This window comes from Canis aureus, chromosome 3, assembly GCF_053574225.1.
Source record: "Canis aureus isolate CA01 chromosome 3, VMU_Caureus_v.1.0, whole genome shotgun sequence".
Classification (NCBI taxonomy): domain Eukaryota; kingdom Metazoa; phylum Chordata; class Mammalia; order Carnivora; family Canidae; genus Canis; species Canis aureus.
The window spans coordinates 58,262,501-58,497,112 of record NC_135613.1 but is presented as its reverse complement, the minus strand read 5'-3'; the positions used below and the strand labels follow the sequence as shown (position 1 = coordinate 58,497,112).

The 234,612-nt window shown below is 57.1% G+C and overlaps 8 protein-coding genes and 2 long non-coding RNA genes across 26 annotated transcripts; 6 read left to right on the top strand and 4 right to left on the bottom strand.

The window, feature by feature from the left end:
* Positions 1 to 7,488: 7,488 nt before the first annotated feature.
* On the top strand, positions 7,489 to 29,847 carry SLC13A5 (solute carrier family 13 member 5). 2 transcript variants are annotated; one of them, XM_077893156.1, is made up of 13 exons: positions 7,489 to 7,639; positions 8,082 to 8,187; positions 13,199 to 13,327; positions 13,508 to 13,644; positions 15,238 to 15,374; positions 15,939 to 16,107; positions 17,095 to 17,217; positions 18,130 to 18,345; positions 18,959 to 19,059; positions 20,061 to 20,179; positions 22,534 to 22,695; positions 24,966 to 25,103; positions 25,833 to 29,847. In XM_077893156.1, the coding sequence occupies exons 2-13, from the start codon at positions 8,086 to 8,088 to the stop codon at positions 25,962 to 25,964; spliced, it is 1,665 nt and encodes a 554-aa protein (XP_077749282.1). In that variant the 5' UTR covers positions 7,489 to 7,639; positions 8,082 to 8,085; the 3' UTR covers positions 25,965 to 29,847. The 2 variants fall into 2 exon arrangements, with proteins under 2 accessions (XP_077749282.1, XP_077749281.1); XM_077893155.1 differs by having other exon boundaries at positions 15,187 to 15,374.
* A 16,501-nt stretch (positions 29,848 to 46,348) lies between these two features.
* MED31 (mediator complex subunit 31) lies at positions 46,349 to 53,376 on the top strand. Its single transcript, XM_077893158.1, has 4 exons — positions 46,349 to 46,508; positions 47,222 to 47,299; positions 47,587 to 47,683; positions 52,940 to 53,376. Exons 1-4 carry the CDS (start codon positions 46,481 to 46,483, stop codon positions 53,130 to 53,132), a joined length of 396 nt encoding a protein of 131 aa, XP_077749284.1. The 5' UTR covers positions 46,349 to 46,480; the 3' UTR covers positions 53,133 to 53,376.
* A 1,060-nt stretch (positions 53,377 to 54,436) lies between these two features.
* Positions 54,437 to 56,524, bottom strand: TXNDC17 (thioredoxin domain containing 17). Its single transcript, XM_077893157.1, has 4 exons — positions 56,273 to 56,524; positions 55,833 to 55,914; positions 55,216 to 55,291; positions 54,437 to 54,616 (listed from the first exon to the last, which is right to left on the bottom strand). The coding sequence occupies exons 1-4, from the start codon at positions 56,415 to 56,417 to the stop codon at positions 54,548 to 54,550; spliced, it is 372 nt and encodes a 123-aa protein (XP_077749283.1). The 5' UTR covers positions 56,418 to 56,524; the 3' UTR covers positions 54,437 to 54,547.
* Positions 56,525 to 56,751: 227 nt separating this feature from the next.
* Positions 56,752 to 101,728, top strand: KIAA0753 (KIAA0753 ortholog). 6 transcript variants are annotated; one of them, XM_077893151.1, is made up of 18 exons: positions 56,752 to 57,026; positions 61,471 to 61,633; positions 65,962 to 66,568; positions 69,080 to 69,186; positions 69,845 to 69,907; positions 70,285 to 70,500; positions 71,969 to 72,179; positions 80,505 to 80,728; positions 83,095 to 83,261; positions 84,616 to 84,735; positions 85,581 to 85,670; positions 88,058 to 88,136; positions 88,972 to 89,055; positions 92,246 to 92,356; positions 93,172 to 93,253; positions 96,758 to 96,878; positions 97,175 to 97,399; positions 100,617 to 101,728. In XM_077893151.1, exons 2-18 carry the CDS (start codon positions 61,541 to 61,543, stop codon positions 100,732 to 100,734), a joined length of 2,718 nt encoding a protein of 905 aa, XP_077749277.1. In that variant the 5' UTR covers positions 56,752 to 57,026; positions 61,471 to 61,540; the 3' UTR covers positions 100,735 to 101,728. The 6 variants fall into 6 exon arrangements, with proteins under 6 accessions (XP_077749277.1, XP_077749275.1, XP_077749278.1 ...); XM_077893149.1 differs by having other exon boundaries at positions 56,752 to 57,030; XM_077893150.1 differs by lacking the exon at positions 56,752 to 57,026 and adding an exon at positions 60,418 to 60,951.
* Positions 57,229 to 60,227, top strand: LOC144304585 (uncharacterized). Its single transcript, XM_077883094.1, has one exon. The coding sequence runs from the start codon at positions 57,229 to 57,231 to the stop codon at positions 60,160 to 60,162; it is 2,934 nt and encodes a 977-aa protein (XP_077739220.1). The 3' UTR covers positions 60,163 to 60,227.
* Positions 63,523 to 66,643, bottom strand: LOC144311114 (uncharacterized). Its single transcript, XR_013376671.1, has 3 exons — positions 65,553 to 66,643; positions 63,968 to 64,811; positions 63,523 to 63,727 (listed from the first exon to the last, which is right to left on the bottom strand). It is a non-coding gene; the product is annotated as an uncharacterized LOC144311114 (long non-coding RNA).
* A 10,037-nt stretch (positions 101,729 to 111,765) lies between the features above and the next one.
* On the top strand, positions 111,766 to 172,724 carry PITPNM3 (PITPNM family member 3). 8 transcript variants are annotated; one of them, XM_077893136.1, is made up of 21 exons: positions 111,766 to 111,896; positions 125,441 to 125,536; positions 131,720 to 131,827; positions 142,161 to 142,208; positions 151,025 to 151,101; positions 151,458 to 151,693; positions 153,672 to 153,861; positions 154,151 to 154,258; positions 154,336 to 154,458; positions 154,782 to 154,963; positions 157,083 to 157,255; positions 158,178 to 158,348; positions 159,524 to 159,718; positions 160,079 to 160,227; positions 161,048 to 161,164; positions 162,771 to 162,887; positions 163,067 to 163,215; positions 163,466 to 163,630; positions 165,999 to 166,182; positions 167,730 to 167,858; positions 168,949 to 172,724. In XM_077893136.1, the coding sequence occupies exons 1-21, from the start codon at positions 111,875 to 111,877 to the stop codon at positions 169,249 to 169,251; spliced, it is 3,042 nt and encodes a 1,013-aa protein (XP_077749262.1). In that variant the 5' UTR covers positions 111,766 to 111,874; the 3' UTR covers positions 169,252 to 172,724. The 8 variants fall into 8 exon arrangements, with proteins under 8 accessions (XP_077749262.1, XP_077749264.1, XP_077749260.1 ...); XM_077893134.1 differs by lacking the exon at positions 111,766 to 111,896 and adding an exon at positions 124,636 to 124,832; XM_077893135.1 differs by lacking the exon at positions 111,766 to 111,896 and adding an exon at positions 124,638 to 124,832 and having other exon boundaries at positions 163,481 to 163,630.
* On the bottom strand, positions 123,643 to 124,472 carry LOC144311109 (uncharacterized). Its single transcript, XR_013376670.1, has 2 exons — positions 124,362 to 124,472; positions 123,643 to 123,850 (listed from the first exon to the last, which is right to left on the bottom strand). It is a non-coding gene; the product is annotated as an uncharacterized LOC144311109 (long non-coding RNA).
* On the bottom strand, positions 171,995 to 177,201 carry PIMREG (PICALM interacting mitotic regulator). Of its 4 annotated transcripts, XM_077893147.1 has the most exons (6): positions 177,125 to 177,201; positions 176,492 to 176,808; positions 174,692 to 174,981; positions 174,198 to 174,293; positions 173,856 to 173,903; positions 171,995 to 173,744 (listed from the first exon to the last, which is right to left on the bottom strand). In XM_077893147.1, the coding sequence occupies exons 2-5, from the start codon at positions 176,771 to 176,773 to the stop codon at positions 173,870 to 173,872; spliced, it is 702 nt and encodes a 233-aa protein (XP_077749273.1). In that variant the 5' UTR covers positions 176,774 to 176,808; positions 177,125 to 177,201; the 3' UTR covers positions 171,995 to 173,744; positions 173,856 to 173,869. The 4 variants fall into 4 exon arrangements, with proteins under 4 accessions (XP_077749273.1, XP_077749271.1, XP_077749270.1 ...); XM_077893145.1 differs by lacking the exon at positions 177,125 to 177,201 and having other exon boundaries at positions 171,995 to 173,768; positions 176,492 to 177,020; XM_077893144.1 differs by lacking the exon at positions 177,125 to 177,201 and having other exon boundaries at positions 176,492 to 177,019.
* A 1,657-nt stretch (positions 177,202 to 178,858) lies between these two features.
* On the top strand, positions 178,859 to 187,383 carry AIPL1 (AIP like 1 HSP90 co-chaperone). Its single transcript, XM_077893142.1, has 6 exons — positions 178,859 to 180,697; positions 181,245 to 181,424; positions 184,709 to 184,897; positions 185,549 to 185,725; positions 185,882 to 186,023; positions 186,606 to 187,383. The coding sequence occupies exons 1-6, from the start codon at positions 180,602 to 180,604 to the stop codon at positions 186,806 to 186,808; spliced, it is 987 nt and encodes a 328-aa protein (XP_077749268.1). The 5' UTR covers positions 178,859 to 180,601; the 3' UTR covers positions 186,809 to 187,383.
* Positions 187,384 to 234,612: the final 47,229 nt, after the last annotated feature.

The following is a 234,612-nucleotide window of genomic DNA, read 5'->3' as shown; positions in this document are numbered from 1 at the left end:
CGGCCTCCAGGACCCATGAGGTAGCTCACTGTCACCCTGTCAGCCTAGTTGTGGTGGTGGTGGGGCTGCACTGGTGTAGGATCGGGAGCAGCAGGGGCAGCTTGGGTGGCGAGTGTAGATGACAGGGCCTGGTGCTGCGTTCCCTGGACACAGGCATGTAGTGTCTGTGTGGGAGGTGGGGACTCGCGGTGACGGGAGAGATGGATCTGCAGACACGGGGGCAGTAAGCACACACGGGACCCCCACAGAGAGGGGCAGGTGTCAGGGCCGAGGTCACAGAGGTCACCACTTGGCGTCCCTCCATCCCGTGCAGAGGCCTCACTGGGGATCCTGAGCACCTGGGAAGAAAGAGAGAGAGTGAGAAACAGCAAGCCCTGTGTGGCATCCTCAGCAATGAAATGCAAGGTGTGATAAAAAACACTCACACTTGGGGCACCTGGGGGGTTCAGCAGGTGAGCATGTGCCTTCGGCTCAGGGCGTGATCCCAGGGTCCTGGGATTGCATCGGGCTCCCCGCAGGGAGCCTGCTTCTCCCTCTGCCTGTGTCTCTGCCTCTCTCTGTGTGTCTCTCATGAATCAATAAATACAATCTTTTTTTTTTAATAAATAAAATCTTTCAAAAAAGAGAAATTCCACATTTTCCTGGTGAAAGGCTCTCCCCGCCCCCCGCCCTCCCACCATGTTCCCCGTTGCCAGGCAGCCGTATCTGAGCCAGAGGAAGGAGAAGTTGAAGGAAAAGAATTGCGGGCCGTTCAGCAAGAAGGGAATGGGAAATTATAGCAAAGGGGCACTGTGATCCCTGCAGCCTGGCAGCCAAGGCAGCATCACTATTCCCGGACACAGGACTTTGGACGCAGCACGAGCGTGGAGGACAGATCAGAGTTCACATTTGAACACAGGCGTTGGTGGTGTACACAGCGCAGAAGATAAGCACTGCTGGTCTTGGCTCAGACACACAGCAGGGCTTCTCGGCCCAGTAGGCCCCACGCCCCGACCCAGCCACCCTGGGGTGGGACTTCAGGGCACCAGTGAGATGGTGGCCATCCCAACCTTGTCAGAAATACCACTCCCTTCACCTCCCCCGGAGCCTGGCTCCTGTTTCCCCGTGTACGTGCGCCTGCGGCCCCTTTGGGAAACATCATAAGCATGTATTTTGCCACATTTAAGATATGGGAATGAGGGCAAAGGATGACGTGACTCCGGGACCCAGTGACATCATACCCACCCCTGCCACCTTCCCACCCGTTAATTTTTTCAAAGATTTTATTTATTTATTCATGAGAGACATATATATATATATATATATATATATATTTTTTTTTTTTTTTTTTAAACGTCCCCTTGCGTGTATGGGGAAGAGAAGGTGCTTTTCTAGGGCAGCGGGCTCTTGACTTCCTGGCTCCTATAGTCCCCAAGATATTCTTGGAAAAATCACGTTTCTCTTCCCACATTGTTAACACCCAGATCTTTTTTGTTTTTTTAAGATTTTATTTATTTATTAATGAGAGAGACAGAGAGAGAGAAAGAGAGAGAGAGAAAGAGAGACAGGCCAAGGGAGAAGCAGGCTCCATGCAGGGTGCCTGATGTGGGACTTGATCCCGAAACTCCGGGGTCACGCCCTGAGCCGAAGGCAGATGCTCACCCGCTGAGCCACCCGGACTGCCCAGCACCCAGATCTAAAACTTCTCTATCATAAGCGTCAATGTCGGCTTGAGTCACATGAATTTGCCACATTTGTCTGTTGGAGCCAAATGGTTGAATATTAGTGACTTCATAAGACTTAAGCTCAGTGTCACAAAGGATGTTGCATCTGGTTTATTGTAAATATCATTTAAAAATAAAAGTGCTGCCTCATTTCCACGTTTCCAGATATACCCAGTGAGCTCCAAATATAGTGATTTAATATTTGCTATGATCCAGTTTAAAAATGCTCCAATAAGGGGCACCTAGGGGGCTCAGAGGTTGAGTATCTGCTTTCCACTCAGGGCATGACCCCGGGGTCCTGGGATCGAGTCCCACATCGAGGAGCCTGGGTCTCCCCTGCTTGAGCTCACTGTCTCTCTCATCCTCAAATAAATAAAATCTTAAAAAATAAAAAACTAAGTGTAATCCCCTGGGCTTGATAGTCTTTGTGCCATGTGCACTATTCACACTGCCGCCCTGCCCTGGACCCGGGGTTCATTTCCCACCCCCCAACTTCAGGCTTTGCTGGGCCTGTCTCTGGCACTCGGCCCTTGGGGGTCAGCGGTGTGAGGCTGGTTCCTGCGGAGGTGAAGCCCCCTGGGTTGTGCCCTGTGGCCCAGAGCAGCATGTCCCCGGTGGTGTGTAAGTCCTCAGCCCAGCCTCAGGGTGGGGGGGAGCGTGTGGGGCAGACCCCCAGCCAGGCGCACCGTGGTGAGGCCACACACCGCCTGCGGTATGTGGCGCTGGAATTAATATTTGTCGTTGCAGGACTGACCTATGGGGAGGGGACCACACTGTATTTTAAGCGGCCACGCCCTGTGGGGCTGACCGGGCTTTTTAGCAACCAAAGCCCAAAGCACGCTCACAAACAAAGCAGTGTCCCTGAGGGACCACGTGGAAACAAGGGACACCCATTCTGTGACCCGGCGTGGGAGACGCCCTCCCAGGAGGAAGGTCACGATCCATGCCCGTTGTGTGCAAGCAGGCTCAAGAGGAAATACCCAAAGCCTAAGAAACGCCGCTCCTAGCTCCTTTCCCATCTCACCAGCAGCGCTGGTTCTTTGCTGTAGTGTCAGCCATGCGGCAGGAACGGGGACAGAGTGGATGTGTTCATCCCTAAAGTGTGTTTTTTGTTCACCGCAATTTTTAAAGGATTTTTAAAATGTTGAAAGAGCCTGATTCGTAAGGAGGACTTGCAAAAATAGTCCAGAGGCTTCCCCAACACTGTCCCCCAGACGGGTGCTGCTGAATGTCCTGGGAGCAGGTGTCGCCCTCACGGAGCTCAACGGGCACTGGCTGGCTCGTTCAGCGCCATCGACTTGTGTCTGGCGACCCTGACGCCAGCGTCCGAGGCTGCCGTGACTCTGGGAAACACACGTCTCCGTTCCCTCTTCGGTTCCTGCAAAGTTGTTTTGACTTTATTAGTGTCACCTCCCAATGTTCCTTTGTGGATTCTCATGATTTACAGTCACCAGGTCAGCCTCGGAAGGTTCTCGGTGACACACGTATGTTTTGGTTATTGATTGTTCCTCTGGGCTGCGAATACCACCCCTTCCCTCCTCTGCCTGTTGGATCTATCACTTGTTCTGGTTTCACACGACCCGCCTGGACTCCCATAGGGTAGGGGAAGCCCTGGCACCAAGGATGGCCTGGTGCTGCCCTGAGATCGCAGCTGTGCTCAGACTTTTCCGCGTGATTTCATAGTGTTTTCTCCAATGGCTTCACGTCAAATTCCCACAGCTCCCTTTCCTTTTGTGTGAGACTCATTGATATTGTAAGATGTTGCTAATTGTACCCAATGATGTCAGTGCAGCCACTGTGCTGTATGCGTCCGACACTGAGATCGCCTAGTTTCAAAAATTTTAAACTTTATTTGATCCATTTGGATTCGGGACAGAGTGGCTGCCATTGGGCCTCCGAGGAAACCCCCTTGTGGTCCCACAGGAGCCATGAGGGTTTGTTTCCTGCTGTAGAATCCGTTTCCCACCCCGGTTGTAAACAGCGTAGACACTGATGGATAGAGTGAGCAAGCTCTGGAGATCTGTATCTGGCTTGGAAGTCCCGTGTATTACATTTCAGGCCACAGGGTACTGATATTGTAAACTCCGAAGTGAGCAGGAGAGGCTTGATGAACAGAGCTTCCCGTCTCCTTGGGGTAGAAATCTGTGGTTTGAGATAGATGCCACATGCATACCACCACCATACAGAGTGCATTAGATGCTACACTTTTTTAAAAAAGATTTTATTTATTTATTAATGAGAGACACACAGAGAGGCAGAGACACAGGCAGAGGGAGAAGCAGGATCCCTGTGGGGAGCCCGATGCGGGACTCAATCCCGGTCACGACCTCACCCGCTGAGCCCCCCAGGTACCTCCACACGCTACATTTCTGACGTGTCGTCTGTACACCTTACGAGGCATCCATGTTGTTTAAAAGTCAGGACATAGAGTCCACACATCTCTTGCTCAGTTTCTTTTTTTTTTTTTAGTTTTTATTTATTTATTTATGATAGTCACACAGAGAGATAGAGAGAGGCAGAGACACAGGCAGAGGGAGAAGCAGGCTCCATGCACCGGGAGCCCGACGTGGGATCCGATCCCGGGTCTCCAGGATCACGCCCTGGGCCAAAGGCAGGCGCCAAACCGCTGCGCCACCCAGGGATCCCTCTTGCTCAGTTTCTAATTGACTGATAAGGGATTAAACAGTGTAAGTCGAGAGTGTCGGAAATAATCAATTTCTGGCCTATTTATATCTAAATAAATTAAATAAATGCCAATTCTGTGTATTTAACAGCTGCCCTTCTACAAAAATGTCAGCTCACAAAGTACATCAGGAACTAAATACAGGTTATTTTCATGGTCCAGCGCTGCGCTCGGTTCAGTAAGGTAAGTTGGTGCCGCCGGCAGACTCGCCGGCCGTGTACACACTGGGCCGCGATGCCAAGGGCCAGCGAGTCATTCAGGCCAGTCTTCGCCGTCCAGGTCGGAGTCCGAGAGGCGAGGCTGTTCAGGATCCTCGTCCGCCCCCGTGGAGAGTGAAGGGGCAGCTCCACTGCGGCATCAGCTTCCCCAGGAATCCAGCTCCGGCGGTGATGGGGGCTTTCCCTGGGAGCAGGAGGTGCCGACAGCGGAGGGCGGGGGGGAGGCGCCGGGAACCTGGTGGTGGCCCGGGGGGCACGCAGCGATGCCACCGAAGACAGAGCTGGGCTTGCACCAGAGCGGGGCCTTCCACTTAGGGGGGCTGGAGGGTTGCTCATGCCGAAGCTGTCGGGAGAGCATCTGTAGCAGATTCCGGCTGTTTGCTGGGGCCTCGGCTTGTGTGGCTGAGTCAAGGTGCCAGCGCCTCTTCCTGGAGGACACCCCAGCCAGCGGGCCCGACCCAGACTTCACTCTACCCCCACGGCCTGCACTCTATCCCCCAGCCTCGTCCGCCAGGGCCTCTCCAGCCCTACCTGAGTGGCCTCGTGGCTCAGTGTGTTTTATTTTAGTCATCCTAGCAGGTGTGCAAATAACGGCCACTTTGACAAAATTTGCTAATCAGTGACATCTGCCTCTTCCGCCCTGAGTAGAGTACAGCGGTATCTGCCAAGGAGGCAGATTTTTTTTTTTTAAATTAGTTTCTTTTTAAATTTAAATTCAGTTTGCCAACATATACTATAACACCCAGGGTTTATCTCATAAGGAGGCAGATTTAGTTGAAAAAAAATGAACTTGGCATCAGCGGTGTACCCACTATGAATATTTCTTTTTTTTTAATTTTTTATTCACGAGACACCCAGAAAGGCAGAAACACAGGCAGAGGGAGACGATTCCTAAGAGCATTTCAGGCTACGTACGGAGTGACACTAGTCTGCACGCATTTTCCAGAGCTCACTGTGATGACCCTGTGAAAACGTTGAGCTTGCTTCACATTCTTATTAACATTCTCACTCTTCCTCATAAAAAATTTAACAGGTGTACTTTCAGAAGCTGACTGCTTTGCAAACTGCTTTTGCTCAACAGATGGTTTTGTGAATCAACAACTTTGCTCAAGAGGTAGCGCAGAGGACCCAGTAGGGCACCCGTTTTGCTGTGGTTGTGCCTGGGTTTTGTGGGATTGAAAAACTGTTCCTATAGTTGTATAGTTTCTGGAGTCTGCCTTTATGAGAAATTGCATTGGTGGCCTTAGTGTACCTAACAGAATTCTCACCTCTAGTCTCATCAACATCCCCATTTCAGTTTATTAGAAATTCGCCCATAGGTTGGTGAATTTTCAAAAACTTAAATTGCATACGATACTAATTAACTATGGTCCATAATTCTGTAATGCAACTTTCATCCCCATGTGAATAATTTAATAGAATTTCAATCTTAAAACTGAGGTAGTAGAAGTCTACCTATTGGTATAAAAATTTTTTGATTAGGTGTGTTTCATCAATTTCATCTCAGTTCCAATTTGCAGTTGTTTTTTTCTGATCAGAATTATGACAAAATAGTCCAAGATGATTTTAATTATAATTAAGAACAATTCCAAAATAATTTTAATTTTGTGTATATCAGTAGCATATTTTATTTTAGTAACAACATGTTTTTAGGTAGGGAACTATTTATTGAAGAACTGAACATAAATTCAAGAAATATAATCTAAGGTTTGATTTTGTATTTTGAGGAACATGATTCAAAAGAAAAAAAAACAAGAAAAAAATACAGAACACATTCTGATGACTGATACTACAAGCAGCCACATCCCAATACAATGTTTGACACCTAATATAATTAATTTTTTGATAAGTTATCAATAAAAGATATAAATTGATACGCTTTTTTCATTACTTTATTTGTTACCATGCAATGTAAGAGGCCAAAAGTACATTACATTCTTTGTAAATGAAAATTTGATAAAAAATATAGAATGTTCTTTTGGTATATATGTTTGCATTCAAAAATCAAACCTTTAGGGGCACCTGGGTGGCTCAGCTGGTGAAGTGTCTGCCTTTGGCTCAGGTCACGATCACAGGGTCTGCATCGGGCTCCCTGCTCAGGGAGGAGTCTGCTTCTCCATCTCCCTCTGCCCCCCCTGCCCTGCTTGTGCTCTCTCTCTGTCTCTCAAACAAATAAATAAAATATTTAAAAATTGAAACTTTATGTTTAGTTTTGGGGAATAACTAAATAAAACTCATGAATAAACAATAAATTTCATTAGTTAGATATTATCATCAAACTGTTCTTATGTATTAACCATATTTTGGGAAGGAAACCTCTCTCCACTGCTAAAAACTACTAGGGTTTAGGCTCTGAGTGGACCAGGCACGGAGGGGGCTACGGCTAGATGAGTCAGGCAGACAGTAGGTAAGAACCACACCAATACATATACGGCTACTGTTGTGCTGAGGGGGGGGAGGGACACGGTGCAGTGGGGAGGAAGGGGCCAGGGGACCTCCTGGGGTCACAGGGAAAGTCATTCAGTTGTTTGGGTCCCCGCAGCACATTCAGGCTGGGAGAGCTGTGGCTCTAGCAGCAGGGCCACCTGGAGACAGGCCGGTCACCACTAAGGGGCAGGCTGGGGTTCACTTACGGCTGGGCAGACTCTCCAAGGGACAGACCCGGCTGAGAACAAGTGCCCAGTACCTGCATGCGACACACCCGGCGCAGCCTGGGGCAGGTCCCTTCCTCTCTGGACGCCCGTTTCCCTCTGCAGGGCGGCCACGGAGCCCAAAGGCGCTTGGGCGGCCCGAGGACCTTGGGCTTGCCCTCCCTCTGCGATGGCTGGAGAGCGCGCGGGGCGCGCGGGGCGGGGGAGGGCGCGCGGGGCGGGGGAGGGCGCGCGGGGCGCGCGGGGCGGTTGTTGGGGGGATGCTGGGCCCAGAGCAGCGCCGGGTGACCGACTGGGTGACCGGCAGGAGTAGGGCCTGCGGCGCGGAGGACGCGGGCGCCGTCATCGTCTCTGCCGGACACCCTCCGGGACACGGGAGCGGAGGTAGGGGCGGGAGACACGGCGGGAAGAGAGGGAGAGGCCGGGATTCGTTCTGAGGGACCCAGGGGCCGGCGGAGGGGTCCCGAATGGCCACCGCTGAGCCCAGAGGGCGGCAGGTGCGGACGCGGACGGGGGCGCACGCCAGTGGAGCCCCGCTGACCCGCAGCCCCCGGCGCGCCTCGGTCTAGGTGGAGACTCTGGGAGGTGCCAGGGCCCAGGGCGCGCCCCGAGCGCCTCCCGCAGGCGGATGCCCGGTGGCGGGTGGAGTTGGGGGCAGGCGCGCCCCCCTGACCCCGGGGGTGGCCCCGCCCCGTGGCCGCGGGGAGGCCTCGGCGCGGGGGGCGGAGTTGGCACGGTCCCCCAATCCGCGATGGCTGCGGCCCCGTCTTAAGCCCGCGGAGCTGCGGGCCCCCCTCACTCGCCTGTCCCGCTGGCCTCCCTCCAGCGCTATGGCCTCGGCGCTCAGCTATGTCTCCAAGTTCAAGTCCTTCGTGATCTTGTTCATCACCCCGCTACTGCTGCTGCCACTCGTCATTCTGATGCCCGCCAAGGTCAGTAGGAGCTCCGCGGACCCCGCGCGCCCTATGCCAGCAGCGGCCCCGGCCCCGGCGCGCAGAGGTGGAGCGCTGAGCTGGGCGCACACCGGGAGGTTGGCTGCCAGACGGGAGGTGCCGGCACAGACTTTGGAGGGGCGCGGAGACCCGGGGGTGCACCCCACTGGGGCACACAGATCCCAGGGCACAGGACCCGGAAGGTGGCATCGATCTTGGCCACGCAGCTGTTCGCAGGCTCAGCCCCATCTCAGAATCTCCCGGAAGTGAAGCATCGCATCCCTGACCATCACCCCCAATGTCGCCTGGTGCCCATGGGGAGCCTGGGCACCTGGCTTTCCCTCTGTCTCTCCCTTTAGCAAATGGAGACTTGGCAGCCATGGGTAGCTTCCCAGGCCAGCCGGGGTCCCAAACGGAAAGATCTCCCCCTGAGTGGATCTGGAGTGCTGTCTTTCCACCCCCACCCTGCCCCCCTCGGGTCTGGTTCCCTATCCAGGATCTGCTTCTTCCCTGCTCCAAAGCCTTGGAGGCCACAGCCCAGCCCAGAGCCTCTCCGGCTGAAAGGAGGTCGGAGTTGGCTGCTGGGCCGAGGTCGGCAGCGGCTGGGTAGGAGGCGGACGAGTTCCCAGGCTCACGCCTTGGGTGGCACGACCCAGGGCTGCAGGGGAAGCCGCATCCGTCGCCTGCGCCCAGCGCTCCCAGGAGGGAGGGAGGCCCGGGATGAATGGCCTTGGCCGCCGGGCGGGGGTGGGCCAGGAGCCCTGGCCGGGGCTGGCTGCGCTGGGCTTCCTGGCTGTGCTGGCTGGTGGAAGCTCCGTTGGCAGAGGCCCGAGCCCTTTGAAGCCTTTTGTGGCTGCTGGCTGCTCCGGCCTCCTTCCCTCTTTCAGCGCCTTCTCTCTGCGCCCGGACAGGAAACCTCCGCTGCCACCCCCACCTCCCACCCCCGGCCAGGTTTGGGGAACAGAGGAGCTCTTCAGGGGATGCTCTGTGGGTAGTCCTGAGGCGGGGTGGTGGGGGGGTGGAGGGTGTCGAGGGCCCACCTGCATGAGGACTGCACTCCCACCACTCACACGTCCCCGTGGATTTAGCCACGACCTTGTCCTTTCTCCACCTTGGTGTGCTCATCTGTACAATGGGTTTGGTTCTGACACTTTTGACTCTGGGTGCCATAAGTCCTAGGGTGGGGGAAGGAGGACCCTTGGGCGGGCTGAGCATGACCCTGGTGGGGCCGAGGACAGCACCTGCCCCCTTGCCCCGTACCGGGGCTGCCCCTTATTTCCATAGACACAGAGGGAGTGAGGTTCCCTGGAGTAATAGTGTCGGCTCCGGCTCCACGGACCTTCTGGCTCACAGAGACCATGACCTAGAGCCCATTCCCGCCCCGACACATGCACACCCATGCACACATGCATGCAGGAGGATCCGTGCTGGGACCCTCAACTCAGGCTGTGTCTGCCGCTCCGCCGCATGCCCTGGGAGTGAAGGTCAGACCAGGCAGGCCTGGCAGGTCAGGCCACCCTCTGGGAGGATCAGTGATTGGGCGCTGGAGCCCCGTGGTCTTATGTTGGGGTCGCCCCTCCCGAGCTCCCTGCCCCCACAGCTGTGCCGCTGTGTAAGGGAACCCGGGGCTACCAGCAGCGTGGGGGGAACCCGGGGTACCCGCGGCATGAGGCAGAGCCTCTGGGAAGCCAGTAGGTACCTGGCAGTGTGGGCGACGGGCTGAGTGGGGCGCAGCAGCTCCTGCGTGGCCATCCTCCACAGCTATGGGGGCCTCCTCCCTGGCTTTCCTCCCATTCCACCTGGTCCCCTCCTGGATTCAGTCCTTTCTCTGGGTCCTTTCTTCAAAAGATGGCTCTTTAACAGACCAAGATGGCTCATGGTATCGTTGGTTTTATTAAAACTACTTGATAGTTCTTATTTCCCTGAAGCAGGAAGGAGAAACGAGAAAGCCCTCAAATACCGTGCTCGGACCCCCACACGGCTGCGCTCCGCTGCCTGCATTTTCCCATTACGCGCTGTGTCCTGGACACCCTTGCCTGTGAATAATTAGATAAATAGAGAGCCATGGGTTGTATTCGGTTGTGCCTTTAACATATAGTTGTTGAGTCATCGCGGGTGCTGGGGGTTGAGTGCTGGGTGCTGCCCTGTCCACCCACTGCCCGCCTGTCTCTGCATTAAGCGCCCTTCCAGACATACTCCTAGCTGGTTACGTTTGGTGCCTCCAGGGACCATGGTGCCAAGCACTTCCAGTGCCCAGGATGTTAACTCTTGAGGGAGCAGGGCAAGGGAGGACTGGGGCTGCGCGTGGGGCGAGTATTTTGTGGGTGACGTTGTTGGGAATAGCAACAGCACGATGATGATAAAGAGGATTTGTGGACAGTGTTGCTGGGTTTTTTAAAAAAATTATTTATTGGAGACAGAGAGAGAGAGAGAGGAAGGGGCAGATGGAGAAGGAGACGCAGATGCCCTGCGGAGCAGGGAGCCTGACGTGGACTCGACCCCAGGATCCTGGGATCATGACCCAAGCTGAAGGCAGACGTTTAACCCACTGAGCCACCCAGGTGCCCCTGTTGTTAAATTCTCTGTAAGCCCCCCCCCCTTATTGGCTGTCCCTGGAGGGGATCATTTCTACTTCCCTCCGCCCCCAGCACCAAGGTCCAGGGGCACCTGGGATGCTGAAGATGCAATGGCAGGCAGTGGACATGGGTCAGGTCTGTCTGGTGCCAAAGCCGGGGCTGGTAGCTGCACTGCTGTCCTGCCCAGAGGCCATGGGTCCCACGGGTATGGACACTTGCAGGCCCTGAGCCCCGTGACCTTGGAAAGCCTGGGGGTACTCTGTACGGTTGCAACCAGAGAGGGTTCTCCAGGCGTCCAGTAGGGCAGAGGCCCCATAGGCTGCGCCCTACCCAGTTCCCGCCTGCCCCCCCGCCCCCATGCAGAACCATTGGGGCCAAAATGTCAGGTTTGGACAGTAGGGAGCCGCCCCGGGGTGCCCCTGGGAGGCCCAAGGGAGGTTTCTGCTTTATGACTGATAACAAGTACCGACGAAGAACTTCCAGGGCTTTGTGCAGTGTTCCGTGCACACAGTAGGTGCCCTTCTGAGTGATGGGAGAGTGAGGGGTGCAGGTGCATTGGCTTTCAGGCAAACATCTTGGTACTGCTGGCCCATCCCCCTCATGCACACGTGAGCAGTGTCTGCTGAGCGTCCGGCCCGTGCCAGGACTCCCAGGTTGCTCACTGTTTGGGTGTGTGCTGGGGTAGGGTCAGATGGGGGCAACCCAAGGCGGGAGCTGCCAGGGGCACAGGTGGGTGGAGGGGCGCAGGGCTGGGCTTTGGGGAGCTGGGCGTCCAGTGAAGAGAAGAGCCCAGGCTCTGCCACAGCTGGTGGGGTGCGGGGGCTCGGGGTGCCTGTTGGCAGGGAGGGGACAGCACAGGCCTGCAGGACCCGCTCCTCCCAGAGGTTTCCCGAAGCCATACTGAGGCCTCTTGGCTTTGTCCTCAAGGCGGCAGACACAGGGAAATGCCCCCAACAGATTTGTAGGTGGGAAGACGGAGCCCCGTGGTGCTGGACGGGGAGATCAGACTGGGAGGGTCCGGGTGGAAGGTGGACGGGGAGGCCAGATTGGGAAGGTCCAGGTGGGAGGGTGGAAGGGAGGTCAGGTTGGGAGGGTCCAGGTAGAGGGTGGACGGGGTGGAGATGCACAGGGATGGTGCTGGGGAGTGAGAGGAAGGAGCTGCCGGTATTGGTGGCAGATTTGTGGCGGGGCTGGGAGCCAGGAGAGGCCGGACAGGCAGGTGCTAGTGCTGCCTTTGAAAACGCTGGGGACGCACAGAACAGCCCAGGGAGGTGGCCAACATTACCCACACCTCCAGAGGTTCCCAACTCAGGACGAAGACCTTGCATCAGGAACCCAAAGCCCGCCAAGCTAGGAAGCGTCCAGGCATGGGCTTGCACAGGAACCAGGTCGGCCTCCTGGCAAAGCCAAGGTCCCGGGGCTCCTGGTGAAAGGGTGCAGGAGGTGGTTCACCGAGATTAAACACAGGGAACGAAGGTCCAGGCCTGAGTGAATGGAGATGTAAATGAGAACACTGAGTGCCATCTTCCCGGTCCGCCCGTCCTCCCTGTCCCCTCTGTCCCCTCCATCATCGTCATCATCATCGTTGCCGTAAAACCGCTGCTGATGCTCGGGAGCAGCACTTTCTGAATGAGCAGGTTTGCGGCTGCACGTCTGGGAGTGGGATTCCAGGCCGTGTCTGAGCGGCTCAGAGTAGTGAGTGGAGCAGGTGGGTTGACCCAGGGCAGACACAGCACATCCCCCCAGGAGGCCGCGGCAGTGGGGAACCTGTCTATGGAATCAGTGGAGCACATGCTGCTCTAAGAGTGACCCACGTGGGACTAAGAACGGCACAAGTCCTCCTGGATGCCACGGGGGCTGTGTCCCTGTCAACTCACCGCATGTTAACGTATCTAGGCAGAAAATGCACGCAGCATGCATGCCCTGGGGCGCCTCCCAGACACTCAGGTCATCCTGCAGTGATGCGTCTGCACGAAGGCTATTTGACAGTCAAGCGTCTCCTGTGACTGCTGGAGTCCTGACCCAGGTGGAGGTCAACAAATGGAAGGGCGGGGTGGGTGCTCTTTGCCTGGAGAGCGTGCCGCTGCCCAGCACCATGAGGCCAGCGCACCGCGCAGAGAGCCCGGGGAAAGATCCACACTCAGGATGCCCAGGTGGCTCCTGCTGCATGCAAACCGCTTTGGCGCCACCGGAGGGCGGAAGAACCGCCAAGGGGAGCCTTCAACGTGGGGGCTTCTGTGTTCAAGTCCTCCCGGTCCCCGTGCACACTCTCCTCTCCTCAGGGCTGCACTGGAAGTCGAGGGTCCCTAGTGGGCAGGTCCTGGGCCGCAATGCTGTGCTGACAGGGGCGGGGAGGCGACGGCGCTCCCTCCAACGCTGCGGCCCCTGTGGTGGACACGCCGCCAGCACGCGAGGTCTCAGGGCTGGCTCCTCAGTTTGTCAGGTGCGCCTACGTCATCATCCTCATGGCCATTTACTGGTGCACAGAAGTCATCCCTCTGGCAGTCACCTCCCTCCTGCCCGCCGTGCTCTTCCCGCTCCTGAAGATCCTGGACTCCAAGCAGGTGAGCATCCCCCGCCCCAGCCCCTCTCAGAGCCACCTAGGCCCCAGGGGGGAGACACAGACCACCTGCCTGACCGTCCGTCTCTGCGCTGAGGGGCCCCCATGGGCGACATGTGGTCTTCTCACCTATCCTGTGGTGGGGTGGCCGAGGTGGGCCTGACAGGCCCCATGCTGTCCCCAGGTATGTGTCCAGTACATGAAGGACACCAACATGCTGTTCCTGGGTGGCCTCATCATGGCCGCGGCCGTGGAGCATTGGAATCTGCACAAGAGGATAGCGCTGCGCACGCTCCTCTGGGTGGGAGCCAAGCCTGCACAGTGAGCGCTGTCCTATGTCTCTGTCTCTGTCTCTCTCTCCGTGGGGCCCCAGGGACACAGGCAAGGGCGGGAGACCCCTGGGTGAGCAGTGGTGGGTTCTCTCTGAACGCTGGGGAGGTGGGGCAGTGAAGACTGCCCCCACCGGCTCCTTCAGAAGATAGGTTCCCCAGGAAACAGGGTGGACGGAGGCTGGATCAAGCCCTGCCTGACACCCCTGGGGGTTTTGTGGGGACAGCACAGGGAGTGGCCCAACAAGCCAGCTCAGGGGACACAGGGAGGTCACCCCTCCAAAGCTGCATACCTACGCCCCCACACCCCCATCCCGCTCAAAGGAGCCGCGGCCTCGTCTTCCCCCACGTGGCTCAGCCCGGCCCTGACGTGAGCAAACGCCCTGGTGTGCTGAGCACCCGCGTGCCTGGGTGCTGAGCAAGATGGGGCCGGATGACGTGCTGACGGCTCACAGGCCTGAACCTCTCCCCCCACTGGGTTCTCGGGCTGCTCCTCTCTGGGGGGTACAGCGAGCTCGCTCAGCGATGGGCCCTGCGCACCTGGACCCCCGTGGACCCCAGATGAAGGGCTCGTGAGTCCTCCTGTGTCGGGGCCCAGATGCTTCACAGGGTCGAGGGCAGAGCCACTGTGCGTCCTGGGACCTCAAGGCCTCAGCAACGTCCTGCCGGGGTCCTGGGAGGGTCTCCGTCCTCTCTGCCACCAGGTCGGCCTCCTTCTGGGGTGTGAGTCCAGGGAGGTCACACACACTCCTCCACTCCCTGTGCCCCAGCTCCTCCTGGGACCCTGCCTGTGGCCGTCCATGGCACTGCCCATCTGGGGCCGGGGGTCTTTACCTGTGCCTTGCGGAGCCCAAATGCGTGTGTCACTCAGTCCTGCGGACCCTGGCTGAGTCCTGGTCTCTGTTCTGACAGGTCCCTGCAGGCCACCCACCCAGGCAGCAGGCTGGCCCCCAGTTCAGCCCTGGGCTCCCCTGCCCCGGGCTGACCAGTGACCCTGAGTGGGTCCCACAAGCACCTTGTGCTCCTGGCCCTGAGCCATGGAGAAGAGTCAGACCCTGCCCCTACCGGGGACACAGCTCCTCTGGATCCAGCCGGGGACAAGTGTCCATCCCAGGGAGGATGGACGGTGGAGGGTGGACGGTGGAGGGTAGACAGTTCAGGGGATGCTCCGCCCTAGCTACCAGGGGCTGGGAGGGAGGCCGTTGGACAGGGAGTAGGTCGGGCGGGTGACAGAGGTGGGCCCTGGGGCCGACTGCCCAGCCCTGGACGGCACTGGGGCCAGCTGTCCCCACCGGGCCGGCACCTTTGGGTTGCTATGTGGTCCTGCCTGGTGGGAGCCCCTGATGGCCATGACTGTGTGGCATCAGGAACATTTGGAGGGGAGAGGCACAGGGGCAGCCCTGCATGGCTTCCCTCCATGCCGTCCGGGCAGAACGGGCCCCGGTGCCTGGCATCCCCGCAGGGCCACAGAGTCCACCCCCACTGTTGCTCCCTGCGGGACTCTCTGGCCTCCCTGCCCACCCCTCCTCTGCAGGCTGATGCTGGGCTTCATGGGCGTCACGGCCTTTCTCTCCATGTGGATCAGCAACACGGCCACCACGGCCATGATGGTGCCCATCGTGGAGGCCATTCTGCAGCAGATGCAGGCCACCAGCCCAGCCACAGAGGCCGGCCTGGGGGCCCTGGAGCTGTCGGACAAGAACAAGGCTGGAGAGCTGCCAGGTGAGCCCAGGGGCCGGGCGACCACGAGCCCCCCTCCTCTCTGCAGCCCGAAGCTCTGTGCCTGGAGCCTCCTGAAAACAGGCGTTCAGATAAATGCTCAGAAAGCGCTGTTTCTGTAAGTTGTAGGAACATGACTGTTGCAGAGAAGTTAGATCCTGCAGTAGAGCTTGCGGCGAGGTCCCACGCTCGAGTCCCAGGGTCCTGCCAGCCACAGAAATCGGTGCCTGAGCACCAGATTCCCCACTTGGACCTGCTGGGTGTGCCTCCCGCCGTCCACGCCGCTCCCATTTGGGGGGCCAGCGGCTCTCCGCTTCCGCGGGTGGTGGGGTGGTGTCCCCACCTTGGCTCCCCGACGAGGCCCTGAGCTCAGGGACGGCAGAGAGCAGTCCCTGGGCCGGGTTCCTGCCACAGAGCTGCCGTGGACAGACAGACGGGGACCGTGCAGCCCAGGGGAGCAGTGGTGGGCTGGCCCGTCCCCCAGCAGGGCAGGGCAGGGCAGGGCAGGGTCGGGAGCTGCGGCTGGCGGCCCGCCCCAGCTCAGCCCATGACGTGCCGCCCCCACAGGGAGCCAAGTGACCTTTGAAGGCCCCTCTGAGGTGCAGCAGGCCGACTGCGACAGGAGGCGCATATGCAAGGCCATGACTCTGTGCGTGTGCTACGCGGCCAGCATCGGGGGCACTGCCACGCTGACTGGGACGGGACCCAACATGGTGCTTCTGGGCCAGATGCACGAGTGAGTGGTGGGTGAGCCTTCTGGGGATGGGAGGGGCCCCCGGGGGAAGGGGGCCTGCAGCAAAGCAGCTGTCCAGGACCCCGCAGGGGTGGGAGCTGCTGTGCACGGACCTGGACACTTCTGCCATGGGGCACGTCCAGCCCTTCTTCCCTGGCTCTCGCTCAGACTGGGACCCTATACCCATCACAGAGCTCAGGTCGTGGGAAAGCCTGTGGGGCTGGACGCTGGTCCCGGGTCACTGCTTGCAGAAAACAAACGTCCCTACAGCTGGCTCACTGCCCTTGGTAACGGTAGTGCCCCGTGGTGGCCGCTTACTCTCGGTGGACCCTGGCCGGAGCCTCGGGGTGGTCTGCACCCTCCTGCCGGGACCACACAGAGTCACAGGCCTTGGGCGGCGGCTGGGATCATGGGGAGCCACCCCGCCATGGGGCAGCCCTTGCAGAGTCCCTGGTTGAAGGTGGAGGAGCCGGGGCACAGCGGGTGGGGCAGCTGGGGGTGGGCAGGAGCCCAGTCCGCAGACACTTGAGGCCCAACATGCTGGCGGTTTTGATCTTGAGAGGACTCTCCATAATGATAGCCTGCGGTTTTCCCTGACGCTGGCTGGGGCGGTGTGGGGACGGATGTGCCCACATCCACACCCAGGGCTGGGCTGGGCTGTAGCACGAGAGCTGCTCGACCAGCACCAGTGGGGGTCCCCGTCCACCCTGGGGACCTCCACAGGGTCTCTTTCCTGTGACCCCCCAGGTCCCTGGGGTGCGGGCTCTGAAGTGTCTAGGCACCCAGCTCCCGTGTGTAGGAAGGCGTGTTCCTCTGGAGGGAGGGGCCTTGACTTTTGCAAGGCCCTTGGTGGGGTCTGGACCCCTAGGCAGGGTGATTGGCCGCCCCCCAGGCTCGTGGTGTGTGTGTGGGGAGGTCTCTGGGCCGGGCTGCCACTGGGCATCCCCTAGGGGCCGGGCCGGGGAGTCGGACCAGCATCTCCCTCTCTAGGCTATTTCCTGCCAGCAAGGACGTGGTGAACTTTGCCTCATGGTTCAGCTTTGCCTTCCCCAACATGGTGGCAATGCTGCTGCTGGCGTGGCTATGGCTTCAGTGTGTCTACATGAGGTCCAGGTGAGCACTGCCACTGCGCCGCTACCACCCGTCACCCCCGCAGGAGAGCCTCTAGCCCGCCCACTGCTGCCCTTCCCACAGGGGAGTAGGTGTGGGCCAGTGGGTCAGAGCAGCTCAGAGGAAGCCCTGTGCACACATCTCTGCAGGACAGACTTCCACATGGCTGCTGTGCCCGTTGGTCCCCTCAGATCTCCAGCCTCCTGACCTCATATGAACCTAATTACTCTCAAAGGTCCCACTCCTCATGCCAGCACTTGGGGGGGTTAGGGCATCAGCGGGTGGATGTGGGGGACACAGTCCTATCTTGGGGGGCCCAAGGTGCAGCCAGGGGTCAGGGGCACCAGGTGTGGCCTCTGCTCAGGTGGGCGGCTTCCCTGAAGCCCTGAGGCCCCTGAGCTCCCTGCAGAGCGAGCAGGGGGCGCTGGGCTGGCCCCAAGGTCACAGGGGTCTCACTGTCAGGACCCCCAGCCGTGGCCGCCCAGCCCATGGCTGCTCAGCCCATGGCCATGTTCAGGGCTGCTGTTCACTGACGCTGCCCATCAGGTGCTCCAGCTCAGGGGCCCAGCCAACCCAATGTGGAGCATGGGGGGGGTGGGGGTAGCCTGGAACAGTGGGGGTGGCCAGGTGTCCTCCGACCCAGATCCTGCCTGCTATGTCCGGGGCCCCAGTAGGTGCTGCCCCTAGGTCTTGTGGATGCCCTCACCGGGGCCAGGGAGGTCATCCTCACTTGGGTCCCTTGTCTGGGCGGTCGTGGAAGCAACGTCAGGGTGGAAAGTACCCTCCTGAGTTCATGGGTGGCCTTGGAGGCCATGTCCGGCCATGGGATCCAGGACCAATGGGACGTCGCTGCTGGCTCACACCTGGCTTTGCTGACCAGCCTGCCCCATTGGCCTCTCACTTGGCCCCCCCTAGTTTTAGGAAGTTCTGGGGCTGCGGGCTGCAGAGCAGGAACCACGAGAAGGTAGCCTATGAGGTGCTGCGGGAGGAGTACCGGAAGCTGGGGTCCTTCTCCTTCGCCGAGGCCAACGTCCTGCTCTGCTTCCTCCTGATGGTCGGCCTGTGGTTCTCCCGGGACCCTGGCTTCATGCCCGGCTGGGTGTCCCTGGCCTGGGAGGACGGCAAGACCAAGTAAGTCGGGGGTGCATCTGTGCTGCCTGAGTCCTGCAGCTCTTTGTCATCTCCCTGTCCCCACAATAAGCCCGTGGACATGTCCCTGCTGGGCAGGCAGGGTGGCTGGGTGGGGATCGGGAGTCAGGAGCTAAGCTGGGAGCCCTGGCTTCCAAACCTCCGTGCTGCCGTCCATCCCCTCCGAAGGCAGACGCCGGGACCCACAGCCTGTGCAGAGACCCGCGGAGAGGCCGCTTCTCGGCAGGTCGGCCACTCTGTGGTCAGAGGGAACGAGGCCCCTCGCCAGGCAGGCGATGCAGGGGTGGGAGGTACCACCCGTTATACCTGTTGCCTTTGATGCACTGCGGGGGTTAGGACCCTGGGGAAGCAGGACCCTGGACAGTCTGATGAGAAGAGGTCAGGACATGCCTATGGAGCCACACAGACCTACGGGGAGGCTGGCGGGTCAGGGTCACCCCGCTGGGGGCAGAGCTGGGCCAGTGAGTGGCTGTCCTGGTGTTGGCTCTCGAGATCCCAGTCCTTGCGCTCTGCCCCACCTGCGGACACAGAGCAGGTGTGTAGACTGGTGGCCCCCAAGCCCAGCTGGGCACGTCCTGCGTGCTGTCCCCTGTAGGTACGCAACTGACGCCACCGTGGCTGCCTTTGTGGCCACCCTACTGTTCATCATGCCTTCCCAGAGGCCCCAGTTCAACTTCCGCAGCCAGACGGAGGAGGGTAAGGTTGGGGGCTGGCCCGGCGCATGTCAGGATGGGACCCCAAGGGAGAGAGCCCCCAGCCTGGGTGGAGAAGCCTGGCTAGGCTGTCAGGTCGGGGCAGGGGTGTCCCTCAGTCCTGGCCTGGGGACTATCTAGAGCCAACCCTCCTCTCCTGTGCTCTGCACACATTGGGAAACTTACCAGTCCTACAACAAGCACAGCAATGCCATCAGTATTTGGTGTCTCTCTTCCCGTTTTTATTTTTTTTAAAAGACTTTATTTATTTATTCATGAGAGACACACAGAGAGAGGCAGAGACACAGGCAGAGGGAGAAGCAGGCTCCATGCAGGGAGCCCGATGTGGGACTCAATCCCGGGACTCCAGCATCACACCCTGGGCCGAAGGCAGGCACTAAACTACTGAGCCACCCAGGGAGCCCCTGTCTTCCTGTCTTTGCAAGGATGCATGTGCGTGTGTGTGTGCATGTGCATGCGTGTGTGACTGACACCCACAGAGCTCAGATTCCTTGTGGGTTTTTGTGTTTTTAGGCTGTGTACCTGTCAAAGACACAGCCTCCAACTCTTATTTTCTCATAAGAGCCTCTTGTCGCATTGACTGGCTGTGCTGTTCTCTTATGGAACATTCTGGCTCTTTTGGATTTTTCATGTTTATAAACGCGTGTTTTCATGAGCACGCTTCTCTGAGAGTGTTTCTTTAGGGTGAGTTTCCAGGAGCAGGGCTGTTGTGTGAGTGTATATGTCTCGACGACTCTCAGATGTGATGTGTTGCCAGATTGCTTCTCAAAGAGATGCTGCTGATGTCTCTGCTACTGGGAGCATGTGTGGGTTGTACCACGTCTTCACCGCAGTGGGGGCAGTGATTGCTTTGAGTTTTGGCTGATTTATGGACGTGAGAGGGGCGCCTGTCGTCCTCACGGCTTTCGTTCCCCCTGATTAGATCTCTCTTGCGTCCTGGTACTGCCCTGGGTTGTGCATGTGCATTCTATGGTTTCTTCTCAGAACGTAAAGCTCCGTTTTATCCTCCTGCACTGCTGACCTGGAAGGTGACCCAGGAGAAGGTGCCCTGGGGCATTGTGCTGCTGCTGGGAGGCGGCTTCGCACTGGCCAAAGGATGTGAGGTAAGACCCCCTCCCCACCGCCTGCTGCAGGCTGCCGGGCCCCTTTTACAGTAGAGGGCATCACAGAGCTGCTTCGTGCCACGCCCCCCTGCCCCCCCCCCGCTCCCCCCGCCCCCCCCCCCCCCCCCCCCGCCCCGGGCCTGTGTGTTGTGGCTCTGTGTCTGTCTGCTCCAGATAGCTGCCGGTGTCCTGAGGGCAGGGACTCTTGTCACCAAGGAGGAGATGGACGGGTGGATGGACCTGGAATGTAGAAAGTGCTCCTTGAGTGGTTGCAGCAAAGAGTGAATAAGAGACCAAGAGGCTAAGTTAGCCCAGAGATGCAGAGGACGCTGTGAGGTCTCCTCTTGGGTTTGGCGGCAATGATCCCTGCTTTGATTTGTTCTGGGAGGTCTCTTTCTCTACTAGATCTTGTTCTTCTATTTGCTGGACTCTTTGTTGATACAGTTGACATTTAACATTTTTTTCTCTATCTAAAAATATATTTCTAGAGAAAAATATTTCTCTAGGTATATGGCAGCGCAGGAGGAGAGGAACAGCTTTGGGGAGAAAACACCCAAAAATGTAACCTTCTTACTCCTGCCCCCCCTTCCTCAATAGCAAAGAAATGAGGCAGAGAGAGGGATGAGCCCACTGGTGCTACGATCCTCCATCCATCCATCTGTCCATCCATCTGTCCATCTACCCATCCTTTCATCCATCCATCCATCCATCTGTCCATCTATCCATCCATCCATCCATCCATCCATCCATCCATCCATCCATCCATTGATCCATCCATTGATCCATCCTTCCATCCATCCACCCATTGATCCATCCATCTGTCCATCCATCCATCCATCCATTGATCCATCCATCCATTGATCCATCCATCTGTCCATCCATCCTTCCATCCACCATCCATCCATCCATTGATCCATCTGTCCATCTACCCATCCTTTCATCCGTCCATCCATCTATCCATCCATCCACCATCCATCCATCCTTCCATCCATCTGTCCATCTACCCATCCTTTCATCCATCCATCCATCCATCCATCCATCCATCGATTCATCCATCTGTCCATCTACCCATCCTTTCATCCATCCATCCATCCATCCATCCATCCATCCATCCATTGATCCATCCATCTGTCCATTGATCCATCCATCCATCCATCCATCCATCCATCCATCCATCCGTCTACCCATCCATCTGACTTTCCATCATCCATCATCCATCCACCCATCATTCTGTCTGTTGATCCATCCATCCATCCATCCATCCATCCATCCATCTGTCCATCCATTCATCATTCCATCCTTTTGGTCCCTCATTCCATCCACCCATCCATCTATCCATCCATTTTTTCATCCCTTCATCCCTCCATCCAGGAGTAGAATGTCATAGACAGACTTGGTCTATCTTGTTTCTGCTGTTCCTTCTGCATCTAGAATGGAGCCTGATGTATCACAGGGACATGAATATCTTTTGGATGAACAAATCCATCCATCTGGCCACCTCTCCATTCAGTCATTCATCCATCATCTCTCATTCTTTCATTCATGAAATGTTCCTATGTTAGATCAGGCCTGGGAGTTACAGAAGAGGTTGAGAATGTTCCTGCACTTGAGGCCTTTGCAGACTGGAGAGGGGGTCATATCTGGAAGAGTGTCAGCAAGAAGTGACTTCCTTGTGATGGAATAATCGTGCAGTGTCAGGCTCAGGAGCAGAAGATGAAGCTGGTGTGGCTCGAAGAAGCCACTTCACTGAGAGTCAAGATGGGGGCATGGACTTTATTCCAGGGGCAACCACTGGAGGGTTGAGGCCAGATCTGCACTTGGGGAAACACCCTGATGTGTGGAGTAGAGATCCGGGTGGCAGGGGAGGGCTGAGAGAGTCCTGGGGTGCTCTGTACCTTCATCTAACTGAGTCTTAGCATGAGGCTCCGCGAGCCACGCTCTCCTTCCTCAGACTCCCTCTTCCTCTGAATCCTCCATTTCTGGCTCAGATCCCTCTCCTGAGCATCAAGAGCTTCAGGGGGCTGAGAGGAGATGGCGGCAAGGCTCTTGGGGTGCCTCGGTGGCTGAGTGGGCATACAGGCACACAGGGTGACACCCAGGTCCCAGGTTGGAAGGCAAATGGATGGGGAGCCCCAGGAAGCAGGTTCTGGGCCAAAATTCTGTCACTAGACCATCCAGGCTGGAAACAGATCAAGGAGACAGCAGGGTAAGGATGGAGCTTGAGTCTGGGATGTGGCAGAGAGAGGGTCATGGGTACAGGAGGGGCTGAGTTCCCTGGAGAAGGACCAGGGCCGTCTCCCGCCCCGGAGATGCAGGCCCGCCACCCTTGGTGACTGCCCTCCTGTGCTTCCCAGGCCTCGGGGCTATCAGAATGGATGGGGAAGCAGATGGAGCCCTTGCACTCTGTGCCCCCCGCAGCCATCACCCTGATCCTGTCCCTGCTCGTCGCTGCGTTCACCGAGTGCACAAGCAACGTGGCCACCACCACCTTGTTCCTGCCCATCTTTGCCTCCATGGTAAGTGACCTGCCGGTGAGATAATCCCTAGCCATCAGGTCACAGGAAGCGGTCAACCTGTGACCCTATCCCATGGTCCCCTGGAGGGACCATGAGTTGGGGGCCAGAGCCTGACCACTCTTCTGAGGTCCTTCTTTGTACCCCGCTTGCTCCCCAAGGTCCAGGCAAGAACCGGGCACTTAGCATTCACTTTTAAAGGTGGCTGATTATTTCTCGAGCCAAGCAGACGGGATTCGCAGTGAGGAGGGGTGGGCCAGCACCGTGGGGGTGATAGAGGGCCTGGAGTGCATGGGGTGCAAGGCACGATGGCCGGAGCCCACCCGGAGGTGTACTGGGGAGCCAGGTCTCCAGGGTGGTGAGAGGCGGAGATGTCCAGGGGATGGAGCCGCCCAGGGCTCCGGGTGGTGGTGGTGGAGTGGTTGGCACTGGGGGCCAGGCTGGCATGTATCTGAGGTGGAACAGAGCCGAAAGCGGCTTTAGCAGAGGAGCAGCTGTGACCTTTCCTTGCACTTGCTTCCATCACTCGCTGTGGGGTGTTCCGACCTCGGTGGGGGGGTGCAGCCAGAGCTCTGGGCGGGGGGTCAGAGGACCTGAGTGTGAGCTGTGGGGTCCTCGAACATGTCGCCTCGGTTCTCACTTGTCCTCAGGGTCCAGTGAGGGACAAGGGGCCGTGGAAATCCCCATGAGCGACAGCACGGGCCTGGGAGGGAGCCCGACGCACAGTGGTCTTGGCTCAGGGTTCAAGTTGCCAGATTTCTGTGCAGCTGCCCCACGTTCATGCATGTGGACGTAAAACCTTCTGTTCTCGGTGAAGGTAAAAGCATTGGCTCCCTCCGTCCTAAGCAGCCCCCGCCCACCCCACCCCCCAGAGCCACACAGATGGGGCTTCACCTGAGGCTGTGGCCAGGCCCTTTGAAAGCAGACTTTTCTAGAAGTAGACCTCACAGTTACTGCCCCGGCCCCCCTGGAGCCCCTGCCCCAGCGTCCGCCTGCGGGAGGGGACGGGAGCCAGCTGCCTGGCTGGGTCACAGAGGTACACAGGGCATGCTCACTGGGCACACCCCGGACCAGGGCAAATGGGGTGGGCAGGAAGCAGACGGAGACCCTGCCCGGGCCTCTCCACTGCTGCCAGACGGCGTGCATTTGGGAGCAGCCTTTCCAGAGGGTGGTCATAACCTGGAGCCGCTCATGCTCGCCCACCCGGACTCAGCAGTTTCATGTCTGGGGATGTACCTCAGGAAGCTGGTCGGCGGTGCTCACAGGCATATATTATAGGATTGGTGGTTGTGGACTTGCATTCACAGCTGCGGGTGTGGGCGGGAGGGGACACAGTCATACGCTGCAGTAGTATCAAGGGTTGGGGGCAACACAGGTTTTTTAAAAAATATTTTATTTATTTATTCACGAGAGACACAGAGAGAGGCAGAGACACAGGCAGAGGGAAAGGCAGGCTCCCTGTGGGGAGCCCGATGCAGGACTCGATCCCAGGACCCCAGGGTCATGCCCTAAACCAAAGGCAGATGCTTAACCACTGAGCCCCCCAGGTGTCCACATGTTCTTTATCAACAGTGTCATTCTGTGGTCCTGCTCTGCACCTGAGTGTCATTCTCCTTGAAGTGTCTGTTGTGCTAGCACATAGGACACCGCTGTTTGTACACGCGTGTCTCACCTGACCGCCTGCCTCCGTAGTGGTTGCTACACTGAGGAATCTGTCCCCGGGGGTCTTGCTGCTGTAATGTCACACGGGCATCTGTCCTCACATGTGCAAATCCGCACGGCGGGCTGTTGATTCCGACAGAGACGGGAGCGCATTGCGAATCACATCGTTCGCTCACTGAATGAATGCGTCGTGCATGTCTGGTCCGCACCTGGCGCTGCTGGGTGTGGCTGGAGGGTAGAAAGGTTAGGCACCGCATTCCCCAGGGCGTGGATGCACCCATACAGGCAGGGGTAAGTGGGCTCTGGAGGCCTGTGGCAGGGCGGGCAGGCGTGAACACATGGTGGCTGTGGGAACAGGTCCGGTGTGGTCCCAGCACAGCGTGGTCTGTGGCACATGGCTAGCAGCTGAGTGAACAGGGCATTCGGAAGTGCCTCCCCAGGGAGGTGGCTCTGAGGTTCAGCCCTGGGAGGCTGGCATGGTTATTGTTCAGACCCAGAGCGGAGAGTCCAGGGGCCTGTGGGGCAAAGGCATGGGGCCGGGATGCACGCAGGGCACAGGGGAGTGTCTGCCTGTGGTGCCTGTGACCTCGCAGCCCTGTGTGTCTCCCCAGTCACGGTCCATCGGCCTCAACCCGCTGTACGTTATGCTGCCCTGCACTCTGAGCGCATCCTTTGCCTTCATGCTGCCCGTGGCCACCCCACCCAACGCCATTGTCTTCACCTACGGACACCTCAAGGTTTCTGACATGGTAAATGCAGCCCCTCCGCCTGCGCTGGGGCTGGATGGCCGTTTACTACAGACGTGGGATGTTGGGTCCCGTGCTCTCGATGGGCATCTATGCACAGCTTCACTTCTCTGTTGATGCTGTCTCAAGATCTGCAGATGGTGGCGTCTCCCAGAGCTGAGAGGCGGGCTCTGGAGGCTGTCACCTTGGGGAGCCCTTGATGAGCCCCCAGGAAGGCATGAGGGCAGGGGGCCCCTGGGGGCTGGGATGGGTGTTGCAAACTAACGAGGACCCATGAGACGGGTCCAGGGCAGGTAATGGCGGAGACGCAGGAGCAGGGATAGGGACAGGGGCCCTGCTGGGAGCAAGGGATGTCTTAGAACAGATGCAGACAGAGGAAGACCCACCCCCTCCTGCTGTGGCTCCATCACCTGTCACCACCAGTCACCACCTGTCACCGGAGGGGGAGGGGGAGGGAGGAGGGGGGCATGTTTGGGGATCCCAGGGGCTCTGGGGGTTGTCTCACCCCACCTCCTGTGGGCTGTTAGCGGTGCTCATGGGGGCTCAGGGGACCCACCTGTGCTGCCCATTTCCCAGGGGCGCTGGTGGCACCTGCTCTGCCTGGGGGTAGGGTGAACACGAAGCCAGCCAGGCCCAGGACGGGCTCCCTTCCCTGAGGGCAGCGGCTCCCCATCCCATTCCGACAGCCCGGCTGCCCAGGGGGTCCTGACGCTGACCCTGGTTCTTCCCCAGATGAAGACAGGACTCATCATGAACGTAATCGGAGTCTTCTGTGCCTTTCTGGCCATCAACACCTGGGGACGGGTCATATTTGACCTGGACCGTTTCCCTGCCTGGGCCAACGTGACGAATATCGAGACCTAGGGAAGAGCCCTGTGACCGCCGAGTATAGCGCCCCCGCCCTCCAAGGAGCCCCACACCTTCCCGCACACCTTGCAGCAGAGTCTTGGGGTCCACTCCCCAGAGTGGCCCAGTGATGCCCACACCCCCACGGAGACTGAACCCAATGGGCCGCCTCCTCCTGCAGGCCCATGCCCAGCATGGGGAGTGGGGGATGGGCGGCGGCCGGGCGGAAGAGCAGGGAGCCCCTTGGGATGCTGGGGGGATGTCTGCTTTTCCCCAGGGTTGGGAGGGGGGCTCCTGCCAGCCCCAAGCTGGGCTCTGCTGTCCACCCACCGAGGCCCACAGTCGTCGGTGGAGTGGGGGTTGGATCCCAGCTCAGGAAGCAAGAGAACAGCGGCCACCCAGAGCCTGTGCCTCCCCCAGCTCTCTGTGGCCCCATCCCATCTCTCTCATTACTTGACAGGGGACACCCCCCCCAAGGGGCAGGCTGTCTGGTCCCAGGCAGCTTCCCACTGCTGGGGTCCGAGCCTCCTGGAGCCGCAGGGAGCACAGTGCTACCCTCGAAGGCTGACACTGGGGCTGCTGACTTCTGGATGCTGCGGCCCACAGCTCCACGCCGGCTGACATGCTCTGTTGTGAGGGACGACATGTACCCCTCCACTGTCGGGGCCATCGGGTGGTGGGTCCCCCTGCCTGGGGCCCTCCAGCGCCCTTACTTCCCCCAAGTGGCTGGGCTGGGGTCACATTCCTTGTGTGGGCAGTGATGGCTGCTCTGGGGCCCCCCAGCGGCAGGTGCAGAGTGGACACAGCTGTGCATGGCAGAGCCAGAGCGGGGCCGCCAGAGCTGGTCGTGCTGGGGCTCGGGCTCCCCTCATTGCCAGGCTTTGGCAGCCATGCCTGGCCGTAACATGGCTTCGCCGAGAACGAGCCGCGCTCGGCGGCCCCCGGGCAGTGTGGCTGCGGGGACGCCCGCCCCTGCCTACCAATGCCTTACCTGTCCTCCTGGGGCTGCTCTGAAGGCCACGCAGGAGCAGGAACACATCAGGTTCATTGGTGGCACTTGTCAGGGCCGGAGGACATCGGGGCTCAAGGAAAGGCCCCCCGAGGACTAGGGTGGGATGGTTCCCCTGGCCCATGGGACACGCTGGGCCTGGCTCTCTGCCGTGCAGCAGGCAGTGGCAGGTGCCTGAGCGAACACGTGCTCAGGGCCCACCTCCTATCCATGCTGCTCCCCCTGGTCCTCACAGCAGCCCCATGATGTGGGCTCATGCTCTGAGGACACAGAGGCCCCAACAGGCTGAGCTGTTACAGGATCGTTGTTGCCCTCACACCCATGGGTTTTGGTCGCGGCCATCTGGGAGTGAAAACGTGGGGAGGGGAGGGGAGTGGGCAGCAGGGCAGGCATCCTGGGTGATGACACGAGGCCCCTGGGGATGGAGGGAACCTGAGCACGTGTCCCCCTCGGCATTCAGGGTTTTAGAAGCTCCTTTGAGGAGCTGTCTGGGGCCGTCCAAGAGTGGGCCCCGTGGATCAGCCACTGAGTGTGCTCGTTGGGCCCCTGATCACACTCCTATGTCCCCAGCGGGGGCCTCTCCGTGTGCAGATGGCCTCTGGGCCAACCTCTGGACACTGACCCCTCCATTCCTAACACTGACCCTCACATCACAGCTCGTTGTTTAGCTTCAGGGACGTCTTGGCAAAGTTGCTCCCGCAGAGGCCATGAGATGGGATGCTGCTGTGGTGTCGTCTGCACCGTCCAGTTCCCTGTGTCCTCGGGGGGACCCTGGCCCTGGTGACCCGTGTGTCCTTTTAACACCTAACCAAGTCATGTGTCCAGACTTGTACATTAAGTGAGTGGCTGTGACAACTCCAAGTAGACTTTCCACCCTCGCACCCGCTGCTCCTTGTGTACCCACCAAGGGCCTTGTGCACAGGCTGGTGAGGGGCCATGATCCCACCTACCCCAAGGCCTGTGTGCTCAGGGAGGAGCCCCTGCAGATGTGGGCTCGGGGACTGTGGGCATCTGGCCCTCCCCTCGGAGGAGCCGGCCCGCTCCCGCTGTGGTTGTCTGTCAGTGCCCGAGGACCCGTGCTGCCTGCCTCTCTGGGGCGGGGACGCCAGCTAACCCCGAGTGGCCCACAGCGGGTGTGCAGGGAACAGGACTGAACCATCACTGTGGTCGTGAGTGAGGTCATCATGGCCACCATCCAGGGTGCTGGCAGAGGGTGGGGGGGTCCGGAGAGCAGACTGCCAGCCCAAGGACTCGGACCACAGGCTCTTTCCAAACAGCTTCTCCTAAAGCCACTGCTGCTCTGACCGTTATGGCAGATGGGGGCGGTGTGTGGCTGCAGGTGATGGCGGTGCGAGCGTCTGGGTGTTCACGGTCAGCGGGACAGGGAGTCTGAGGTCCGCAGGGTCCTGAGGGCACTGAGCTCGAGCTGTGTGCACATGCAGATCTACACCAGAGGCAGCCGGAAGGGTTCCCTCCTTTCAGGACAGCAAACGCCTTCTCTGGAGGCCAACTGTCTGCCCTGTGTGTGTATCTGGCCAGTACTTTGTCCTTAGCCACTGGCTGGCTGGTGGTGCGCAAGAGGTGATCCCAGCACTATTGCCACGGGCCCATCAGGATGCATCTCCTGGGCTCGGCGAGTTGGCCTGTCTGTTGAAACCAGGAAACATTCTACCCCCAAACCTAGAGAAATGTGGGGGTGCTGCTGGGTGGGCAATGTGCAAGGCACGGGCTCCTGGCGGGGCCTCAGCTTCTATCAGGAAGGGTCCCCAGGCTGGCCTGGTGTGGAGTCAGTTCCCTGGCCTCTATCTGGGCTCAGTTGTTTGCCGGAAGCCCTCCCACACCTTCTCCCCCGTTGATGTTGTGCCTCTAATGTCTTGGAAGGAGGTTGTGCCCAAGACCCCGTTCTCTCCTCTGAGCACCTGGCTCAGGTGGCTGAGGTCAGCTAGGGTCGTGATCCTGTGACCAGGACTACTCTCCAAGCTGCGCTGCCAGTGATAGAGGAACCCCACCAGGGTCACAAGTGATGCCAGAAATCCTCATCCTCGGCCCTGGAACTGGGTGTCTCGCTGACGCTCTGAGCCCAGACCCTCCTTAGGGGAGGATCCAGGTTCTTGCTTCCCTGGCCAGCCTGCCCAGATGGCCACGTCCACCCCGGAGACACAGGCTGCCCCCGGCTGCCTGCCACCCGCCAGCGCTGATGGCCCAGGGCAGACGAACATCGGGACTCAGCTTCTGAGACATGGCGAGTTTTTATATTTAAAAAGTGAACACTGTTAACCCAGCATGAGAAATTCCATGGGCACAAAGCCACTTCAAGAGGCCCCCAGCGGTTCCAGAATGGGATTTGCTGGCAGCATCTTTCTTGTCCTTCCAGAAACAGCCCGTCTGCACGAGCTTCTCCTGTAGACATGCATCCTCTCCATCACACAGGGGCTGCGTCCTGCACGAAGCACCCATCCATGTTTCCGCCCCTCCCCTTAATTTATTTGGAGAATGTTCCATTTCAGGACATGTGAATTTTGACTCTTTTCTCATCCAATAGCCTGTTTTATTTTTAAATTGAGGTAACGTGAAAATCCAGCCAACTGCGCGGGTTGTGAGCACACTGTTCCATGCATCGCTCACAACTGTGTGCAGCTTGTGAGCGACACCCACCCCCGCCTGTCCCCCATCCCCATCTCCTCCTCCCTCCCTGTGCTCCCCCCCCCTCTGGCCACCACTGTTCCCCTAAACCTCTGCATCTGCTGAACAAAATGCTTGTGATGTTTGTTCCTTCGCAATTGTTGCTAAGCGGCTCCTAGGGCACGGCCGCGGTCTGGCCGCTCCCCCTGGGTGGCCTTGAGGGGTGTTCCGGTCTGGGGCTGGCCTGAATAAAGCTGTGTTCTCTCTGCAGGAATGTGTTCGTGAGCTCGTGCTTGCGTTTCTCCGGGTGAGGGCACCCCCAGGGTTAGAGGCCCCAGGTAGTTTGAAAGCTACATCGTATTCCAGGGAGAGCGCAACCCGGCAAAGACACAAGCCCTGGGGACGGGCAGCCGGTCAGTGCTGGCCACGCCAGGCTTCTGCTAACACTGCAGTGACTGAGTCGATGAGTCTCCCTGAACCCGTGTGAGGAGAGTGCTTTCCAGAATGGCAGGCTGGATGGTGGGGTGTGTGCATTTAAACCTGGGGCAGGAGCACCTGGGGAGTCAGCAGCATCTGCCTTCGTCTTAGGGCGTGACCCTGGGGTCCCGGGGTCAACTCCTGCATTGGGCTCCCCACAGGGAGCCTGCTTCTTCCTCTGCCTGTGTCTCTGCCTCTCTCTCTGTGTCCCATGAATAAATAAAATCTTAAAAAATAATAATAATTAAAAAATAAGCCTGGGTCAGATACTGACCCTCCGCTACCCAAGGGAGTGGTGCCACCATTTATTATCAAAAACTGCACACAATGCCTTATTCTTGCACATCTTAGCAACATTGTGTACCATCAAACTTCTCAATCTTAACTTGAAAAATACTAAGTAGTTGAAAAATATTATCTCATGATTTTCATTCCATTTATTTAAATTACGTGGAACAAGAAGCATCAAAAAAATTTTTTTCAGATATTTATAATTTGTTTGTGTCTCTTTTTGGTGAACTCCGTTTTCTCCATTTTTCCTCCCCCAGAGGTCTTTTCTTACTCATTTGTAAGAACTCTTTATATATTAAGGAAACTAGTCAGTGAGCAGAGGACTAGTGAGAGTGTCTATTAAGATCTGGTGAAGATGGTTACTCTCTGTTTATTGTTTATAACCTACCCTCCCCCCTGGCAATTCTCACAAACTTTTCATAAGAATTTCTGAATCAGCTTCTCCAGTTCCAAAAACAACGTGGTCAGCATGCACCTCTCGGGCCATCTCTCCTACGCCTCTCCCTCCCTCTGTAGGGTTTCCTGGCCTCTGCGCTGGGGGTGTCTGGGGCCAGGATCATTCTTTCTGTGGGGAGCTGTACTGTGCGCTGTGGGATGTCCAGCAGCGTCTTGACCTCTATTCACCAGATGCCAAGAGCAGCCTCCATCCGCACCCCCTGGCTGCGATGATGAATACTCATTGCCAAGTGTCCGGGAACCATGGACTCAGCCTGACCTGGCAGCACGGGACAACTTGCTGCTCCCAGCGCCTATGGGGGGTGCTGTCCCACCTCTACCAGCCCCAAGCTGCCCTAACCAGCCTCGAGATGCTGTAACCGGCCCGAGCTCCCCTAACCAACCCTGGGCTCCCCTAACCTGCCCCAAGCTCCCCTAATCAGCCCTGAGCTCCCTGTACCAGCCCTGAGCTCTCCTAACTCGCCCTGAGCTCCCCTAACTTGCCTCGTGCTCCCCTAACCCACCCCGTGCTCTCCTAACCCACTCCGTTCTCTCCCAACCGGCCCCGAGCTCCCCTAACCCACCTGGAGCTCCCCTAACCTGCCCCAAGCTTCCCTAACCCACCCTGAGCTCCCCTAACTTGCCCTGTGCTCCTCTAACCCACTTCGTGCTCTCCTAACCCACCCTGTTCTCCCCTAACCGGCCCCTAGCTCCCCTAACCCACCTGGAGCTCCCTAACCTGCCTCGTGCTCCCCTAACCCACCCGGTGCTCTCCTAACCTACCCTGTTCTTCCCTAACTGGCCCCAAGCTCCCCTAACCCACCCGGAGCTCCCCTAACCTGCCCCAAGCTCCCCTAACTTGCTCTGTGCTCCCCTAACCTGTCCCGTGCTCCTCTAACTGGCCCTGAGCTCTCCTAACTTTCCCTGTGCTCCCTTAACCTGCCCTGAATTCCCCTAACTTGCCCCGTGCTCCCCTAACCCACCCCGAGCTTCCCTAACCACTCTTCCTTTCTCCCTGTGGCTCTGTCCACCATCCAGCTAGGACATAATTTACTCCCGACATCCTTCCTCTGTCTCTCCCCCGCCTTCAAGAGTGGAAGGTCTTACTCCCACGTCCTCTGCACCTAGAGCACACCTGGTACATACATAGTATAGGCTGACTCTTTGGGTTTTTCCCATTTAATAGTTTTGTCTTTAAATTGGATAAATGAGGGATCCCTGGGTGGCGCAGCGGTTTAGCGCCTGCCTTTGGCCCAGGGCGCAATCCTGGAGACCCGGGATCGAATCCCACGTCGGGCTCCCAGTGCATGGAGCCTGCTTCTCCCTCTGCCTGTATCTCTGCCTCTCTCTCTCTCTCTCTCTCTCTCTCTCTGTGTGTGTGTGTGACTATCATAAATAAATTTAAAAAAAATAAATTGGATAAATGAGGCTCACCTGCATGGCTCAGTGGATGAGTATCTGCCCTCAGCTCAGGTCATGATCCCGGGGTCCTAAGATCGAGTCCTGTGCCGGGCTCCCTGCTCAGCAGGGAGCCTGCCTCTCCCTGCCCCTCTGTGCTCTCTTGCTCTCAAATAAATTAAATCTTTAGACATTTGGATAAATGAATAGATCAGAGCAGGCTCATAGATTAGGTTAGATGAGAAATGACTACTGATTCATTCTGCACGAAAAGATGGTATTTTCCCTCATATTAAAGTGTCCTCTTCTGCCCTCCTGCAAAGTGGGCAGTCCATTGTAAATAAGAAATACTGAATGATTTTTATAGTAAATGTCTTGTCCAGCCTGTTTTTTTTTTTTTTAATTTCCCCTAAAATTTCCCCTATTCCCTATTTCCCCTTCCCCTTGGGAAGCTTGGGAAGCACTGTCTGCTCATGGGCTGTGGGGCCAGGCCTCAGTGATGTCCCGAGCCCTGACCCTGGACCTGGCGTCATGTGTCTGGGAGCTCTAGCTGTGTCTCTCCCCAGCTCTCCCTCAAGTCTGGGGGGGTGGGGGCACGTGTGTCCACCGTCCTCCCTGAGGGCCTCCAGCCGACGGCCATGCTCAGGCCCCCATGTGGCTTCTCCAGAGACCTGGGGCTCATCTCTGAGCTCCCTGGGGGGCAGGTGACAGACCGGAGAGTGATCTTTGCTTTCTTGGTCAGTTCCCGAGCCTAATGGCAGGGGCTTGTGCCAGGGACAGACTGTCGGGGGTCAGGGTATTACAGGAGGGCAGGGCCCTGCCTCCCATCTCTCTGTTTTCCCCACACCTTCTGGACAGGCCTGTCCCCCACCTGATCTGCAGGGTGGGAGTGGGGGGAGGCCGGGCACGGCCACTGCAGAGCTCTGGCTCTCCTTCCATCATCGCTGCCTCTGCTGGGGCCTCCTGTTCGGCTGCTCCTGGGAGGATGCCTGTCAGGGCCACATGGGCCCCGGGTCCACCCGAGGTCACCCTGAGTGTGCACGAGGTGGCCTCCAGATGGGTCTGAAGCTGTTACCTGGCACCACTCCGGGCAAAGAGAAGGCCCACAGAAGCACAAAGCTCCAGAAATATTACATAAAACAAGCTGATACTTGGTGGGGGTGGGGTGGGGGGGTGGGGAGCTGCAGGGGGGCTGCTGGGCAGAGGCCCTGACCATGGGCACACCGAGTGCCCGCCAGCGTACTGTCCAGCCGGGCTTTACCCAGGCCCTCCCTCCAGGGCCCCAGCAGCCTGGACAGAGCCCAAGCTGGGAGGCCGGCTTCCAAAGGCGGGGGGCTCCTGCCCACGGTGGGCTCTGCGGTGTCCGTGGTTGGCCACTTGACATTTATAGCTCCAGTGCTTCTCAGCTTACTGTCCCTGCGGTGGGGTCTGGCTCTTGGGACAGCACCGCTGCGGTGAGCCTGCTGCTGGCCCCAGCCCAAGCCTGAGCTGGGAGGGAGGCCTGGTTCCTGCCGCTGGTTGCCCGGGGCCCTTTCCAGAACCTGGCTGGCTGCTGGAAAGCTGCCGGGATGCTGAGGGGCCCCTGGGACCCCTGGCCCAACAGGATCTCCCCCTGGCCTGTGTGGCACTCTGGGCCAAGGCATGCTAGTACAGGGGTGAAGGAGCAGGAAGACCAAAGAAGGGCTTGGGGCAGGGCTGGATGGCCAGGGGAAGGGGTCTCTGTTGGGGGCAGGGGTCTCCGTTGGGGGCAGGGGACTCGAGGAGCACACAGGAAGCCCCCGTGTGTGTGCCACTCCCCACTTGCAGGGTGGCCTACACAGCCCTTCGGGCAGCCAGGACACTCTCCCTGCTGCCTAGTGTGACCCTCTCTCACAAGAGGGAGGGCTTCTCCGTCCAGGGGTCTGAGCTAGGAGGGACTGAGGAGGTGGGCCGGGTGTCCCCAAACGCTGCAGCCCCAGTGCAGCCAACCCGGAAGGGATGCTGACTCCAAAGGCCCACACTTCACTGTGCCATGTGGATTGGGGGTGTCTGAGGAGGGAAGGGGTGGGTCCTGCTGCCCCACAGAGACCCGGGAGGGGCCGGGCCTGGCTCCTGGCACCCATTGTCCACTCTGCTCTGCTATGACTCAGGGAAGGGGCCACCGTGTCACAGACCAACTCCCTGCCCTCCTGTCCCCCCACCCCCTCCCCCAAACCCAAGGCCTGACTCTGGCCTGCTCTCTGTGACCTCTGGGATTGGAAGATCACGTTGTGGAGGGAGGGAGGGAGGGAATGAAGGAGGGAGGGAGAGAGGGTCAGGCACGAGACAGGCCTCGGGTGTCTGGAACTCACACCCTACAATCCAGGGAAACCCCAAAGAGCAATCAGGGCAGAGGATGGGGGCAGGTGAGCCCTGATTATGGGGTGGGGTGTGGAGGGGGCTGTGGGAGGGCAGGGCCCGTCTTGGGGAGGTGAGGACAGCTACCTAAAAATGGAGCTGATTTTCATATAAATAGAACACCTTTTGGGCGTGTTTCTTTTTTAAAGTCAGGATTTATTTCAGTGCCCCCATCCTAGCAAATACCCCGTGATGGGCCAGCCCACGGTGGTTTCAGCCTGATGACATGGATAGCTTCTTCCTGGGCTGCCCTCAAGGATAAGCCGGTTCTGTCCCACAGTGAGGGCTCAATGCTTGGTGCAGGCTGAGAGATGGGTCACGGGGGTGGGCTCCAGTCAGTCCTCCAGAGCGCATGAACCCGAGGAGACAACCTGTGGCAGCTTGTGTGGACTGGCTCCTTCACTCAGGGTGTGTGAACCCACAAAGCTTCCGCCACTGATTTGAAGCAGTTATGAAGGATGAATAATTTTGCAGGTTCTCCTTCCTTCTTTCTGTTTTTTTTTTTTAAGATTTTATTTATTTATTCATGAGAGACACAGAGAGAGGCAAAGACACAGATAGAGGGAGAAGCAGGCTCCCTGCGGGGAGCCCGATGTGGAACTCGATCCCAGGACCCGGGGATGACACCCTGAGCCGGAGGCTCAACCACTGAGCCCCTTGGATGTCCCTTCTTTCTTTTTTTTCTTTAACACACAGTAAGCACTTGCTAAGAGAAGAAGAGATAGACACTGATCCTGCCCGTAGAATTCCTCCAGCAGAGTCAGGAGCATGTGCAAGAGGAGACTGGCCAAAGGTGGGGCGGGGGGCATCCAGGCCACAGGGGGCTGGTCCTGGGGCTTGGCTGAGGGAGGGGAGCTGTGTACGGCTGGACAGGTGTGCAGAGGAGCAGGTACTGGTGTCAGGCTCAGGCCCAAGTGCTGGTGAGGAGGCCCAGCTATGGGACCCCCGAGTGGCAGCCGGGGGTGGGGGTGGGGAGGGCGGGGAGGGCTGGTGGTTTCAGGCCAGCTGCCTGTGGGGTGGGGGTGGGGAAGGCTGGGGCAACCTACAGGAAGCCTGGGGGCCTGTCTGGGCTGCGAGGATTATGTCTGAAGTGGGAATCACAATAACACAAGTTCCCACCGGGCGGGGTGATGTGACTGAGTCGGGTATGCACACCAAGGGCCAGTCCTTTCGTGTCTGGCAAGGCTACGGGTCGCAGGACGGTGTGGGGGGCCTTGGGGAGGAAGCAGCAGTGCAGCTGCAGGTTGGCCAGCAGAGGCCCAATCTCTTGTTCGTTCCCTCGGGCAGGGGAGTATCCGTGGGGCTGACAAGTGCTCTCCCCTAGTGGGTCTGGGGACAGAGAGGGACCTAGGGGCCGTGTGTGTTAACTTGGCCCCTTTAGCCCAGCTTGTCTGTTGACGATGGTCCCTAGAGGCCAGCACTTGACCTGACTCCAGGACCCCGCTCAGGGCCAGAGGTAGTGCAGCACTCGGGAACCTTCTGGAAGGCAAAGGCTGAGATCACCCCGACCAAGGGCAGCTCGCCTGCTCCACAGACAGGGCTCCCATCAGCTGTCCAGGCTCCTGGCTCGGGCCCCAGGCTGAAGCCCATTGGCTCCTAGGAGCCAGTGGTCTCCACCGAAGCCGGTGCTGACTTGGCTTCGAACGGGCTGCCTGGGAGGAGCTCCAGCAAGCCTGGCCCTGCGAAAAGGCCCGTTACCTGCCAGAGCTTGGCGTTCAAAATAGAATCTTGAGGAGCAGCAAACCCTTTAATTCAATGTGTCCCAACAGTGGGTCGGTGTGGGGATAACTATGATCCAGCCAGGCCCGGGCTATAATCACGGAGTCAGAATGAAAAATTATAGGCATTGTGTGGGCTTGTTTTAAATATAACGTAATCCATACTGCCCTCCCTCTTATTTGCTGGATTTGAAGTGGACTCCTTGGCAGTTGGCACAGATTTTGCCTGACGTGTAGCACATAAAAATGGCCCTTGCGCAGTGAAAGGGGCGTGGCAGGAGGCCTCCCCAGCCCCACGATGGTCCCTCCTGCCTGAGGCTCACGGCCCGTGGCCACCTGCATGGTCAGTGCAGGCACAGGCTCGGACCCCATGCTCCCACGGCTACCAAGCCATGTATGAGCCCCGGCAGGTCACAGGTGTGTGGGTGGTCACCAGGAGGAGGCCGCACGTCCCAGGGCCACCCCGATGTGCCCCTTGCCCTCAGCTGACCCTGTACGAGGAAGCCGAGGACAGACAGCGTTTCACACCCAACCAAGGTTCCCCGACGTTCTGTGCCTCGGCGCTGCTGTGCGTGGTGAGGCCGTATGTCGGTCCTGCCTTTCTGGAAAGCCAAATAATACATATCCCTCCGGTGGGAACCTAACCTAAGGGAGGGATCACATCGTGGACAAAAGTTGGTACTTAAAATATGTTGACTTTGGTGTGTTCTTCTACTCTTGGGAGGCAGTGAGATTTCGCAGTGTGTCCCACGGAGCCATTTCACACAGTCACTGAAGGTGTTAACGAAGGAAAATGCTCGCTAGAGAGTGGACACGGCGGACACAGAGCCGTGTGAGCCGCAGGCTTGAGAGGAGAACATAGAAGAGGGGCACGTGAGGACAGGTCACAGTGATGATAGCTGTTGCACTTATAGGATCCCATCTCATTTCTGGAGTCTCCCACAGTTTCCAAATATCTCATATTGAGCATGACTTTAACCTCCAAAGAGCTGAGCATGGAGAGTGTTAAATATGATGAGAGGGTGGGCCTTGCTGTCTGGGCTCCCGTCTGGGTTAGCGGCCATCCGCAGGGTCTGCAAGGTGACCACAGGGATTTGCTGACCGGAGGGCTCTGCCGAAGGCATCTGGGAAGGTGAGCTTTCTGAAATCTTTCCATGAGCCCCGGCATGGGCATGGCTGCCAGCCCTGCTCTGGCCCAGCCACCCCATGAGGACCCATGACCCCCTGCCCAGCTGGGGCCAAGTGGGCTCTCTGTGGGCAAGGAGCTCATCAGAGCAGGAAGACAGGCTAATAGCCCCTCTGCTGTCCCCATGTCTGGGCTCTGGGGACCCCATTCATGGGCCCTGTTAGATCACACACCCCCAGCTGCTGGACACTGTCGGGTGAGGGTGGGGAGCCGCAGAGCCTTGCTGGCAGGGGTCACGGAGGGACAGCCTGGTCTCTCCCAGCCGGTTCTCAGGAGGTCAACCCAGCTAAGGCCACCTGCAGAGATGAGATGGGGAGGGAGGCCGTAGAGGCCAGTGGCCAGCGTCCAGGTCTAGCGGGCAGCTGGTCAGGGCTTGTGCAGGACTTCCATGAACCAGCCACGTGCCTGCCCCATTAGCCACTGCGGGAAGACGGGACTCAGGAACTGAAAGGCTGGACAGATGGACGCAGTGCTTGTGAGATGGAAGATGCCTCTGCCAGGGGACACGGGGGGGGGCTAATTCAGCTCAGGTCTTAACCCCAGGGTCCTGGGATGGAGTTCCACATCGGGCTCCCCGCAGGGAGCCTGCTTCTCCCTCTGCCTGCGTCTCTGCCTCTCTCTCTTGTCTCATGAATAAATAAGTAAAATTGTTAAAAAAAAAAAAAAAAGGCAGCCCCTGCCAAGAGTGGGTGACAGCATGTAGGCTGGCAGTGGACGTGCTAACTCATCCTGGCTGTAACAGGGAACTACTTGGGCGAGCCTCCCACTGTGCCATTTTGCACCTCCCCAATTAGCACACGCTGAGGAAATTAGAACATTTCAGAGGCGTGGTAAAACCCTTCGACACCCCACCAGGAGGGAGCTCTGTCAATCAGCTCCGCCTTTTAGGGAAGAAACAGGGCAACACGGCTCTGGCTCCAGAGCTCCTAAAATGTTCATGCCACCCTTAGGCGGTCATTGCACCTCTGGGGACCTGGTGGATGGAAGTCACTAGCACAACAGAGATGCCACAGGTTTGTCTGTAAAAGACAACTCATGCTGTGTGATCCCTTATGTCCAAGGCACTGTGGCGTGGCTGCCGTGGAGACTTAAAAACAGGGACTCTGAGAACGACAGTATGTGCAAACAGGCAGAAAATGAAACCACCTACATAAGAAAATTAATAAGTACGCACAACAGCTGCCTGAATGTGTGGACGGCTCCACCCGTGCTGGCGAACCGTGGCCCTGACGCCCTGCTGGGCACACAGACGTTCCTGTCTCCCCCGGCATCTGCCCTGCCGCTCCCTGTCTGCGGTGCCCCGACCCTGAAGCCTGAGCCACAGACCTCAGCCTGGTGGGGACGCGGTCCTGGCCGAGCCTGCCCACCTGGCCAGCCTGGGTGAGGCCTGCTGACTCATGCTACAGTCACACCTCAAGCAGCGGAGCCAGAACAGATAGGGCGGAGCTGGGAGTCGGGCTGAAAAGAGGGATGCAGTGATCGTGAAGGCCCCGGAGAGGCTGGCTGTGTGCGAGCGCAGCAATCCGTGCAAGCCCGCTGATGCCTGCCCTCCCTGGCGGAGTGTCATGGGGCTGGGGGCTGGTCAGGTATTGCAGGCTAGACTGCCCCTCCCAATCCGAGTCCCCATCTCATGGCCCTGGCTTCCCCAGTTCCTGGTGACCAACTGTCATGGAAGCCAGTGCTGCATGGGGACTCGGTAGGTGCTGGAGAGCCGGGCAGGGAGGAGAGAGCATGCGGCATGTGAATGAACACGTGGCCTCAAACAGTTCTGTCTTTATTCAGGGTCTGTCTATTCTTCCCAAGAGTGCACGTCCTGGTGCTGGGGAGATGCTGCACCCCTGCATGCCCTACTGCACAGGGCCAAGACGCTGGGTGACTGCGCCTGTGTCCAGACAAACTGGACCTTGTTCATGGTCCCTGTGGGCTCACTGGACACAAAAGGGCTTTATGATGATCCCTGCCCTTCATGAGCTTTTGGTCTCACGGGAGACACGGCAGCCGACAATGAAGCATCGTCTGAGGGCGGTCACACAGGTGTCATCAGAGGTGGCAGTGGGGCATGGGAACACCCAGGAGGTGGGCTGGGGGTCAAGTGAGGCCGGCGCCAGACACGGAGCGGGGCCCTGGGGACAGGCTGCAGGTCACCTGGTAGAAGGCGCATCGGGGCCCCAGGGTCCACGGAGGCCTCCCTACCCCTATCCCCAGGGAGCAGCAGACACTTATGGGGACATGGCACAGAGGTTGCTGCCCTCCACAATGCCAGACCCTGCGGTTTCACTGAGCCCCGTGCCCCTGTGTCCTTCCCTGGAGGAACCATGGGTCACCAGAGGGTGCATGGCGGCCAGGAGTGAGTGCAGTGCCCGGCGGGACCTGATGGCAGAAAGCTGCAGGCCAGGCTAGATATCCTGCAGAAGGCAAGAGGAGGGGGAACAAGAGCGTGAACTGCTTTAGAAACACAGCCTGGGGGTTCCTGGGGGGCTCAGAGGTGGAGCATCTGCCTTTGGCTCAGGGATGACCCCAGAGTCTGGGGATCGAGTTCTGCATCGGGCGCCCTGCAGGGAGCCTACTTCTCCCTCTGCCTGTGTCTCTGCCTCTCTGTCTGTCATGAATAAATGAATAAAATCTTTAAGGAAAGAAGAAAAGAAACAGCCCAAGCGGGGAGGGTACCTCTGCACCAGGGCAGCTGCTGGGCTGGCCAGATGCAGGGATGGGCGCACTTGCATGAGGTGCTCAATGTGGGGAGGAAGTCAGGTGACAGGGATGCAGCAGGACCAGCAGGTGGAGGAGTGTAGGAAACAGACCCGAGGTGATGGTGGGAAGTCGAGGGGCAGGGGGACCAGTTCTGTTGGAAAGAAGTCGTGGATCTAGGCTACCAAGGACAGGAAGTCCTGGCGCTCGGGAGGGTCCAGGTGGAGGGTGGTCAAGCCAGGCGGCAGTGAGGGCCAGCGGTAGAGCGTGCAAATGAGGAAGGAGTTCTGGGGACCTGAAGTCTGGGGTAGAGGAGGGACAGGACACAGAGACCAGAGGAGGGATATCTGTGGGGGCGCATGGCCCTCAGGGTCAGATGCTATGCACAGGTCAGGGAGGGTGGGCTGTAGGCCTGGCAGGGGGCAGCAGGGAGAGCTCTGGGAGGAGCAGCCAGGCCCTTGGGTCGGGCAGCTCTGCAGCAAGCGCACGCAGCTCTGGCTTAGGGTGGGGCAGGTGCGAACCGGACAGATGGACAGACGGGACATCTTTATGGATCTGAGGGAAGGAGCAGGAGGAGAGGGACCAGGCCCCACACACTTGTCGTCTCCTCGCCCTCAAGCCTTGGGCCCTCCTGGCCAGCAGGACTCTCTTCCCCAGGGCTGGTCCAGCCTCACATCCGTCAGTCCTTCTGTCTGTCAGTCCGTGATCCGCGAGGAGGAGCTCACGGCCGGCACAAGGTAGGCAGCCTAGCCCATCGCGGACGGCCCAGCAGTGTGGGGATTTCAGTGGAGCCGTCTTCTGTTTATCTGTAGATTTTTTTTTTAAGATTTTATTATTTATTTATTTATTTATTTAACTTTTTAAAAAGATTTTATTTATTTATTCATGATAGACAGAGAGAGAGAGGCAGAGGGAGAAGCAGGCTCCATGCCGGGAGCCCGATGCGGGACTCTATCCTGGAACTCCAGGATCGCGCCCTGGACCAAAGGCAGGCACCAAACCGCTGAGCCACCCAGGGATCCCCTAAAGATTTTATTTAAAGAAATAAAATGTATTTGCTTCCCCGGGGAAGTCACCTCACCTCTCAGCACCGTGTCCTGACCTCCCTGGTTCGTGGTAGGGGCGGGCAGTGCTATGACCGTGGACGGGGGAGGGAGTGCTCGGCGCATGTCCAGTCCCATTGGGATACACGTGGCTCCTTCTGGGAGAGAATGGGGAGCAGGGTCGTTCCCCCCACCCAATCGTGCGGGCATGACGTGAAAAGATGCTCTGATTTTCCAAGATGAATATGGCGGCAGTGGCGGTGGCAGTGGCGAGGGCCCCAACCTACATCTGGGGACCTCGGCCCGAGTGCAACTAGACCAGGGTGTCTTGGGTCCCGAGACAAGAGTCCAGCGTGGGGTGGACAGCTGGGAGTGGCTGTGCCTCACTGCAGGGGGACTGGTGCCTTGGAGGTCGTGGGGTCCCCGGGGAGGAGTCGCTCAAAGGCAGTTGGCCAGGATCACGGGCAGGCCTGGCCAGCCCAGGCTTCCCCAGCTGAGGATGGGCCTCACCGCTGCGCAGGGATCCACTGACCTCTGCTGTCCACTGCCCGTCATGGCACTTCCCCAGGGCACCGCAGCGGGAGGGGGCAGACCGCAGACGCCCACTTCCTCCACAGTGACTCCCCCTCAGAACATATTTGACACTGTGACAGCTCATGAAGTTTTGCGTGCACACTCAGGTCCATTCCACATTTCTCTGTGTTTATTCCGTTAGTAAGAAAAAGGCTGGTTTACAATCCACAGCATGCATGTCACAGTCCCAAGATTTTCTTCTGATGTTCAGAAAACACTCACTGAGTGTGCTTTCTTGTTTAAATCAATTCACCAGAATGTGTTTATTTTTATTTTATTCATTTATTTATTTTTAAAGATTTTATTTATTCATGAGAGACACACAGAGAGAGAGGCAGAGACACAGGCAGAGGGAAAAGCAGGCTCCCAGTGGGGAGCCCGATGTGGGACTAGATGCCAGGACCCCGGATCGCTCAACCGCTGAGCCCCTCAGGCATCCCAACAATGGGCCAGCTTAGCAAGAAGACACCGTGAGGCTTCTGTCCCTAAGAACACCTTTGAAACCATAATGAGACATTTCCCGAGTCCCGGGAATGTTATTCCTGTCTTTCTTTCTTTTCTGTTTTTTATTCTTGTCCATGGTGTTCCCCATAAGTGAAACGTAGGGACCCCGTTGCTCACCTTGACTTGGTGACCAAGAGTTCTGGAGGTTCTGGGAGGCCATGAGCAGCGGTTGCAAGAACCTCTGCTCCTTGCCAAACGGTGTTTGGCTGCCTCAGACTGCAGTTTTTCCATCTGTGCCATGAAGATCAACTGTGATGGGATATTTGAGGGCGGGGGGAGAGACAGAGACTCTCCAGCAGGGTCCATGCCCAGCGTCTAGCTGGTGGTGCAGGGCTCCACCTCACAACCCTGAGACCACCACCCAAGCTGGAGTCAAGACGCAGATGCCTAACTGACCAAGCTACCCAGGCGCCTCCCTCCTCTTCCCCTCAAAAGTGACATCTTTGTCCAGGCTACCGTGCGTGGAAGCCCCTAGAAGCTGGATCAAGTGTCCGGAGCAGGTACTTGTTGGGCTGCCCTGGGATGGCAGGGGCAGCAGCAGCAGAGTGCTAGGAATCTGGGGCATGTACGTGATGGCCAGAGCTGGATCCTCGGTGGTTCTTCCCATGGCTTGCAGGATCGGAGGTGCTCTTCCACTTCTAGTACTTTCAGCACACATGCTGAATTTTGAAAGCTGTTCTCTGCTTGCACATAAATAGATGGATCATGAGGATGACAAGTGCTGACCTTAGCGCCACACTAACCGGGTTGGCAAGCACTGAAGGCAAGTCCTGGCTCTTCGCAGGCTCGGGGGTTCTGAGGGATGAGTCCATGGAGCCATTAATTGAGTCGCTGGCAGGGGCCACTCTGCACTTTGCTTTCTGGAGGCCATGATGGGCTTGGCCTTGGACACCACATCACAGGTACAGAAGCCCCCGGGCTCCTTTGGAGCTTCCAAAGCACCTGCACAGGCTGCTGCAGGTACATCACAAGTCACGGCAGAGAGAAACTTCCCTAACACGCAGGGTCACGTGAGCGGAGGCTGTGGAATCTGACATGCAACACAGTATAGGTGACAAATATCTCGTGACACCCTTTTCCTTCCTGACGCTTGTCTTTTTTTTTTTTTTGGATACTTTCTTGCTCTGTGTGGATTTCAGCTTTGAAACAGATAAATGAACTTGGAAGGGACAAACCTACACAAAACCATTCATATGGAATATGTGTAACAAAACAGAAGGAAGGTGCCAGAAGCCTCTATCCTTTCAAGAGAATCGGTCAAAAAAAAAAGGGGGGGGGGGTGGATCCCTGGGTGGCGCAGCGGTTTGGTGCCTGCCTTTGGCCCAGGGCGTGATCCTGGAGACCCGGGATCGAATCCCACGTCAGGCTCCCAGTGCATGGAGCCTGATTCTCCCTCTGCCTGTGTCTCTGCCCCTCTCTCTCTCTCTGTGTGACTATCATTAATAAATAAAAATTAAAAAAAAAAAAAGAGAGAGAGAGAGAATCGATGGTCTAGCAAGCCAGCTTTTGGCTTTTCCACAGTGACCTTCCAGCCAGTCTTCCAGAGCCTACTAGAAAGGGGGAGAGAAGCAGTGAATGCAGAAAGGTCTGGAAGGGTATTACTATCAGCACCAGGCTGATATTAATGAATTAATGAAATAATTAACCTCAGCACCAGGCTGCTGACACTAATTATCCCCATGGGATTGCAATGGAAAGGAATGATGACAAATTAATAAATTTCCCTTTACATATTTTTCAATAATTTCATGTTACATTGAATGCATATCACCTTTGTGATGAAAGCATTAAGTAGAAACCCTGTCAGAGAAAACCAACTATTTCGTTCATCAAAAAAACAAACACAATTAAGAGAAGGTCTGTATGTAATGCACGTGGTCTGTCATGTTAAAACAATGAGTAAGCTCACCAAAGCCTAATGATTAGTTTATAGCACAAGTTTTCTGAGTCAGAAGACTTAACAGTGGCCTTTGGGGTTTTATAACACCCCTTGGCCTGAGACGCTATTCCACTGGCAGCCCAGGGCACTGCCTGGTCACTAAATGAAGTTGCGTGAGGGGTGCATGGGTGAAGTTGCATGGGTGGCTCAGTAGTTGAGCATCTGCGTCTGGCTCAGGGTGTGACCTTGGGGTCCTGGGATCGAGTCCCACATCGGGCTCCCCACAGGGAGCCTGCTTCTCCCTGCCTCTCTCTGTGTGTCTTTCAGGAATAAATAAATATAAAATCTTAAAAAAATAAAAGTTGCATGAGCAATGACTTAGCACTGTGTCTGGCTGTAGCAGGTGCTCCCCCTGGCAACGAGGTCCTGCAGAATCAAGGTCACTAACACCCTAAGCTAGGGACCACCTGTCTTTCCTCAGGGACAAATATCACAGAAGTCATTGGCAGCAGGGAGGTAAGGTCTCCTTGAAACCAACATCTCCTTCTTGAGAGTCCCTGTCTTGACCTTTGACAGAGGTCACTACCTCTAATTCTCTCCCTCAGCAAATCCTGCTACAAAGTGGGGTGCTTTCCCCTCACAGCTGGAGGACTATGCTCTAGTTCCTCTACAGCTGCTAGAATCTTCACAATTTTCAACCTTGGTACTGCTGATATTTGGGGCTGAGTGATCCTTTGTTGTCGGGGGTGGGGTGGGAGGGAGACCTTCACATTGTAGGAGGTTTAGGGCATCCCTGGGCTCCACTACATTAGGCACCAGGAGTCACCACCACCCCTCAATTTGCCACAAAAATGCCTCCAGAGAGAGCCAGATGTCTCCCTGGGGGGCACAATCACCCCTGGTCAAGAGCCCCGATCCTACATCCTCCACACAGAAGCCAAGATATTTCTAAAAATGGGATTGCATCACGCAACTCCCCTGCTGAAAACACTGCGGTGTCTTCCCATTGACCTTAGAATAAAACCCAAGCCCCTTTCTATGGCTTCCAAGACCCTTTGTGAACTTGCTGCTGCTTCTTTCGCTAACGTCCTCTCTCCTGTACCACGCTTGTCCCTCGCATAGCTCCAACAACGCTGGTCTTCTTTCTGTTCCAGAACATTCCAAGATTGCTCCCGTCCAGCCCTTGCGTTGCTGTCCCAGACCCCTGCACGGCTCACTGTCCACCCACACAAGCCTCAGATCCAAGTCCCCTAACCAAGGCCTTCCCTGACACTTCTGAGTGAGGAACCCCTCCCATTACCTGTTTCCTTCAGTTACTCATTGCGATAGAAAATGGTCTTTTCATCATTTGCCGTGTGCCCCTTCACCAGTGTGAGCTCCTGAGAGCCTGGGTCCTGCCTACCTTGTCCAAGTGCCCACAGAGGAGAGGCTCCATAAATAGTACTGCCCTCCCCGCCCTCTGCGAGACCCGGGCCGGGTTCCCTTCCGAGATCACGCCTCATGGTAGATGTTGACTTTTATCTAGTCTGACCTGTATGGAAATGTGTGTGACTGGGGGTGCCCGTACAGGGCACAGGGCTTAGCATAAACAAAATACCTGCTTGGTTTGAAACACAAAGGCCAACTGGTTAATTAATGGAGGTCTGTTTCTTGCCCCTCGGTTTCCGGCCGCGGTGTGATCCTCCCAGTGGTCACGGTTTGGGTTTGCTCCCTGTCCCCGAAGTCTGGATCGTGAGGGTGGTTGGAACAACAGCCTCCCTATCCATCAGCCCATCAGGCTGACGGAGCGTCGCGGGCCTGCGGACCTCCAGTGCTGGCTTGCTGCAAGGGGGCTCCCGGGGTCAACGGTGCGGCCACCCGGCCGACGCGCGGCGGAGGGGGCTGGCCCAGTTCCGACCCCGCACCTGCCGCACCTGCCGCACCTGCCGCACCTGCCGCACCTGCCGCACCTGCCGCACCTGCCGCACCTGCGCTCGGGTCAAGGGGGGGGGGGTCCCTGTGGGTTGGAACGGCCGCTGGGCGTTCTCCCGGCTGAGGACTGCCCCCGCGGGAGACCCCACCGAGCGGATGTAGGCGCTCCCGGAGGCGCTCGGGACCCCCGCGGCTACGTCACTGGGCGAGCAGAGAGGCGGGGACAGGACCCCTCCCGCGCTCGGAGCGCCCCAGCTCCGCCCCTCGCCCCTTGCGAGTCTGCGCGAGGCCGGTGGGCGGGGCCTGAGAGGACCGCCCCGCCCCGCATCCCACACTGCCCCGCGACAGGAAGTGGGGCCGCAGCTTCCGGGACCTCCGGGAAGCTGCTCGTCGTGCTGGTGACGTCTCGGCGCTTTTGCTGGCGATGGCCGCGGCCGTCGCTATGGAGACAGGTAGGTAGCGGCCGGAGCCCTGGCAAACACAGCTACAGCCGGCTGGCCTCCTCCTCCAGCTTCCCCCGGGACTCCTGTGTGGCGTGACTTCGGCGGGGCTCCTGTCCGCGGCTACCTCCTCCTCGCTTGCCGCGCAGACGCCGACCACCCCTCAGCCTCAACCCCTCCCGGGCCCCGACCCCGCGGCCTCCCGACCCATCCCAGGCCCTGGCCCTCCCAGCCTCCGGGCTCTGACACCCCCCTCCCCCGGGCCTCCCAAATCCTGCCGCCCCGAACCAGTCCCCACTCCCCGCCAGGCCCTAGCGGGAGCACACTCGCCCCCTCCTCTTGCTTAGCTTGCAGCCCTCCGCCACTGGTCACCCTGGAGGTCCTGGGGAGTGGCTGCCAGAGGGTGAACATCCTGCCCAGGGGGCGCCCGCTTCCTTGGACTTCTCCTTAAGGAGTTACTGGTCTCATTAATCAGGGCCCTGCTCTCTAGACTTGGGAGGAAACGGCCCTCTCTTCCCACATCCAGCTTAGGACAATCATCCCTGCCTTATGCCTTCAGAGATACTCTCAGCAATACTCAGAACACTCCACTGCTGTTTTCTTTCTACAAACCAGCACTTTAGATAGTCACCTTTATTTTGTTTTTTATTTATTTTATTTTATTTTATTTTATTTATTTTTTAGTCACCTTTATTTTGGATGATTTTTGCTCACTTCCCTCCTAGATGATGCCGGGAATCGACTTCGGTTTCAGTTGGAGCTGGAATTTGTGCAGTGCCTAGCCAACCCCAATTATCTTAACTGTAAGTCCTTGAGCTCTTACTGACTTGAGTAGCTGTTAGTGATCTCTGGCAGAAGAACTGCAGTTCCTAATGATACCTATTTTTATATGTTCTCAATCCAGTGGAATTAACTGCTACGCTTATACTGGTGTGTGTGAGAACAAATTGGGACTTATGTTCAGCATTTAGTGTGTGTTGGTGGTGGGGAAGTTATATAAGTAGATGCTTTATGTGAGGGGTCACAAATCAGTAGTCCGAGGATTGGTTTGCTCTACAGATTTTTTTGTTTGTTTGTTTATGCCTTTCAGTTCTTGCCCAAAGAGGTTACTTCAAAGACAAAGCTTTTGTTAATTATCTTAAGTACTTGCTTTACTGGAAAGAACCAGAATATGCCAAGTATCTAAAGTAAGTTTAATTTTTATAGTCCTAAATATGTGTATAGTTATTACATTAAAAATACTGATATTTGACAGATTTTCTCGTTTCCCATTGGAAAAAAGTATATTTTGAATCTCTCCACTTCTTTCAGTTGCCTCCACCTTAATACAGAGCCACCCCCTCTCCAGCTTGGATTATTGCGGTGTCCACCCCCCTGCTTCTCCCTGCTTGTGCTCTTACCTTCCTTCTGTGTCCTCCCTCCCCCAAGCCAAACCAAGCAAAACAGTTTTCCACAGGGAAGCCAACTTGATCTTTCAAAAATGTAAATTATGACGTGGTATTTTCTTGCTTAAAACCTCCCAGTGGTTTCCCATTGCATGTGAAACAAAATCCTCTCTCTTTTCTCAGGTCTCTCTTTATCTGTCTACCACTCACCCCATCTCACTGAATTTCTGACCCTAATGAACCCACAGTCTGTAGATGCAGTGGTATTGCCTGAGGCTGAAGATTAAAGAACATCAGGTACTGGAAGGTTTTCTGGAGGAGGTGACCTTACCTGACTCTTAATACAGGCATTCCTTGGATACTGTTGATGTGGTTCCAGGCCACTGCAATGCGGTGAATATTGCAATAAAGTGACCCAAGTTTTTGGGTTCTCTAGTGCGTATAAGGGTTATGTTAACACTATAGCATTAAGTCAAGAAAGAGGTACATACCTTAATTTAAAAATATTGTTAAAAAACACTGTCATCTGAGGTTTTATGGAGTCTGATCACAGATCACCCTAACAAATACAATGATAAAGAGAAGTTTGAAATGTGAGAATTATCAAATAATGACAGACATAAAGTGAGCAAATGTAGTTGGAAAAATGGTACCCATAGACTTGCTTGCTGATGGGTTGCCACACGCCTTTAATTTTTAAACAAAAAGTCCAAAAAACAAACCCAAACCAGTGTGTCTATAGCTGCTGTGCCTCCTCTGTGCCAAGCATCACACTTGTTTCAACCTTGAACCCATCCCTCTTCTTTGTCTTCACTAGGTAGTCAGAAAGCAATAGTTGAACTTCTTGTCTTTCTTTTAAACAAACACGTTTGATAGGAAAATGATTCAGACTTGTACTTTATCCAAGTCACTTTTTATTTTTTTTATTTTTATTTTTTTTCCAAGTCACTTTTTTGATCTGTGTCAACTGATTCACAAAACCCACATCCTTCTCCCTGCAGGACCCTGTACACCCTGACTGCTCCTTTATGAACAGCCACTTATTCATTGAATAATCCGGAGAAAAGCTTTTTCATTAGCTGTTGTGTGCATGTGTAGACTTGGAGACTCCATTTGGACCTGGAGACACAGGCAAGGTCTAGTTCAGGGCTGGCCGTCTACACTCTGCATGGGTCCAGTGAGCACCTGTTCTCCATTTAGGGACAGTTGCACCATTAGCTGGGTGCTGGAAAGTTTTTCCTTATTTTGGGATATAATAGATCTCTGTGTAGCTTCAACCCATTTTTCCAGTTTTGTTCCTGAATTAACCCTGAACCAGTCTGTGCCCTCTGGAGGCACCTGCCTGGAGGCTCACATTTGGGAAGGGTCACAAGTTGACCCCTATGGGCGTTCAGTCGGCACAGGGTTTGTTTGTTTCATAGTCACCAACATTTGAAGATCGTCAGGTCTCCTACAATGATCCACATTCTGGAGGAGCTGATAGCTGCAGGTCCTTGTGCTTCCAGGTCGGTTCCTAGCTGAGATGAGCTGCCTCGCAGGCCTGCACCACCTGACCTGCTTCAGCAGGAGCCAGCACCTGCACCAATGGTGGGCTCCTCACATCCGTGCTTCTCACCACCTTCAGCCACTTCTCAGCGCCCTCCTTTGGCTATTTGGCAGTTGTGCCTTTCACTGCACAGCCAAGATCTAAACACGGGCCTTTAGATGTGGTTAGGGTACGCTGCAGCAGATACATTTCTTCACGTGGGCATGACCCTGGAGTTGATGTTACTGTGCTTGGGCGGGGGGAGAGGGGAGGATACCTTTGCTGGCTTGCTGGGAACTCCTTGTCCCCTCGGGCCCTTCACTTTCAGTTCTTCTTTTTCTTTGTCGGTGCTATTAGCCGAGTTCTCCATTTATGTCTTACTTTTTAAAAATCTAAGTGTAGAACTTCCTTTTTGTATCTTTTATTTTCTCTTATTGGTTAATGCTGTAATTGTAGCTCATAAAAATACCTATTTTCATACTGTTATTTAATGTACTCTGAGCATTGTTTTTTGCAGGTTTGAGATATGATCACTGCTTGTTTAAATTCCATTTATTGACTAAATGCCACTTGACACCATTCTCTTGGTTGTCACATTAGTTTATTTTCCAGATGAGGAAGCTAAACCTGAGAGAGGTTGGGGACCTTCTATGAGGTCCCCCATCTGGTGAGTGGCAGAGGTGGTCTTCAAACCCAGGTCTCTCTCTCTTTCCTTTCTTTATTTCTTTCTTTCTTCTTTCTTTCTTTCTTTCTTTTCTTTCTTTTTCGTTCTTTTTTTTTTTTTTTTTTTTTTTGAGAGAGAGAGGAGTGGGGGAGGGATGAGCAGAGGGAGAGGGGGAATCTGAAGCAGACTCTATGCCCAGTGCAGAGCCCAACAGGGGCTCAATCCCCCGACCCTGAGGTCGCAACTTGAGCTGAAATCCAGTCAGATGCTTCACCGACTGAGCCCGCCAGGCACCCTTCAAACCTGGATCTTCTTAACTACCAATGCTTGCATGGAAAGGGAAGAGCCAGGTTAGGTGTGAGCAGGGGCATTTCAGGCGTAGCTGCCAACAGCTACAAGCAATTGTACCTTTGGAGTGTAGACAGTGTACTTTTTTAGAAGGACCCCATACCTCACTGGTGTGGTCCTCAGAGCAGCAACATTGTTGTCACTTGGGAGCCTGTTTAGAAATGCAGAGCTTAGGCCCCACCCCGACCTACCTGGTCAGTCAGAATCTGCACTTAAGGGGATCCCTGGGTGGCTCAGCGGTTTGGCGCCTGCCTTCAGCCCAGGGCCTGATCCTGGACACCCGGGATCGAGTTCCACATCCTGCCCCCTGCATGGAGCTTGCTTCTCCCTCTGCCTGTGTCTCTGCCTCTCTCTCTCTTTCTCTGTCTCATGAATAAATAAATACAATCTTTAAAAAAAGAAATCTGCACTTAAGAAATGATTCATATGCTCATTAAAATTTGAGAATCCTTAGTAATATACTGTTTTCACACTTCAGCCATTTGTATACTGCTTGCACAGTTACGCCTCTGTGTGTTCTCTGTAGAAGTTATCTTGGGCAGCCCTGGTGGCTTAGTGGTTTAGTGCCGCCTTTGGCCCAGGGCATGATCCTGGAGACCCGGGATCAAGTCCCATGTCAGGCTCCCTGCATGGAGCTTGCTTCTCCCTCTGCCTGTGTCTCTGCCTTTCTTTCTCTCTGTGTCTCTCATGAATAAATAAATAAAATCTTTAAAAAAAAAGTTTTCTTAATGGACTCACTTAGATTTTGTATCTTTTCTATTTGAAATAATGTCACGTACGAAATAGCTGGAAAAAAATAGTAAAGAGAATTCCTGTATATTCTTCACCCAGATATTGTAAATGTTAACATCTTCCTGAGAACATTGATGTTAATATATTCTGTAGTCTGCAGACCATTCTGATTTTTTTTTTAAGATTTTATTTATTTATTCATGAAAGAGAGAGGCAGAGACACAGGCAGAGGGAGAAGCAGGTTCCATGCAGGGAGCCTGATGTGGGACTCGATGTGTCCCCCCATTCTGATTTTGTCGGCTGTCTCATTAATGTGCTGTGTCTGAGGCAGTACCCGGTCTAGGCTTCTAGGTGACATTTTGTCTCTGGGTCTTCTTAGTCTTAACCTGAGTTTCCTGGTACTATTTCCCTTATACCTGTGACCCCAAAGTGATACTGTAAGCTTCTTGGTATATCCCACCAGGGTTCCTAGGAAGTCAACCTGACCTACTACTTGTGATGTTAATTTTGATCCCTTGGTTGAGGTGGTGGCTGCCAGGTTTCTCCATGTCAAGTTACTAGTTTTCCTTTGTTTTTAGTAAGTATCTTGTGAGGAAATTTTTTGAGACTATGTAAACACTTTGTTTCACGTCATCCTTCTACCCCCTAATTTTGGCTCTATGGAACAATTTTTACTGCTCTATGGAACGATTTTTACTGTGATTTTCTATAATTTTTTCTACTTTTTTTGTTGTAGTTTAGGCATAAGGAAGGAACATTCTCTTATTCCCTGTTTATTTAAAAGTTATATCCGTGTGGACTCTTGGATTCTATTTATCTCTTGGATTGTAATCATGTGTTTTCTTGGTGCAGATTTGGCCTGTAGGAGCCCCTTCAGGTTGGCTCCTGAGTACCTGGGACATATGCCCTTAGTGTTTGGAGTACTTGGCTTTCTGGTACTACATAAATGTCCCCAGCTCATCTTATGCCTTAGCCCTGGAATCAGCCATTTCCCCCATTGAACGCTGGAAGATGCTGTTGGAAATGTATGATCTGGGCGCTGAGTGTGCTTGTTGGTACCACAGGGTCCTTGTTTCTAGGCCATCTTTGGAAGGTGTGTGTGTGTGTGTGTGTGTGTGTGTGTATTATTGTGTCTACTTCTAATCTTGAAAAGCGATCATGCTGATGTTTTCAACTGCTGCTCCATAACATAGGTCCATCCTAGCCTCCCGCCTTTCCCTGTAACTCCTTTTCTCATAGTCGGAAACTTGGCTTTTGTTATCTATGGTTTATTATTCACTTACTTGGCTGCTCAGGTTTAGAGTGTATGTGAAGTAATTCCAGAATTGTTCTATCCTCATGGGACTCTAGAACACAATGTTCGTACATAGTTCTTTGTGAAATGGACTCACTTTTGAATAAAAGTTGTCTTTATCACTATTGATGGAAAACCAGTAGTTATCAATTAAACAGATAATTACTAAAATAGAGTGTTCATCTTCCTCACCTTGGATGCCATTAGAATAGAGTAGCTTGGTTTGCCCTCAAAGCTTGATTCTGCCTACCAGTTATTGTGTGGTCTTGGGCAGATTGTTGAATCTTTCTGAACTTGTTTTTTTACTTTTTGAAAATTTTGCATCTTGCTGGCTCTTGCTGCCTGGCTTCTCTGCATTAGCAGGGAAAGAGAAGTGACCTGAGTCAATGTTCTAGAAACGGCTGGTTCCAAGATCACTTTGAGTGAGTGACTGGACTGCAGCTTGGTGCTGTTGACCAGATCACGTGGATGACTAACTTATGCCCTTAAATCCAGGTACCCTCAGTGTCTGCACATGTTAGAGCTGCTTCAGTATGAACACTTCCGCAAGGAGCTGGTGAATGCTCAGTGCGCCAAGTTCATTGACGAGCAGCAGATTCTGCATTGGCAGCACTACTCGCGGAAGCGGATGCGCCTTCAGCAAGCCCTGGCAGAGCAGCAGCAGCAGAATCACGCGGCGGGAAAATGAAACCCTGGGGCCACCCCGGTCCTGACGTGTACATGCTGCTTTTGTACCATGAACACACAGACTCTCTAGCTGCCTTGGTGGGGGTAGCACCTAGAAGCTTTAGTGTACTGTTTCATCCAAATAACTTTCTCTTGTTAATAGATTACTTCTGTCAACCAGCGTTGTTCTACTTTGGTTTCCTTGTGAATTTGTAAGTTACTAGTACCTAACCAACTGAATAAAAACAAACGTTAGGTGATTTAAACCAGCCCAAGGATGCAGTGAGGGATGGGTTAAGGTGGGGGGGGGGCACCAAACGTCCCGAATTCTGAGCCGAGCTCTGTTCCCCACATACAGTGGGGCCTGGGCAAGTCCACTGCCTCTGACCTTCCTGTCTCCTTGTCTACAGAATAAGAGGAACAGAGTCAGTGATTTCCTTAAATGAGAGCAGGATCTGCAGGAAGGAGTTACTGCTGTGCAAGAGGGCTTCAAGAAACAGTTGTTGGCAGTCACTGACCTACTGATGGTGGGGAGATAGATCAGTGGCTAACTTCTAATTGGACTCTTGACTTTGGACTAGAATAAGGATGAGAAGCCTCAAATATGTGCGATCATCCAACCGCTAACATTTATGTGGCATGTGCTTCATTTGTTCACGGTTCACCTGCAGAACCAGGCTTGTCTGCGGTTACACAGCTCAGAACTGCTCATCAGTGTCACTGATGCATGAATTGGGGCTCTTGCCACCATGAGGTTAAATAACAGTCTCCAAGCTCTCTCTGCCACCCACCTCATCCAGCATAGTAAAAGCAAAGTGCCTGCAGTGAGTAGAGGCTGGATTAAGTGTGCTCTGCTCTCCACTGGTTAGGTTCAGTTCTACTTTCTAGAGCCAAAGAAGATGCTTTAGGAGTAACAGTTCTTTATAAATTTGTAGCATTTATGGTAAAAGATGCTAACTCCTTTTGAGATTTGGAATTTGTTTTCTGTACTGGTAGAGACTTTTAGACATTTCTGTCACCTCCATAATCCATTCCCTTGTGCTATTACTGTCACCCTTGAAGACTTGACTTACCTACATCTTAAAGATTCCCATATATTACAAGCAAATTGAGAGTTTATGAGCATTTTAATAACACTTAAAAAAGATTTTATTTGACAGAGAGAACACAAGCAGGGGGAAGGGCAGAGGGAGAAGCAGACTCCAGGCTGAGCAGGGAGCCCGATGTGGAGCATCCAGGACCCTGAGATCATGACCTGAGCTGAAGGCAGACGCTCAACCAACTGAGCCACCCAGACGTCCCTTAATGGCACTTTTTAGACATAAATCACTTTTTTACATCATTTATTTATTGCTAACATAAATTCAAAGCAAGTATGCAATTGCCTTTATACTAGAGCAAATCAGGAAATCAAGACACAATTGCTATCATCAAATCTTAATCTTCAGAGAACAACATCTCCACGAGATTGGCCTGAAGACACTCAGATTCCACCAGTTTTTGAGGCTGTAAGAGAAGAACAGTCTAATCTTACCTGACAGCTACAAAACTGGGAGGGAATGTGGCAGGGAATGTGGTGTTCCACCTGGAGTGACACAAATCTCACAGCAGAGAACTTATCGCCTTTCAAAAACTATCAACTAGTTGTAACAAGTCTTATGAAATAGTTAAGTTACTTGGCTCTGCATACTAAGACAAGAGACAGCAAGCCCAGTGCCATTCCCTCCCCTCAGCTCTTTAATTTAGAATGCCAGGGCCTTGGCTAAACTTTCAATGAGGATTCTGGGTGAAATGGGAAACAAGTACTGTGCTAGTGTAAGAAATGAGGTGTTAACCACCATTCTGAGCAGTGAGTGGCACTTAGAGAATTTTAAAATGGAGTGCCTTTTACAAAGCATGAAGATCTAACGTTTAGATATTTGCATTATTAATAGTCTATTGGAATTAGCCCCAGGGATGGACAGCCAGTCTGTGTATTTTTAATGCACTCTGAACACCAATGTGATATTTGGGATGAAACGCCAAGATCTTTTCAAATTTGAATCCAGAACAAAGAGTTCTGATGTGAATTGTAGCCCCAGCATGATGAAAACAAAGACACTTACTGTTCCATATTTAAGTAGTGTAGGCACTGCTGTTACTTTCAGGTTTTTTCTGAAGTCATTATTTGGATCTTTCCAACTGTTTTGAAAAGAAAAAGTGATCATGGTTTCTTGTAGGTTACTTAATATTTGATATATTCCCACATTTAGTCTTTTAGTAATCACTGTTTTTGTTGTAAACATCAAACCTTGAGGGTTATGACTTTGGGACTATGCAGTTTTTTTTTTTCCTTTTTTTAAAGATTTATTCATGAGAAACAGAGAGGCAGAGACAGGCAGAGGGAGAAGCGGGCTCCTCGCAGGAGCCCAAGGATCACGACCCCAGCAGAAGGCAGACGCTCAACTGCTGAGCCACCCAGGTGTCCTCACGTCTTTTAAAGCGTGACTATGATCTAAAATAAACGTAGACTGCTAAGTTCTGAACTAATACTAAGCCAAATTCATTGACATCACCTGTAACATAAGCAGCTAAATGCCCAAAATTTGTAGATTCACTTCTAATGGCACGACTTTTCCCCACTCCTGAGGACGGAGAACCTGAGTCTCGAGGCCCCTCCCGCCTAAGTCTGCAAAGGTCCAGAGCCATGTCTGGGAAGTAAAGGGAAGGCACACACACTTACTAAGGTCTCTCTCCCACTTGGCAGTAAATGAACACACATCCTTCACTAATATGCTTCAGCCCCTCTCGCACGACAGGCTCAGCTTGAAAAAACAAAAAAGGTATAAATAATTACATATGAGCTGTGGAAGGTCGCACAGAGAAATGACATCTGGGTGAGTAGGCAGGCTTGCACCTGCCCTGAGAGCAGCAGTACCCGAGCCCCGAGCGTCCTGAGCGCCCTGGAGAGGCAGGATGGCTGATTCACAGGCATGGAGTGCCGGGGGGGGGGGGGCGGGGGGGGAGAGGGGGCGACCAGCAGGGCTATAGGGACCCGAGGAGCTGGATGGGCTGAAGCCGGGGGGTTGGGGGGCACAGCAGGGCTAGGGGCCGGGGTGCTGGACGGGCTGGAGCGGGGGGAGCAGGAGGACTAGCCACGGGCGCCCCCGCCCCCCGCCTCACCCTGCACGCAGTCGGGGCACCAGCTCCTGCCCCCGGCGTCTTTGGAGCCGGTGAAGTAGGCGAAGATGGTCTTGCCGTGGTGCTGCTCCACCGCCCGGCTGAACTCCTCGAAGCCCGACACGCTCACCTCCTCGCAGCCCGCCATCTGGACAGCGCGCCGCGCTGGGCTGGCCGGGACCCCGAGAGGCTGGGGCTCCGGGCGGGACAGCCTGCCGGGCGGGGCGCGGCTGCTTCCGGCGGGGTCGGCAGCAGGGGCGGGGGGGCCGGCAGCAGGGGCGGGGCTGGCAGCAGGGGCGGGGGGGCCGGCAGCAGGGGCGGGGCTGGCAGCAGGGGCGGGGCTGGCAGCAGGGGCGGGGGGGCCGGCAGCAGGGGCGGGGCTGGCAGCAGGGGCGGGGGGGCCGACGGGGGCGGGGCCGACGGCAGGGGCGGTCCGCGGCGCTACGGAGGCCTCAGGCGGCCATACGGCGTCGGTGTTGCCCCTGTGCGCCCGTCTCTCCGCGCCCCCGGCGCCGGCCCTCCGCTGATAGCCGAGTCTCTGCCCCAGCCGCCCCGGCCCCGGCCCCGGCCCCGGCCCCGGCCCCATGAGCGGTGGCTGCCCGGCCCGCCGCCACGCCGCCCGGGGACCCCTGGCTGGCTCGAGAGCCCTAACGGCTCCCAGGCCGCCCCGCGCCCGTTGCTATGGCGACCGGGCGAGCGGCCGGAAGCTCGGCCTAGCCGGCTCCCAGGCGGCCTCCCGGTAGCCGCCGCGCCGCAGGCAGGTGGGCTCGGGCCGGGACTGGGGGGTTCCGGGAGGTCGCGCCGGGAGCCGCGCCCCGGGCGCTGGGGACGCCGAGCCGCCCGAGCACCGCGCTCCTGCGGCGTGTGGGGGTCCCCGGGGCGGGGTCGGGGCGGCGGCGGCGGGCTGCGTGCGCGCGTGCGGCCGGGAAGGCGGTGGGGGAGCGCGCGGGCCTGCGGCCATGAGCGGGGCGGCCGGCCGCTGCGTGGGGCCCAGCCGGCCGGGGCGGGGGCGCGGGCAGCCGTGGGGGAGGCGGTGCCCCGCGGGGACGCCGCGAGGCCGGGGAGCGGGCCGTCGAGCCCGGGGCGCCGCGTGGGAGGCGCGCTGCGTGAGCGCGGACGGGCCCCCCGGCTTCGGGCAGCCGCCGGGGACGGGGGCCGCGGCGGGGGCCGGGGGGCCGGAGGCGGCGGGGAGCCCTGGCGCCGCAGCCCCCGTAGCGAGGGCCCCGGGGGTCGTGTGGGTGGACGGCGCGGTTGGGGAGCCCCAGGTGGTGGGGCCGGTGGGGTCGGTGTGGGTGACCGGGGCCGGGCGGGAGGCGGAGAGGGAGGGGGCGGCGGGCCCGAGCCCCCGGGGCTGCGAGAGGAAGGGGCGGCCGGGCTCCGCGGGCCACGAGAGCATCCTGGAACTGTGGCTAAAGGTGCAGGCCGTGCGGGCGGCCTCGGGGTGCGGGGCGGGCAGCAGGGTGCAGCTCCACCCGGTGCCGGTGGAGGGCCCGCTCGAAAGGGGCATCCCGGGCCGGGCTTCCTGGGTGGAGACAAGCCGCGCTGGCCTCACGGGGCCCTGGGTGAAGGGGCAGGACGGGGTGGCCCCCCGGGCACCAGGACTGTCCGCCGCCCCTGGGCCAGGGGCTGGCTGGTGCGGGCAGCAGCAGGCAGTGGGGCTGCACCCCGGGGGTGTGCCCACCACCCTGGCCACCAGTTGTGGGCTTGTCCCCCACATGCTGGGGAGGGGGCAGGCTGTGGGGGTGCCCCGGGCCCCGGGGTGGCCTGAGGCCATGCAGAGAGAGGTGGGCTGTCCATGGGACAGGGGGCAGTCGGTGCTGGTGCCCAGGGCGTTAGCTGGAGAGGCAGTCTGCGGTGACACCCCAGGCCTGTGGGGAAGTGGACAGGCTGCAAGGGTGCCCCATGCCGTGGGGGCACCCAGAGGCTTGGAAGGGGAAGCCACCCCTGCGGGTGCTCTGGACATGTGGCGGAGGATGCAGGCTGCGGAAGAGATGGGCTCCGGGGTTGTTCCCGGCATATGGGGCACTGGACAACCAGTTGGGGTGCCTTGTGCTACGGCGGAGGAAACCAGATGTGGGGGTGACCCAGGATTCAGGGACAGAGAACAGACTGTGTGGGTAGAGACAGGCTCTGGAGGTGATCCAGGGCCCTGGGCAGCCATGCATGCAGCAGAGATGTGTGGTCATGCCACACAGGAGGTGGGCTCTGGGGGCGCTCCGGGCCCATGGGGGGTAGGGCCGGGAATGGGGAAGGACACCGGCTGTGGGAGCGTGCCAGGTCTGTGGGGGGCTGAGCAGCCGGTGGGGGTGTCCCAGGCTGTGCTGCTGCCAGGAGCTCTGGGGGAACAGGCAGGCTACGGGGGCACCGCAGGCCCGTGGGAGAGGCAGCAGGCCCTGGGGGTGCCTCCGGCTGACGCGGTGCCCGGGGTCCCCCAGGGGGACACAGGCAACGGGAACGTGGGCCTGTGGGAAAGGAGGCAGGCTGTGGGGGAGCAGGACGCCCTGGCCACGGCTTTGGAGGTACCCGGGGCTGAGGATCAGGAGGCTGGCTGTGGCGACATGTCCTGTCTGTGCAGGAGGAGACAGGTTGTGGGCTCGTCTGGCCCCCAGGGGATGCCCGAGGCCGCAGTTTTGCCCAAGCACAGGTGTGCCTTGGCTGGGGTACCTGCAGCGGTAGGTGTGCCTGGGCCTGGCAGGGGGCCTGCCGCCGTGTGGGTGTCTGGCCCTGCGTGTCGGGAAGACAGCTCCAGTGAGGTCTGGAACCTGTGGTCAAGGGTTCATGACGCCACGGGACCCGTGGCCCCCGGGGGACTGTGGTCTGTGGGTGAGGATGCTGGTTCTGCAGCTTTCCCCAGGCCATGGGGAAGGAGGCAGGCTCTTGGGGTTCCTGCAGCGCCAGGACTGGTTGGGGAGGAGACAGGCTCCGGGGATGTCCCGAGATCCTGGGCAAGGAGGCCGAGCACCAGGGCTCCTGGGGCTGCTGAGCCGCCTGCGGCTGCCGGGGAACCTGATCTTCTAGGGGTGGAGGCCGGCTCCGGGGCATTCTCAGGCCTGCCTGAGCGGAGGCTGACTGCGGGGGTGTCCGCAGCAGGCGGGGTGCCCGTGGCCCCCAGGACACTGAGGCCTGCCTGGGAGGAGTGCACTTCCACAGGTGTTGCAGGCCTGTGGGGGCAGAGGGAGGCAGTGCCAGGACACACAGACACCTGGGCTCCCACAGGGCAGGGGGTGCCCAGCACCATCAGGATGCCAGGGCCCAGGGGGGACAGGCTGGGCCCAGGGGTTCCCTCAGGCTTATTAGGGAGACACGCTGCTGAGGTGCCTGTGATGCTGGCCGATGCTGGCTCTAGGGACGCCTCAGGGGCGTGGGGACAGAGAGGGGTGACGGAGGTGGCTGCTACTGTGGGGGCTGCAGGACCCGTGGACGGAACGGTCAGCGCCGAAGGCCTGTGGAGGAGAGCCAGCGGGTCAGCCACTGAGGCTGCGCAGGTGCCCGTGTCTCTGGGGGTGCTCGCGGCTGTAGGGGTTCCCACAATGGGGCGTGTGCCTGCCGCCGTGTGGGTGACAGGGTGTGTGGAGGAAGAAGGGGCCTCGGGGGAAGAGGCTGGGGCCCCGAGTCTGGAGCCGCCTGGGGAGAGCCAGGCAGCGGGGGTGTCTCCAGCCCGCAGCTATAGAACTGGGTCGTGGAACAGTGGGAGGCCTGACCGGGGAGAGCCGGAGCTGGAGAGTGTGGGTACCGGGTCAGGGCCTGGGACCATACCGAGGGTGGCCCCGGGTTTGAGGCTGGAGGGAGGCCGTGGCCGATTGAGGGATCACCCGCAGCAGGGTGGTGGTGGGGCCTCTGGAAGAGAGCCGTGTGGGGGAGGACAGGTTGAGGGAGGCCTCCCAGTAGTGTAGGGAACAGGTGGGGGGGCCTGGGCTCTGGGGGAGGGGGCTTTGGGGGGAGGTGTGGCCTGGCTCATGGACGAGGGCACAGGCTACAGGGGCATCCCTGGGATGGGAGAGGTGTTTCACAGAGATGTCCTGGGACTGTCAGTCACAAACGGGGAGGTGTCCTGGCGCCCAGGGGAGGGGACAGGCTGCAAAGAGGGGTGTCTCCCACATTTGTACAGGGGGCCGCGTGGGGGTGGGTGTCCCTGAACCATGTGCACGTGTGTATGTGTGGTGTCACTCGAGGTCTCCTGAGGCGGGGTCACCGGGCGTGTCCTAGTAGATAGTTGGTTATGAGGCCTTGGGCTCCAGGGGACGACCTGCAGATGCCCTGGCCCACTCCATGCCCTCTCTGCGCTGCCGTCTCCGCTCACGGTCACCCTGTCGCCTGGCCTGCCCGCCTTCCCGGCATCAGGGCCCGAGGCGAAGGGAGTCTTGAACGGCCGTCCTCATGTTCCAGCATGTGTTTCTGTCTCGAAGCAAATCCAGTCTGCAAACCTTGGGTTTATTCAAGCTGAAGTGAGGCATTTATCTCTAAGATCTGGCTGTTCCCCGTTGACTTACTGTAGGATTGTTTGACAGAACAAATACTCCCGTACATTTAAAACTAATCAGTTTGTGGAAAACCAGCTGAATTCAACAAGTGTTGAGTTAAAGCGTCTGCCATGCTCAAAATATCAGAGGAGAGCAAGACAGGCCCTTACCGCCCACGAGCCTTGTCTAGCCGGGACGATGGCACTTATCCCCGTTACCTGGGTAGGTGACCAGGTGAGGCGAGAAAGTGACCTGCATGTGCTGACTGCACGGGTGACTTGGTGTCTGGGGGGGCCCTGGTGTGAGCATAGAAGGCCCGCCGTCCCTCAGCCCGTGGTGCGCGGGGCCTCTAGCTAGTTAGTGGCTCCCCCACCCTGCGGGCCTAGGCGAGTGGGCATGCTGAGCCCGCAGGCTGGAACCTGGGCTACCCGCTCCACCTGGCAGTTAGGGCTCGTGACCTCCATTAGGGCTTGTGGACTCGGACCCCTGCCCTCCCGGGGCCCTTGAGATCTGGGAATTGGAGCCACCCAACATGGGGTCGTTAGACTGGCATGCCCCAGTTCTCAGAAAGGAGGATTTCTAAAGCGAGGGCGCTTCTGTAGGTGGAGGACGCTGCCCTGGACCTGTCCTGGGGCCCTCGCTGCTTGGCAGGAGGCTGCCGCACGCGCTCGCCACTCTGTCCCCATCTCTCCCCCCCGCACTGGAACGTGTTGTCTTGACGGCCACTTTCTCTCATTTCAGGCGATGACTGTGGGAGAGCAGTGCTGGCCGCCAGCGAGGCTCCCAGCAGCGGCCCCTGCGCCCTGACGGGATGGGCCCGGGCAGGCCGGCCTCAGCCTGTGCCCACCTGGTGCCCAGCATCCAGGTGGACGGGAGCACTGAGCCCCACATGCGTCAGACCCAGGTACTTCTGTTTGTGTCTTTGCATTTTTCTCATGAGATGTCTTGAACAAAAGCTGGAACAAGAGAACAGTGAACACCTATGAAACTAGCTTTGAGTGGTAGCAGTTGTCAGCGGTCTGTCCCACTTTCCTCTCAGGTGTTTGCAGGACCACATCCTGATCTCTGGGGTCGACGTTTCAAAGCCCTCGGTGCTTTACCGTAGTCCCGAGAGTAAACTCTGCTACATAACCATTTCTATACCTAGCGAAAAGGACAAAATTAGTTCCCTGATATTACCCGGAGGCCAGTTTTCCTTTGGTGGCGCCCTGTTGCTGCCCAAGTGTGTTTTTCCCCAGCACCGAATTTATGACAATGTCAGTACATCAGTGTTGAGTTCCATGTGAACTCCAAGATCCTGCCACGAGCTCCCGGTGTTTGCTTCACTGTGTGTCTGACCCTGAGCCCAACGTCGGGGGCAGACACGAGCCCCCTGCCCACCTCACATGCACGTCTCCTGTTAGATTCTGGTCTTGGAGCTCATTCTTAGGCTATTTCAGGATGTACACATGTGGTCGTGTTTGCTGAGTTTATACACACGTATGCACACGTGTCACTCATTCCTATATCAGGGCAGAGGTCTTGTCTGTTGCTCTAGAAAGTTCTCCCATGCCTCTTCCTACCTTTCAGAGGCCAGCGTCATCGTGGTTTCCCCGCCATGCATTGATTTTGTGTGTTCCCAGCGCTCCTGTGGGTGCTACCACACCCAGCTGCTCTCCTGGGTCAGGCCTCGTTCGGTGGGCGTAACGTGCTACCGCTCTGCCCGTGCTGATCTCTGGCGAGGGGCACTGTCCTCTGGTGGAGCCGGGATGGCTGGTGTGTTCTTGGTCGCTGTGATGCAGCTGCCCAGAGGCCCTGGTACACCTTTGGGTAATCGTGAAGTGGAGTCGCTGGGTCATGGGTGGGTGTGTGTTCAGGCTTCAGCGAGCCTGTGGGTGTTTTTCCTGGGGCCCTGCAGATGGTGAGCCAGCATAGCACTTGTTCGCTGCTCTGCCAGCCTGGGGTCTTTGCTCTTTTTCTTTCTTTTTTTTTTTTTTTTAAAGATTTTATTCATGAGAGACAGAGAGAGGCAGAGACATAGGCAGAGGGAGAAGCAGGCTCTATGCAGGGAGCCCGATGCGGGACTCGATCCCAGGACCCCGGGGTCATGCCCTGAGCCAAAGGCAGACACTCAACCACTGAGCTCCCCAGGCGTTCCTAGAAATAATTTTTGACATGGTTCGAGATGGACATGAAAGCACAGCAGCGTTGCCCCGAGCTCCTGGGTGCGCGTCTCTCCCCTGTGTGTCTCCATGTGCGCTCACATGCACACCCCTGCACATGCACATGCACGGTCTAACCGGGAAGCTGTAACTTGCAGGCGTGATGCCTCTGTGCTGCTGAGCACACGGTATCTTGTACCAGAAGCACTTCTGTGACATGACCCTAACGACGGGAGCCGGCGAGTCCCTGTTGAGGTGGCACCGCCATGGCTGTGCGGGCCTCACTCAGATGTCCTGGGGTGTACCAACATGTCCTATACGGGAAAGGGATCCCAGGTCACCTCGAGGCGAGCTGTGTGTTTGTTTCGTTCAATTGGAGACTCTGACATTCTTGAAACATACGGGCGAGTATTTCACGGGTTCTGTCAGTCTGGGCTTCCTGAGGTGTCTCACGTACCCCTGACAAGAAAACTGCGCGGAGCAATGCTGAGCCCTTCTTGTGCGTCAGGAGGTGCCCGCTGCGGCCCTTGTTCCACTCTCAGCGGGACAGCCCTCCCCCCCCACCCACAGACTCCCCTGCACACTTGCTGACGCTTCTCCCCTTCTGGCTGCAAGTGTCCGTCCTCCTGACCCTGTTACCGTGCTGACCAACTGATGGACTAGATGAGCGTTCGTGGATAATGGATTTAACATTTATTAGAGAGAGAGAGAGAGAGAAAACACGACAGGGGGAGGCAGAGGGAGAAGCAGGCCCCCTGCTGAGCTGGGAGCCCCATGCCAGACTGGATCCCAGGACCCTGAGGTCATGACCTGAGATGAAGGCAGACGCTTCACCGATGGAGCTCCTCCAGGCATCCCTTCATTTGTGGATAATTTTTGCCTGAATCAGTTTTCTGTTCTGCTGGGGCACCGCTGGCCCCCTACCCCCACCCCCGACACACCCCAGCCCCCACACCCCTGCCCCTCTGCACACCCCCATGCACCCCCATTCCCTGCATCCCCCCACCCCCACATACCCACCTCCCACATGCCCCCCCGCACCCCACATGCCCTTGCCCCCGTCCCCCCATCCCTTGCACCACCCCCCACACACACACCTAGTCTTGCCGTCTCTGGTGTCCTTGGTTTCTTTTGCATGAGTGATGAGATGCCACGAGTGATGAGATGCCGTGTGCTCTCCCAGGAGAAATCCCTCCCTCTTTCCAAGGCCGGTACCTCACACATTCTGTCTGCACTTGGGCTTCTCCTCACAGGGGTTTGTTCCAGAAACCCCCACAGGTCACAGAGGTGCCCATGGAGGTCTACCTTGTGGAGGGCTCCTGGGGGCATGCAGCTTGGCTGCTCAGCCGCTCCCACGGGGCCTGCAGGTTCCTTCTGGAGCATGAGGACCCTGGGGATGCCCCGGGATGTGCTGCCTGTAGCCCCCACCCCAGCCTCACCAGCAGCGTGGCCATGCCTGTACTTGATGCCGGCCTGGTGCTGGGCAGGGCGTATGTAATTTGTATGTTTACAAGATTGACCAATGTTCCATATGTTAAAGGGCCACATTTCTATCTTTTTTGTAAACAGTCTACTTATGTATTTTCCCATTTTCTATTGAGTTTTGGTCTCTTTTCATGTTGATTTTAAACATTTCTTTATATAGAGAGCTGTTTGTATTTACAAATTTTTTTCCAAATTTCTTTGGCTTTGTTTATGGTGTTTCTAATCATGAAAAAAAAAAAAAAACCCACCACAGGCCTGTTGTTTTTAAAATTTGTGTTTTAGGGGTACCTGGGTGGCTTACTTAGGCATCTGCCTTCGGCTCAGATCATGATCTCTGGGTCCTGGAATGGAGTCGCGCACCGGGCTCCCTGCTCAGCACAGAGTTTGCTCCGCCCCTGCTCCTCTCCCCCTGCTTGTATGTGCACATGTATGCTCTCTCTCTTTCTCTCTCTCTTTCTGTCTGAAATTAAAAAAAAAAAAAAAATTCATATTTTAATGGAGCAAAATTTATCACTCTCTAGTTTCATTGCAAATGGATTTTGAGTTGGAGTTAGCCTTTCTATAGCTGGGCTGAAGAGGGATCTTCCCGTACATGATTTTTCCACTGCTTATATCACCCCCTCAGGTATTTTGGTTATTTTTACTTTTGGAGGATAAACCTTTTCCCAGTAAAGCTGGGAGTCTCGTCCTGCCTATAAGTCTGTGCCCTTCAGATGGCATTGCTTCCAGTGAGGTTTTTGACTTCTTTGTTTCTGAAATACCTTCCTGAAGTTTTACCACAGTGTCTCATTTTAAACTGACCCTTTGTCCTATGACCTAGAGCACCTCTGTCCTGAGGGTAGGAGGCTGTCCTGGGGGTTAGGGCAGGTGACCATTGGCTGGCTGTGGGGCCTACAGGTGTAAACTCCTTTGTTCCCTTGCCGTAGTCATCCCACAACAGGTACTTCATCTTAAAGAAAGACTCTAAAGAGAAAAACGCTGAAGACTTGAAGGTATTAATTGAAGTAATATTTCTATTAGTGGAAAACTGGAACCATCTAAATGTTTAACGAGGTTATCGCCAGGCTCAGCATGAAAAGGCTATTGGTGGGATTTTGGGAAATGCCACTGTGAAAATGATAGACTCTGAAACATGCTTCTGTTCCCTGAGAAAAAACAAACCAAACCTCCTATCTTTCATGATTGAAACTGACGAACCTGAGGCCCGAATGGGAAAGTGATGGACTGCGGGCACAGGGCGCAGGGTGTGGTGCCGCCGGCAGGTGCACAGCCTGGTCGCCGGCGGGTCCTGTGTGGTGGGGCTGGGGGCAGCATCGGCAGAGCTTCTGGCAGGCTGCGCTGTCCCTGCCACCGCCCGACGGCGTGAGCCAGTGCAGTTGGTAATGGGGATGAGGTGCCCACAGGTTACTGCAGGCAGGAGGGTGGGATGGGGCCTGGTGATGTGAGGGGAGCCGGGGCATGTGACTGGCTGCCTCCGTCCGTGTGAATCAGGAGCAAGTGTTAGCCCTGACGGTGGGGCAGCAGGGTTGGGAGCTTGGCCGTAGGCATCTGCCATTGTGCAGCGTGTTCTCGTTCTAACGTGCTCTTTTGTTTTTTTAATTTAAAGAACCAGCTGCAGTTTAATCGGAGTGTTCCCACGCATCCCAGCAACTTGGCAGTCCGCTATTCTTGCCCACATGCGATCAGAATTGAAAAACTGAGGCACTCGTACACCGAGTCGCACCATCATCAGGATCTGGGTTTTAGGGACGGTCCTGATGTCAGCGGCTCTGCTTCCTTCTCCATCATCTCAGAGGAGAGGCTCAGCTTTGCCGTCCACCTGGCCAAGAGAGATGTGAAGCGCAGGCACTTTGAGGAGCATGTGAAGCAGCACCATCTCAGCAGGGAGCCACAGGTCTCCCAGGCATGGGGACCCCACAAGCACAGCATGCCTGAGCATAGGACGCAGAGGAAGGAGTTGAGTAGCCGGGAGACGTGTCTGTGCAGCTGCCAGCCATCCCCGGTGGGAGCTTCATGCTCAGGCGCTAAGGTGTACCTGCACACGCCTCGTCCCACACTGTCCTGGCCAGCCGAGCTGCACTCGCCCCCCACCTGTGACCCAGGGCTGGAGCCACACACCAGGACAGGCAGCCACCATGGCCTGCTGGAGGTCCAGCGACTCCAGAAGGAACTGAACACCTGTATCCAGAAAATGGAAGAAGTAGCTCAGAGAGGTGAGACACACTGGATTCCTTACTTGGAAGAGCTGCCTGGGGAGTGGCATAGTTCCAGCACATTCCTTTGGGACCCCGCCCACTCCAGTCCCATGCGCACTATAATGGGGTGAGCTCACAATCCACGAGGCAGGAGGACTTTGACTCTGCCTGGAGTCTGTCTTCCTGAGGAGCCAGCCCCGCCCTGGCCCCCGAGTCGGCAGAGGCACCTGACATAGTCGCGTCCTATAGGTTGGGGCGCTGGTTGGTGAGGCCTGGTGGCCAGGTACCTGCTATCTGAACCTCTGGTCTTGTAGGTCCTGATGGCATATTATTCTGTAATGTTTCCTGTTTTATTTAGTTCTTCTGGCAAAATTATTTTTAATTTGCTCCAAAAAGAGCATAACATGTGCATGTTCAGGTAATGCCAGTAACGTGGTGGCGTTTGCCTGGAGCTGGGGGCATAGGGGGACGTCTGACCCCCAGGCACAGAGGAGGTGCTTGGTCATCCCATATGGGCCCCCATGGGTGCTCTGGAGGCCCTGTACTGCTCTGAGAGTAGAGAACCCACCTTGTGGGGAGTCTGGGGCTAGACCAGCAGGTGGGGGGACAGAGGAGCCCAGCTTCCCGATTGGGGAGTGGGGGAGCCATGGCTGGGATGACACGGGGTCCGTCATGTGCCTCTGCACTTGGGGTATGTGGGGCAAAGTGTTTGTGGCACCCTACAGAGCTAGCCGTGGTTGGATGACGTAGAACAGAAGCAGGTTGGTGAGGCTGTGGTGGCCCGGGAAACAGGACTTGTCCTGAGCTTCCAAGCAGCCAGCGGAAGGGGGACCTGCGATGGGGGTGGAATTCACCATGTGTATGACAAAGCTGTACGTATGGAAGGCCCCTCTACGTGGCTGCCCTGACGAGTGTGCTGTGTGGCACCATGGGCGTCACAGTGAGGGCACGGCTGCTCGAGATGGTCGCTGTGTGTCCCCGGCGCCCCTGATGAAGCCTTGCTGTCAGGAGCTGTGCCCCGAGGATGGGTCCTGATGCAGGGTATAGGGAGCTCGCGGTTAGGTGCCCTATCATTTATTTTATTCTTTAAGATTTTGTGTATTTATCTTAGCAAGCAGGTGTGCACCTGCGGAGGAGGGGGTGGGGTGGAGGGAGTGCAACAGACCCCCTCCCGAGTTCGGAGCTCCCTCCCACGGCCCTGAGATCAGGACCCGAGCTGAAATCAGGAGTCAGACACTTAGAATGACCTACCCCAGTGCCCCTTGTGTATTTATTTTTTAGTTTAAAATTTCGTTTTGTCAGAAATCCATACTTCTAACCTATAGCAGAAATGTTGCAAACCCACCGCCATAGCACCGGGCACTTTGCTGCGGCCCCTCTGCGGATGTGCCCCCTGCGCTCTCAGGTGCTGCTCTGTAGATGGCTCGTCGCAGAACCACCAGCAGGGTCCTTAGTGGAACCCTGCCCGAGCCAGCATCCCACATGACCCACGTGTGTGGCGCCACGTGTGTGTCAATGCTGTGCAGCCCCAGCGAGACAGAAGCTGTGTGGTTTGTGGGCGCCCATGAGGGGGTGTGTGTAGACACAACTCAGATTTCAGAGTTTTGCTTTTCTCAAAATTCTTTTCATCATTTGGCCTCTAAATGAGTAAATATTAAATATTTGAATCATGAAATATACTTGCATTAACAAAACATGGCTTTTGTCTGACTTGCATTCTGGGGTTTATGTAGGAGCTTGTTTTGGATAAAGGTATTTGAAAACCACTCCCCCAGGAATGGATGCCCGCGCGCCCCTCAGACTCTCCCAGAAACAATTTCTTTGCGTGTTTTGAAAACGTGGAGCACCCATGTATACACGCGTGTGCTTCCTGGCAGACATAGGAAGGCTTTGCACACTCAAGCAGTCTTAATGTATAAGAAAGAATTACTTTTTTGGATTCAAGATAAGAAAGTATCAAAGAAACCTCTCAGAATATAAAATAGGCCAGTAAAAGGTTTTTGAAAAAATAGAGAGCATTACAGGTTTTGGCTCAATATAAAGAATTTTAGGGGCATCTGGATGGCTTTGTCGGTGAAGCATCTGCCTGTGTCTCAGGTCATGATCTTGGGGCCATGGGGTGGAGTCCCTTGTCGGGCTCCCTGCTCTGCGGAGCATCTGCTTCTCCCTCTGTGGCTCCCCCCGCTCATGCTCGCTCTCTCTATCAAATAAATAAATAAAACCTTTGAGATATATGGATTTTAGTGGTAAGGTGCTTCTCGGTGGTGTGGGCCGACTGCTGGGGACTGGTTCTGGGACTCCACCCATGGTGGGAGCATAGCCTGAGGTTCTTGCATCTCTTCCGTCCGTGAGCCACACATGGGCCTGTTCCTTCCTTGTTTCGTGGCTCGTGGAAGTTTTTTTTTTGTGGGAGCCCCAATTTTTTTTTAAATAAAACTAGAGCTCTTCCACTGTGTTATGTCTTGCAATGACTGATTTTTTCATGTGATTATGTGGCACCTAATCCACTTTTGGGGAAACACTTTTCAGATAGAACGGAAGAAGCTTTGGATCCAGATGAGGAGCGGCGCGTCCGCATCAGGAGGCAGGAGCAAGCTGTGCGCTCTGCCCGGATGCTGTATGTGCTGCAGCAGCAGGTACGGGGGTGGGGACCAAGGGCGGGGGCGGGGCAGCGGTATGGGTGGGGACGGCACAGAACCTCAGTGTCCCCTGTCTCAGCCTCGCGACCCACTGTGTCCTATGTGTCTTGTGTTCATGAGGCTGCATTTCCCGAACACGAGCACAGGTGGTTCTTTTCTTCCTGTCATCTGCCTTTGTGGTGTTTGTGACCCATTTCATGGCTGACTCGCATTCTTTAGTTGCAGAGATGCTTGTAAATGTGCATTTGAACTGCGATGCCTCCTCCTGAGTTGGCCTCTGACTCCCTTCCCGTCACCTGAGTCACATGTCGACTTTGTTGCTTGAACTGAAAACTCAACATTTTTGTCTCAAAGAAGGTGCCTGCGTTAGCTGTAGCTCTGTGTTCTCGTAGGGGGTGTTTCCATCCTCGCTCCACATTGTGGCTGTGGAGGGGGTTCTGGAACATGCCCTCGCGTGCCTGGGGAGCGTTGTGCTCTGTCACCACCTTGACCCTGAAGTTGGGGACTGTTTTGGGTGCATGAGGGGACAGCCTGATCTCTTTTCAGGTGACTTGACTTAAATAGTGTTGTGCTTGGACAAGACATGCTGTGTCCTTTCCTATGGAGAAGATAGTGGACGGGCTGAAGTCTCCACTTTTTCCTCTTTACCACACAGGTGAAGGAGATCCAGGAGGAGTTGGATAAGTTGAGCCCACAGAAGATCAGACACACCAAGAAGGTAGGACGCGGTTCAGTTTGTCATAAGCTGCCCTTGCGGTGTTTGTGGGACATGTGCACGGGTTCTCTGCTCCACCATGTGCTCAGGGCACATGGATGTGTGTCCCTGGTGCATGTGCACGGTGAACGTCCTTAATGGGGGGGGTCGCCCTCCAGGGAACGGTAGATTCTGCTGCTGCTGCTGGTGTGAGAAGTGGGCGGGAGGGAGGGAAGGACCATTTGTCACCAGAAAGCTGTTACGCACTCGCATTCCCTCATCGTGAGGCGGTTTCATGGTGGAGCACTGTCCAGGAAGAAGACAGGCTGCGAGTGCCCGTGGGGGGCTCATGTGCAGAAGTTCTGACTGTGGAATGACCCCCCCCGCCCCGTTCTTTCCAGTCGTGGGCGATGTCACGGCTGGCCGCTGCCCACCGAGGAGCTATCCGGGCCTTACAGGTGCTGGTCACCCAGCTTACCGACCGTGGGGAGCACCCTGTCCCTGCGCGGTGCAGGGAGCTGGGAAGCCTCATCCGCCAGCTCTCACTCTGCTCCGCCAGGCTGGACACAGACCCCTCTGTGCCCGACGTGGTTGTGGACATCTTGCGGCAAATTGAGGTACGAACTGGACACCAGGTTTCATTAAACGTGCCTTGTTTCCAAGCAGAGAAGTGATGTTTGCTGTCTGGTTTCGCTGGGATCTGTGAGGAAGACAGGACAGCGTGGCTGCCTGGTGAAGCGAGCTCCATGGAGGATGGAGGAAGTGCTCTGTTTTTCACTTGCTGCTTTTGTAGTCTAGTCTGTAACGCTGCACGTCAAGTGGTGTGAGAACGGGCGGCTTGGGAATGGAATGGGTGTTGACCCCTGGCCGGGTCCGCAGGAGTGGTGCTGGCCAGGACACTCCACTCCCTGGCCGTGCCCGTGAGGGTTCACAGGAAGGCAGCAGCACCCTCTGCGGGTAGCGCCTTGATGGGCGCGCGCTCCAGGTGGAGTTTTGGGAAGAGGTGCTTGGAGACTTAGGACAGCTTGTAGCTTTGTGCTGTGGGCCGGCAGGTACTGGCCTGGACCAGACGGCAGGAGCAGGATGCCCCACTCTGCCCTTCTGCCACCCTGCGGTGCCATCACATTGTCCTCCTGCTCTCCCATTGCCCCCTCCCCAGAGTTGGCTCCCTCCACCCATCCACAGGGACTCCGGAGGACAGTACGCTGGGGGATACCTCAGGGTGACTGTACCGTTAAGCAGCCTTGGTGGCCCCCACGGCCCCTCCACCTTGAGTATCGCCGGCCTGATGGGTGTGGTTTGCGGGGGCACCGGGCATGGGAAACTCACCACAGGAGAGCTGTGGGGGTGCACACCTTCCGACAGCGTGGCTGGTCATGCAGTGCTTTTTAAACTTTTTTGTCAGACACGTTTTGGGCATGGGGATCTGTTCAGAGGATGCGTCTTCGCCGTCCTGGGGAGGCCCCGGGGGCTTCCGGTCCCTTCCCAGATCTGAGCAGGAGCACCGGAATGTGACACTTCTTCACGTGTCTGTCTGCCCCACTTTGGAAAACACTCAGTAACCCTGGACGCTCCTTGAGTCCTGCTGACGAGCTTCCTGTCCCACAGCTTGATGTCCTTCCGCTGCACTGCCACCCCGAGAGCCCCTCGGGCCGCGTTCAGTCGTCTTCAGCAAGTGTGGAGCGGCTGCAGGCCAGGCCCTCAGTGCGCGGATGAGTGAGGGGCCATGCAGGGAGGAAGTGACCACAGCCCTAGAGATGTTTGCTACATGTGAACCTTGTGCTTGAGCTTATGAGATTTTTTTACTGATAGTTAAGATGCTTGTGAAGCCTATGGGATCAGGTTCCGAAGACCGTGTGAGTTATAACATGCGGTGGATTTGGATGCCTGTGAAGTACTTCTGCTCTTCATCTCCGTGCCCCTGGCTTCAGTGAGCGGGCTGCAGGACAAAGTGTGCAGGATTCCGTTCAGTGGGTAGATGCCCTAAATAAGGGTTTCAGGCTGAATGACACGCCGCTGGCTGTTGGATGACGCAGCTGTGTGACCACATATTCACGTGGGGCCTGGTTTCTGGGTTTCGTGCAGGCTCTGGAATCCCTCCTGGAAAAGAAGGTGTTGCCAAAGAAGGTAAAGACATGTTCAGCGGACCTGCGGCGCAAGTTTCCTGTGGGCAGCCATGGGGCCTCGGAGAGACGGCACAGCCCTTCGCCACAGAGCCAGAGGAGGCCCCTTGTGGCGAAGGAGACACTTCCACAGGAAGCCACGGGGTCTTCGGGCACCAGGAAGCTCTCCACTGGTAGGTACCCGGATGGTCCGAGGCAGGAGCTGGGTTCTCACATTCGCTGCACTGAGGGGGCAGGGCCTAAGCCCAGCCCATAGCAGGTGCACTGGAGCCCAGAGAAGCCAGTGGCAACCAAAATGTGTCCTGGGGTGGGTGGGTGGAGGGTCCCCTACAGAGGAGGGCGGGTGATGTCAGGTTCTTTCTTCCCCCGTCATGGTGTTGAGGTCACCCAGGAGAGATTTCCTCAAGGGCTGGTGGTTAGAACTCTGCCTCTGAAGGCTCTGTATGTAGATGTCAGTGCCAGGTGCACATGCAGACACACGGGAGCACACACAGGGGCACACAGAGATAAATGGGCATGTGTGTTTCCCTGACATGGGGAGTAGGTAATCTCTTGTTCCCCCAGAACTGGAGGGTTGGCCGCTGGACGTTTAAATAGTCCCCCGCTCCCGTGCCCCCTGTCTTCTCCCCATACCCTCATGGGTGTTTGGGCTCCCCCTGTACTCTGGACCTCTTCCACATCTGCGTTTATTGCAGGTATTTCATCATTTGCTCCAGAAACCACGGGCAGATCCCTATGGTTTCCTCTTAACGTTGTACTTGAGTGTATAGAGGTTTTTTACTGAGAGTTAAGACACTTGTGAAGCCTGTGGGATCAGGTTCTGTTTCAGGAGGTTGCTGTTCTTTTTGTTCTTCTTTTTCAAACTTCTGCTGATGGCGATTGCTGATCTTCAGAGGAATTTAGAAGGAGTTTCTCAGGTTCCGGGTCAGGTGCGATGGGGGTGAGCCAGGCCTCCTGAGTTCACAGGCTGGACAGGGGAGGGTGGGGGGACCGCACTGTGCCCACCGCGGTCCCGTGCTGTTTCCCACTGCAGGTGAAGGGACAGCACTCGGCGTAGAATTCCTGACTCTCAGATACTAGGTCTGAGACCCCCGGTCTGGTTCTGCTCCATGTTTCTCATGTCATGGTTTTCATTGCGGCCTGAAGAGGATCTTCTCTTTATCGCGTGTGGCAGTGGGTTAGAGCTCCTTCCAGTGTAGCCATGGTCCTGGCCCAGATCCCAGGTGGTGCCCACAGTCCTTCCCTTGGTTCTGAGACTGGGGTGTGCTGCTACGTTGCTGAGATCTTACATTTAATTGGCAGTATTTTAAAATCTCCTGGTTTTTTTTTTTTTTTAATTTTTTTTTATTTATTTATGATAGTCACAGAGAGAGAGAGAGAGAGGCAGAGACACAGGCAGAGGGAGAAGCAGGCTCCATGCACTGGGAGCCTGATGTGGGATTCGATCCCGGGTCTCCAGGATCACGCCCTGGGCCAAAGGCAGGCGCCAAACCGCTGCGCCACCCAGGGATCCCTAAAATCTCCTGTTGGTGCATAAATAAAGATAGGTCTTGGTGTTTTGGATTTGATGAAATAATGAGATTTTGTTTGTTCTTGTGTTTTTCCAGATAGATGAGATCACCCACAAATAATTTCTGCTTCCTCTCTTTGCAGTTCTGTACCTTTTCTTTTTTCTTTCTTCTTTACTGATGTGGTTCAGAGTAACACTGGCCGACAGCTGTGGTGAGGGCATCACTCCCACCAAATGTAATAGATCCGTTTATATGCAACACCTGCTCTTGGGAGGGGCATATCTGAGTGCAGAGTCGGAAATGTTCTTGTGTCGTCTCCTAATTTTTTAGATTTTCTTTTCGTCTGCTTTTTCCTTTCTTTTTTGTTAAAGTGATGGAGATATGTGTTGACAGTGACTTGAAATTGTTTTTAAGATTTTAATATTGGACTTCTAATGTGCCAATGGTGTTGGGGTGGATGAATCTAGTAACCTAATGTTCCTTTTTCATTTTTTTTAAAAAGATGTTATTTATTTATTCATGAGAAACACAGAGAGAGAGGCAGAGACACACGCGGAGGGAGAAGCAGGCTCCCTGCAGGGAGCCCGATGCAGGACTCCATCCCTGTGACTCCAGGATCACACCCTGGGCCAAAGGTGACGCTAAACCGCTGAGCCACCTGAGCTGCCCTAACATTCCTTTTTCAGCTGGAGTAGAACATAGAGGTGGAAAGTGTGCACAATGTAAGTTGAGAGCTCAGGCTGTCATCAGAAGATGACATCTGTGAAACCACTACGTAGGTCGAGAGGTAGAGCATTAGAAGCTCCCAGAAATCCCCTCTTCCCATCTCCCTGCCTCACCTCCATCCCCAGATTAATGGTTATTCTGATTGTTTATGCCGTACTTTGGTTTTTGCCAGATTTAAGACTTCACTAAGCTTTATAAAACTAGAATTGCATATGATGTACCGCTTTGGGACTGGCCACTTTCACCTCCTGTTCTGTGGGAGGTGTGTTTGTGGAGCCGTTCATTGCCACATTCCACTGTATGAAACTACACCGGTTCTGGCATCTTCATGAGCGGGTTTTTCCCGCTTTGGGGCGATGGCAGACAAAGCCTCGGTTTTAACCGTGTCTCTGGCCGGCGTGAGTCGGGTCATAGTGGATGCGTTTGTTCAGCTGTAGCAGGTACAGACTTTTCGAAGTGGTCTGACTGGTTAGATGCCGACCAGCAGTGGACGTGAGCCTCCACCACACATCCTTGCTGGCACTTGCCGTTACCAGTCTTAGGGAGTTTGGCTGCCTGCTCAGTGTGTAAACTATCATTCTGGTTAGTTTTTGTTTTTTTTAAGATTCATTTATTTACTTTAGAGAGAGAGAGCGAGAGGAGGCAGGAGGGAGCAGGGGAAGGGTAAGGAATCCAGGAAGACTGCACTGAGCATGGACACAACATGGGGTTGGATCCCGCGACTCTGAGGCCATGACCTGAGCCGGAACCAAGGGTCGGATGCTTACCTGAGGGGCCGCCCAGGTGCCCTGATTGTTGCTCTGGCTTCCTTTCACGTCTGTGCTTGTGTAACGGGGTATTTGCAGGTGTTTATAGGCCAGTACTTGCCACCTTTTGGAAAGTGCTCGCTCCAGTCTCCTGCCCTCTCACCCACCTCTTTCACATTCTCCTCCTTGTCCTTCTTTTTTTCCTTCCTCTCTCTTTTTTTAAAAATTGGTTAGCAGTTCTTCTTTGGGGGGGGTTTTGTGCGTGTGGACCTAGTCAGTGTGTGTGCTGGAAACCGTCAAGTGAGATGGCGCTGGTTAGATGTTGCCGTGGGATCTCCAGGGAAGCAGAGGGGTGGTTTCACCATGCCCCACATTACCATCTTTTCCCGGAAGTGTCCCTGCGTCTCTCCTTATGTCCGGTTTAAGCCTTTCCCAGTGCCAAAGTTAGTAAAACGTGCTCCCGTGTGTTTCCTTGAGGACTTGCATCTGAAATGATAATTATTTCCCCAAACTGACAACGTGTGCTGCTCCCGCCGTACATGGCGTGTCCGCAGTCGGGGTCAGTTTCCAGGCCCAGGTTCTCTGCTGCTAGTCTCTGCTGGGCCGGGGTGCATGCGCCGTCGTTACTCTGACTCTTGACTGGGACGCTTGGCCCCTGGTTCTTCCAGAATGCCTTTGTTGACCTTGACCCTTGGCACGTCCACAGAAATTTTAGGATCAGGATGTGATTCCCACCAGCAGCCCCCAGCCACCCCCGAGACGACAGACGACATGGTGGGTCGCGACGAGGAGCTGACATCTCCAATGCCAGGTGTCGCCGTACGCAGGGGCTGACCATACGTCCTCTTGTAGGTGCAGACTGCATGCATTAATGCTGGTTCCTCTTCCCCTCAGCTCCTTCCTCTGTGGGGCTGTGCTCAGAGCTCTTGCACATGACATCCTCTAAGACATGCGCCACTTGCACAGACATCCGACTGGCTCTAGGCGTCGTCTTGTGCCAGTGGCTCCACTGTGTGCATGGTCGTACCGTCTGTGGGGAACCACGGGTTCGTTTCCAGCTCCTGTTGCTTTTCCTCCTATCGTGCTCTGGTTTGAGTTATGGAATCAGCAGCCGGCTGACATGATGGTGTGCGCATGTCTCCTGGGATTTCTGCATCGTGGGCCTGAGCTTGTGCTGTGAGCTGCCCAGAGCTCTGGCTGTGACCTGTTCCTGGCAGTTTTCTGTGATGCTGTTGCTGGGCACCACGGAGCCAGGTCTGCTGAGCCTGTGTGACGCTTGCCTCGATCTGCATTCCCACCCTGGGCTTCACGCTCCGCTGACCTTCTGGGAGCTTCTGTGAGGAGCTGGCAGTGGGTGTTCTTCCCTCGGCTGAGAGGTTATGTTTCTCCCACTCAGGTTCCTTGGGACTAAGGACGCACCTGAACTTTGAACCTCGTTCATGGGTCTCCTTGGCCAGGGCTTTCTGTGCTGTGCTTTACTATGTGCATCAAGGTCTCATGTCTTGCTGTTTCCTCTGTTGAGTTGAAAGTTAGTAATCAGGCCCGGTCTGTCCCTGCCACCGATGCTGAGGCGCCACCTCTGCCGTGGAGGTCACAACCCCGTGTGCTGGCTGTGGTTCCCCGTTGCCCTCACAGTGGGCAGTAGAGCTGGGACAGTGTCTTCCCCTTGCCTGGAGTTAGCCTCCTGTCCCTTGGGGCACCTGCCGTGTCCCTGATCCAGTGATCGGGGGCAGCGCATCAGGAGGAAGAGGCCTCCTAGTGGCAGGCCACGGTGTCTTCGATTCTGGGTGTTGAGGGCTCACGGTCCTTGGGGGCACAGCCTGCGCACTGGACTGTGGACTGCCCAGGGGAGCAGCCACACGACTGCACTGTGACCGCAGCCGAGGATGTTCTATGTCTGAGTGGCACTGCGTCATCATGGGGTGTGGATCCTCGTCCTTGTCCCACAGCAGGCTCAAGTGTCAGTGGTGCTCTGGATAGTCACCAAGTGCTGTAAAAATGCGGGTGTGTTTGGTTCCTGAGGACAGTCAGACGACAAGGGGACGTTGGATTGTGTCAGGCACCTTGTAGCTGAGGAAACCGATCTCTGGTGGCCACTTGAGGATGAGTTCTGTCACTTTTCAAATCCTAAAGCTGTTATATCGTGGAAGTAAGCAGGCTGGCATCCGTGGCAGGTGTTTCTGTTGGTCGTTGCAGCCTCCCTGATGGTGGAGGACCCAAGGTCAAGATGCGTCCACCCAGTGGTTCTGTCTCTCGGTTTGGCCTGCCCGTCGTGGGTTCCATGGGCACCGTGGGAGGGCATGGGTGCAAGTGTGGATGCTGGCCCGAGACAGGACCGTGCTGCTCAGCCTTGTCTTGGCTCCTGTGGACCGAGGAGCGGGCGAAGCCACTTTGCAAGTTCAGCGTGTTTGTCATTTGGCATTTGGCTGGGGGGGGGGGGGGGCTCTTACCTTTATTTGTTTGGTTAATGTTTCCCGTGTCCTCGCAGCCCGGGTGCAGGATCCCCCCTCCACATCTGTGCCGCGGCTCTTGCGACCTGGTCCCCCACGTGCATGTCCTGCGGTCTCCTCCCCCTGGCTGCCCTCTCCACGTGGGATATTTGTGTGACCCAACTTGATCTCGTGGCTGACGTAATTGTTGGCTGGTGCGGTTCTTCAGCAGCTTCTGGAATGTTCTTGCGGTGTGTCTGTACAGCTGGTCAGGGAAGGGTGGTGGCACTGTCCCACTATCAGCCAGGCCCTCAGGCTGTGCGGCCCCATCTCCTGCGTTGGCAGCTGGTTCCTGCAAACCCAAAACAGGCTTCAGGACCTGCAGGTCAGGTGTGGGGTCTGCTCGCGGTGTGTTAACCGGTCCTGGCCCGCAGTCATGTTCCTTCTGCCCATGTTAGGTTTCCGGCTGTGCAGCTGCCTCTGGCCCAGAGAGGTACTGGGTTGGAGGTCCAGGCCCTGATGCTGGCAGGAGTCTGATGCAGTTTTCCTCATAGCATGAAATATTTAGAACATACAAAAAAAGAATGAAAATTACAGATACTTGTGTACTCTCCAGGCTTAAGAGATTTTAACTTTTTTGCTTTATTTGCTTTAGTGTTTTTTTTTTTTAATTTTTATTTATTTTTTAAAGATTTTATTTATTTATTCATGAGAGACACACAGAGAGAGGCAGAGACACAGGCCCAGGGATAAGCAGGCTCCATGCAGGGAGCCTGATGTGGGACTTGATGCCTGGACTCCAGGATCACGCCCTGGGCTGAAGGCAGACACCCAGCCACTGAGCCCCCCAGGGATCCCTGTGTTTTGTTTTTAGACGTAAAATAGAACAGGTGCAATTTGGCTCTTCTTTTTTTTGTTGTTTTTAAGTAAACTCTACGCCCATGTGGGACTCGAACTCACGACCCGGGATCCAGCGTGGCTCCCCTGAGCCGGCTGGGCACCCCCCAACCCTTTCATGTTTCCTGTCCCCTCCCTCCCTCCCCTAAGGTCCTCCTGTGTTGATTATCAGGTGGGCCTGCCTGCCGGTGCCGCTGGGTATCCATCTGTAGATGCGCTGTTGTTTGCTGCCATCTGGACCTGGCACCCGCATCGTCCTTCTGCAGTCAGCTCCTCAGGCTCGTCCGTGCTGATGCGTGAGCTCTGACTCAGGAGATTCACGGCTGCATAGTTTCCCTGTGGGAGCACCGGGGCTGTCAGCGTGTGCTTATGGGCATGAGTTTGGCTGTGTAAACACCGACAGGATGGGAGCCTTTCTAGGCCAAGCATGGGCCCAGAGGTGAGGCTGCAGTGTGGACAAGCCTCAGGCTTCATTAGAGCTCCCGAGTTGCCCTGCATTGTGGGCTGGTTCACGCCTGCAGCCCCCGGTGTTTCCCCAGTGCTCCCCTCAATGCTACCCCAGTGTTCCCGTCGGTGCTCCCCTGGTGCTCCCTCAGTGCTCTCTGGGCACCGTTGTCCATCCTCGCCCCTGTCATCCCTGGGATCGCCTTGGGATCGTCATGTTAAGCCTCTCCCCCAGTCTCAGATGTGAAACGGTACTTTGTTGTTTCAGTTTGGATTTTTCTGATAACTGGGGACCATCTCATGTTTTTATTGACACTTCAGATTTTTCTCTCTGAATTGTCTATTTGTATTCTTTGCCTGATTTTCTGTTAGATTATTGATTTTTCTTACAGATTTCTAGATGTTTTTACTATCTCCTGGATATTAACCGCATGTCTGTTGCATGCATCACAGACCCCTACTTCAGACTGGCCTTTCTGTTGAGTTTACCACACCTTCTTGTCCGGAGGAAGTTGCAGCTGCTGTAGTTAATTCAGGTGTATTGGGGATGTTCTTAAGAATGGCTCCTGCACCCCAACATCTTCATCCTATCTCCTGTACTTTTTTCTGAAACCTTTAAAGTTTTCCTGTCACATTTATGTCTTCATTTAATTTAAACATGAGCAGTCCTGAGCGTAGGGCGAGGCCCGTGTTTGTTTTGTCCCCATGGACGCTGGGCACTCTGCGTTGTGCTGTGTGCCATGCCCTGCACTTCACCAGGCATGGGGACCTCTGGGGGTCCATCCCCATGCACCCCTGCCTGGTTGTGCTTCTCCGGAACCATCTGGGCTGTCATGGGATTGTAGTCTTATGAAGAACATTGGGACCAGCCTATTTTGATCCACAAAAACATCTGCTTAGATTTTAATTGAATTTGAATTTGAAAGGATAGGCTACTTGGGAGAGGACTGACAACTTCACCGTGTTCTTTCCATTCATGAAAACAACTTACTCAGATCTTCCTTCATGTCCTTTAAAATGCCTTTGAACATTTTCTGTGAGTCTTATACATCTTTTCTTAGATTTGTTTCTAAGTGTCTTATAGTTTTTGTTGCCAATGCTAACAGGATAAATTTCTCTTATATTTTCTCTTATTTTTGATACATGAGAATGATACTAACTTTCGTATATTTTTCTTTTATCCAGAAACCCTCTTCCTCATTTAACTTATGTGTAGATTGCCTGGGATTTTCTATGTAGAAAATATCGTCTCATCTTCAAATACAGATGTTTTATTTCTTTTCCTGTTGCAAGATGAACAACATCACAGATGGAGCTCAGGGTGCATTCTGTATCAGATTGGGGGCCAGTGCAAGTTATGAGAAGTGACACTTAAAATGCTTACATCGTAGGAAAAACACATCTGGTAGCCAGGTGGGGTGACCAGGGACAACAAAGGGGTCGGTCAGGAGATGCTGATACTATAGTCGCGGGTCTGCCCTGGGAGCTAGCAGGACAGCAGGAGGGGCAGGCAGGGCTGGGCCGAGGGGCCAGGAAGGAGCACGCTTGGGCAGTGAGCCCCAGTGTTAGCCACAGCCCCTGGGTTTCTGTGTGTGGGTCCATGTGAGAGTCACAGAGCAATCAATGACTCTGGCAGCAGCGCGCCTCGGTGTTTATGGGCTGGGCGGGATGTCTGCAGGCTAGAAATCCTTGTCACCCACTTGAGTAGCATTTCCCTCTGTTTGTCTTTCTGAAATGTCCTACAGAGAAGTGTCTCCCTGGGGCAGTGCCCGCAATGACCCAGAGCTCAGAGGATGCGATGGATGCGGAGATCCTTCTGGAAGAAGCGCTGCCTGCTCCAGACCCCAGTGCCAGCCTCTTGGCAGAGCCACTGGTCCTGGCGAGGGCCAGAGCAGCGGTAGTGAGGCCCGTGGCCGGGAGCACAGCGCTCAGAAAGAAGGAGGCCCAGGTGTCGGTGAGGCTGCCACAGGTATGAGGCGGCCCCCTCCATGGCCATGTCCATGCTCAGTGGCTGCTTGGTGGTGGCTCCGGGTAGTTTTTGCTTTTTTAACAAAAAATAACAGTTTCTAATGCTGCTCCCAGACCGGGCATTCTCTCTTGTCCTGATTTGCTGAGACCCAAATTGATACCAAGGTCATGACTGGGCAGGTTATTTGAAAATTCAGTTTCTTCTTCTGCTTTGGAAGATGTGAACTGGGAGGACAGAGATTCGCTTCCCACTGAAGGTAGGTCCTGACACATCACCAAGCGACCACGTGGCACAAAGGCAGCCTGAGGTCAGCACCTGCTGTGTGGAGCCAGCTGGCTTGAAGCTACCTCAGGTCTTAAGCATAGCTAAGTGGTGAACAGGCCGGAGGACGCCTCCTGAGCTAAAGCCCTGATGTAGTTACTGCCACCGGACAGGCCGTGTGTGGGCTTCCCCAGCCACACGAGTCTCGGCAGGTGGCCCTGGGGGTGGTGCTGGACCCTTGTCACCAGGGACTGATGGGTCCTGCTTGGATCAGGTCTGTTTCCGTCCTGGACAGCTCCTTGGGGGTGCCATCGGCAGTGAAGACCGGCCCTTCCCAGTGTCGTGGGTGCACTTGGCCAGATAGCCCCATGCTTCTCCTCCATGAGATCACAGAGTATTCTAGAAACACAGGAAGAAACTAGCTCCTCTTCTGCAGATGAGAATGTCATGAAATTTATCTTTTTTCTTTGCTTAGGAAAAAACATACATATGTATAAAATACATATATGTAAAACATATATATATAAAACATACAGTTACATGTATACATGTATATATAATTTTTTATACATATATGTATGTATATACATACATAAAGATGGCAAATGCAGGGTGTCCAGCTTCAGTCCTCACCCCACACCGCCCCTGGCCCAGGAGGGAATATGGTGTGTACATTCAGTGTGAGTGCGCTCTGTGTATGGGCATGCTCCTTGTATGAGGTGCACTGTGTGAGTGCACTCTGAGTAAGGTATGTGAGTGCATTCTGTGTGTGAGTGCACTCATAGGTGAGGTGTGCTCCGTGTGTGAGGTGCATTCTGTGTGTGAGTACACTCTGTGTATGAGGTGTGTTCTGTGTGTGAGGTGTGTTCCATGTATGAGTGTGCCCCTTGTGTGAGGTGCTTTCTGTGTGTGAGTAGGTGCGTTCCGTGTGTGAGGTGTTTTCCATGTGTGAGTGTGCTCCTTGTGTGAGCTGTTTTCCATGTGTGAGTACACTCTGTATGAGGTACGTTCCGTGTGTGAGTGCACTCCATGTGTGAGGTGCATTCTGTGTGTGAGGTGTGTTCCATGTATGAATGTGCTCCTTGGGTGAGTGCACTCCTTGTGTGAGCTACGTACCGTGCATGAGTGCACTCTGGGTGAGTGTACTCTGCGTGTGAGGTACAATCCATGTGTGAGTGTGCTCCTTGTGTGAGGCGCACTCTGTGTGTGAGATGCATTCCATGTGCAAGTGCACTCTGTGAAGTGCATTCCGTATGGAGTGTGCTCCTTGTGTGAAGTGCTTTCCGTGTGTGAGTACACTCTGTGAGGTACATTCCATGTGTGCCTGCACTCCATGTGTGAGGTGCATTCCATGTGTGAGTATACTCTGTGAGGTGCGTTCCGTGTGTGTGCATTCCCATGTGTGAGATACATTCCATGTGTGAGTGTGCTCCTTTTTTTTTTTTTGTTTTTTGTTTTTTGTTTTTTGTTTGTTTTTTTGTTTTGTTTTGTTTTTTTGAGTGTGCTCCTTGTGTAAGGTGCGTTCTGTGTGTGAGATGTGTTCTGTGTGGAGTGTGCTCCTTGTGTGAGTGTGTGCCTCGTGTGAGGTGCTTTCCATGTGTGAGTACACTCTGTGTGAGGTGCGTTCCGTGTGTGAGTGCAATTGCAATCCATGTGTGAATGTGCTCCTTGTGTGTGTTCCTTGTGTGAGGCGCGTTCCGTGTGTGAGTGCACTCCATGTGTGAGATGTGTTCCGTGTGAGGTGTGTTCCATGTGTGAGTGCACTCCGTGTGTGAGGTGTGTTCTGTGAGTGTGCCCCTTGTGTGAATGCATTCCTTGTGCGAGGTGCATTCTGTGTGTGAGTGCGTTCCTTGTGTGAGTGCGTTCCGTGTATGAGGTGTGCTCTGTGTGTGAGGTGCGTTCTGTGGGTGAGGTGTTCTCTGTGTGAGGTGTGCTACGTGTGTGAGTGTGCTCCATATGTGACTGTGCTCCATGTGAGGAACGCCTGCCCCCAGGTTTCTGCCTCAGTGATTTCCACACAGGGTTCTGGTACAGCGTGGGGACCCCAAAGCTTCTGTCCACCGGAGGTTAAAACGGGCTCCTTTGAGTCCGTTTCTGTCTCTCAGGGCCCCCACAGAGCCGAGAGAAGTAGACCCCCTGCATCCCAGAGCAGAAGCCGCTTGCAACGCACGACGGTGTCATCCAGACTGAAAGTGAGCCAGCAGCCCATGAGGGAGCACAGAGCCCCGTGGGTGCCTCCGAATCCCACATCCCCACCGGCGTCTCCTAAGTGGTAGGTGCTGGTGCTTGTGCTCTGCGGGGCCGAAGCCACCTGGCCGCCCATCACTTAGAGCTGACAAAGCAGCAGCCTTAGTGTCCTTGAGGAGAGAAGCTATTTGAGTGAGAAATAAGTGAGAGGAGCTTGTCTAGGAGCCTGTTGGTTCCCTTTTCCTTCTCGACCCCTGTGGACGCCCCTGTGTCCACACAATAGATTCTAGTGCCTTCCTCATAGCTGAGTGTCCAGGAGCTGGTGTGGGGCCTCCGCCCTCACGGATCGTCGTAGGCGTGAGCAGATCTTGGCTGAACAGATGAGGATTTAAAAATAATCTTGATTTCAAGACAAGGTTTAGAATCACAGACCCCTGTGGGTCTCATGCTGTGGGGTCAGTGAGAATGGTGGCGATGTCATTGTGTGTCTCCATGGTCGCCACATGGCAGTGATGACGCCCTATTCCACAGAGGTAGGGCAGGCAGGTCCTCGGCAGCAGCGGCCAGTAGGTGGAACTGGATGAGATAAAGAGGCGTCTTTACCATGGGTCAGGAGCTGTGGAAAGCGCAGGGGAAGGGCAGGGGGAGGCGCCAGGGAGACAGTGGGGCCCTTGGGCCGCCTTTCCTGAGGCCGGCAAGGTGGCGAGGAGCAGCCAGGCCGGGTGGGCACCTCTGAGACTCAGTGGACACGCTTGCCCATCCACGCTCACTTTATGGTTGAAGAAGCAGCGTCTAGAGGATATAATGCCTCATGTACGCAGCACAGCTGGATCTCAAGTCTGTGTCCTGCCGTGCGTTGTGTTCATTGGTTCTAAATTGTTTCTTTTTTTTTTTTTTTTAAGATTTTATTTATTTATTCATGGAGACACAGAGAGAGAGAGAGGCAGAGACACAGGCAGAGGGAGAAGCAGGCTCCATGCAGGGAGCCCGATGTGGGACTCGATCCCGGGTCTCCAGGATCATACCCGGGACTGCAGGTGGTGCTAAACCGCTGCGCCACCGGGGCTGCCCAAATTCTATGTTTCTATGGGTGTGTTTGTGTGGATTCAGGCAGACGCTCATTAAAACCTCAGTCGGTGAACATGTATGCCGCCCACCCAGGAGCCCATGCCTGTGGCTGGCGTGCGCGGGGAGGGCAGCGGTGATGGTGCCTGGATGGCCTCCAGGGCATCCAAGGGGAGAGAACTTAGCGACACAGGTGTCTATTACAGCAGGCCTGCTGCTCCCTGTCCGCTGACCTAGTGGTGGTGCGTGTGGGGCGGGAGACCGTGTCCCCAGGCACCGGGCTGGGCTCTGTCCAGGCCCTGCCAAGGACCGCCAGCTGCGCAGGCGCCGGGGGTGGCACGCGAGGTCCCAGTGGCGCTTCCCGCGTTTTGCAGTGCTGCCTGGCTGAAGGTGAAGCCGAGCCCCAGAGGTGCCACACGGGAACCGTCGGTCCCGCAAGCCAAGGCTCAGGTGCAGAGTCCGTCGAGGGGCGCTGTTGTGCAGGAAGCTGCAAGGTTTGTGCTGCTGGTTTTCCGGGGCCCCAGGGAGCCAGCTCTGGGGGGCTCCATGCTCTTGCTTGGGGATACAGCTCTTTATGTCAACCATCAACCCCCAGGCTCTGCTCTCAGGGGCGCGGCGCGGACAGTGAACTCCTGCACTTCTTGCTTCCTTCACTGTATCCCGTGGGCGCCTGTTGTCCGCCAGCTGCTTGTCTGTTGCGGCCATGAGCTCCATGGAGACTTCTAGAAATGGGGCAAAAAGACTCCTGGCCCCTGTGACCTATGGTCATATAAGGGGTGTTTATGACTGTGATGTGAGGCAGAGCCGAAGGGTGAAAAATGGGGGTGGGAGGGGGCGGGAAGGGGACAGAGAGATTTGTGGGCCTGGGAACAGGCTCCCATTGGGGGGTGGGGAGAACGTTCTGGAGGGAGCAGTGCCGACGGGCTCTGTGCTTGTGTGGCCGACGTGTTTGTATTGCGGGAAAGTGAAAACGAGTGTCCGCCGTTAGGTATTTGGACTTGGAGTTAGCTTTTCCCTTCTGACCTCACGTGATGGAGCCATGCCTGGGCCCTGAGCTGAAGATACAGCAGCAGTGTTTTTTGCGGTCAGGCCAGGAGTTGTAAGGACAGCATGGCTCGCTTTCCTGAAGATGTTTGTGGTCGTTTTGGCGCCATCCCGGGGTGTGTGCATGTCAGCGTGTGCACGGGGCCTCACGTGGGGAGCTCCCCCGTTAGCTGTGTCTCCATGGAGTGCCCACTGGTCCCACAGCAGTGTCCCGGGAGCCCTCACCCTGGCCAGCCTGGGGGGCTGCGGCCTGCCAGGCAAGGTGCATTGGTCTGACTCGGTTTCCCTCCGCCAGACTCGCTTGGCTTGATGCCGAAGCTTGTAAGACATTGAAGGAGCTGGAGGAGCTAAAGGCGGAGGGCTCAGACCAGACGCAGCAGCAGAGGTGAGTCCCCGCAGCCAGGGAGGAGGAGGCATCCTCCTGTGGAGCACACATTGGTGGAGGCAGGGTCGCTGAGAGGTCGGCGTGCGCTGCCACTGCCCACCCCCTGCCAAGCTCCCGGTGGCGGAGGTGGATACAGTCAGGTGGGGAGCACGAGGCAGGTTATGGCTCCTTTGTGGACTTGAATGCAGACCTGATGCCCAGTGGGTGCCAAAGCATGAGATTTCAGCACGCTGGTGCCATCACAGGCCGTCCTCTCACTCCCATCATAACGCCCTGCAGCCGGGAGGCCAGGGCAGTCCTCCGTACAGTGTGTGCTCTGTTAGCGTCATTCCCTGCCATGACCCAGCAGCTTCCCTGTGTGGTTGCCGTGTCAAGCTGCACGATGTCTGGGACACCTGGGGGTGCGGTCAGCTGAGTACCCGACTCTTGGTTTTGGCTCAGGTCGTGCTCTCAGGGTCCCGGGGTTGAGGTCATGTCAGGTCTGTGCTCAGCAGGGTGTCTGCCAGAGTCTCCCTCTGCCCTCCTCACCCCCTCCCTGCTTGCCTGCTCTAAAAAAATAAATTTTAAATAAACAGAACAGCTGCACGATCATGGAGCTTCACAGTTGGGAGGTTGGTGGTATTTGCAATGGGACGGTCCCCAGTGAGGCTGTCTGTTGCCTTAGAGGGGGCCCTGGGACCCCTCCCCACTGCCCTTCGTCCAGATAGCAGGATGGTCGCCCGGGTGTCCTGCCGTCCCCGTGGGTGGTCATACGTGATAAATGCAGGTGCACAGCCCAGGATACCACGCAGGGAACAGGTGTCACCGACTGTCTCCCCACCTCCCCACCCCGGTGGGAACCCGGTTTCTTCTCCCCCAGGGTGACCCACCATCCTGATCCACAGATGTGTCCCCTGCGGATGGGTCCCTGACACTTTGCTGTGCATGCTGGAAACCCAAGAAGCAAGCACAGAGCAGGAACAGGTGGTGCTTTCACTGTGACGGGAGGAGCCCGCGCTCCCCTGGGACCGGTGTGTCCATGCAGGAGGAAACAGCAGGTCAGGGGCGAGTCCTTGTGTTCGGAGGGCGTGTGGACGAGCCGGGTCCCGTGGACCTGTGGGGAGAGTGCGGGGCCTCACCCTGTTTGTTTCCCGACCGTGCTGACACTGGTGGCATCCCTAACATTAGACACTGCTGAGACTGGCGGAGCCTCGTGGTTCGAGTTTGCACTTCCTTGCCATTGACCAGGGATGCGAGCCTTCCTGGTGGCTCATTGTGAAGCGTCTGTCTAGGTCCTTTGCCCGTGTATTATTTTTATTGTTTTAATTACTGATTTCTGAGGCTGTTTGGTGTGGGCAGCTGGCAGGCAGACGTGGAGCAGCGTGGCTCACCTGTGCACTTCCTTGTGGTGGCTTCTGAAGGAGGAGCTTCGAGTTTTGAGTAGGATCCGTATGTTGATGTTTTCCTGTGCAGTTGATTTTGTTCTGTGACTGGTCTCAGAAGGTTTTGCCACGCTGGGGCCCCCAGACATTGTGTGCTCTTCTGAGTGTAGTGGCCATAGTCGTAGCCCAATGAGTTCCTGGCTGTCACACCAGGGGCTGCCTGGCCTCGCGGCCTGTGGAGGTGTGCTGTCCGGGCGCCACTGTGAGTCCTTCCCTTTGTGTGGGTCAGGACATCTAGAGCAGGTGGTCTGGTGCCTGGGGTGTGAGCAGCTGGCTGCTAGTGTCCCGGGAGTGCCCGTCACGCCTGCAGGTCTCCCATTTCCAGGACTCGTGCCACCCCCTGGTCAGAGGGCTCTGGGGAGGAGTGGCCAGACCTCTGTCCAGTCAGAGGGGCCTAGGATGCAGCGTCTTCCATGTGCAGGCGCCTTGGCCCAGAGTCCTGGTCCAGCAGCCCTGGGCCCATTGGCGTCCATGGGGCATGTGCGTGGGTTCTCCATTTCCCCTGTTACTGGCCTTGAGTTCGGCTTTGTCAGCTGGCTGCGGTGGGTTACATGTTGTCCTGTCATCCAGCACTTTCCCCTTCGTCTCTGGGTGTGTGTCCAACTGCATCATGTGGACTTTGGGGAGGGAATAGATAAGTGAGATGTGTCCCATCTTTCGCCTTTAGTTGTTTAAATGTAGCTATTATTCCTTTGAAGCGTACAGAGAGCCTGATGCAGCTGTTGGAACATCCAGAAGCGTCCCCAGTGGGTCGGGACTGGTGGTGGCACAGCACCTGGGCTCTTGTTGGAAAGGCTGCAACCTCTGCTCTCTCACAGGCCCAGGGGCTCGCTTGGCCCTTGGGATCAGGGAAGCTCCATACTTTGGTCATCGTTCAATTTCCCTCCGGCTGGAGTCGTACCTGAATATACAAAATGGCATATTTTCTTGCTTTTGATTTTAATCCTTGGTTTTATTTCTACATAGTGTCTCTGCCGCCCAGTTAGCAGAAAAGGTGGAGGTGGCAGTTCTGGAGCGTCTGCAGCCTCTCCTGCTCAAGGCCCAGGTAATGCACTTGCTTCCCTTTGGACGTTCTCAAAACGGTTGGCGTCCGTTGCTGAGAGGCCACCTGGCCCTCCCCTGCGCACTGTGGCCGGGTCCTCCAGTGCACACAAGACACAGACACGGGGCAGAGAGGAAGCTCCACTTTTGAGAAAAGGGAGATTTTAGTTTAGGGAATGAGTTCAGGTTCTGATTTCCATCCTCAATGAAGTAGATGTGGTGGTGGTGGTGTTCGCCTGGTCCTGGCCCACACCCTACAGTTTGCAACAATGGGCACACTTTTCTGCGGGCGGCGCTGGTGCACACGCGGTCCCTCCTGGAGGAGGAAGTAACAGATGCAGGCACCGTCCACCGTGGGCCGGAAGCTAGCAGCCTGTCCGGACCCTGTGGGTCCACCGGTTATGGGAGTTGTCTGGTCTGTGTGAACAGACGAGCTGAGGGCCCATCACGTGTACATGGCATGTGGTGTCCTGGTCTCTGAACAGGCCACCGGAGACAGGTATGCTCCGTGTACGGTATGTGCTGCCGTCACTAGAGGCCTGGGAGGCTTGGGCGTGGAGAAGATGGGGGCTCCCGGCCACCCACTGGGGTGGCCTCCTTGCTCGGCACACAGGTGTAGGCTCTTTGGGTGGAGACACAGCTGCCCCGACCGAGTTCCTGAGGGGAGGGAAGGAAAGGACAGACACCAGGACAAACGTGCACCTCTGCACATGGCCCTGAACAGAAGATTCCTGCAGATCCTGACGTGGCCCAAGCTGGGAGCAGCTCCACGCAGCAGTTCCCTAGTCCTGACACGGGCTGTAGGTCCTCATGATGCACAGACATGCTTGTCTCAACAGAGAGTCAACTCCTCCCTGGAGGCAGATGCTAACCCGAGGGACCAGCCACCCACAGACACGGCAACGGCACAGCCTGTGCAGGAGGTGCGTGTGGGTGTCCAGAGGACGTCTGGGGGCCGGGGGGTTCTGCCTGGGTGGTGGGAGCTGACGGTTCCTCTGTGGCTGGTGGAGTCTTTGCACCCACGTCAGGAGCCGCTCACCAAAGCATCTGGACCCCGGGGCTCTGTTCGGGCCTCTCCTCTCCCGAGGACAGACTGTGGCCACGGTGCTCAGGGCCTCCGTGGCCTGGTTTCCTCCTCACCCGGGGCCTCATGTCGGCGTTCGGTAGGCATGTGCCCAGCTGGGTAACAAGTGGGATCTGGCTTGGCACAGAGAATGCCAGGATTGGAGAGGACTCGTACTGGGCTCGTGTGGGACTGAACTTTCCCGTTCGTGGAGCTCAGGTTGTGGGGCGGGGGCCACAGGCAGTGCCCGGGACCTGCTGGGGTCCGGAAACAGTTGCGGCCGCCCGTGTAGAGCAGACACGGGCAAAGCAGGTCTGTGGGCTTGGGGCAGTGGAGCAAAGCTGCCCATGGGCTTGGAGTGGGGGTGGGGGTGGGTCTGGGGAGCACGTCTGCCGGGCCGAGGCCTCACTGTCCCAGCACACCATGGCAGAGTTGGGTCAGAAGGCTCCTGTGCTGGAACCCAGAGCCTACCATCCGCACGCAGCCGGTCTCAGCAATCCCGTCCTGGCCGTGTCCCCGTGCTGTCACTGTGTTTGAGAGTTACCAGCCTCACTCCTGAGAATTACTCTGTGAGCATACATGGGTGTGAGGAGACCCCGCTGCCAGCAGCTCGCGTCCCGGTTACATTGGCCCATGGCTGAGGTCCCAGGTGGCACTTGACAGCATGTTCATAAATAACTGAATAAACGGAGGGAGACCCTAGGTGTTGACTTGTGTGCCTTGCTCACAGTGTCCCAGGACTTGTCTCCAGGAGGTTGGGGGCATTTGGTCTCCTCGTGAACCACAGTTCTCTGTGGCCTCACCATCTCTGATGCCCAGAGGGAGCTTGGGGAGGTTTGGGGATGACGTGTTGCTCTGGCCATGCATAGACCCCTGCAGTGTGTCTTTCCAAAATGCAGGAGTGTTTTTTTTTTTTTTTAAGCTTTTATTTATTCATGAGAGACACAGAGAGAGGCAGAGACACAGGCAGAGGGAGAAGCAGGCTCCCTGCGCAGAGCCGGATGTGGGACTCAATTCCAGGACCCTGGGGTCATGCCCTGAGCCAAAGGCAGGCACTCAACCACTGAGCCACCAGGGATCCTCACATGCATGTTTTTAAGATTAAAAGTGACGTGCACATGGCTAAAAATTCAAATAGCTCAGCTAAGTGTGATGTGACCAGCTAACCCATACTACCAAGAGCAGCTACATGGTGTGGGACCTTGCTTCTTAGTTCATACGGCTGTGATGCCGTCAGCGTGGGCTTGCTTCCTCTCTGCGATGGCGCTGGGGTCCTTGACATTCTATTCCTGGCCGATGGGAAATCTTAAACATGAACATAAGTCTTCATTCACTAGACCCGTGTGCCTGGGTTTGCATTCTCTAGATTTTTCTGTAATTTTATTCTGATTTTTCAGCTGATTTTTTTTCATTAAAGATTTTATTTATTTATTCATGATAGACATAGTGAGAGAGGCAGAGACACAGGCAGAGGGAGAAGCAGGCTCCATGGTGGGAACCAGACATGGGACTAGATCCCAGGTCTCCAGGATCATGCCCTGGACCAAAGGCAGCACTAAACTGCTGAGCCACTTGGGCTGCTCTGGAGATTTCTTTTAAGAAGGATCAGCTATTCTTTTTGAAGTGAATTTTGACACTTTGTGTCTTGGGGGAATTTATACATTTCATTTTTTAAAAAGATTTTATTTATTCATAGAGAGAGGCAGAGACACAGGCAGAGGGAGCAGCAGGCTCCATGCCGGGAGCCTGACGCGGGACTCGATCCCAGGACTCCAGGATTACGCCCTGGGCCTAAGGCAGGTGCTAAACCACTGAGCCACCCAAGGATCCCCTTTCAGCTGATTTTTATTTAGAGTTGTTCATTTCTTTATATTTTTAGTGGCCATTTTTATTTTTTTCTGTGATAGGATAGAAGGTTTTTTTTAAGTTGCCATGGCAGGAGCTGTTCACGGCTGTCTCCACACGCATGGGCTCATGCAGCCCTTTCAGCTCTGAGGCAGGACTGTTCCCATCCCACAGTGGGGTGAGCACATGGCACAGTGGGCAGAGCCGGGATTCCGCGCCTTGCACGTGCCCCGTTCTAGAGCCTGATGCCCTCACTGCCCAGCAGGTGTTCTCTGAGGGCCTCCCTCAGGCTAGATGGTAGACGTATCTTAGGATCTGAAGAAACGAAGCACATATGGCCATGTCTACAAAGCATAAAGCACATAGTGAGTGTAAGAAATATAAGATCAGGAAACGCTAGTAGAGGCCTCCAGGGTCATGGGTACAGAGAGTGAGGATGGGGAGCCTGGTGGCATCAGGAGCAGATGCTTTACAGAAACCTGGAACACACCTGTCGCTGCAGTGTCACACGCCCGCCAGTGGACTGTCCTGGGCACAGCCCAAGACAGCACCGCCCTACCGCACAGGAGGCCACTGTGCTCTGGGCTTGCTGAGGGGATGGGCGCCAGGCTTCCTGGGGGTCCCTGGGCTACTTGGCCAGCGTCCCTTCAGGTCTTTGACTGCCTTTTCCGCCCCTCACTTCTCTCTGCTCTCTCTGCCCTCTCCCCTCCACCCTTCCGCCCTCTCCTTGCCCCGCCCTCTCTCTCTTCTTCCCCTCCCTCCTCTCCCTCCCCCACCTCGCCCTCTCCCTTCTCTCCCTCCTCCTCCCTGCCCCTCCGTCCCCTCCTTCCCCTCCTTCCCCTCCTTCCCCTCCACCCTCTCCCTCCCCTCCCTCCCTTCTGCCTTCCCCTATCCCCCTCTGCCCTCTCCCTCCCCTCACCTCCCCTCACTCCTCTCCCTCCCTCCTGCCCCCTCCCTCCCCTCCACCCTCTCCCTCCCCTCCCTCCCCTCTGGTCTCTCCTTCTCCCTCCCTTTCCTCCCCCCCTCTCCCTCCCCTCCCTCCCATCCCTCCACCCTCTCCCTCTCCTCCCTCCCCTCCCTCCACCTTTTCCCTCTCCTCCTTCCCCCCCTTCTACCCTCTCCCTCTCCTCTCTTCCCTCCTTCCACTCTCTCCATCCCCTCCCACCCCTCCCTCCCCTGCCTCCTCTCCCTCACTTGCTTTGTAGGCTGCTGTCCTGGACCCACTGAGGGACCATTTGGAAGCCTCAGCTCTCGTTGGGGGCGGCAGGGACAGCCTGTACCTGGAGACCCTGATGCTGCGGATGGAGGAAATAGAGGTGAGGTCTGGGGCCGCCCCCAACACTTCTGCTGCCCAGGTCTGGAGAGTCATGCGGTCCTGGGCCACAGCACAGCCTGACTGCAGCCATGTGGGGCCTGGGGACAGTCACTTATCCTCCCCAATGGTCAGGTGTCCTTGAGGCTAAGGTGAGGAGGTATCCGTGGAACCCAAGGGTGGCCGTTCTCCCTTGACGTCTTTGGTAGGTGATGACTGGAGCCAGGACCATCAACATCCCTCCTGGCGTGGGGTCCCAGCAGGTCCCAGACCCTCTTACCTTCTTGGGTTCCCACGATTCACAAGGCTTTTATCATACGTTTAGACCTCAGATCTGCCGCGGCGCGGCCCTGGATTGTTCAACGCAGGGACATGAGACACAGCGAGGGGATGGGGTGTGGCCGGGGTCCCAGAGCTGGGGTTGCTGTGAAGGAGACACATCGGGAAGACAGTCTTCTGTTGGTGTTTGAAAGAGACGTGTGGTTTGCTGTGGTGCTGCCACGGGGTCCCCTCTCAGGGCAGCCGTCGGGGCCTGCAGCATCTGGCGTGAAACACACGGCTCACGTGGGACGTGGTCAGTACTTGGCACATGGCACAGTCCTCTTGTCAGCAAGTTCTGGGGGATGGTGCTGTTCTCCGTTACACGCGTTACAGCAGTTGCTTCACTGGTTTTAGACTTTGCCTCGTGAGCTCCCATCCTGGCCTGGCAGCTGCCCATCTAGCTTGGGTCTCATGTGTGGAGCTGCTGTGTCCTGAGCAGTTACAGTTTGTAATGAAACTGATCTTTTCTCATAAATTAAACTTTTTTTTTTTTTTAAGAACTACCAGGAGACCGTTCGCCAAAGATACAATAAAATCGTATATGCTGACCCTCATCATTGGATGCAGGAAGGAAAAACGGGTGAGTGTCCCCCACGTGGGTCCCCTCACCTCAAACACAGGAAAGCTGCAAACCTTTGGCCATGGACACACGTGGATCCACTCGGCCTCTGTCCACCTGCCAGTCACGCTGTTTGGATGCCTGCCTTGGTTGCAGGTTCTGTGTGTGGGACCCTGGGCACAGCAACAGGTATCAGAAACGTGTTACGTTTCTTTATGGCTTTTTTTTTTTTTTTTTGAGATAAAATTTACATGTGATAAAAAGCACGAATATTAATTGTGTTGTTAGATGGGTTTTGGCAAATGGGTCCGCTTTGCAGCTCCTGTCATCAGTCAGATGTCACCTCAGAAAAGTCCCTGCGCTCGTCCCCCATCGGGGGCCCCACCAGCCCGGCTCCATTGTGCGGCTTGCGGGCTAGGACGGCACACGCACTATGTCGCACGGCCTTGTCCCTCACTGGTGGGAGCACCCTTTCCTGCGTCCCGCGGGCTGCAAGCATGAGGCGAGCCTCCACAGGCCAACACGGAGGGGCTGGCAGGGCCGGACGCCCACCTTCCCTGGCTCGTGGCCCCGTCCCTCCAGACACTGCTTCCTTGTCACCCATCCCTCCCCGCTGTGGCGGTCAGGACCCTGGCCTTTCTAACAGAAGGACACTTGGGCCCACCTGATAGTTCAGGATGCTCTCCCCATCCCAGCGTCCCCAACATCAAGTCCCCATTGCTGTAGGGGATGCTCGCAGTGTCCAGGACCATTGGCAGGCATGTTGGGGGCCGCTGCCCTGTTGCCACGCTCGGGTCAGCGCTTACCGCGGGCTTCTCCTGGCAGGCACGCCCTGTTCATCATCTGCCTATGATCTATGCTCGGTTACGTCTGGCTTGGACTGTTGGGGGTACGTGTGCTGTGAACACAGTCGCATATAGTCGTGTGTGGACGTCGGCTTCTGTTTCTTTTGGATAAACACCGGAGCAGGCTTGCCAGGTTGCAGCATGGGGGTGTAACTTGGTCATGGACTGCTGGGCCTCCCTGCGGAGTGGCATTGCCCACTGAGGCCGGTGGTCAGTGATTGCAGCCGTGGCGATGGGCGTGGACCATGTCCCCTCAGTTTTAATTTCATTTTATTGATGAATAAGGACGTTTAGGGTGTTTCCTGTGATTATTAGCCAGTGTTGTGTGTCTTCACAAGGCATCCAGATACTTTGTATATTTTTAAAAATTGGGTTGTTTTTTGTGCATTACATACGTTGTTCTAATACCAGCTTTTCTGGGATGGGATTCAGGTTGTGTAGGATTTACCCATTGGGAGCGCAGCTCCGTCTGTTGTGTGCTTGCAGAGTGTGCAGACCTCACCCCGTCCGACTCCAGCATGCGTCCCCCCGGAAGGAAGCCCTGTGCGTGCGGCCGCCTTGCCTTGGCAGCCATGAGTCTCCTGGCAAACATCTGCCAACATCTTGCCCGGTTTTCTCAGATGTGTTTTGTTGGAAGCAGACATTTTTAATATCGAAAAGTCTTATGTCAATTTTTTCTTAGATTCCCGTGTTTGACCTAAGAAACTGTTGCATGCCACCAGGTTGAGAAGGGGGTCTGTTGTTTTCTTGGAGGAACTTTGAGGTCTGGTTCTTGTGTGTGGGTTCATGGTCTGTTCCCAACAATGGTTTGCCTGTGACCTGAGGTAGAGATGAAGGTTCATTTTTCTGTTTTCTTCCTAAAAGAAGGCCCTTTGTTCTTGCCCCGTTTGTTGAAAAGACGTGCGCGTTTCTCCTTGTTTCATGAGGGGCAGATGCAAGCCTGTGAAGCTCCAGCAGGAGGCCCGTTTCTGGGGCTGGATGGTTGCTCATCAGCGGCCACTCTGTGGATGTGGGGAGGTGCTGGAGGTGTGCACAGAGCAGGTGCGCAAGCATCGGGGGTGGGAGGCTGCAGTGCTGCCCAGGTCCAGGCGGGGGTTGGGGGTGTCGGGATGCACCCACCACACTGCACTTTCACAGGAGGGTGAGCCAGGTGAACACAGAGCTCATCTGGGCCTGTTGTGTTTTCTGTGATTCCCAAGCCCCTGGTCTCTCTGCGGCTCATGCAGCCAGCTATGGAGCAGCTCTGGGAGGCAGGTCAGATGGCCCCACCTATGGGGGCTCCCCCATCCCCCTCTGGAGCTGGGCCCCCCTCCCTCTTTTCCTCCCTCCCCGCCAGCTCCCACCCACCTGTCATGACCACCGTATGTCAGAGTCGCTGCTGGAGGGTCTCCTGTCCCCCTAAGCTGCAGGTTCCTGAGCCAGTGTGTACCCTCCTCCGTTGCGTGTCCTACGACGCGTAGCATGGGCTTCCTGGCCTGGGAATCCGTGGCTTCCAGCATCTGTTGGTGTGGGAGCCAGGTGCTGGGGTGGGTCACTCTGAGAGCCGTTTGGCCCCTGGCCACAGAGTGGGCAGCCTCATGCAGAAGCCCATCTTACCCAGGACTCCCAGTGGGCATCCCCTTTTCCAGGCCAGTTTAGAGGTCTAGTGGCTGCTGATGACTGTGTGGAGGCCAGCGCACCCTGGGGAGGCGTCCTGCAGACCCCGAGAGCTGATGCTCCCACCTTGGAAGTCCTAGTGGGCATCCTGTTGCCCTTGCTCTGGGTATGAGCTCATTGGCATCACAAAACCTCACAGAGGGTGATTTTTTTTTATTTGTGCGGCATTCCATCTGTACCTTCCTCTCCTTGGGTGAAAAACTGAAAACTTCTCAGTAGTATTTTTACAGAAATGGACGCAGGCAGCATCTCTACCGTGTAGGAAATCATGGTTGTATCGCTGGGGCAGGCCCGCGGTGCCACTTACCTCAGGGAAGGACATGCTTCCTTCTACGCTTGGAACACATTTAACGTGATGAGTAACCCGAAGCCCAGAAGAGCTGCTGAGCTGCGAGGTCTAGTCAGTCAGTGCTGACTGTGCTTGTGCAGGTTCCCAGCAAGGCTGAGAGATGAGCAGGATCAGCTCATTAGTGTTGAGATGTGAGCGCTTTTCCTTCCCCAGTCACAAGACCATTTAAAGGTCAAACGCTCGAGACTCCCCAGCAGGTGGCTGGTCCTCACTGAGCCAGAGCCCAGGGCTTTGCACACACTGGTTCGCAGCACGTCCTTAGGGCTCACTGGTCGTCTCACTGCTTTCTTATGGTGACTTTAAATTTGTCTTTTCTTGGGACACCTGGGTGGCTCAGTGGTTGAGCATCTGCCTTCAGCCCCGGGCATGATCCTGGGGTCCTGGGATCGAGTCCTGCGTCGGGCTCCCCGCAGGGAGCCTGCTTCTCCCTCTGCCTGTGTCTCTGCCTCTCTGTGTGTCTCTCAGGAATAAATAAATAAAATCTTAAAATAAATAATAATGATAAAATAAATTTGCCTTTGCTTTGAAAACCAGAGCGTTTTTGCACTGCTGGCTGCCCCGTCAGGCTTGAGAGATGATGGTGCGGCCTCCTGAGGGGCCTGGGCACTAGGACGGTGCTGGGAAGCTTGCCGGCCTCTCTGTATGTGCGGTCACTGTTTGCCTCTCCTCTTCTAGAGCAAACACTCGCAGCAGTAAGTGAAAGGCCTCTCTCTCCTCATCCAATCAGGATCACCAAGACCGCCGCTCGCAAAAACCCAGACGTGAACATCGTGCTGGAAAGGCCCCAGACTGGCAAGTAAGTGGGCTAGGGTGGCTGTGTGTGCTGGCTGGCCCGTGGTGTTGGCACACGCGGGGCCCCGATCCCCCAGCCGGGCCTCGCCACGCTCTTGGGCAGGTGCCAGCGCCACCTGGCTTGTCTTTCCAGGGCAGTGTTACAGGGCTTCTGCCTCCAGCACTGCCTACAGGATGGGGACCCCTTTGCGGTTGGGCGGTCAAGGTGGGTGGGGGCCTTGGGTTTGTTCAGGTGGAAGGAAGACAGGCCTTGCGATCTGGGATCCCAACATCTCTGTGCCCATTTCTTCTTTGTGTCAGTTCCTTGGATGAAAGCATGGGGCCCGACAAGGGGTCTGACAAGAGAGGGGTTCCCCTGCTGCCCCTTCCAGAGGAGTATCCGCGGAAGGAAGGCCAGGCCGCCCTGCGGGTGCCCCCGGGCCTGCGGCACAGCATCGGTGACTACTGCAGCCGCTTCGAACAGTACCTCCGCCTGGTTGGGCATGAGGCCGTGGGCACCTTTAACCCCTGGCTGCTGGCTGAGAGGTCAGTATTGTGTCTCAGCCGCACCTGAGAGCCAGGTGCCCAGTGCTCACCTACGGAAGGCTGCCGGGGAGACTGGGCTGTGTCTGGGCCCATCTGCAGGCTTTGTCTGCCAGCTGCCACTTTGGGCAGGGGAGCTAGAGGGACAGGTGTGTGATCCTGCGTGAGGAGTGCTGGGCGGCCTGCTGTCAGGTCTGGGACAGGATATACGACACCATAGGGTACAGCGGGCAGGTGGGAGGTGGCCACCTGGGTCCTTTCACTCCTGGATGAGGCCCTTCCTGTGCATACATGGTGCTGTGACAGACACGTGTACATCCAGTCCTTTACCTGCGCCAGATGCAAATCCTGTGGGGGGCGGCACCTGACACTGGAGCTGCAAACCACAGCCCCTCCCCAGCTCCCGGCCCCCCCCCCCCCCCACCCCCACCCCTAATGGTGACCAGCCCCTCCACAGCTCAGGCCAGGGGCAGGATGGAGGATGGGATCACCTCTTTCAGTGGCTGATTCTTTTAAATGCTTCTGCCTCTTCCACGCGGCCTCCTGTACACCGACCCCCACAGCCCGACAGGCCCCCTAGTCCGTCTCTGGCTTCTGCCCCCAGTTTTCTCTGAGACCCTCTCTCCTTCCACCCAGATCAACTGGTGGCTTGCATTCTGGGTGTCCCTTCACCACCACCTACACATCTGGAAACCCCCCCCCCCCCCCCCCCACCAAGGGCCTCCACCTGGGGCTTCTCTCTGGTTTGCAGTGCACACCTTGCTCTGTGTGGGGAAGACGCTCCCAACACGTCAGGTTCTCATGCTCCTTCCGTGATCCACACATCCATGTGGCTTCCTTCTTTCGCAGGAGAGGGCAGGTGGAGGCCTCATTCCCTGGCCTTCACCTGGGTCCCCCCCAACTCCCCTGCCATCCACTGCCTGCATTCCCTGTGCCTGGGGGGCCTCAGGTTTCTCCTCCCTTGGAGCTGCTAGTCTGTTTGGATCCCACCTCCCGACCCCCCTTCCTTCTGAGTCTGGGTCATTTTTCATTGGGTCCTGTCCCCTCGTGGCTGAGGCACATCTGTTTCCTTCTGTGGTGGGATCGTGTGTGGTCCCTCGGCTGACCCTGAGCCTTCCTCTTGTGGAGTGTCTGGGGCCCAATCTGGTTGAGCCGCACATGTATTTTCTAGAAGGGGAAGGGGACGGGGAAACCCGACGGGCTCCTTGTGGTCACTTGCACACCATCCCCAAACTGACCGGTTGTGGGTCACCTGGCATGTTGGAAAATCCAGAAAAGGCTGAGGAAGACGGTTCTCTGAGGGTCCTTCGCGTGATTCTGCCATCCTGCAGACGTAGGAAGCACTCAGCCCATGAGGAGCACACAGCGTATGGGCACCTGGTCCCTCCAGTGACAGTTCCCACATATCACAGCTGCGGGTTTTCCCTCCCCGCCTCTCATTCCTTGTGTGCATGTGCTGTAGGTCGGGGCTGCAAGGACTGGATCTTGGAAGAGCAGACAGGGAGCGGCATCATCCCAGAGCCGTGGGCATGAGAGGGCAGTGGGTGTCTCAGTGCCTCCTTCCCCCCAGGAGAAGCGCTGCTCCTATTGGAGAGCAGCAGACGTTGTGCACGGGCAGAGGTGGGAGCGCTGGCGGCCCAGGCAGTGACATGTTTGTGGGAGCAGACTCGCCAGGCGTCTGGGACACTTGTGATCAGAAAGGGCAGGCGGAAGCTGCATGTTTATCTGTCCACCCTGAATCCCCACCTCGGTCGTGTCCCCAGTGGCTACGTAAAGCATGAAGCCATAGGTGACAGCAGGCAGATGAGCAGTACAGGGTGGAAGGCAGCATGCAGCCAGACGGGGGCGGAAGGCCCGGCAGACGGGAGAGCCAGTGCCAGCCAGGGTGCCGCCGGGGCCGTGGAGACCGGGGATGAGGGGGCCAGACACCCACACTTGAGCACAGCCGATGGGCCAGGCCGGGTGCCACAGCAGGTGGACCCAGAGAAGCAGGGAAAGCCCCAAACCAACTTGGAGTCAAGGACACAGTCACCCCAGGAACTGAGCCCGGGATACAGCAAGAAAGGGGGAAGTTCTTAGAAATTAGAGGCATGATGGCCACAGTAGCTCACTGGGGAGCTTAGCGTGAGAAGCCAAGTCTCCCATTAGGAGAGGAATGGACCCGAAAACAATAGGGTGTGTGTGCGGGGAGCTGATATGCATGTAGGGCTGGGAGTGCGTGGGGCTGGTGTGTGCAGAGCTGGTGTGCATGCGGGGCTGGGTGTGTGTGCGGGGAGCTAGGTGTGCGGGGCTGGGTGTCCACAGAGCTGGTGTGTGTGTGTGCATGAGGACACCCACTGCCTTGAGGCAGGAGCAACATAAGCAGCTGCTCCCAGGGGCTCTGGGCTCATCGGGGGACGTGCTGACAATGTCTGTGGTCAGGCTGAGGTCAGTGCTCACGGGAATGCAGGGCGGCCGCTAACGCAAGAGCGGAGAGTCAGGGTCCAGGTTGCGGCACAAAGATCATCACAGAACCTCACGACACCCGGAGGTGGGAGAAAAAGGCAGAAGATACCCCACATTTTCGTAGGAGGAGCTGAGATGTAGCAGAGTCGCATTACCTGGAAGAGACCATGCATGTCAGCGGGACGGGGGGTGGGCAGCTCAGCGGCGGCACCAGACGTCCAGGTGGGGCTGTGTCCGTCTGTGGGAGTCACACGTCCCTTTGACCCATGCGAACGGACCCCTCGCCCTCCGCAGACCAGTGTGGATGGGGCCCTAAGTTGGACCAAGTGGAAATGTGCACCTCCTGGTATTTCCCATAAATAAAGTGATCTCGGGGAAAGGGCGGCAGCCGGTGGTGGGAGCAGCATGGACCCTGAGTGCGCCCTCGGTAGAGGCATAACCGCGGCTGCGCAGTAGCTTCCACTGTGTGGGCGTCTCCGGCCGGGGGCTGCCAGCTGTGCACCTGCTGTGCGGGAACTCGGTCCTGCTGCAGAGCGGACGCCACGCAGACACTGGCGGACGTGAGCGCACGTCGGTCAGTGGGCAGCCTTGGGTTCCTGACTGTCGTGGTCCTTCTCGTGACGTGCCTGAGGGGAGCATTGCGGGCAGGGGTGGGCTGTGGGGCCCAGGCACTGCCTTCTGCTCTGGGAAGCGGGGCCTCTCGCCTCCCCGCCGCCCCCTGGGTGAGTCCCACTCCGCGGCCCCTCCACTTGCAGCCCTGCCATTTGTCTTCCAGCTTCTCCGAGGAGCTGGTGGACGAGGCGCTTGGGGCCGTGGCCGCGGAGCTGGAAGATGCCTGCGAGGACTATGCGGAGGCTGTGTTCACCTCGGAGTTCCTGGAGCCCGCGACCTGAAGGTGCCCCCTCGGGGCTGGGGTCTTGCCCGTGGCTGTGCCTCTGCATCTCCTTGTCGTGGTGACGGCTCTGGTGGTTGATGATGGAGGCAAGGTGCTTCCTGGGGCCCAGGAATCGTGAACGATGACAATATAATATTTTCTCAATGTGTGATTTTCCTACTGAAGTAACTGTGTTCGTCCCGCTGCTGAGTTTGGGGACATGAGCGTTTGGACAGGTGCCGGCAGGTGTCCTTCCCTGGGGCCACCAATCCCTGGAGGCAGCCAATCCCTGGGGCTGCCAAAGACTCCTGTGGTTTGGGCCCGCAGCTCACGTGCAGACGGAGCCTGGTGCCCCCTGCTTGGTCACGGCCCTCAGCCTGCTTCTGCCCCACAGATGAACTATGACGTCCAGACTATGGGGTCATAGCTCTGTCAGGGTCCTCGAGAGGGTCCTAGGCTCCGTCCCTGCATCCCGGGCTGGTGCTGCCTATGTGTGTGACCCATGGAGGAGCCGGGGCAGGAGGAAAGGCCTGGCAGATGCGGGGAAGCCCTGGTCCTGGAGAGGAAGACACGTGGGGCCACGGTAGCTGGGTCCTCACGCCCCCGCCCAGTGATGCTTTTCCAGGAAAGCCTCTGATTTTCCAGAAAAAGAAAAGGAATGTGCATAGAAATAAGGCCACTTCCTGGAAGTTTCCTTCCATCGGCAGCCTGAGGTGTGTATGTGCCATGAATGGCAGGTGGCATGAGGCTCCCCCAGGGGCAGGGGGAATCCTTGTGGTGCCTGCGGTGTGGATGCATGTTTGGGTGACCACGTGAGCTGCTGGGTCACACCGACTCCTGCAGAACCGGGCTGCATGTGATACAGGGGGTCAGCAAGGCTCTGGGGTCAGAGGTCTTCACCAGGAGGGGACGTGGGCACAGGGGTCGGCGGGCAGTGGCTCCAGGAGCTCCAAGTGGCTTGTGGGGCAGTTTGTAGTGTGCGGGTTCTTTAAATAAACTCAGGATTTTACATCTGTGCGTGTCTGCCTGAAATCATTCCGCCTCCCTTCTCCCCAAACACAGGACTGTGACTTAGACGCCCCGCCGACACCTGGAGGGCGCACCAGGGCCTCTGCTGCCTGTCCACCCCTTCCCCCCGCCGGAGAAACGTGTTCATGGAGCCTTCCCTGGACGGGACGCTCATGGCACTGCATTCCTGCTTCCAGGGGAGACAGGGCCCGGCCATCTGACCCTGACGCACCTGCTCCTGTGTGGAGCTCTGCTCCGGGGCACCCTCCTGCCTCATGGGCCGCAGGCAGTGACCCCACGCTCCTTACCCCCCGCCCTGCTGGGAGGGCTCCACAGGCCCAGGGCTCCAGGTTTCCCTGCTCCAGGTTTCCCTTGAAGGGAAGGGCCGTGGCCGTGCTGCCCACCCCACAGCCAGGGTCCCCTGGGCCCGGGCTGACGACCCAGCGGGTCCCTGAGACGCCTGTTCTGAGGCTGGAGGCCAAGGCTGGGTGAGGGGCCGCCCTCTACCCGCCTCCCCTGCTGTACACCTCTGTGTCCATCCTGCCTGGTATGCTGGGTGGGGTGGGGTGGGGTGGGATAGAGAGCCGAGATTCCCCCCGGGACATTGGTCACCGGAGGATGAAGGAGAGAACCCACGCCAGCATCTCCGTGGATGTTGGCTGTTAGCTTTGCCCCAGGAGCCTCCCCGTCCTCCACCCTCCTCTGGGCCTTCCTGCCCATGACCCCAGCTTCCCCCTGCCTCACTGTCGAGCCCAGCATGTGGTCCCCACACACCTTCATCACTCGTGGCCCCGGACAGTCTCCCGGGAGCTGCCAGGACTTTGCAGTCCGGGCCACATCCTGAGGCAGGGGCCGCAGAGCCAGTAGGGGTAAGCCTGGGGTTGTACAGACTCTGGGACGGGGCGTGCCCCCTGCGGCCTGTGCTTCGGTCCCGTGAATGCCTGTCAGGTAGACAAGCTGGGGTGGCTGACAGATCATGGGGGACATAATTTGCAGCATGGCGTCCAGCCTGAAGTGTTCACGGTGCCCCTGCTCTCCTGTGACTTCAGCGGCCCCAGCCCTGCCCTGGCCTCCACCTCACCTCCTAGGGGCATCCTTCCAAGCAGCAGGGGCCCCCACCTGGTGACACACTACACACCCAGCGCCCTGGCCCCACAGTCCCTGGGGGCCCCTCCCTGGCCTGTAACAGGTCCATCCTGACCTCACCCCAGGTCACGTGCTCCCCGCAGCCACGCCGACAGACCAGGCAGGGATGGGAGGGCAGCTTCGCTTCGAGGGCAGCCAGGGCACCTGCCCGGGGGCGCCTCCAGAGCCACTTGTCTTCCGAGGCTGGGCAGCCTGTGCTCCGCTTGTGGAAGGTTGGCTGCCTGCCATGGAGACGCAGGGACAGCGGAGGCCATTCCCTCCTCCAGGGGCCTGAGCACGGAGGCGAGAGAATGAGAGAATGGGAGCTGCGGTTGGGGCCGAGGGGCTGACTCCTCTTTCCTGAGCCAGGGCTGTGTTGGTGGTGGTCTTCATGGGGGAGGTGGCATTTAAAAGGGGTCTTGAAAGATGGGCAGGGCTGCGGCAAGGGCAGAGGGACCTGAAGGCAGAGGGGACGGCCCGGAGGGAAGGCCACAGGTGGAACATGATATGGTTAGGTGCAGGCGACAGGGCGGGATGGCCCCCCAGTCCCACAGGTGGCCCCAGGCATGCAGCTCCCCGGCTGTGTCCACCCTCCCTGGGAAGCAGGATCCACCCCAGTCTGGGTCCCGGCCTTTCCTCCGTGTCTACACGGGGGAGCCCCGGCCACGCGCCCAGCCGTGTCTGGTCCAGCCTCACAAAACCCAGCCTGGGACAGGTGTGTGAGGATCTGGACGCTGCCCCCAACAACGAAATGGGGCACAGGGGGACCCGTGAGGCCCGTGGGAGGCCGGCAAATCCTGGGGCCAAGCCTGCAGGAGGCTGAGGGCCCACGGGCAGCCTCTCGGTGGCTGGATCCATCCATGGTGGCCTCCTCACATGTCTGCTCCTGGTGACAGATTTTGCATCTGCTCAGTGTGATGGGGACCTGCAGGACATCCTGGTGCTTTGCTGCTGACATTTACTCCGGGATCACGAGAGAATCCCAGCGGCAGGCCCACAGGGAACAGTGCAGTCCTCCCCGTGAATGTGGGCCCCACCATCTTGGCATCTGGAGGGAGGTGGAGGGGTGCCAACGCGGCAGGAGGCGTCTGGGGGATACCGTGAGCCCTCCCAGCGTCCTCATGAACTCAGTGGTTCTCGCCTCAGGCGAGATCCCGGCCCCCACCCCGGCCCTGACCCGGGGCCTGTTCCCAGCTGCACAAGTGGCTTAACCAGTGGTCAGGGTCTTGATGTTTGGAAGGGTCGTCTCTGAAAGTCTGGTAAAAGCTATAGAAAACATGCAGACACATGTACATGCATACAGGCATGTGCACACTTGTGTACATATACACACATGTGCACCACCTGCATGTACAGACCTATGCACACATACAGAACACACTGTACACATATGCACATGCACACTACCAATGTGTACACAGTGCACATGTGCTCATATATACACACAATCATGTACACCCATGCACACAAACATGACATCCACGGTGCACTGTTATGTGCACACATACATGTGCACAGTGCACAGACAAAACAATGCAAACATTTACACGGGCATGAGCACATGTATGCACACGTACACACATGTAACACACAGCTGCACTTTCGGGGGCTCACGGAAGGCCCCCTCCCAAGTGCTCCGCAGCGTGCCCGTGTGCTCAGCAGGGCCCCGCTGGAGGTGTGTTCTGACCACACTCTGGGTGGACGGAGGAGGGTCCATTGCCCCCCGTCCTGCAGAGCCAGGGTGGGCCAGCAGCGCTGAGCCCGAGGTCCCATGTCTGGTGTCCCCAGATTTGCAGTAACCTCGGGGGAGGCAGAGACCTGCCCAGGCTGGTGGCATTGGAGGCCCAGCGGCTTTCACCAAGTTTTACTTCCTGCAGGTCAAAGCGGAGTTTGAGTGCCAATGATCACAGGTGTCGTTATTCCCCAGGTGTGAATGCTCAAGACGCTAGAGACCACGCGGGCCACAGCAGCCCCTGCAGGGCAGCGGTGCTTGGGGGCTGCAGGGGTGCCACCAACCCAGGACCTGGCGCGTGGAGGGGCGGCAGGCACTGGTGACCCTGGCTCCCCTGACACAGCCACTGGAGGCTCCGGGCGCCAGTAACTCTGGCCTCAGGACCAAGCGCTGGGGATGGCGAGTTCCCGAGCATCTGATCTGGGTTCACGGTGCAGCCTCCCCTCAGAAGCCTGTGCACCCTCACCTTAGAGTGGAGTTGGGGTGAGGCCGGATGTGCCCAGGGTCTCCGGCATGGCCAGCCTGGCCTAAGGAGCAGCGCAGAGATGCGGCCCCTCAGCCCAGCGGGTGACTGTGGTGGAGGCTGCGCAGTGTTGGGCTTGGGCGGCTGGGTTCCTGCTGGCTTCCCAGGGCGTCCACGCAGTCCCCTGGGGTCTCCCAGGCCCTGGCACACTCCACTTTTGCTTGAGACCCCGGGTGTGTGCGTATTGCCACAGGATGTGCCGCACCATGTGCACACTGTCTATGCTGAGAGCTGCGGGTCGGTGGACACTCGCTGCTGCCCCTGGCAGTGGGGGCAGGACCACAGGACAGGGATGGGGTGGAAGGACTCCTACTAGACAGCGATCACCCCTCCTCGGGGCACCAGGAGCCCCATCTGACCCCCAGAACTGGGGGCCCCCCGCATCCCCACCTGCGCAGCAAAGTGCCGGCTGGCAGGGGGAGCTGGCCTCAAGTGGGAGGCTCTGGTGGGGGGGGTGGTCCCTCCTCGCCTGCCTCACAGGCAGAGACGATGTCAGCATCTTGGGGTTCCCTCCCGGGACCCCAGATCTGAAAATGTAGTGCAGTGTGTGCCCTTCCCAGCTCCTGGCCACTGCACCCCTTCCTTCTGTGAGCACAGGTGGTCTTCAGCCTTTGGAAGCAGGTTTACACCCAAAGGGGATTTGTGCTCCATCTGCGAATCCCCCTCAGCCCTCCCAGCCCAGAGGGTTTCCGTGACCCTCCGTGCTCCTTCCATGGCTCATCTCGTTGGCACCTGCTCAGGGAGGTGTCTCCTGCCAGGGACATGGCTGCGCTGCCCACATCCCCGAGGTGCTTGGCACTCTGCGAGAAATCCAGTATAACCTTAATAGGTGGATTCAACTCAGTTCCAAACACTTGTAAAATTCAGCATCTTGGTCATTAGTCCGCAGCCCTACAGCAGTGGCCGGAGGCCTCCCAGGCCAGGCCGCTGTGCCCTTGTGGGCAGGGTGTGGGCCTGGGGTGGGGGCAGCAGGAGGGCGGCCAGGTGAGGGTGGGCCGGGAACGGGGGACCGGGGAGGGGGGTACTGGGTGGGGAGGGCAGGGAGTGGGGGACCGGGGAGAGGTGGTACAGGGGGTGGGGGGGTAGGGAGGGAGGGAGAGGGGGAGTGGGGGGTTTGGGTTCCGGGGGTCCTGGCAGGCGGTCCTCCAAGGCTGCACCTGCGCAGATGGGCTGAGCCCCTGCTTACGGCTGCCCTGCTCCATCCCTGGCCCTGTCTCCCCGCTGGAGGCAAGGGGATCGTGGGTGGCAGTGGCTGCGGTTGGACGCCCAGTCCAGCTTCTGTGTCCTTGTCTGTGACATGGGAGCATCTGATGGGCTGCTGTCCGCAGTCACTGAAGTACCGAACACCCGCTGGAGCATGGTGAGTCTTGGGGGGCACCGGGTACTGCAGTTCCAGGGGGAGGGACAGCGGACAGGAGGCAGAGCTCCTGGCCTGATAGGGGCCCCAGTTCCCGGCAAAGCCTGGGGACAGGGGGTGGACACCATGGCCCTTCGTGTGGGTCCCCACCCCCAGGCCCGTTTTGGCATATCATCCGCTGCCAGCGCCCCGTGCCACAGGCTCTCCTGGTAGCCGCTGCACCCAGGGTGGACTGTGCCTCATGGCTGCTGCAGAACCCCGCCCCCCTCTCCCCCCCCCAAACCCCGTTCCCTTTCCCCTGCCCCCGACCTGCAGACGTGGAGCTGAACTGTGTACCACAGTCGTGCCGAGGGACCCCAGGGGGCGGAGGACAGTTCCAGGCCGTGGGCCCCGGCAGGAAGTCAGGTTTTTGCATGGGCCAGTCGTACCACGTGTCCGAGAGCAGTTTGCAATGCCATGTTTAGGGAAAGCGTGTCCCTGTCAGCCCCGCCATGCCCATGCTGTGTGTGCCCGGAGTCTCCCGGCTGGGGGCACAGGCACACACAGCGAGGTCCACAGGCAAGAAGCCGTCAGGTCCACGCGGCCCCTGAGGGCTACAAGAACGAGACGCCGTGTTCTTACACTGAAATGCTCCGCAGGAGGAAGTGAAGAGGCCAAATCTACTGCTGTCGGCGTGGACGCAGCTCAGAACCACAGCAATGCTTTCCGTGCTGCCAGCAGCTGCGTGGAGTCTATGCACACTCACCCAGGACAGGGAGGCTGCACCCGTCCTGCTCTGTGCCATCATGTGCCCCGCAGAGGTGAGGCTCCTGCAGAGGAAGGGACCCGAGGCCGGCACACCAGGGCCAGTGCAGGCGTGGAGCGGGGACGCAGACACCCGTGCATGTGGTGGGACTTGGTCTCCTGTCCTGTTGCGCAGCTGCAGGTGTGATCGGGAACTGCTGGGGTCCTTGTCACTCATGCCCACGTGTGGTTGTGTGTCCTGGAATCTGCGCCAACCATGCGAGAGTGTGGGGCCGGGATATAGTGGAGGCTCAGCTGACGGGTGAGCGGACAGTGAGTCCTCCTGCTGTACGTGGTGTGAGTGTGAGGTGCACACAGTGGCCTTGCTGGGGCCCCACACTCAGTAGCCCTGATGGCAAGTGCAGCTCGCCATAGTGGGAGGCGGCGGGGGGAGAGGAGAGGGACCTACTGGGCCACACAGCACAGTACAGCGGCTCCATCCCATTGTGCCGTCCCTGGAAACCCAGCCCACAGCCCCACAGGCGTCCTGTGCTCAGCAACGCAAAGCAGACCGGGGAGCACCGTGCCCCTCCATGACCTTGGCAGGCAAGTTCTGCGAGACGTCACCCCCACGTCCTCAGACAACACCGAGGATGCGTTTGCACGGCTGTCTAGATGCTGCATCCGTGCTCGGAGGCACCCAGCAGGAATGCGGAGCATTCAGTGTGGCCTGCGGGGCAGGGCTGCTCCAGCGGGGGGGTCCTCACACCAGGTCTGAGGCTCGCACGAGGGGGCACTAGCTCATCTTCAGGGATCTTCTTGCCTCTTCTGGAGATCGCAAGTGAGCACACAGGCCACCCGGCACCTCCTTTACTGACTCTGCCGTGCAGGGCTGCACTGGTCCAGCTCCAGGGGTGGAAGGTAGATGCAAAGGCCAGATAGGCCACAGCTGCCAGCCAGGGAAGGGCGCGGGGACCCTGGGTCTCCTGTGGCGGGGCAGGAGTTGGGGCAGCTCCACGTCAGGGAGGAGCCTCTGAGGCTGAGTCTGTGAACTGAGTGGCCCCAACGGCAACAGACAACACCCGGAACTTCCTGGTGTGGGAGCTGGGGAACAGGGGCCAGGGAGGTGCCTCCAGAGGTTCGGGTAGGGCCAGAGGTGAGGCCAATGAGGCCGCAGGCCCTGCCCCAGGCCCTCCCTTAATGTGAACCAGCAGCAGGCAGGGATGAGCAGCCGTGCCAGGCCTGGTGGGCACCGCAGGACCTTCCCCGCCAGCCAGCGTGTCCAGAAAGGAAATGAGTGTAGCCGGGCGTGAGTGCCTTTCTGTGGGGCTGTGTGGGCTCCTGGTGACGGTCACTTACCTTTCCAAGTGCCTGGACACCAGCTGTCCTGACCCAGTCCAGGCCAGCCCCTGCCTCCTGGTGCCCAGGGCTCTGTGATGGGTCCATTCTGTACACACGTCCTTGGGCCCGGGAGCTGCCCCAGCGGGGACACCGGACACAGAGCAGGGCGCCCAGGAAGTGTCCTCCCTCAGACAGCCCAGGGCGGTGCCTCTAAATGGTTGGTTAGTTCTTCTTCAGGTAAGAATGACCTCTGTGATGCAGAAAGTTCCCCGCCCACCCCGTTAATCTGAGGGTGTTTGGTCCCGTGTCTGCTCTGCCTGGAGGCAGGGCCAGAACTTCCTTGGCAGCTGGTGATGCACCCGCCGTGCACCTTCCTTGAGCAGGATGTGTTTGTGTGTGTTTGCATGTGCATGTGCACACATGCATATGCACACAAGCATGTACATATCTGCACACCACACACAGGCCCATACACACACATATGCGTGTGCTGCACGTGCATATATACACACCAACACATACATTCATATACATCCCACACATACATGCACATCCATACAAACCCACACACCACACATGCATATATACACCCACATATACATGCACACATGCCCATATACACATGAACACACATGCATATACACCCATACACATCTTACACATGCACACACATCTATACACATCTACATGTACATGCCTCTAGACACATGTACACATGCATATGCATGCACACATACACACCTATACACATCTACACACAAGCATACATTCACATGCACACACCTCCATATACATATACCCACATACATGCACACACATACCCACACACATGCATGTACACGTGTATACAATACATGCACAGCAACACATATACCCACCCATATGCCCAAATACACATCCATATACACACATGCACACACATACATACACATGCACACACATCTGTACACATCCATACATCAGGCATGCATATATACACAGCCACATACATATGTACACACACATGCATATACACACATGCACACACATATATATCTAGACACATTTATACCCACAAATGCCTATTCACACATGCACACACATACCCATATACACATGCATATATGGACATACACCCATATACACATCTACACCCATGCCACACACATGCCTATACACACTTGCATATACCTACAAATCCACAGATACACACACATGTGCCTATGCACACTTATACGTATACATGCACACACATCTATACACATCCACACATCACACATGCATATACACAGTCACATACACATGCACACATATGCATTTAAACCCACAATCCCGTATACACATGTACACATACAGACACACATGTATACATGCATATACACACATGCAGACACATATATGTGCATGCACAATATACACCCACATACATGCATACACTGGCACACACACACACACGAGGAGGTGCCAGGAAGTAGCAGGGCCCCTGCCAAGCTGCAGCCACTGTGAGTCAAAGGGCCCAGGGAGGTGCTCAGGCCCAGGTGTGCCCCACCACAGGCAGGCCTGTTGCTCCCCAGCCATCCCCATGCCCACAGCCCAGGCAGGCAGGCCTCTCACTGCCCCACCTGCAGGGGAAGGTGAGGACAGTCAGGTACCACGTACAGAGCACAGGCTTGCCATCCAAACCTGCATGACCACCAACTGCAGTCTCTCAGCTTCGTTTTCTTCTGCATGAACTGGGGATGGCACAGCACACCGAGGGTACCTTCAGCTTCCAGGAGCCACAGCCGTGGAGCCGCAAGCAAATGCCTGTCCACCCAGTCCCCGTGGCCACACCCATGCCCACTGCACCCAGGTACTGGGGAGCAGCTGCTGGCCAGCTGCGGTTCCCCACCTTGGCACTTCTGAAATTCTCTCTACTGGAGTTAGCGCCGAGGTCTGGTTCCAGGACCCAGAGCTCTGGGGACTGACAGACGTTCAGTCTCTGGCAAACCAGGACGGTTGGTCCTCCGAGGTGAAGCCACACTAGAGCATTTGGACAGAGGGGCCTGGGAAGCCTTGGTTTTGTTAGCTGGGGCACTACTCAGAAGGAGCCACACGTGGGTCATATAAGATGTGGATGGCCGCTTTAATGAAAACATTCCCATGGGCAGCACCATCCAAGGATGGAAGAGCTCTTGCCTCGGGTGCTGAGCTTCCTGTCCTTAGATGTAATCAACCAGGAGGTGCAGGCCACTTGCGGAGGATCTGGCAGATGGAGTCAAAGCCCCAAGAGGTTGGTGGACTCGATGCTCCCCGAGGCCCTCCGTAGCCTAGGGGAGCCAAGGACTCCCCAGGACCTAGGGGGACCTTGCAGTGAGGACTGGGGCTGGCCCAGGGGACAATTCTCCAATGGACCTTTCCCCCAGGAGGTGGGGGTGGGCTGGGGCAGGTGGGACACCGCCTGCAGATGGTGCCTGAGCTTAGCCCTTGCCAATTCTGCAGCGGGGCAGGGCCTGTGGCAGTTCCCCCTGCAGCAGCAGGGGGTCAGGCGGGGCTGGCTGGCAGGTGTGGGGAGCCCATGGGCCTGGAGGCCCAGCCTGGCTCCCGCCCAAGCACCAGGAGCAACCCTGAGCCCTGGCCAGCTCCCAGCCGTGTTGAGCTGCACCCCACAGAAGCCTCCTTCCAGCCTGCTCCCGGGGTTGTCTGCAGTCAGGTCTACCAAGTGTGTGGGCCACTACTGGGTCGCTGGGCTCCCTAAACTCCGCTCCCCCCACACCTCGAAATCTCAGATGGGATGCACGCTTTCCTGCACAGTTAAGGGCACCGAGGCCCCTTCCCGGCTGAGGCTAGGTCAGGGCCTGGAAGGTCCCGGACCCGGGCGCGGGGGCTCTGGGAGGGAGGGCCTTGTCTCCCCGGCGACCATCCGGGGCTCCCCCTCTTCCCCTCCCGCCGCTCCGTGTCTCTCCCGCGCCAGGCCCTGGGTCTCAGCCTCCTCTGCCCCCCGCCCCGCCCCCCCCGCTGGTGTCTGGCCCGGGGGTGCGGGGGTGTCCCCTGGCGCTGCGCCCCCCGCGCCCCCGCCCGCGCCGCAGGGCCTCTCGCGTGTGCGCCCCCCGCGCGCTGCGGTGGTGGCCGGGCAGGGGTGCGGGGCGCCGGCGCGGGAGGCGGCGCCGGGCCCTTCGTCAGCCCCTCCCCGGCCGCGCCGCCGCCACTCGGCGCCTTTAAGGAGCGGGAGGGAGCCGCGAGGCGGCGGCTGCGGCGGCCGAGGCGCACGGGGCGGGGGCGCGGGGCGCGGGGCGCGGCGCGGAGGCCGCTCGGCCGGAGGCAGCTGGGCGGCCGGGGCCGGGCCGGAGCGGCGAGGAGCGCGGGGACCAGCCGGAGCCCCCGCCCGGGACATGGCCCAGGCGGGCCGCGCAGGTGAGGGCAGGGCGGGCGGCCGGGGGAGGGGCCGCGGGCGCAGGTGAGCCCCCGCGCAGGTGGGCGGAGGTTCCGGGGAGGGCCGAGCGCCCAGCGTCCTTCCTGCACCCCCGGCATCAGAGGCGCCGGGAGGGGCGCCGCGGGCGGGGGGGGGGGGGCCGGGGCCGGTCAGGCCGTCCCCCTCCCCCAGGCGCGGGCGCCGCAGGGCTGCCCCGGGGTCGCCGCTCCATCCCACGCCCCCTGCGCAGCCTGGACGCGCCCCCTGCCCTGCAGCGCGCTCTCCCCGGGACGCGGCGGTTCCCCCGCAAGCTCCGTCAGGAGACCCAGATTTCTCCTCGGGAAGGAGGGGTGCTCCGCGCGCGCGCCGCCTGGGAGCCAACCCCGGGGACAGAGCATCAGGGTGGTGGGGGTGTGAAGGTGGGGCCTCCTCTGGGGCCCCGTGGGCGGTGAGAGGCAGTGGGCGGCAGCATTCGTTCCTTCATTCATTCAGCCGGGCGTTCATTCACCCCCACGCGCTGTGTGTCAGGCCCGGAGCTGGGCCCTAGGGATCCGGAGGTGCCCGCGCTGGGCCCCGGGGTGGGGGCGCCCACAAGGCTAGCCGCACACTGTGGGCTCAGCAGGGCCTGCTGGCGGGGCTGGCATGTGTGAGTCCACCGTGAACTCCTCCCCAGCCTGTGATGCTGGCAGGTGCTGTGCCATCCCCCGGGACTCGGCATTGGTCTGGCACCAACCCCACCCCTCTACCCACCAGCAGCAGCAGTGCTGGAATGGGTATGAATTCTCCTGTACACACGCACACTCAGTGTGAGCACCCCAGGCCCTGTGCAAATCCATGGCCGCCCCATGGGCACCCCTGTGCACAGGCTGGGCATGTGGTTTAGGGCCCCCAGGAGTTCGGCTGGGGAGGGACACAGCAAATGTGGAGCCCATCTGAACACCTCCTTCTCACTGAGGAGCTGTGGGAGGCACCAGGAGATGACACCAGGCCAGCTGGAAACGCTGTGTCCCTCCCTCCTGTGAGAGCCCAAGGCCTTACCCACCCCCGCTGCTCCCAGAGGGCACATGGCAGGGCGTGTGTCCGCCCACCACCCCCAGCCTGTGTGTGTATGGGTGTGCACTTGCATGGATCACCTGCCGGGGCGCCGTAGTTACAGTAGCAGCCAACGCGTTCCAGGCCACATGCAGAGTGCTGGGGTGGGGGGGGATGGTTCTCACCAGCCACCCCCCACCCAAGACATCTGAAACAGATACTCAGAGAGACAGCTCCTTAAGGTGGCCCAGAGAGTGTGGGCACAGCCTGGGTGCAGAGCCGGGTCTGTGGGACTCGGAGGGTGGTACGTGGTGGACTTTCTCTGTCACTGCCCAGTCAGGTGTCCCCCACAGATGGACAGGGAGTGCGGTCCGGCCCCTGCTCTGCCGTGGAGGAGAGTCCGCGGGACTGTTTTAGGGACAAGTGGAGAGCCGCCCTGCCTGGGGCATCAGCACCTTGTGCTGCTCCATCTCGTCTCTCCTGCCTCAGTGCTGAGTGTGGCCCTTCCCTTCCAGGCAGCGCTGACCCCTCCTCTGTGCAGCCAGGGACCCAGCAAGATGGGACTGTGCCCAGCCCTTCCGGGCAACTCTGCATTTTGTAGATGTCCCCGGGCCTCTTCAGGCCCTGAGCCTACTGACCTGAAAACGGCTCTTGGGATGGTATGTGGGGAAGCTGCACAGGTGAAGCTTTGGAACAGAGGCATCCTTGAGGACAGGGGCTCAAAGTGGGGCCGTGACACAGTGCTGGCTGCTCTGGACTGCCGGCTGCAGACAGGCAGGGCGACGGTCTACAAGGGAGGTGACGTTAGGACCAAGGGAGGCTGAAGGCTGAGGTGGAGGCTGTGGGTGTGAGGGCCCTATGAGACATTCCCCCTGAACACTGGCCGGACACCTGCGGGGTGGGGGGCAGGAGAGCCAGGGGTTGTGGAGCCAGCACAGGGTGTGACTGTGGGCAGGTGAGTGGTGTTCCTGGGCTCACGCAGTATGCGGCCCGAGCAGCCAGCCAGTGACCGTCACTGAAGGAGGCCATAGAAGGACTTCTACTTTGCCAGGAGAATCCAGGTACTTCCAGAAGGGATTGCGTGGATTAGAGTGCAGATCCCACACAAGTTATTGCCTGTTCCCAGGCCAGACCTGTGGTGGTGCCCAGCAGGCACCCAGTCTGGAGAGGAGAGAGGAGGCGGGGAGGGCCCGTGTTCTGCGCCAGGGCTACCTGTGGGCAGTGAGGCCACAGGCGGTAAGGCTCAGTGAAGGCCAGCGGTCTCTAGGCTGCTGAATTGGGGTAGGCAGGTGGCGCCGGGCAGGCCTGGGGTCGGGCCGGACAGAGGAAGAGGTGTGTGTGGAGGGGCACAGGAGGGCGAGGACCCAGAGGGTGGCTGGAGGCACCCAAGGGCGCAGGCCTGGGAGGGGTGTGTGGGGTGGGGGCAGGAAGAACTCAGGAAGAAGCACAGCAGTGGGGAATGGGACAGGGGAGAAGCCTGGGTGTTTGGTGGCCCTATCACCCACTGTGAGGGGGCGAGACTGGCCAGCAGAGCTGGCTCATAGGAGGGGCTCTTCTGTTCCCGCCACCCCAGTGTCGCCAGTGCCCGCGGTTGGGACCTCGTCTGGGCAGGGCTGGGCCGTCCAGGCCGGAGGAACCAGTTTCTGAGCTCCAGGTGCTGGCTCAGCTCTTGGGGGAGGTGCTGGCAGGCTGTGTGGGCAGGGGACTGATCTCGCAAGGGATTGATAGGCAGGGAACCCATCCCGCAGGGGATACATCTCATGGAGGCCGGCTCTCCCGGAGGACGGGAGGGGCTCCCAGGACCCTGGGAGATGGCAGGGGGTTCCAGGCATGACCCCGTAGTTGTCATCCTCGTCATTGTGGACATGGGGAAGCTCCCAGGCCCTAGGGTGCCAGGATGGCTTTGCAGGGTCCCCTTCCTGGGGGCCCAGGGCCAACACAGGGGCTGAATCGGAGACCAGTGTCCCGGCTCAAGGCCTGTCTGAAATTTTGCCTTCAGGAAGCCTTCGGGGACTTCCCTGCAGCGTTGAAGGTGTTGCAGCTCCTGCTCCTCTGCTGAGCGCCCCCCCCTTGCCTGCCTCTCAGGCCTGGAAGCCCCTGTCCTCACAATGGGCCCTTGTTCCCCTGGCAGGTGTTGGGAAGTCCTTGGGGAGGACCCAGAGTGTGAGCTTACGGCTGGACCCCCCCCTTGCTGGGGCCGAGTCCGCGTTGGGCTGGCCAGGAGGTGTGAATGTGCGGCCTGTGGGGGTGGGGGGCATGGAGTTTCCGGTCCCACCTTCGAGTTAGCAGGGCCAGAAACAGGCTGGGGAACTCAGGGCCCTCTTCTGGGGCCTTTTTCACCGAGGACAGGGTGTGAATGCTCTGTGGGGAGTGGGGATGTCCCCGTGGGTTCTGGGTGCTGTGGCGGGCAGCCCAGGGGCGAGGGGACACCCTGGCACGTGCGTGATGTCACCTGCTCCTTCCGCATTGGCTCGAGTGTGTCTCTGTGGGGGAGGCTCTGTGTTCCTCCCACTTTGTGGATGAGGACGCCAAGCCCCAGGAGGACAGAGTGTCTCATCCTGGGAGCCCCCGAAGCCAGAGGCAAGGCTGGAGGAGGATGGGGGTTTCGTCCCTGCTTGGATACACATCCCTGGCAGTTAGGCTGCATCACGGAGAGGACAGAGAGGCCGCTGGCTCCATCCGGGCTCACCTTAATGAGTCCTTGTAGGCCTCAGTGTCCTCAGCGGTGACCAGGGGGTTGGGACGGGGAGGGGAAGAGCTGGGAGCCAGGACCTGCTGTAAGTTTGCTCTAGGGCTGCTTTTTCTCCTTTCTCGGCCCCCGGCCCTGCTGGCCTGTGCCTGGGGGTCTCCTCCCCGCTCCTCTCCTGCCCTCGGGGCCCCCAGTGTGGAGGGGGCATGCCCCTGGCTGGTCCTGGGGGTCTGCAGCCAGGCCGGGCAGGGGTGACCGGTACCCCCACCAAGGGCTGGGATGGGAGGGGGCTGAGAGTGCACAACAGCCTGGAAATCACATGAGATCCCAACCCCCCCCCCACGCCCTCAAATCCTCTCTACTCCCAGCTTTAAAATTCTTGTTTTCTAAAGAGAAAGAAAATGCTAAATTGTACCCCCTTTTGCAAAGGAACAGAGCCTTAATGAGTCACTCTGGAGGTAACTGCCACCTCCAGGGCCCCACGCCCGCTGCCCGCCCACACAGCTGTGTGGCCACGGCACCCACGGGGTACACATGTGGGTGGGGGGAGCCTCCTGCCATGGCCCCCGGCCCACCGCCTCTGGGCTGTCCCCAGGGCGGCATTTATGGGGTTTACGCTGAGGCGCTCAGGGCCTATGTGGCCACATCAGGCTCCACTTGAGGCTGGGGGACAGGGAAGGGGAGACTCTGTGGCTGGAGGGGGATCAGTGTGTGCAGTCAGGGTGGCCAGGAGCAGGTACTGCGGGAAACCCGGTACCTGGGCGTCAAGCTGTTCCCAGGCTTCTCGGGAAGGTGCTGCTCCAGGCCGGGAGCCATGGGGCATGGGGCTGACCCGCAGGGGTGGGTCCCCGGAGCACTTGTGGAGCCCGTCTTGTTTGGAGATGGTCGCCCTAATGTTTGCAGAGCCGCCTGTGTGGGGGAGGCACCCTCTTCCCAGACACCCCATCGTCCTGGAGGGGAGGACCAGCCATCTGGGAGCCAGGATGCCAAAGGAGGGCTGGATGCAGAAATGGAAACCCGCGCTCTGTCCGGGAGGGGTGCTGGGTTGTGGATCCGAGGCTTCTTTGGAGTGGAGCTGTCTGCTGTGAGGCACGTCACCTGCGTGGCAGCCGCTCGGGGACGGATTGCGGGGTGCGGGCCTTGGGGTGGGCTTGGGGGGCCATCCCAGGGACCTGTCCTTGCAGGTGCAGCACGTCTGGGGCTGCCCACCACCTCGTGGACGCTGCTATCTGTCTGGACGGCCCCAAGTGCCCAGGCCGTGTCGTCCTTGCCGGGTCGCCCCACTGACCGGGCCCAAGGCTTCCCTCCCCTGGGAGGCTGGTCCCGGATGAGCAACTCTAGAGTCATCCCTGGTGGTAAAAAGTGCTATTTTCAGCTTTCCCATTACTGCCCAGTACGTGTGTGGGGGGTGTTTATCCCTTGCTGTCTTTTTGTTCCTTCTGGAACAGCCGCGGGAGCACTGAGCAGCCCCGCCTCCAGGGTCCTGGCCGCTGGCTCCTGGTGCCATGAGTTGGCACCAGATGGGGAGCCTGCAGGCCAGAGGCAGCTGGGCCCCACCCCTGCTCGGGAGCAACCTGAGGCGACAGGTGGTCAGACGGCCCACGTGGGGTCCCCTTGGCCGGGGCTGCTCCCGGTGACTTGCTTCAGGCGACCATAGCCTTCGGTGCCCCAGCAGAGCACGGGTGGTGTGTGGAGGTGGGGCCTGCAGCATCCTCTGTGGCCCCTGTGGGTGCCCAGGGCATGGGCCTGTTTCCCACTCCCCATGGGGCTCCTGGGGTCACACCGGGGGACCTTCCTGCAGCTGTGAGGCCCCCCGCCCCCGCTGCCCTCCCGAGAAGCCCGCAGGTGGCAGAGCTGTCACTGGCACAGTGACAGGTGCCACAGGAGCTCCCTTGAGCGGGAGGAGAAAGCCTTTCCCTTGTGGAGCAAGAGTGGCAAGACAGAGGGGCACGTCTGGGGAGACCCGCCTCAAACACTTCGGGACCATCAGGAGACAAAAGGGCAGAGCTGAGAAGGTACAGCAGTAACCAAAACTATTAATCACTAATTATCTCCTAAATAAGGTAATTAATGGGTATTTAAATGGTAAATTTATGAGATACCAAGAGGTCTTCAAGAAGCATATTTTTTTCAGAGTAGCTGGTTGGCCACCTGTGTCCTGTGGGGGAACTCCGGGGTCCTCATCCTGCTCTGGCCAGGCCTGGGGCCAGGCAGGCTGGCTTCCTCCTCGGGTCCGTCTGTCCTCGGCTTCAGGCGGGGGCCTCACGGACCATGCAGCTCCCTGGATCGTGTGACATTGCTGGAGAGAAGGCAGCGTCAGCAGAGAACGTGCCCCTCCGCGGTGCCTGGGGCCAGTGCGGCCAATGTCAGGCGGAAGGCCGTGGCTGGTGCTGTGGCTCCATGGTGCCATATTTGCAGCAGGGTCCGCCACGGGGATGTGGCTTCATTTGCGATGTGGTTGGAGCTGCGGGCCACAGCCTGCAGTGTGCCCAGGGCTGTGACCCCGGCTGTGACCCTGCCAGTGGCCTGCTGCTCTGGGGGTGGGGGCATGTGGCATGTGTCAGGGTCACTGTGCAGCCTGGGGTCCACGCCTGCCCTCATGGAGCCACCTGGCTGCCCAGATACTGGATCTCTACAGGGTCCTTTAGGATCTGGGCTCCAGCAGACAGGCTCCCCAGGCTCCCCGCATGTCCCCGAAACAGCCTGGCCCATAAGCTCATCAGTGGCGCATACAGCAGTTTGGGACGTAGTTAGGACATGTTTCCATAGCAACCAACCCCCAACCTGCATTGGTTTCCTTCCGCGGCTTCTACTGGCCTCGCGTCCCTCCTTGGTGGCCCCACAGCCTCTCCTGACCCAGAGAGGAGGTCTGACGACAGGTGCGGTGGGTGCTCCCCCAGGGGTGGCTCCAGGGTGTCCCCTGCAGCAGGCCATGTGGACAGAATGAGAGCTCCTGGACCTGCTGTTCTCGTACGTGTGCGCACATGTGCATGTTCATGTATATATATGTGTGTGTGTATCTGTGCATGCACTTATCCATGTGTTTGTGTGTGCACACATGTGCATGCGTGTTTGTGTGCACCTGCAGTATTATGTGCACGTGTACATATTTGCACATGTATGCATTTGTGTGTGCATATGCACATGTGTGCATTCATATGCATGTCTGTGTGCATGTGTGTGCACTTGTGCGTTCATGCATGTATATGTGAATATCAGCACATATTTGTGTGGCCATATATGTTTGTGTTTATAGTGCATGTGTGTACATAACCATGGACATGTGCCTGCACGTATGTGTGCTTGTGTGTGCACATGTGTGCATGCATGTGTTCATGTGCACGTATCTGCATGTATTATGTGCATGCGTATGCATTCATGTGTACATATGCATGTGCAGTTCATATGCATGTCTGTGTGCATGTGCATGTCTGCTTGTGTATATGTGTGTCTGTGTGTGTTTATGTGTGCATATGTGTCTGTGTGTGACACATGGAGAGACTGGGGACGAGGGCCCTGAGTGAGCCACAGTGGATCACATGTCTGCTGAGGCCCCATCGGAGGCCGTGCACCCGCCTGGCTTCGGTGCAGCATGAGGCAGGGCTGGGCAGCAGGCCCAGGGCCGGACACCCCCCCAACCGGGCTGCCCAGAGGCACACGAGGCTCCCAGGAGGCCTGGGAGTCGGCGGGTGTGACTTGAACACCTGCAGAGCATGGCCAATCACTGCAGACACCTGGGGCCCTCATTCCTCTGATTAGCCACACTTCCGATCCTGGAGGAGAAGCTTCTAGATCCAGCTTCTCATACAAACGGCCTGATTGCTTTGACTTCCATCTTTCCTCCTGCCTACCCAGCCCACCCTGTCCTGAAGACTCAGTGGGGGCCCCTTCCCCAGGAAGGCCTCCGGGCCTCCAGCCTGTGGGGCCCCTGCGTCCGAGACATGTTGTGCACACCCGTGGGGTGCCGCATTGGCACTTGGCCCAGGGCCAGGCTGCCCCTTCTCTGCTCTGCGCTGCTAGGGCTGGGCCCAGAGGCTGCGTCCCGGGGCCGGGAGCAGTGGGTTAGCTCTCTCCCTGACTCCCTCGTGTTCCCGTCCTGGACCTGCAGTGGTGCCAGGGAGCCAGCTTCTGTTGCTCCATGGCCTGTGTGCTAACTTCTCCGGGAAGTTCCTGCCCGTGCCCGTGAACTGCTGTGTGTGTGATGCAGAGACAGGGAGGGGGTGCATGGAGCGTGTGCGTGGCTGTGTCATCAGCACAGGCGTGGGGAGGGAGAGGGGCTTGGGAGGATGGCACTTTCCAGGGAACGCAGCTGCACATTCAGATGTCTGCACAGACACGAGGATACGCAGACATGGACCTGCAGAGCCCGTGGATGGGCCTGGCTTCCAGGGTCGCCTCCACCGCCTACCGGCTCCGTGACCTCGTGTCGATAATGGCATGTGTGTCAGCTGTAGGATGGGGACACGGGGGCTCCGTTAGGGTTATTTTAGGCAACTTCCCGCAGGGTGTCTGGCTTGCTCCAGTTACTCCACAGGTCACCTTTTAGTCATTTGCTCGTTGGCCAAACAATTGTGCTGGACCCAGAGCAGGCACAGAGCTCATCCTCACTGTTCTGGGGTCGTGGGGCCCAGACTTTAAACGCCCCCCGAACTGTGTGCCCCACCCCAAGCTTCAGGAGACTCCCTGGCCCTCTAGGCATCTGTGTTCCCATGTCTCTGAGCATGCAGGTGATGGCCTCGGGGTGGGGAGGCCCCGTCTGCAGCAGGCCCTGCCCTGCCTCTTCTCACCCCTGTCTCTCCTCCACCTCTGGCTCCGGCCACATGGGTCCTTGTCTGCCTCTCAGCCCTGCCCCTGTGGTTCCTGCGTCTGAGAACATTGGCGTGTATGTCCCACGCGTGCGTGTGCAGCAGTGAGTGTGTACACACGCTGGGTGTGCCTGGCTCCTCCTCAAGGATGGAGGGACAGATCTTCGGGAAGGCCCCTCACATCCTGCCATGTCATCCCGCCACTGTGTCCCTTTGTGACATGTGACTTTGTTTTAAAGCCTGTGGGACGATGTGAGGAAGCATGCACCCCCCATACAGAAGCTGGGTGACACGTGCTGCTAAGCGTTCCAGAAGCATGGGCAGCTGATGCCCGTGCACCCCCTTACCAGAGGCTGTTTGGAGCAGCCCCGGCCTGAGAGGAGGGTGGGATTTATAGCACATCTGAACGAACCTATAGTGTATATTTAAAAACCAATGCGGGGGGGGGGGGATGTCTGGGGGGCTCCGTGGGTGAAGTGTGTGCCTTCTGCTCAGGTCATGACCTCAGGTCCTGGGGTTAAGTCATGCATTGGCCTCCTTGCCCAGCCCCTGCCCAGCGGGGAGCCTGTCTTCCCTCCCACTTGTGTGCTCTCTCTCTCTCTCTCTCTGTTGCTCTCTCTGTGTTGCTCTCTCAAATGAATAAAGTCTTAAAAAAATAACATAAAAACCAAAAACTGATGCAGGAATGCATTTTGAAAACAAGGAGGATAACAGTAAACAAGACAAACATACCTTTGAAAAGAAATTCAAATAGTGACTCTGTCCAGAGGAGAGGGTCTCCTCTTCAACGGAGTGGCGCTGTGTGAGTACTCTGTCAGTGCCTCGCTGTGTGTCTGTCTGTCCTTCCTTCCCTGAGTCCACTGTCAGATGCGTGGGGAAGGGGGCACAGCAGAGATGGGAGGGGGACATACTGTTTTCTCCAGGTCACTTCCTCCTCCCTGCTTGGCCTCCCCCGTCCCCCCCCCCCCCCCCCCGCCCAGGATGTCAGCTCTGCGAGGTCCCACCCCATCCCCCGTATGTGCCACGGTGTCCCCAGTTCCTGTGTGGTGCCTATGGATGGGCAGCCATGTGACACCCGAGCCCCCCTGCCCTGTTTGCCCGCCTCCAGCGGGGAGAAGCCCCCCAGCTTCCCTGCAGCCCTGCCCTCCAGCTGGACCCCCACAAAGCCTGGCCTGTCACGTGTGTCATCAGTGTGGTGGTGACCTAGGGTGATGGTGGACGGGAGGCAGGACGTGGTAGGGGTGCTGCAGGAGGCACATGTCTGGAGCCTTTCTCCTTCCCTGGGCTGGAGCGCACATACGTGTGCGTGCGTGTGTGCTGGGGCGGGGGTGGCAACAATGTCCCGGCCTTGTCTCCTGGGCAGAGCGTGCGCCATTCGGGTGCGAGGGCCGCCACAGCTGGGAGCTTCTCCTGAACCCTCGCGCTTCAAACTCAGGAGCCAGGTAGACTCGGGTCAAGCTTCCGGGGAGCCCATTGGCGCTTGCACTCGGCTGCCACACTCAACACTTAGGGCCCAAATAACAGGAACAGTAGGACGGTCCTCACCACCTGGCGCTTGCTCCTGAGGACCACGGTCAATCTGCCTAGCGACGGATGTTTGCATATTAATCTAGTGCATGTGGTAGTTTCTATACTTTTTAGTATCTGTGACTAGGAACACACATAACGTTAGTGTGACTTCAGCAAGAATTTTAATTTTTTTATTAAAGTTTTCTTTTTTTAATAAAGATTTTATTTATTTATTCATGAGAGAGACACGGAGAGAGGCAGAGACACAGGCAGAGGGAGAAGCAGGCTCCCTGCGGGGAGCCCGATGTGGGACTCGATCCCAGGACCCTGGGGTCACGCCCATGAATTTTTAAATGACTGTGTGCTTTCGTAAATCACATAAATCTCTATACATGTTGGATTTATACATAAACACTTCTTTTTGCATTTTCAGTAGGGAGGGGTTTCTTTTGCTGATACTGTAAATGGTGTTGTTTTTAAACATCTCAAACTGGTTTTTTGTTGATAATAAGCAAGAGTGCCATTGACTTTTGTATATTGGTCTTGTGTCCGGAATCTTGCTGTACTCAACTACTTGTTCCAGTCATATTTTTGGTGGAGTTGCTTTTTAAAAAATATTCTTTAAAAATTTATTTATTTGAGACAGAGAGAAAGCATGAGCATGAACGGGGGTTGGGGAGCCACAGAGGGAAGGAGCAGACTCTCCGCAGAGCAGGGAGCCCAAGGCAGGACTTGATCCCAGGACCATGAGATCATGACCTGAGCTGAAGGCAGACGCTTAGCTGACTGAGCCCCCTGGGTACCCCTTATTTTCCATATAGACAGTGATGCCATCTGAGAATGGAAGGAATTTGGGGTTTTCCTTCCAAGTGTGTACCTTTTGTTTTGTCTCTTGTCCTGCTGCGCTAGCTAGGACTTCCTCCACTCACATCAGGGCACCAGGCCCACTTCCATGTTAAAAATGCTCAGTGTTGGCGCATCCTTGCAGTCAATCCAGGGCCTGGACCAGTCTGCCACACTGCCCACAGTGAGTGACCAGAATCAAGAGTGTCTAGGGTTCCCCATGGGGAATATGGGTCAGACCCAGTGTCGCACCTATAGGTCACTTCTGGGCTTTGGGACGAGCTTCTGGCCTGGCTCCCAGCCACAGTGTGTGTTCATGAGTTGGCAGTAAATCCAGGGCCTGGGAACAGGAAGGGTGTGTGTTGGGGAGTTTGTGGTGGGTTGGGTGGGGGGTCAGGTGGTGAAGGGGTCGGGCAGGTGGAGGGAATGGGTGGGAGGTGCTGTCCCTGGGCCAACAGGGCTGACCTTGCCCTTCAGGAACAGAACAGTGTGTGCTCCAGGCTCTGGGCTCAGGGCAGGGACCCATGCCAGGTCCTGCAGGGGAGCGGGGCTGCTGCGGGCTCCCTGGGGCTATCTGTGTCCCCATAGCCATGCCCAGGGAGAGCACACACCTCTCACTTGTGCGTTGGCATCTGCTGCATGTGCGGACAGGTTCCCCAACACCAGCCAGAATCGAAAAGGGAGGTTCTCTGTCAGGTTCCTCATTGTGCCTATGGGGAAACTGAGGCACAGAAACGAGACGTGTGCCTGCTGGTCGGGGCTGACACCTCAGCAATGGCAAGCTCCGTGTGCCTGACGGTCATACTGTTTTCCATACAATCTAAGGTGCAGTTAATGCCTAAGATACATGATTATTTTATAAACCCCGAGGAAGAATAAGCAAAACCATTTATAGCTGAGCCCCGAACTCCATGGGCGCCTGGGGTGCTGACTTCTGCATGGTCAAAAACCCACAGATGACTGCTGACTCCCCAGAATCTCACTGGTTGTTGTCCACCATCAGCCAGAGCCTCACCAGGAGCATAAAGAGCCAATGAGTCTGTGTCGTGCGTGTCGTATGCACTATGTGCTGTAGTCGCTGTGGGTCAGGCCAAAGAAAAGAAAATGTTATTAAGAAACACGTAAGGAAGTCTACTGAGAGGAAAAACACCTGTGTTTATCGAAAGGACCGTGTGTAAGTGGACTTGTGCAGCTCAAGCTCGTGTAACCCAAGGACCAGCCATGAACTACGATGTGCTGTTATGTAAGACATGCTCCGAGTTGGTTTTTATATTTTCTTTAAGATTTTATTTATTTATTTGAAAGAGCCAGCACAGAGGCAGGGGGAGAAGCGGCTCCCTCTGGGGAGCCCGATGCAGGACTCGATGCCAGGACCCTGGGGTCACGCCCTGAGCCAAAGGCAGATTCTCAACTGCTGAGCCCCCTGGGTGCCCCAAGACATGCTCTGGTTTTAAAGATGTTAATGTGTGAAAAAATGTGCTGGTGAGCACACCGAGGCCTTGGTTTGAGGTTTTCAGGCTCCCGAGGCGGGTATGCATGTCCTCACCTCACAGCCGGGGCCCTGAGGAGCAGAGGGGCGGGGGGCTCACCTGCCGGTGCACAGCTTCTTGGGGACGAGGGCTGAGCTGGGATCCTGTTTGTCCTCAGCCCTGAGCTCTTAAGCAGCAGCCGCCCGAGTCCCCTGTGTTTTTGCAATGTGGCCACATCCACACATGGGGAGCCCTTGCATCACAGATGCTGGGGTGTCGTCCAGGCCCTGGTGTTGCCAGGGCTCAATGGTCAACTGTCGATTGTGAGCTTCTTGGGAGCATCCCCCCAGCACCTTTGTGGTTTCAGCATTGACAGGTTTTCGCCCACCTGCCATCTCCAGCCCTTCGTGGGTCTGCCCAGTGGAGGGTGCCCTGGGCACCGGCTGGTTCCATCCAGGGCCCTGAGGAGGTCCGATGCCATGGCCTGGCTTCTGTGGATGGTTCGGGTGATCCAGCAGTGGCCGCCCCAGGCCCCCCAAGAGGCTGACACGGATCCTTGGAGCTCAGGGCGGACTGCGGTGGGCACTGTAGGTGGGGAGCCAAGGCTGTGGAAAGAGGACGGGGCGCAAGTGGAGCTCAGGCAGGCTCCCCCCCCCACACACACACACTGGGGCCTGTGTCTCTGCCGAGGCCGCCGTCCAGGCCTGGACACGCAGTTGTGTCGGCCCCTTCGCCCTCCCGATGGCCTTGGGCAGGGCCTGTCGCCTGCCTGCAACGGGGAAACACACAGAAGCACGTTGCCTGTGGGAAGACGTGTTCTGGGCCCGGTGTGACATCCTGGGCCGTGGGGCCTGTCCTGCCCACCTGGATGTCTCACATCAGCAGGTGGCTGAGTGACCACTGTGGACAGAGCCCCTTCCCACCGGCTGACACCCTGTGTCCACGCGGCACGGCCCACTGTGCGTTCTGGCCCCGGGCCACCTTGGGGGCCTCTTGATGGCCTCCAGTTTCGGTTTTGGGGAGCGCTCATTCCCTCCTGTTGGAGGAGCTGGAGCCTGAATGCAAGCACAGTGTCTGGCTGGTTAGCGAGGCATGGGGCGCCGATGGGGTTGGGAAGGCTGGCCTTGGTCTCGGCCACGTGGGGCCTCACGCAGGGACACGGGCTCAGGCCTGGCTAATGAGTGTGTTCCCCTTGGCAGGTGGTCCTCCCCCGGGTGGTGGTGCCCCCTGGCACCTTCGAACTGTCCTCAGCGACTCGGTGGAGAGCTCTGACGATGAATTCTTTGATGCCAGAGGTAAGTGAATGCCCTCGCCCCATCATTAGAGGGATCCCTGATGAGCATTGGCGTCTCTCCTGGGGCCACCACGTCCCACACTCGCACCATGTCCCACACTCACATGTACCGACCCGTGCATCCCCAGGGCAGGGGCTCTGCCTTTCTCGTCGGCCGTGGGGCATGGGCACCATCCTCTGCGGGCTTGGGGTTTGGGGGAGAGGGGGACCAGGCGGGACTTGGAGGAAGACAGGCTCCCGCAGGGGAAGCGACACCACCCAGTGCAATGGCCCAGGTGCCAACAGAGCTGGTGACCAGGCCCTGGGGGGACGTGGGGATGGAGGCGAGGAAAGGAGGCGGTGCTGGTGGGCGGCAGGTCTGCCCACAATGTCCGAGGGAGAGTCCCCACGGCCACGCTTGCCCGGCCTGAGTGGGCGGGGACGAGATGCACTGAGGCCTCCTCTGTACCCAGGGCCGGTCCTCACTGCCTGTCCGGCCCCGCCCCGGGAAGTCACCACGTCCAGGCATCTGCTCGCTCCTGGGGCGGCAGCTCTGAAACACCTGGCCGAACAGGGTCTTGAAAGGCAGACAGACTGTGCCTGAGCGGGACCCTGGGGACGTGGCCTCTGCGGTGCCTCGGGTTCCCCGTCAGCTCTGCACCTCTGGAAACGGGGAAGACTCCAACTCAGGGCAGCAGGGCCTGGGTGCCAGGCCTCCCCAGCCCTCCCCGGCCCAGCTGGGCCTCACGTGCTGCCTCCCGTGGGTGTCTGGCTGCAGTGGCTGTGGGGCTGCTTCTCCGTGGCAACCGGCTGACAGTGTGACAACAGTGCTGTCAATATTTTGATGCTCAGAACACTTTTATTTCAAATATTTTGCAGTTCACCAGGGTGGGTGCTCCCGGACGGTGGGGACGGCAGGTGACGGGCAGTGCTGAGGGCCTGCTCACCTGCTTCCCTCCAGCAGCTGTGGGCACATCCTGCCCCTACCCCACAGGCTGCACCTCCCTCTGCACCTGCCACCACCCCCCATGACCTTGCCCCTGTGACCCCCCTGTGACCTCCCCATGACCTTCCCCCATGACCTCCCCCATGACCTCCCCTGTAGCCTTCCCCCGTGACTCCCCCATGCACACCCCACCTCATATGGGGGTTTCCCTGGCAAGATGAGAGCCCCTTGCCATGTGCAGGGGGGATGGTTAGGCCCCGGGGAGGGGGCAGGATCCCCCTCATGTGTGGGCGGCTTGGGGGCCTTGGCAGGGGTACAGAGCAGTCTGTGCGCCCCACGCCGCCCAGGCAGGACGCAGCTCCGTGGGCCACATGGCCAGTGCCCCCATGGGTGCTGCGGGCTGGGCAATGGGGTCCAGGTCCTCAGAACTAGGAGAGGTGCGTCCCTCCTGTTGTCCAAGGGGATCTGGGGGCCACGGTGCAGCCTCTGAGGGTGGGGTATAGAGTGGGGCCAAACCTGGGGGCATCGGGGGGGCCCATGGCTCAAGCCCCGACCACGCCCAAGCTGAGTTCGTCTGGCCGCCCACATCCAGGCTGGGGAACAGCCCTGAGGACTAGGAGGCTTGTCCAGGGTCACTCGGGGTTGGGCAGAGCCGGGGCTGAAACCACCCCCTCCACTGTCTATGTTCACTGGGTGTCCACCCATCAGGGAGCAGGCGCTGCCCTTGCAGGGCGGGCATCGTGGGCGCTGCCCTCACGGAGGGGCCATCGCGTGGCTGGGGACAGGGAGACAGTGGGCCAGTGGGTGAGCTGCAGCAACAGTTGCCGAAAATAAAACAAGGGAAGAGACACCTCAGCAGAGACAGGAGACACACTGGACCGTCAGTCCTCCGGGAAACACCAGCTGAGACCGTGGTGTGACACTGCCCCCTGCCCGCGAGGACAGCCAGTTGCCTCCACCGACCCTGATGGAGGAGTTGGGATTTGCAAACTGCTGGCAGGAGCAGCTGCGGTCCGGCCGTGTGTAGTGGGTTCCAGCTCCTCCACAGCTCGTGGTCCTCACCCCCGGGGCACCGTCCTGCCGCCGAGTGTCTGCCCGGGGGGAGGGAGAGCGCACGTCCACCCGAGAGCGTGTGCAGGGACTGCACTAGCTGCTGCCCAAACCTGACACAGCCCAGATGCACAGCGGCAGGTGAACAAGTGCACGAACGTGGGTCAGCTGAGCAGGGAGACGCGGTGTGGCCGTGACACGGGCAGGCCCTAGGGGTGGGGGCTGTGAGTGGGAGACGATGGGTGGACAGAGTACCCTGGGGGCTGACCCAAGGACGCGGAACTAGGATGTGACACGCCTGCCATGGCAAGAGCAGGGAGTGGCCTGGGGGCGGGAGAAAACTCTGGGGGTGATAGTTTTCAGGTCCCTGTGCCCAAACTTTCCAAATTGTCCTTTTACCTGCATGTAGTTTACTGAGCACTGTTCTCCTCAGTGACACCGTTAAAAGTGGAGGCCCCCGCCCCCTGATGTAATCTGAGGGATGCCGTGGGGTGAGCGGTGGGCCCCTGGGGACATGCTGGTTGTCCTTGGGCCCTCCCCTGGCATCTAGACGACAGCCTGGTGCCTCGCTATGAACTCACACAAGCAGTCCCAGCCCTGGCAATTGTGGGTGTGTGTGTGGGCTGGGCTGGGGGATGAAGCTGAGGGGGGCCGGGGTGAAGCCAGGGCACCTGGGGGGTGCAGCCTGGGAGGCCAGGGTGCAACAGGGGCATCTGGAGGGTGGGGGGAAACTGGGGGGCTAGAAGGGTGTGGCCAGGGTTTGCTTTCAGGGCACACCTGGCCTGGGTGGCTTGACGGGAGCACAGCCGAGCCCCCTCCGGGGGGGACCCTGGAGGTTTCTGCTGCTGCTGCGTCCTCTGTGTCCACCACTGTCCGTGGCTCCCATGCCCAGGGCCGCAGACCTGGCACCGTCAACGCCCTGCTGCCCTCCAGTGGGAGGCCGGCCCCGGGAGCTGCCCTCGGCCTCATGGGAGACCCTGCTCCTGGTCCTGCCCCCGGGACTGAGAGAAACCGGCGCACTGCCCTGACAGCGGTTGGCTTCCTGGAGAATGTGGGGTGCATCTCTGTCTGGGCTTGTCCCGAGGGCATGGCCCCATGGAAGGGCAGGTAGTGGACAGATGTGGGGCTGGTGACTGGCTGGTGTGTGACCCCAGGGAAGCTGTGGGGCCTGGGCCCCGGGTCTCTACAGGGCAGGGGCAGGTTGTCTCAGGGACGAGGGGGACACTGCTGGCCATGGAGGTGGAACCGCAGCTCGTGGCCCCAGGGGAAGATCTGCAGCCTGATCCTGGGGGCCCCAGGGCAGGGTGCTTCTGGATCCTGGGAGATGGGCGGTGTTGGGTGGGCGACCCCGGAAGGGACGGGGCTGGGACAAGGAGTTGCGCTGCTTAGGCGTCCTGTGGACGCAGCAGCAGCGGAGGCTCCGGCGTGGGAAGAGGCTGAGTGGAGCCAGGCGGCCGCAGGCTAGGGTCAGGTCCGGTCAGCCTGGGGTCAGAGCTGTGGCTCCATGGGGGTGAAGTAGGTGCAGAGGTCATGGGAGGTTAGTACCAGCATGCAGGGAGCAGCCTCCAGAAGTTGAAATGCAAAATCAATAAGTGGGGCATTGATCCAGCCGGCCCGCTGTGGTGCTTGGGCCCTGCCAGGAGGCACGTACAGCACGGATAGATGTGCAGCGGACAGACGGCCACCAGGCTCCACCAGGGGAGCCCGCTGTTGGCAGAGTAAGGCTGCTGCCATCCGAGGAGTCCCAGGGTGGGTGGAGCAGGTCGAGGCATGAGTGGGGGGCAGAAGGCATGGGAAGGCCATGGAAGATTCTGGAAGGCAGAGTGAGGAAGGGTGGCTCCTCAGGAGCTAACCAGGGATTGTGGAGAGAGGGACCTATGGGGACAGAGAGGTCCTGGGCCCAGAGAGCGAGGCCTGTCCTGGTGGCAGGGGCGGGGACCCTGTGGCAGAGGCCCCGCAGCCTGGGAGGGATGGGGCGGGTGGGGGTGAGAGCCGGAGTGCGTGGGGTGGGCTGACTCCAAGTGTGGGGACAGGGTGGTGAGGCTGTGGGATGGTAGACCAGGAGGGGAGGATGGCCTCCGTGCTGGGCCCTGGGGGCCCCTGGAGGAATTGGGACTGGGATGTGTACGCAAGCCCTGCTGAGCACCTGCTGGATGCATGGCCCCAGGCCCGGAGCCCCAGGTCACCTGTCTTGCCGTGTCAGGATGACTTTACTGCTGTGTTTTCTCACAAAACTGGGTTCCCGTGGTGGGGGCGGCCAGGGGCCGGTTGGGGGGCAGTTGGGGGCTGTCGGGGGGCAGTTGGGGATGGTCGTTTCTCACGATGCAGGGGCAGGTACACAGACCTCTGGGCTTGGCAGGAACAGTTGAAGGGCTGTGTGCCTGGGCAACGGGGCTGGGAGAGCCAGCCCTGCAGGAGGCCACGGCCCAGTCCTTGACCAGGACACCCCAGGGCAGAGGGCAGCTTGGCTCCAGGCCCTGTAACCACTTCCTTTGTGACCTCGTGTCGCCCCAGGGCATGCATGACCACGATGCTGTTCTATCGCTGACGAAGACCCCGGGTCGGGTCGTAGAGCTCAGGCCACTGTCCGAGGCCAGAGCTTGAAGCAAGTCTGTCTAACCCCAAACTGGGCTTCTAACCCCTTGTGGCCCTGCTGCCCCCAGGCTGGACCTGCCCAATACCTTCCTGCTGACATTGCCTCATGCCCTGCGGCCTTTTCACGTTTACGGCGTCACCTATGGCCGTCAGGACGGCACCCTGGGAACAGCTGCACAACTAGAGTCACGGCCCCCGTGGAATAGATACGAGGACAGGGCCAGTTGAGGGATGTGTGCAAAGGCCCAGCCCATGTAGGGCAGGGTCTGGCCTGGAACCCGTTGCGGGGCCGGGGAGGGGGGGGCGGCGGCAGGCGCTGCCTGCAGGTGTCGACATGGGCCCGGATCCAGCACACCACCCTGGGGAATGGTCTGGGTGTGTGTGGTGCCAGGTGGGGGGCAGGGAGGGTTGGCAGTTCCTGAAACTGCTGTAATCCTGGTCGTAGCCTGGGGCCACGTCCCCAACTTCTTGGTGCTTCTCCTTCCTTGTCTGTAAAACAGATATGGTAACGGTCGTTATGCCTTCAGGAGGATCAGGTGGGCATGTGTCAGGTGCCCACAACCATCTCAGCGCAGGGCTCGCGTTGGGTGGGTGAGAGCGTCAGTGAGGTGACCAGGCGACGAGACCCCACGATATGTGAGCAGGTGACCCGGCGGGACGTGGGGCGGGAGCCTGAGCGCAGAGCCTGCGGCACCCTGGGCAGTCCCCGGCTGCAGCCCCAGCGCCTCGTCCTCATCCTTGGCAGCATCTCGGGTCTCGGCTCCTCGTCCGTGGCTGTCATGGGCTCGAGGATCCCCCTTGCTGACACTGTACTGTCTGCTCAAAGACACAGGGCACGGTGCCCGTTGCCAGGAGAGCCCGTCCCTTGGAAAGCAGGGCCGGGGCGGCTGGCGGCCTGTGGTTGAGGACATCCCCGTCTCTGGGACTGGGACGAGGGGCCGCACCCAGCCAGGGTGCAGCTGACCTGTGCGTGCTGTGCTTGGGCCTTCAGGGTGCTTGCTGAGCTTAGACTGGAGAAGGGCATGGGTTGAGACAGGGCTGGGGGCCTGGGGGAGTTGGAGACGTTACAGGGTCACAGACTTGGCATGAGAGCCCAGCCTTCCGCCGCCTAGTCCTGCAGACAAAGCTGCCCCTACCCCACTTGCACCCCACATCCTGGAGCCACCCCTTTGTCACACGGGCCAGTGACTGTAACCTGCTCATCAATGCACACCAGGACCTGTACCCACAGCCTCGTGGAACCCTCACCACAGCTTTGTAGTGTAGTGTAGACCTTGCCGCTCCCATGTTTCAGATGGAGACACTGAGGCTAGGAGAGGTTAAGTAACAAGGCGTGGCTTTCCTTTTCCTCCCCCACACACTTCCTTTCAGGAAATTCCACTCCTGGAGGCGGGATTGGACACTGCAATGGGGTCTTCGGTGTTGCTCGCACGTGCCCCCTCATGTTGGGGCCCCATAGGGCACAGCACCCGTGCTTTCTCCTGATGGAAGCTTCCGGAACATGCTGCAGCTGTCCAAGCGCACACACCCATTCCATGGCGGGAGTTTGTGGCCACAGGTAGGTTCACGGGGTGCGGGCCGCATGCTCACGGCCATCTCTGCTTCTGCCCACAGAGGAGGTGGCCGAAGGGAAGAATGCCATCCTCATTGGGATGAGCCAGTGGAATTCGAACGACCTAGTGGAGCAGATGGAGACCATGGGGAAGCTGGAGGAGCATCAGGGTGAGACTCCGCTTCCCGGAGCCCCAGGCATGGACATGCTGTGGGGGGGTGGTGTGTGGGCGTCCGGGCTGGAACCCACGGCTCTGAGGACAGTCACGGGTCTCTGGGCGCCTCCCCTGCCTGGACCCACGTCCCTGCAGGAACCTCGTGGGCACCTGTGCAGACGCCTGAGCTTCTACCCTCTGCCCCCAGGGATGCACATCAGTAGGGGCAGGGGTGCAGCCTTGTCCTTGGAGGGCTGGGCCTGTGCTGTGGGGAGAGCTGGCTAAGCTGGGGTGGCAAGTGCAGGAGTCTCTGAGGATCCGTTCAGGAGGGTTTTCATGGGTGGGAGCAACCGGGAGCGCATCTGCAGACATGGCAGGCTGGTGTCTCAGGCTCCTGCCTTTGGGTGTGGAGAGCTAAAGTGACATGGTGATGTGCACAAGATGGAGGGGGGTCAGATGTGGCCCGGGGCCATCCCTTCCCTACCCTGTAGCACCCCTCCGGCTCCCTTCCCTCATTCCCCACAGTCATTCCTTCCTCCTGGGCTGGGCCAGGCTGTCCCCTCAGGGGGCGTTGGGCAACGTGGTCCCGCCTTGGCCCAGGAGAAGGGCGTTGGGTGGCAACCGGCTCAGTGCTGGTGACCTTCCCGGAACCCCCTCCCCCCCAGTGCTGTCCTGGGAAGTAGACGTGCCGGGGGGTGACTGCTCCATTTGCAGGTGAAGAGCCCAAGGCTCTTAGAAGCTGGGTCTTGCCCCAGGTCGTCAGAGCTACTGGCAGCGGGCGCAGATCCCTGGGGTCCTGATTCCCGGCTGGATGGTGGTGGAGGTGTGTTTGGGGGTCACGGTCATAAAGAAAGGCCCCAGGGCCACTGGCACCTTCACAGGGAGCTGGCCCTGGGGCCAGTCCAGAGGCAAAGCCCCCATTGTCACAGCCCCGTGTCAGCAGTCTAGCCCTTGGACAGCTCCTTCCTTTGTCCCAAACGCCGGGGGACCCAGGAGGGGTCAGCAGGTACAGGTGCTTCCCCAGGATGGTGCTCCATGGCAGTAAGACAAACCCAGATGTGCCCTGACCTCCCATCAGGCTGTCCTTTCCCTACCCCCTGCCCCGCGGATGGAGACTCGGCACAGTGTGAGCTGGGGAGGGGCAAGGCGAGGTGGGCAGAGCCAGGAGGGCCAGGGAGGCTGCAGAGGGGAGCTTTGGGCACCGTCTGGGGCCTGGGAGTGGACTTGGCTCTTCAGCCATGCAAGCCAATGGCACCTGTGTGTTCGTGGGCAGAGTGGGGCTGGAACCGACCTTGTGAGGATCAGGGGAGCCAGGAGGGCCCTGTGCATCCAGGGCCCATCATCATCACCCCAGGATGCATGCGGGGCATCCCCATGGCTGGATCCTTGGGACAGCACTTTTGGGGTGTCTCCCTGGGCACAGGGGGCAGCAGGAGAGTGCGGGGGGACGGGGGGCGAGGAGGAGGAACCTCTGGCCCCTGGGAGCTCATGGTGGGCTTCAGTCCTAAGGGCCGTCCACCACCACACGGGCTGCCCCGTGTGTAGTGTGGGCAAAGCCCCTGGTGGGGTGCAGAGCCCAGGAGGAGTAGGGTTCTGGCCGAGGCTACCTGGGGCAGGAGGAGGCTGAGCGGGGGGATCTAGAGGGATGCCCTGGGCATGAGTCTGGACAGCAGAGGGACCGGGAGCAGGTCAGGAGAAGGCTGCCCTCGAAACTGGCCCTTGGGGTCCCCCCCGACCCCAAGTTCATGTCCAGGCACAACCTTGTCCCCAGGCTGCTGACTCAGCTCAGTAGCCACCTACTGAGCTCTGCCTGAATGTCCCAAAGCTGCTTTGTGCTCTCCGTGTTCCTGACGGCACATGATGTGTAACATATACTCTATACACATGCTCGCACGATGTATGACGATGAATGATATATGAGGTGATATAATGTGTCCTATGTATGCACACACAGGTACGATACATGATGTATGATATAGTATCTACTCCCTATGCACACATGACACGCACGACATAAGTACGATGTATTCGTGCATCCGTGTACAGTGATTACATATAATGTGTATGTATTTATATACACACACATACACATGTACACACATAAACACACACGTGCATTTTCTTTTTATCATTTTTTCAAGTATTTCTTTCTCCATTGCCCCTATCAGACTTGCCTCAGGGACATGCCACACCTGGGTCTCATCTTGCCCTTCCTGCTCTTACTTTCGGGTCCTTGTTGGGCTCTGGAAATTTCCTCAGCTCCAACCCAATCAGTAGCTGCCCAGTCCTGTCTGCTCCAGCTGTTGCCATTTGTCTGGTCAGCTCTTCTGTGGAGTCTGTTTTGGGTTTTTTTGGGAGGAGGGTTTTGCTTTTGTGTATGTGTGTGTTTAAACAATCCTCTTTTCATTTTCGTGTGCTCTGGGTTTTTCCCCATAACAACCTGATATCAATCCGTAGGTGCCATGGACTCGCCCCATGCTTTGCAACATTTCCGTCTCCCCTGTTCTTTTAAGTTCCAGTCTCCTAGTGGGTTGGACATGGATGGAAATAGACCACATGCACCTTGGTGTGAGCTAATTAGCCAAAGATCCCTGAGTGAGATTCTGACACAGAACAGGAAGGTGCTTGCATCCAGCGCTCTTGGGAAGCTCGGAGCTGCCACGAACAATCGTCCTAGGAAAGTAGGTCCTGCCGAGATCGCCTTAAAACCGAGTCATGATTCACACACCATACAACCCACCCTCTTCAAGTGCTTTTTTTTTTTTTTTTTTTTTTTTTAAATTAGAGAGAGAGCGAGAGCACAAGCAGAGGGAGTGGTAGGTAGAGGGAGAGGGAGAAACAGGCTTCCCACTGAACAGGGAGCCCAATAAGGGACTCGATCCCAGGATCCTGGGGATCATGACCTGAGCTGAAGGCAGACAGATGCTTAACCAACTGTGCTACCCAGGAGCCCCTTCAAGTGCTTTTTGTATGCTTTGTATATTCATGGGGCTGAGCAGCCATCACTTGTACTTGGTTCTGGAATGTTTCATCCCCCCAAAAAGAAATCCAGTACATGTCAGCAGTCACCCCTCAAAACCCCAGAGTTTTGTAGAAGTGGAATCCAACAAGAAGTGGCCTCTTGTACCTGATGTTTACCTTGCGTCCTGTTTCTGAGACCTGCCCAGGCTGTAATGCAAACCAGGACGTCATTCCATTTTGTGGCACAACAACAGAACAATGGATAACTCTTATCCATTCATCAGCTGGTGCACATTCGGGTCATTTCCACTTTTTTTTTTTTTTACTCTTATGAGTAACACTGCTATGAGGTTTCTGTGGGGACACACCTATAGTTCTTTTGGTGTGGGAGGAGTGGTGTTCCCAGGCGTGGGAGAGCTGGGGCCACACCACGTCCCCTTCTTCCCAGTGTTGTTCCAGGGTTCAGACTTCTCTACATTCTCAACAACACTCGTCATTGTTGTTTGATGAAAGCCGCACTAGCGGTGTGACACAGTGGATCAGGTTATGGTTTGGGTTTGCGTTTCTCCAGTGACTGAAGGTGGTGAGCACATTCATGTGATTATTGATTATTGCTCATCGTCTTTGAAGAAATGTCTGTTGAAGCCCTTTACCGGTTTTAAAAATCAGGTTGTTTGTCTTTCTCTTGGTGAATTATAAGTGTTTTTTATATATTGTGGATGTTAGGCCCTTATCAATGATATGATTTACAAATGATACTTTCCCCCATTCTGAGGGTGTCTTTTCACCTTCTTGATAATTCCCTTCAGTATGCAAAGATTTAAAATTCTAATGAGGCCTGACTTAACCTATTTTTGCTTTTATTTTTACTGTGTTTGAGGCCATGTGTGAGAAACCATCAACTAATACAAAGTCATAAAGATTTACCCTTTGTTTTCCCTTAAGAATTTATAGCCTTGGGATCCCTGGGTGGCGCAGCGGTTTAGCGCCTGCCTTTGGCCCAGGGCGCGATCCTGGAGACCCGGGATCGAATCCCACATCGGGCTCCCGGTGCATGGAGCCTGCTTCTCCCTCTGCCTTTGTCTCTGGCGCTCTCTGTCTCTCAGTCTTTCATGAATAAATAAATAAATAAAATCTTAAAAAAAAAAAAAAAAAAAAAAAAAGAATTTATAGCCTTAGCTCTTAGGTTTAGGTCTTTGATCCACTTGAGTTCATTTTTATGTGGAGTGTGAGGTAGGGGTTCCATTTCCTTGTTTTGCCTTCAGGTAACCCATTGTACTGGAACCACATATTGGAAAGACAATTCTTGGATTGTCTCAGCCTCCTTGTCAAAAACCAATGGATCAGAAACATGGATTTATATCTAGACTTCCAATTCCATTCCTTGGGCCAGGACCACATCATCTTGATTACTGTGCACTTACAGAAAATGCGGAAGTCCATGGGCTTTGCTGTGCTTTTGAGCATTTGTTTCGGCCATTCTGTATTCCTTGTATTGCCACGTGAATTTTAGAATCAGCTTCTCAGTTTCTGCAAAAAAAACCAACAAAACAAAATAAAACAAAAACCAGAAAAAAAACAAAAAACAACCCAGCTGGGATTTTACGAGGGTTTGTGTTGAATCTGTAGATCAATGTGGGGAGTATTGCCATCTTAACAATATTAGTCTTTCAATCCGTGAACACGGGACATCTTTCTATTAGTTTCGGTCTTTAATTTCTTTCAGTGACATTTTGCAGTTTTCAGGGCACACATCTTGCACTGGTTTTGTTGAATTTATTCCAAAGTATTTTATTCTTTTCGATGCTGTTGTAACTAAGTTATTTTCTTAATTTAATTTACGGATCACTTGTAAGTATATAGAAACGAAATAAAAAGTATATAGAAACGCAGTTCGTTTTTGTGTATGATCCCATATCCTGCACCTTTGCCGAAATCATTTATTAAGTTTATTTTTGGGGGATAAGGATTCCTTAGGATTGTCTATGTACAAGATCGTGTCATCTGCAAACAGGTTGTTTTGCTTCTTCCTTTCCAACCTGGGTGCCTTTTATTTCTTTTTTATGCCTGAATTCCCTGGCTGGATTCTCCAGCATAAACTGAATAGAAATGGTGAACGCTGACGTCTCGTCTTGTTCCCAGTCTTTGGTGGCATTTTCAGTTCTCCACCATTAAATACGGTGTCCGTTGCAGGTTTTTTGTTTGTTGCTTTTTCTGTAGTTGTCATTTACCTGGTCAAGTCAGTTCTCCCCTATTTTGGGGTCGATCAGTGCTTTTATTGTGAAAGGGTGTTGGATTTTGCCAGATGCTTTTTCTGGACCTACTGAGATGGTCCTGTGGGGTCCTGTTTCCTGTTACTACAACTGATTCTCGTATGTCAAGAGAATCATTCCTGGGGTGTATTTCACTTGGTCCTCGACACACTGCTAATCTCTTATGATCAGAGTTTACATGTGTCTCTCTGAATAATTTATACCAATAATCTACGAGCTGTCACTTAAGGTGCTGCTCACAGGCAGCAGGCAGACGGGCTCTTCCCGTCTCAGAAATAAACTGGATGTCATCAAGGCCGCATTCTTATTGACAGGAGGGATGCCAGCACCACCTGGGCGGCCCCGACCAACTTCTCAGCCTTCACTTTTCCAGAAAGCTTTTATTTTTCCCCATTGTTCCTCCTGGACTCTGGCTCATGCCCTGCGTCTAGATGATGTGGTTCCTGGACCAGGAGCCTCAGCATCCCTTGGAAACTTGTCAGAAATGTGAGCTGGGAGCCCTCTCCCAGGCTCACGGAGCCTTTTTTTTTTTTTTTAATAAGATTTTATTTATTGATTCATGAGAGACACAGAGAGAGGCAGAGACACAGGCAGAGGGAGAAGCAAGCTCCCTGCGGGGAGCCCGATGGAGGACTTGATCCCAGGACCCCGAGGTCACGCCCTGAGCAGAAGGCAGATGCTCAACCGCTAAGCCCCCCAGGTGCCTCATGACAGATCCTGCTTTAACTGCCCTCAGGTCATCCTGGTGCTCGCTGGAGCCTGAGGGCTGTGCGTCACTGTTGCCACTGACTGGCCGCAGGGTCTGCAGATCCATTTCCTGGACTCCCCTCCCCCTGGGTCACCGAGTTTGGCATCTTCCTTCTATGCAGTTGGTGTTCCTGGGGATACTGGGTGCCACAGTCCACATACCCCCCTTCGTAGCTACACTTCCTCCGCCCTTGGCCTGTGTCTGGGTGATGTGATGCATCTGTGTGCTGCCAACGGCTGTCATCTAATTATTGGGGAGGGCAGAGCATGCGGCTAGGTGACATTAGCTTCTGGTTTCTTCTTGGTATTTTTAGCTTCCCAGGGTGTCCTGTTCCTCAGACATTCGGCCCTCCCCGCACCTGAGGGTAGATGCCTCTGCTTGGTGGAAGCAGGCGCTGGGGGGTGGGGTGGGGTGGCACAACCTGGCAGTTCTAGAAGCTTCCTTGGCCCCTGGATTTTTCTTCAGGGGCCCGTCCCCCCCTCCCCCCCCCCCCCCCCCCCCGCGAGCTGCCTGTCCTCTGGCCACAGGCTTTCCCCTGCAGGGTGCAGGTGGCGGCTTCTGCTCGGCTCCATCGGCAGTTGGCCTAATGGACGTTTGACCTTTGTGGCCATCCAGAGCTCTGCACTTACCAGTGTCTCTCACTGGATTCCGTGCTCTGCCGCTGACATCTTAAAATCCGTGATGGTTTTGAACTAGGGCCCCCACGTGCAGTCTTGCTTGAGAAAGATGCGACGTGAAAATCTTGCACAGGCTCTGCAAACCCTGTGGCCGGCCCTGCCCTCCTCCACCCTTGCCCTCTGCCGTCTGCCCTCTGGGGGATGCCCAGCAGCGCCTGGTCTGCTGGGGCACCCCTTCTTGTCTTACGATTCTGCTTGAGACCAACTCCTGGAAGTGTATTCGGGGTCATTTTCTAGGGATTTGGGGCGGGAGGAATAGGCTGGATCATGTTGTCGGCTTACTCGCCCTATTCCGCCCGCTGTGCTGCAAATTCAGTCACTTGGTTCTGCTGTGAGGCCAGCAGGTGGGAGGCACCATCCGCGAACAGACGCTTACACCTGCCAGCTGGGCCCGCAGGCCAGGAGTCTGCTGCTCACCCTCCTTCTCGCTGTTACTATTGTCCGGGGGATGGTAAGTTCGCCGTGGCTGCATGTCCACCGTGGGACGGTGTGGAGGGGCCATCGTGGACCCTGTGTTCCTCGTCTCCAGGCACCCCCTGCTCTCCTGCTTACCCCATGTTCTAGCCAGAGCTGTCTGGGGGCTCTTGCTGAAAGTGGAGCCGGTCGTCGGGGAGCCTTCCCGGTGCCTGGCCTGTTCCAGACAGCCTCCCCACAGCCCCGCCTTGGCTGAGGGTGTGCTTTGCCTCCCTCTCGGGACCTGAGGCAGGGAGGGCTCACCTCGCGTCCATGCCTTCTCTCCCCTGTTGTGCATTCAGCTCATGTGCACTGGTCGACATACAGACACGCTGCCACCTGCAGGGGATGGGGTGGGGCAGGCGGGTGGGGTGCAGCCGGGGTGGCGGGGTGTGGTCGGGACAGCGGGATGTGGTAGGGACCATCCAGTGCGCCGATCACCTGCAACAGTGGGAGCATGGCAGCGGCGGTGGAAGGGTCAGGAGGCCTTGCTGGCTCTGGGCACCCCGAGGGCGCGATAGGCAGAGGGAACAGCAGGTGTGAAGATGCACAGGGGGGTCGGGAAGTGAGGCACTCTGGGCAAGCACGTGGGGGTTCATGTCCCCTGAAGTCAGGGTGCAAGGTGCTGGGGCTGGTAAGGGCCCGAGATCTTGGGGAGGCAAGAGGGGGCGCAGCAGCGGGGAGCTCGGAGTGGTAAGGGGTCCTGGCTTTCTCAGGGGTGCCCTGGGGACCCAGAGAGTAGTTGGAGCAAGAGCCACCATCTCGAAAGATCTTTCTGGAAGCCCAATGAGAAGGCGATCAGAGGGCCCGGGAAGGTGTACAGGGGAGCAGGGGTCCAGGTGGGAGGTCATGAGGGAGCCCCGACCCTGCAGCTTGGGGAGCTGGAGGCTGGGTGTGTGGGGAGCTCCCTGAGCAGGAGGGTGGGGGCCTTTCTACCCCAGGATCCCAGCTGCCCCCCTGTTCCTTGGGAAGGATATTCCTGGCACCTTCCTCCCTGAGGCCCCCTGTCCCAGTGTTTGCCCCACCCTCCTTCTGCAGGCCTCTCAGCCTTTGGTGGACGTGATCCCCTGGCTCTTGGGACGGGGCGGGGAGCATGGTGTGTTGGGGAGGTGGGGAGTGGGGAGCCGCTGGCGGGTCTGCATCTGTAAGGAGATGTGACCCAGAGGCATGGGACTCTGTGGGCTGGGGACCTGCAGGCCCTGCAGGTTCCCTCTGTGTTCTCCGTGCCCCCCTTGCCTCCGTGCTCTCTGTCCCCCCCATGGCCTGTCCTGTCTGCAGGAGTTCCTGGCAGTGTCCACAGGTGAAGAAGGCCAGGCAGAGGTACAGCCGGGTGAGCAGGCCCAGGGAGCACAGCCCAGCCTCCCACTGTGGGCCCCAGATTCCTCCCTCCCTCCCTCCCTCCCTCCCTCCCACCCACCCATCCCAGCGCCTGCTGTCCCTAGGGTCCTGGGGTCGGAGGGTCCTGGGGTCAGAGCGTGGGATCCGAGGCATCTCCCCACCCCCTGAGGCCCTGTTCAGGTTCAGGCTTCACTGCCCATGTGAGGGTGGGGCAGCCCAGCTTCCCTGGGGCACCCGCTCTTGTTCTCCTGTCCCCATCCCAGGAGCCCCCTTGGGGCAGGAGCGGGGGACGTGCTAGACAAGTTGGGAAGCTGCTGCTTGCTGGGCGGCTCACCTGGATGGCCTCCTGGGGGTGGACGCCCCTCACCCAGTGGGGACCGCATGTGTCCTGGGGACCCTCATCTGGCCTTTTCCGGCTCTGCACCCCTGGCTCCTGCTCCAGTGCACACAGACATTGTCGCCCCTGAAATTCTGCCTGGGACACAAGTCACACTCCCTCTCCTGTAATGAACGTGTTTTGTGGTGTCAGTGGCTTGTAAGCTGCCGGGTGAGTCACCCCTAGGCCTGGGCAAGGGAGCAGGACGGTCATGAATCAGACCCTGCTGGTCCCTCAGCCATGCATGGCCCGTTCCCTAAGGGCCTGGCCCCCAGCAGGTGCCCAAGAAACGCCAACGGCTCTTGTGCTGCAGTCAGGGCTCTGAAGGGCCCTGGGTCTGGGGCTAACGTCCCTCTTTCTGAATAATGTCATCCTTGGATCTGTGGAATGGGGAGCGAGCGCACCTGGGGGGCAGGCGCTGGCCCAGAAGGTGTCAGTACCCGTGTTCCTGCCCACACTGCTCCCAACTCCAGCATACAGGGGCCCCAGAGACCTTGGGCTGGTTGTGAGCATGGGGGCCTGACCCAGGTCCCTGCCCGTTGACCTAGACTCCTCTGTGGACGTGTGATTTTAAGGAAGTCATTAAAAATGCACGAAGACAGGCACCTGGGAGGCTCAGCGATTGAGCATCTGCCTTCAGCTCAGGGCGTGACCCCGGGGTCCTGGGATTGAGTTCTGCATCCCCAAAGATGCTGGTTGCCGTCATAACTAGGACGGTGCGATTTTGCAGCTTCCCCCCAGCGGCGTCATTGTGAAGTCCCCCCACCCCCGCAGAATGTTATCCTAACGGCCCTGGGAGGATGGCCCTGGGTGCTGGCACTTGGTCACGCAATCGTCTACAATGGAACCAGAAGTATGGGAAGGGTATTTTGTGCTTTGTTGTTGCCCCGGGTCCGCGTAGGGAGCTCAGAGGCAGGGATGCTTCCGAAGTTCCGGAAGATGCGCGTGGAGCAGGGCCCAGGAGGCCGGGGGTCCTACAGTTGTGTCGTCCTCCTTTGCGTCTGCTGGCGTCTTCCATGTTTGCAACGAGGAGTTTCTGTGACATTTGTGGCTGCGGAAAATGGCCTCTCGTGTGTGTGTGTGTGTGTGTGTGTTGGGGGGGGGCCGGGGTGGGGGGGGTGGCTACCCCAGCTACCTCCGTAGAATCCACAGGGCCTGGCCTGGGTTGTGCGCAGTGTGGGGAGGGGCACAGAGAGTGTGTGCACCATTCCAGGCCTGGGGACGGCCCTTCCATGGTGGGGCCCAAGTCTCAGACACAGACCCCATAGGACTTGGAGACCCCCTGCGTGGGGACAATGGGAGGAGAGGGGAGGGCCGGCTGCCCCCACCTAGGCCAGGGAGCTGCAGCCCCAGGAAGGCGGGAGGACAGGCACATAGGCCCCGCTCTCCCTGGCTCCGGGTGTGCCGGGGCACGAAGGGCCCAGTGTGGTGAGTAGGTGAGAGGCCCTGCCCACCCCAGCTCTGGGAAGGGCTGCCTGGTGACATGGTGGGGACCCGCTCACGCTCCTTCTCTTTCTCTGCAGGAGACGGGAGCACCCCGTGCACGTCCAGCACTCTCCAGGAGAAGCAGCGTGAGTGATGGCCGACCCCTGGCTGGCTCAGCCTCCTTGGGCCTGCCCCCCCATCAGTTGAGCTCCTTGGGGCCCCAGGTTCCCACGTGCAGGGTGGCTGGGGGGGCTGCTGTGCCCAGAGGCAGACGGGACCCTGCAAAGCCTCATGTGTTGCTTGTGTGTGGTGGAGAGAGGATAGGAAGGCAGTGCAAACCCTCGGAGCCTTCGGGACAAGTGCTTTTGGGTGACTTGGCCTTGGGCCACTGCAGGCACTGACATGGTGCTGGGTCATAATACCTCCCCTGCGCACCCCCACCTCCAGGTCCTGGTCTCTAGGTCTGTCGGGGCTTCCTGGAGGGGGTGTCCGCGGCCAACGCAGGATGTCCTCCCTGGATGCCCAAGGGGACTTGGAGGGTGGCTTCAAACAAGTGCTTGGCGTTGGCAGCGTTGCTCATCAGGAGGCTAGGGTTGGGGGCCCAGGCATATCTAGGGGTGCAAACGCTCAGAACCCCTCAGTGTCTGTCCTGCTGTTTGGATCTGTGGCCGAGGCTTCGGGGCCCCAGCGCAGCTGCCCACTACCCAACCCAGGCCCGTCTATCGCTGACCTGTGGCAGGTGTTCCAGCGCCCAGGGGCAGGTGCAGACAAGGCCCGTCAGGGGCCGGAGGGCCTGGGTGCCTCTGCCGAGGGCTCCCCCAAAGCCAGGCCATGAGTGTAGGGGCTCGGTGTGAGCGTGGCAATGTCCCAGAGCACCCAGATTTCAGCCCGTGTAGGCGGTTAAGTGAAGACCCGGACACATCGGCGGGTTCACGTTTCCTGATGGGGGGGCAGCAGGGAAGTGGCGGGTTTGGCCACAGGGCAGATGGGGCGGCAGGGGGCCTGGGTCGTGTTTTCCATGGGAAGGTGGCGGGGGTCAGGAACTGCTCCCTTGAGAAATGCGGGCAGCAGGGTGTGGGGGGCTCTCTGCAGCATACCCGGAGTCCTTGGGTGCAGCGGAGGACTGGCACCTGCGTGGAAGAGCCCTTGAGCTTCGAGACGGGGCGTTTGCAGGTGGAAGGTTCGTTCGTGTCTGGGAATATCTGGCAGCCGCGGGATGGGGTCTCCCCACAAGATGTCCTAGGGAGGGAACACATCGGGGCCGACCCCACGTTGCCGCTCCTCGACCCGGCCAAACAAAATGTGTGTTTCTGTGAAGGTGAAATCTCCTTTATTTGGCTTATAAACCGAGGTCATGGATTTTATCTGGATTCTGTTACCAGCTGTTCCCACGTCTGCTTCCTCAGGATCTTCTCACTCAGGGGGATGAGACAACAAGGTTGCGGGGCCAGTGGGCTGAGTCTGAGGCTAGCATGTGGATGGTGAGGACTCCTGAGAACGTGGCTGGCTGGCGGTCCTGCTGTTCATCCAGCTGCTTAACGCCGTCCACGAAGTTCGGCCTTTGGACACTTCTGCTTGCCTGAGACAATGGAGGTCGTGCGGGGTCCAGCTCTGTTTGCTCGCGATCCCGAATCAGCAAGTACACAACCAGGACGTTGGTGAGGTGCTTGGCCGTCCATGGTGTGCATGCACGTGCCTCGCGAGAGACAAAGGAGGAGGTGATACGAGGTGCCCCAGATCAGGACACTCAGGACATTCCTGTGAGCTCCCCGCAGTCCCCGAGCCTCTGCGCCCTGACCTGCCTGGCCAGCTCCCCGACATCCCGGAGCTCCCATTACTCGGCTGTGGAGACGTGACCCGAGGCCTGCCCCAGAACTGCGGCGGGACAGAGCGCGAATGGCCTTCACGTGGTTGGCCCTCCATGAGCCTGGCCGCTGGCTCAAGGTCGCTCGGAACTCTGTGTGCTCAGGGCTCTGCCCGTCCTGTGACCGCTGAATTGGCCCTGCGCAGGGATGCGTCCTCCTGGGCCCCACGGACATGTGTGGGTGGCGTGTGTGGCAGGTGCTGCCCAGGAGTCCTCCCTCTCAGACGCCGTGTGGCCTCCATCCTGCAGCAGCAGGGACGGCCTGGCGACCTGCAGCCTCCACCCAGCCCGTTACTTGGCACCAGATCATTCCGTTTGGTCGAGGAGCCCGGGGGAGCCCCCGGGTCATGGTGCCAACCTTCTGGCGCCCTCTGCATTCCTGTCGCCTCCGCGCCTCCTGGTCCCCTCTGCCAGTTCACGCTGCTCCAAGTCCAGTGACACTCACAGCTTCTGGCCTGACCTGGGCCTGCCCCAGGCTCCCCGTCCGCTCCCCGGCGCTCCTCCTGTTCCTCCTCCAGGCTGAACGGTGCCATTTCCACAAACTCTAGCCAGAGACCTGGAGGTCCTGCCTGGCTTCTGTCTCCCAGAACTGCCAGCCTCCACACCGGCCTCCACACGGGCCTCCACGCTGCCCTCCTTGCCTTCAAGCTCTCCAGCTCCACCTCTCCCTCCCAGGTGGGACTCTGAACTTTGTCTTGTCCCTGGGCCAATACCCGACCAGAGTGCAGGCTGAGCGCCAGGCCCGGTTCCATTTGAACCCGGGTGGTCTCTGTCCCAACCCAGCCTCCACGCAGCCGCCCGCAGAGCCCGGCTTTGTGGCTAGTCCTGACCCACCCTGCTCCTGGCCCCAGCCTGGCCCCATGGCCGCCTCACCTGTACAGCTGTGGCCGCCCGGAAGGGACAGAGAAGATGTGGATGCCAAGCAACGCCCGCCTCCCTATGCGTAGGGCCTGACCTCGCATCTCACCACCCAGAGCCCGTGACCAGACCAACCAGTGGCTCAGATGCTGGGACGGCCAGCAAGGACCTCCTGTCCTGGGCGCCTGCCCGCCACCCCCCAGCAACCCCAGGGGCACTAGCCCCTGCCCACAGCTGGCCCGCGGCCCCGCAGGGATCGGGTGTCTTTTCCCAGCCATGTGGGCGGCCTGTGCGCAGCTGCAGACGGGCTATATTTAGCCTCAGCTTTAGTGAGCTCAGGGTGGCAGACGGCTGCCTGGGGGGCCCCCTCCCGCGTGTCTGTGCTGACGCGGTCTGTCCCTGTGTGCATGTGCATGTATGCCCATGCACTTGTGCGTGCTCCTCGGCGTGCACATGAACACATCTATGTTGTGCCGGGGGCATCCTCAGCCTCCTACACGGGGGCCTGAGTGGGAGCAAAATACTTGTTCATGACTTTGTTTGAAAAATAATTGGTGAGCATCTTCCCTACGCTGGCATCTGGACAGCCTTTGGGGACTATGTGGAGCATGAACAAACCCTGTCCCTGGCTGGGGGACACGGCACAGCTGGGAGGATGGAGGAGTTGATGAGTGCAGACACCACAGAGCCTACACTATGAGGCCGGGTCCCAGAACAGAGAGCCTCCGTGCTTTTGCCAAGAGGAGAGGGAGGCCGGAAGCCCCGCCCCCCTGCCCCCCCCCCCCCGGGGTGGGGGTGGGGGCGGGAGTGGGAAGGACCACTGAGGCTTCAGGAGCAGCATGAAGAAGAGTCGGGGCTTGGGGAGCAGAATGTGCAAAGACCCCATGGTGAGAGGACGAAGGAGAGGCTCGAGAACCATCCTGCGGCCCAGTGCCGGAGCTCAGGGGGGAGGTGAGTGGAGGGGAAAGCAGAGGAGAGGCTAGCATGGGGCCAGGGCCCAGGATCGTTGTGCAGCACGCAGAAGCTGGCCCACGACTTCGTCAGAGTTCCAGCAGGAGAAGCAAGGCCTGCCTGGACACGGCATTGGATAGGAGTCCAGGGAAAGGACCTTGTTTTCGGGTTGCAGACACCCTGGGGCCCAGGGCCCGGCCTGGGAGGTTCCCACCCGTGCAGCCGGGTGGTCCCACATCCTGGGCCCTCGCAGTTGGTCGTCCATCCTCCAGGGGTTGCGGGGTCTCTTTCTAGCCTGAGACCATCTCTGGTTTTCTTTCCTTCTGGGAACAAAAGAGTGTCTAGAAACAAAAGCCAGGAAGCCGCTACATGGAACCCAAGCAACCCCAGCAGCGGGATAATAGGAATTAGTGACTCAGAAGAGGAGGCGCCGCTACACGGGCATCAGAGGAAAGTCTCATGTTTAATCCGACTCCTGAGTAGGCCGTGCCCGTCAGCGGCGTGACTTCTACCAGGACGAAGGTGCTGCGCGCCCTCCTGCTGCCCCATGGCCTGCCCAGCCCCTCGCCGGGAGCACCGGGCGCTGGTTCCTCCCTGCACACACGCATCTCCACAAATACCCACGTGTCTGCATGTTTTTACGCCGGTGGTGCCCGCGCTGTCCTGCCCCCTGCTGGTCTCGGTGATCGTGTCTCCAGGTTATTTCAGCATCTCACTAGGTTTGGCGGCCCAGTGGCCTCGGGAAGGCTGTCCTGTGTCGCCACCGTGGCTGTGAGAACTGGGTAGCAGTGTCCTGCGGGGGGCACGCAGCTTGCTTCCTGTGTCTGCAGCATGAGTGGTGCAGCTGGGTCTAGCATGGTACGAGCGCCTTCCAGCTCGGGTCCAGGGTGTCAGGGGCACTCTGTGCTCCGTGTTCCAAGTGCCTCCGACTGCAGCCGTGGACGAGCAGCGGCTGCTCCCCGAGAGCCCGGGCGGCCACGTGATGCTGACCTGGGGGTGAGATCAGCGGGCATCCTCTGGTTTGGTTTCCAAGGCCAGGTACCTGGGCCAGTGTATAAGTGCCACATGCTGTCCTTTTTCTGGAACCTGCCGGGGGTCAGCGTGCAGGCAGGTGGGCGTGGGTAGGACGCGGTTGATTCCCTCGGCCTGTGCCGGCCTCTCCGTAGGGCCCAGGTTGGCGGGGGTGGATGGCAGTTCCTCCCTGTGGGCAGGCCGCACCCTGTAGGCATCGGGAAGAGCAGCTTCGGCTTTAGGAGAGTGGATATGCCCGGCCTGGAACTTGAGTGCACGTCCCCAGCCCTGCACTTGCGCTTGCAGGACCCCCCAGGGATGAATATGGGGGGAGCCAGAGACGCTGGGGGAGGAGGCAAGGCAAACAGCAGGTGCCCAGCCCTTCCCAGGGCCCTTCCCAGGGCAGGAGGGTCTCTAGCAGCCCTGCGTTGGAAACCACCTCGGGCTGGACTCAGGGTGGTGCTGCTCCCGGCCTGGGCCACGTCCACCCACACAGTGGCCCCTGGGAGCTGCCCCCATGCTCACAGGCAGCGGTCAGGCCTCAGGGTGGGCCAGCGCCTCTGTGGGGGGCTGACTGTCCCCCTGGGCACTGAGCCTCTTAGCAGGTGAATCCAGGCAGATGGGATGGGTTCTGACTTTGCAGGGGTTAAGTCGTCACAGCAGGGACGCCATCCATCCCCGCAGCCTGACCTGCGCCCCCCTCCCTGGTGTCCCCCTGCCCAGCTTGTCCAGCTTCCCTCTGGGCCACCATGGGTCCCTCCAGAATGGCTGAGAACTCTCCGGAAGCCGCCTCACCTCGCTGACTGGGCCCTGCCCTCCGTCCTGTGACCCGAAAGCAGCTCCTGGGGACGTGCAGGGCTACCACGTCCCCTCAAGCCTGCCCTTCCCCAGACAGGGACCCCCTTCCACCACTTTCCTGCCCAGTCACTGGGCTCACTGAGCCCCCTAGTGGCCGGAGCTGCAGGCATGTTTCCTCCTCATTCTGAAGGAAGACCCCAGCACCTGCCCACAGAGCTGCCCCCTTCCCAGCCTAGGTTGTGTCACGTGACCCCAGGCCCTTTGAGCTCCTCAGCCACCTGGACACACGACACACATTTGGGCCCTGGCCAGGGGAGCAGGAGGCCACTGTGATGTCCAGTTGGCTTTGTGACCCAAATGTGGGATTTTGATTCACTTATCCTGTTTCACCGTTGTTGCTCCCTCACAGGCCTTCCTTTTCCCTTTCATACCCTCCCCCCCCAGCCTGTCCTGCCTCCCTCAGCTCCGAGGGCAGGGATACACTCAGTCTTATTTGTGGTGCTTGCACTTGGTGAAGTGGGGGCTGTGGCTCCGTGTGAGCATGACGGCTGCCCGTGGATGCATGTGTGCTCGCTGGACCACAGGGAATCTGGGCTCCCCTGAGAATGAGAAGAAGTCAGAAAACAACCACCTGTCCCACCATGCAGACAACACCTGCCTCTGACAGGGGTGCTCATCCTTGTCCTGGTCCCTGTCCCCATCCCTGGACCGTTTCCATGCCTGTCCTTGGCGTGGCACCTGTGTGTGGCCACTGGGGGGTCAGGGCCACAGACCCCCCATGTGCCAGGGAACGAGGCTCTGGTTTGTCGCCGACACTCCCACTGCACATCCCACTTCCCACCCAGAGCAAGTCGCAGACCTGTGGGGGGAGTTCACCCCTGGAATCCGCCCGCATGTGGGCTTCAGTGTGTTTCAGAGGATGGGGCACTGCGTGGGTCCTTCACGGGGACGAGCCACGTGCTCATGGGCTGGGCCTGGCTCAGCTCCCTTGACAGTGGGGGTGGCAGGTGGGGGGGGTGCAGGGCAGGTGGGGGCGGCGGCCAGCGTCAGGGGGCAGACATGGTGGACCCCACCGTGAGTCGGGTGATGCTTTGCTCCGTGGGCCACGCACATGGGTGCTGACCTTGGCTTCCACCTCAAGAGCAGAGTGGCGCTTGGGTAATTAGAGGGATGATGGTGGTTCGTGCCTCCCGAGGTCGTGATTCAGCGGATATGCCCCCGCTCTTCAGCTGGCGGGAGGTGCCTTGGGGGTGAGGTGGGCCGGCAGGGGTGCGGGGCGGCACAGTGATTACAAGACACAGTCCCAGGAACAGCCGTGGGCTCACTCCACCCCACCTTGGGGTGGCCTCAGTTACCTGGGGGGCGGGAATGTCTGCTTCTTGGAGCAGCAGAAGGCTTGAGGGCCTGGCCCAGGCTGGGGGGCCTCAAGGCTGCCTCTGTGGGCCAGACACATATTCCCCCTGGGCTCCTTGGGTCCTGTTAGCCCATCCTCCAAGGCCAGACCGAGCTCTGCGGGTCAGGCCTCCCTGCCTTCCCACCCGGGGAGCAAAACCTGTGGGGCTTCTGCTCACAAAGGGGAGCCAGACCCTCATCCTCGCTGGGGGAGGCGTGGGGACGCTGGGCTGCTGGCGGGGCCTGAGGACGCGGTGCCCATGGTGTGAATGGTCAGTGAGGGCGCAGAATCAGCCCTACCCGCCGAGGGCACAGCACCCAGGTGACCACAGGGCCCTCATGTCTTCCTGCCGCTTATTTGTGGGCTTGCGACGCTAACTGACAGCAATGCAGTGGAGCCCATGGTCACACCAGGGCTCGGGGTGGCCACGACCCTGTCACCCGCGGCCCCACAATGCCTGCCGTGGCCCCTGGGCTGTCCTGCTGCACTGCCCGCCCGGGCCTGACCGGAAAACTGAGTCCTGCTCGCACAGCTGCCAAGAGCAGGACTTGGGCTCACGTACCCTCTCCTCAGACCAGCTCTGTCCTACCTCAGAAGTGAGGTGTCGCCCAGTCCCCACCAGGCCCGGAGCCACACATGGGGCCCCACGCATCGTAGAGCATGGCTGCTGTGCCCTGGGGGGGTCTGCGCCGGGCACCCTGCCCACCACTCTTAGGGATGCCAGTCAGGGCGGGCTGTGTGAGCGCAGCCTCTGGGGGATTGTGGTGTCGCCCCCTGCAGCAGCAGGGCAGGGTCCTCCGGTAGGTATGGGGTGGGCATGTGGGCTCACTCGGCCTCACAAGGGGTGTGGCCTGGAGCACATGACCCGGGGTGCATGAGCCTCAGTGTCTTGCCTGGAAATGGGGCTAATGTGCAGAGAACAAAAACTCCAGTGGCTGCAGGGACTGGTGGCAGCACCTGGGCCACAGTAGCCACTCAGCAAACACCAGGCCTGTTCCCGGTGTGTGTTACCAGGAGCCTGTCTTGAGTGCAGGGCCCGGCGCAGAGTCCACGTGGTGGTAGAGAGTCGGGTGGCTGAGGAGCTGGAGAAGGATCGGGGGACCTCACCCCGAGGTCTTCATCCTCTGTGCCTGGGCCACCCCACCGTTGCCGCCCAAACCATTCCCCACTGTGTGGGCTGCAGTCCGAGCTCAGAAGGCAGTTACTCTTAGCCCAGGCCCCATCTACGGGAACCGAGTAGTTGCCATGTGTACCTCCCTGGGCAGAAAAGCTTCTGGGTCTGTGTTCTTGGCCCAGCACATGGGCCGCAGGGCAGTGGCTGGGAGATGCAACGTCTCTGTGGGCTCCCGCCCTCCCCTGCCCAGGCTTTCCCTCAGAGCCCCCCGGGAGGGGGGGTCCTCCCCACGTGACCCCCAGCAGGTGCAGCAGGCTCTTCGATGGGGCGGGGGCGCGCACAGAAAGGACCAACTCTGCGGACTTGGCTGCTGTAGGAGGTGAGTGAGCTTCCCGTCGTTGAAGGCATGTGAGCGGTTTGTAGTAGGGCCTTGTGGCTCGGCCGCACAGAGGAAATGACATCCTCTCTGCCGGATGTGTTGTTGTGGCCCAGGGATGAGGGCTTGGGCCAAGCAGCCCCAGAGGAGGAGTGGCAGCCGAGGGAGGCGAGGACGGCCTCATCCTGGGCTCGCCGGTGATGAGCAGCAAGGGCTCAGATACTGCTGTGCGTCTCGGGGGTCCACCTGCCCCAGGGGACCCCCTGCAAGGCCGCGCTGTTCCTCTCCTAGCTTCAGGCAGATGTGCATAAAATACTTGACACAGGCATCCAGGTTTCAGAGGCGTGCTCAGCCCACATGTGCATCCGTAGCTGGAAGCAGATGCCGCCAGGTGACATTCCTACAGGCACTCTTGTCACCCGGGAGGAAGGCAAGGCAGTTGTTTGTGGGCCTCAGGGGTTGCATGGTGCTGGCCTCCCTCCACTTTCTGGTCCTGCTGGCCTGGAGGTGGGGCCAGACGCTGTCCCTCCAGCTGGGAGTACCTGCGGCCCCCGCACTGGGGGTCCCACGGCGCTGAGTCCTCTGTTCCCCCCACAGGAGAACTGTACCGGGTTTCCTTGAGAAGACAGAGGTTCCCAGCCCAGGGAAGCATCGAGATCCATGAAGACAATGAGGTGGGCTGGGCTTCTGGGGGTGTCTGGGCCCACCTCTGGTCAGGATTTCTGGGAGAGCCCCAGGCTGGTGGACACTTGACTTCCTCTTCACTGGTCTCACTGTGTGACTCCGGGCAGGTGCTCATCTTTCTCTGGGCTGCTGGCTCTCGTGTGAACCAGGAGGGTCTCTTGGGACCCTTCTAGCCCCCACAGTAGGGCGCATGCTCTGCTGGCAGCCTGCGTGCCTCCCTCTGAATGCACACGAGGTCCCGCCACACTGGGAGCTGGGGGCCCCCCAGCTGGGAGCTGAGACACGCCAGCCAGAGTGCTGTGTGCCATTGTCCATGGGTCTCTATCCCGACGGATATCCTTCTCAGGAAGGCTGCCCACAGCGCTCCTGCAAGACACACGTCCTCCTGCTGGTGCTGCATGGGGGCAACATCCTGGACACGGGTGTGGGCGACCCGTCCTGCAAGGCAGCCGACATCCACACCTTCACCTCCGTGCTGGAGAAGGTCACGCGGGCCCACTTCCCAGCAGCCCTGGGCCACATCCTGGTCAAGTTTGTGCCCTGCCCTGCCGTCTGCTCGGACGCCTTCTCACTCGTCTCTAAGTGAGTCCCCTCTGCACACCTGGGCTGGCTAGGGCTGGTGGGGATGGTGGGCTGTGGGTGCCCCTGGCCGGGGCCTCCCTGGGACTTCAGGGTGGGAAGGGGCCAGTGAGAGTCCAGAGCAGTGTGTCCCCCTGTGCGGGGCCGGGCGGTACAGGCCCCTCGATGGTGCAGAGCCACTCTCCATGCTCCCCATGCTGGCCCTCCTGGCCCAGAGGAGGCTGCAGAGGCCTCGAGGGGCTAAGCTGTTTCCCCGGGGTGCCCAGCAGCATGTGTGCTCTCTGGCAGGCAGCACAGGGCAGGGTGGATGCCCAGCGAGGGCTGGGACCACTGCCCTGTCCGGGTTTCCTGGTCTGTAAAGTGGGGATTGTCGTGTCCTAAGTACCTGCTGGGGTTTTCTTGAGGGTCTTGCGGGCTGGAGCTCCTGGCACAGGTGGAGTCAGCAGTGATGCATGGCTGCGTCCTCATGGTGGGGACAGCGTTCTCTGTGGCCAGCAGGCTGGGAGAGGATGTCTCGACTGCCAGCAGGGACCCTGGCTGGAGGGGACTGAACAGTAGTCTCACAGGGCCCTAGTTCCATATCCAGAACTGCTGGAGCCTGGGGGAGGGAGCGGGGCACACGGGGTTCACTGTTCCTGGTGAGAGACAGGAAGGGGCCCCGGGAGCAAACGCCCTGTGACCCCTGTAGTCCCAGGTCAGGCTCCCAGCTGGATGAGGGAGAAGATGAGTCAGTAGCTCCCCCAGCTGGTGTGATTCTTGGCCCCAAGTCAGGGAAGGCACGCTGGAGTCCTGTCCATACCAGCCCCGGGCCCTGCTCTGCAGGACTGGGGAGGCAGGCTCTGTCCCGCCCCTGTGGTCAGGAGTTCCCAAGCTGTTCCATAATAACCCCAGGAGCCAGAGTCCTCACCCCCAAGACGTCCAAACCCCAGAACTGAGTCAGCGGCCCCGGCCCTGGTCCCCAGGAAGATGGATCGTCCAGCCACTTCTGGGGAGCTTGGGGAGCCAGTCCCTCCCCACCAGGCGGCTCTGCTGGCCCACTGGGAGGGAGCTCGTTCTCTGCTAATTAAACGCTCTACAGCTGCAGTGGAGGCCTGTTTCCTCCCATTTGTTCTCTGTGGAGATGAGGAAGGGCTGCTGGGCCGGCCATGCTCACCATCAGGGCTCTGCCACCTGTGCGGAGAAGCCTGAGCCCTGGCGCCTGCCCTGTGTCTGTCAGGTGCCCCATGGGTCCACGCTGCGCCCTCATCCTGACCTAGAGCCATGGGCTGAGGGCCTGACGTCCCCTGGACAGAGGCAGGCCGGGGTGGGAGGGAGGCTGGAGCAGGAGTTGGGAGCTGGGTCTAGAGGGTCCTGAGCCCCCTGGAGAGAGGGACTTGCAGGAGGGTAGCGGGGAATTGGGGAGGCTGAATGGTCCGCTGGCAGCAAGGATGCTGTAGGGGAGGCTGTGTCATCCGTCCGGGGGTCACACCTTTCCAGCAAGCCCCTGAAGGCTCCAGACCCTCTCCTGAGAAGGGTGGACACAGCTCACGTGTGCGGCCCCGTTATCACCTGGCAGGGGTGCTTCACAGGGACCCCACGCCTGGGAGGTGCTCTCTCCTCCTTCCAGGCACCCCTAAAGCCTTCCTTGAGACCCAGTCCCAACTCCACCTCCCCCAGGAAGCCTGCTCTGATCTGTCCCCACCAGGATCCACACCAGGTCGGGTGTCCCAGGGGTCTCAGCAGGAGAGGGCAGGGGAAGGCAGCTGTCCCAGGAGACCCTAGCCCATATCCCGGGCTGGCGCGGGCAGGGTTGCACAGGGGAGTCAGCACAGTGCCCCCTAGCCCCTGGCCTGTGCCCCATTTCCTCTGGCTCTTGTCCAGCTCCCCCTCCTGAGCCCCAGGCAGGGGCCCAACCGTGGCCAGCTCGTGCCTCTGCTCTCTGCCCCGTGTGGCCCCAGATCCCTGCCTGAGCCCGCTGGGCTTCCCTTGACCCTGTCTGCAGCCTGAACCCCTACAGCCACGATGAAGGCTGCCTCGGCAACAGCCAGGACCATGTCCCTCTGGCTGCACTGCCCCTGCTGGCCATCTCGTCTCCACGCTACCAGGATGCGGTCGCTACTGTCATCGAGCGGGCCAACCAGGTCTACAGAGAGTTCCTCAAGTCCCCTGATGGTATCGGCTTTAGTGGGCAGGTAGGACTGCCTCCCCAGCCTGCCCAAACCTAGCCAGACCCTGGCTAAGTCTGACCCCCGACCCTGGCCTGACTCCGACCCTAGGCTGCCTGCTGTTGTGTCCTCAGCTGACGCTGGCCCAACTCTGACCCCGGACCCTAGCCTGCCTGCTGTGTGTCCTCAGCTGACCCTGGCCCGAATCTGACCCCTGATCCTAGCCTGACCCCCGACCCTAGCCTGCCTGCTGTGTATCCTCAGCTGACCCCGGTCCGACTCTGACCCCCGACCTTAGCCTGACCCCTGACCCTAGCCTGCCTGCTGTCCTCCGGCTGACCCTGGCTGCAGAACGAGCACCTGTCTCCCATCGGGTCTCCCTCTGTGTCTCACGGGGACAGGTTCCTCAGTGTCCCCTGGACAGGTGACTGGTGCCCTGGCTGGGTGGGGGTGAGGGGTCCTTGGTGGGCTGGCCTTGCACCCCAGCCGTGTCTTCTGCAGGTGTGTCTCATCGGGGACTGTGTGGGCGGCCTCCTGGCCTTTGATGCCATCTGCTACAGCGCGGGGCCCTCAGGGGACAGCCCAGGCAGCAGCAGCCGGAAAGGGAGCGTCAGCAGCACGCAGGTGCGGGCCAGGTGGGGGAGTCTGTCCCCGGGGGAGGGGATGCCAGCGCTTCACACTTATCCATGATCGCTGGCTTCTAAAGTGTTGCTTCATGATCCTACAAGAATGGGGCTCAGGGAAGACTTGGTCTGGAGTCCCTGGGGTCACGTACCTTTGGGTGCACCCGAAATCCCCCCATCTCTGCCATGTGGCTGCCGTGCTCCTGGGGGCCAGTGCTGCCCTCAAATCTCAGGAGAGAAGGGTTCATGGGGCCTGGAGGAGGAGGTAGGGCCCTGAGCCTCTGGTGACTGCACTGCCCTCCTGTCCTCTGTGTGACCCCAAAGGACACCGTCGCGGTGGATGAGGCGTGCAGTCTGGCCAGCAGTAAGCGTCTCAGCAAAAGCAGCGTTGATGTCTCCAGTGCACCAGAGGATGAGGAGCCCCCAAGGCCATTGCCGCGGAAACAGAGCGACTCCTCCACGTATGACTGTGAGGCCATCACCCAGCATCACGCCTTCCTGTCGAGGTGAGTGCTCCTCTGGCGTGGTGTCCGCGGCCCAGGGGACCCCAGCTCATGGTTCCCCAGGAGGCCTGTGGCGGGTCACGTGTAGACGAGCACGGGAGTGCTCGGCCTCTGCCAGGACCTTGCCCCTGTCCCTGCTCTGCCCCGACTGGCAGACACCAGGACGGTGGGTGCCCCCTCCCTGAGCCTCACTGCTCCTTCTTCCTGCCAAAGGGCAGATGCTGCCAGCCACTTTGCCAACGGTTTTGAGAATGTGGTGTAAGAGCCTATATGGGTGTGTTTGGGAGCCACTCTGGGTGTGTGTTCTCACTATTTCTCAGATGGGGCCTCAGAGAACCCCGGTGGGCCAGGAAGTTTCTTGGGGGGCACGGCCAGCTGTCAATGCCCTGGGGCCAGTGTTCCGGCTCCCAGGCCCCAGCGCGGCAGCTTCTACACAGAGTTCCATGAGGCATCTGCATGTTTATCTTGGATGCGGGTATCCAGGCGGGTACAAGCCCAGCCAGGAAGGGACGTCCCCTCTTATCCTGATGACACGCACCATGAGGTCATCACAAGCTCTGCAAAACAGATCCACTTCGAGCCCTTCAGAGTATTTCCTTTCTGTGTATATTGTTTACATGGTCTGCATACAGTTTTACTTAAAAAAAAAAACAAACCTGTATGTTGTGATTTTTTTTTTTTTGAAGATTTTACTTATTTATCCATGAGAGACACACAGAGAGAGAGAGAGAGGCAGAGACACAGGCAGAGGGAGAAGCAGGCTCCCTGCGGGGGGCCCGATGCAGGACTCAATCCCAGGACCCCGGGGTCAAGCCATAAGCCAAAGGCAGACGCTCAACCGCTGAGCCCCCCAGGTGCCCCTATGTTGTGATTTTATCTGATTTTTATCTCTATATAACAAATACTTGCTGAACGTTCTTCATAGGGAATATTTTATTGAGTGCATAGATACCTTACTTCTTCCGAGTTTTCCAGTTCTTTCTGACAGGTGGTGCTCTGGCGAACACCTTCGCGAGACACTTTGTGTGTGTTAGGGCTGGTTTGCTCAGGTGCACTTCCGCAAGGGAAACCATGGGATCAAAGGCTCTGTGTGTTGATGTCCCTGACTGTTGGAAGCCTTCCTCCCATCCCCCGCCCCTGAGGGCCACGTTTCAAGTTGGGGTTGCAAGGTGAAATTGCAACATTTCTAGTTCATTCTTGAAAGATCCTTTAGGGAGAGGTCCCAGATTCAGAGAAGATGTCCGAGGCTTTGGGTGGCTGGTTCCACGCAGCCAGCTTTCCCCTCTGGTGTAGGGACAGATGGCTGTTTCTCTGGCAGTTAAGGAGCTGGCGTGTGTTTAGGGACCGCACTGTATGCAACATGTGTATCGTTGACCCCAGCGCTGTCCTCATGGGGAGAGTGGGGAGCCCGAGGCTTCAGATCCAACTGCCTGGACCTTGCTCCCAGAGGGCAGGCCGCCCGCCCCGTGCTAGTCCCATCGTTATTGCTAACATCCCCTCTCCCCTCCACCTGGAGGATTCCATCGATTCACAAGTCAGGGGATCGCTCTGGACAGTGTTCCACCCCAAGCTGTGCCTCGGGGCCAGCTAGAAGATTGGGGGGTTGCTGTTCTTCTCCCGCGGCTCTGGCTCACGGGCCGGCTGCAGGCGGGAGCCCACGCTGTCTGCGGGAACATGCATTATAGTGAGAGGCCCAGTCCCTGGAGAACTGACACCACGCAGTGGGTCTGTGTAGGGGCCGGGCTACTCAGGGACATGGGGCCTGAGGTCGCGGGGTGGCCCCCGCACAGCCAGCACCAGGGGGCAGGCCTGCCATCATGTGGGGTGTTCAAGTAACCCTAGGTCCTTGGCCCTGCTGAGCAGATGCAGGTTTACTGGATGGTGGCCAAGTGGGTTTGCCCAGGAATTGTCTCTGGGAGAGCTGAGGGGGTGTTGGCCTGCCGACCCTGGGCCTGGGGAGTGTTGGCAGACCTCAGCGGCCAGCGCCAGCGTGGAGGTGGTGTCGACAACCTCTGAGCCCCGCGGATGCATTCGTGGAGGGCTGGGCTCCTCCCACTCAGCCTGTGCACCCTGGTGCGCAGCCCTCCCCTAACTGCCCTCCCGGCTTTTCTCCCTGGAGCAGCATCCACTCTGGTGTGCTGAAGGACGAGGCCGAGCCTCCTGCGGCCGGGGGGTCCCAGCAGCCCGAGGTCAGCCTGGGTCGCTTGGACTTCGACGTGTCCGACTTCTTCCTCTTCGGCTCACCCCTGGGCCTAGTCCTGGCCATGCGGAGGACGGTGCTGCCCGGGCTGGACGGTGGGTGGCTTGGGCTGGGGCCTGAGAGGCCTCGTGTCCTTGGGGCACAGGGTCGGGCCCTGCAGCCAGGGGCGTGGGGTGGAGGGACAGGCTGCCACGTGTTCCAGGGTCCACAGAGTGCCTGTGCTCCCCCAGGGCCCACTGGGGCTTGTCAGTGCTCACCGATGCCTCCTCCGTGGGATGGATGGGAGGGGGAACTCTGCCTGGAGCGGGGTGCAGGGGGGAGGCTGAGGCCCCTGGCTGCCCTTGGTGTGGCCCCGGAGACCTAGGGCTCCCTGGACAGCAGAGTGACCAGTCCCCTGAGCCAGGTGGACAGAGGGCCTCAGTGCAAACCCCTGCTGGTGTGAGGGGAAGTGTTCCCAAACCCTTGCCCCCGCCCCCGTGTACCCCTAACCCCAGGCCCGAGAGGCAAGCATGAGCTGCTCCCTGGGGACCAAGTGATGAGCTCTGTGTCCCAAAGATGCCCTCATCGGAGTCCCAGAGGGTGGGAGGCGCAGGCTGCCCCGGGGGCCGGGCTGGGCAGTCGGGGCAGCTGTGAGACGCTTGGCCCCACCCTGACTGTGACGCCCCCTGCAGCTGATGCCCTGCCCATGTGTCTGCCGGCGGGTCAGGAGCCAGGCCGGGGAAAGCTGTGCGGATTTGCTGCAGTGTGACTGGGAGGAGGGGCAAGGATGCAGAGGGGGGCACGGCGGCTGGCAGGGAACTCCGTACCGGGCACCCACAGTGCCTCGCCTGGGGTGGGGCAGATCGGCAAGGCCTTGAATGCCCAACTCCACATCTCGACTTTGCTCCTGTCGGTGGCAGGGAGCCCCCAGATCCTTGCGTAGGTGGTTGGGGGGCTACTCAAAGCTGCCCTCAGGGGCCTCCAAGGGTCAAGGGGGCGGGAAGAAGCAAGGGGCTCCCCCGTGTCCCCTTACCCCAGGCTTCCAGGTGCGTCCTGCCTGCAGCCAGGTCTACAGCTTCTTCCACTGCGCGGACCCCTCGGCCTCGCGGCTCGAGCCCCTGCTGGAACCCAAGTTCCACCTGGTGCCGCCCGTCAGCGTCCCGCGCTACCAGAGGTTCCCGCTGGGCGATGGACAGTCCCTCCTGCTGGGTAGGCTCGGGTGTGAGTGTGCACTGAGCAGGGGCTGGGCCTGCCATGTGCCCCACCCCGTGATCTCCTGCCGGTGTTTCTGCCCCTGTGATGCTCCCGCCGGGTGCCCCCACCCCACGACGTCCCTACCAGGTGTCCCCCGTGATCTCCACAGGGGTGCCCCCACCCTAAAATGCCCCCTCCAGGTGCCCCGCCCCCATGATCTCCCTGCCGGTGCCCCCACCGCCCCCACAGTGCCCCTCACCAGGTGCCCCCATCCTCCCTGATGCTCCCCCACTGGGTACCCCCACCCTCCATAACCCCCCTAGTGGCCCCCACCAGGTGCCCCCACGCCCCCGTCCTCATCCAGCCCTACATAGCTGAAGGAGGGCCTAGCCCCTGCTGAGGGGGCCTGTGAGCTGCACGGACTGGAAGACAGCAGGGCAGCTGCCTCACTCAGCTTCTGGGCTGCCCAAATGTGTGCACACCTGCTCTGCAGGGGGCCCCTGCCTGATTCCTGTGGCTGCGGCCAGCACTTGGGCTGCTAGACCTGACACAGGAGGGGCAGGGCGGGGAGGATCCCAACCTGGTGGGTGACATGCAGGAGGGGGCCTTGGGTCCTGGCATTGGGGCAGGGGGAGCAAGTGCAGGTGGGCTCGGAGGAGGGCCGGTGGCCCCTGGGGCTCCAGGCGGTGAGCTAGGCATGGATGGTCACCGGAAGCCCAGCCCCTGACCCCAGCTGAGAGCCAGGCCAGGCCGGGTGCAGGGTCTGTGCCCGCGGCTCAGGCAGGACTCAGAACCAACCATGCCCCCCAGTTTTAACAAAAACTTCATTTCCAAAGTCCTCCTTGGTTCGGAGCTTCCACAGACAGAGATGGCTTGGAAACGTCCCCTGCGCACCCCATGTCCCTCTGTGCTTAGGGCGTCACCTGCCCCTGAGCACGCCTGAGCACCCAGGCTGCAGTGCCATTCACATGCAGGCTCGGCTGCAGTCCCCGAGGCTCAGGGAGGAGCTGGGTATGAGGCCACGTGGTTCTGGGTCATCCTGTGACTCATGTTTCTGGGGCTGTGTCCCAGAGATGCCCTCATCGGAGTCCCAGAGGGTGGGAGGCGCAGGCTGCCCCGGGAGCTGGGGCTGGGCAGTCGGGGCAGCTGTGGGACGCTTGGCCCCACCCTGACTGTGACGCCCCCCGCAGCCGATGCCCTGCACGCCCACGGCTCCCTGTTCCTGGGGTGCAGCTCACAGGACAGCCCACCGCTTCCCGACGCCCCCGCCTCGTCTCCCCCAGTTCTGAGGGCCCAGCGCCCGGGCCGCAGGGTGAGCCAGGACAGCTCCCATAGCGAGAGCTCAGGGTCCTCGGACAGCCTGGCCCCGGTGGGCGCCTCCCACAGTGAGTGAGGGTCCTTGGGGCTCTGCCGGGTCGGGGGGAGAGGGACCTTCCCCTGGGTGGCTGCCAAGGGCAGCCGGGACAGATAAAGAGCCCTGACCTCTGGCCACAGGCTGAGCCGTGACCTTGCCCAGCCTAGACTGATCCTGACCCTAGTCCGAGCCCTAACCCCACAGTTCCTTCTTCCCATGGGGAGTCCCTGCAACCCCAGGGTGGGACTGGGCATCTCTGTGGGGCTGGCCCTCACTCCTGGGGCCCAGAGTGACACATTGACCGTGGGGTTCGTGGGATGGGGCCCCAAGCTGCCCCGAGGGCTGTGGCCCAGGCAGGCCACACTGTCCTCACCTTGTATTGGGCCCACAGTCACAGCCAGGTGGTGGGGTGCCAAGCGCATCGACTATGCCCTGTACTGCCCTGACGTCCTCACGGCCTTCCCCACTGTGGCCCTGCCCCACCTCTTCCACGCCAGCTACTGGGAGTCCACAGACGTGGTGGCCTTCATCCTGAGACAGGTACCGTGCCCCTCCCAGGGGCCCATCCTTGCGCGTGGGGGACAGGGCCCCCTTGCAGGCCACACTGGATCCTGGGCTGGTCAGCCAGATCAGGGGTCACCAGGCCAGGCGGCAGGTCTCATGAAGTACACTGGCTTCTGGTTGGCAGTGCACCACTTCTAGCGGATGGAGGGGGATGTACCCATCCTCCTGGAGACAATAGAGAAGTGCCTGTTCCCTGGGGGCCTGTGTATCCTCAGAGAGGCAGGAACCTGGGGAGGGCACAAAGAAGGAGGTGGCGGGCGGAGGGTGGATTCCGTGCAGCCTTGGGAGCTAAAGGCAAGGGACCGACCCTGTTTGGTGTCCCGTGGGCAGCGTGCTGGCCTAGAGCGAGGGACAGCTGTCAGCTGACTGTATAATAGAAGGAAATCCCGTGTCTGCTGTTGGGTGGACCAGGAGGCCCGTGGAGAGGCTGACCTTGGGGTGGTGGCGGGGTGCTGGTGCTCTGGGGGGCCACCGGCTGTGATGGAGGAGGCCAGTGGGTCCTGCTGTCCACCTGCGCCCCTGCAGGGGGAGCTTCTAGGTTTGGGGAGGAGCAGGGCCAGGCTGGGCTGTGGTCTGGATGTGGGAAGGGTGGGCTGCCTGCCGCGGGCCGGGAAGGAAGTGAGTGGAGTCTGGAGCTTGGGGCAGATATGGGTGGCACGCACCCTGTTGACAGGCAGGGCCCCTGAGTGCCGTATGTGGGCAGCTGTCCTCTGCCTGTGGTGCATCCTGTAGCACAGCCCGATGCTGACCCCACCTGTCCCGAGGCCAGACTGACCAGAGCACTCCTGTTGCCCAGGTGATGCGCTACGAGAGCGTGGCTGTCAAGGAGAGTGTGGGCCTGGATGCTGCAGCACTGAGCCCCGCCAACCCCCGTGAGAAGTGGCTCCGTAAGAGGACCCAGGTCAAGCTGCGGGTAGGTGCTCACTAGAGCAGCACTCGGGGGGCATATGGCTGCCTGGGGGTCGGGGGGCGCATGGACAGGAGCGGGTGCTGGCTGGGGCACGGTTCAGAGCGCTGGGGCTGGCAGGGAGATGCCTGCGGGGGAGAGTTGCTGGATGTCCAGCCTCCATAGATGAGGACATGAGTCAGAAACTCAGCCATGCCCACGGGGCTTGCCATCTCATCCGCCACTGAGCATGGCCTGGTGTGGTACTGGCTGCCACAGAGGGAGGCACCGATGAGGAAGCAGATGGAGAAAGGCCTCTCAGGCAGGCTGTGCTCAGCTTCCCTGAACGGGGGTCCCCTCCATTAGGTATTGTGGTATAAATAGGAGTTTGGTAGGCATAAATTCATTTATTTGCTCAGCCAACCATCATCAAGTGTGGATGTGGCTGCTGTGTCCTCTGCTGAGTTGGGAGCATGTAGGGGCTCAGGGACACAGCCTCTGCCCTGGTGGCTCCCTTCTGCCCTAGTCCCAAAGGGTAGAAGGTGATTTGCACTCCTTGAATCAATTCTGTTTTTGTAAACATGTTTTTTTTTTTTTTTAAGATTGTATTTATTTATTCATGAGAGACACAGAGAGAGGCAGAGACACAGGCAGAGGGAGAAGCAGGCTCCCTGCAGGGGAGCCCCATGTGGGACTTGATCCCAGGACCCCGGGGTCATGCCCTGAGCCCCCCAGGCACCCTTTGTAAAGGTATTTCCTGAGCTATAACCACATTTGTTGCGTCAAAGTGTACAACACAGTGGGTTTCGTGGGGTCACGGACGTGTGCAAACAGCACTGTAGTCTGTTCAGAAGTTTGTGACCACCCCAGGAGGGGACCCGGGGCTCCCCCCCTCCCCGGCACCCCCCTCCCCTAGTGAGGCTGTCTGTGGATTCGTCTGCCCAGGGTGCCGCGGGTGCGAGTCACCTAGCGTGGGGCTCCTCCCACGCCATCTGTTCCCACCCAGCGGAGCAGGTGGCAGTACTTCCCTCCTGGTGGCTGAGTGGTCGTCCTGCAGGGACCCGCCCATTGACTCGCTCGTCAGCTGCCAGGCATTCATGTGGTTTCCGCGCGTTGTCTGCTGTGAAGACGCTGCAGAGCTTTGTGCGGTCCTTGCTCTTGCTCTCCATCTCAGGGTTACAGACCCAGGGAGGCAGGGGCGGGGCTGGGGCGGGGCTCCGTCTTACCTGAGGGGCCAGGAGCTCTTCCAAGGCGGCCTCCCCCAAGCTGGGTGGGCGGTGGGGAGGGGTGTGTCGGGGGTCCCGGGCTCTGGCCCCTCGTTCTGGCCGCCCGGGTGCGTGGCTGGGGGTCTCCTGGCAGGGAGGCTCCGTGTAGCCCAGCGCCCGGCAATGCAGGCGTCTTTCTGTGCATTTAGCTGCATGAGCCCGCTCCTCTGTGTGCAGGAACCTGGGGGCCTTGGAGACAGAGTCGGGGTCCACAGGTCTCTTCCCCTCCTGGCCTCCATGGGACTGTGGCTTAGATCTCCCAGAAAGGCATGTTGCGGCGGGACGTGTCTCCCCAGCCGCCTGAAGGACCTTCAGGAAGAGGCCAGCTCAAGCCCCCAGCAAAGCTGAGCTGCTGTCTGTCCTTTTAGAACGTGACTGCGAACCACCGGGCCAATGATGTGATAGCGGCCGAGGACGGCCCCCAGGTCCTGGTGGGGCGCTTCATGTATGGGCCCCTCGACATGGTGGCTCTGACTGGAGAGAAGGTATTGGCCCGGGCTGTCCCTGCTGGCTGCCCCTGCAGCAGGTGCCTCATGCACCGCATGACACGGATTCGGGGAGCTGAGGGCAGGGTGGGTCTGAGCGGCGGCATGCGGGGGGCAGCTTGCAACATGGTCCCCCGGCCATGCCCGCAGCCCTCATCCCCGCCCCCTCACTTGTGCAGGTGGACATCCTGGTGATGGCGGAGCCGTCCTCGGGCCGCTGGGTACACCTGGACACGGAGATCACCAACAGCAGCGGCCGGATCACGTACAGCGTGCCGCGGCCCCGGCGCCTGGGTGTTGGCGTCTACCCGGTGAAGATGGTGGTCAGGTGAGACGCCAGGCTGGCCCGATGTGGAGTCTGCGGGGTGCCTTCCCGGGGCCCAACCTGTCTGTGCAGAGAGGGGATGATGGCTGGGCTGCTCCCCTATACCTGACCCTTCCCCCCTGCTGCCCCCTCCCCCCTGCCCTGACCCCGATGTTCCCGCTGCCCCTGGCTTTGCAAGCTGTGAACCCAGCTGCGGGCTCACCTTTGGCCCGGGCTGACCTCTGGCCTCTCTTGGGTGCATGGCTGACCACAGGCAGGTGCCTTTCAGGGGTGACCAGACCTTTGCAATGAGCTCCCTCACGGTGCTGCCCAGGGGCATGGAGTGTGTGGTGTTCAGCATTGACGGGTCTTTTGCTGCCAGCGTGTCCATCATGGGAAGTGACCCCAAGGTTCGGCCAGGGGCGGTAGACGTGGTACGGTGAGTGCTCCTTCCGTGCCTGAGTCATGTCCACATCTCGGGGTGGGAGCCAGTGGTCCCTGGGGTGGGAGGAGCGGCCGCACATCTTCTGGTACCTGCAGGACCTCCCTAGGTCTCCAGGGACACACTGATGGACTGTCCTGAGCCTCGTGGCTCTGTGGGTGGACGGGGCTGGGCCGGGATGTTTTCACCGTCCCGTTACTCACAGCCCCGTGGTGCCCATACTCACGTGGGCTCTTGCTCCCAGGCTGGGCTCATCCCCCGGCCCCCACATGGAGGCTGGAGCCTCCCTCCCACCCAGCCTAGGCGCTGCGCTCTGTGGGTTGTAGGCAGCGGTAGGACCCGTCCGGATTCCCAGGAAGGTGTGGACGTGGGACAGGTGGCTCAGGGGGCGGGGCACGTTTTGAGACCAGCTGGTGCACAGCGCTGAGTTTAGGGGGATTGGGGCTGCCATAGCCAGTGGGGGAAAGTAGAGCGGGCTTCCTGAGAGAGGTGGCGCCAGAGACAGCCTCTGCCGGCCAGACGGATGGATGTTTTTTGTCCGCGCCACTGCACAAAGATGAGCGAACAGAGAGAAGTAAGAAGAAAATACAGGACTGAACTTGGTAGCACAGAAGGAGGACACAGGTGACGGGGGGTGGGAAGGACGATGCAGGGGTGACGGGGACAGGAAGGATGCAGGGGTGGGGGGATGGGAAGGATGACACAGAGGTGACAGGGACAGTGTCAGGGCAGCTGGACTCTGGGGCCAGATTAGGGCAGGGCAGGGGTGTGTCTGGTGACAAAGATGCGGGAAGGTCTTGCCCATAGAAAAGCAAGAGAGGTACTGTAGTCTTCCCTCCCTGCCTCCACCCCTGCCTCCACCCCTGCCCTCACCCCTGCCTCTCTCCCTCCCTGCCTCCTTCCCTGCCTCCCACCTCCCTCATCCCTTCCTGACTCCACCCCACCCTCCTTCCTGCTCCTTCTATGCTCCCGCTGGGCATCGAGGCAGACAGATCTCCTAGAGGGAGAAACTGTGGGGAAAACAAGTCACAGGCAGGAGAAACTGCCATGTCCGGGAGTCCACACATCCGAGAGCAGGATGGAGCAGGAGCAGGGGTCACTGTGGGGAGGGCACAGCAGCCTGTGTGGGGCCCCCAGGGCCAGTGGACCCCTAGATTCCCCGGCCCTGCAGGAACAGGCCCTAGACGATGTCCAGCTCCCCCGGGGGGCGTTCATTCCTCCTACGGTGTCTGTGTCCCACCTTCGGTGAGTCAGTGCCCCCATAGCCAGGCAGGGGATGCTGTGGTGCCCTGTCCTGTGTTTGCTGGGCCCTGCCGATGCTCTGTAAACGTCGCTACTCATCAGAAGCAGACTCCTGGGACCCAGCTCAGAGCTCCCCAGAGTCCCCAGGGGTGACACCTGGGCCTGTGCTTTATTACAAAGTCTCCTCGAATCTCATGGGTCACCTTCTAGATTTGGAAACCCCTGGTCTCTGAGGAGCATGTGCTGTGACAGCGCAGAGAGGAGAGAGAGTGCTGATTTTACTTGGGAAGCAGGAAAGCTTCCTGGAGGAGGGGGCCCTGAAGGCCAGGGGGATGGGAATGAGAGAGGAAGGCATGCAGGCCGTTGTGGGGGCTTGGCAGCTGTGGATACAGGGCTTGGGGGCCACTCAGCTGCTGGGTGCGGCTGGGGGACAGATGCCCCAGGGCAGAGCATGGCTGGCCTCGGGGTACGGGGGGCACAGAGGCTGTGAGACCTCCCTCAGGACACAGGGGGCCGGGATGGCTTCAGGTGGCAGAGCAGTGGGGTTCACTCTGGGGTTTACAGAAGCCGCCGTGGAAACAGTGCCCACCATGCAGCCCGCTGTCCTGCCCGGCATGTCTGGGGTTTGTCCCGGAGGCCTGGGGAGAGTGCTCTGCAGCCGTCTCTGCCCCCTCCATACAGATGGGTCCTGGGGGGTGGTCGCCCAGGTGGAGTGGAGTCGGGGTGCTGTGAGCGCCCTAGGTGGAGTTGGGGTCAGATCCTGCTGGTGGGAGAGGTGTTCAGGGCTGGAGCAGGAAGCAGGACTCAGGGCTTCTCTTAGGCGAGGAAACCTGAGGGCCACGGGAGGCCCCGGGGAGGGGATGGGCAGAGGGGACAGTGAGTGCTGCCTGTGGGACATCTGGGGACATGGCCAGGACTCCAGGGGCTCTGAGTGTGGCTTTGGAGTCCTTCCAGCAGGTTCTTCCTGGGGCTCCTCAGGAGGGCTGCAGGGCAGGAGAAAGGGGCTGCCAGGTGGGGGTGGGGGCTGCAGGGGTGGGGGCCGCAGGGTGGGGACTGCAGGGAGGATGGCTGTTGTGGCCCGGGCAACCCCACCATGGCGTCCACGTGGCCCATGTGCCCGTAGGCACTGGCAGGACCTGGGCTACCTGATCCTGTACATCACGGGGCGGCCAGACATGCAGAAGCAGCGGGTGATGTCATGGCTGTCGCAGCACAACTTCCCACAGGGCATGATCTTCTTCTCGGACGGGCTGGTGCACGACCCGCTGCGGCAGAAGGCCATCTTCCTGCGGAACCTGGTGCAGGAGGTGAGTGCCTGCCGCAGGCATGGGGCCCCCACACCCCTGCACCCGGGGGCATCTCACTGGGAGCCCCACACCCCGCGGGGATGGTGGGGACAGCAGGGATGGGAGGAGCACGGAGGCTCCAGGACTCGCCAGCGACCTCGCACTCATACCTTCCTCCTCTATCTCCTCCCCCTGGGGTCTCGTGATTCACCCCAAGGACGCCCGAGTGGCCCCTCCGCTCTGTTCAGTACCTGCTGTTCTCCTGGAGCGCTGACCCTGGGTGGGTCTCCCAATGTGGAGCAGGGGTCGCCCATGAGGGCCTAGGGCAGGACGCAGCCCCCTGCCTGGTGTCCTCCCACCCCGGGGCCAAGGAACGGTCCTCATGGCTTTAGGTGGTTGGGGAAGATGCAAGGAGGGTCATGTTTCATGACGTGGAAATCGTGGGAAATGCAGATGTGGGGCCTGCAGGCACAGCTATGTGGGAGCCCGGCTGTGCCCTTTCGCTTCTGCAGCAGCGACGGTGGGTGTAAGCTGCCCCAGAGCTGCTCGGCAGGTGCGGGACCTAGTGTGGAGCCTGCCGTCCTCACATCTGCTCACCCCACTCCAGAGGACAGATGGGGCTTTCCCCAGAGAGGGCATGGAGGGCTCCTAGGAGGAGGTGCCTTTGGAGCTGAGTCCCGAGTGTGCCAGGTGGACAAAAAACCCGTGTGTGCAAAGGCACCGAGGTAGAGAAAGGACAGGGATGTGCCCAGAGCTACGGGCATCCCAGAGGCCTGCGTGTACAGGGTCGCAGACCCAGGTCAAGGGGGAGCAGAGGCCTGGGGGTCTTCAGGACTCTGAAAGTGGAGAGGCCTTGAAAACCCTGAAAACCAGGCTGACCATAAACTGACCGTAAACTCTGCTGAGGGTAGTGGGGAGCCACAGAGGAGTGTGGAGCTGGGCAGCAGAAGTGACTACTTAGGGTTTGAGACCAGTCCCCACGGTGGGTGTGGGGGGAGGCAGGGAGGCCCAGCAAGGGCAAGGTCCAGTGGGGTTCAGCTGGAGGTCATGGGGATGGGCAGGGGGTATGGGGGCTCCTGCCCAGGAGGGACGGGTGAGGGAAGGGCAGGGCTGTGTCAGGGTGTGGGAGATGCAGTTGTTCAGATCCCAGAGGGGCAGCCCCGGGTTTGGTCTGGAGGCCACTGTCCTTCAGGAAGTCGGGGTGGAGGCCGAGGGTGTCGATGGGTCACCCCTGGGTACAAGAGGTCCTCCCAGCGCTGGTGGGGCCGCCATGGGCCATTGCAGGGTGAGCGTGTCAGGTGGGTGGGTGCCGGAGTGGCTGGGTGGGGAGGCACGTGGGCAGCTGTGTGGACCACCCCCTACCTGGGGTGGCGTGGACTGCAGGGGGGCAGGGGGCCACACGGAACTGGCATCCAGTCCTGGCCCAGGGTCAGCAGATGCCACGGTGGCACTGGCCTGGGGTGCAGGGTGGGGTGGGAGGGGCACTGCAGGGCCCAGGGGCCCAGGGGCCCAGGGCTTGCCTGGCGGGGGGCGCCAGGCCATCCTCCATGAGCCCCTCTGCATTCCAGTGCTTCATCAAAATCAGCGCGGCTTACGGCTCCACGAAGGACATCTCTGTGTACAGCGTGCTGGGGCTGCCGCCCTCCCAGATCTTCATCGTGGGCCGGCCCTCCAAGAAGTACCAAACCCAGTGCCAGGTGGGTGGCGGGGGGCGGGAGGGTGGCAGTGGGCTGGGGAAGTTGGGGGGCATCCATGGTGTGTTCTTTTGTTTTCCTTCTGTCAGTCCTCAAGGGCTGGTGTCCTGCCCTGGCCCAGGCCCTGTGCTGGGCACAGGGGAGACCCTGCTGGACTCAGAGGTCACGTCACTGGGGCCAGTGGGTGGAGGGAGATGTTGGCAGACAGAGGCCTAAGGAAGGACAGGGACTTAGAGCAGGTGTAGGTCATTGATGAAGGCCCTGGGATGGGTCCTGGGTCAGGGATGGAGGTGCCCTGGGGTGGGAGCCGGGTCGGGGATGGAGGAGACTCCAAGTGGGAACCGGGTCGGGGATGAAAGAGACCCCTGGGTGGGGGCCGAGTCAGGGATGGAGGTGCCCTGGGGTGGGGGCCGGGTCAGGGATGGTGGTGACCCCGGGTGGAGGCTGGGTCAGGGATGGAGGAGACCCCAGGTGGGAGCCGGGTCAGGGGTGGAGGAGACCCTGGGTGGGAGCCAGGTCAGGGATGGAAGAGACCCCTGGGTGAGGGCTGGGTCGGAGGTGGAGGAGACTCCTGGGTGGGGGGCCGGGTCAGGGATGCAGGTGCCCTGGGGTAGGAGACATATTAGGGATGGAGGTGATCCTGAGTGGGAACTGGGTCAGGGATGGAGACCCCCGGGTGGGGGCCAGGTCAGGAGAGGTGCCCCCGGGTGGGAGCAGAGTTTCCCTACTGGGGTCCAGGTTCTGCTGTGCTGGCCCCCTGCCCACTCTCTGAGGAGCAGGGGTCTGAGGTCGCAGCGGGAGGGCAGCATGGGGGCAGGATTGATGCAGTTCTGTGGGGCAGGGGCCGGGCAATGGCCAATCTTGCGTTTGCGGTTTTGGTGGCAAGTGGGCAGCATGGGGGGCTCGCCCCACAGGTCCAATCGCAAGTGCTCAGATGTTCAAAGCCGGGCAGGGAAGTGCAAGAGGTAGTGAGCTCCCCGTCTCCCCGGGGCTCCAGGGCAGAGCCAGAGGGCCCCGCTTAGGGCACGCAGGGTCAGGGCATGGTGGGCAGCAGGACGGGCCCCCGCCAACCTGACGCCTGTCCCCTCCACAGTTCCTGAGCGAGGGCTACGCCGCGCACCTGGCGGTGCTGGAGGCCGGCCACCGCGCACGCCCCAAGAAGAACAACCCGCGCATGGTCCTGCGCAAGGGCAGCTTCGGCCTCCACGCTCAGCCAGAGTTCCTGCGGAAGCGCAACCACCTGCGCAGGACCATGTCCGTGCAGCAGCCAGACCCGCCCGCCAACCCCAAGCCCGAGCGGGCGCAGAGCCAGCCGGAGTCTGACAAGGACCACGAGCGGCCCCTGGGTGCGCTCAGCTGGGCACGCGGGCCCCCCAAGTTCCAGTCGGTGCCCTGAAGGCAGGGCTGTGCGTGGAGCAGGGGGGTGCCCTGCCAGCTGCCTGCAGGCCGGGAGGGGCAGCTGTTCCCTGAGACAGGCCTTTTCCTGCTTTTTCCCTCCCGTGTCTGTCCAGAAGTGTCCACCCGAGGCGGGGAGCAACCCTGCCGCGTGTGGGGCGCGGGGCTCCCCCGGCTGAGGGGTAGGGGCGGGACCCCAGGGTCTGTGCGCAGCCGCGGCTGCCTCCCTGTGCGGCGCCCGTGGCCACAAGCCCCTGTCAGGGCCGGTGTGTGTGTGACCCTGGGGGCTGGGCTGCCCGTGGCAGGAGGGCTTGACCAAGTCGACCATCCTGCAGGTCCCGAGGCTTCAGAGGTGCCAGGTGGGCCCTGGAGGGAGAAGCCCCCAGACCAGGGGCCATCGGCCGCTGGCAGGTGCAGCCTCCCGGTGGGCTGAGGGAAGGACGAGGGGTGCTCCTCATCCTGGACCCCAATTTCCCGTGGCCGAGGAGCCACTTTGTGGGCATGAGAGGATATCCCCAGGGTCCTCCTGCATTTGCGGTGTCCATCCGAGGCTGGGGGGGTGGGGTCTGGTGCTGAGGGTCTGTCCTCCTGCAGCTGTCCATTGCCCCCATGTCACCCTTGGTGTTGTCACCATTTTCCCGCAGCGGCCTGTGAGGACAGTGGTTCCTATTCCCAGGGCCGGGGGTGGGGGTGGTCCCTGCCTGGCATCTTCCCCATGAGGCTGCAGCCCTGGGGTCCGGCCCAGCTGGGAGACTACCCTGGCCCTCCCTGGGCCCTGCCTCCTGTTCAGAACTGGACGGGTCCCCCCACGAGGCTGGTATGGATTTGTGACTCCAGGCAACCTTGCAGCTGAGCTCCCCGAGTGTTTGCGGCCTCGGAGGCCCTCAGTCAGTGCACAACCTTGCACGCAGCCTGCAAGAGGGGCCCTGGGGACTCAGGGGGAGGGAGGCGGACAGCCCGTGTACTTGCACTGATGCCCCCACCACATGTCCCTGGAAGGGGGACAGGGCCCCAGAGGGCTGCGACCGGGCTCAGCCTCCCCAGCTCTGCTCACACTGGCTTCCCCCTGTTGGTTCCTGGGGCCACAGAGATGCCAGCACGCTGGGGCCTTCGTGTGATTTTGGCTCAAACTGTTGTACTCCCTTCCATCCCGCTGCTCCTGGGCTTGGTGTGGTGCCCTACGCTCACCCTGGCGAGGCCCCTGTGTTGGCAGGGCCTGGCTCCCGGGGTTGCGGAGGGGGCTCAGAGCCTGCCCATGCTGTCCTGCTGCAGAGGCCCTGTGTGCCCAGCAGCCCCTGCTCTGGGCCCCTCGGGCCATCCCCGAGCGGGTGCAGCGCCTCCTCCTCCAGGCCTATGTCTGTCGTCCGTCCGGTGGGGCTGCCCCAGAGCCCAAGACACCCGTCCGCATCCACAGCCGGCATCCCCGTGGGCCCCGTGTCGCTTCCGCCCAGTGTCTACCTCTTGCAGCTCCCGAGTGGCCTGTGTGCTCCCCGACGGCGGCGGCTGCTGGTGGGAGCAGCCGGAACACCCTGTGAATTGCCCGGCAGGTGGGTGCCCTGCGGGCCGAAGGGGTCCAGCTCCCGCCACCGCCCCACTACCACACCACACGTCTTCTCTAGGCCGTTAGCGCCTGAGCCTGAGCAGCTTCATCTGTGGCCCTGCGCCTGGCAGCTGGGTGCGTGGCTGTCCCTTCCACAGCCACCCCGGGGGCTCTCGAGGCGCCCGCTCCCCAGGTGCAGCCACTTCTACCCTCACCCTTCCCACCTGTTCCCACGTCCGCCCTGGGTGGAGTGCGGGCGGTCCTTGCCCTGATCCTGATGCTGCACCCCGTCCCTGGGTGAAGCTGCCGATGTTGGCCTGGGTGGTAAAGTCCTCAGGAGATGTTGCTTCTTCCTGAGTTAGGCTTCCTCTGCCCCGCGACGCCAGGCTGGGAGGGAGGACGGAGAATGCCAGGCCCCCCAGGGAGGCTGCAGCCCACGAGCCGGTTCCGTCTGTCTGGGTCCCATGGCCTGCGGTCTAGAGCTGGGGTGGCTGCCCCTGTCCTTCCTGGAGTTCCCTGCTTGCAGGACTCACGCCTGCCTGGCTGCTGGAGGGACGTGGTACCCAGGGGCCACCAGCAACCCCATGGGGGTGCCAGCGTGGCTGCTCCCACGGCAACTCCGCGACCCATGCGCACTCCCTGCACCAGTGGTTTGTTCACTTTCATCCGTCTACTTCCATAGGAGAGAAACAAAGGGGGGGGGGGTGCTGCTGCTGTTCCCTGCCCTGCCCCGTGACCCGGTGTGGCCATGTCCTAGAGGCCCTGTCCTATTCCCGTCTGCCGGCTCCCGGGCCCTGGAACCTGTCTTCCTGCCTGACCAAAGCTCCTTGTTCCCATGTGGCATGTTTGTTCTTCCCGACGTGGGGGGGGGGGGGCTGTTCCTGTGGGAGGGCCTGCCTGCTGCCTCCTCTGCACGCACCCTGGCGGGCGGGGTGGTGGTCAGGGTGCCTCCTCTGAGGATTTGCACTCCCTTCGGCTCCACAAAACACATTTAGGAAAATAGAATCTCTCCGTGTGTGGGGATGCCTGGGCGTGGGGCGGCTCCAGAGGTGGTGGTGGTGGGGGGTTGGCTCTCTGAAAGGGTGGGGAGCTGCAACTCGTGGCCCTCAAGCTCTATCCTAATGACCTTGGAGCCCAGATTGAGTACAACCCACCCCCCCATGTGTCCTCCAGGCAAAACGTGGCGCCAATTTTTCAGAGAAAGCAGGTGGTGCGGGTTCAGCACGGACACTCCCCACCCAGCCCAGGTGCCACCGGGCCTGGAGGGGGCACCCTGACAGCGGAGGAGCCCCGCGGCCTGACCCCGCCTTAAATAACCAACGTCCTCGCCCATTCCCGGGGGTTTGGGTGCCAAGTGCTCTGCAAACCTGTTTTCTCTGGCTCAGCCAAAAGACACAACCCCTCCCCCTTCCCCTGACCTCTGGGCTTGGCGCAGGGTGGGGGGTGGGGTGGGGGGGATTTTCCTTAAAAATCACAGCTAGGGTAAATGCAGGCCCTGGGATGGCCAGGAGGAAACAGGCTGACCCCACCCTCACTGCAGTGGACCGGTGGTGGGTGACGTCAGGGAGGGGCAGGATGGGAGGTGGCTCACTGTGGGGGGGCCGCCCCTCCCCCCGGAACCCCACTGTGCTTCTCTGTTCGCTCCATGGTGGCAGCCTGTCTGGTCTCATCCGTTGTCCGATGGTTCCTCCGTGTGACTCAGTGTTACCCGTGGTGGACGGTCCTGTGCTCCAAGACGGTTTCTCCTCTTCCTCATGGCTGCCTTGTACAAACATCCGTTAGAAAAAGAAATTGTAAAATACCAGATTTCTAACAAGATGCACACACGGCATTAATGGCATTCGGAGATTTTTACACCCGGTCTTGTTTTTGACGTGAGCTGGTTTTTACTCTCGAATGTTGTCACTGAAATAAAAACCTTCTTTGCCTTTAAAGGGCACGTGCTTGGTTCTGGGCCACGTGGAGAAACCTGTCATCGTCGTTGCTAGGGGGTCCCCACCCTGAGCCAGGGGCCCGGCCACGTGGATGGAGCCCTGCGTGTGGGGGTGAGTGAGGAGGGGCAGACAGAGCAGGTGTCACATGCAGAAGCTGAGTCTTTATTACAAAAGAGCAGCGTTATCCGGGGAAGAAGTCACACACCAGGGTGTTTGTAATAAAATGACAAAGCAGATGCCTTAAATAATTTACCGAGGGCAGAGATGGCTGAGAGCAGGGTTGCCCCTCCCCGCACCCACCAGTGCCCTGAGCTAAGCACAGACGGGGATCCATGGGCTGGAGGGGCCCCCAGGGCTCTGGTGGGGGCTGCAGGGATGGCAGCTGGGGTCCCCAGGGCCCGGGCAGCTCCCCTCCTGGGAACACAGCTCAGAGTTTCCAGGACCTTTGGGTGCCAGAGCTCTGTGATGCAGCCACAGTTGACGTGTGTGTGGGATGATGCATTTCCGAGCCTCATGGGGAGGAGTGTGACCGAGCATCCCCGCATCTCCCTCCATGTGACTTAGGCTGGCGGGCAGTCACCGGCAGGTCATGAGTGGTCACGTGTGGTCATGGGCAGGTCACAGGTGGTACGAGCAGGTCACGGGAGGCCACGAGCAGGTCCAGGAGTGGCTGGGGCAGGAACAGAGCCCCTGAGCAGCCCACACCCCCCGAGCCCTCCCTGGGAGCGCGTGGGGACACACAGATCCTAGTACGAGGGCATGGTGGCCGAGTGTGGCGGGCTCCATGCCATCCAGAGCTCCCTGCGTGCCTGCCGCTGTGCTCCAGACAGGGGAGGCGGGGGCACCATCGTCTCCCCCCGAGCCCCGCCTGCCACCCCGGGAACGGGGAGTTGGAAGGTGGCTCCTGCTCCTCGGGGGCCTGCTGGGCCGGGCTGGGGACACGGTCGGTGAGGTCAGCGGCTCTGGCTCCGGGCAGGCAGGGAGTCTTGCACACTTCCTGCTCTGCAGGGCCCATCAACTCTGCAGGGTTTTCCGAAAAAGATACTGTTTGTGCAAGTGTTTGTGCAGGTGTTTGTGCGTGGGGGGGGGAGGGGGAGGAACCAGGAAAGATGCCTGGGAGGAGGGTGTTACCTGAAGGCACGTCCTCAGTCACGGATGAGAGACACGGTCATGTCACTGCTAGAGACGGGGGCCGGGGGAGGGGGTACAGGTCAGGTGCCATTGGTGCTATAGGCCAGGAGGGAGCCTCCCGCCACGTGCTCAGAGCCAGCTGGCTGCCCGGGGGCCCGTGGTGCCCACTGTCTGAATGGGCAGCGTCCACTGCACCCAGACAGCCACGCACAATGAAACTTTTGATTTGATCCCCGGAGGTCTCAGAGGAGTGGGTGAGGCTCAGCGAGGGGTCGGGCTGAGGTCACACAGCCTGGGGTCACAGAACAGGGGTCAGAGGCCTGCCTGAAAATGCCAGCTCACCCCTCTGCAGCCACAATGGCCTCGTCCAGCTCTTGGGACAGCTTCCGGAGGTGCTGAAGTCCTGCTCCCACGGGCTCTAGGTCACTGTCAGACTCGCTGGAAGGAGGAAAAGCCACCCCCAAGACTGGTACCCAGGCCCCTTGGTGGCACAGAGTGGGGAGATACCCTGGGAACAGTTTGCCAACCCCACCCCCTCCCCCCAGGAAGCGACCTGCCCACGCCCTGGAGCACCTGCAAACAGAGGGCTCGAGGCCCATAAGGTCAAGGGCAGGTAACCTTGCAGGGCAGCGGGGAGCCCTGCTGCCCCCTTGGAATAGGAGCCTCAGCCCCCAGGTGGCTTTAGAACGTGCTTTTGGGCTAAGGGTGGTCGGGGGTGGCTGTGGCCCCGTCAGAGCCCAGCGCACGTCTTTGACACACAGGGAACTAAGGCCCTGGGGACACCCCCCCGCTGCCTGGGCACCCCCACTAGCCGCGGCAGAACACTGTCCTCCTACCTGGGGGAGCACAGGGGCTCCGTCGATGAGTAGGGGCTCCGGAGGGCAGCGTCCCTCCTGAACCGCCGTCCTGGGTAGGCACGTGGGCCCCCGTGGGCAGAGGGCCGGTGGCAGTCCTCCCAGGGGCCCAGGCTCAAGTAGGCGGGGACGGTGCCAGGCAGCCGGCTGCCCTTCTGGCTCAGGCTGTGCGCTGGGGGGCTGCTGCCCTTCTGTGGCCCTCTCCGCCTCCTGGCCTTCACCTGGGTCTCCACCAGCCACCTGGTGCCGCTTTGGCAGGACTCCTGGATCCTCTGTGACAGATGCAGGGAAAGGTGAGCAGAGACAAAGCAGGGGTGAGCTACCCCGGAGTCTCTGGGCTGCAGACACCCACAGCTCCGAGCCTGGGGGTGGTGAGGATGGGTGTGGATGAGTCCACGGGAAACAGGCCGCTGTAGGAGCCTGCTCGGAGCCACCCAGGGAACGAAAGCCTTGGCCACGTCCAAACCCTCTTCCGGGACCTGTGACAACCCGTGATGACCCATTGACGACTGTGGCACGCACAGCAGGCCCACATGCCTGGCCTGGCCTCCAAGACCTGCCTCCGCCCTCACATGTGCATTCACTGTCCATGCAGGTGCAGGTTTTGCCTAAGGGGCTGGGAACCCCTCTGGGGCCCCCACTGCCCCGGGGAGCAAGCCCCAGCTCTTGGGTCTCCCGTACCCACCTGGGGGGCTGTGAGGCTCTTCTGGCCCAGAGCGTCTGCCCTGGAGGCCGGTGTCCAGGGGTTAGAACGAGACCTGAGTTGCATGTGGTGAGTGGCATGGCCATGTCAGACCCTCTCATTCCATGGCCCCGGGCCCCAGGAGGAAAACCATCTTCCCAGGGAGGGATGAGCACTGGGGCTTGGCTCAGAGACCTCCCAGCAGAGGGTCTGTCCGCAGGTTCTCGCCTGTGATTTCCAATCCCCAATCAGACCCCAAGGGGATACTCCCTCCATTGTCTCCTTGGGGTCTGTCCTTTCTAGGTGACACCATCTCCCATTTTCGGGCTGGAACACCTGTTCACCTGAAGAGCCCACGGGTACCTCACATCTACATGTGACATCTTCATGCCATGTGTGTCACACAAATCCCTGCAGACCTGCCTTTGGAGCCCCTGTGAGGCCAGACCCCCAGGCCCCTGCACCCCTACCAACCAGCTGAATGGCGGGTCCTGCTAATCGGGCCCAATTCTAATGCTGTTGAAATCCTCCCCATTGACTCTTGGGAGAGTCTAAACACCTCCAGCCTTGGGACCCCTGCCCTCCCCTCCCAGGGACCCCTGCCTTCTCCCTCATGGGGGACCCACCCCTGCCTTCCCCCTCCCCAGGACCTCTGCCCTCCCCCTCCCCAGGAACCCCTGCCCTCCCCTCCTGGGGACCCCTGCCCTCCCCTCCTCTCTCTCTGCCCTCTGGCCACACCCAGATTTCTCTTCTGTGCCTCCTTCCTCCCTGGATGTGGACTCACACTATTTCACTGCCCCTCTGCAGGTGATTCCGTGGTGGCCCCCTCAGGAAACCCCACTTCCCTGTCATGCCCTGGTGTGCCACCCTGTTACTACGCAGGTTGGTCACCTTGCACGGTGGGGCCCTGGTTCCTCTACGGCAGCGTTTCCATTCACTCAGACCACTGCTAGTTGAGCCCAGGCAAAGCCAGCACTGGGGTGCAACCACAAAGCCCGACCCCCACCTCCCGGTGGCCTCCTCCGGGGCCCTCGCAGGCACCGGCCGTCTGGCACCCGGGAGGCCCTGGGTGAAGGGACAGTTCGCATCACCCACATTACCTGGGACACAGCACCCAGTGCGTTCTTAGCAGAGCGAGCCGCCGCCTGGAGGCCCTGCTGCCCTGGCTCGGGGCTTTCCAGGCGTTTCCAGGAGGGCCCCGCCCCCAGGTTGAGGCTGACAGCTCGCAGGGGCAGCCTCCTCTGGAACTGTCTGCACAGGGAGCCCAGGGCCCCGCAGGAGATGTCTGGATGGCCAGGGGCGCGCAGCACCACCTCGGGCTCCTGCAGCTGCTCTCGGTCCTGCCGCCCGGAGGCCCCCACGCCTGGCCACTTGGAAGCCATCGGCCTGGTCCAGCGTCTGTTCGGCCCACCAGATGCTGGGGAGGAGGCCAAAGGCAGGTCAGCAGGGCATCCCGGGCCCCAGTGCGCACAGGCTGCTCGGGCGGGCGCGGGGGTCCCTGGGGTGCTTCCTGGAAGAGGGGTCACTCTCCTGGGAGAGGCGGAGGGTGGACAGCAGGCCGGGCCTTCCGGGCTAGGGCTCCCTCCGCCGCGCTTTCGCGCCCCTGCCCGGACCCCGCCATCCATTTGCATCTCGCAGTCCCCAGACGCCCCCACCCACCTGCGCGCCCGCCCTGACCCAGCCCCCCGCCCCGGCCAGGCCCGTGGGGACCGAGGCCGAAGGGCCGCACTGACCCAGGGGCCCGCCGCGCCTGCCGCACGCCCGCACCGGCTCCGCGCCCACCCGGCGGGTTTGAAACTCCGCGCGGAGCCGCCCCCGGGACCGTCCTCGCAGCTGATTGGCCGCGGCCCCTCAGCCCGGGCTCCGATTGGCCCCCGCGCGCGCGGCCGGGAACGCCGGCCTCCCATTGGTTGGCTGCCCCATTCCTGCCCCGGCCGCCCCGCCGGGTGGGCTCGGGGGTCACGCGCCCCGCCCGGAGAGGGCGTCTCCTCGGGGTTGCCGCGCCGCGGAGCGGAGTCTGCGAGCCTGGCTCGGGTCCCCAGACGCACCACTTGCACTCGGGAGCCTGGAAGGTTCGGGAGGGCGGGACAGGCCGCGGCACCCCCTCACCCCTGGCCTCCAGTGCAGCCCCCCAGACAAGCAGCATCCCAGCAAGCTCCGCTCCCTGCCCTCCCTCTTTCCCGCGACCTCAGGGCAGCCCCCCCAGCCCCTGCTTCCAGGCTGCTGACCTCTGGGGGGTGTCTCCGCCAGCGCCCCCCTTCCCCCTTCGTCTCTCTGTCCCCTGTTGGATGACCCCACCCGTCGGCCTTAGAGTCCCCTCTCCCCGCGGCTGGGGCCGCGCGCGCGCCCAACCCCACCCAGCGCTTCGGGGATGGCTTCAGAGGACCCTCCTCGCAGCCAAGGAGTAGACGGGGAAACTGGAGTCCAGGGAGGCCAGGCTGGGCTGGGCCCCGGTGGGCTTCAGTTTGTGGACGGTAGGATTCCCGGTGTCTGGGACCCGGGTCCCTGCGCCCCCTCCTCAGATTTAGGGCGTCAGTGACCCAAAGGACCAGCGATGGCACCTCGTGCCCTTGACCGCTCAGGCCTAAAGAAGAGGCCAGTGGAGCAAGACTCTGCGGGGTGGGGGCGAGGGGGTCCCGGCGCAGAGGGGCCAGCACCCAGGGCGGCACCCCACCCTCAGGCCTGTCAGTGAGACAGACGTTTCCGGAGACAGGACTGCACCCTGAGTGCTGCGCTTTGATTTTCGGGTTTGCTGTTTCACGGCTGGACCCCGCAAGCCGCCGCGCACCAGGGAGGCTGCTGTGCCCGCAGGCCCCGCTTTCCCGCGCAGAGGCCGAGTGTGGCCCGCGGAGGTCGAGGTCGGCCGCAGGGGCCGCACAGATCGGGGCAGTTCTCGCCTTTCCCCCGTGACACAGGAGGGGGAAGCAAGCGCGGTCATGGTCGGGGACACGAGCTCGCCGGGCGAGGAACGCGAGGACGGCGGGGACCAGTGGGCTCCCTGAGCTGGGTCCTGGGGGCGTCGCAGGGCAGCCCGCTCTGTCCAGCCCCGACGGCGAGCCCAGGACTGAGGCGGTATTTTCATCGTCATTTCGGGGGACAGCACTGGCACAGGAGGGCGGCTGTCCCTCCAATCCGGGTACAGAGTCCGCGGAGCCCAGGCCCGGTGGTGTCTCTGGCTTTGCAACCTGAGCGCGTGGGCTTTGATGGCGCGACCTCCTCAGGTTTGAGGGGCGTGGAGGGGGCTTGCCTGGCGCCTTTGGGGCCTCCCACCTGGTCCCTCGGAAAGTCCCCCTGCCCCAGCAGTGGCCATGGCAACGCGGGGAGGAGGGAGAAACGTTTTCTTGTGAATGAGAAGCTCTCCCTTATCCTGTGCGGGTGCAGAGCTGGCGGGGGCTGCAGGGGTGGAGTGGGTGAGGGTGGGGCTGCGGGGGGGGGGGGGGGCTCCTAGCTGGGGAGGGGGCACAGGGGCTCCAGCTCCTCCTTGTAAGGAAAGAGCGCCAGTCCCAGGAGGACGCTCTCGGGGTCCAACCGTGGCCTCCACCAGAGAGGAGGAGAAGGATGGAGGATGGAAGGGGGCCTGTCCCACCCTGCCCCACCCTGGGGGCTCCAGGCCAAGGGCAGTAAGTCCAGCAGTTTCCGGACCCTGTGGGATGCTCAGGGCTGGAAGGAGCAGACCCTAAACATGTGAAATGCCAGGACCATGTGGAGCTCGGGGTGAAGAAGGCGGGTGAGGGACAGAAGACCCGTCCCCAGCACCACCTCCCCCCAAGGCTGTCGGGTGGAGAAGGAGCCGGCGCGGATCCTGAGGCCCTGCACAGCCTTCAGTGGGCTCGAGGAGCGGTGGGCATAGACAGCTCTGTCTTCCTGAGGGCCGTTAGGAGGTTCGTCTGGGGGCCCATGTGGAGGCAGTGACCCGAGCATCTGGCCGCAGCCCACTCCCACCTCTGCCCACGGAGGGGCCAGATCTATCAGCTGGACCCCGGCAGTGCCCAGTGCCTTTGCACCTGCTACAGGGGAGGAAGCAACCATCGCTGGCAGCAAAATGCCTGACACGAAGGGTCTAGTATAGTGCGTATGTGAAAGCAAACGGCCATGTAACCGTCATGGTGGCGGGGACAACAGGGCCAGAACCCACCCCGCGTGACTGCCCTCCTCCTCTCCCCTCCTTCCGCCTTTGTGGCAATCACTTTTGTTTCCTCTGTACTTGCCACACCGAGATGCCCATCCCTGCGCCCTGTGCATTAGGACCCTCGAGGAGGGTGGAGCAGAGGCCACGACCCCTGTGCCCTGTGCCCTTGCCCCCCAGCTGGGAGGGCACCCGGAGGGGCTGGACCCTGGGGCTGGGTGTGGGGGCTCAGGCTGGGCCCCCCCTGTGCTGATGGCTCCTGGGGGGGTCCTGGAGGGGCTGGGCCCCTCAGCCTCCTAGGGGGCGCAGGGGAGGGGATCTTCCAATCTCCGTGGGGAAAACAGGCTTTTGGAGGGTGGCAGACAGCTGGGGGCACCAGTTGGGATGGGAGAGGTGGGGAGAGCCCTTTGCACGGGGGAGGGGGGCTGACGATGCAGTGCTCCCCCCCACCCCCACCCCCGCCCTGGGGCGCCCAAGTGTCAGTGTGCGGGGAGACAGGCCTCAGAGCCCCTGCACCGCCGCTTCCATTGGCCGCCAGGTGGCGCCAAACACCGAGCCTTGAAGGCATTGATCCCAGGGGCCTGGAGGTGCTGGCAGGCCCGCTGGTGGTCTGTGCCTGGGTCCCAGGGCTCAGAGACCCCTGAGGTGAGACCCTCCAAAGGGGGGCGCAGAGCTACCCCACAGCCCGCCCCTAGCGCCCCAACTGTCTCCAGCCCTGTCCCCTCCCTTGACCCGTTTCAGAGCCTCCAGAATCCCTGCTTCTCCCCCCCCCCCCCCCCCCCGCCCCGTGTCGCCTCCTCTGGGGGGGGGCACACAGTCTGGGGGGAGAAGAGGAGGAAACAGGAAAGAGGGGAGGCAGGGATGGGACTGGCGGCAGGGCCTTGACTGGGCCACCAGGCACCGCACGGTTGTGCCCTACCCATCTTCTCTGGAAACCGCTCTGCTCGGGAAGGGGTGTCAGGAGGCCTGGCTGCGGCTTAGGGCTTATTGTCCCACCCAGGGGGGCAGGGCCAATCCCCACACCAGGTGTCTGTCCCTGGGGAGATTACTGCGCCCAAGCACACACCTCCCTCCATCCCTGGCCATGGATGCAGCTCTGCTCCTGAATGTGGAAGGCGTCAAGAAGACCATTCTGCACGGGGGCACCGGCGAGCTCCCAAATTTCCTCACGGGGTCCCGGGTGAGTGGGCTGCTCTCTGTCCAGGGGGGGATCCCCCCCACCAAGCTCCAAGGCAGCCCTTCTGCGTCCCCACTGCGCCATGGGCTTTGCCAGAACACGGCCAGGTGGGCAGCCCAGGGTCATTGGCACCTGGGCATCAGGGAGGCTCTGACATGCTGCCCGTGCCCTGGAAAGTTCTGATCCTGTGGGGTCAACTGTGGGGCACATGGTGGGGGGCTCTGGGGATTTTCTGGAGCCCCGAATGTTGAGTGAGAAGCAGAAGCCCTGGGAGTCTTGGTTTCACCCATATGTCTCTGATGGACATCCCTGGACGGCGGACTGGCTGGGCCCAGGGCCTCCAATCTGGGGCCTCTGGAAGCAAGGACTTCCCCACTGCAGTGCCACTGCTGCTGCTGTTGCCACTGCTGCCACCAGAGAGGGACAGGGTCCCCCAGGAGGGGCTGTGTGTGGGTGGCGGGGGGGTTGCCCTGCGGTGAGCTGACTGAGCAGCCCTGTGAGTGCCGGCGGGAGCCTGTCTCAGACCAGGGTCCCCTCCCTTGGTGACCAGGTCATCTTTCACTTCCGCACAACGAAATGCGACGAGGCGCGGACAGTGATCGACGACAGCAAGCGTGTGGGCCATCCCATGCACATCATCATCGGGAACATGTTCAAGCTGGAGGTCTGGGAGGTGCTGCTGACATCCATGCGCGTGGGCGAGGTGGCCGAGTTCTGGTGCGACTCTATTGTAAGTATGTTGCCTGCCCACACTCGCCGCGGCCTCCTGCGTGGGGGGCCACCTGCATTGCTCCCCCCGCTGCCACGCTGATGGAGAAGAGACCCTCAAAACAACATGCTCCCAAACCGACAGCCCGTGTGGTGGTGGGGTCCAGCGCTGCCCCCTCACCCCCCCCCCCACTGCGTGTGCAGCCATCAGATCCCATGGGACTTTGCCTCCCCGCTCCGTGGCCCATATGGAAATGACCGGACCCACAGACGTTTAAATGAACGTGTCCTACACAAACCCTGACATGTATAGGAAAGCCAGCAAAAGGAACAAGGAAGCCCCCTGATGACCCCCCTCTCACGGCAGCCACCTTGCCTGGGACCCAGGCCTGCTTCCTGCACCCCTGCTACTTTCCTCCTTCACCCCACATGGTTTAGGTCACGCCTCCTCATGTCCACAAATACTAACGTGTACGTCTGTGAAATATTATCGGAATGTTCTCAACATCATGATTGATGATATTAATGGGGGGATAGGTGATGGGGTGGTGAGCGAAGGCCTCTTCTAGAATGTGCTGGAGGAGTTCCAAACACTAACATCCCTGTTTCACTGATGAGGACACATAAGGGGCAGAGAAGGGAAGTGATCTGCTGTGGGTTAAACGGGTTAAGAGTCAGGGTCAGGGGGATCTGCAGTCCCCTCACAGCTGACCCAGCCTGGCCCGCCGCCTCCTCCCTGGCATCTTGGGTCACCTGCACACACCAGGTGAGCTACGTCTGTTCACTACCGGTTCTGATGGTTTAGCAAGAGGTGAATTGTGTTGTGATGAGCAGTCTTCAGACAATGGCTTCCTTGCGGTGTTGGGTCCTTTGAGGTGATATCTGCCGGCTTTGCTTGTGGGAGGACAGCCTTTGTGGCTCTGACCTTGGGGCCACGTGGTAGCTGAGGCTCGGCCTGGCTCGCAGGCTGGCAACCTCGGTGCTGTGGTGACCACTGCGTTTCTGACAGCCCGCTGTGTCCCCTCCTGGCCCACGCGTGCACACATGCACACACACACCTGTATGCACTTACCGCAGCCGTTTATCCCGCGATGTACCCCCCTTTCTCCATCTGCGCACCTGGGAACCAATTCACCCTCCTGTCCCCTCGACCCATGTTATTCATTATCCAGTCTTGGCGTCGCTACGCAGCCGCCTGTCCTGTGCCTGCTGCGTGTCTGTCTGTCTGAAAACACTCCCTGGGCACCAGCTTGGAACCGGGCTGTATGTTAGGAATGTAACATGGGGATCCCTGGGTGGCGCAGCGGTTTGGCGCCTGCCTTTGGCCCAGGGCGCGATCCTGGAGACCCGGGATCGAATCCCACGTCGGGCACCCAGTGCATGGAGCCTGCTTCTCCCTCTGCCTGTGTCTCTGCCTCTCTCTCTCTCTCTCTCTGTGTAATGACTATCATAAATTAAAAAAAAAAAAAAAAAGGAATGTAACAGACCAAGCTCTGCCCTGGAAGGAACCCAGTCCTGTGGGAGGCATGCACGCTCAGGCAATTTCAGTGCAGGGCAGCTGCACATATGGGAGGGCAGGCCTCTGTGGGGCCATAGGCCATGGGCAACTAGCGCTTTAGGGTCTTGAGGAATCATCTTCAAGATGCTGTTGGACTGGGTATTGGAGGGTGAGTAGGAGTTCTCCAGGTCTACCCGCAGGGAGAGAGGTGGCATCCGGGATGCTGGTCTGTCTGCGGGATTTTGTGCTGGAGCCCAGGACTGCGAGGCCAAGGGTTGCAGACTCAAATTCCACGGGGGGCCAGGAGCTCTGGCTGGCCGCAGATCATCCGCCTGGTCCAAATGGGGCCGCCAGTCCTCAGCTCTAGCCAGATGCCGGGCATGCGGTCGGAGGTCCTGAGCTTTTAGGATGAGCCAGAAATCTGAGTCCCTTGGCATTTGAATGTTGGTTACCTAGTCGACCAGGACTGCACACATGAAGGATAGGACAAAGCCAGACCTGAAGAATGTGGTCTGTGACCAGCTTGTAGCCTCCAGTGTCAACACAGCCTTGTACACAGAGCTGCACTGGGACCTTGAGGCCCAGGAGAGGCGTGGGGATCCCAGCGCCCCTGGCCCGGCTCATAAACTGGGTCCCAGTCCCTGGGGCTGGAGCCCCACGCGTGGCTCTGCTGTTCTGCCCACCCCTGTGCCAGGCAGGTGGGCTGGGTTGGAGCACAGGACCAGGCCTGCCCTCCCCGCCCTCCTGCTGCCGCCCAGTGGGCACAGGACTCAGGATCTGTCCCTGGCCTTCCTCCTCCTCCTCTTCCTCCAGCACCTGGTGCCCCCCGAGCCCTCTTGCTGCCCGCCGTTCTGCTTCTCCTAGGATGCAGGTGTCTCTTGCCTGGGCAGCCACCTGACCCGGGCCCTGGCTCAGTGCCCTTTCTGGGAGGCAGGCCTGCAAGCTGGAGCTGGGGGCCGTCCCCTCCCCCTCCTGCCTGCCACCCCGGGTTGCGGGGGGGGGCTCTCCCTCCCTAGTTCAGCCTCGATCCCTGTGGCATTAACGACCATCTGGTGGCTTCTGTCAGGAAGGAGCCTCGGGCTGTGTTCTGGGCTAATCCTGGCAGGTGGGGGGGGGCTGGGCAGGCTGACCTTCCCTGACTTGGGGGATGCACTGAGTGGCTCCTGCAGATGCCTAGGGGGGCCTGAGACAGGCTGTCGCTGACCCCGTGCAGGCGGGGGGGTGGGCTCTCGGAGACAGCTTGTGGATGGGGAAGCGGAGGCCTGCAGGGCTAATTTCCCCGCCCCTGTCCACCCAGCTTGGAGCAGGGGTGTATCTGTCTCGCCTCTAACCCACGATGGCTGCACTGTGACAGGTGCACACACAGGTGTGCGGCCCAGGCTCCCTGCTCATCCCCAGTAGCACCAGCAAGAGGCCAGTCCAGCCCCTGGAGCTGCCCCTCCCCCCACAGCCCAGAGACCCCCCCCCAGGCTCCAGTCTCCTGGGGGACAGAAGTATGCCAGGGCCGAGCACGGGCACCATGTGTCCTCCACAGGCATGCTGCAATCCGGGCTCTGTGTTCCCAGCTGTGCGACCTTATGCACGTTACTCGGTCTCCCTGGGCTCTGGGGTGCCCCCCTTACTCACCCTCTGATGGGAACAAGTGCCTCCCTGGCCAGGTCACTGAGAGACGGGCAGCTGTAGCAGGAGGAGTTTGCCAGGGGCACAGGCACCCACAGTTCATAGCAGGGGTGGGCAGGGGCTGAGAGCAGGGGGGCCGGGCCGGCTCTGAGCACAGGGGCCCGTGCCATCCGCTGTCTCCCCACCAGCACACAGGAGTCTACCCCATCCTGTCCCGGAGCCTGCGGCAGGTGGCGGAGGGCAAGGACCCCACTGAGTGGCACGTACACACGTGCGGCTTGGCCAACATGTTTGCCTATCACACGCTGGGCTACGAGGACCTGGACGAGCTGCAGAAGGAGCCGCAGCCCCTCATCTTCATGATAGAGCTGCTGCAGGTGTGCCCTGGGGTGGAGGGGGGGTGCAGGGGGCGGTCTCAGCCCCAGGGAGCCTGGGTTGGGGGGTGGGCAGCGGGTGAGCAGTGGCCTGGGGCATCACCTGCCTTCTCCCTAGAGCATGAGACGGTTCACGAGCCACACCCTTGTTTGTGGGGTGGTGGGAGAGCATCAAGCCCGGGTTGCGAGTCAGTTGATGGCCAAGGATGAGGTTCCGCCTGAGGGCTACGTGGGTGAACTGATAAATAAGAGAACTGTGTCCACAAAGGGCCTTAGTGGGCCTGCTCGGACAGTTGTGCAGTTTGCACACTGCACAAGGGCGTCACCTCTAAGGACATTATAGACTTTGTACACCTGAACCTTTAGGGTGACGCTTTTCCGGCAGTTGGCAATAAAGGGTCTTGTTCTGGACAAACAAGTATGGTGACTTTTCTGAGTATTCAAAGTCTGATGTTGACAAGGGCCATGTGTTCCTAACATGCACAAAGGTGCTGCTTTAGCACAGGCCCCAGGCCCAGGGCTCCATCCCCTGTGTCTGTGGATGGGCCCAGCCCACGGGCTCGTGCTGCTTTCCTACCCCATGGACCATGCAGAGGCCGCAGGGGGTGTGGGTAGCCAGGGTCCCCGCCTCACCACCGGCTGCTCCTGGGGCAGGTGGAGGCCCCAAGTGAGTACCAGAGGGAGACGTGGAGCCTGAACAATGAGGAGAAGATGCAGGCGGTACCCATCCTCCATGGAGAGGGGAACCGGCTCTTCAAGCTGGGCCGCTACAATGATGCCTCCACCAAGTACCAGGAGGCCATCGTCTGCCTGAGGAACCTGCAGACCAAGGTTGGGGGCACTGCGGGGTCGAGGGGCAGTTGTGGGGTCGAGGGGGCGGAGGGGGCGGCTGCGGGGTGGGGGGAGAGGCTGCGGGGTGGGGGGGGTGACTGCGGGGCTGGGGGGGCAGGCAGGCCTGGCTCACGACAGGCATCCCGCCCCCTGCAGGAGAAGCCCTGGGAGGTGCAGTGGCTAAAGCTGGAGAAGCTGATCAACACCTTGATTCTCAACTACTGCCAGTGTCTGCTGAAGAAGGAGGAGTACTACGAGGTGCTGGAGCACACTAGCGACATCCTGCGGCTTCACCCAGGTGCGAGGCGGGGACAGGGGCAGGGTGGGGCGGGACGGAGCGGGCAGGGGCAGGCAGGTGCGAGGTGTGGAACAGGGTGGGGGGGTGGGGCAGGTGCAATCAGGTGCAGTGGGCAGGTATGGACAGAACAGGAGGGTGCACACAGGTGCAAGCAGGGCAGTGTGGGGCCTGCGGGGGGCGGTCCTGCTCAGACACCCACCCGCTGGGACTCCCACCAGCCTCTGGCCCTTCCCCACCAGCAGGTGTTTCGTGCGGAGGTGAGGGCTGTGCTGGGTCCCGGCCGCCCTCCTCCTGGACACCGGGCACTGGTTCACTGCTCACCTCGCCTGGTCTGGCGCCTGGAGCAGCCGCGGGGGCAGGCACGCGGTGGGGCCCAGAGCCCTCGGGGAGCCTGTGGGGGAGAACATGAGCAGGGTCCCCGCAAGGGACAGGAGTGGGTCCAGAATCGTCCCCGTTTACTGTCCAGGCCGTGGCTCAGGGATACGGAAAAGTTAAGGATCACGGTCAGGGCCAGGAGTTTTGTGGGCAGGTGAGGCCTGGCCTCCCGGGGGCTGCCTTCAAAGCTGGGCTGATCCCCTTCAGGAATCGTGAAGGCCTACTACGTGCGCGCCCGGGCTCACGCGGAGGTGTGGAACGAGGCCGAGGCCAGGGCGGACCTTCAGAAAGTGCTGGAGCTGGAGCCATCCATGGGGAAGGCTGTGCGCAGGGAGCTGCGGCTTCTGGAAAATCGCCTGGAGGAAAAGCGGGAGGAGGAGCGGCTGCGCTGCCGGAACATGCTGGGCTAGGGTGCAGGGGGCCTCCCCTGCCTCCCCAGCCTCCCCTGGACTCCCCCTGGCCTCCCCAGCCTCCCCTTACCTCCTCTGACCTCTCCTGCCTCCCCCAGGCTCCTCTGCCTCCCCTTCCCTCCCTGGTCTCCCCTGGCTTCCTCCAGCCTCCTCCTGCCTTCCCTAGGCTCCCTGGCATCTCCTGGCCTCCCCTTACCTCCTGTGGCCTCCCCTGGCCTCCCCAGCCTCCCCTGGACTCCCCAGCCTCCTCTGGTCTCTCCTGCCTCCCCTGATGTCCTCCATCCTCCTCCATCCTCTCCTTGCCTCCCTGGCCTCCCCTTACCTCCTCTGGCCTCCCCCAGCCTCTCCTAACCTCCCTCAGTCTCCTCAGCCTCCCCTTGGTTATTTCTGTAGCTCCACACCCATCCTCTAGAAGAGCGTGGGCCGGCTGATGGCACTTCCTCCCCCACCATCCCCACTGCTTACGGACACTGCACTCCTGTAGCCAAAATCCTGCGTTGTGCTCCGTCCTCTCTTGTCTGTCCTCCCTTGACTCTAAATGAATGAAACCAATAAATAGAGTAAGTTCCCCACAGGCCCTGCGTGGTGCCGTGATTGCTGTTCTGAGGCCCCGGCCCCGGGCCCCAGGGTGAGGCTGCTCCAGGTGGTGCAGGGTGTAGGGGTGCCCCGCCCCCTTGTGTGGCAGCAGGAGGTTTGAGGTCTGAGCCCCCGCCCTGGGGAGGACAGGGGCCCACGGGTGCTGGGTTCTGCCCCCGAGGTGCGAGGCCGCAGGGCAGGAGGCAGGAGGTCAGCCCTGGGGGACGCCGGGAGCCGAGGAAGCCACAGCAGGACTTTCCTGAGGTCAGTGAGGCTCTCCCCCAACACAGGACCCCCAGCAGGACTGAGGCGTGAATGTGCCCCTGACCCTGACGCGGTGGGAGCTGCCCTGGCCTTGGTGCTGAGACCGCGGTGGGTGGGTGGGCAGGCGTGGCCAGAGACTCTCACCCTGCCACAGAGTCCACGGCACCCCCCATGCCATGCGGTCCGGGGACTAGGGTCAGCCACATATGGCGACACAGGGTCCCGAGCCCCCAACTCAGCCTCAGCCAGAGGCCACCTCTACCTCTGGAAGCCTCACTCTCCTCATTCCTCCCTGGTAGTGTCTGCCCTGCCAGACATACTTCTCACCCTGGTGTGTGTGCACATGCGTGTGTGTACATGAGAGAGAGGGAGGGAGAGGGCAGGAGGGAATGCAAACCCTGCAGCCTGCCTGTGGCCCTTACACAGCCTCCAGGGAGGTCCCACTGGCCATGGGGCAGGTGGGGACAGGAGGCCTGGGGACATGGGCAGAGCATCCTGTCCTTTGCAAGGGCCCAGTTTGCAGACGGCCAGCAGGGAGCATCGGGAACAAGGGGCCAGGGGTCCCCGGGCGGAGGGCTGGGGCCTGGACCTGGTGACAGTACTCAGTGCAGTACTTCCCCACGAGCCTTGACTGCCTGCCCCATGGGCTGCTGGGACTAGGCCTCGGGCCGCTACAATGATGCCTCCAAGTACCAGGAGGCCATCGTCTGCCTGAGGAACCTGCAGACCAAGGTTGGGGGCACTGCGGGGTCGAGGGGCAGTTGTGGGGTCGAGGGGGCGGAGGGGGCGGCTGCGGGGTGGGGGGAGAGGCTGCGGGGTGGGGGGGGTGACTGCGGGGCTGGGGGGGCAGGCAGGCCTGGCTCACGACAGGCATCCCGCCCCCTGCAGGAGAAGCCCTGGGAGGTGCAGTGGCTAAAGCTGGAGAAGCTGATCAACACCTTGATTCTCAACTACTGCCAGTGTCTGCTGAAGAAGGAGGAGTACTACGAGGTGCTGGAGCACACTAGCGACATCCTGCGGCTTCACCCAGGTGCGAGGCGGGGACAGGGGCAGGGTGGGGCGGGACGGAGCGGGCAGGGGCAGGCAGGTGCGAGGTGTGGAACGGGGTGGGGGGTGGGGCAGGTGCAATCAGGTGCAGTGGGCAGGTGTGGACAGAACAGGCGGGCACTTAGACACAGATATGTGCACACATGCACATGCAAGCACACAGGCATGCACACACATACAAGTGCACATATGTGCACATACACATGTGCACACAGGCACAATGCAAAAGGACACACATACATGCACATGTCTGTATGTACATGTGTGCACATATGTGTGTCTAAGTGCATCGCATCTCTGTGTGCACATATACATGCATACATGGTGCACTTCTAATGTGCATGCATGTATGTGTGCCTGTGCCCATGTCCATGTGTGCCTGTGTGCATGTGCACCCGGATGTCTGCACACAGATGTGTACACGTGTGCACACACATGTGCACTGTGTGTACGTGTAAGGGAGAAAAGAAGCGGGGAGAATGGACGAGGCAAAGTCTGACCATTGAGGCATCTGAGAGGAGGGGACCTGCCAGAGACATGTGCCAGCACTCACCCCAGTGACCCTATGGGTGGGGTCATTATTGTCCCAGTTTTCAGATGCAATGGGGAGGCTGGGCTCTTATAGGTGAGGGCAGCTGAGTCAGTGACTAGAAGGAACCTGACCCATGGGGCAGAGACCTCCCGCAGCCCATGTCCACCTCACCCAGATCGCTGGGATTGCAGGTCTTGTCCTCCCCCGTGTGGGTGTGGAGGCAGCGGGGGGGGGGGGGCTTTCCAACGCCCCCTCGCACACTTGCTCTCTGTGCACTTACCTTTCAGGTTTGCTCTTCTTTTCTCCTGACAAATCCCTTTGCTCGGTTCCTGGACTGGGAGCTGCTCCGACAGCGTCTCTGTGCCAGCGGTGGCTCTAGGACCGGCCACGCAGACCCTCCTTCCAGCTCAACATCCAGTTCTGTGGCAGCTGTGGGGGTGGGGACCCCCGCTGAGGAGCAGGGACGCGGCCTCTGGGTCACACCCAGAGCCTGTGAATACGTGAAGTTACATGGTGCACGGCAGTCAAACCTGCAGATGGAACTGGAGTTTGCCAATGAGCTGACCCTGACATAGGGGGACCAACCCAGAGCATCTGGCGGACCATGGGGACCACGAGGGTCCTAGACACGGAAGAGGGAAGAGGAGGCCCGAGTGAGGACAGCGTGACAGGGACCTTGCCAGACACTGCTGGCCATGAAGGTGGAGGCAGAGGCCACATGCCCGGGGACTCGGGTGCTCCCCAGAAGACAGATTCACCCCCAGAACCTCCTAGAAGGAGCCCAGCCCTGCCAACCTCTATATTTTAGCCCAGTGAGACCCATTTTGTGTGTCTGAACTCCAAGGCTGTGAGGTAGTAAGTGCCATGTTGTTTTAAGCCACCTTGTTGGTGGGAACCTGTTATGGCAGCCAGGACCGTGGTGTATGTGCAGGCGGCTGGTCCAGGGTGGACTGGTCAGCGACACAGGGGCAGACTCCTGACGGACAGGCACATCCCTGAGCTCAGCTCCCACGTCAGCTGCCACACCGGGAGGTCAGCAGCAGCGCCCAGGGCCCTGGCGGGGCGAGGGGATCACCAGAGCGTCTCCCTGCAGGTCCTACTTCTCTGTAGGCCAGAGACCTGGTCTCTGCATCCACCCTCGTCTTCCTTTGCTCCGTCGTCCTCCACAATATACTTCACCTCTTCTGTGTGAGTCCCAACTTTCAACCTGTTCACAATTGATACTCTCGGGGGAGCCCGGAGAGTCCTACCCATGCTGCCAAGACCTCAGTCAACGAAGCCAGCTGGCCCCATTGTTTTGTTTTTCTTTTTTTAAGATTTTATTTATTGATTTATGAGAGACAGAGAGAGGCAGAGACAGAGAGAGGCACCCTTTATTTGATGAATTCGGTCACTACTTCAGCATTTTATTTTCCTTGCAGGGGATGGGAGGTCGGGGTGGTGGGCCCAAGGTTGTTCTTCCAGGCTGGCACCTTGAACTCTCAGGCCCAGGATGCCATGGGGTTTGCAGAAATACTAAGTAGCCAGCTTCTGTTTCTTTGTTTACAATGTTCTGGGTGCCAAATGAGGTCTTCAGGATGTTTGAGGAACAAGCAGCTGGGAAGAAGTGTTAGCAGACCACCTGCAACCTACTCAACCCAGGGGCGCCCATCCATCTTCATTCTAAAAGAATGAGGCCCAGAGACTCCTGAGTGGCTCGGTGGGTGAGCATCTGCCTTTGGCTCAGGTAGTGATGCCAGGTCCTGGGATCGAGTCCCACATTGGGCTCCCTGCAGGGAGCCTGCTCTCCCTTTGCCTGTGTCTCTGCCTCTCTCTCTGGGTCTCTCATGAATAAATAAAATCTTAAGAAAATAGAATCCTCAACTGTTCATGTTACAGATTCTTAGATCCAAGTCTTCCCTCCCAGCCCTCTACTCCAGGGATCTAAACGTTTGTTCTTTGGGGGGGGCGGTGGAGTGCAAACGATTCCCCTTTGCCTTCGCAGTAATCAGGGGTCTCTGGCTTGGATTCACGAACCCACCCACAGAGGATGAGAAGCCCCTAGCACCCAGCTCTGTGGAGGAGCCTGAGGACCTGGGTGCGTCTCCCACCCAGCAAACCCGGGAGCTGTCTGTGAGCTGGGTCGGCACTGGGCAGAGGGGAGTCAGGGGAGACAGAACCTGCCTGCCGCGATGCCTCTACGGATTTTGTGTCTCTTCCTCCAGCGCCTGGTGGGGCGCTGCTTCTCACCTGTTTGAGAACTAAGAGCCTCAGAAAGCGAGCGCGTGGCATAGATCAGATGCAGCTGCGTTTTCCATTTACACAGATCCTGCTTCCTCCCGGGCTGGAGCCGTGTCCCTATGGCTGCCCAGCTCCCCATGGAGCGTGGAGCCTGCCACACACAGTAGGCACTTGAGAAGTGCCAGCTGAACATAACTCAGTAGCTCAGTGCCCAGGCTCTCCTGTCACCAAGACCTGTGCTGCCCTTCCATGGAGGAGGGGGATAGGGGATGCAGGAGCGGATGCGGGGGTGACATGTGACTGAAAGGACTGTTCCTAGGCCCTCTCCTTACCCCTCAGCCCCCTGGGAGCAGGGGACGAAATACAGCCCATGTGCAAACCTGGTATGCAGTGTCTTTATAAATAAAGTTTTATTGGAACATGGCTATTCCCATCTGCTGCTTGCCTTTGCAAGTAAAGTTTTGTTTTGTTTTTTTTAAGATTTTATTGATTTATTCATGAGAGACACAGAGAGAAAGGTGGAGACACAGGCAGAGGGAGAAGCATTCTCCATGCGGGGAGCCTGGTGCGGGACTCGATCCCAGGACCCCAGGGGTCACACCCTGAGCCGAAGGCAGATGCTCAACCACTGAGCCACCCAGATGCCCCATGAGTACAGTTTACCGTCATTTGGTCGCACCCGTCCTTTCAGGTCTCATCTGGACCTGCTTTCCCACGACGACAGCAGAGCTGAGTAGTTGTGACACGGGCATCCTGATGCACAAAACCTGCAACACGTGCAGTCTGGCCAGTTACAGAAGAAGCTGGCTGAGGCCTGCCTCAGAGGACCGTGGGACACAAGGTGGCAGGAACTGGGTCCCCGAGTCTTACATGGAGGGAGGTTGTGGCCGCCAGGAACATGCATGCACGCTGGACTCTTCCGCAGGTGGGAGGGGGTCTTTTGGGAAGAAAGGGAACTTATGTTTTAGGGGCTCTCCCACTGGTGAAGCCTCAACCACTGGCCAAGCAGTCTGGGGATGTGCTACTGCTCCAGTGACAGCCTCCTGACTTCTGCTTCTGTGTCTGCATGGGGCCGGCTCCCAGCTCACTGACCGGCTGCGGGACGGAACCAGGGGCTTCGGGACAAGCCTCAGGTGCCTTATGTGTTTGAGGAGGGTCACTGAAGGGACACACAGGGCAACTGGGGGCGGGATGGTGCTGGGAGGCCCTGGGGATCTGGAGCTGGATGGGGACCGTGAGTGGGCTGGGTTGGCATGGATGGGCCCCAGGCCTGGCAGTAAGTGGACCTAACCTATGGGGTCATTACAAGGAACCCAGCTGGGTGGTGGATGCGAGGGGATGCTGGTGCTGGGGGCCCCGGAGAGCAGCATGCTGGCTCCTCATGCCAGGGTGGGCAGGGGGACAGCAGGCTGGCTCCTTGTGGGCAGGGGGGCTGGAGGGACAGCAGGTCAGCTCCTCGTGGGCAGGAGGACTCCATGCCGGCTCCTTGTGCACGGGGCAGGGCGGGGGGCACTGGGCTGGTTGTCCCGCTGCTCCTCCAAGGCCCAAGGGGCAGGCACCCTGACTCCTTCCTCCTCCACATCCGAGCAGGTCAAGCCCTGTCTTAGCCCCTGAATCCATCTGAGATGCACCTGTTCTCAGCCTCCGCTGCCATTGCAGGGGCTGCACACCCTCCTACCTGCAGACCCCGCGCCCCCTCAGCTACCGGTGATGCCTCTTCTAGGCGCAGACCTGTCCACGTGGCTCCCACTCAAAGTCCCCCCAACAGACACACAGCTCCTCCTCGGTTCTGCCTCCTCTGCAATTGTGAGAGGCCCCCAGACTCCCATGGCCCCAGGGCCTCTGCACATGCCGTCCCCTGTAGGCAGAGCAGCGTTTTCTGCCTGCCCGGCTTACTGGTGACATCTGCTCGTCCTCTGGGTCTCGGGGCCACCCATCTTCCTCAGGGAGGGTGTGTTCCATGGCCCACATAGGACCTGTGCTCCTATGGGAATGAGGCCCCTCCTAGAATTCTGCACTGTGTGTGTGACCGTTGGGTCGGTGGCTGTGTCCCCCACCAGGCAGCATGGTGGGAGGCACCATTACGTGGGCGCATCTATGGCTGAGCTTCAGGAGGCAGAGACTGCATGTGTGTCAGTTCACACCCGCAGCCCCAGGGCACTGTGGGCAAGCAAGCCAGCCAGGATGAATCAAGGGTGTGGCTGAGCAAGGACTTGGGTCAAGCTCATGAGGATCAAGGGAATGAATGAATGAATGAATGAATGAATGAGTGAATGAATGATTGAGAGGGCCTGTCGGGTGCAAACATGATCCAGACACAGGCTGCCCTTGGGGAGCTCACGCTTGTACTGAGAGAAGACAGAGCCACCAGGAGGGCAAGGGTCAGGGCAGGACCAGCCCTGCTGCAGGGAGGTGGACTCGGGGGACTGGTGGGGGGCCTGGTGGGGGAGCCTGGAGCTCTACAGGCCTCGGTGTCACAAACAGTGCCTGGGGAGGGGGCACTGACGGGTGGGATCCCCCAGCCCGCCACACTCTGCTCTCATCTGTGTGAAGTCTGTGGTTCTCATGCAAGATTTTGTTGGAGACAAAGGCTAGTGACCCAGAGGGGCTCCGGCGTGTGATCCGAGAGGGAGGGGAGGGCAGGGGCAGGGAGAGGGGGACACGCCAACCCCGTGGGGTTGCTCCCACCTGGAGGTCATGCTGGGCTGGGCTTCTCAGGTTCCTGGAAACATCCAGAGCAAAGCCGTCCTGCTAGGACGGGCTGCATGCTTTGTGGCCGCGTGGTCTGTGTGTGGCTGCCCAGTTCCGCTGTCCCGGCCCCCGGGAGTGCAGCCGCAGACTCTACCTAACTGACAGCTGGGGCCGTGTTCCAATAAAACTTTATTTATAAAAGCAGCTGACTCTGGAGAGTGGGGCGCTGTGAGCCCTTGGAGGCCATGCTTGCAGCGCTGGTGTTGTGGGTGGGGGCGGGAGGGCATGTCTCCACCCGCTAAATGTAAAAGCCTCCCCCTACAGGTTCCAGGAAGCTGAGCGGTGGGTACAACCAGCTGGGGGGCCACCTGCAGTGTGTGCTGGGGGTGGGGGGGCCCGGGGGGGCCTCGCGGTTCTCTCCAGTGACAGGCATGTAATGAGCTGCGGGGAGATGTAGGAGACACGCTTCCCGGAGCCGCCTTCAGCATCCTGCCCTGACGGAGAGGGGCGCGCATGATGGTCTCAGCTCCCCCCACCCCCTGCTCTGCTGGTCGGTGGGCACCTGAATGGGGCTGGGTCCCCATGGGCTGAGAGGCAGCCCCATCCCTGCTGGCTGTGCATTGCTGTCGTACATGTGCCCAGGAGGCCCGGGATGCAATTTGTTGTCAAGATGACTGGGTTTGGCTTGGGCGTATCGGAGGGAAAAAAAGCTATTTCCTAGTGTCTAAATCTCATTAAAAAAGCAATTTTGCAATCAATTACAATGCAATTTAGCCACTAACTATTTAATTATATATATATAAAAAAGGGAAGATCCTCATATTTATGAGCCAGGCCGAAAGAGCCTGTCTTTGGAGGACTCTCTGGAGCAGAACGAGTGGCCAGCTTGGCCCGATTATACTGAAACTCAAGCTTCCAAGTCGATATATTATATGCGCCCGCGGAGGTCGTATCGCTGTGAGCATATGGGAGTGGGAGAGATTCATTTTCCCGCAAGAGCTTGGACCCTTCTTATTCTATCATGTGCTGTAAAAATTGTATCATCTGATGTGGCTTTTATTAAAGGAACATTATTTCTATAAATTATTTTTTAATGCTGTGGGAGAGCATGGCTTCTGGATCAGCCTGGTGAACACAGTGGGGATGGCAGAGAGGGGATGCGGGCGAGCGGAGCCAGGTGGGGAGGGGTCCCGGGCGCCCCTGCACACCTGCTCTGCGGTGGCCCTGCCCACTGGCCTCCTGTCCTAGTGCCCATCACTGGCAGAGAGCACACGGGTACCCGAGGGTCAGGGCCCTGCCTGCCAAGGGTCTCTGGGGGCAGTAAGCGGCGGGAGGGTTTCGGCAGGTGCGCTGGCGGCAGACAGGCAAGCACCGGCATGTGTGCTCGCATGGACAGCGTCCACGGGGATGTCGCCTGGGGGCTTGAAGACGCAGGACATCACCAAGGGGAATGATTTATTTCTGTCCTGCGCGCGTCCCCGGCATGACTCGAGCCCAGTGCCCCCAGAACGTTGGCCGCAGGTTTTGTTTGCAGGAACTGTTAGACTTTGCGTCAGAAAAATCCCGTTCCCATCCTCAGGTGGAGTCCCAGCAATGGCCCCAGTGTGAGCCTGGATTCTGGCCACAGGCCGAGGATTGACCGCAGTCACAGGCTGAGTTCAGGCTACGTCTCCAGGGTGACCCTGGCCCTAGACTGAGGTCCATGCACCAGGGCCAGCCACACATGTGTCCTCACACGATTGGAGGCACCCCTGACCTTCCCTCCCTCTCGGGTCACACGCCGGAGCCCCTCTGGGTCACTAGCCTTTGTCTCCAACAAAATCTTGCATGAGAAACACAGACTTCACACAGATGAGTCGGACCCTCGGAAGTTTGTGCACCCCAGAGAGCACAGCCATCCCTTCCAGGACATGACTTGCAACCAGGTCCTGTGTTAGTGACACTGGGAGCCTCCACAGGTGCAGGTGGCTCCCCGAGTTTGCTGCAGACGAATAAGCTCACCTGGGGGCCTGAGAAGATGAAGCAAGTGAGCATCCACCCAAACCAGCTCTGATGGGCACCCACGGGGGCCCGAGTCGTGTCCCTCCACATCCCTCAGCCCAGGGGGAGGGATGCTGCACCCCTCGGTGCATGGAAGTGGGAAGGTGGCCATAGGGGACCAGGCACATCTGGCGCCTACCCCCTCCTCACCCTCATCCTGTGTGTCCAGCCTCTGGACAAACCTCTCTCGAGAAATAAATCACAGGGTTGGGACTTTATTAAAGCTGGAGGCAAGTATCATTCTCAATGGGGAAACACTGGGAGCCTTTCCCCTAAGATCAGGAACAAGACAGGGATGTCTACTCTCACCACTGCTATTCAACATATACTGGAAGTCCTAGCCTCAGCAATCAGACAACAAAAAGACATTAAAGACATTCGAATTGGGCAGCCCCTGTGGCGCAGCGGTTTAGCGCTGCCTGCAGCCTGAGGTGTGATCCTGGGGACCCGGGATCGAGTCCCACGTCGGGCTCCCTGCATGGAGCCTGCTTCTGTCTCTGCCTCTCTCTCTCTCTCTCTCTGTGTCTCTATGAATAAATAAAATCTTAAAAAAAAAAGACATTCGAATTGACAAAGAAGTCAAACTCTCCCTCTTTGCAGATGACATGATACTGTACATAGAATAATCCAAAAGACTCCGCCCCAAGATTGCTAGAACTCATACAGCAATTCGGTAGCGTGGCAGGATACAAAATCAATGCCCAGAAATCAGTGGCATTTCCATACACTAACAATGAGACTGAAGAAAGAGAAATTAAGGAGTCAATCCCATTTACAATTGCACCCAAAAACATAAGATACCTAGGAATAAACCTAACCAAAGAGGTAAAGGACCTATACCTTAAAAACTACAGAACACTTCTGAAAGAAATTGAGGAAGACACAAAGAGATGGAAAAATATTCCGTGCTCATGGATTGGAAGAGTTAATACTGTGAAAATGTCAATGCTACCCAGGGCAATATACACATTTAATGCAATCCCTGTCAAATACCATGGACTTTCTTCAGAGAGTTGGAACAAATCATCTTAAGATTTGTGTGGAATCAGAAAAGACCCCGAATAGCCAGGGGAATACTAAAAAAGAAAACCAAAGCCAGAGGCATCACAGATTTCAGGTTGTACTACAAAGCTGTGCTCATCAAGACAGTGTGGTACTGGCACAAAAACAGACACATAGATCAATGGAACAGAATAGAGGATCCAGAAGTGGACCCTCAACTCCATGGTCAACTAATATTCGACAAAGCAGGAAAGACTATCCCCTGGAAAAAAGACAGTCTCTTCAATAAATGGCACTGGGAGAATTGGACAGCCACATGCAGAAGAATGAAACTAGACCATTCTCTTACATCAGACACCAAGATAAACTCAAAATGGATGAAAGATCTAAATGTGAGACAAGATTCCATCAAAATCCTAGAGGAGAACACAGGCAACACCCTTTGTGAACTTGGCCACAGTAACTTCTTGCAAGATACATCCATGAAGGCAAAAGAAACAAAAGCAAAAATGAACTATTGGGACTTCATCAAGATCAAAAGCTTCTGCACAGCAAAAGGAACAGTCAACAAAACTAAAAGACAACCTACAGAATGGGAGAAGATATTTGCAAATGACATATCAGATAAAGGGCTAGTTTCCAAAATCTATAACGAACTTCTTAAACTCAACACCAAAGAAACAAAGAATCCAGTCATGAAATGGGCAAAAGACATGAAGAGAAATCTCACAGAGGAAGACACAGACATGGCAACATGCACATGAGAAAATGCTCTGCATCACTTGCCATCAGGGAAATACAAATCAAAACCACAATATGATCCCACCTCACACCAGTGAGAATGGGGAAAATGAACAAGACAGGAAACCACAAATGTTGGAGAGGCTGTGGAGAAAGGGGAACCCTCTTGCACTGTTGGTGGGAATGTGAACTGGTGCAGCCACTCTGGAAACTGTGTGGAGGTTCTTCAAAGAGTTAAAAATAGACCTGCCCTACGACCCAGCAATTGCACTGTTGGGGATTTACCCCAAAGATTCAGGTGCAATGAAACGCTGGGACACCTGCACCCCAATGTTTCTAGCAGCAATGTCCACAATAGCCAAACTGTGGAAGGAGCCTCAGTGTCCATCGAAAGATGAATGGATAAAGAAGCTGTGGTCTATGTATACAATGGAATATTCCTCAGCCATTAGAAATGACAAATACCCACCATTTGCTTCGACGTGGATGGAACTGGAGGGTATTAGCTGAGTGAAGTAAGTCAGTCGGAGAAGGACAAACATTATATGGTCTCATTCATTTGGGGAATACAAAAAGTAGTGAAAGGGGCTAAAGGGGAAAGGAGAGAAAATGAGTGGGAAATATCAGAAAGGGAGACAGAACATGAGAGGCTCCTAACTCTAGGAAATGAACAAGGGGTGGTGGAAAGGGAGGTGGGCGAGGGGTGGGGGTGACTGGGTGACGGGCACTGAGGGGGGCACTTGATGGGATGAGCACTGGGTGTTATGCTATATGTTGGCAAATTGAACACCAATAAAAAATAAATTAAAAAAAAAAGAACTCCAATTAAAAAAAAAAAAAAACCTGGAGGGACGTCCCGCTCCATCCTCATCCCTTCCGGACAGCCGTGGGCTCTTCCTTTGATGCAGCTCTTTCAGGTGCTATGATGGGAAGCCATCTGCCGTGCTGATGCTGCTGGCTTGTCCCCTGCGGTGCCCACTGTGTGCCAGGCACTGTGCTTCTGCTGGTCCTTGTCATCTTCCGGAACCCTCACTGACAACCCTGTCAGGTGGGTGTTTTTTTTTGTTTTTGTTTTTTATTTTTTAAGATTTTATTTATTTATTCATGAGAGACACAGAGAGAGAGGCAGAAACACAGGCAGAGGGAGAAGCAGGCTCCATGCAGGGAGCCCGATGTGGGACTCGATCCCAGGACCCCAGGATCACCACCTAAGCCGAAGGCAGATGCTCAACCGCTGAGCCAGCCAGGTGCCCCGGGTCAGTGTTCTTCTTTGCTCACATTACACGGGGGTCGGGGGGTGGGGCAGTGGGTGACCCCACAGGACGCAAGCCTTGGCCTCTCTGACGATAGGGAGGGTTATTTCCAGCCCTCACACTCCTCCACAGGAGGGACAGGGAAGGTGGCAGGCACGTGGTGGGGAGGCAGCACGGAGCCCACTCCTCTGCAGACCCAGCAGAGAGAAGTCACAGAGCCGTCGCCCCCTGGTTCTGCTGGCTTGGACTTGTCCCAGGACCCAGCAGCCTCAGGTGGACAGACGGTCAGTCTCCCGGGCGTGTCCAGGGCCTGCCTGGCCAGTCTTGACCCCTCTCTGCTTCTGCCTGATCCCATTCTCAATCAGACTGGCCTGGGCCCCGCCGCACAGACAGGACTTAATTACCTATTGATCTCCTTGCAAAGGTGCATGGCCTTCCGTCCCTGCAGTGCCTCTGTGGCCTGCGCACAGTCTGGTGGGGAAGACGGCTCGATTCGGGATGTCAGGGAAGGTCAGGGGACCCTGGCTCCTGGGCGAGCAGGAGATGGCACAGGACCTGGAGCCACTGGCTGTGGAGGAAGTGCACCTAGGCCCCTGTGGGCGCCATAGGCCGTGGCGCCACACAGGGAGAGCCACCACCAGGAACCAGAATCGCTCCCTGTGCCATGCCGGGCTGGTAAAGCAAGTCGGGGTTCTGTGCACGTAGACTTTTCCACCCAGGTGTCCCTGCTCCATCCATGCGATTCCCTGCAGGCTCCCCTGAGTGACTGTGTTCCCTGGCGCTTGGCCAGACGGCGTCCTCTCTCCTGTGCTTCCGGTTCCCCAGGGACCGTCTGAAATACTGGCCAAGCACTCTTACCTCCAAATTATATTCAGGAGTTTAATTAACAGAGATGACTCCAAAACCCATAGATCACAGGCTAAGCGTACATGGTGCGCAGACACACACGGGCTGGGGCTGCCTCCCCCATCCCTGGGGACCTGGTGCGTCATCCATAGCTGTCAATTTGAGTCCTGACCTTCCTTTGTGTCTCAGGAACAGCTCTGGGATCGGGCATAGACTCAAGAATTCAATCTTGGGGGGCACCAGGTGGCTCTGTGGTTGAGTGTCTGCCTTTGGCTCACGTCGTGACTCCGGGGTCCTGGGATCGAGTCCCTCATTGGGCTCCCCGCAGAGAGCCTGCTTCTCTCTCTGCTTGGGTCTCTGCTTCTCTCTGTGTGTCTCTCATGAATAAATAAATAAAATCTTTTTTTAAAAAAAGTATTGATGCAATGAAAACCCACCTGTGGCCACCTATATGGGGGGGGGGAGATTACAAACGCCTTTGATGTTTCCTCTTCCTTGAGTTCCCAACCCTCTCCTAGGCCATTACTGCCCCGAATTTTATGTTCATCATTCTTTGGTGCAATTTCTCCACACACTTGCATATTTCCTTTGTGATCCATGGTGGACGCTGCCTGCAGGCGAGCTTGATGAGGAGTCACTGACGTGGTGCCGTGGGATGGCTTTTCATGAACGTGTGTGGCTGTATCGCCACTGCATCTGGTTCAGAATATTTCTGTCTCCCGCAGAAAGATTCCCTGCGCCCACCTGCTGTCAGTTAAACACACACACACACACGCACACATCCCAGCGGGCATGAAATGTATCTTGCTGTGATTATTTAATTTGCATTATCTTATAGATATTTATCTTAAGGATTTATTTTAAAAGACTTGGCTCATTTTTAAAGTTGTATCACTTTTGTTATTGCCGTCAACTCGTGGGACTCTACGCATTCCGTGTGAGTCCCTCCGTCTCAGTCTGTATCCTGCTTCTTAACCTGGTTCATGGTATATTTGGAGACAGGAAATTTAAATTTTGATAATTTTTTTTCTTAATGTATGAGTATCGCTTTCTGCAAGTTAAGAAGCCTTCGCAAGTAGGAAAAACTCAGTGTTGCTGTGCATATCTCCTGCTCCTCATCTCACACAGGGCTCTTCCCTCCTGACGCATCTGGTCACCCATCACGTGTATGGGTTCCCCCCACCGAGCACTTCTCCACAGCACCAGCCAGGGGCGCTGCAAGTTCACTTAATTGGCACCCTGCCCGCCTGCAGCCAGCAGCAGATCCTGGGGGACTGGGGACTAGGACTCAGCCCTGTAAGGCCGCCCCCACCCTGCCCCACTCAGGTCCAGGTGTCCCCTGTGCTGCTGACCAGCCAGCTCTAGGTTCCCGTGACCCTCTATTTCCTTGGTTTCGACTCCTCTGCTGGCGTGGCTCCCAGACCTCAGGAAGCAGGTTGCTGTGTTACCGTAAAAGGAGGTAACTTGAGAACAGCAGACAGAAGAGCTCCATGCCCAGGATGAGGTGTGCCGAAGGGGTAGACTGCCGTGCCCCTTCCAGAACCAGCTCCCCGCATCCCACTGGAAGCTCCTGGAACCCTGCACTTGGGGGATCTTTGCAGAGGTCTTGTGTTTCGGGCGTCATCAATCAGTAACTCCATCTCTAGCCTCTCTCCGGAGAACAGTGGATGAGACCAAAAATTCACAGCTTTTACTCACAGGTCATTCTCTCTGGTGACCAGCACCATCCAGGAGCCACCAGGAGCCACCTCCTTAGCACAAAGGGCATTGTTACCACTCAGGCAAATGCCAGAGGATTTAGGAGCTCTGTACCAGAAACGAGGGCAGAGACCATTGTGTGTGTTGTGTACACACACAACACACACACACATATTCTATTATTTCATATGTTGTCTGCCCCAAATTTGAAAATAACATCTGTTTTCTCTGGAAGTTCTGTGGTTCTAATATTGTGTTTAAGTCTGTGACATATCTCTAATTAATTTTTGTGTGTGGAGTAAGTTGCTTAGATTTTTTTTCCAGTATGGATATCTAGCTGTTCCAGCACCGTTTATAAAGACTTTCCAGGGATCCCTGGGTGGCTCAGTGGTTTAACACCTGCCTTCAGCCTAGGGCATGATCCTGGGGTCCTGGGATGAAGTCCCGCATCAGGCTCCCCACATGGAGTATGCTTCTCCCTCTGCCTGTGTCTCTACCTCTCTCTCTATGTCTCCCACGAATAAATAAATAAAATCTTTAAAAAATAATAAAATAAAAAAATAAAAAGACTTTCCTTGCTCTTCTTGGATTGACTTTGTCAAAAATTAGTGGACTGTATATGTGGGTCTATTTTTTGGACTTCGTATTCTTGTCCCACTCACCTGTTAATCTGGCCTTAGATCAAAACTGTACTGAAGTGGGGGCACCTGGTTGGCTCAGTAGTTGAGTATCTGCCTTTGGCTCAGGGAGGACTCCAGGGTCCCGGGATCGAGTCTCGCATTGGGCTCCCTGCATGGAGCCTGCTTCTCCCTCTGCCTGTGTCTCTGCCTCTCTCTCTGGGTCTCTCATGAATAAATCAATAAGATCTTAAAAAAAAAAAACCCAACTGCACTGAAGTGGTTACTGTTGCTTTATAGAAATCAGTTAGAGTCCTCCAACTTCATTCTTCTTCAGAACTGTTTTGGCTATTTTGAGTAACCTGGATTTTCCTACACATTTTAGAATCAGTTTCTCAGTTCCCCTAGAAGCTCCTCTTGGAATCTGGGGTTGTGACCTACAGATCAGCTTGGGAAGAGCTGACATCGTGACAACGTCAAGTTGTTTGGTTCATGAACATGGTATATCCTTCCACTTATGTAAATCTTTCATTGTTCCAGCAATGTTTCATAGTGTTCAGCAGAGAGGGTTTGCACCTTGTTCGTTACATTCATTCCTAGGCATTTTGTCTTATTAATTCTACAGCAGATAGATAATATTTTAAAAACATTTCTGTCTTCTGATTTTTAGTTGCTGGTACATAGACCAATCATTGATTTTTTTTAAGTTTTATTTATTTTAGAGAGAGAGCATGCACATGAATAGGAAGGAGGAGGGGCAGTGGGAGGGAGAGAGACAGAATCCTCAAGCCAACTCCCTGATGAGGGCAGAGCCTGACATGGGGCTTGATCCCACAACCCTGAGACCATGACCTGAGCTGAAATCAAGAGTTGGATGCTTAACCGACTGAACTGCTCAGGTGCCCCTCATTGATTTTTATATAGTGGCATTGTATCCCATAATATTGAAAACTCAACTATCCTGTTGTGTTTGTTTGTTTGTTTTTTTTAGATTCCATACTCTATATATACAACCACATCATTTGTTAATAATGACAGTCCTACTCAATTTCCAATATTTGTTATTTTTATTTATTTATCTTTTCCTATTACACTATTCCTATTATTATCCTATTACACTATTCCTATTATTATCTTTTCCTATTACACAAAGTTTCCAGTACAATGTTGAAAACAATTATCAGATAACTTTGCTATTGATCTTTTTTTTTAATTTATTTTTTATTGGTGTTCAATTTACTAACATACAGAATAACACCCAGTGCCCATCACCCATTCACTCCCACCCCCCGCCCTCCTCCCCTTCTACCACCCCTAGTTCGTTTCCCAGAGTTAGCAGTCTTTACGTTCTGTCTCCCTTTCTGATATTTCCCACACATTTCTTCTCCCTTCCCTTATATTCCCTTTCACTGTTATTTATATTCCCCAAATGAATGAGAACATATAATGTTTGTCCTTCTCCGACTGACTTACTTCACTCAGCTTAATACCCTCCAGTTCCATCCACGTTGAAGCAAATGGTGGGTATTTGTCATTTCTAATGGCTGAGGAATATTCCATTGTATACATAGACCACAGCTTCTTTATCCATTCATCTTTCGTTGGACACTGAGGCTCCTTCCACAGTTTGGCTATCATGGCCATTGCTGCTATAAACATCGGGGTGTAGGTGTCCCGGCGTTTCATTGCATTTGTATCTTTGGGGTAAATCCCCAACAGTGCAATTGCTGGGTCGTAGGGCAGGTATATTTTTAACTGTTTGAGGAACCTCCACACAGTTTTCCAGAGTGGCTGCACCAGTTCACATTCCCACCAACAGTGTATGAGGGTTCCCTTTTCTCCGCATCCTCTCCAACATTTGTTGTTTCCTGCCTTGTTAATTTTCCCCATTCTCACTGGTGTGAGGTGGTATCTCATTGTGGTTTTGATTTGTATTTCCCTGATGGCAAGTGATGCAGAGCATTTTCTCATATGCATGTTGGCCATGTCTATGTCTTCCTCTGTGAGATTTCTGTTCATGTCTTTTGCCCATTTCATGATTGGATTGTTTGTTTCTTTGGTGTTGAGTTTAATAAGTTCTTTATAGATCTTGGAAACTAGCCCTTTATCTGATATGTCATTTGCAAATATCTTCTCCCATTCTGTAGGTTGTCTTTTAGTTTTGTTGACTGTATCCTTTGCTGTGCAAAAGCTTCTTATCTTGATGAAGTCCCAATAGTTAATTTTTGCTTTTGTTTCTTTTGCCTTCGTGGATGTATCTTGCAAGAAGTTACTATGGCCAAGTTCAAAAAGGGTGTTGCCTGTGTTCTTCTCTAGGATTTTGATGGAATCTTGTCTCACATTTAGATCTTTCATCCATTTTGAGTTTATCTTTGTGTATGGTGAAAGAGAGTGGTCTAGTTTCATTCCTCTGCATGTGGATGTCCAATTTTCCCAGCACCATTTATTGAAGAGACTGTCTTTCTTCCAATGGATAGTCTTTCCTCCTTTATCGAATATTAGTTGCCCATAAAGTTCAGGGTCCACTTCTGGATTCTCTATTCTGTTCCACTGATCTATGTGTCTGTTTTTGTGCCAGTACCACACTGTCTTGATGAGCACAGCTTTGTAGTACAACCTGAAATCTGGCATTGTGATGCCCCTAGATATGGTTTTCTTTTTTAAAATTCCCCTGGCTATTCGGGGTCTTTTCTGATTCCACACAAATCTTAAAATAATTTGTTCTAATTCTCTGAAGAAAGTCCATGGTATTTTGATAGGGATTGCATTAAACGTGTATATTGCCCTGGGTAACATTGACATTTTCACAATATTAATTCTGCCAATCCATGAGCATGGAATATTTTTCCATCTCTTTGTGTCTTCCTCAATTTCTTTCAGAAGTGTTCTATAGTTTTGAGGGTATAGATCCTTTACATCTTTGGTTAGGTCTATTCCTAGGTATCTTATGCTTTTGGGTGCAATTGTAAATGGGATTGACTCCTTAATTTCTCTTTCTTCAGTCTCATTGTTAGTGTATAGAAATGCCACTGACTTCTGGGCATTGATTTTGTATCCTGCCACGCTACCGAATTGCTGTATGAGTTCTAGCAATCTTGGGGTGGAGGCTTTTGGGTTTTCTATGTAGAGTATCATGTCATCGGCGAAGAGGGAGAGTTTGACTTCTTCTTTGCCAATTTGAATGCCTTTAATGTCTTTTTGTTGTCTGATTGCTGAGGCTAGGACTTCCAGTACTATGTTGAATAGCAGTGGTGAGAGTGGACATCCCTGTCTTGTTCCTGATCTTAGGGGAAAGGCTCCCAGTGCTTCCCCATTGAGAATGATATTTGCTGTGGGCTTTTCATAGATGGCTTTTAAGATGTCGAGGAATGTTCCCTCTATCCCTACACTCTGAAGAGTTTTGATCAGGAATGGATGCTGTATTTTGTCAAATGCTTTCTCTGCATCCAATGAGAGGATCATATGGTTCTTGGTTTTTCTCTTGCTGATATGATGAATCACATTGATTGTTTTATGGGTGTTGAACCAGCCTTGTATCCCAGGGATAAATCCTACTTGGTCATGGTGAATAATTTTCTTAATGTATTGTTGGATCCTATTGGCCAGTATCTTGTTGAGAATTTTTGCATCCATGTTCATCAGGGATATTGGTCTGTAATTCTCCTTTTTGGTGGGGTCTTTGTCTGGTTTTGGAATTAAGGTGATGCTGGCCTCATAGAACGAATTTGGAAGTACTCCATCTCTTTCTATCTTTCCGAACAGCTTTAGGAGAATAGGTATGGTTTCTTCTTTAAACGTTTGATAAAATTCCCCTGGGAAGCCATCTGGCCCTGGACTCTTGTGTCTTGGGAGGTTTTTGATGACTGCTTCAATTTCCTCCCTGGTTATTGGCCTGTTCAGGTTTTCTATTTCTTCCTGTTCCAGTTTTGGTAGTTTGTGGCTTTCCAGGAATGCGTCCATTTCTTCTAGATTGCCTAATTTATTGGCGTATAGCTGTTCATAATATGTTTTTAAAATCGTTTGTATTTCCTTGGTGTTGGTAGTGATCTCTCCTTTCTCATTCATGATTTTATTAATTTGAGTCTTCTCTCTCTTCTTTTTAATAAGGCTGGCTAATGGTTTATCTATCTTATTAATTCTTTCAAAGAACCAACTCCTGGTTCTGTTGATCTGTTCCACAGTTCTTCTGGTCTCGATTTCGTTGAGTTCACTTGAATCTTTATTAACTCCCTTCTTCTCTTGGGTGTAGGATCTATTTGCTGTTTTTTTCTCTAGCTCCTTTATGTGTAAGGTTAGCTTTTGTATTTGAGTTCTTTCCAGTTTTTGAATGGATGCTTGTATTGCGATGTATTTCCCCCTTAGGACTGCTTTTGCTGCATCCCAAAGATTTTGAACGGTTGTATCTTCATTCTCATTAGTTTCCATGAATATTTTTAATTCTTCCTTAATTTCCTGGTTGACCCTTTTATCTTTTAGCAGGATGGTCCTTAACCTCCACGTGTTTGAGGTCCTTCCAAACTTCTTGTTGTGATTTAGATCTAATTTCAAGGCATTATGGTCTGAGAATATGCAGGGGACAATCCCAATCTTTTGGTATCGGTTCAGACCCGATTTGTGACCCAATATGTGGTCTATTCTGGAGAAAGTTCCATGTGCACTTGAGAAGAATGTGTATTCAGTTGAGTTTGGATGTAAAGTTCTGTAGATATCTGTGAAATCCATCTGGTCCAGTGTATCATTTAAAGCTCTCGTTTCTTTGGAGATGTTGTGCTTAGAAGACCTATCGAGTATAGAAAGAGCTAGATTGAAGTCACCAAGTATAAGTGTATTATTATCTAAGTATTTCTTCACTTTGGTTAATAATTGATTTATATATTTGGCAGCTCCCACATTCGGGGCATATATATTGAGGATTGTTAAGTCCTCTTGTTGAATAGATCCTTTAAGTATGATATAGTGTCCCTCTTCATCTCTCACTACAGTCTTTGGGGTAAATTTTAGTTTATCTGATATAAGGATGGCTACCCCTGCTTTCTTTTGAGGACCATTCGAATGGTAAATGGTTCTCCAACCTTTTATTTTCAGGCTGTAGGTGTCCTTCTGTCTAAAATGAGTCTCTTGTAGACAGCAAATAGATGGGTCCTGCTTTTTTATCCAGTCTGAAACCCTGCGCCTTTTGATGGGGTCATTAAGCCCGTTCACATTCAGAGTTACTATTGAGAGATATGAATTTAGTGTCATCATAACTGTTCAGTCCTTGTTTTTGTGGAATGTTCCACTGAACTTCTTCTTAAAGGTGAATTTTAAGAGTCCCCCTTAAAATTTCTTGCAGAGCTGGTTTGGAGGTCACATATTCTTTTAGTTGCTGCCTGTCTTGGAAGCTCTTTATCTCTCCTTCCATTTTGAATGAGAGCCTTGCTGGATAAAGTATTCTTGGTTGCATGTTCTTCTCATTTAGGACCCTGAATATATCCTGCCAGCCCTTTCTGGCCTGCCAGGTCTCTGTGGAGAGGTCTGCTGTTACCCTAATACTCCTCCCCATAAAAGTCAGGGATTTCTTGTCTCTTGCTGCTTTAAGGATCTTCTCTTTATTTTTGGAATTTGCAAGCTTCACTATTAAATGTCGAGGTGTTGAACGGTTTTTATTGATTTTAGGGGGGGGATCTCTCTATTTCCTGGATCTGAATGCCTGTTTCCCTTCCCAGATTAGGAAAGTTTTCAGCTAGAATTTGTTCAAATACATATTCTGGCCCTCTGTCCCTTTCGGCGCCCTCGGGAACCCCAATTAAACGTAGGTTTTTCTTTCTCAGGCTGTCGTTTATTTCCCTTAATCTATCTTCATGGTCTTTTAATTGTTTATCTCTTTTTTCCTCAGTTTCCCTCTTTGCTATCAACTTGTCTTCTATGTCACTCACTCGTTCTTCCACCTCGTTAACCCTCGTCGTTAGGACTTCTAGTTTGGATTGCATCTCATTCAATTGATTTTTAATTTCTGCCTGATTAGCTCTAAATTCTGCAGTCATGAAGTCTCTTGATTCCTTTATACTTTTTTCTAGAGCCACCAGTAGCTGTATAATAGTGCTTCTGAATTGGCTTTCTGACATTGAATTGTAATCCAGATTTTGTAACTCTGTGGGAGAGAGGACTGTTTCTGATTCTTTCTTTTGAGGTGAGGTTTTCCTTCTAGTCATTTTGCTCAGTGCAGAGTGGCCAAAAGCAAGTTGTATTGGGAAAAGGAGAAAAAGAGAGGAGAGAAAGAAGGAAAGAAAAGAGAAAGAGAAAAAAAAGGGAAGAAAAAAACGAAAAAAGAAAAAAAGAAGAAAAAGAGAAAGAAAAAGAAAGGAGAAAAAAGGGGGTGGGGGAAGGAAACAAAACAAACAAACAAAAAAAAGAACCACGGGGGAGTATCTTCTGATTCTGTGTACTTTAAGTCCCTTGGCTTCTCCTGGAAGTTGTCAGTCTGGCTGGTGTTCTGGGGGAGGGGCCTGTTGTGCTGGTTTTCAGGTGTTAGCAGTTGGGGGAGCTGCTGTGCCCCTGCCTGGTGCAGGGCTCAGTGGGGGTTGTTTACCCCGTGAGGCCGCAGGAGGAACAGCCCCAGTGGCGGGGCAGCTCTGGAAACCTGGATTCAGCTCCGGCAGGAACTCCGTCTGCAGGGCCTGGAGGCTCCGGGGCGGGGCCGCTGATCTGCTCAGCTGGGGCTGGAGCGTCCTTGCTGTCCTGGGCCCTCCCGGCCTCTGCCTGTCCCGGGGGAGGCCGGATCCTGGGCTGTGTCCCGGCGCCCTGTGCTCCCGGTCTGCGCTGAATCCCGGGCCGCGCAACCCCCTCCGCGGAGCTGCCGCCCGAGCCCCTCCGAGCTGCTCCTGGAACCGCGCAGCCCCCTCTGCACGGAGCCTCTTCCTCTGCCCGAGCCCCCCCAGCTGCTTAGGGAGCTCGGCGCACTCTCCCGGGGCGCAGGTGTCTGTTAGTGTCCCAGGGAGCCCGAGGACATCCCCGCCCTCCTGGGTCCTGCTCCACCTCCCTGGAGCCCCTTTCCGCCCGGGAAGGTCGGTGCAGCTCCTGCTCCTCCGGGACGGGGCTCTCCTGTCCTGGGGACACTCGCCCCGGCCTCAGCCCGGCTCCTCGCGGGGCCCCTCCCCCTTGGAGGCCTTTGTTTCTTTATTTCTTTTTCCCCCCATCTTCCTACCTTGATAGATGCGCGAACTCTTCTCACTGTAGCCTTCCAGCTGTTCTCTCTTTAAATCTCAGGCCGAATTGATAGATTTTCAGGATAATTTGAAGGTTTTCTAGGTAATTTGGTGGAGACAGGTGATTTGGGGAACCTACTCTTCCGCCATCTTGCTCCTCCGCTATTGATCTTATGAGAAAAACATGCAATGTTTTATTTTTTTTAAAAAAAGATTTTATTTATTCATGAGAGACACACAGAGAGGCAGAGACACAGGCAGAGGAAAAGCAGGCTCCCTGCAGGGAGCCTGATGTGGGACTCCATCCAAGGACCCCAGGGTCACAGCCTGAGCCAAAGGCAAGTGCTCAACCACTGAGCCCCCCAGGTGCTCCTCAGTGTTTTACTATTAAGATATTGTTAGCTCTCAGTATTAAATAGACACCTTTCTTAGATTATAGAAAAAGTATTTCATAGTTTCCTTTTTTTTATGACCATAGTAGATGTTGAATTTTGTCCAATGCTTCATCTAAATCATGTGATTTTTCTCCTTTGTGGGACAAGTGTTGCAAATTACACTGATTTTTTCTCCTTTGCTGTGTTAATTTAGAAAATTTCACTGACTTTTTCAAATTTTTCAACTTGATTTTTTTCAAGTATTTTCCCGATGTTAAATTAAGATTGTCTTCTTGTGATAAATATCATTTGGTTACAATGTGTTACATTTTTACATACCAGTATGTTTAATTTGTTGATAGTTGGATAAAAATTTCTCTCTCTCTAATCATGAGGAATACTGGTTTGTAATTTTCTTTTCTTATAATATCTTTGCCAGCTTTTGGTACCAGAAGTATTCTGGCTTCATTAAATGATTTAGGAAAGGATTCTTTCTTCCTGATTTTCTGAAAGACTTTGTTTAATATTGTTATTATTTCTTCCTAAATGTTTGATAAAATTCATCAGTAAATCCATCTGGACTTGGAATTTTTATTGCGTCTGAGAAAGTTTTTTATTTGAATTAATAATTATTTTATATAAAACACTACTTAAATTTGTGCTTTCACATGATGTTAGTTTGAGCGAGTTATCTTTTTAAAGGGTTTGTCTATTTCACCTAAGTTGTCAATTTATTGCCATAAAGTTGTTCACAATATTCTCTATTTTCTTTTAATAGATTTAGAATATGTAGTGAAATCCCCTGTTTTGTTTCTGATACTAGTAATGTGTGTTTTATCTCCTTTTTTCTTCATTAATCTCCTCACAGAGACTATCAATTTTATTACCTTTCCAAAGAGACAACTTTGACTTTGCTGATTTTCATTAGTTTGTTCCATTTTTATGTAATTGATTTTCTTTCTTTTTGTTGTTTCCTGTCTCCTGCTTACACTGGTTTAATTTTGCTTTTCTTTTTGCATCCATAGGTGGAAGCTAAGATCATTGATTTCTTGTTTTTTTCTTCATTGATACAGGTATCTAAGGCTCTAACTTTTCTCTTAGCCACCATATTAGCTGTCGCCTACAGTTTTTGATATGTTTTACTTTAATTATCACTTAGTTTGAAATATTTCCCTATTCCCTTTGTTATTTTTTTTCACTGATTTATGGGTTAAGGGTGTTACTTAACTTCCTCATATTTGGTGATTTTCTGGATAGCTTACTGTTATTACTTTTAAATTTAACTCCATTCTATTAGAGAATGTAACTTGTATGACTTCAATCCTTTAAATGTTTTGAGACATGCTTTATGGCAGAGCATATGGCCCGACCTTGTGAACATTCCTTGTGCTCCTGAGAATAATGTGAATTCTTCTCTTTGATGGGGTGACCTCTCCATGTGAATCAGGTCAAGTCGGTGGACGATATTGTTCAAATCTTCTGTATTCTCACAAGTATGATGAGAGTGAGGATGGGCTAGGAGGACATGCTCCGTGTTGGGGAGGGGTTGGTGGATGAGGATTTATTTGCAGGGGATCAAGCTTTGGTGTAACACTCTTACTTAGGACCCACGTATCTCACACGTAGAGTATCTAAACCAGCAGGTAAAGATGGCTTGATTCGTTTAAGTCAACTACTTGCTAAGGGCCTCCAGTGTGTCTATCCGTCTCTGGGAAGCTCCAGGAGAGAGGGTAAGCTTCCATCAGGAGACCGGATGTTGCCTGTGATGAAGCATACCTAGTGCCCCCTGCCTTTAGAACTGAGCATGCCCAGTGAGACAAGGTCTGCTCTGGCACTTTGGATGAGGCACCTGCCTGCCATGGCACTGAGCATGCTCAGTGGGCAGTTTGCGTGAGCACCAAGCACACATGGTGCTTTGGAATGCTCGGCTCCAACCCTTGGGGCTCCTGTCCTGCGTGACTGCTGCAGCCCAGGGGTGCTTAAACCACTTGTGGCAGGGTCTGGAGGTTATCAAAACCAAGCGTTAGTTGTTCAGACAGGGGGATGAAAGCCAGAGGGTGGTAGGGGGTTGATCAAGATCATACTGGGAGTGGTGCCATGCAGGACACACGTGCTGGCTCTCCTGTCCCCTGCCACGACTTGGGGGCATTACAGAACTTTGGCTCCAGGCTGGAATCCAAGACAGCCCACTGTGACTGATGCTCCATGGTGTGCAAACCACAGTTAGGATGAATTGCTTCCCCCTGGCTTCTTCTTTCAGGAAACATCTCTTCCCAAGATCCCTGTCAGGAGAGACGTGTGGCTTTGACCCATTTTGCTCTCTTGGAGTGGCGCAGGAACCTCCATGAAGCATTTGCTCCCAGGACTGATTTGTTCAGGGCTGAGGTCACAGTCTGTGACCAGGGCACAGGGACACGTGGTCCAGAGGTTGGTGGCTTAATTGCCCCAAGCAGTTGGGAAGGCGAGGAGGAGGAGGAGGAGGAAGAAGAGGAAGAGGAGGAGGGGAAGTCCTCTGGTGGGAGAGGGTTAATTGGGTGCAGAGGTCACATTGCACCTGTTGCAAACCATCATCGAGCATCGGCAGGTGAGCGTGGGGCAGCATGTCCTCCACTTACAGCAATTTATTTGGCCCATCTCTCAATCTGTGGTAAAGTGCTTTTGCTGTGAAGGCCTGATGGTTTGTTTTTTCTGCTTAAGCAAAACATAAATTATCTGGCCCATTAATATCCGGGCATTTTAATCCATTATTAGAAGAGAAAAGTAAAAATCCCGTCTCAAGATGAATGTGTGCCGTTAAGGTGATTAATAATGCGCAGCCCCTGGTGCATCCATCACTCTGCCGGAGCCCCAGCTGGCAGAGGAGGGAGGATACAGGTGGGAACCTGGCAGAGCTGCTACCCAGAGCCTTGTCCCACGGCCCCTTCCCTCACCTCCCATCCTCCAGAGTCTTTGCCAGCTCCTTAGCTCCTTGCCTTCATTGTAAACCTCGGTGACCTCCCCGCCAGAGCGCCTACTGTGTGCGAGCCCCATACTGAGGGCGAGGCCAGAGCAGGGGACCTTGCTCTTGGAGGATTTTCTGTGTATCTGAGGAGAGAGGAACAGTCCACAGAGAGGAGTCAGTGCCCAGCACGAGTCGGTGAGGAGTCAGACGTCGGACTCCAAGGACCGTCAGCCGAGAAGGGAGACATTGGACATGCCAGGGATGCTTCCTGGAGGAGGCACCTGCCACGGAGATAAGAAGGGTGTGGGAAGCACAACTGCGGATACCGATTCTCCAGCACCTTCTCTATGCCCAGCACCACACGAAGGGCTTTCTGTTACACGATCGCGGCTTCACCTGTGGCCCCGGAGGTGGGTATTGTGATCACCTCCTCGCAGACCAGGAAACCAGGGCTCAGAGGCGGAGGCCCCTGCCGGCATCACGCAGCAGGAGACTCTGGGGGCTAGTGCTTTCCCCCATCCCCTCTGGGGGAGGTGGAGCCCCTGGGGGCAGAGGAGCCGGCAGGGTGGGCGGGTGCACTCAGCCGCGCTTGGTCATGCTGTGTAGCCCCGGGAGGGATGGCCTCGACGCCAGACACTGAAACAGGGTGGCCTCCCCCCTGGACCTTAGCTTACTGTGTCCCCTGGAGCTGGGACCGTGTCCTCCATTTGGGGCCAGAAAGTGCCCACGGGTGCCTCCCTCCTCTGTTTCCAGTGAGGTGATTGCTTCTCTTCTCGTCCTTTCTGCCTGGCTCCACGTGGCACCGTTCCCCTTTTCTGGCCTGAGAACCTCTGTTCATCCCTTGAGGTTCTCCCCAGAGAACCTCTCGGTGGGTCCCCTGTGGGCAGGAGTGGTCACTCTCCCGTCCTGGAAGGGCTACATCATTCCTGGCCGCCCTGGACCCAGTCTGTTGTTCCCAGCTTGTTGGTGGGGACACCACCTCCAGTCCCCCAGGACAGTGGGCCCAGACAAGAGCGGGCCTGACTCCCGGAGGAGGCAGCAGGATGTGGTGGCCATGGCAGATGGGTAGCTGTGGCCGGTCCTGCCAGGGGCATTTTATCTAATTGTCCAGCGGGTCTGTGATGGGCACTCAGTGCCAGGCTCTGGGTGGCGAGTGATTCAGACACAGTCCAGCACAGGGACAGATGTCAACAGGGACGAGCTGCCTTGCCCAGGGACATTGCGTGAGCTGTGTCTGAGCATGACAGCTGGAAGCAGTGTTGGCCAGCCCAGGGTCCGTCTCTGAGCCCTCATGGTGTCCAAAGAAATGACGAGCACCTGTAGGTGAGTGTCCAGGGAGGGGAGCCAGGCCCCTGCTGTATGGGCAGCCACCCCGAGGAGCCGCTGCTGGGCCTGTCAGGGGGCTCAGGGCCTTCCAGTCCTGGTCTTCCTGTTGCATCAGAGCAGCATGGTTTCTGGGGGACGGGTCCTGCCTGAGACTGCAGGTGTCCCTTGGCCTCTGGGATGCAGATGTGTCACTTCCCAGTGAGTGGGTAGGGGGATCCTAGGAGGACATCCTCCTGGGCCAATGGGAACGTGACACCTCGGAAACCCCATAGCTAGGGCCAGATGGTGGCTGGGCTGAGCCCGTGTGCAGGCAGAAGCATCCAGGGCAGATCGCTGGGTGTGGGGTGCACAGGGAATCTCTGAGCCTTAGATCAGAGCCCCATCTTAGAGGATTTGCATGCAGAGATCTGGGGATCTGTGTTTCTTTCCTCAGGGTAAATTTCCTCATGTAAAAATGCAAATTTTTACATTTTGAATTATAAAAGTAGTACTCTTCTAGAAAATACTGAAGTTCCAGAAGCATATAAAGAAGTAGAAATTAGGGGCTCCTGGGTGGTTCTATCCATGGAGCATCTGCCTGCGGCTCAGGTCATGATCTCAGGGTCCTGGGATCAAGTCCCGAGTCCGGCTCCCTGCTCAGTGTGGAGTCTGCTCCTCCCTCTCCCCCTGCTTGTGCTCTCTTGCTCACTCTCTCTCCAATAAATAAATAAATAATAAAAAAGAAGTAGAAATTAGTAACCCGTTATCCCACTGTCCAGAAGCAACTCTGTTAGCATCTGGACGCTTCCTTCGCAGTTTTTGCACAGATCTTCTGCGTTCACGAGCCCCAGCGGCATATATAATTTTACAGCCCTCTTTCTATAGCACCGGAACATCCCACAGCTCCCTCCACATCACTGATGCTTTGAGCTGCCTTCTCTGCAGCCAGGCGCCCTGGGGAGACACCCTCACACCAGCGTCCGCGCTCCGGAGCTTCGTCCTGGGGTGCAGGCACTGCTGGCTTGGGAAAAAGGCAGGAGGTTTCAGGATTGAGGGTTTCCGTAGGCAGTGGGAGCAGGCCCCGGGTCTCTGGGCAGGAGGAGGAGGCAGGATTTCAATTTAGGATGGTCTCGTCCTCCCCGGATCCCCCCACTCCGCCCTTCCCCACACCCCCCACCCCACCTCCGCCTTGCCCTTCCCTATTGTAAAAAACCCATTAGACTTTTATTCACTTACAAAATAATGTTCATCTTTCCTTTCTTTGTAACAGGAATATGTATTATGCTGAGTGAAGTAAGTCAATCGGAGAAGGACAGTGTATGTTCTCATTCGTTTGGGGAATATAAATAATAGTGAAAGGGAATATAGGGGAAGGGAGAAGAAATGTGTGGGAAATATCAGAAAGGGAGACAGAACATAAAGACTCCTAACTCTGGGAAATGAACTGGGGGTGGTGGAAGGGGAGGAGGGCGGGGGGTGGGGGTGAGTGGGTGACGGGCACTGAGGGGGACACTTGACGGGATGAGCACTGGGTGTTATTCTGTATGTTGGTAAATTGAACACCAATAAAAATTATTTTATTAAAAAAAAAAAAGGAATACGTGTCCCCTTCGGAACAAGTGCAAAGCGTCGCAGGAAGAGCGCCAGGAGCTCTTTAACGCGTGCCCCACCCCCTCCTCCAATTCCTCGGGACTATTATTTATACTCTGCTGTAGGCATTTATATATTTGCCACATATAAACAATAAGTATGTAACTTAATAATGCATGTTATGAAATTTGCATTACTTTATAGACTGCTTTCTTCCTACTTAATGAGCTATTATCAACATTTCCATTGCTCCAAGAGTTCTTTGGAAAGATGATTTCTAACGGCTCGTACATTCTGTTGTACACATAGAATATCAGGCATTCCATCGAGTATTATGCATTTGGATGATTCTTTCTAATTTTTTTTTAGTTTTATAAATAAGTCCTTGATAAGCACACCGTTGCATAAATTTTTGTGTGTATCTCCATTTTTTTTTCTTCCCTAAGTGCATATTCCTGGGAGTGGGATTTTTTTAAGGTTTTGATTATCATACGGAGCTGTCCTACAACAATATGATATCTACCTATGTATGCATATTGTATAAAATGCCAGAAAATGTTGTGATCTGTAAAATCATGCAGTAAAAATGACAGAACTTACAGGAGGAAAAAAAAGATGTTTAAGGCAGATCACTGAAAATTATGTTACGTTTTAACTACAACACTAACAAAAAACAAACCATCTTAATAAAAATGCTATTTAAAAATTAATTACGTTTCTAACAAACAGCAGGAACTGCTTTACTGGTAGAAGCTGCCTGCTGGACCGGGGGGCATGGAGAGGGTCTGGGGATGACATGCTGAGCGAGGGAGACGAGTCGGGGTGCAGACAGTGTATCCTGGGCCGAGCGTGGCCAGTGGGCCCTTTGGCGGGAGGGCAGCTTGCGGATCCCTGGCTCAGCTGATGGTGGTGTGAACACAGCCCAAAGGATGTGACCCCTGGGCTCCAGCAATGCTCCTGCCATCACACATGTATTCACATCCTTAACTGGATTCTACCCAACACAGAAAGCTGCCAATTAGATAGATATGGCATCTCGGTTTTAAATATGTGTGTTTTGGGATCCCTGGGTGGCGCAGCGGTTTGGCGCCTGCCTTTGGCCCAGGGCGCGATCCTGGAGACCCAGGATCGAATCCCACATCAGGCTCCCGGTGCATGGAGCCTGCTTCTCCCTCTGCCTGTGTCTCTGCCTCTCTCTCTCTCTCTCTCTGTGACTATCATAAATAAATAAAAATTAAAAAAAAAATTAAAAAAAAATATGTGTGTTTTTGTGTGTTTTTGTTTTTGTTTTTAATTACCAGGGAATGGCTATTTTTCTTGTGTTCCTTAGCCAATTCTGTGTCCTGTGTCACCTGTTGGGGTCTACGTGTTGCCTGTTCTTCCATTGGGGCATTCATGATTTTCTTTCTTTCTTTTCTCTCTCTCTTTCTTTCTTTTCTCTCTCTCTTTTTCTTTCTTTCTTTCTTTCTTTCTCTTTCTTTCTTTCTTTCTTTCTTTTTCTTTCTTTCTTTCTTTCTTTCTTTCTTTCTTTCTTTCTTTCTTTCTTTCTTTCTTTCTTTCTTTCTTTCTTTCTTCTGATTTTATATTTATTCATGAGAGACACAGAGAGAGAGAGAGCAGCAGAGACACAGGCAGAGGGAGAAGCAGGCTCCATGCAGGGAGCCTGATGTGGGACTCAATCCCAGGACCCTGGGATCACCCCCTGGGCTGAAGGTGGAGCTAAACCGCTGCCTGGGCTGCCTGGTTTTCTTTATTTATGAAGGCTATTAATCCTTCCTCTGTCATAATGAGGTCAGATCCTCTCTTAGCTTGTCATTTGCTTTTTGGTTTGGTTTAGGATTCTTCTAGGGCACAGAAGTTTGGAAGTTGATAATCACATCTGTGCTACATCCTTGCGGCTCTGTGCTTGGAAAATCCTCTGCTGTTCCTCAGCCGGTCAAAGAATGATATCTTCTTTTTTTTTTTTAAAGAGTGATATCTTCTTCCAGGTTTTTTTAAGTTTCTTTTCTTTTCTTTTCTTTTTTACATTTAATTAAAAAATTAATCTAGAACTTATTTTAACAAATAGTATAATATGATGATCTAACAATTTATTTTTTCCTATATTCCAATTTCTCCAATATTTAAAACATTGTATTCCCACAAGCTGCCGCTGTAGGAATCAGCATTTTTACTCTTGTTATTATAAACTAGGCTCATTTAAGGGTAATGTGTCCTGTTTCATTGATATGTTTGCCAATATTTCCCCTGATTTCCTTATACTGGGATTTGTATGGTTTATATTCATAAGTATCTCACCTACAACCCCTAGTTGCTCTTTTTTTACCCAAAGCTTTCTTAGCCAAAACTTTATCCTGTTTCTTCTTCTCCTAGGTTTATCTGTTGGGAATTTTCATCAGGGTTGTATTAAACCAAGAGTCAGCAAGCTTTTTTTTTTTTTTTTGTAATGGGTCAATACTAAATATTTAGGCTTTGTGGGACACACATGCCCTATATGCTCTCCTCCTCTTCCTCCCTTTTCCTCCCTTCCTTCTTCTCCCATAAACGTAAGCAATAAAAGCCAGTCTTAGTTCAAGGCCTGTGGAGTTCACAGGCTGTACTTGGCTTGCAGGCTGTGGCTCACCGGCCCCTGATCTAAACCAAATGTTTTGGTTTCCTGGGCGGTAAGTGAAGACCACGCATGGGCTGACCTGGTATCGCAGGAGTTCGTTGTCTCACAGTTCTGGATGCTAGTGACCCAAAGTTAAGGTGTCGGCAGGACCATGCTCCCTCTCAAACCTGCGAGCAAGCTCTTTACGTGTGTCTGGCATCTGATGCCACTGGCTGTCCTTGGTGTGTTCGGCAGGCGGTCACGACCCTCCAGTCTTGGCTTCTGTGGTCCAGCTTCTCCCTGCAGCTCTGTCTTCACTCGGGCCTCTTCTTTCGGATGCCAGTCTGGGTGGAGGGCCCACCTGAGTCCAGTGCCACCTCACCGTAAGTGATTCCCTGTGCACGTCCCACTCTCAGGCATGCGGTTAGGGCTGTACCATACTGTTCTTGGTGGTATGCAATTCAACCCATGACAGCAGCAAATATGTTTGAGAAGAATCCAAATGGAAGAGATCAGCAAAAGATATCTTGACAATATTTAACCTTTCCACCCTAAGGTATCATATATATTCTATGTTAATTAATTTTGTGACATTAAACCATACTTGCAAACCAGATTAATCCTGCAAACCAGGTTAGTCCGTGTTTATTCATCAGAGTAATTTTATGTTTGTCCTGCTGCTGCTTATGTAGCAATTTATATCCACATTCCCCAGCAAGCTCCGTCTTAGGTTTTCTCTCCATTGGTGCTTGGGTAGGTGTTACAGAGACCAAGCTTCCTTTGCAGAAGGGACAGCTTAGCTTTCCATGTTTGTCAGCACGTGGGAGTGGGAATTTATATAGTGTAGGAGTTAATTTGTGAGTAATTTGTGAGTAAAGGGTCCTGTGCCCTTTTTTGCGGCACATAATTTTATTTTTTAAAGATTTTATTTATTTATTCACGAGAGACACACAGAGAGAGGCAGAGACACAGGCAGAGGGAGAAGCAGGCTCCCTGAGGGGACCCCGGGATCACACCCTGATCCGAAAGCAGACGCTCAACCGCTGCACCACCCAGGCATCCCAGGACATAATTTTTTAACCGTGCATTTCCCCTGTGGCTGGTGCTCTCTCCCTCTATGTCGACAGGGTCAGATCTGAATCCTTAGAACACCAGCCCCAGTGCTCTTGGAATGCCCTCCTGCACATGGATGTGCTGAACTAAGGGTGCAGTGGGGGGACAGGGATGGAGCTGATGGGCTCTGATGTGGGCCCTGGGTGCTGTGTCTGCCAGTGCAGGTATCAGGAGTTCACCCGTGGGCACTCACCTGGATGCGTCTATGCACACGTGATGAGCACATGGTGACCCGAGGAAGCGTGCGTGGGAACATGTGTCATCTGCCTTCTCCACCTTCACCAAATCCTCCATCAGGTGGCCACCTTTCCCGCCGGCCTTGTACACCAAGGGCTTGTGGTCTGGATGCCCCCATGGGGCACAGAGTGCTGGACCCCCACTGGTGCCCCGGGCAATGCTGTGCGGACCCTCCATCAGCGCAGCAGACTCGGCCCTTCTTTGGAGCTGCCATAATCCCATATGTTCCCCCATATGCCTGAACCTTTCTGCAATTCTTCCATCTGTTTCTGGGAAATGTGAAGGAATTTAATGATCTTTTCTGGGGTGATTAAACCGACAGCTGTTGTCATTAATAGAGGACATTCTTTACTGTGGCGAGCAAACGCTAGTCATAACTCTGGCCTGTCACATGCGCTCTTGCTAATGATGAGCGCGTTTGTCTCCAGACCTGGGTGGTGGGCGCGGGTGGCTCTGATGCCAGCTTTGAAGAACGTCCATCTTCAGAGAGTGAATGTCCTCACTTCTGTTCTGTTCTCTGGGCTGCTTTTGAGGCAAAATGTATAATTGGCAAAAAACAAAATCCAATCCTCCAGCCGCTGGCTTTCTCTGAAAATGAAGGAGCTTGAGTGCTAAAAAGGAAAGATTACAATTTACCGTGTGTTTCAAATTGCAGCTCATTTTCTGGTAGGATGTTAGAGGCAGAGAGAAGCCAGTTTTTATGGTTTGAATTGGGGGTTGTCTGTACTGTCACAGAATGGGACTGGGGAGACGGGGCTGTGCTCACCTGAGGAGCTGCAGGGAGGAGATGCCTGACCTGGCTTCCACCTACCCCTGGGGCAGAGCAGGTTTCCTGACCAACAGCTAGCCTTAGGGTTTGATCTTTGGGGTTCGGATGGCGTGGAGTGGAAGGATAGGGGGATTTCTTCTCACCAGATAAGACTCTGAGATGCAGCAGGTGGTGGACACAGTGGGCAGGTGATGTGGAATATGGGGCCAGCAGGGCTGGGGGTTCCAGTGGCCACCTGCAGGCTGGCCAGTACTCCGGGCAGGGTTCTGGCAGAGCTGGGCATGCAGAGCCACATGCAGGCCCTGTTCCTGATAAGCTGCCGGCGATTCGAGCAGCGACCACAAAGTCCACCTGTACAGGCATGATGGCTCTTGGGAGGGTCTGAGCCCCAGCGACTCCTCCCTACACCAGCTATCCAGACCCAGTGAGAGCCCGCGGCGTGGTGGCGGTGACGGCGGCGGGGGTGGTGGGGGTGACGCGATTTTCTCTGGGTCCCGGATCTGGCCAGTGGGGAAGACCTGGGGTCCGTGACAGAGGGCATTGCTGGATTGGGAGAGTGAGCCTGCTCCAGGGCCTGTTGCCTTAGGGAGCGGATAGCTGAAGGGCACAGCACACATGGAGCATGCCCAGCCATCGGGGATCAGGGAACAGAAGGGACAGAGGAGGGAGGGGACAGCTGCCACCATCGGGTCACTTGCTCTCCAGGGACAGACACGCTTCATCTGTCTGTTCATTCAAAAACATGAACAAGGTATGCACCCTACATTTTGCCAGGCCCGTGGAATATGAAGGAGCAGAGATCCTGCCCTCAAGGAGCTTAGGGTCAGGGGAGGGGACAGACACTCCAATCACACGGCAGCATCATCGTGCGGTGGCTGCTGAGTAGAGCGCACGCAGGGTGCTTGGGGTGTGGGGAGGGGCACAGGTTCCTGTCTCCGTGTGGGTCAGGGAAGGCTTCCCGGAGGACATGACATCTCAGCTGGGAGCAAGAGGACAAGCAGGGCTCAGCCTGTCTACCGCGGGTGGGGGTTCCCAGCAGGAAAGGCAGCTCGAGGTGGGCTGAGGGTGCTGGGTGTAGACAGGGAATAGCCACACAGAAAGCTGAAGGGACAGGCGTGTATGGGGAGCATGGTCCTGGCTGTGCCTTCTTGGATGTCGTGGGCCGGCAGGGACAGCCACCTTGGTAACTCTGCTGGCCTTTACTCTGCCCCACATGACAGTCAGACTAGGAAATCTGGCAACATGAGGAGTAAGCAGGTGGCGGGGTGTTTGCTTGCCAGCTGGCCGCTCTGTCGACAGCTCTAATTCCTCAGTATCTTCTCGTTGTGGGAGACAGAGGAAGACAAGCCTGGCATCTCCTGCAAGGCTGTGAGGGCTGCCGTCAGGTGCTCTTTGGGACCTGCTATCCGGGGGCAGCATCTCCGGGCGGGGTTCCCACAGTGATGACTGAGTCTCCCCCTTGGGCTTTTGGCTCCCATGGCTTTGTCCCCTCCATTTGTACCAGGTGGAAGCTGGGAGTGTTTCGAGTGGGTTTAGGGAACCCACCTGCATGTCCCTTTGCGAACTCTGAGCTGCCCATGGGGCAGGGGTGCCTCTGGGAAAAAACTACACAGATTTCACTTAAAGAAGTCACCAGTGGTCACAGGGCTTGGAGAGCATGATCTTGGCAGGAAAATCTAATGCCAAATAAAATATTTCTCAAACCCAATCAATGCTGGGATCTCTTTTTAAAATGAAACTATTTTCTTTTTTAAAAAAGATTTTATTTATTCATGAGAGACATGAAGAGAGAGGCAGAGACACGGGCAGGGGGAGAAGCAGGGTCCATGCAGGGAATCTGATGCAGGACTTGATCCTGGGACTCTAGGATCATGCCCTGGGCTGAAGGTGAATGCTCAACCACTGAGCCACCCAGGTGTCCCTAAAATGAAACTATTTTCAGAGAAGTCTCCCCACTTCTGTTGACTCAAGTAATTCCCACTATAATGTCACTTGAATATGTACCAATATGAAAGCTGAATTAAAATTCTGATTATGGCGCTCATTTCACTACAAAAGCAAAACAAATGAGCAAATTATAGAATGGCAAACTATGAAATCAATAAAATTCAAATTAACGGCATTAATTTAATGGGATGCTGTTTCAGCAGACCTAAATCACCGCAGTCCCCTGGAGCGTGGGCTCCACCTGCCTGTCACAGCTCCGGGGAAGTTTCCTGTGGTTCACCCGGCCCAGCGCCTCCCTGCAGAACATGCCTCTCTGTTCTGTTCTTAGCCCACCACAGTTAGTGAAAATAAAATCCAGTGAGGTTCCTGAAAGCTGGAAAGCTGTATTTTTTTGAATTATTTATTTATTTTTAAGATTTTATTTATTTATTAGAGAGCACGAGCAGGGGGAGGAGCAGAGGGAGAGGGAGAAGCAGACTCCCTGCTGAGCAGGGAGCCTGATGCAGGACTTGATCTCAGGGCCCTCAGATCATGACCTGAGCTGAAGGCAGACACTTCACCGACTCAGCCACCCAGGAACCCCATGAAATATATTTTTTTAAGATTTTATTTTTTAAAGTAATCTTTGTACCTAACATGGGGCTCGAACTCCCAACCCTGAGATCAAGACTCACAGGCTCTCCTGACTGAGCCAGCCAGGTGCCCCTGGAAAACTGTTGTTTTTAAGCCTCATCCCCAAACACACACACACACACACACACACACACACACACACACACTCACTCACACATAAGCACTCTTTCAACTCCTTATGTTTGAAATTTTCATAGCAAAATGGTATAACAAATGAAAATTGAAAGGAGGGCAGCCTGAGTGGCTCAGCGGTTTAGCGTCACCTTCAGCCCAGGGCCTGATCGTGGGGACCCAGGGTTGTGTCCTGCATCGGGCTCCCTGGATGGAGCCTGCTTCTCCATCTGCCTGTGTCTCCGTCTCTCTCTCTCTCTGTATCTCTCATGAATAAATAAATAAAATCTTTAAAAAAAAAAAGAATCAAAAGGAAATAAATCTGAGCACAGGGATCCCTGGGTGGCGCAGCGGTTTGGCGCCTGCCTTTGGCCCAGGGCGCGATCCTGGAGACCCGGGATCGAATCCCACATCGGGCTCCCGGTGCATGGAGCGTGCTTCTCCCTCTGCCTGTGTCTCTGCCTCTCTCTCTCTCTCTGTAACTATCATAAATAAATAAAAATTAAAAAAAAAATCTGAGCACAGAAAGTCTGAGTTCTGCATCCCAGTGGGAGGTAGGGTGCTGGGTGGTGATAGGGCTGGCTGGGGAGTGCTGCCTGGGGCATGTGCTGTCCCAAGTGGATGGTCAGGGATTCCTGGGGGTGGCGAGGGAGCTGGCCACGTGGGCACCTGGTGTTCCAGGGAGGTCTCAGAGCAGGTGTGTAGCATGCAAGGCCCAGTGAGGAGGCCCCGGTGAGATGGGAGCTCCTCAAGGGCTTTGAGCCCAAGAACGAATCAGACTTATGTTTGAAGAACACACTGTGGCTTCTCTGATGAAGGCAGGGTGACGCTGGGTCACGGCAGAGGCCAGAGGGGCCCTGAGGCCATGGCCGAGGGCCAGGTGCCAGGTGACTTGGGCCAGGGCTAGGGTGGCAGCCCTGGGGAAGCCCAGAGTTGGCTGGATTGTTGGCACTTTCCAAGTAGCACCAATGGGATTTGCTGGTAGGGTGTAGGTGAGGAGGGAGAGGACAAGGAGCCAAGGTCGGGGTAGGAGGGGTGGGTTGAGTGACCAGCCCAAAAGAGATCCTGTTTCCTGAGATGGGGAGATTGGGGAGTCTGGGGAGCAGGTCATGGGGAAAAAGGGCACCAGTGCTGTTAGTGGACTATGGGGGAGGGACAGTGTGTGCACATGTGTGTATGTGTGTGTGCGTGCATGAGGAGGAGGCCGTCCAGAGCCACACACCCAGAGTCCCAGAGGAAGACACTGGACCAGCCTGCCTGCCAGATCCGGGCTGTGCTATCTTCAAGGACATGCCTGGCCTGGCTCCCATGCTGAGTTTTGGAGAGAACTCTATTGTGTGCATTGTCCCTTCCTTGGAGGGCAGTGAGCTTCACATCAGAGGTTTGCCGCTGTCACCAACAGGTTTGGGGCCTTCCCTGGGTCATCTGCTCAAAGGCATGGTGGGGTTCTAACGTCTGGGGGTGTGGGACTGGGGACGGTACATTGTGAAGTCTTCTTGTGTCAAGGGTGACCCACCATTCTGGTTAGCTGGGGACGGTCCTGTCCTGGCTTCAACAGGGAAACCCGCACATCTTGGGAAACTCCTCAGGCCCAGGTAGACTGGGAGGGTTGGTCACCTGACCCTCTGCCCACCTTCCAGGCATCGCTCACAGTCTGGTTTATGCACGGCTTCCGCACTGTCCACTCAGCACCCTGCACACCTGCCACATCGGAGGTTCACGACCTCGGACATGCTGGTTCAGGATGAGTGACCGGCTTCCCCTACAAAACATCTCCTTCCCAGCTATGTTGCTCCTCACTCTTGGGAGGACGGTGAAGAACGTGGGCAGGGGCGAGCTTTGCCGTGAGCCCGGGTGCACACACCAGCGTGCGGGCCAGCCTCCAGCCGGGGAGGCATGTGGGCCCCGCTGCCCTCGGCTCTGAGCGCTCTCATGGCCACGGGGCTCTGGAACCATCGAACCTGGAAGCAGACGGTGTGGGTCAGCTTGCGGAGAATGGCCCCAGGGACGTCAGGCTCCCCCATGAGGCCTGCTGAATTTATAGCACTCCTCTCCGTGCTGGGGCCAGATTTCTCTGCTCAAATCAGACGCAGGGTGTTCCGTGAAAAGGAGAAACAGAGAATATTGATTGCTCAAGTTGGGTGATAACGAAAATCCAATAATATACCTTGTTAATTTAGTGCAGAAGGGGGGAAAAAAAGCCCACACTGCAAATATAGGTTACAGGAGACAGGGGAAGAAATTACATTGTAACACATGTGAGGGTGCTAATTCGATACATCCGTGCTATAAATACCACAGCATCACATCAGCCCAGAATGAGCAATTGCTTTTCCCAGCTTATTGGACTCAACCCATTCTGCTTTCTTGTTGATTGGAGACTTTGAATCAAGAACAGAAATATGACCAGAAGGGTTTTTTTTTTCTCTCTTTTTTTTAAAGCCGCAGAATAAAAGCACAACTTAGCAAATCTACCCAAAAACACGAAAAGCAAATCTACAATTATCTGTATTTAGAAGATGGGCCACGGGGGCCCCTTTATCCTGTGGCACTTCTGGAAATAGCAGTTGAGGAGAAATTAAACTTTTAGTTCGTTGGAACAGAGGAGATCAGACGGGTGGTCGCGATCAGTCCCCAAACCATCTTTTAAGTCGCTGGCTTTCTGGGTCATTGCATGAGGCGCACAGTAAGTGCGGTGGGGCCGCCTCGGCCTCTCCAAACCCGGCACTCCTCTCTCAAGGAACGGCGCGTTTGAAACATATCTGTGATGGAAAAGACTTAAGTGTGAGGCCTCTAGCGCTCTCTCCTTTCAAGGTGACAGTAATTGAAGGATGGAAGCCACGCGATTCTGACATTTATAATTCAGCTGTGGAAAAGGTCAGCTTTCCTTCCGATGCGCGGTGGAGCCAGCGGGAGGGGAGTGCAGAGATGTCACATGACATGTTTGATATTTTCAGGGGTGCTTTGATTAATAACAGCTTCAATTTGCAATATGTAATTATAACACCCTACTCTCCACCATATGGAGTGACAGGCTCTGAAGAAAGTAAAGCCACTGAGGAGAGGTGTGGAGGCCCGTGAGGATTTGCAGGGAACCAGCTGTGGATCTTGCAGGATCTGCAGTGTCACACCCAGGAGGGAGCCTTTATCTGGGGGCGGGGATGACTTGTGAGTTGGCGTGGGTGGGGGGGGATGTGGTTGTATTTGATCCCACGGGGCTGGGTGGGAGGTGTGAGGATGCAGGTGAGGACCCCAGCCCGGGAGGGGCCGTGGGTGCAGGCTCATCTGAAGGGAGGAGGGGGGTGCAGAGGGAGGTCCCAGGGGGCACACTGGGGGTGGGTCAGCAGGTCTGGATGGCACCCTGGTGTGGGAGCTCCAAGGACGGTCTGAGGGCTTCCAGCTGCTCCATTAACACTCAGGTCTTCCTCGGGGTTCTGCTTGGCAGCATCTGCTTAGATTTTTTTTTTTTAAGATTTTATTTGAGAGAGACAGAGAGAGAGAGAGATCACAAGCAGGGGGAGCGGCAGAGGGAGAAGGAGAAGGTGACTCTCCACCAAGTAGGGAGCCTGATGCTGGACTTAATCCCAGGGCTCCAGGACCATGGCCTAAGCCGAAGGCAGAGGCTTCACCAACTGAGCCACCTGGGTGCCCTGCTTTGACGTTCTTGCATAGAGATGAGCTGGAGCTGGGCCTGCTCCTGCCGGGCGCCTCCAGGTCACAGACGGGCCTGGTGGTCCTTCTGGGTGGTGGGTTCCCAGCAAGAGAGTGTGCCCAGGCTCGGGTGTGGAAGCAACAGTTCCAGGCATCGGCCCCCCTCAATTGCACTGACACGCCTATGCCCAAGATGACCAGCTGGGGTCAGGGCTTCCCCCTGAGGCCAGGCTCCAAGGTCAACATCTGGCCTGGATGAGGCTCAATCTGGGGCCAGGGTCAAGCTCTGTGGGTGCCGGGGCTATGGGCCAAGGAGGTGGCTGTGCTAGAATTGCAAATACTGGAATACATCCTCACGGACTGCCTGACACAGCAGAGGCTGAGCCATGCAGCTCCTGCCTTGTGCTGGATGGAGCCTGTCTTACTCAAGTGTATTATTTCAGGTATCAGATTTCTGGGAGGGGAGAGGGGGTTAGATGGGCCCAACTTGCGTCACCCCGAGGGAGGTATCCACCCTCCATTAGTCAATAATCAGTGGTCAATGGGAGGTCTGGGGTCTCTCCAGGCCAAAGGGACTGCCAACATGTGTGGGGTAACTCCCAGGGAAGGGGCCCCCATGGTGAGCCAGGCTGGCCTTCCATTTGTGTGCATTTTCGGAAGCACTAGGACATCCTCCCTGGGGTGCTCCTCCTGGTGTTTTTGCACCTAAACCCACCCTCACCCTGAAGCCAATGGCCTGGGTTTGCAGGGTGCTGCTTCTTCCGTCCAGAGTGGTGGTCTGTCCAGAGGCTGGTGGCTTACTGCTTAGCATGCTAACACGCCCACAGGCCCCAGATGTTCAGATCCGAGCTGACCCTAGAGCTGGTGGTGGGAAGGATGGGTCTTAGAGGGCCCGCCCACAACCACAGTCCAGGTCAAGGGACTGACTGCATGGGGGCCACCTGAGCCCAGTGACCTCTGACCTCGGGGTGGTTGGTCCATGGCTGGTGGTGGTGGCCCAGCTGTCAGAGCATCAGCAGTCACAACGATGAACCAGGTCAGCCAGGTCTTTTCCCTCAGAAATTTAAATTCCAGATACAGAGGGCTTCAACCAGTAGGACAGAAGCCAGGGCTCATGGGAGAGGGCCACAGGGGCCGTCTTCTCCTCTGTAGCAGAGGCCTGGAGGTGATATGCTTGAGGGTCCTGCCCCGTTCTTACAGAGCGTCTCAGGCTTTTTGGGCTGTAGCCTGGCGTGCTGTCTGTTCTTGCTGGGGGCTGTACATCAGAGACACTGTCCACCTTGTTGCCACACGGGTCCCTCTGCTCAGGGTGCCTGGGGAAGGAGACTGGTCATGGACAAACAAAGCATCTGCTTATCTTTCTGCTCCAGAGCCCAGACGTGACAGAAAAGGCCTCACAATACACGACAGCCAAGCTGTGGGAAGCATAAAGCATGCTCTTGGACCAGACAGTATTTAAAGAAATCTACAGAAGCTGGAAAGCAAGTGGAGTAGAATTAAAACAACTCAGTCATTGAGCGTTTGCCTTTGGCTCAGGCCGTAACCCTGGAGCCCTGGGATGGAGTCTCACATTGGGCTCCCTGCAGGGAGCCTGCTTCTCCCTCTGCCTGTGTCTCTGCCTCTCTCTGTGTGTCTCTCATGAATAAATAAATACAATCTTTAGGAAAAAAATAAAGTAAGCAATGGTTGGGTGCACCACATCTAGGGATGCCAAACTCAGGACGGGTCGACAGGATCAGGAGAGAGCTGGTTATAGCGGTCATTGTGCACATCAGGTGTGGAGGAATAGGGGGTGGTCTGGCCCCTTGCTTGATCCCTGTCTCCAGGCGTGGCTGTTTGAACCAAGAGGCAGGGCCTCTGTAGCTGTGTCCCACGGTAGGAAGGCGGCAGTTGAGGTTGCAGTGCATGAACCCAACCAGGCAACCGAGGGACTCTCCCAAACCCTGTGTCCAAAGACTGACCTCCAGATCCCATATCTGACAAATAGGACTCAGCAGAGAATGAAATGTAGGAAATTCTCAAAGAAATAACAGCAAAATGCTTCCCAGGGCTAAGGGAAGGCTTTGCTGTGGGTGAGTGGCTCCGTTTCCTCTTCTGTACAAGGAGTGTAATGACAGCATCTAGCACAGGGTTGTGGAAAGTATAGCTAGGCTGGCCATGCGGTAAAGCTCAATGCCAGGAATTAACATTCTAATAATCACGATTATTGCAAGGTGCCAAAGAGCCAAGTGTGTTGGGTAAAAAATGCACAAAGCCCCAGACAATCGTAGGAAGATTTCCTAACACCAGGGATAAAAAGAAATATCCTTAAAACCTTTCAGAAAGTGCAAAAGGTCAACGGAGAAAGTGAAAAACTGTTCTCTACAAAATAGCAAGTCTGAGCAGCACTGGATGCAAGAATCCGAGGAGCTACGTGTTCCAAGCTCTGAGGGAAAACAATTTAAACCAACGGTTTCCTATGTTTGCCTAAAATGCCCTAGAGGGTAAAGATATTTTCAAATGGGCAAAAAACTTAGAACACTTACTTCTCATAATCCATCTGCCTGTGATCAGCTTACTTTTTCCTTCCAAGAATAAAACTCAAAAATTATTATATCATTTGAAGAGCAATCGGTGCTTTGGCAGAATTAAAATCGGCAATCTTTTAACTGACTCATGACCAGTGAGTCAGTGACTGCACATTGATTGAGGAGATCGCTCTCTCCCCTGGATTCAAATCAGAAGAAGTCATGCTGGGTGAATCTCTCTCTCTCTCTCTCTCTCTCTCTCTCTCTCTCGTAGTTTGGATTACGTGTATTCAAGTCATACTTTTTTTGTCTTTTAAAGTAATTTTTATTTTTTAAATTATTTTTTAAAGATTTTATTTATTTATTCATGAGGAACACAGAGACAGAGGCAGAGACACAGGCAGAGGGAGAAGCAGGCTCCATGCAGGGAGCCTGATGTGGGACTCGATACCAGGACCCCAGGATCACAACCTGAGCCAAAGGCAGATGCTCAACCACTGAGCCACCCAGGCCTTCCTTAAATGATTTTTTAAAGAAAAATTTGAATATAGTGGACACACAACGTTACATGAGTGTCAGGTGTGCAACATAGTGATTGGACACGTCTACACATCGTGTTATGTTCACCACAAATGTGGCTGCCATCTGCCATCATATGACATTATCACAGTACCACTGATTGCATTCCTTGTGCTGACCCTTCCATCCCCGTGACTTATTCCTCCCATCCCTGCAAGCCTGGATCTCCCACTGCCCTCCATGCTTTCTGCCCATCCCCCCCACCCTTCTCATAATCCATATGAAAAAATGAACAGAGACATGAGAGATGAATCCCAGAAGAGGTGGTCTGCAAAACATGAGTATGACTTAAAAGATAAGTTAGGCATGATTGCTAAAAATAACAGTGATCTAGAATCAGGATCCCACAGAACATGAGTGTGGGAGAGCTGAGGAAGGAGTGGGAAGGGGAGATGGAAGCAAAGGATATTCAGAGTTTTGGGAAGCCCTGGTGGCTCAGGCATTTAGTGCCACCTTCAGTCCAGGGAGTGATCCTGGAGACCCGGGATCGAGTTCCATGTCGGCCTCCCTGCATGGAGCCTGCTTCTCCCTCGCCTGTGTCTCTGCCTCTCTCTCTCTGTGTCTCTCGTGAGTAAATAAAGAAAATCTTAAAACAAAAAGGATATTCAGAGTTTTGTTCTGTTGGAGGGAAGGATGTAGAGATTGATTTCTTCCAGATGTTGATAGATAATCGTAGGTCCAAGCACAGACATGGAGTGTTTGAGGGTATTCTCTAGAACGATGGAGAAAGAGTATCAAAGGGAAATATGAGAGAAGAGAAATATGATACAGATCGTTGGCCCATTCAGTGATGGGTAGGAAGCGAGGTGTGGATGGAGGAAGAAAAAAAAAAGCAGAAGAAATAGGAAACACAACATAAAGTGGCGAGAGTCAGTCCAAAGTAACTATAACTTAAATACACCGACGAAGATAAATCTCAGTTTGGGTTTAGAAGTTTATCTCTATGCTATTTCCGAGAAGCACATCTAGAATGGGAATCCCACAGGGATGTGGACGATTGATAATTACAAGCCATGCTAATCTAGTACTAGCAGAAAAGCAGAAGTTGGCTCTGCTGATATTCAATAACGTATATTTCAAGATGAAACTATTAAAGGGATAAAGAGCAATGATTGGCATTGATAGAAGGTCCAATCAATGGACAAGGATGCAGCGATTATAAACCATCTGTTACCTAATACTGTGGCTTCAAAATACAGTATGCAAGGTTTAAGGGTGAATGTACAAGAAGTGGATCTATGATCAGCATGGAGCTCTTTATCTCTGAGGTCAACCAATCAAGGAGATAAAAGATAAGTTATAGCGAAGATTTTAATAACATAATTATTAGCTAATCTTACATACTTCTGCATATAGATACATAATATAAAGTTTTTGTTAATAAACAATACACATTATGTTCAAGCACATGTGAAACAAACTTTTGCACAAATTGGCATGTATTGGGTTATAGCAGAAATCTCAGCAAATTGTAATAAGTAGATATTATACAGCTCAGACTTTTGCCAGTCCAGTGAGGCACTCTACATACTGTGACCACCCCTCCCTCTGAAACAGTGCTGGACAAAATTTATTTTTTTTCCCTTAAATGCACTCATATTGGAAAGAGAGGAACAATGAGGTCAACAATTTAGTGAAGGCAGGCACCCCTCCTGGTCTTTGGATTTTTGCCCCAAGGACATTTACTGAACTTGAAATTTGATTTAGAATAACAGGCAAAGACCCGGACCAGGTGGGGAATCTACTAGGAAACCCTCATTCTCATCATTAGGGAGCCAAAAATAACCCTCGATTCTCACTGTAAGGAAAACCACCTACCTTTAAATTTGGTACTAAGTGGAGGAGGAAAAAATTTTCCTTGGGCATAAATCAACACAAATCAGCTCTTCTTGATTGGTAAGCCTTGGTGGTTGGGACACAATAGTTGGCATTTTTAACAAGTGCCGTCTGCAATTCTAATGAGGGTGGTCCTCAGACTGCCTAAAGTAGTGGTTCTGCACATTTGAATTAGCTGGAGAGTTTTTAAATATTTCAATGCCTAGGTCACACTGCGGGCCAGTTAAACCTGAGTATCTGCTGGTGGAATTCAGGTGTCTGTATTCTTCAAAAGGTCTCCAAGAGATTCCAATATGCAACCAAACTTGAGAACATTGTCTTATAACCTGTGTGGTCAGTAGGTGCAAGAGCTAGAGACTTCTGGGTATCTACGCTAGGAAAATATTCCCATACCTACTCCTTCCTTCCTTCCTTCCTTCCTTCCTTCCTTCCTTCCTTCCTTCCTTCCTTCCTTCTACTCATCCAACCATCCATGCATCTATCCATCCATGCATCCATCTATCCATCCACCCACTTATCCTGTCAACAAATATTTATGGAGCCTACTTGAGCAAGTGTCTGTCTTAGGCACTGGAGATACAGAAGTAAACAAAATGGGGGAACCCCTGGATCTTAAGAAGCTTTTGTATTTGAACAGGGTAAGACAGATATGAAAGCAAAGTCCTGTGTGGGGATGTCTAATGCAGAGTGGGAAAACTAAAAAGGAGATGCCTGGGTGGCTCAGCAGTTGAATGTCTGCCCTCAGCTCAGGGCATGATCCTGGGGTCCTGGGATCGAGTCCCACATCGGGCTCCCTGTAGGGAGCCTACTTCTCCCTCTGCCTATGTCTCTGCCTCTCTCTCTGTGTCTTTCATGAATAAATAAATAAAATCTTTTTTTTTTAAAAGAAAAACTAGAAAGAACTGCAATACCTGACAGGAAAGATAGTTGAATCACTGTCTCCTGTTCAGCAAGCAGGCTTCTGCAGAAGCAGATGGTATTGAGTGGCATGACTCCCAGCCCCACCGCTCCTGGGCAATGTGTCCTTAGGCAAGTCACTTGATGACTCTGATCCTAAGTCTCCTCATCTGTAAAGTATGGATAGTAATATTACCTTCCTCAAGATATTCTTATTTATTTATTTATTTAGTCATTCATTCATATACACATGCACACACAAGCATATGCATGCACACATAGGCACACATGTGCACATACATGTGCATATGCATACATACACATGCACATACATATGTGTGCACGGGTCACACATGTGCACATACATATGAGACAGAGCATCGGAAATCTTAGTGGAGGTCCTGGCAGAAAGGAAGCCCTAACAGATGGCTAGCTGCTATTGTTTTTGTGGTTCTTACTGTTATGACAATTGACAGCTGCAGGGTTCTCAGAAAAAGTACAGGTTTAGAAGCAGAAAACTTGAGCTCTGCTCCTAAGGTTAACACTTACTCTGCATATGATCTGGGGTAAGGAAAATTTAGGAAAGGTATCAATTAGAATCTCATTATGTTTCAGCTGTCACGTCTAATAATTTGTTTCTTTCAATCAAGATGGTATCCTCGGATGACTTATGTTCCTCAGTGCTCTTTAAACCAATGAAGGTGTCTGGGTCTCCTAAAGTATACCCACCTTTCATCTTACTGCCAGTCACAAGGGGGACCTGGGCTTCACCAAGAAAGTAGAAGGGCACAAGAACACCAGTCTGTGAGCCTGACAGTATTGTTCCTAGCTGTGGAATCTAGAAACCTAATTCAACTAGTTTCGTATAGGTCTTAAAAAAAAAAAAACACAAACCAATGAAAACATACAAAAACAAAGAGAATGGAGCAATGGACCTGTGTGTACCCTCGCTCGTCTTCAGCAGTAGTCAACACAAGGGCAGTATCGCATTAGGAGGATCTCTAAGTGATCTGAATGCATGGGTATGGGTCTCGTGAGCTTGATAATTCTGGGATCCAGGCCTCCCACTCAATAGCAGAGAAAACCCCAGCTCCCATGTTGAAGAATGCACGAGACACCGACTTCTGTGCAGAACAACTGGTTATCTGCACAGGAGACCTCTCTCTGAGGACCAGAAGGTCCAGGCTTGATGAAAGAAACAGAATTGTAGGTCCTGTGTAGCGTGCTCCCATTCTGAGCTAGTCCCAGGGCTAAATAACATTCTAACACATTGCTATTTACTCTTTTAAAATTCTACAAGGTAGGTGCTTTTATAATGTACAGGCTAGAGGGATGCCGAGGTGGCTCAGCGGTTGAGTGTCTGCCTTTGGCTCAGGTCATGATCCCAGGGTGGGATCGAGTCCCACATCGGGCTCCCTGGGGATAGCCTGCTTCTCCCTCTGTGTCTCTGCCTCTCTCTCATGGATAATTAAATAAAATTTCTAAGGAAAAAAATATTAACAGCTAGAAAAAGGACCTCTGTAAACAGAGGGTCAGAAATTGCTGGCGGTGACTCAGCCCAGATTTGGGGGTGACTAACACCAATGCTGGTGCTTTCAATGTCTTTCACTGTCCCAGGAAGGTCCTGGACTCTGGAGCGGAGAGAGGGGGTGAGCTCTGCAAGCAGGTGGGGGCACGGCCATTACCTGCCCACTGGCAGGGTTGGGAAGATCAGGTCTTAGCTCTGTGAGCTCTAGGAACCACTGGAAGCGGGGCACACATCTGGAGCAGAGCATCCAAGTCAGTGTCCCATCCAGGGCCCTGATGGTGGGAGACAGTGTAGCGGGAACAATGGTGGGGGGTCCTCTCTGGGGCACAGGAAGGCTTGCTCCCCTGTGACTGTCATCCTGCCCGGCTCTGGGGAAGGCCCCCCCGCCCCACTTTAGCTGCAGAATCTGAAACCAGACCCGATATTTCAATAAAAGCCTCATTTAAGTAACACGCCGTGGGAGGATTAATAGCGTGTTTCTCAAC

Excerpts from the sequence above, each read along its gene's own strand:
- SLC13A5 (XM_077893155.1), top strand. The coding sequence starts at position 8,086 with ATGGCCTCGGCGCTCAGCTATGTCTCCAAGTTCAAGTCCTTCGTGATC. Across the intron at positions 13,328-13,507 it reads AGATCCTGGACTCCAAGCAG|GTATGTGTCCAGTACATGAA; the intron begins GTGAGCATCCCC and ends TGCTGTCCCCAG. Across the intron at positions 25,104-25,832 it reads ACCTCAAGGTTTCTGACATG|ATGAAGACAGGACTCATCAT; the intron begins GTAAATGCAGCC and ends GTTCTTCCCCAG.
- MED31 (XM_077893158.1), top strand. The coding sequence starts at position 46,481 with ATGGCCGCGGCCGTCGCTATGGAGACAG. Across the intron at positions 46,509-47,221 it reads GGCCGTCGCTATGGAGACAG|ATGATGCCGGGAATCGACTT; the intron begins GTAGGTAGCGGC and ends CTTCCCTCCTAG. Across the intron at positions 47,300-47,586 it reads CAACCCCAATTATCTTAACT|TTCTTGCCCAAAGAGGTTAC; the intron begins GTAAGTCCTTGA and ends TATGCCTTTCAG.
- TXNDC17 (XM_077893157.1), bottom strand. The coding sequence starts at position 56,417 with ATGGCGGGCTGCGAGGAGGTGAGCGTGTCGGGCTTCGAGGAGTTCAGC. Across the intron at positions 55,292-55,832 it reads CAAGTGGGAGAGAGACCTTA|TTGGAAAGATCCAAATAATG; the intron begins GTAAGTGTGTGT and ends TTTTCAAAACAG. Across the intron at positions 54,617-55,215 it reads CACTACTTAAATATGGAACA|CCTCAAAAACTGGTGGAATC; the intron begins GTAAGTGTCTTT and ends CTTCTCTTACAG.
- LOC144304585 (XM_077883094.1), top strand. The coding sequence starts at position 57,229 with ATGAGCGGGGCGGCCGGCCGCTGCGTGGGGCCCAGCCGGCCGGGGCGG.
- KIAA0753 (XM_077893151.1), top strand. The coding sequence starts at position 61,541 with ATGGGCCCGGGCAGGCCGGCCTCAGCCTGTGCCCACCTGGTGCCCAGC. Across the intron at positions 80,729-83,094 it reads TGTCGGTGAGGCTGCCACAG|GGCCCCCACAGAGCCGAGAG; the intron begins GTATGAGGCGGC and ends TCTGTCTCTCAG. Across the intron at positions 85,671-88,057 it reads GACCAGACGCAGCAGCAGAG|TGTCTCTGCCGCCCAGTTAG; the intron begins GTGAGTCCCCGC and ends ATTTCTACATAG.
- PITPNM3 (XM_077893134.1), top strand. The coding sequence starts at position 124,721 with ATGGCCTGGCTTCTGTGGATGGTTCGGGTGATCCAGCAGTGGCCGCCC. Across the intron at positions 154,259-154,335 it reads CCTCAGTGTCCCCTGGACAG|GTGTGTCTCATCGGGGACTG; the intron begins GTGACTGGTGCC and ends TGTCTTCTGCAG. Across the intron at positions 160,228-161,047 it reads TGGCCTTCATCCTGAGACAG|GTGATGCGCTACGAGAGCGT; the intron begins GTACCGTGCCCC and ends CCTGTTGCCCAG.
- PIMREG (XM_077893145.1), bottom strand. The coding sequence starts at position 177,016 with ATGGATGGCGGGGTCCGGGCAGGGGCGCGAAAGCGCGGCGGAGGGAGC. Across the intron at positions 174,982-176,491 it reads CACTGGGTGCTGTGTCCCAG|AGGATCCAGGAGTCCTGCCA; the intron begins GTAATGTGGGTG and ends CATCTGTCACAG. Across the intron at positions 173,904-174,197 it reads GCCATTGTGGCTGCAGAGGG|CAGTGACATGACCGTGTCTC; the intron begins GTGAGCTGGCAT and ends CCCCGTCTCTAG.
- AIPL1 (XM_077893142.1), top strand. The coding sequence starts at position 180,602 with ATGGATGCAGCTCTGCTCCTGAATGTGGAAGGCGTCAAGAAGACCATT. Across the intron at positions 184,898-185,548 it reads TCATGATAGAGCTGCTGCAG|GTGGAGGCCCCAAGTGAGTA; the intron begins GTGTGCCCTGGG and ends CTCCTGGGGCAG. Across the intron at positions 186,024-186,605 it reads CATCCTGCGGCTTCACCCAG|GAATCGTGAAGGCCTACTAC; the intron begins GTGCGAGGCGGG and ends GATCCCCTTCAG.